The sequence below is a fragment of the Meles meles genome, chromosome X, assembly GCF_922984935.1.
Source record: "Meles meles chromosome X, mMelMel3.1 paternal haplotype, whole genome shotgun sequence".
NCBI classification, from domain to species: Eukaryota; Metazoa; Chordata; class Mammalia; order Carnivora; family Mustelidae; genus Meles; species Meles meles.
Window position 1 is genome coordinate 82,366,972 of NC_060087.1, and position 288,358 is coordinate 82,655,329.

Genomic DNA, 288,358 nt, shown 5'->3' on the forward strand with positions numbered 1-288,358 from the left:
TCCTAAAGCAATTACTTGAAAGACCAGGCTGCAGACCATCCAGAAATAATTGTCAATGCTAGGTCTTCCACATACATACAAGGAAGATGGAGTAGGGAGAAGGTTCTTCTCACCCTAAAAAGTTAAAAGAGTCTAAGAGAGATTTAGATTAGAAATTTGCATCTGGAAACCATACTGAGTTAACAAGCTCTAGATCATAAAGTAAGAAGCTTCAAATGGAAAAAATCTGTTACACAGGCAATCAGCCATCTGAGAATGTTATTATCACAGTCACAAGAAAGACACACTCCACTGAAATCTGAATTATAATTTCAGTTACAAATTTCAGTACATTTTAGTTGCATCATAATGTATTATTATCTCCATGAGGAATCTATGAAATTATCATAAACATTATATCTAACATGCATCGAGTATATATGTGCCACACATAAATAGTTATATATATTCACCTATATAATTCTCAACCCTATAAGATGAGTACTACATTAATATCCATTTTACAGATTGGGAAACTGATTCAGAGATAATGGTTAACTCACTTACACAAGACTGCACAACTAGAACGGTGCTGAGTTCAGATTTGAACCTAGACTTATGGTGACCCAGAAACCTGCACTCTTATCCCCAAGGCTCTTCTATCTCATTATGAGATATTCTACCCCTTACTGTCAAGCCAGACATATTAAAAAACCAACCCCTCAGAAGTCAAAACATGCTTAAAAATCATTAGACTATCAATTAGATTATAACTGGAGAATTTTTTCTGCTCATTACATTTATTTTTTAATTACATTTTTTTTTAATTTTTTTTTTCCCCTTTTTATTTATTTATTTATTTTTTCAGCGTAACAGTATTCATTCTTTTTGCACAACACCCAGTGCTCCATGCAAAACGTGCCCTCCCCATCACCCACCACCTGTTCCCCCAACCTCCCACCCCTGACCCTTCAAAACCCTCAGGTTGTTTTTCAGAGTCCATAGTCTCTTATGGTTCGCCTCCCCTCCCCAATGTCCATGTTGAAAGTAGATATCGCTTCGGTGCAAACATAAATCATTATCTATAGCAAAATTCATCTATAAAATATAGAAGTTGGGTGGGTGCTTTCTTTTAGAGGCTGATTATTTCCTTAAGGCTAAGTCATTTGAAATCTAGTGTTTAGTTGGAAAGAATCTAGATTTTCATAGCAATTCAGGGGGGAAGATTGAAAACATGAATAAAGCATAAAATTCTCTGAATTATTAGGTTTGGTGTACTATTCAGGTACTGCTGGAAGAAAAAAGAAAGAAAAGGAAGAGAAGAGAAGAGATGAGACAAAAAGAGAAGAGAAGGGAGAAGGGGAGGGGAGGGGAGGAGAGGAAGGGGACAGAAGAACAGAGGAGAGGAGAGGAAAGAAGAGGAGAGGAAAGGAGAAGAGAAAAGAGAAGAGAAGAGAAGGAGGAAGTAAAGAAATGCAGAGAGGACACATAAGGGCTCTGAGGAGAGATCAGTGGTGTAATCAATATTTCATCATGGAAAAGGTGTCAAAATAAGAGAATACCAAGGAAACCACCAATGTAAAGTAACAGACATTTAGAATGAGTAATAAAGACTTCTAGATAGAGAAACATTAATGGAAGAATGCAGATAAAAGAGATCCATTTATCTTTAGCTTCACAATTAAAGCTTGACCTGGTCAAGGAAATTTAATCTTTTCACAACAAGAACAAAAAAATATATGAAAAAGATCCAGCTAAAAACTTCTAAGAAAGGGAGAGTAGGGGACAGGAAGAGGGAAAAGAAAGAGAGCAAGGGGGAAAAAATGAATCAAAAACAAGAAAAGGTAGAGGGAAAAAAAGAGTACATTCAATTTTATAGCTTTTCATAAGATTGTCCAACCTACAAATTTAGCAATGTGTTAGAGCAGAACATCAATTTGTCAAAGTAAATATTTTTGTTTAAAATTATCATTACATTTAAAGTATTTTGCATTTTTTTAATCAAGAAGAGTAAATTGAGGAGAAAAGTGTTTAAAGATCTTATAGGAGAAAAGTTAAACTCCCTGGACACCTGATAAAATGGGGATATATATAAGTAGGGGACAGATCTAAGGACAATAAAGACATCTTAAACAAAACAGTAAATAGCTATCTCTGAAGGGTCAAAAGGCACAAAGGACAATACTACAGAAACGTGACCTAGAAGTTTAGGCTGACTCAAATTCAGCATACTACACATGACATTGCCTGCATTTGTTCTGATGTTGGTAAAGTGTCCAAGCTACCAACCCAAATACAAAAAATTAAGTCTCATGTTCATAATAGGATTAAATGTAAGAAACAAACACTGATTCAGCCCATCATTCCCTAAGGCCCCCAGCACACCTAGATATTTCAGGATGTCTCTGCCCTCCCTGAAGCGAACTTTGTAACAAAAGCTCCAGCCTATCAAATGTGCACCAAGATAACCTAGCAAACACCCCTGAGTATAAACAACACAAGATTCTCCAATGTTATTTTCCATTTGGCACATTTATCATCCTCCTGGAAGGCCAGTAAAGGGGGAGTGTATTACTATACCTGAGTGCATCTCTGAGATCGAATTCCAGAGGAGCCAATATCTGAATTATTTTCTCTCGTGCTCACTCAAGATCCCGAGTAGGAGGTGTCAACAACAATTTGTATGTAACTTTTTAAAGAAAATGGGGTGGGGGTAAACATGCTATTAATAATGATATCTAGTTTTATGGGGCCAATGTAAGAACAGATGGGGCATGGTTATTCAAGAAGTATCCATGTGCAAGGGCAAAACTACAGAGAGGTGTGAAAAGGCACCTCTTCTTCCCCTATCTGAAGGTTTCTGAGGATATCTGTTGCAGTCTCGTCTGAGAATTCACTGAGGAAACCAGAGAGTAAAACCCTCAGAGGGCACCTGAGGTAGTCCTGCAACTTATTGAAGAGGAAAAAAAAAAAAAAAAAAACAAAACAGAATAAAATCAGGAACAATCCTACAAATTCCCTGGAAACTGACTGGGAGAGAACAGAAGAGGAACCAAGAGATAATTTAATGGAATTTGTTGGTTCCCTTTAACTCCAAAGACCTCCAAAATACCAGAGTCCTCATATGCACCTGGAAAATGGAAATATATACTGCCTGAATGCAGGCAAAGCCTAAACTCTAGCAATTTAAATCAATAGAAAAAAATACAATGAGGAGAAGCCATAGTCTCATTCAGCCAAGCACTATAAAGAACACCGAAACAAGACAGCATTTGCTTTAAAGATGGCCTGTACCAAAACAAAAATCCCCCATCTCAGAGCAAGCTTAAGGTCTTTTTAAAAATACCTATTCATTCACAACAACTTTGAGTCAGTCAATTGCCTACATATGAGATGATTTATATATATATATTTTTTTCTTTTTTTTATTTCTTTTCAGCGTAACAGTATTCATTGCTTTTGCACCACACCCAGTGCTCCACACAATACATGCCCTCCCTATTACCCACCACCTGGTTCCCCCAACCTCCCACCCCCCGCCCCTTCAAAACCCTCAGGTTGATTTTCAGAGTCCATAGTCTCTCATGGTTCACCTCCCCTTCCAATTTCCCTCAACTCCCTTCTCCTCTCCATCTCCCCATGTCCTCCATGTTATCTGTTATGCTCCACAAATAAGTGAAACCATATGACAATTGACTCTCTCTGCTTGACTTATTTCGCTCAGCATAATCTCTTCCAGTCCCGTCCATGTTGCTACAAAAGTTGGGTATTCATCCTTTCTGATGGAGGCATAATACTCCATCATGTATATGGACCACATCTTCCTTATTCATTCATCCATTGAAGGGCATCTTGGTTCTTTCCACAGTTTGGCGACCGTGGCCATTGCTGCTATAAACATTGGGGTACAGATGGCTCTTCATTTCACTACATCTGTATCTTTGGGGTAAATGCCCAGTAGTGCAATTGCAGGGTCATAGGGAAGCTCTATTTTTAATTTCTTGAGGAATCTCCACACTGTTCTCCAAAGTGGCTGCACCAACTTGCATTCCCACCAACAGTGTAAGAGGGTTCCCCTTTCTCCACATCCTCTCCAACACGTGTTGTTTCCTGTCTTGCTAATTTTGGCCATTCTAACTGGTGTAAGGTGATGAGATGATTATATATTTTAAGTAGTTTGTTTTACTTATCTAAGGAATAATAGAAGGAAGAAAAGAAAAAAAGAGAAAGAAAAGAATTCTGGGAAACACAAAAACAAGCTCCCCTCTTAGAGAAGAAAATAACCTTTGTTTCTCAGCTAAGGGCAGTTACTGGGCCAACTCTATAGGACTGTTATGTTTTCTATTTTTAATAGAAAAATCTATTACTTCTAGTTAAGGACATTGAAATATTTACACCATCAGTGATTTTGATCATTAAATCTCATTGACACGCCATTCCAGCATTCTCTATACACATGTCAGTATTGGACTAATTGTCCAGGATACTATTCTTCCAAAATAGCTTGATCCTGCCAGTGCCCAAGTCCATGACTAACTGTAAAATCCAGAGTGAACTCTAGATGTGAATTTTCTTCTTTGATAGCATAAGACAATGTTGATAATTCAACAAAGGAAGGAACATGATACATTTGAAGGTGATAAACACAGAAAGAATAATACCATTTCATTTTATATACACCAAATATAAATGTTTATCATCCAAGCATCTAAGTGCACAGTATCCTTGGATTAAATAAGTAAAGAACCAAATGCAAACAATATGTCAATTGAGCTTTAATGATCAAAATCACTGATGGTGTAAATATTTCAGTGTCCTTAACGAGAAGTAATAGATTTTTCTATTAAAAATAGAAAACCTAACAGTCCTATAGAGTTGGCCCAGTAACTGCCCTTAGCTGAGAAACAAGGTTATTCAAATTATCATTTATCGTTACTGTGCAGCCTGGATTCCTGGGAATTCTCTTGGGAGTTTTGAGTGGACTGTACATCATCAGCCAATTAGAAAGTGATAGCCAATTAAAGGGAACTAAATCAATAAGCTTGTTTTAAATCTCACCACAGAACCATTGTCTATTCCTTCCTTTGCAAATAGGAATGATTGAACTGCCCTATCCCACAGAACCAGATGAGGAACCATTGTAAATTACTCTAATCTTACATTCTACATTGATAATTGCAAGGATAATGATTGTTTTGGTTTATAGCATGAACATCAAACCTAGTGTTTTTCCAAGGAGGCTCTTGCAACCCACCAAATCATTTCCCTACTTTAGAAGTTTCTGTTCTGGGCATTAAAGTGGCGAAAACATTTTAACAATTAATTACTCTAACTTTGTAACTTCTTATCTAAGTAATAATAGAAGGAATAAAAGAAAAAAAAAGGAAAAGAAAAGAATTCTGGGAAACAGACAAAAACAAGTTTTCCTCTTAGAGGAGAAGAAAAAAACCTTTAACTATAGCTGGTTACAAAGAAACCTCTAGCGTTGACACTCCATTCCAGCATTCTCTATACACATGTTAGTATCACAACTATACTGCAATATAAATATATTTTTTTTCTATCTTTCTTCACCACTGTCTTCTCTTAAACCCTAGACCATTTACCCACATTCTCCAAGGTCTTTGGCACAACACTCTCAGTTTGTCTTTCTACTTCAACTCCAGTCATTAACTTGTGTGTCTTAATCATGGTGCAAGCCCAACACTGCTGCATGAGGTTTTTTGACTTCTTTTATTACAAGGAATTTTGTCCTCATCCCATTTTAAAAACCCACTCCCAGGGCCACACATTGGACTTCATCTCCCACCAAAACTGCTCCATTTCATAAATCTTAAATGCCAATAGCTCTTTCTTTGAGCACTACTTTGTAATTGTTAAATTTACTCCATTACTCTCACTTCTTTTTTTTTTTCATTGAGTTCTCCAAGCCTGTGTGCCTTCCATTTTCAGTCTATTGGTCCATTTCACTTTCTTCCCTCCCTAGCTTCAATTTTGTGATCTAATCCTGAAATACTCTTTCACCAATATCTTCAAATCTACTGTCTCCTTGGGCAGTTCTACCAAAATTGTCTTGAAAATCGTTAGCCTTTAATCAGCCTAACTGCTTACCTTCTCTATTCATACATCCAGGCCACTGACCATAAATCAGATTTTTAAAAAATCAAATGGATGCATCTAGTGCTCTGAAAAACCACAGTCTCCAAAATAAAGCCCTAAAAGATATGCTCATAGGTACCCAACAATCCTCCCAAATAGATTCTGTCTGTTTGCTCATTATACTTGAAGGTAAGAACCAAGGTTTCTTTGCCCCTCAGAGTATAGCATAATAGTATCAGAGGACATCACTGACATTTTTTTAAACAGTGAATGGAGACCAAGAGAGGAGCTGTGAATTTATCAGAGTGTGGGATTCTTGCATGAGCTTTGGCAAATATGTTGATGATTCTGGACAATAGATGGTAAAGTAAGGAGAACAAAACACTGAAAGGGGCCTGATATTTCTTAGTTTGTGTTCCAAACACCTAGTGGGAGTGGCCAGAGCCAGATTAAAAGAATGCAAGTATGGGGGCACCTGGGTGGCTCTGTGAGTTAAAGCCTCTGCCATCGGCTCAGGTCATGATCTCAGGGTCCTGGGATCCAGCCCTGCATCGGGCTCCCCGCTCACTGGGGAGTCTGCTTCTCCCTCTCTCTCTGCCTGCCTCTCTGACTACTTGTGATCTGTCTGTCAAATAAATAAATAAAATCCTTAAAAAAAAAAAAGAATGCAAGTATGGCACAAGTATTGAGTCCTAATGAATCAGAGAAATATGAGGCTTATCTACTTGGAAATCCATTTTGCTTCATTTAACCATGTCACCAAGATCCCAGCAAGGCAACAAAACCTCCAGGATTCCCTTGATCATTTTGTTACAATAGAATTATCTTACTTCATCCACTCATTGACTGAAAATCATGGGAAAGTATTCTAGAATAACTTACATGAAAGTTTACTTGCTTTCTTCCATGTCAGCCTAGAGCACTCTGACGTTATGACAGCACTTATTGTATATGTAAATGATTAAAAACTCCAATAATCAGGAAATCATGCCTAAGAATGATATGGTATAAATCTCTATAAATCTATATCAAACCAGCTCTTAACAACATCTCATGGGTGTAGGAAGGCATTTTGTTTGCAAAGCCATCCAGGCCTCTTCCCTTTTGCTCAAGGATTTTTTTATTCAGAATCCCATTGCTCAGCAGACTATCATTTTAAGAGTCAATGTGCACAGGTACACTTTGTTTAGGCAGAGTAAATTAAGTCCATTTATAAGCTCCTGAACCAGTGAAATGTTCCCAGTAGATTGTCACAGAGTCCTTTAGCTCTAGCCTGTGTAATTGTGATACATCGAAAAAATTCTCTACTGGAACACGGGGATTCACTACAAAGTACATGCAGGCACAGGTGCTGATGTGAGACATGAAGGACTGGATGGAGTTTAAGTGAAATTGTTTAAGTGAAAGGAAAATTTTTCTCTAAAAGTTGGAGTCTTCCAAGTTGGGAGAGTTTCAAAGAAAGCTCAAAGGGTGAGGAGTAAAGAATAATAGAGTTAATTAGTAGGGCTATTACCACTAGAAGCTTCAGGCAGGCAGAAACCCCAGTTAAACAGACTCCCAGACATAAATCACTGGCTCTTACCAGCTACATAGGCAAACTGCCAGGCTTTGCAAAAGAGTTGGTTGGCTTCCCAAGTCACACCTCTTGAGACTCAGGAATAGAGGAAAATGAGGAGGCACAGTAGCAGCTGAGATAGCCAAACTACTAAAACAATGGCCCCCAGGAGACTCAGTTATGCAGAGCAGGAAGCGAACAGCAGTTAAATCATTTTCCAGTGGGGGTCTGTGCCGCACAATGTAATGCACTTATAATTGTACATATTTTTATAAATTTTCAATTTAGCAATTGGATTCTTTTCTTCCTAATTTGGTATTCAAGTGCTAGTTTCTCCTCTGGAAATTCTTCTGCCATATGACCGTCTGTAGGGAGCATGATTATAAGAGCCACCTGCAGGTAGACAAGGCTGTTGTAAACAGGCTTAGGATTCTAGGCACACCCTTGTAGGAGATTACCCTGAGATTCATTTACAGTTTTCCTCAGATTTATTTTTCTTGGGACGGTGTGGGCTGCTTCCTGCCCTCAGGGCCTTCTTGTGAGTGGGCTGTATGACAGGCTCCTTTGAACAGGCCTGCACTTGCTTTCCTGTCACTAATAGCAGGACTGAATTCCCTCATTCTCTAAAAGTCTTTTAGAAGGAGAAATGTTGGGGGCGCCTGGGTGGCTCAGTGGATTAAGCCGCTGCCTTTGGCTCAGGTCATGACCTCAGGGTTCTGGGATCGAGCTCAGGGTTCTGGGATCGAGCCCCGCATCGGGCTTTCTGCTCTGCAGGGAGCCTGCTTCCTCCTCTCTCTCTGCCTGCCTCTCTGCCTACTTGTGATCGCTCTCTCTGTCAAACAAATACATAAAATCTTAAAAAAAAATAGAAGGAGAAATGTTTGGTCCTCTCTCCTCCTCCCCTCAACACACACTATCTTTCCTTCTTTATCCAAGCTTCCTACACAGAATCTTTTTCTCATTACTCTTTTTCAACCTCAAGTCCCACATACTTAATGAAGCCTTCAGCTCATATAAATGTCTCCCTCTCTTGAGCAGCTATAGCACTTAGGAAAGCAATGTGGCATAGTGAGGGAAAAAAAGTTTAGAGTCAACAAGCTTATACTTGAACACCAGATCCAGAATTTACCACCCAGGTAACTTTGGAAAAGCCATTTCTTCCCTCTAAGGCTCAGTTCCCTCATCTGTAAAGTGAACATAATCATAGTCCCTACTTCAAAAAGACTTAAAAGTATTAAATAACAAAAATATTAACAATCATCACTTATATTTTACTTACAATGTGCCAAAATCTTTTATAAGTATGTTGCATGTATTAATTCACTTGCTTCTGAGGCACAGAGAGGTTAAGATCACATAGCTGATGAATGCAGAGAAGAATTAAATCTAGGGAGTCCATGACCTTAACCTCTACACTATAATGATATGCTATATGTACAGTATTTAACAAGGAGTCTAGAAAATAATGTGTGATCAAGAGGGATGAACATTTGTTTGACCATAAGAAAAAGTATAGTACATACCACAGAAGAATATAGAATTTGGAGCAGGGGGAGAAATCCCAGATATATCACTTACTACCTGTGTGACTAGGTCAGAATTACTCTACTGCTCTGAACTTCAGTTTACTCATCAGTAAGTTGGAAATAATGATAGCATAACAATCTTATGATTGTTATGAGGAATCAATGGCACAGTAAATGCTCAGCAAATGCTATTTTACTTCCTCATTGTTTGCATCCATCATTTAGCACTTACCTACACTGTCTCATATTGCTGTTTTTTTCTTCATCTGTGGGTCCTGTCTCACCCAGTTTATGATAAGATAAAGCTTATCATAAGGTCTAAGACTATACCCTAAGCTTCTTGATAGCTCTTTAGCATAATGCTGTGCCAATACAAAGTTTCTCAATCAGATTTTTAACTTTCATTAAGTGTGTGCTTGATCAGTCGCTATGGTGGGTGTTCAAATGTATTATCTCCTTCAAGTCTTCTAACTGTTTTTTTGTTTGTTGTTGGATTTTATGCTTCCTGGCATATAATTCTACTGAGAAATAGAACATGTCCTGTTCTTTGGGACTAATTTCAATGGCTGAGGATAATTTTAGAACTTCCCAAGTCCTTTTGTTGGCTGGTAGAGATGAAACTTCACTCATCCTCTTTTCTAAATATTCTTGACTTGATGATATTTTCCAAATAATTGTCAGTGTTTGTGCAGGTGGGAGCCAGGTTCTTCCTCTGAGACTCAGTTGTATGAATCACCTTGAGATTCTTTTTCCTGGGATATTTACCTTCAGGTTTTTTTTTCCTCATTCTTTTGTTTTATTCATCATATTCAAACCTCAGAGGACATGGAAGGCAGGGCTGTGTAACAATACTGATTCTTAGCATATATCAGGCCAAAGAGGACAAATTGCAAATTACATGTAAAGAAATTAACCCTAGAGCTTTATTTGAATTGGCCAAAGAATCAACATGCAGACATGTTGAACCACGTAACTGTGTACTCATTATTTTCATAACTGTGGCTTCATAATTGCTTTTGATAAAAAGCAAGGGGATGAAAATTCAACACTGAAACATACATAACCAACAAACTCTGACTATGTGGGAAATGCACTGTACTAAGGATTTACTTTTCCAGACAAAAGAGGGACAATAAGTAGCTTTGCTGTTACTGAATTCAAAGAAATTGAATTCAGCTTTTTCTGTAGTTCAGATTTCCAGCAAATATTTTACAGTCTAAATGAAGCAGAGCTTTTTGCTGAACAAATGGTTGTGTATTATGAATGGGGTATAAATTAAGGATATTCTGTTTTTTCTGAACCTACAAGTAACTTCTCACCATGTCTCCTTCTGCACTGCAGTTTGATTTCCATATATGAAATGTGTTGCTTTGAAACAATGCCATGAAAACCAGCATCTATTTGAGTGGTGTACAATCACAAATGTGTGGAGGAGAGTGCAGTAATGCAATATGGTGCTTTAATTGAGTTTAGGTTAATACCACAATTTAGGAATATTAATTTCTATTACTTACATTAAGGCTAATCTATTGGATGTAGCAGTTAGAGTTTGGAGAGATTAGAAGCCACACATTGAACTGGACTTGCTTAAAGAGCTACATACAGTTGCTGTTTTTTATCCCCTTGGCTCTGAATAAAGATATTAAGTATCCATCTTCAGAACATCTGACAACTCAATAATCTAATTGGACCACTTCTAATTACTAAAACAGCCACCATTATTGGGTACCTGTGATCCAAAAGATTCTGTGTTATACATTTTGCTTGTCTTGTTGTATTTAATCCTTAAAACAGCCTTGCAAGTAGACATCATGACCTTTCGTTTATAGATTTGGCAACTGACAGGGAGGTTAAGTCACTTATTTATGCTCATGTAGCTTAAAATTGTACAGGAAGGATTAGACCAGGTCTGTGTGAATGCAAAACCTATGCCCTTTCCAATGTCAAGTGCTGCCTCTCAGCTATGTAAGAGGTTGAGAAAGGAAGTGACAACTTTCAGCAGTATTACTGACCTATTGACGAAAAGAAGGTTATACACCATCTCAAGAATCCCTTCCTCTGGGATTTGGTGGTGAAAGGACAACATAATGATGTTTATTATTAGCACTGGAAAGACCCAGAAAAAAACCACTTCTAACACTGCTAGATGTGGGATCCTGGTTTTCTCACATGTAAAATGAGGGTAATAATGTCAGTAAATACCTCATAAAATTATAGGGTGAACTAAAAGAGATCATACATGTAAATTATCTGGCATAGTGTTTGGCATATACTAAGTGTTCAATGAATCTTCATTATCATTGTTAGAGTATTATTTAATATTTTCATGTATAGAGGAATTCTCTATCCTTCATTTAGAGGTAAGCCTGACTTGGCATTCTAGCAAAAATGCAACTATGGCATCTACCCTCTAGCACACCACAAGCTTTGTTCCAACTATAAGACACAAGTTTTAGCCATAACCTATGTTCCAGTTATAAGACTTAACAGCTGTATTAAGACCTTCAAATGTGCTGTGCCAGGGGAGAAAAATAAGTCTCAGATTTTTTAACTGAACATAAGATTCTTCTCCCAAAATAACCAAAATCACCTAGTCAGCCCTTCAATTCAACTGCTTTAGGCATCTATCCAAATTCCAGAATCCTTTATTTTAGCCATGATCCCTGAGAACCTCTTTACTGGGTCATACCTCAAACAGGTTTTTAAAGTCTCCTTCATAGAGTGCTTGGGTGTCTCAGTGGGTTAAAGCCTCTGCCTTCAGCTCAGGTCATGATCACAGGGTCCTGGGATTGATCCCCGCATCGGGCTCTCTGCTCAGCAGGAAGCCTGCCTCCCCCCCTCTCTCTGTCTGCCTCTCTGCCTGCTTGTGATCTCTCTCTGTCAAATAAATAAATAAAATCTTAAAAAAAATTTTAAAAGTCTCCTTCACATTAACTTTGTTTTTATGAAAATCTGCTCCGTTTTTTTTCTTTTTTTAAGATTTTATTTATATTTCAGTTAACATACAGAATAACATTAGTTTCAGGTGTAAAATCTAGTGATTTAACACTTTCCTACAACACCTGTTTTTCTTTTTTTCTTTTTTTTTAAATTTGTTTATTTAGAGCATAACAGTGTTCATTGTTTTGGCATCACACCCAGTGCTCCATGCAGTACATGCCCTCCCTATTACCCACCACCTGGTTCCTCAACCTCCCACCCCCCCACCCCCGCCCCTTCAAAACCCTCTGGTTGTTTTTCAGAGTCCATAGTCCCTCATGGTTCATCTCCCCTTCCAGTTTCCTTCAACTCCCTCTCCTCTCCATCTCCCCATGTCCTCCATGTTATTTGTTATGCTCCACAAATAAGTGAGACCATATGATACTTGACTCTCTCTGCTTGACTTATTTCACTCAGCATAATCTCTTCCAGTCCCGTCCATGTTGCTACAAAAGTTGGGTATTCATCCTTTCTGATGGAGGCATAATACTCCATTGTGTATATGGACCACATCTTCCTTATCCATTCATCTGTTGAAGGGCATCTTGGTTCTTTCCACAGTTTGGCGACCGTAGCTCAGAAGCCAGGAAAACAGAATCAGGGAAATAAACGATGCCATGAAACATTCCAACGTCAGAATTATTGGAATCCCTGAAGGGGAGAAAAAAGAAAGAAGTCTAGAAGATATAGTGGAACAAGTTGTCTATGAAAATTTTCCCAATCTCATGAATGGAAACAACGTTCATGTACTAGAGGCAGAAAGATTTCCTCCCAAGATTTTAGATTCTCGAAAGTCCTCACGACACCTTATAGTTAGAATGAGGAATTATGTTTCAAGAGAGACCCTCTTAAAAGCAGCTAGGACAAAGAGGCTCCTTACATACAGAGGAAAACCCATTAGAATAACGTCAGACCTTTCCACAGAGACCTGGCAAGCCAGGAAGGGCTGGCAAAATATATTCAGAGTACTAAATGAGAAGAACATGCAACCAAGAATACTCTATCCAGCAAGACTGACATTTAAAATGGATGGAGAGATAAAGAGTTTCCAAGACCAGCAAGGCTTAAAAGACTATGCAACCACCAAGCCGACACTGCAGGAAATATTAAGGGGGGTCCTATAAAAGAGAAAAAATCCTAAGAATATCATTGAACAGAAATATAGAAACAATCTACAGATAGAAAGACTTCAAAGGCGACACGATGTCAATAAAAACCTATCTCTCAATAATCACTCTCAATGTGAATGGCCTAAATGCGCCCATAAAACGACACAGGGTTGCAGATTGGATAAAACGACAGGACCCATCCATATGTTGTCTACAAGAGACCCATTTTGAACCTAAGGATACACCCAGACTGAAAGTGAAGGGATGGAGAAGCATCTTTCATGCCAATGGGCCTCAAAAGAAGGCCGGGGCAGCGATTCTCATATCAGATAAATTAGATTTTAAACTAAAGACTGTAGTCAGAGATACAGAAGGACACTACATAATTCTTAAAAGGACTATCCACCAAGATGATCTAACAATTGTGAAAATATGCTCCCTTTTAAAACACTTTGCAAAGAATCAAATGCTTCGATTAACTTACCTCATACTGAATGAAAACCCGAGTTCCTAGTCCCCACATTGAAATAGTTAGTGTGCCTGTACTGCACAGTCATACCTATTATTTATTTTTAATCACAAGAAACTTTTTTTTTTGCCATAAAGCAATTGCAGCTTTTATTTCAATAAGGTAAGCAAAAGCAGTGCTTATAAAAGGATGAGCTTCATCCCCAGGGTCAAACAGCTTAGCAAGATTGAGTCAAATGGTCAATTTATAAAAATATGTTTAAAAAATATCCCACGTATTAAAGTAAACATTAGAAGAAAAATTACTTGAAAAAGTGAAGGATTTCTCTAATTTTATTATAGCTGCAACCAGACAATAAGTCTTTAGGAAACGTTAAGTCATTTTATGATATCACCCCTTCAAAGCTGTTAAACAGTGTTTAAGTAGCAATCTGTCTTCCATAAAATCCCCCTAAAAATAAAGAGGGGGTGTCATATGACAACTTAGTACCCTAAACCAAGGCAGACCAAATTTCCTTAACAGCAATCCCCACCCCCTCACTCTCTGTTCCAGCCCAAAGAACGTCTTCCAGTTGTTAATAATGTTCTGTACTCTTTCATATCTCCAAGACCTCCCATCAGCTATTCTCTCTGCCTAGAATATTCTTATCCTGCTACTTCACTTGTTTTGCTCTTAATCATCTTTCCTGTGTGCCTATGTGGCTCAGTCAGTTAAGCATCTACCTTCAGCTCCAGTCATGATCCCAGGGTCCTGGAACCAAGTCCCCTGTAGGGTTCCTTGCTCAGCAGGGAGTCTGCTTCTCCCTCTAACCCTTCCCCCTGCTTGTGATTTCTCTCTCTCTCTCTCAAATAAATAAATAAATAAAATGTTTAAAAAATCATTTTTCTCATCTAAAATGTGATTCTGCCAAAAAGCTTTCCCTGACCACCCTTTCTCCAAAAGTCCTGGCTGGTTGATACTGCTATATGTGATTAGAACATCATGCACTATCCCTGTCAAAGAATGTATCCTATCACACTGATAATAATTTATTTGTTTGCTTAATCATTTATATTAAACTGTAAGCTCAATGAAATAGAGATAATGTGTTTCTTTTTCACCACTGTATCTCAGTACCTAGCACAATGCCTAGTAAATAAGTATTTGTTGAATCAAATTGAAAATAACTGTATTTGAACTCCTATAGACACAGAGAGAGTAAACTTATGATTTGGAAATGTAGCCTTCTCTGGCTACATAGTGTAGCAGTTATAAGCTAGATCTTAGTTCTCCAACTATACTATAAGCTTTCTAAGAGCAGTTACCATGACTTTCATATTCCCAGCATAATTAGACCGTGTTGAGGATATGATGGGAGCTCGGTAAATATTCAGTCAATGAATGAATGAATGAATGAAAAAACAGCTCTCATTTTAGGCTTTCTCTCAATCAGGAAAATCTCATGTCCTTTGAGCATAAGGGAATCCCCACCAGGACCCTAACAAAAAATCTGCTTCCTTCATGAAGTCTTCTTTAATCCCTACTATCCCCTTAAACAAAAAGCTTTGTACCAACCCAAATGAATACATAAGGCAAACTGTAAAATATGAGTATTACACAAAGATTTGAAGGAATAGTCAATAGGATGGGTAACCTAATCGGGATTCAAAATGATCTCAATAAACCAGAATAAATAAAATGTCTAAACCAAAGAGACTCATTTTAACTGGAATAGGTGTTAAATCCAGTATTTAGGTTCAAAATATCAATTTCACAAGTATAGGTTAGGGGGACACTGGTTCTGACAGTTCTGACAGCAGTTTATGTGACCTTGGGATTTTAGTTGGCCTCAAGATTAATATAAGCCAGCAGTGGGATGTGACTTCTAAAGATGCAACTGCAATCTGAAGATACACTAAGAGAGGTATTTTGTCCAGTTCACAAAAACAATGGTCCCATCAAACTCTGTTCCACTCCAACCACATCTGTGGTATTATTTTTCAAAATTTTAAAAGAAACATTTACAAACAAGATTAAGTTCAGAATAAATTAACTGGAATGGTGAAAGAGTACAGAAATATATGGTAAGAGTATAGAAACATAATATATGGTAAGTAGCTGAAGGACCTGGGGACATTTGTACTGAGAACAGAAAGTTTGGGGTCAAGGAACATAACATCTCTGCCCAGAAAGAAAGGAAAAAGACCTAAGGAATGGTGTGCGGTATATGCAATTTGAAGAAATTCCACCAATGAATCTAATACACACACAATCCACCATGCCCATCTCATATACATGGTAGAGTCCCCTGCTTAACTCTCTACCCCATCACTGGAAAATTTTAAACAGAAACTGGATACACACTCTCAAGGATATGAAAGTGCAAATTATTTTTTAGAATCAGTTGTTGGAGGAGATATTGTGAGTAATGCCTCCAGGTTGTGCAGATGCTATGATTTTATGTCCTCTAAATTCCTAAGCATCTAGCTTATCCTGTTCCTCTGGCTATTCCTATTCATTTCCTCAGACAGTATTTATGTAAGACCATTGTGAGGGTGGATTCTATGCATACAATTTTATGCAAAGTATACTGTCAAATAGTGAGTAAATGAATCCTTGAATTGTAAAAATTTTAAGGCTTCAGAAAACTGAATGTTAACAACATTTACTGGGAAAACACAGGATTTGGATTGAGAATACCTGCATTCTAGACTCAGTTCAGCCACATATTAGCCTTTTGGCCTTGGACAATTCATTTGAAAATAAGTAATATCTGTTTTCTCATCTGTAGGATAAGAATAATAATGCCTGCCTTAGCTACCATATGGAGTAAAAATTAAATGAAATAGTATATGATAAACTGTAAGGTGTAGGAGTATTTCATAAACTGTAAAGCACCAGGTACCATTTAACCCACTGCCTATGAATAAATAGTTGAATACCTCTTTGGCAGATTTCTATTGCTATCAATATCAGCATTACTCCTTATACCATCCATGTCTCATCCTTATTCCAAGATCCACCCTTTCTGAAGCCCTATTCCTCTCCCTGCTGGTAAATATAAGTGAGCACAGTGAACATCCTAACAGTCTTTTGAGGTAATGGAAACCATGTGGTAATAGAAAATGAGTGGTACCTATATAGACTTTGTAGCCTGTCTTTTAAGAATTGCTTCATAACCACTAACCTCATAACCACTCATAACCACTAATCAAGCTCCTTCAGAACCACTAACCTCATAACCACTCATAACCATTAACCAAGCTCCCAATTCTTCCTCCTATCCCTAGGATGATGAGGAGAGCCATTATAGCACCCACAGCCTTCATCTCTCCAAACAGCCCCCTTGAGCCTCCCTCCACTTCCTCTTTCTTCAGTAATTTACTTTTTACAGCTGGCTTCTGAACAACTATTCCCTGAAAAGTCTGTGAACAAAATCTAGACTAAAGTGCTAAAAGATGATACAGTGCCTTTTTCCCTCCTTTCTCTGGTTAACTATCCACTGATAAGGAACAAATACTTTCTTATCCCAAAGGAATGAACCACAAGGGATGGGATTACCATTACTTGGGGATACTGAACCCTTTATGGAATCCTTCACATACTCTCACATAGGCAATAGATTACTCTGAAAAGAAATGTCTCCCCCAGTCTACCTCTACTCTCTGGGCCCAGTCACCTTTTTTTTTTTTTTTTTTTTTTGACAGAGAGATCACAAGTAGGCAGAGAGGAAGGCAGAGAGAGAGGGGGAAGCAGGCTCCCTGCTGAGCAGAGAGTCGAATATGGGGCTGGATCCCAGGACTCTGAGATCATGACCTGAGCCAAAGGCAGAGGCTTAACCCACTGAGCCACCCAGGTGCCCCACCCAGTCACCTTTTAATCTGTAACTAGGTGTACATAGTTGACCACAAAATCCAGTCTTGGGTTTGACAACTGGGTAGCTGACAGCACTGAGTTCCCAGTGATCTATAGGTTGTGGTATGAATACTGACAATAAAGTGAGGATGTGTGCCCCTTCACATCCTCCTCTTCATGATTTTCCTAGATAACGGTGGCACATATGGAGTCGCTTGTTAAGCAATGTAAATTTGTGCATTTGAGGATCCATATAGCAACTGGATTCACTGACTAACTCTAAAGCAACACAAATATTTAAAGTGATGTGAAGAGACAGCGTCTTCACAAAAAATTTTGTGCTAAAAAAATTGTCCTAAACTCCCTGGCAATATTTCATATTTAGACACTAATAAATTTTAAACAATTTTCACAACCTTATGACCTAGGAAACCATTCTTTGTACTTAACTTCTCCCTCCACTTATTCTTATAAAGTCAACTGGATAATGGAAGAATAAATTAAATCAATGCAACCAGCTGTATATCTCAAATTATATTCATCCCTTTATACAGATAAGCATAGCACTAAACTTACATAAGTTGCTCCAGACAAATTTATTAAGCTAGAATTTGTAGTAGCATCTGCTGTAAGAAAAAAAATCATGTTTTATTTAAAATTCTGTCATAATATATAGACTTTCACATAAAAAAAAATCCTTCTCACTTCATGCTCAATGCTAGGACTATGGAGAATCATGAACCAAACTTAAAAGATTCATATTCTAGGCTCACCTCTATCACTAACCAGTTGTGGGTCCCTAAGCAAATTATCTTCCCTCTATGGGCCTCCATTTATTCAACTATAAAATGAATATAGTTGGACTAAAGCAATTGTTCCCAAATAGCAGTCCAAGAAAGACACCAGTCAGTGACAAAATATTTATCAGTCATTCCTGAACAAAAATGAGATAAAGACAATGAAGTAAGTTTTTCACTAAGATAAATTTACTCAGTTTTTAAAATTCTGAACTTATGGACTTATTGGTATAGGACCACAAAAGGTCATTATTTTATTATCTGGTGATAATAGAAATGGTAATATTTTTCTTTAATAATGTCTCTATTTGGAAAATTCAAAGTTAATAAAACTATCTTAGATCTCATGTTTTGATTTTTTAATATTATTGGTATATTACAATCAAAAATCAGTTAGATGGTATCTATCTTGAAATCCCTTCAAGCTCTAAAATTACTAGGACTATGCATCCTATAACCCTTCCTTGCCCAAGTTTTGCCATCTCTCTAGAGCCACATCCAAAACTTTGTCTTAAGATCCACTGTATTGAGTACTTTTACACCCTCAATCCAAATCCCAGTAAACATCAATTGATAATAACCAAATGTTGTTCACTTCCAGAATTTGAGGATTCAACTACAGCTGATGTTACACTGAGAGAGAGGGAGAAAAAAAGGGAGTAAGAGATGAGAGAAGGGGGAGGGGGATAGAGAGAGAGAGAGAGAGGACAAATAAGTACTTCATATTTCATCTATCCAAGAGACTTTAGGATGCCAGGAATATCTGCCTTAAACATCACTGTCCCCATATCTCCCTTAAATATCTGTCTTAAACATCAAGAAAGGTAAGAATTTGTTTTCATAAGACTCAGGCCACCACTTTCTACTTCTTTGTCAACTTTCCTCCACTCTTGTTGATTTGTCTTTTTATTCGCCTTTTGGATAGCAGGCAAAAATATCAGAAATTCCCTTATCAAAATGAAGCGGAGATGGTGGCTTCATCTATATTGTCATCTAAATTATGGCACAAAGCCTAAATGCTTTTAAGTTATCTGGCTCTAACCAGTCCTATCCAAAGTAAATCCTAGGAAGATTTACCTTTCTTGGTACCAAGTTAAAGAGTCTACCCAAGCTGCCCTCACTTCAGTCATTCACAGGTCCCTTTTAATCCACAGTGATGCCACTACCTCCCAGAGGTGCAGAAGTCGGTGCTTTTCAGAAAACTTTTCTACACTTCATCTGTTTGTAGCTTGTTTGGAGCTATTCTTTATAAGCTGAGCTTACTACCTGAGGAAAACAGATGATTGGCATCAAATGTATTGCATAAAATAAAAAAAATAGATATTACTAACACAGGAGAAGTCTATATTATCCTGACTTAAAATGGTCTTTATAAAAATATCCCAGTTTACTCTTGGAGGTCCAAAGGAAAATGAGTTTTAAGTGTGTGTATTTTTTTGGTTTGTCTGTGTTTGCATGTGTGTGTGTGTGTGTGTGTGTGTGTGTGACATAGCACATCTTTAAAAACACAGCTTCATAGCAGGCTGAGACTACATCTGGTAGCAGGAGATCAGCTCGATAGCTTATCTAAACATTGCAAACACCTACAAATCCAACGGGAGATCGAAGAGAAGAAGAACAGCAATTCTAGAAACAGAAAATCAACCACTTTCGGAAAGGTAGGACTGGCAAAGAAGTGAATCCAAAGCGACGGTAAGATAGACTGCGGGGGAGGGGCTGGCTCCCGGCAAGTGGTGGAGCAATGGAGCACAAAATCAGGACTTGTAAAAGTCTGTTCCACTGAGGGACATTGCTCCAGAGGCTGAACTGGGGTGAAGCCCACGCAGGGTCAGCGTGGCCCCAGGTCCCACAGGGTCACAGAAGGATCGGGGGTGTTGGAGTGTCACAGAGCTCGCAGGTGTTAGAATGGAGAAGCTGGCTACAAAGACAGAGCCACGGACTGAACTCTCAGCTCAGGGTTACCTTGAACCGGTCGCAGGCTCGGTGAGCTCGGAGCGCGGCTGGAGGCTGGGGTTACAGGAGTGATTGGGTGCTATTCTCTGGAGGCGCACTGAGGAGTGGGGCACCGGGCTCTCGGCTCCTCCAGGCCGGAGACTGGGAGGCCGCCATTTTCATTCCTGTCCTCCGGAACTCTACAGAAAGTGATCAGGGAACAAAAGCTCCCAAAAGCGAACCCGAGCAGATTACTTAGTTCGGCCCCAGTAAGGGCGGTGCAATTCCGCCTCGGGCAAAGACACTTGAGAGTCACTAAAACAGGCCCCTCCCCCAGAAGATCAACAAAATATCCAGCCAGGATGAAGTTCATCTATCAAGGAAAGCAGGATCAATTCCTAGGACAGCAGCGGAATTCTAGAGGAGGAGAAAGCAAAGCACGGAACTCATGGCTTTCTCCCCATGATTCTTTAGTCTTGCGGTTAATTCAATTTTTTTTTTCAATTTTTTTTCTTTCTTTTTTTTCTTCTACTAAATTTTTTAAAACTTTAACCCATTTCCTTTTTAACATTTTTTGACTAGTTTATCTAAAATATATGTTTTTTTCTTTCTTTTTTATATTTTTTCTTCTTTGTTTTATTTTTTTTTAATTTTTTTTCTGAACCTCTTTTTATCCCCTTTCTCCCCCACACAATTTGGGGTCTCTTCTGATTTGGTTACAGTGCATTTTTCTGGGGGTTTTGCTACCCTTTTAGCGTTTTATTTGATCCTTCATATCCTCTTATCAGGACAAAATGGCAAGGCGGAAAAAATCACCACAAACAAAAGAACAAGAGGCAGTACCGAAGGCTGGGGACCTAATCCACACGGAAATTGGTAATATGTCAGATCTAGAGTTCAGAATGAGGATTCTGAAGGTTCTAGCCGGGCTCGAAAATGGCATGGAAGATATTAGAGAAACACTCTCTGGACATATAAAAGCCCTATCTGGAGAAATTAAAGAACGAAAATCTAACCAAGTTGAAATAAAAATGCTATTAATGAGGTGCAATCCAAAATGGAGGCTCTCACTGCTAGGATAAGTGAGGCAGAAGAAAGAATTATTGACATAGAAGACCAAATGACAGAGAATAAAGAAGCTGAGCAAAAGAGGGACAAACAACTACTGGACCACGAGGGGAGAATTCGAGAGATAAGTGACACCATAAGACGAAACAACATTAGAATAATTGGGATTACAGAAGAGAAGAAAGAGGGGAGCAGAAGGTATATTGGAGAGAATTATTGGAGAGAATTTCCCTAATATGGCAAAGAGAACAAGCATCAAAATCCAGGAGGTGCAGAGAACCCCCCTCAAAATCAACAAGAATAAGCCCACACCCATCACCTAATAGTAAAATTTACAAGTCTTAGTGACAAAGAGAAAATCCTGAAAGCAGCCCGGGAAAAGAAGTCTGTAACATACAATGGTAAAAATATTAGATTGGCAGCAGACTTATCCACAGAGACCTGGCAGGCCAGAAAGAGCTGGCATGATATATTCAGAGCACTAAACGAGAAAAACATGCAGCCAAGAATACTATATCCAGCTAGGCTATCATTGAAAATAGAAGGAGAGATTAAAACCTTCCAGGACAAACAAACCCTGAAAGAATTTGCAAACACCAAACCAGCTCTACAGGAAATATTGAAAGGGGTCCTCTAAGCAAAGAGACAGCCTAAAAGTAGTAGATTAGAAAGGTACAGAGACAATATACAGTAACAGTCACCTTACAGGCAATAGAATGCACTAAATTTATATCTCTCAATAGTTACCCTGAATGTTAATGGGCTAAATGCCCCAATCAAAAGACACAGCGTATCAGAATGGATAAAAAAAACAAAATCCATCTATATGTTGCCTACAAGAAACTCATCTTAGACGTGAAGACACCTCCAGATTTAAAGTGAGGGGGTGGAAAAAAATTTACCATGCTAATGAGCATCAGAAGAAAGCTGGAGTGGCAATCCTTATATCAGATCAATTAGATTTTAAGCCAAAGATTATAATAAGAGATGAGGAAGGACACTATATCCTACTCAAAGGGTCTGTCCAACAAGGAGATCTAACAATTTTAAATATCTATGCCCCTAACGTGGGAGCAGCCAACTATATCAACTAATTAATAACAAAATCAAATAAACACATCAACAATAATACAATAATAGTAGGGGACTTTAACACTCCCCTCACTGAAATGGACAGATCATCTGAGCAAAAGATCAACAAGGAAATAAAGGCCTTAAATGACACACTGGACCTGATGGACATCACAGATATATTCAGAACATTTCATCCCAAAGCAACAAAATACACATTCTTCTCTAGTGCACATGGAACATTCCCCAGAATAGATCACATCCTGGGTCACAAATCAGGTCTCAACCGGTATCAAAAGATTAGGATCATTCCCTGCATATTTTCAGACCACAATGTTCTGAAGCTAGAACTCAATCACAAGAGGAAACCTGGAAAGAACCCAAATACATGGAGACTAAACAGCATCCTTCTAAAGAATGAATGGATCAAGCAGGAAATTAAAGAAGAATTGAAAAAATTCATGGAAACAAATGATAATGAAAACACAATGGTTCAAAATCTGTGGGACACAGCAAAGGTAGTCCTGAGAGGAAAATATATAGCAGTACAAGCCTTTCTCAAGGAACAAGAAAGGTCTCAAGTACACAACCTAACCCTAAACCTAAAGGAGCTGGAGAAAGAACAAGAAAGAAGGCCCAAACCCAGCAGGAGAAGAGAAATCATAAAGATCAGAGCAGAAATCAATGAAATAGAAACCAAAAAAACAATAGAAAAAAATCAATGAAACTAGGAGCTGGTTTTTTGAAAGAATCAATAAGATTGATAAACCCCTGGCCAGACTTATCAAAAAGAAAAGAGAAAGGACCCAAATAAATAAAATCATGAATGAAAAAGGAGAGATCACAACTAACACCAAAGAAATACAGACAATTATAAGAACATACTATGAGCAAATCTACGCCAACAAATTTGACAATCTGGAAGAGATGTATGCATTCCTAGAGACATATAAACTACCACAACTGAACAAGGAAGAAAAACCTGAACAGGCCCATAACCAGTAAGGAGATTGAAACAGTCATCAAAAGTCTCCAAACAAACAAAAGCCCAGGGCCAGATGGCTTCCCAGGGGAATTCTACCAAATATTTAAAGAAGAACTAATTCCTATTCTCCTGAAACTGTTCCAAAAAATAGAAATGGAAGGAGAACTTCCAAACTCATTTTATGAGGCCAGCATCACCTTGATCCCAAAACCAGACAAAGATCCCACCAAAAAAGAGAACTACAGACCAATATCCTTGATGAACACAGATGCAAAAAATCTCACCAAAATACTAGCCAATAGGATTCAACAGTACATTAAAAGGATTATTCACCACGCCAAGTGGGATTTATTCCAGGGCTGCAAAGATGGTACAACATCCGGAAATCAATCAATGTGATACAACACATTATTAAAAGAAAGAACAAGAACCATATGATACTCTTAATAGATGCTGAAAAAGCATTTGACAAAGTACAGCATCCCTTCCTGATCAAAACTCTTCAAAGTGTAGGGATAGAGGGCACATACTTCAATATTATCAAAGCCATCTATGAAAAACCCACTGCAAATATCATTCTCAATGGAGAAAAACTGAAAGCTTTTCCGTTAAGGTCAGGAACACAGCAGGGATGTCCATTATCACCACTGGTATTCAGCATAGTACTAGAAGTCCTAGCCTCAGTAATCAGACAACAAAAGGAAATTAAAGGCATCCAAATTGACAAAGAAGAAGTCAAACTATCACTCTTCACAGATGATATGATACTTTATGTGGAAGACCCAAAAGACTCCACTACAAAACTACTAGAACTTGTACAGGAATTCAGTAAAGTGTCAGGATATAAAATCAATGCACAGAAATCAGTTGCATTTCTCTACACCAACAACAAGATAGAAGAAAGAGAAATTAAGAAGTCAATCCCATTTACAATTGCACCCAAAACTATAAGATACCTAAGAATAAACCTAACCAAAGAGGCTAAGAATCTATATGCAGAAAACTATAAAGTACTCATGAAAGAAATTGAGGAAGACACAAAGACATGGAAAAATGTTCCATGCTCCTGGATTGGAAGAATAAATATTGCGAAAACGTCCATGCTACCTAAAGCAATCTACACATTTAATGCAATCCCTATCAAAATACCATCCATTTTTTTCAAAGAAATGAAACAAATAATCCTAAAATTTATATGGAACCAGAAAAGACCTCGAATGGCCAAAGGAATATTGAAAAGGAAAACCAAAGTTGGTGGCATCACAATTCCGGACTTCAAGCTCTATTACAAAGCTGTCATCATCAAGACAGCATGGTACTGGCACAAAAACAGTGCAATGGAACAGAATAGAAAGCCCAGAAATCGACCCTCAACTCTATGGTCAACTAATCTTCGACAAAGCAGGAAAGAATGTCCAATGGATAAAAGACAGCCTCTTCAATAAATGGTGCTGGGAAAATTGGACAGCCCCATGCAGAAAAATGAAATTGGACCACTTCCTTACACCACACATGAAAATAGACTCAAAATGGATAAAGGACCTCAATGTGAGAAAGGAATCCATGAAAATCCTTGGAAGAACACAGGCAGCAACCTCTTCGACCTCAGCCGCAGCAACATCTTCCTAGGAACATCAGCAAAGGCAAGGGAAGCAAGGGCAAAAATGAACTATTGGGATTTCATTAAGATCAAAAGCTTTTGCACAGCAAAGGAAACAGTTAACCAAACCAAAAGACAACTGACAGAACGGGAGAAGATATTTGCAAACGACATATCAGATAAAGGGCTAGTATCCAATATCTATAAGGAACTTAGTAAACTCAACACCCAAAGAACACACAATCCAATCAAGAAATGGGCAGAGGATATGAACAGACATTTCTGCAAAGAAGACATCCAGATGGCCAACAGACACATGAAAAAGTGCTCTACATCACTCGGCATCAGGGAAATACACATCAAAACAACAATGAGATATCACCTCACACCAGTCAGAATGGCTAAAATTAACAAGTCAGGAAATGACAGATGCTGGCGAGGATGCAGAGAAAGGGGAACACTCCTATACTGTTGGTGGGAATGCAAGCTGGTGCAACCCCTCTGGAAAACAGCATGGAGGTTCCTCAAAATATTGGAAAGAGAACTATCCTATGATCCAGCAATTGCACTACTGGGTATTTACCCTAAAGATACAAACATAGTGATCCGAAGGGGCACGTGCACCCGAATGTTTATAGCACCAATGTCTACAATAGCCAAACTATGGAAAGAACTTAGATGTCCATCAACAGATGAATGGATCAAGAAGAGGTGGTATATATACACAATGGAATACTATACAGCCATCAAAAGAAATGAAATCTTGCCATTTGCGACAACGTGGATGGAACTAGAGGGTATCATGCTTAGTGAAATAAGTCAATTGGAGAAAGACAACTATCATATGATCTCCCTGATATGAGGATATGGAGATGCAACATGGGGGGTTAGGGGGATAGGAGAAGAATAAATAAAACAAGATGGGATTGGGAGGGAGACAAACCGTCGGTGACTCTTAATCGCGCAAAACAAACTGTGGGTTGCTTGGGGGGAGGTGGGGTTGGGAGAGGGGGAGGGGGGTTATGGACATTGGGGAGGGCATGTGCTATGGTGAGCGCTGTGAAGTGTGTAAACCTGGCGATTCACAGATCTGTACCCCTGGGGATAAAAATACATTATATGTTTATAAAAATAAGAAATAAAAAAAAAAACACAGCTTCAGGTCAAGATTTTCTGGCTGTACTGGAGACAAATCAAGACTGGTTTTGCTATTTTTAAGAACAGTTCTCCTGAAGAGAATTTCTAGAAAGTTGGAGAAATTTGAAATGAAACTTGAAATTTGAAATTAGTACTGGGAGTAAAATAGGCAGGAAAAGGACTCTTTGGTGTCATCTTTCAAAGACATTTAAAATGATCAGGAGTCTCCTTACTGCAGAGCCTTTAAAACCAAAGTTGCACTTCATGTTGGAAGCAATATTAGAAAAGAAAGATCTTCAATGAATTACCCGATTCTGAGGCAGTGATGATTATCCTAAAAGCTAGTGAATAGTAGATTTTCTCGCCAGTGACTGCAACCTGTCAGCTTGTCATTCTTTGTTCCCTTCTGGCATACAGTAAAGGAAAGGATAACCAGAATCAACAGGGTATTTTGTTACAAGATGGCACCATAGAACAGTAGCCAGCACACAGGATAACCATATATTTTGTTGTTTACTTTTTTATTTTATTATGTTATGTTAGTCACCATACAGTACATCATTAGCTTTTGATGTAGTGTTCCATGATTTCTTTTAGGGTAAAATTGGCAGCTATTAATAATTACACTAGGACAGCAGGTATAAACTATAACTGTCCCCAGGCAAACTAGAATGTCTGATCACTCTAGTTAATTCAGAGAGTGAATATAATTACAGACATTGGTGACTAAAGGCCATAACAGTCTGATTTTAGACAGAGTACAGCCAAGTTGGAAGCTACCGCTTGACTCAGAAGTCAGGTGATTGTTCAAAGATAGCCAGGTGTTCTCCAAATAACGCTCAAGTCTGTCTGATTCTGTCTCCAATTTAAGGCTTATAATGTTTTTAACTATGTAAAACTACTGATTAAGAAAGACAACTGTCACAGCAAAGAATAAGAAGCATGTAAACAATGTTTATTCTTCCAATCCAAGAGGATGGAACAGTCTTCCATCTTTTTGTGTCTTCTTCAATTTCTTTCATGAGTGTTCTGTAGTTCCTCGAGTACAGGTCCTTTACCTCTTTGGTTAGGTTTATTCCCAGGTATCTTATGGTTCTTGGTGCTATAGTAAATGGAATCGATTCTCTAATTGCCCTTTCTGTATTTTCATTGTTAGTGTATAAGAAAGCCACTGATTTCTGTATATTGACTTTGTATCCTGCCACGTTACTGAATTGCTGTATGAGTTCCAGTAGTTTGGGGGTGGAGTCTTTGGGGTTTTCCATATAAAGAATCATGTCATCTGTGAAGAGAGAGAGTTTGACTTCTTCCTTGCCAATTTGGATACCTTTTATTTCTCTTTGTTTTCTGATTGCCATTGCTAGATCTTCTAATACTATGTTGAACAAGAGTGGTGAGAGTGGGCATCCTTGTCATGTTCCTGATCTCAACGGGAAGGAAGAATAAACATTGTTAAACTGTCTATACTGCCTAGAGCAATCTATATTTTTAATACCATTCTGATCAAAATTCCACCGGTATTTTTTCAAAGAGCTGGAGCAAATAATCCTAAAATTTGTATGGAATCAGAAGAGACCCCGAATTGCTAAGGAAATGTTCAAAAACAGAAACAAAACTGGCGGCATCACGTTACCTGATTTCAAGCTTTACTGCAAAGCTGTGATCACCAAGACAGCGTGGTACTGGCATAAAAACAGACACATAGACCAGTGGAACAGAGTGGAGAGCCCAGATATGGACCCTCAACTCTATGGTGAAATAATCTTTGACAAAACAGGAAAAAATATTCAATGGAAAAAAGACAGTCTCTTCAATAAATGGTGCTGGGAAAACTGGACAGCGATATGTAGAAGAATGAAACTCGACCATTCTCTTACACCGTACACAAAGATAAACTCGAAATGGATAAGACTTCAACGTGAGACAGGAATCTATCAGAATCATAGAGGAGAACATAGGCAGTAACCTCTTCGATATCAGCCACAGCAACTTCTTTCAAGATATGTCTCCAAAGGCCAAGGAAACAAAAGCAAAAATGAACTTTTGGGGCTTCATCAAGATCAAAAGTTTCTGCACAGCAAAGGAAACAGTCAACAAAACAAAAAGGTAACCCACGGAATGGGAGAAGATATTTGCAAATGACAGTACAGACAAAAGGTTGAGATCCAGGATCTATAAAGAACTTCTCAAACTCAACACACACACAAAACAGAGAATCATATCAAAAAATGGGCAGAAGATATGAACAGACACTTCTCCAACAAAGACATACAAATGGCTATCAGACACATGAAAAAATGTTCATCATCACTAGCTATCAGGGAGATTCTAATTAAAAACACATTGAGATACCACCTGACACCAGTTAGAATGGCCAAAATTAGCAAGACAGGAAACAACGTGTGTTGGAGAGGATGTGGAGAAAGGGGAACCCTCTTCCACTGTTGGTGGGAATGCAAGTTAGTGCAGCCACTTTGGAGAACAGTGTGGAGATTCCTGAAGAAATTAAGAATAGAGCTTTCCTATGACCCTGCAATTGCACTGCTGGGTATTTACCCCAAAGATACAGATGGAGTGAAAAGAAAGGCCATCTGTACCCCAATGTTTATTGCAGCAATGGCTACGGTCGCCAAACTGTGGAAAGAACCAAGATGCCCTTCAACAGATGAATGGATAAGGAAGATGTGGTCCATATACACAATGGAGTATTATGCCTCCATCAGAAAGGATGAATACCCAGCTTTTGTAGCAACATGGACGGGACTGGAAGAGATTATGCTGAGCGAAATAAGTCAAGCAGAGAGAGTCAAGTATCATATGGTCTCACTTATTTGTGGAGCATAACAAATAACATGGAGGACATGGGGAGATGCAGAGGAGAGGGAGTTGAGGGAAACTGGAAGGGGAGATGAACCATGAGAGACTATGGACTCTGAAAAACAACGAGACCAGAGGGATTTGAAGGGGCGGGGTGGGGGGTGGGAGGTTGAGGAACCAGGTGGTGGGTAATAGGGAGGGCATGTACTGCATGGAGCACTGGGTGTGATGCCAAAACGATGAACACTGTTATGCTGTAAATAAACAAATAAGAAAAAAGAAGCATGTAAACAATTTGACTATATTATCATAGTACCAAGAGCATATAATAGAAAAAATAACTTCCTTTGAAGATCCAGTCTTTGCAAGAGAATGAGAGCTTTATTTCTCCTGCAGGAACCCCCCCCCAAACATCTCACTTCACTGATAATAAGCTACCTTATACCAAAATGCAAGTAGTTCTTATTTTATATCTATTAACCTAGACTTTCAGGCCAACCTGATTGCTTGAGTTGAAGGATGGACCCTTCCAGCCCTTCTTATAAGAAACTGAAAACTCCAATGGATCCACAATGCAGCTTTTATAACACCTCTCTTTCAGCATATATACAATAAAAATCTAAGTTGAGAGCCTACCATCTAGTCATGCAGTAGCCTTTTTCTTAAGTATTCTTTTTAGCTTCTTCAGAAAAGAAACTTGTCAGTCAGGTTGATCAAAGTGTCTACCATGCCAGCAAAGGCCACTTTACCAACAAGCAGCCACTTGGCAACATTTCTAAGCTTGTTTCAGAAGATCTGGAAGCAATGCAATTCTTTAACAGTAAAATCAGGGAACCCCAACAGTTCCAATGAAATTGGAGTTGGGTTATCCCAGATCCCTTAAGGAGAAGAAATTACCCTGCTGTTAACATCAAGGAATCATGTTGTTCAAAGTCAACACAACTCTGAGGATATAGAAAAATGTACCTACATCTGTATACCCAGTAAACATACTCAATTTTATGCTGCAAAAAGGATTATTGGCAAAGAAAATATTTAAATTATCCTTATAGCATGTTGTCTCCTCAGCAAAACACTAAACGGTCCTTTATTCAATGACCAAAATAATGGAGAAAATATATATCCACAGATGGTCACAAGACATGTATTGAGCTAATTATTATAATCCCTTTCACCAATGCTTTTATCATACATTGAGCAGCTAGCAAAGTACCAGAAAAATACCCAGAAGGTAAGCAGCAAAACAGAGGTGTGGTCTGGCTCATTAGAAGCCTGGGTGGCTATTCCTGAGTAAGAAAGAGTCGGCTTAAACATTCATAGATTAGGCGCACCTGGGTGGCTCAGTGGGTTAAGCCTCTGCCTTCGGCTCAGGTCATGATCTCAGGGTCCTGGGATCGAGCCCCGCATCGGGCTCTCTGCTCAGCGGGGAGCCTGCTTCTCTCTCTCTCTCTCTCTCTGCCTACTTGTGATCTCTGTCTGGTCTGTCTGTCAAATAAATAAATAAAATCTAAAAAAAAAATTCATAGATTATAACTTACATGTAAGGCCATCTCCTGGCTAACTTTAAGCACCTAATTCTTCCCTTCTAGCCACTCTCACCCAGTCACTTGATGCTATGCCAAAGATGCTAAAGACTTGTTAATTTCTGAAAAACTAAATGTTAATATATTACCTCTTTACTTCTGCATAGTTTGAAAGAGGTTTTTAGTGGACAACTTACCTTCAAAGATAAACATACTTGTAGTGGGATAGGAGACAGCCTGGTTTAAAGTAAATGTCTCTAAAAAGAAACCAAAACTCCAGCTTTTTTGGCAACTCACTGGTTTACCTTGATTGAGAAAGTTACTTTACTCCCATATTGTCATTTCAGTGGAAACAATGGAAGCTTTGAACTAGATGGCTTATAACTACACTTCCAGTATAGATAGTCTATGTTAACTTTGTCCAGAAGAGGCTAGGAGTTAAGATGGTGGAGAAGTGGGGGGACCCTAAGCTTATATCATCCCTCAAACACAGCTGGATAAATATTAAATCATTCTGATCACCCATGAAATTGATCTGAAGACTCAGAGAACAAGTTGCACATCTACAGGTTTAAAATGGTCACATGGTGAAAGGTAGGACCATGAAGAGTTGTTTTGGGCCTAAAAGGAATTGCAGGTGCTATGGAGGGGAGGGAGCCTTGATCATGGAGAGAGGAGCAAGAGAGAAAATGTGTGTGAGAGAGAGAAAGAGAGAGAGAGAGAGAGAGAGAGAGAGAGAAAGAAAGCAGCATGCAGGGGAATGCACAAGAAAAACTCTTCCCCCAAATCACTGGCTGAGAAAAGGAGAGGGGCTGACCACCACCAGTTTTTATAAGCAGCAAAGCTCAAAGTCTGAAGTTTTAGAAAATCCATGCCATCCCTGGGGGTCATGGCTGGTGGGTTTAGCAGTGCTCCAGTGGGGAAGGAGTGCAGAGGCCTGGGAGCAGGCAGCATGGTCTGAGGATCCCCTCGGTCACACAGGGAGAAAGAGTTCCCCTGCTTGGAATGCATTTGAAAGAGGTGGCACACCTCTCCAGGGACAAAAGAACAGACCATGCCAATGTTATGCCCTGTTCACTAGCATAGGAACAAAGACACTAGCTGAGGGAAGCAAAACTTTGTACCATTTTTTTGCTGTGGTTTAGCATAAACTCTGAACCACTGTGTGGTCATGCAACCACTTTTCTGGGACAAACCAGCCTCAGCCACAGTGCAGCAAGACCCTCCCACAAAAGGACAGCTCAGGTCCCTAAAATTTGAATTTTTGAAACCCAGACACACACTTATGACAAAACACAAGAGTACTATGCCACCTGGCAGGCAGACAGCTCAGACACAAACAGGGTGAAGGCAAAGCTATAACAGAAGCTGGGGACACAAAAGGGGTGATTTCTTGCTCTTCTGTAAGGGCTTCCTGAAGAGTGGCAGGGGGGAATTCACCACTCCCAGGACAAGAAAGCAGGGGGCATCATTCTTTCCTCCCCCATCCATCAGCACTGACAGACTTCAGTGAGCAACACAGCACCGCTCCCCCATTGCCCCAGAGGCTGGAGCCACTTACACCAAGTCCTGCCCCCCGTGCCCTGCAGGTGTATCTCCACTAAAACAAGTCTGCCTGAGAATCAGTGCAGCAGACTCCTCTCCCAGAAGATCAGCACAAACCCCTCAAATGCACCGTCTTCTACTGATCATAGAGTGCTACAAAGCTTCAGCTATAGGGGAATAAGATCTAACTTCTTTGGTGTTTTTGTTTGATTTGGTTTGGTTTGGTTTTATCTAAGTTCTTTTAACAAGAAAACCAAAACACATATAGTTAAAACTTGTCATATGGTGGACAAGTTCTGAACATCCCCCACTGCAGGAAAGGAGATAGTCTGCAGAGGACTTACCTGAGGGAAGGAGCAGCCAAAACACAATAGCAGAGTACATACTCTGAAAACCTCCTGAAACACTAGGCCCAAGATAGTATATGTACTCTTCTTGAAACAGTCATTAATCTCTGGAGCAGGAATATAAGAGACTTTCTAGACAATCACACACAAAAAAACAGATACCTAGACAAAATGACAAGACAGAGGAATTCACCCCAAAAGAAAGAACAGGAAGAAGTAACCACCAGGGATTTAATCAATACAGATATTAGTAAGATGTCTGAACCAGAATTTTAAAACAACAATCATAAGGATACTAGCTGGGCTTAAGAAAAGCATAGAACACACTAGAGAATCCCTTACTTCAAAGATAAAAGAACTCAAAACTAGTCAGGCCAAAGTAAGCAGTGCTATAATTGAGATGCAGAACTGACTGGATGCAATGACAACAGGGATGGACAAGGAGAGGAATGAATGAGTGTTATGGAAGATAAAATTATGGAAAATAATGAAACTGAAAAGAACAGAAAAAGAAAGGTATTGGATCATGAATGTAGACTTAGGGACTTCGGTGACTCCTTAAAGTATAATAACATTTGAATCATAGGGGCCCCAGGAGAAAAGAGAAAAAAAGGGGGTAGAAGGTTTACTTGATCAACTGATAGCTGAAAACTTCCCTAAAGTGGGAAAGGAAACAGACATCAAAATCCAAGAAGCACAGAGAACTCCTATCAAATTCAACAAAAGCCAGCCAACACCAAGACATATCTTACTCAAACTCACAAAATACACAGATAGGAAAAATCTTGAAAGCACAAAGGGGGAAAAAAAAAGATTTTGAGCTACAAAGGAAGACAGATTAGGTTCTCAGAACTGTCCAGAAAAACTTAGGACAGAAAATAGCGCATGATATGTTCAACATGCTGAATGGGAAAAATATGCAGCCAGGAATACTTTATCCAGCAAGGCTGTCATTCAGAATAGAAGGAGAGATAAAGAGTTTCCCAGACAAATAAAAACCAACGGAGTTTGTGACCACAAAATCAGCCCTACAAGAAATATTAAAGGGGACTCTTTGAGTGGGGAAAAAAGACCAAAACCAACAAAGACTAGAAAGAAGAGAGAACATCACCAGAAACACCAACTTTACAGGCAATACAATGGCACTAAATTCATATCAATCATCATTCTGGAAGTATATGGACTATATGCTCCAATCAAAAGACATGGGTATCAGAATGGATAGAAAAACAAGACTTATCAATATGCTGCTTACAGGAGACACACTTTAGACATAAAGACACATGCAGATTGAAAGTAAGGGGATGGAGAAACCCCCCCCCAAAAAGAAGAAATGGAAAGAAAACTTCAAAACTCATTCTACAAGTCCAGCATTACCTTGATTCCAAAACCAGACAAAGACTTCACTAAAAAGAATTACAGTCTAATATCCTTGATGAACATATATGCAAAAATTCTCAACAAGATAGTAGCAAATAGAATCCAACAGTATATTAAACAGATTATTCACCATGATCAAGAGGAAGTTATTCCTGGGCGGTAGGGGTGATTCAATATTTGCAAATCAATAAAAGTGATACACCACATTAATAAAAGAAAGGATAAGAACTATATGATCCTCTCAATAGATGCAAAAGAACCATTTGACAAAGTACAGCATCCATTTTTTATAAAACCCTTAACAAAGTAAGTATGGATAGATATTCTTCAACATCATAATGTCCATATATGAAAAATCCATAGCTAATATCATCCTCAATGGGGAAAAACTGAGAGCTTTTTCTCTATGTTCAGGACCAAGATAGAGATGGTCACTCTCACCATTGCTATTTAACATAGTACTGGAAGTCCTAGCCTCAGCAATTAGACAACAAAAAGAAGTAAAATGCATCCAAATTGGCAAGGGAGAAGTCAAACTTTCACTATATGCAGATGACATAATACTGTATGTAGAAAACCCTAATGACTTGATCAAAAAATTGCTGGAACAAATAGATGAATTTAGCAAAGTTGCAGGATATAAAATCAATGTACAGAAATCTGTTTCATTTCCATACATCAATAAGGAAACAACAGAAAAAGAAATCAAGGAATTGATCTAATTTACAACTGCACCAAATACAGTAAGGTACCTAGGAATAAACCTAACTAAAGAGGTAAAAAACCTATATTCTGAAAACTATATAACACTTATGAAAGAAATTAAAGAGGACACAAAGAAATAGAAAAACATTCCATGTTCATGGATTGGAAGAATATACATTGTTAAAATGCCTATAATACCCAAAGCAATTGACACATTTAATACAACTCTGATCAAAATCCACTAGCCAATTCCTGGCTAGTTGTAGCCAATCCTCATCCAATCCAATCATCGGCCAATTCCTGATCAGAGTTGTATTAAATGTGTCAATTGCTTGGGTGTTGTGCAAAAACAATGAATACTGTTACGCTGAAAAAAATAAATTAATTAAATTAAAAAAAAGAGGAAAAATCCACTAGCATTTATTTTTTTTATTTTTTATAAACATATAATATATTTTTGTCCCCAGGGGTACAGGTCTGTGAATCGCCAGGTTTACACACTTCACAGCACTCACCATAGCACATACCCTCCCCATTGTCCATAACCGCACTCCCCCTCGCCCAACCCCCCTCCCCCCAGCAAAATCCACTAGCTTTGTCACAGAGCTCAAACAGTCCTAAAATTTTTATGGAACCACAAAACACATTGAACAGCCAAAGTTATTCATCCGTTAAGAATGGATGCTGATGTCCACAATTGCCAAAATACGGGAAGAGTCCAGATGTCCATCAATGGATGAATGGATAAAGAAGATGGGGTATATATATGATTGAATATTAATCAGCCGTAAAAAGGAATGAAATCTTGCCATTTGCAATAACATGGATCAAACTACAGTGTATTATGATAAGTGAAATAAGTCAGTCAAAGAAAATACAACATTATTTCACTCATGTGTAGAATTTAAGAAACAAAACAGATGAACATAAGGGAAGGGGGGGAAAGAGAGGTAAGCAATCCATAAGAGATTCTTAATGACAGAGAACAAACTGAAAGTTGATGGAGGGAGGTGGGTGGGGGGTTGGCTAAATGGTAATGGGTATTAAGGAGGGCACTTGGGTTTTTTATTTGTTTGTTTGGGTTTTTTTTTTGTTTTGTTTGTTTTTAGAAGTGCACTTGTTATGATGAGCACTGTTACATGAAAGTGATGAATCACTAAATTCTACTCCTGAAACTAATACTACACTATATGTTAACTAACTAGAATTTAAATAAAAATTTGAAAAGAAAAAAAAAACATTTGGTCAGAAGAAACTTCATCTACAGAAAAAGCTGACCCTGTTTTTACAAATTTTATTTGTATGGACATTAGAACCACCCTGCCCCATATACACTCAAATCCAGATACTTGGGTGATAGTTTCAGTTATGCCACTAGATTATTTTGGATAAGGCACTAATTTTTCTGGGTCTTTATCATTCTCTGTAAAAGTAAAGGGATGAATGTACCAGTATATTTCAAATGACATTCGACAAAGACCTTGGATTTCATATGCCTATAGAGCTATGAATTCCTTGGGAACTGCCAAGAGACAAGGCAAAAGGAAAGACCAACAGGAAAGCCAGTCATCTGAGACTTTTAGACAACTATCCCTATCATGATATCTATCAGAGAAGTTCCGCTTTTATCTGTATTACTACTGGGGTTAGGTAATATTTCACTTGAAAAGGGGGTTGAACAAATGAAAGGAAATTTGAAAATTATGCAAATAAGTTGTTCCCTGAGTTCTGTTTCATAAAGAATAAGTACTTGTTAGATAACTGATTCTGTAGATTTATTTCTTTAAAGATTTTATTTATTTATTTGACAAAGAAAGATCACAAGTAGGCAGAGAGGCAGGCAGAGAGAGAGGGGGAATCAGGCTCCCCACTGAGCAGAGAGCCCGACGTGGGGCTGGATCCCAGGACCCTGAGGTCATGAGCTGAGCCGAAGGCAGAGGCTTAACCCACTGAGCCACCCCAGTGCCCCGATTCTGTAGATTTAAACCAAGTGCCAGCAAACTTTTTCTGGGAAAAACCAGAGAGCAAATATTTTAGGATATGTATTTCATTCAACCTCTGTCACTACTACTCAACTCTGTCACTACTACTCAGTGAGTGGCCTCATTGAACAATATATAAATGAATCGTCATGGATGGCTGTGGTCCAGGAATTTATTTATGCACCATGAAATTTGAATTTTATGATATTTGCATATGTCAAAGATAGTATTTTTTATTTTTTCCAATCATTTTTAAATGCAAAAACCATTTTTAGTTTGCAAGTCAAATTTGGGCCAAATTTGAACAATAGACCACAATTTGATTAGTGCTGTTCTAGACCACATGATACAAAAGAGAAAATCAGATGGAAACAACCACATTATTAAGGTTACAATCAGTAAATGAACTTAAAATACAACTAAATAATCTCTCTTTGCTGTTATGTACAAAGTAGTCTGGAGAAATGAGAGCACTAGGAGTTAAACATATATCTGTGCAAAACCACATCTGCTATTTACTAGCTTTGTGACCTTGAGCAATTTACATAACCTCTCTGAGCCTTAGTTTTCCCATATGTCATGTAGAAGTAAAGCCCTTTTACGCTCCGTTGGAGGAAATGTGGTACAAATTACTTGGAGAACAATTTAGCAAAATTCATAAAAAATGTAGCTGTTCCTACTCTTTGATTCAGCGAGTCCACTGAGAGTTTAACCTAAGTATATATCCAGAAAAGTATGCCAAGAGAAATGTACATGACTGTTCACTGACGTATTATTTATACCAGCACAAAACTGGAACAACTCAAATGTCCTTTAATAGGGAGTGATTAAATAAATGATTAAATAAACTGATCATCTGTTATGCAATCATTAAAAGAATAAAGTAGATCTATATGAAATGCTAAGAATCCATCTCCAAGGAAGATTACTGAATGGAATAAAAGGCACAAAATTATGTATTATAATAATTTTATTTGTTAAATAATTGTTTAATGGTGATGATAATAGTTCCGCTTCATAGAGTTGTTAAAAAGATTAAATGAGATAATGCACATAAAGAATAACAATTTAACTTTTTAGAAGGAAGGGACTTTTTGCCCTTCTATTCCTTACAGAACATAGCTCTATGTCTGACACCTAAAGGTCCTAAATAAAGATGTGTGTTTCATAGTTGACTGAGGCCATAAGATTTTGTGTTAGATAGACCTGGGTTTGAGTCCTAATTTTACCATAAAATTGTGTTACCTTAAGCATTAACCTTTCTGAGCATCACATCCCTCACCTTTAAAATAAGGAGGGAGCAGATAAAATGTAATTCACAAGGCTATTGTAAACCTTAAATCTGCTAACATTTATAAAATGTCTGGTATATAGGCTTTGGTGGTTATTTTCTATTTGTGTTTCCATAGTCATTCTCTTCTCTCTGTGCTCCACTCTGGGCCTCATACAGAAAAATTCTATTGACTACATCAGCTGGGCTCCTTTCCCCTTGGGCTTTGAATTGAATCCAACCAATGAGCAGCGCTGGCAAGAAATAAGATAGGAGGAGAGAAAGGTCGGGTTATTTATTCCACCCACTCCTTCTCTGTCAGGCTGTGATTTGGCAGTTCTCATCACATGTCTCTCTCACTATGGATTCACTTTCCAGATTACAGCAGCAACATTTTCTCCCCATGTCCTTTCAAGTCTAGTGTGGTGACCACCTCTTACTGTTATTAGTCTCAGGGCACTTCACCATCCCTTGTTGGTTCCCATAACCTGTTCCCACCTATGTAAATTCTCCCTTCATCGTGTCTCTTCAGTTGTCCTTTGAGTGCATTGTCTGTGTTTCCTACTAGAATCCTAACAAATAAATGCTAAGTAAATATTCATTATATTACGTCATCCTTCTGAATACACATTTCTCAATATGCTACTTTCATTTTTTTTTCTTTTTTTTTTCCATTTTATTTATTTTTTCAGCGTAACAGTATTCATTCTTTTTGCACAACACCCAGTGCTCCATGCAAAACGTGCCCTCCCCATTACCCACCACCTGTTCCCCCAACCTCCCACCCCTGACCCTTCAAAACCCTCAGGTTGTTTTTCAGAGTCCATAGTCTCTTATGGTTCGCCTCCCCTCCCCAATGTCCATAGCCCGCTCCCCCTCTCCCAATCCCACCTCCCCCCAGCAACCCCCAGTTTGTTTTGTGAGATTAAGAGTCATTTATGGTTTGTCTCCCTCCCAATCAGGGATCATTTCTATAGTTTGTTACTTTCATTTTTTAATCCAAGAATATCTATCCCAAAATGTAATATAGGTCCAGATCAATATTTTAAGCAGAAAGCTTTTTCTGTCCAAATCTGAATGATTCTTCATTGAAGAATTGTCAAATATAACAAACTTCATAAAGTCCTATCTTCTTATTTGCAAATATCTTGTGATTTGTTGAGACAGGGAAAGAAGAGGTGGGAAATCTGTCTAGTATGTTTAACAGAAAGCTCTTGGTATAAACTGGTTGACTCCTCCAAGGCCAAAAAAACTGTTTCCATTCTTTGGGAGTTGCGGTTCTGTTTTAATGAATCTGTGGACCAGGCCAATGACAACATATTGTTGCATAAGTCCTGAGCAAATTTCTAAAAATAGCTGTTGATAATAGAAAGATTGGAGGCATCACATACAAAACTGATGAAGATTTTTGTTTGTTTTTAAATAGTATAATGTGTTAGTAAAAGGCTGGGGAAATGGATATGCTCATTCAAATTGGTGAGAATACATATTGATAAATACCTCAAGAAAGTGGCTTGAAAATAAGTATTAGCATTCAAAATGTGTGAGACATTTGACAGATTTGATCAAGTAATTTTGGAAGAAATAATGACAGACCCATAGGTATATATATAAAAGGATATTCTTGCATAACTGTTTATTACAATAATATTAATTTTAAAATAAAGGAATTGAGTAAAATATTATAATCCATATAATTAAGTACTACATAGTCATTAAAAAGTATGCTTTCAAGTATATTTGAAATTATAAAAAAAAGTTCATGAGCTATCATTAAATGCAAAAAAGAAATGTTTATGTATATAAGAAACATGGGGATAGACAGATAGATACAGATAGAGAAATATATATATATTATGTATAGTGGTAGGCAGAATAATGGCCTCCCAAAATGTCCACCTCCTAAATGCTAGGACCTGTGAATATGTTACTTTATGTGACAAAAGAACTTTGTACATGTGATTAAAACATGTGATTAAGCAACAAAACATGGGGAGATTATCCTGGATTATATACGGTTGAGTCCAATTAAATAACATAAGTCCTCATATAGACATGACTACAGAAGATTTGTCAGAGGGATGAGACCTTGCTGTCTTGGAAGATGGAGGAAGGGGGTCATGAGCAGGCAGCCTCTAAAAGCTGGGAAAAGCAAGGAAATGGATTCTTTCCTACAGTATCTAGATAGGAACAACAATCCTGTTGATACTTTATTCTTAGCCCAATGAGACTCATTTCAGACTTCTGACCTAACTTTAACATAACAGGTTTTTATTAAGTTACTAAGTCACTAAATTTATGAGTTTTTTACTGCAGCAACACACATACACACGTGTGCACACACACACACACACATACACACACACACACACACCAAATAATCCTACCACCAATTCTGGGGGCCCCTTTGTACGAGTCCAAATTACCATCTTTGTACTAGTAGTCCCCAGGTATCTAGAGCATGCCAGGTCCTATTAGCCCTCTGAGACAGGCAAGGTAGAAATCAGTTTCTTGGAAAGCCTCTGGAAAAGCTAGAACTTTGGCCATGTGTTTCAACTTTTTCAATTCTCCAGGAGAAACCAGGATCTGGAGATTTTTCATCCACTTATACTGTGCAGATCAACTGATTCCATATAATAGTTCAAACTACCATCTTTGTTCTCACTGGACCCCAGGTGTGTAGAGTATGCCAGGTCCTGTCAGTGCTTTGAGACAGGCAAAACAAGACAGTCCCCTGGACTCCCTTGGTAATTGGAAGTTTAGACATGTGTTAATTCTTTCCCTCTCCAGAGAATTGCTGGAGGCTGTGAATTTCCTTTCCAATCATATAGTGCTGATCCAGTGGTATGGATAGTAATGAAAGAATGTCTTGAATATGTGTGTTCACACAAATTTTTGAATTACTTATTCCAGTTTTGTGAAAAATGCTATTGACATTTTGATAGGGATTACACTGAATTTGTAGATTGCTTTGAGTAATATGGACAATTTAACAATATTAACTCTTCAAATCCATTACTGAGAACTAGTTTTATGTTAAATGCTTGACTTGAGAGTTCCTAAACCCTGCAAGCAGTGTAAGTACAAACTTTAAATCTATGGGAAATATGATTTATTATTGCGAATTTTCAGGAAAGACTTTTTCCTCATTCAGATCCCAGACAATGATAGACTTCCTTGTTATTTCTCTTTATTGTTGCAGGTACCATCATGTCATTTAGATTATAGCCCTCTGGCTTTCTGGTTTTATATAAAAGAGAGTTTCTATTGACCCAAGGTTTTGGGTCTCTTATCCTCATATCCTCTTATCCTCATATAGGTGTTAAAACACAAATCTTTAGACAACTAGGGCTCATACATTCTCTGCACCTCTCTCTAGGGCATATCATAAAATATATGTTTACTTCTCTGCTTTTACCTCTCTGTTTCTGAACCCTAACAATATGCTTTATTTTCCTGTGAGCTAAGTTATGTATTTAATAGAAGACTTGTTATAATTTATCTACTTTTTGTAGGAATCCTCAAGGAGGGTTCTCATGGTATCTAATTCCAGCAAATCCCTCAATATTGTTTTTAAAATAAAATTTTAAAATTTATTTTTAAAAAAGAGATAAAGCACAAAGGGAATTTTAAAATAACACTGGAATGGGAAAGAATTTTCAAATGAAGATGTAAAACTTGGGAACTGTGAAGAAAATATTTAACAAATTTGACTACATAAAACTTAAAATATTCCATATGCAAAAAAATTACCAGAAGATAAATGATAAGCTATAAATAAGTATTTGCTGTGTATGTTACAGGAAAAAAAAGCCATTTTCTTTCATATTCAAAGAGCTATTAAAATTTTATAAGAAAAAATAGAAAATGAACAGTTCACAAAATAAAAATCAAGGGGCGCCTGGGTGGCTCAGTGGGTTAAAGCCACTGCCTTCAGCTCAGGTCATGATCTCAGGGTCCTGGGATCGAGCCCCGCATCAGGATCTCCGCTTGGCGGGGAACCTGCTTCCCCCCCCCCCTCTCTCTACCTGCTTCTCTGCCTACTTGTGATCTCTCTCTCTCTCTGTCAAATAAATAAATAAAATCTTTAAAAAAAAAATAAAAATAAAATCACCAATAAACATACAAATTCATATTCAACCTCACTTGTAATTAAAGAAATGCAAAATGAATCAATAAGATACCATTTTTTCTACCCATCAGGTTGAGAAATACTATGACAATACCAACACTGGTAAAAGTTATACATAGTTTGGTATATGTACATAAATATTGTATATGCATACAAAGTTTCTAGAAGGTTATATGGGAAACTTAAGTGACTACTGGCTACTACAGAGAAGAGATAGAGAAGGAGGAGGATTTTACTTTTCATCTTTTGCTTTTTCTTCAGTTTGAATTTTTTTTACATGAATAGGATTATTTTTTAAATGAAAATAAGACTAGATAATCCGAATAATAGCAATATAAGAAATTCAAAAGGAATAGGGCTCCACAACATAAGTACAGGGAAGCAAAGAAGAGAGAAGTAGAGAAGGCTGAGAGTTAAGCAATCACTGAGCGATGTTTCCTCTGGCTACTTTTAGAAATACTGCCCATATAGAGATAAGGAACAAAGTAGCTGTGTGGCTGCAGACTCATCAGTGGGGAGCAGTGATGCCTAATTAGTCCATGCATATTTCTATGCTGAAAATGTTGCCACATTACATTCATTATTTGAGATTCATTAGCATTGTAATACTCTGTGTTAATTTGAAAATGTTCATTTTCATGCACATTAATTGTAAGGCATTCTAAGTTTCAATCCATTTTTGAGGAATACAGGTGGCAGCCATTATCATTAGCTATTCACTAAGTGCACAGACATATAGAAAAGATTTATTAATATAAAAAAGAAAGAAAAGAAAAGAGACATATGCTAGCAAAAGTTATGTTTTGCAAAATTCAAACATGATTGAATCACTTTCTCTTCCAGCTTAACCTTAATCTCATCCAAATGTTCAAGCACCTCTAAGATATTGCCTTTTCATTTTTATAAAGCATCGAATACACAGACTGAAAATAGAGGGGAAAGCTTTGCCATTAGACTGAGTCTAAATTCCAGCTCTACCACTTCCTAGCTGTATACACTTTAGATGCTTAAGCCCTCTAAGTTCCAGCCAGTTTCCTCATTTATAAAATGAAGACCACAAAAGTATAGACAAGGATTGTTAGGAGAATTGAACAAGGTGATTAGCATGTGAAACATTTACTAAAGTGGCTGACATATGGTCAATAACCCATAAATGTTAGCAATTACTGTGAATATCAGTCAAATGTATATTGAGGGCCCAGAACCATGAGAGACACTCTAACTTCTTATAATGTTGTTGAGCGGAAAAGCATGTAAATTCTAAGACGTAGCTATTGAAATCTTATATTGTCCATTGCCAGCATCCAATCAACCCTATTCTCAAAACAAAAGTTTCAGCAGTTAAGCCCCAAAGCACAAACTTTCTCCTGTCAACAGTGGATCCATTTAAGGCAACATTTTCAAAAGGTAGTTGGGGGTGGCATCACAGTTATAAAAAGTAAATTCATTGAGTGGGAAAAAATAGGCCTTCAGTGGGCTAAGTAGTCCAAATCCATAATACTGATTATTCTCAAGGTATGATCTAAAAACAAATCACTAATTGACTTTAATGGCTTTATAAAGCCCACCCTTGAACTGCTTGGTTTTGTTGATTTTGTATGGGCTAGCCAACCAGCCAGGAAGCACCAGCAGAAGACAAAAGGCTACCCCTTGCACACGTATTCCCCAAGAAGAACAAAATATCCATAAAGTGGTTTACAAATAGGTAACAACTATATCTGATGGCGCTGAAGGTGATGGCAGAGTTGATAATAATGACTACGCTGACTGCTAATGAATCTCAAAGTTCTCTTACACATTATAAACAACAAAATTGAAACTAGTCAAAATCTCATAAAAACACAGTGTTACAGCTGTAAAAGACCCTATGTCCTTAAAGGTATGCTCTGTGGCTTGTGGATATCAAAGCTATTTGCAGGTAGGTCCTTGTTAAAGTGAATATGACTGGGCTCATTTGAATTCTGATATCTTCATTTTTATTAAGCTTCCAATGTGATGCTTACACATCCTGAAATATGAGGATCATGTCTTTAGAGACCATAATTTAATATTACAAAAGATGATCTTCTGCTATGTAGAAAGTTACCACCCATAAAATAACCAAAAAACATGCTTTTTGGAAGCAACCTAATACACAAGCATGAGTCTGAAATCAGACAAACTTTTGTTTGACTTATACTTGTGCTACTTATAATTTGGTCATAGATAAAATATTTAATCTTACAATCCTCAGTTTTTCTGATGTAAGAGTATAGAAGAGAAGATCTACTTCTGGGGGTTGTTTCAAGGATTGAATAAGATCACATGTGTAAGCACACAGCACACAGTAGATGTTCAATAAATGTTACTTCTTTGATGTCATACTAGCAGAGGAGATTTAAGAAGGAAGTTAGTATATATTGAGTTCTTCCTATGTGCTGGTATTTGATATACATGTAAGCTCCATAAGGGCAAGGATATTTTTCTATTTTCTTCACTAATGTACTTTGTTCACTGAGGCTTAGGACAGGGTCTTGAACAAGGTAAATGCAAAACACATAATGTGTGATGTCTATATCCTCATCATTTCTCTGGCTCTCACCCCATCCTAGACTGCCAAACAGATGGGGTAGGGAGCAAGCTTAGGGTAAAATTCAGAAATGGGTTAAAAGTTACAGAAGCCTAGTATATATAGGGGAGTTTGTGTTCTATGTATCTGAAGACAGCTGTCTTTTTGACACCGTGGACTAACAACATAGGCCATAAATAATTGGTGTCAAGTACAGAGAATTGACAAGTGCTACAGAAGGCCTTGTGCAAAAGATGAGATTAGGGCTTGATCTTAGAACATGGGTAGAATTTTATATACAGGCAGTAGGATTCACAGATGAACAGAGCTTGGAAAGACCTCTTTGAGGGTATCCTACTTCCCACAACCCAAGGCAGTAATTTTCTCTACTACACAATTTCAACACAAAAGTCATTAACTGACTAGGCAGTTCATCCTTTCTGAGCAGTTGATTGCGACAAAGGTCCTATGCTAAAGCAAAGTCTGCCTCTTCAGAACTTCTGCCAGTTAGTCCGAGATCTATCTTCTGAAGCTCCAAAGACTGCCTACTCACTTGCTCATATGGTGACTCTTCCCATCAAAGAAGGCAGCTCTTTAGTCCTTCCAAGTCAGGCTGAAATGAGGAAGACATTCCTTCCTTGCACTCATATACATGCCCACACCCAGTAGTCTGAGAAACATCTCCAGTCCCGGGGAAGCCCACCCCAAAGAGAAAGCATTCCCACAAAAGTAGAGATGTAAATGAGTCTGGTGAAATAATCACTGCTAAAAACAGCAACTTGCTGGGTGGCCTCCACTTCGCAAAAGCAAGCAGCCAGCACAAATGTATTCAAGTGTGGAACTGGGAAAATGGATACATTTTCTCTTCAACGCTTGTTCTTCCTGAAACTGAACAATTTCTCACACTGTTCTACATTACACACTAGTTATTCCCTGATGCTGAGGCCAGTGGAGTCTCTTTAACTGAAAAGTACACCCCCCCCAACACTGCATTTCTACTGTCTTAGGCCAGAATTTTTCCTTAGAATCCAGGGGAAAATTAGAGTGCCCACAGAATGGATGAACCTGAAACATGTGTTTTCGTGAGATGACAAGGAGAATAATTGCACTTGCAGAGTTTCACAGCAAATCCAAGGGAATGGTCAGGATGTGAAGAATTTTACAAGAAATATTAATATTGCCAAAAGTGGCATATTACTCCGAAATTCTCCAAAATTCAGCCATGCTCGTCTCACAGGAAAATTGGTCATAACCTACTGGAACAGACTTTAATTTCACACTCTCTATAGTTTAACAGTTTTAGTGAAGAGATCATATTGTGCAGTTTTACCAAACAGATTCATGTTTCCGAGATGAATTTTAGGTACTTTTTTCTCTCCACAAACTGGCTGTAGCTTACCTTTCTAATTGTAACTTCTTTTTTTTTTTTTAATATTTTATTTATTTAACAGAGAGAAATCACAACTAGGCAGAGAGGCAGGCAGAGAGAGAGGAGGAAGCAGGCTCCCTGCGGAGCAGAGAGCCTGATGTGGGGCTCAATCCCAGGACCCTGAGATCGCGACCCAAGCCGAAGGCAGTGGCTTAATCCACTGAGCCACCCAGGCGCCCTCTAATTGTAACTTCTAATATACTTGTTCATAGATCAGTCTACTGGCTGTGTTCCCAAAATACTTAGAGCTTCTCTAACTCTCTCTACATCTTTCCCTTAGTGAATTTCTTCACTAGTAATGTCTTATTACTTTGCCTCTATCTCACCACACACCAAAATCCTGCTTTCAAGTCCCGGTTCAAATTATTCTTCCTCCATGAACTTTCCATAATTCTCCCATCCTACTCCCCTCCTCTGGATTTTCTCAGTAATTTATATGCACTGTTCTAGGACAAAAGCACATTTTCGTCTTGGTTAGAGAAGGGCAAGATGATGCTAGAATTCAAGCAGAAAAAAACAAAGGTCTAAAGACAAAAAAACTGCTGCATTAAGTTAAAAAGGCCATAATCAGGTTTAATTAATAAAATATACTTATTTAACAAATATCTATTGAGTGCTCACTGTGTGCCTAATACCCTGAGAGGCATAGTAGTTATTATAGTACAGAAAAAAAGGAAAAATATGATACCCAAGATACAGGCATGATCAAACCACCAAACAAATATAGAACACACAAAGATCTTTCACTTGAGCACCTGGATGGATAATGGTGCCATTTACTGAGATAAGAAAAACTGGGAGAGATACAGGTTGAGGTGGAGTTCTGCAGACTCATGGGTTCAATTTTGGTCACTTAAAATTGGAATAAGCTGTGTAACATCCAAATGGAGATGTCAAGTAGGCAACAGAATATACAAGTCAGAGACTCAGGAGAGAGGTCAGAACTAGAAATGGGAGAAGTTGAAAGTCAACAATCAGAAAGTCAAGAGACAATTGAAAGCAAGTGAAAAGTGGCCATCCTGAAACCAATTCTGTAGAGACTATATATTGGTGACAGGTTCTTCAGAGTTAAGAGAGAAATCTTAAAGGTTCCAAGCCACATTGACAGTGCTTATCACATTTACCTTTTCTCATTATTATATATGGACTTGTTTCATACCTCTTATTATACTTTGGTGGATTGGAATAACTAGGCCAAATAAATAGTACTCCTTTGACTTCTGAGTCAACTGCCTTCTAGATAAAGAATTCAGATGATAGAAACTAAAATATCACTTTTTTTTCCTGCTGAAGTCTAAAGTCAAGGACATAGCTTCTGAGACCTTCCTAAATCTGAAAACCAGAACTAGATAGACTTAACTCCCTGTCACAAATGGCACTAGAAGTCAGCAGTCCTCCCACGTGGGGACCTCCACATATATGACTTAAGGCATGCAGGAGCAGGCTGAAATGTATCTCAAAAGACATAAGCTACAAGGATCTCAAGTAAAGTATAGGGTACTGCTGAGCTATACCTGTCCAACACCCTCTCTCAAACTCACTAATCAAAATAGTTATACCTTTTCCTCAAGAGAGGATGAAATGGGGGAGCAGATACAGGCCAGAGTATGATGTTAATGGGATGTCACTTCACATAGAAGGAAACTTCAGGAGTGGGGGAGAAGTGAACCCCCTTATCAGATTGGAAGTTCCTGAGGGAAGGCAGAGGTAGAGCTTTATACCTGCATGTATCCCCCAGAGAATCCTGCATAGTGCCATGCTACAACAGATGCCAAATACTTATTGCATGAAAGAATGGTTACAGGAAGACTATGTGTATGTGTTGAGGGCCTCCTTCATTCAAAATTCTGTTTAAAATTCTCCTCTGGGAAGCCTTTTCTTATTAACCCTTCTTCACTATGATTACCTCTTAATTCTGGGTTTCCATGTTTCATCCTTATTCTAGTTGTGTTGTATTAATTTACATTCATTTGTATACCGTTTTGCAGATGTTACTGTAAGTCATTTGCTATGCAAAATATTCCCCAAGTTCATAGCAAGCTCCTTGTAATCATGCATCCTGTTCTCCCCCCTCACCTGTGGCTAGAACAGTGGTGTGCACACAGTGGGAGCTCAGACAGTGCCATGAGTGGCACTGCTAATTGTTGAGGTTGTTAGGCTTTCATGAGAACCAGAGTGCAGTAACCACCAAGATATAAGAATCCCCACTGCATCTAACTTCTGTACTGAATGAATTTCTCACAGGCCTCATTTCTATGCTCTCAGAGCAAGATTCCCTGCCTACTGCCTTTTTCTATCTATCACAAAGGAGTGCATAAAGAATGACAGACTCCAAACAGGCTGAGCTCCTTTCTGCCCTTTTGCACTAAAGAAACACTCCATAGTGACAGGTTTTTGAGGGATATGACAAAGGAAGCTCCAAAATGAAACCTGAAAGCTGATGACTTGGAGATTTTGCATGAGGTTGGTCTCACCCTAATTCCTCTGTGAGCTGAGTTATGGAGCCATCCCAGGTCACACAAATTGATAATGCATTTAATAGGGCATTAAAAATAGCAGATAGGAAAAAGTCTAGAAATAAGCTTCCACCTTAATGGAATTCATAGGATAAGGAACTAACCCAACATATATTAAAATGCCAGTTCTAAAACTAAGGGGGTATGGAGATGGTCAAAATGATTGAAAGGGAGTGGGAGATACAGACTTCTAGTTATGCAATAAATAAATCATGAGAATAAAAGGTACAGTATAGGAAATATAGTCAATGGTATTTTAATAGTGTTGTATGGTGATAGAAGGTAGCTATAGTTGTGGTCAGCATAGCGTAATGTATAACTTATTGAATCACTATGTTGTACACTTGAAACTAATTAACATTGTGTGTAAACTGTATTCAAATAAAAATAAATACATAAATAAGTAAATTAAAACTAAGAGTCATTTTGACCTCACCTTCTACAGAAGGATTAGATATATACAAGGGGTAAACTAAAAATAAACTCCATAAGGGATGCAGAGCTTCAACATGAGTTTGACACAAAAATATTTATTTAGGGGCACCTGGATGGCTCAGTGGGTTAAGCCTCTGCCTTCGGCTCAGGTCATGATCTCAGTGTCCTGGGATCAAGCCCCACATCGGGCTCTCTGATCAGCAGGGAGCCTGCTCCCCCTACCCTGCCACACCTGCCTCTCTGCCTACTTGTGATCTCTGTCTGCCAAATAAATAAATAAAATCTAAAAAAATTTATTTAGTAATATCAAAGTGTATGTCTTAGTATGTCTATGCATCATACTGCCAGCATGTGATATGTATGTCTGCTAAGTAGGAGGAAGTAGGGGTAATCAAGAACGGACTCTTTGTATGTGACTAGAGGTAATTATCCTAATCTAGAAATATATAAAATATCAGACTGAAAACCCCTAATTCATAGCCATTGCTCTGTAAGTGAGGAAAATAAATCAAGAGGGAATAAATTAGGCCTCAAAGCCAGGCTTCTGGTTCCTCATATGTATCTTGCTGCTCTCTACAAGATGGGAACTTCTATAGGATAAGCTATTTAATGATATTTCTCAATTGATTTGCCCTTTTATTTTTATTTTATTTTATTTATTTGAGACAGAGAACATGAGAGAGAGCATAAGCAGGGGGAGGGGCTGAGGGAAAGCAGACTCCCTGATGATGCACGGCTCAATCTTGGGACTCCAGGATCATGACCTGAGCTGATGGTAGACACCTAACTCACTGAGCCACCCAGGTGCCCCTGATTTGCCCTTTAGATTGCACAAACTATAGCAATGATACCTTTTCGGCTATTTGCCTCCATGTAACTTCAGAGCCACTATCTGTATTATTTGCCATGATTCTATAAATTAAAAAACAGTCTCATCTTGCATGTGACACCACTGAGAGACAATGATTAAATGATTTTTCCAAATTCACAGATTTCATTATAAACCACAGTATTCCATCTTTACTCTGTAGAATACTTAGATGAATGGACTTTACAGTACAAATTAATTCATCTTTACTTCTCCCTGAATATGCCATGTGTTTTCTTCACAGTATACCCTGACTGATGCTATTCCCTTGCTTGGAATATTTTCTTACCGCCTGGTCATTCTCTTCATAGTCTATAAAAATTCTATCTTTCACTGGACATACAAATTATTACCTCCTTCATAAAGCTTTCTCTAATTCCAAGCTCTCAAACAAAATATCTTTTCTTTTTTCTTTTGCAGCTACTGTCTCTAGTTTCATTGCCTTAAAGTACATGTCACATTATCCCTTTTTGACAGTCATTTTTGTGACAAACACTGTTGGTTGCCTACTCAATAACTATTTCCCCCACTTCTTGCCAAAAGAAAACTTGGTTGGAGGAACAATGTGCCAAGCACGAGGGAATGAATTCTAACTTATCTAAGCCAAATATGATTATTCCATTTTCCTTTGCCATACAACCTCTATCTTTGGTTCCTCACAGCTGGGTAGCCATATGAAAAATATCCTAACCAATGAGACTGTCAATAACTGTGAAAGATCTAGATTTTACTCTACTTACTAGCTAACAGATTAACCTTCCAGTGTTGTTGATGCCGGCAGAAGATGCACAAATCTTGAGCCAGAGACAAGACTTTTTCACTCACAGCAGTATTACTGACCAGAGTATCAGCATTTTCTTCAGCCTGTTCTCCCATCTCCAGTTCCCACAGTTGATACAAAGATACATGACAACTGTGTACTTAGTACATTAGGTTATAGGAAAGGAATCCTCAGTTTAGGAAGCACAAATCTTTTATAATGGGCAGTAAGCAGTCCTGCTCTTTGCCCTGTAAGAAGACATCTCTATCTTCCAAGGCTATATACTACACAAACATTCTTGAAAAAATAGTCTAAAACAAGGGCAGTCATGGTCTCTGATCATAAGACATGCTGAAATGCAAGTGACTATTGGAGAACTGCCCTCCCAAAATGAAGTTTTTTTAACAATTTTATTTATTTAATTGACAGAGACAGAGACAGCAAGAGAGGGAACACAAGCAGTGTGAGTGGAAGAAGGAGAAGCAGGCTTCCCACCAAGCAGGGAGCCTGGTGCCAGGCTCTATCCCAGGACACTGGGATCATGACCTGAGCCAAACGCAGACACGTAATGACTGAGCCACCTAGGCACCCCTGATATAGAGGTTTTTGTGAAAGATTTTTCTCCATAGTAAAAAGAAAAACCTGCAAAAATAGAGGACTTCCCATTTCTCCTTGCCTAAAGCACTTACATGTGAAGACACAATGTTCACATGATGCATTAATACTTCCTCAGCCATCTTGAAGCTCTGAAGAGAGACCAAAAGAATCCCAGAGATGGCTACCCAGGCCCCAGGAATCTTACAGCTGCTGAAACACCCCAGGAATAATCTGGTTTTGCAGGTTTGACTATAAATAAAAATATACTGGCCTTGTAGCTTAAACTGTTAGTAGAGTTTTCTGGTACTTTCAGGCAAAAGTGTCCAACCTGGAATATTTTTTAAAAGATTTTATTTATTTATTTTGAAAGAGTGAGGAGGAGGAGGGGCAGAGGGGGAAGGAGAGAGAGAATCTCAAGGAGACACTGCATTGAGCATGGAGCCCCACTCTGGGCTTGTTCCTACAACCCCAAATCTGAGCCAAAATCAAGAGTCGGATGTTTAACCAACTGAGATACCCATGCACTCCTGAAGCATTTTTTTGAAGATTTATTTATGTAATTATCTGAGAAAGAGAGAGAGAGAGAGAGAGAGAGAGGAAACATGCTGGGCTGAGGGGCAGAGAGAAGGAGAGAGTCTGAAGCAGACTCCATGCTGAGCATAGAGCCCAAGGTCAGGCTCAATCTTCACTGAGATAATGACCTGAGTGAAAACCAAGAGTCTGATGTTTAACTAATTCATACGCTCAGGTACCCCAACCAGAAACATTTTTTTGTAGTTATTATCTACCTACTTACTGAAAGTAAGAAGTATGTCAAATATAATAATTGAGACATGGGTTTGAATTTTTAGTCTACTGTTGACTATTTGTGTTTTTATTTTTTAATTTTTTTAATTTTTAAAAATTTTTATTGTGTTACATTAGTCACCTTAAAATACATCATTGGTTTTTGATGCAGTGTGTTTTAGATTGTTACTTAATTTCTCTATGCCTTAATTTTCATTTCTATAAAATTGGTATCATAATACAAACATAACCTGGGTGCCTAGGTGGTTCAGTCAGTTAGGCATCCACCTTCTGCTCAGGTCATGATCATGGGGTCCAGGTCTGGAGTCCCGCATCAGGGTCCCTGCTCAGCGGGGAGCCTGCTTCTCCCTCTCCCTCTGCCCCTCCCATCCCCACTTATGTTCTCTCTCTCTCTTTCTCTCAAATATATAATTTTTTAAAAAATAACATAACCTGGGGCGCCTGGGTGGCTCAGTGGATTAAGCCGCTGCCTTCGGCTCAGGTCATGATCTCAGGGTCCTGGGATCAAGTCCCGCATCGGGCTCTCTGCTCAGCGGGGAGCCTGCTTCCCCCTCTCTCTCTGCCTGCCTCTCTGCCTACTTGTGATATCTCTCTCTGTCAAATAAATAAATAAAATCTTTAAAAAAAAATAACATAACCTACCTGATAGAATTTTTGTGAAGATTAAGTGAAATAATAAATGCCAAGAGTTAGGCTTAATGCCCAGTACATAGTAAGCATTCAATAAAAGATAGCTAACAGTATTTTTTTCCCAAGTGGGACCTAAAGACAAAGTCATTTACAGAGTCAGAAGAATGTGTAAAATGAGCTGTGCAGGGCTGCATAGCCTGAGACTTAAATATAACTACTTTTCAATTCTCTGAAGTAAACAAAAATAGAAAGAACACAGCTAAATAGAACTCTTGGATAATCTCCCAAATTCATCTTTGTCAATATTTTCAATTCCCACTCAGACCCTCACTGAATATTTTTTGATTAAAATTCTTTCCTGATTATAACAATAGTACATGTTCAGTGTAGAGAATTTGAAAAAATGCAAAAATAAAAAGAAAAATCAGTCATAGCTCTACCACCCAAATTCAACCATTGTTAACATTCAGTTGCATTTCCTTCTATCCTTTCTACTGTGCATTTAAATACATATTTTAAAATATGGTTGAGTTCACTCTCTATATAAAGGTTTGTACTCTCTTTTATCTGGTAATATTATAAGTATTTTCCCACGTTATTAAAAGCTCCTTGTAAGCACATTTTTAGAGAGTATGGGGGGGGGAGGGCAAAGGGAGAGAGGAGGGCAAAGGCAGAGGGAGAATCTTGAGCAGGCTCCACGCCCAGCACGGAGCCCAATGTGGGGGTTGATCTCACAAACCTGAGATCATGCATGACCTGAGCAGAAATCAAAATGAAGAGTTGGTCATCTAACTGAGACACACAGGCACCCTGTAAGCACATTTTTAAATGACTGTCTAGTGCAGTCATTGTGGATATGCCACAATGTACTTAAATATATTCCCACACTGTCATACACTTTGGTTGTGTCCTCCATTTGAATGAAATAAATAAGTAACAATGAGCATATCTGTGCTTAAAACTTCACCTAATTAATATAATTCACTTAAGTTATATAGATGCCCAGAAGTTAAACTATTACATCAAAAGGCATAAACTCTGGCAAATTATCTTCTAAAAGAGTTGTACCAACTTCTACAACCACCAGCCCAACTTGAATGTTTCTATTTCATCATACATTTTTTTAGCTCTATTATTTCCCTTCCCCTCCTTTACTATTTTCATGGGGGGAAATTCTTAATGTTCTTTCACTTCTTTGATTACCAAGAAAGCTAAACATTTTTTTATGTGTTCCCACTGACCCTTTTGACCAGTGATGCTGACATGTTACAGATCTTACTGATTCACACTCCCCTTATCCCTGTCCTGGAAGCAATCCCCAGAAGCAAGGAGGAGCCTCAGAAGTTTAGGATGGCTCCTAAGTAATGTGATTTGATTTTACAAATAGTTAGCCTGAAGTTCTCCTTCCCACAGTGTTTCCTGCCTCCACGTCTGCCCCCTTTCCCCCAAACATTCCAGTTACTGACTGAGCTACATCTGAGGTGGGCAAGAAGTAAAGTATTTTCCCACTGCCTCTTCAATTCATAAACATTATCTATAAGCAGCTTATTAAACAAGAAAGAAGGACCTGATTTGGAAACCTCAACTTAGAAGATCTTGCTTAATAGGCAGTTAAATCTGTCATAATGCCTGTTTTTAACTTTCCTTATCACGAAAAGACCTCTCATTTTACAAGGAGTGCAGGACAACCTATAAGTTTTTGTACATCAAGATCTGACATATTTCTCATGCCTGCTTCTCACCTCACCTCCCTTACACTCATGCAGTTGTCAATGGCATGTCCCAAAATCGATACACTGCCCTTACTGGCTCACTACTGTATGTCAGGAGAGTTGGGGGTGGGAGGAAGATGTGCAGCTTCCCCATGAGTGATTCTCTCAGGTGATAACATGTGCTTTGAGGGCCAGGAAAGGGACCTGGACACCCCACACATACCACACAGGTTCTGCCTGCACAGCACAAGAAATACCTTGCAGTTCCATAAGAAGTTTTAGATGCCTACTAGCCAGGATTGTCACAGTGGCCATTTATCCAGGCTCAGCTACATGACATGCCTGCATTAAGGAGATTACTTTGCCTGAAAAGTCTCTACATGGGGCAGATATTCACTTATGAGTAAGCCTGAAAAACAACTTAGAGCTGTTCTGTATATGATATAGAAATTCACTTCTTCTTGATGCAGATTCCCTTCTCAGCTTCAAAAGTTTAATTGGATCCAAAAACTAGCCAGCATCATTTTCTGAAGCAAGGCTACTGTTGTGTTAGCAAGGCAGCACAATAGATCAACATGACAGGAGGAGCAACTGAAGGTGTTTTAAGATTCAAACCCGTTAGCACTTACCCAGCTTGACATAAAGTCAGCACAAGCTTGTATCTCTTTTAAAACATAATGTGAATCCTGTTATGCAGCTCACTGAAATCAAGAGGCAGCAACCCACAACAATTTTCAGGAATAAATCCCTATAATAGATGTTTGCTCTGAGGCTGAATGTACCATTATCATACTATCTTGGTCGGACTATTATGTCCCAGCCCACTCTTCCTCTCAGCAGCCCTCTGATCCACTGCTGACATGTCAGAAAAGGTAAAGCCAGGAAATCATGGACTCATACTCCAGGGAGCACGTCTCAGTTTGAGTCAGAGATGTGAGTTCCATTCAGAAATCCCTTTTTCATCAGTTCTTAACCTAACTGCCTTTTGTCTTTATTTTTTTTAAATGCCACTTTGTGTCCTGGTAAAAGTGAGTAACTGGCTTGGGTATCAATATCATGTGGCAGAAATGATTCTGTATTGGTTTAACATACACATTCATCACCAGAGTTAAGTGCCTGGCATTTGCTCAACATGCAATAAATGTTGAATTAAATCAAATTGAATTGAATTGAACTGAATTGAACCACATATAATTAAATTGAATTAAAATAGAATTCAACTGGTTTAGATGTATCAAGTGGGGTCTTTCCTTTCACATATATGGCAGTCTTCCAAGTGTCCCATTTCAAACTTCCTCAAACAATCTGAGAATAACCAAATGCTTAATAGAACATAGAAAATAAGAAGAACAAAGATAGATCTGGGTTTTGTTTTTGTTTTTTTGTTTTTATAATGGTAACTAAGTAAAAGAGGAGGATGATTTACATTGTTGGGTCAGAAATCTGAGAGTTTGAGGCAAAATTTGCTTCAGAAAATACTATAATCAGAACAAAGTTTGTCCTCAGGCCATCAATCCCTCCATTCTGGGCCCTTCTCTGGCATTCTCAAGCTTTTGGTACCCAGCATTGTCACAGGCTTTACCCCACAAAAATCTAGTCTCAAGAAAAGATGAAATACACAGACTCATACTAAGATGTAAATTATCAAAAAGTGTTGAAAGCATCAGACCTCCCATGGATACTTGCATGTTATAGGGGCTTAAAATCTTATGCTAAAGATATGAAGTAGTATATCAGTATTCACCAGTTGGGGAGAAACATTAAAAATTAAGGACAACTTGGTATATACCCCAAATTATACCACATCACCAGGATATAATTTTTCCTCAAATTTTCACTTGACTAAATTAGAAACTTAAAGGTGTTTTGTTTTGATCTGCTTTGTTTTTTCAATTAGGCCAATGGTTTAACCCTGTGTTTTTCAGTTTCCTCATAACTGAAAGAAACTCAGAGGAAAGAAAAATCAGACAACTCTTCTAGGTGATATAGCTGGGGTGAGATGTTTGGGATTGCATTTCTGTGGTTAAGCAAACCAAATAAATCTTCCAATTCCCTCATTCTCTTCCCCAAGGAAAAAGCTAAACCATGTACCTGGATATCCTCCCAAGGAAACTGGTTCCTCTGTCCACTTCCAGAATGCACTAGCTCCATTCAGACTAGATAGCATTAACTCTTAGCCATCGCCAGCTTGGGGGTAGGAAAAGTTGTTGATGAGTCACTCTGGAATGGAATGAGAAAAAGGAGGAAAAAATAAAAGCAAAAACTTTTTTCTTAAAAAAAGTGAGAAATATATCACTCTTCCTGCTGTTAAGGCCTACGATGTAGCTACAGCAATCAAGACAGATACACATGATAAGATTATATAAAACTATACATACACATGCACACACACACACACACACACACACACACACACACATACACCAGCACACACAAATGGGTGTGACTATAATTTGTGAAATCTGAATAAGCTCTGTGGATCATACCAATGTCAATGTCATGGTTTTAATACTATACCTATAACTTTGCAAGATGATAACATTGGGGAAGGAGGAGTGAATAGTGCATGAAGCTCCTTGCTCATTTTTGCAACTTCTTGTGTGTCTTTATATGTATTTCAAAAAAAATCTTAAATACAAGGTGAAAGCCCAATTTCAACTAGGGGTGCTGCTGCCTTCCACTGCGGTGCCCTACCTACTCTGATACACAAGAGAAAGGCTGGTTGTGGCAAGCATTAAGCAGGCAAGGCCCTTTGAAGAGACCTAAACTTGGACTGTCCCCAGGTACTGGACACTGGCAGTAGGAGTTAGACCTGGCCTTGGATTTCTTTCTCATTTCTGCTAATGCTTTAGATCAGGGCCAGAGTCAGCTGAATATAGAGACTGCTTTCCTTGGAGTCCTTGAAACAGGGATCCTAGCAGAGAAAGGAAAAATATCAGATCTCCCAGAATAAGTGCTAAGATAATAGAATGGAAATGGGTCTTAGGGGCAGGCATTAGGGTACCTTGCTGAAAAAAAATCATAACATTTGGCCATTGTTCTTTTCAGAGACCAAAGAAAGAAAGAAAAGAGGCAGAAGCAGCCTATCTTGCTAAGTTGATTTAAATGGCAAAATTTTATGCCTGGTTGTTCTGCTTTCTAGTTTCCTCTCCTGTGATGTGAAGAAGGAATGAGTTTTTGCTTCACTGAAGATTTTACTTCTAAGTTGTGTCCTTAAGGTATTACATGTTAACAGAATGTGACAGATCAGACAGCATTTTTAAATGTTGCCTTTTTTTTCTTTTTACAGTACTTTTTTTCATAAGCAGAAGTACTGCTAGCAGCACCTTCAGTGTTTATTTCGTCAAAGGACTCTCTAAACATATCATATTTATTGCATCTTTGGGAGTAATAATTTTCTTTCCAGCCTTCAAATTACTACATATTTGCTACTGCACCACTGGGGGAGGAGATCATTTGTTATTAATTCCTTGTCTGATATGAAACACTTAATTGAACTGAAACCACTGCACAAAAAAATAAACAGTGCATTTCATATGCAAAGTGTCTGCTTCCCTCACTGGGAGGCGAGGGGAATCATTTTGACCTTATGGAGGGTATTTATCATCCTATGACTCATGAGCATCTCTACTGTCTGCCTCTCTTTTCTTCACAGACCTGAGTACTGGCTCTTTTTTTTTTTTTTCCCTTTTTATTAATTTTTTCAGCGTAACAGTATTCATTCTTTTTTGCACAACACCCAGTGCTCCATGCAAAACGTGCCCTCCCCATCACCCACCACCTGTTCCCCCAACCTCCCACCCCTGACCCTTCAAAACCCTCAGGTTGTTTTTCAGAGTCCATAGTCTCTTATGGTTCGCCTCCCCTCCCCAATACTGGCTCTTTTTCAAAGAAGGAAGGCCAGATTGCTTTCAAACAGAACTTCTAAACCCTGGAAGCTCATCAGAATCCCCAGGGAGATTTTTTTAATGCCAGTTACCAGACCACACCATTCTCACATCTGTCTCAGGTGTGGGACACTAGTGGTTACTCTCTTGGATTTGGAAACCAGACTATTTGAGTGTAATACTGATCTTTGCCACTTAAGACTGTGAGATGGTAGGCAAATTAATTTAATCGCTTTGCCTCAGTTGCCTCAACTAACCTAAACCACAGAGTTATGGTGAGAAAGTTCATGTAAAATAATTAAAGTAAAGCCTGGCTCACAGGACATACCTGCAAATGTTAACTCTGACTTTGACTGATGAGTACCACCATTCTTAACCTCTAATAAGAAAGCTAGGATTTGTCTTCCTACTCTTACCACTGGCTTTTTCCCTAGCCATTGTTGATTAATTTCTCGTTGCTTCACCAAAAACAATTCTACAGAATAAAGGGAAAATCCCAGGGCCAGTTTTAAAGTAGGTCCAGTACAAGGCAGGTTGGATCTTTTGTTTTGTTTACAATCAGAAATGCCAAAAATGAGTGAAAAGAACCCTTCAAAGAAATTGATACTTTCTATTTAAAAAAATGTTAAGGCACACACAGGCAAATTGCCAAAATGCTTCAATATTCCAAAATTTATATCTAAATATTTTTGAGCAACCACACATTACTAAAAGATCATATACCAAGTCGAAGTAAAGAGAGTCCAACATCCAAATGATTAGAGCACGAGGATATGTAACTATATACACCTGACAAATACAGAAAACACTATGGTATTCTGTCTTACCTCAAACCCAGATCTGATACCTGGTTATAATGCATCTGTAAACTCACACACACATTGCACTTCTGAGATTTTCTAGTCCTTAGTTCTATAGGATGAGTTAGATTCATGGAGCCCTTTGGGCTCCATAAATTGTACACCATTCCTTGTCTCTTTAGATTGAAATCAGCTTGCTGATAAGCAACCTCTTTAGTCTGTCTTGATATTGCAGACTGTCACTTGTGTATTGATTGTTAAAAATACAAAATATAAAGAGGATGTGAGGAAGAAAGCATAATGGACAGGGCTCTGAACGTTGTCATTTTACATGTCAAAGAGATAATGATATACTTTTTTGTTCTTTTCATAGCACCTAGCAGAGTGCTTTCCACAGAATAGGTAGTCAATCAAGATTTTGTTAAATAATATAAAGTGTTATTGAATAAGAAGTGATTTTTAGGGCCAAGAGTGTTTACAAATACTTAAGGTGCAGTGTGTATGTAGTATTATTGTCAATGCCTTTGTTTTGATTTTTATTGTTTAAAAATTAAAGAGTTAGAGGGGGATGGGGAAGGAGTAGAAAACCTAAATATTATCAGGTCCCAGGAATTCAGCTAGATAGTTATCAAACCACTCTGAACACCTATAAACTCAAAAGGAGATCAAAGAGAAGAAGAGCAGCAATTCTAGGAACAGAAAAACAACCACTTTCTGGAAGATAGGACATGCAGAGAAGTGAATCTGAGGCGATATATTCAGGAAGATAGACAGTGGGGGAGAAGGAGGGGCTGGCTCCCAGCAAATAGTAGAGCAGTGGAGTACAAAATTGGAACTTTTATAAGTCTGCTCCACTGAGAGACGTTGCTCAAGAGGCTAAGGGTGGGGGGAGTAGGGGGTAGAGCCCTCACTGGGACAGTGTGGTCTCTGGACCTGAGGGGTCACAAAAAGACTCAGGGGTGTCTGAGTGTGGCAGGGATCCCAGATATCAAAGCAGGGAAGCTGGCTACAGAGATGGAACCAAGGAGGCGACTCTCAACTCAGGATTACCTTAAACAGTGATCCAAGCACATTTGGGCCACTAATCCTCGAGCAGGAATGACACAGTTGGCAGATCCGGAAAGACTCCTTCCTTCCTCCTCCAGGAGGAGTGATGCAGGAACACGCTGCAGGAATCTGCTAGGTTTGGAGACTTCAAACGGGGCTGTGACCCAGAGATAGAAACGTTCCATCACAGGCCGGGTGAGCTCAGAGTGTAGATAGAGAGACCAGGGAGATGGGAGGGACTGACTGCTTTTCTCAGAGGGTGCACTGAGGAGTGGGGCCCTGAGTTCTCGGCTCCTATGGGGCCAGAGATTGGGAGGACGCCATTTTCATTCCCATCCTCCAAAACTGTACAGAAAGTGTTCGGGAACAAAAGCTCCCGAGAGTGAACCCAAGCAGATTGCTTAGCCTGGCCCCTGGCAAGGGTGGGGCAATTCTTCCTCGGACAAAGACATTTGAGAATCTCTGCAACAGGGCCCTCCCCAGAAAATCACCAAGAACATCCAGCCAAACTAAGTTCACTGATCAATGAGAGCTGTAGAACTCCTGGCCTAGGGGAAAGCAACACCTAGAATTCATGGCTCTTTTCCCATGATTCTTCAATCTTTCAAAGTTAAATTTTTTTAATTTTTTTTCTTATTCTATTTTTAAATGTTTCCTCTTTCCTATTTTAACCTTTTTAAACAACTTTATCTTATCAAAATGTTTCTTAAAAATTGTTTTAAATTTTCATTGCTATATTCATATTCTAACCCTTCATTGTATTTAACATCATTTTTTGTGACATATAAGTTTTTCTTTCTGTAAAATTTTGAAATGCAACTTCTTCTTACAGATCAAAATACACCCTAAATCTATCACATGGCTTTTTCTAGTCTCCAGCCTGATCACATTCTTTCTTCTTTTTTTTTCTTTTTTTCAACCAACTTCTTATCAATTCCTTTTTTAGAATCTCTTTTAATTTTCATCTTTATAGTCATATTCCAACACTTTATCATGTTTACCCTGATTTGTGTGTGTGTGTGTATATATATATATATATGCTTTTCTTTCTCTGAAATTTAGGGAGGCAGTTTCTTCTAACAGACCAAAATTCATCCAAAACCAAGTGTGTGGCTATGTTTTATTCACCAGTCTAATAATAATAATAAATCCATACATATATATAGATAGATAGATAGATGTAACTTTTTTTCTCCTTTCTTATCTCCCTCATTTCAGGTCTCTTCCAATTTGGTTAGTGTATATTTTCTGGGGTCATTGCTACCCTTTTAGTATTTGTTCTCTCATTCATCTATCCTTATCTGGATAAAATGACAAAGCAGAAAAACTCACCTCAAAAAAAAAAAAAAAAAAAGAAAAAGAAAAAGAGGCACTACCAATTGTTAGGGACCAAATCAATACAAACATTAGTAAGATATCAGAACTAGAGTTCAGAATGAAGATTATCAAGGTGCTAGCTGGGCTCCAGAAAAGCATAGAAGATACTAGATAATCCATTTCTGGAGAAATAAAATCCCTTTCTGGAGAAATAAAATATCTAAAATCTAATCCAGTTGAAATTTAAAAAGCTATAAATGAGGTGTCATCAAAAATGGAGAATCTTACTTCTAGGATAAATGAGGCAGAAGAAAGAATTAGTGATATAGAAGACCAAATCATGGAGAATAAAGAAGCTGAGAAAAAGAGAGATAAACAACTACTGGACCATGAGGGAAGAATTTGAGAGATAAGGGATACCATAAGATGAAACAATATTAGAATTATTGGGATCCCAGAAGAAGAAGAAAGGGAGAGAGGGGCAGAAGGTATATTGGAACAAATTATAGCACAGAATTTCCCTAATATGGCAAAGGGAACAAGCATTGAAATCCAGGAGGCACAGAGAACTCCCATAAAAAATCAATAAAAATGGGTCAACACCCCATTATCTAATACTAAAACATGCAGGTCTCAGTAACAAAGAGAAAAACCTGAAAGCAGCTTGGGAGAAGAGGACTGTAACATACAATAGTAGAAATCTTAGATTGGCAGCAGACCTATCCACAGAGACCTGGCAGGCCAGAAATGACTGGCATGATATATTCAGAGCACTAAATGGGAAAAATATGCAGCCAAGAATACTATATCCAGCTAGTCTGTTATTGAAAACAGAGATGAAAAGCTTCCAGGACAAATAAAAACTAAAAGAACTTGCAAACAAAAAACCAGCCCTACAGGAAATACTGAAAAGGGTCCTCTAAGCAAAGAGACAGCCTAAAAGTAACAGACCGGGAAGGAAGAGAGACAATATACAGCAACAGTCACTTTACAGATAATACAATGCCACTAAATTCATATCTTTCAATAGTTACCCTGAATGTAAATGGACTAAATGCCCCAATAAAAAGACACAGCATATCAGAATAGATTTTAAAAAAAAGACCCATCAATATGCTGTCTTCAAGAGACTCATTTTAAACCCAAAGACACCTCTAGATTTAAAGTGAGGGGGTGGAAAAATATTTACCATGCTAATAGACATCAAAAGAAAGCTGGGGTGGCAATCCTTATATCAGACAAATTAGATTGTAAACCAAACTATAATATGAGATGAGGAAGGATATTATATAATACTTAAAGGGTCTGTCCAACAAGGAAACCTAATAATTTTAAATATCTATGCACCTAACATGGGAGCAGCCAATTATATAAACCAATTAATAATGAAATCAAAGGAACACATAGACAATAACACAAAAATTGTAGGGGACAAGAAAGAAAGAAAGAAAGAAAGAAGAAAAGAAGAGAGGAAGGAAGGAAGAAAGAAAAAGAAAGTCTAAATCTATCAGTAGAAGAGAAATAATAAAGATCAGAGCAGAATCAATGAAATAGAAACCAAAAGAAGAGTAGAACAAATCAACAAAACTAGGATCTGGTTCTTTGAAAGAATTAATAAGATTGATAAATCCCTGGAAAGACTTATCAAAAAGAAGATAAAGGACCCAAATTAATAAAATCATGAATGAAAGAAGAAATCACAACAAATACCAAAGAAATACAAACAATTAGAAGAACATATTACGAGCAACTATACACCAGCAAATTTTACAATCTGGAAGAAATGGATGCATTCCTAGAGACATATAAACTATCAAAACCAAACCAGGAAGAAATAGAAAATCTGAACAGACCCATAACCAGTAAGGTGATTGAAGCAGTTATCAAAAATCTCCAAGAAACAAGAGCCCAGGGCGAGACAGCTTCCCAGGGGAATTCTACCAAACATTTAAAGAAGAATTAATACCTATTCTCCTGAAACTATTCCAGAAAATAGAAATGGAAGAAAAATTTCCAAACTCATTTTGTGAGGCCGGCATTACCTTGATCCCAAAACCAGACAAAGACCCCATCAAAAAAAAAAAAAAAAAAAAAAAAAAAAAAAAAAAAAAGAATTACAGACCAATATCCTTGATGAACATGGATGCAAAAATTCTTACCCAAGTAATAGCCATAGGATCCAACAGTACATTAGAAGGATTATTCAGGACCACCAAGTGGAATTTACTCCTGGCCTGCAAGATTGGTTCATCATCCACGATTCAAACAATGCAATATAATACATTAATAAAAGAAAGAACAAGAACCATATGATACTCTCAATACATGCTAAAAAAACATTTGACAAAGTACAACATCCTTTCTTTATCAAAACTCTTCACAGTGTAGGGATAGAGGGTACATAACTCAATATCATCAAAGCCATCTATGAAAAACCCACTAGGAATATCATTCTCAATCAGAAAAAACTGAGAGCTTTTCCCCTAAGGTCAGGAACATGGCAGCACTGTCCACTATCACCACTGCTATTCAACATAATATTAGAATTCCTAGCCTCAGCAATCAGAAAACAAAAAGAAATTAAAGGCATCTGAATTGGCAAAGAAGTCGAACTCTCACTCTTTGCAGATGATATGATACTTTATGTGGAAAACCCAAAAGACTCCTCTCCAAAATTGCTAGAACATGTACAGGAATTCAGTAACGTGTCAGGATATAAAATAAATGCACAGAAATCAGTTGCATTTTTATACACCAACAGAAAGACAGAAGAAAGAGAAATTAAGGAGTCAACCCCACTTACAATTGCACCCAAAACCATTAAGATACCTAGAAATAAAACTAACCAAAGAAGAAAAGAATCTGTACTCAGAGGATTATAAAGTACTCATGAAAGAAATTGATGAAGACACAAAGAAATGGAAAAACATTCCATGCTCATGGATTGGAAGAACAAATATTGTGAAAATCTCTATGCTACCTAAAGCAATCTACACGTTTAATGCAATCCCTATCAAAATACAATCCATTTTTTTCAAAGAAATGAAACAAATAATTCTAAAATTTGTATGAAACCAGAATAGATTCCAAATAACCAGAGGAATGTTGAAAAAGAAAGCCAAAGTTGGTGGCATCACAATTCCAGACTTCAAGCTCTATTACAAAGCTGTCATCATCAAGACAGTATGGTACTGGCACAAAAATGACCCATAGATCAATGGTACAGAATAGAGAGCCCAGAAATGGACCCTCAACTCTATGGTCAACTAATCTTCGACAAAGCAGGAAAGAATGTCCACTGGAAAAAAGACAGTCTCTTCAACAAATGCTGTTGGGAAAATTGGACAGCCACATGCAAAAATGAAACTGGACCATTTCCTTACACCACACACAAAAATAGACTCAAAATGGATGAAAGACCTCAGTGTGCAACAGGAATCCATCAAAATCCTTGAGGAGAACACAGGCAGCAACCTCTTTGACCTCAGCCACAACTTCTTCCTGGAAATATCATCAAAAGCAAGGGAAGCAAGGGCAAAAATGAACTATTGGGATTTATATCAAGTTCAAAAACTTTTGCAAAGCAAAGGAAACAGTCAACAAAACCAAAACACAACTGACAGAATGGAGAAGATATTTGCAACTGACATATCAAATAAAGGCTTAGTATCCAAAATCTAGAAAGAACTTGTCAAACTCAACAACCAAAGAACAAATAATCCAATCAAGAAATGGGCAGAAGACATGAATAGACATTTCTGCAAAGAAGACATCCATATGTCCAACAGACATAGGAAAAAGTGCTCAAAATCACTCAGCATCAGGGAAATACAAATCAAAACCACAGTAAGATATCACTTCACACCAGTCAGAATGGCTAAAAACATGTCGGGAAACAACAGATGTTGGCAAGGATGCGGAGAAAGGGGAACCCTCCTACACTGTTGATGGGAATGCAAGCTGGTGCAGCCACTCTGGAAAACAGCATGGAGGTTCCTCAAAAATTTGAAAATAGAGCTACCCTACGACCCAGCAATCACGCTACTTGGTATTTACCCTAAAGATACAAATGTCGTGATCCGAAGGGGCATGTGCACCCAAATGTTTATAGCAGCAATGTCCACAATAACTCAACTATGGGAAGAACCTAGATTGTCCATCAACATATGAATGGATAAATATGTGTTTTATATATATATATATATATATAAAAGAATACTATCCAGCCATCAGAAATGAAATCTTGCTATTTGCCATGATGTGGATAGAACTAGGGGATATTATACTAAGTGAAATAAATCAATCAGTTATCATATGATAGGTTATCATATGTCATAAGTTATCATATGATCTCTCTGATATGAGGAATTTGAGAGGCTGGGTGGGAGGTCATGGGGGGAAGGGAGGGAAAAAAATGAAACAAGATGGGACCGGGAAGGGAGACAAACCATAAGAGATTCTAATCTCAGGAAACAAACTGAGGGTTGCTGAGAGGTTGGGGAGGGATAGGTTGGCTGGGTTATGGACCTTGGGGAGTGGACAGTATATGCTATGGTGAGTGCTGTGAATTGTGTAAGACTGATGATTCACAGACCTGAACCCCTGAAGCAAATAATACATTATATCTTAATAAAATACAATAATAAAATAAAAGAGTTAAAACTATCTTCTTCCCAGAGACACAGAAGGCTATGTGATGAAAAGTCTTTACTTACAGTAATTTTTGGAGCTCTTCTAGTTATTGCTTATTTTTTTTCACCACTCATATTCATCTTCTTGTATTGATGCTCAGTTACAAATCATAGCACTGTGTTTATTATGGCATATTCATAACTCTGAATGAAATATCATTTGATAAGTGAGAGTGAATTACTAGCCCCTCTTTTCTCAATCTATCCCTCTATGTATTTCTAGTGTCCATTAGCTCATCAGCCATAGGTACTAAGTCAAATATATTAAATATATTGTCCTTTCCTGGTAGAGATAGGAATGACACGTTGGCACCGAGTTTTAGAGTTTCCAAATCACATTTTAACTGTTATTTTCAAAATATAAATATATTCCAATAAATGTAACCCTCAGAATGCAACTGCCTATGTTTAAGCGAGGCTGGTAAAAAACTAGTTGTTTTGTCAAAGGCTCTGTGTTTTCCACTTCTGGGCACAACAGGAAGTTAACATAATGGAAAGTTACTAATACACAATATTATTTTAGCACAGTCCTGTCATATTATAACAAGGTTTTACTTTTATATCTTTGAGTAACTTAACACAGAATAGATCTCATTATCTTAAGAGAAATATTGACCAAGAAAAGGTGGGGAGAGGGAATATAGAAAGCATATTACAATCAGGAGGCTAACAGTCTAATGTGAAAGGGAATATTGCAAATGCTTTTTCTTTAACGTGAAACTGGACAAGGGCCAGACTGATTATTGAGGGACCAATCCTGCTATGGTTAGGGGAAAGTTAATTGTCTTGATAGATTCTTTCCATATACGATAGCCATGACTGTATCATTCAATTCTTGCAAATGCATCCACAGACAAATGTACTGTGATTTTCCCATGTATACAGTAGAAGGAAACATGTAACTATCTGAGCCATGAGTCTCTCAACAAAAGAGTAATATTGAAATTGAGACATGGGAAGGTCTTTTTACTCAGAAGACAATGTGCACTCATTTGGCATTTTCAGGTTCAAGACCACTAGACAAGGAACTATCTAAGAAGCAAACTGGTGAGGTGACAAATTTCAGTCTCCCATGCTCTATGGATTTCCAGTCCACACTACTTCCATCTGCTAAAAGTATAGCAGCTCCAGCTATGGCCCTGCACTCCACATTAAGAACAGATGTTCTCTCTGGAAATAGGTTCCCCTTTTAAAAATGAACCATCAGAATCTATTATCATCTGCTCTCCTATCATTTGCTTTGTTACACTTTCTGTGCCAACAGATTGTGAGGCACCAAACATTTGAAGCAAAGCTCTGTAAAATTGCTAACATCTAGTAATAAATATTAATGTTCAACTGTTACATGATAACTAGAGGTGGATATAAAGTTGGCTAACATTTGATAATAAGTGGAAAATCATTATTTGATATTCACTTTAACAAATGTGGTCAAAAGTGAACTCTTATTATGAGGATAGATACGAAATATAGTTTTATGTGTGATTCTATTATATGGTACTTTCCAAAGGGAAAATCATAAAGGATGGCTGAATGAATGGGAAGAATACTTCTTTATTTTGTAGCCAGTTGAGCTGGGGAATTGGAGACTGTGAGATTGGGTCTGTACTTTCATGCTCATGGTGCGTGCATGTGAGCGCGCACACACACACACACACACAGAGCACTGAAAAAAATAAGTGGTTCTCCTAGTCCTTTTTTTTTCTTTTTTTTTTAAGATTTTATTTATTTACTTGACAGAAAGAGATCACAAGTAGGCAGAGAGGCAGGCAGAGAGAGAGAGAGGGAAGCAGGCCCCCTGTTGAGCAGAGAGCCCGATGTGGGACTCGATCCCAGGACCCTGAGATCATGACCTGAGCCGAAGGCAGCGGCTTAACCCACTGAGCCACCCAGGCGCCCCTCTCCTAGTCCTTTTTTAAATATAGACTTTGCCCTCCTCTTAAAGCGTCTAGAATTTGCTTTAAGTGCTAGGAAACTAAGGTACAGAAAGTTTAAGTAACTTGCCAAGCTAGAAAGAGATAGTAGACTGGATTTGAACTCTAGGCTGTAAGAGTCTAAAGATAACAAGTTTAGCCACTACACTGTGCTGCTTCTTCTTGGAGGTACACAGTCCCATTTTTTTTTTAATTCCCTAAAAATACTGTTACAACAGCAGACTGCAGCTCCAGTAAAATCTGGCAGAACTTCTAGAGACATCAGGCAAGAAATGTCTCAGAAACTGAGCAGCTAACTTAAGTGGACTTTCAGAGAAGACTGCCATGGCAAAGCATGTAGCTCCTACAGTAGGGACAAGCTACCAAAGATCAAAATACGGCATTAGTGGTTTGAAAGTAAGTAAAAACAAAGGCTTGGGGTGGAGAGGTTACAACTTTGTTATTCTGTAAGTTGGACTGTGCTCGTGTATTTGGATAAGGTATTTTAAACACTTATTTGGAGACCCCTACATTACAGCAGTTAAGGATATGGAAGGTGGAGCCCAATAACCATTTCATCTGTAAAATAGGGATCATAATGTTATCTATCCTTTAGGTCGTTAGGAGAATGAAATGAAAGAAAATATGTCAAATTCTTAACACAAAGACTGGAACAGAGTAAGCCCTCAATAAGGGTTAGCTACTGCTATTTTTGTTATACAGTTAATTTTCTTGCCTAATCTCCCCAAATAGCCCATCAGCCACTTGAGTGCAAAGGCTCTTCTTCCTTTTTGAAAGACAATAGAAATAGCTAGAAGTAGTCTTAAGAACCATACTCCCGGGGTGCCTGAGTGGTTCAGTGGGTTAAGCCTCTGCCTTCGGCTCCCGTCATGATCTCAGGGTCCAGGGATCGAGCCCTGCATCAGGCTCTCTGCTTGGCAGGGAGCCTCCTTTCCCCACCCTCTCTCTCTGCCTGCCTCTCTGCCTACTTGTGATCTCTGTCTGTCAAATAAATAAATAAACTCTTTGGAAAAAAAAAAAATACTCCCTTAGCCTAAGCCTGGCTGTGCCACTTCCTGCCAGTGAGATCTTGAACAGGTTAATTATCTCTCTGTGTCTCAGCTTCCTCATCTATAAAATGGGCCTAAAGATAGACTCAACCTCATAAATGTGTCATGAAGATTAGAGTATAAATTTCATGAGAACATGAATTTTTGTCTGTTTTGTTCAATTTTGTTCAATTATGCATCCCAGAACATACCTGGCATGCAAGAAGTGTTCAATACAAATATGCTAATTACACATAAATATAATTTTATATATATATATACACACACGCATATACACACACATTACAAATATGCTGGTTATACATAAAGCCTTAGAACAGACCTTGTACACATACTTGAAAATTAGCGCTCATTTACATCTGTGCCATTGGAACCTAGTGCAGTGCTTAGCACAGGTTAGGATCTCAAAAACTTTTTGTAGAATTAATAAATGAATGTTGTCCCTCTAGTCTGTACCAGCCCTCCATCATGAGGAACTGTAAAGCTACTGAACTTTGATTTTTCATGCCCATGGCCACCCTCACTACATAAAATGTTGTATACATACCCTTAGTAATTAAGAAAAGTATCTGAGGCTCAAATGAAATAGAATGTCAGGCATGTAAGAGATCTCATAGATCCATGATTCAAACCTTCCATTTTGCTAATTTATTGTCTATCCATTCAGTATTATAGGCTTGATCCTTAAATTGGTAGTGGGGCCTGAACTTGGCACTGGGGCCTACAGTGGTAAGCAAAATAGTTATGATCTCTGCCCTCGTGTATTTGTGGATCTTACAGCCCAGTCATTTCCCTTCCGTGTGTGTGTGTGTGTTTCCCTCATTTGTCAAATTAGGGAGTTCAATGACCGTTAAAGTTTCTTTCAGCTCAGAAATCAAACATAACATGCTGGCTAAAACCATGGGTTTTCAGATAAGGCTGCTGGTTTTGAAAGCTCATTTCTGGTACTTTTTTGGATGTTTGAACCTGAATCAAGTAAAGGCTTTACAAGCCTCCATTTTCTCATCTACAAAATGCAAATACTGATAATAGCAACTATCTTGTTGTCATGTGGGGTGGACTAAATAGCAATATATATATATTTCCTTTTGATGAGCCTGGCACATACTAAATGCTCAACAAACAGTGGCTAATCTATTTAAGCTCTGCCATTCTATGATATGCCATTCATTAGGCCCCATGTGAGAAGTTGATCCCCATATGGCCAACTACCTAGGAATGCCAAATAGAGCCAATCTGCACAGCAGATCTATTTTTTGGAAATGTCTTTGAATCTCACCTCCTTTGGGTTGGGCCTGAGCTGTCAGATGAAAAAAATGAAAGCCTCAGTCTCAGAAAAGCTTTCTTACTTGTGTCACATTGCTGGGAAACATCTGTATATTGTGTCAGATTGTAATAAATGCTAAGGGGATAGTAAATATCTAGCAGGTTACTGAAACTTCAGTTAGGACAGACAGGGAAAGCCTCTCTCAGAAGTGCTACCACCATTAGGAACCTGCAATTTCCAAACCTACAATTCTCTTATGCAGTCCTGGGAAGTAAAGCCTTCTTGTTCTCACTGCCTTCTGACTGAGGTTGCTATTTTGATCACATTACTCCATGGTTTATCAAAGCCAGGTGCAGTTCCCTGACAAAGTGTTGGGAGGGATTTAAAACATCTTCAGCTGCCTTTGCGGACCTCAGGAGGGATTGAGCCAGGCCAAATATTTGACCCGCCATCTGAAACTAAGCAAGTGAAAAACAAAACTACCATATAATCAATTCAAGCTCCACCTGGGTGGAGGGTCTAGTGTCCAGACTAGTCGTCCACACCACTACCCCAGTCTATGGCAAATGAATATGACCTTCCCTAATAAAACCTTACCAGAGAGTTCTTTGTGTCAAAATACCTATTTTCTAAACAAAATTATACCAATCTTTGTAAGTATGATAATTTTTGGGCAACAACTGCTGACCAAAAGAGTGGAAATATTTTTAAGTACATCCTCTTCTCTCTCTCACCCATCCCAGAACCTCCTAAGCACCCTTCCCTATGCACGTGTGCGCACACATACACACACATAAATACACAAAGGTTTTTTTCCCCTAACACAATCACAATTCATGGATAAGGGTAGTGAAGGTGGTGCAAAGTTAAGTTTGAGATTTATTCTATGCGGGAACACTACAGTAAAGACTGTGCATCTTTAAAGAAACCTAGAGCTTGAACTTCAAGAAGTCAATGCACTGCAAAATGTACTGTATAAAAAATAGTAACTGAGGTGGGGAGTCAAGATGGCGGGGAAGTAGGAGGAGGCACCATTTCAACCTGTACCCTAAAGTGAGCTGATTACCTACCAAAGAACTCCGACCACCGATGAAATCAGCCTGAGATCAGAATTATACACGTCTGGATCTCTACAGGAGCAGAAGACGCCAGTGGCAGGTAAAGCAGACTGGGAGCGTCGGACTGATATCAGAAGATAAACAAAAGGAGGAGGGAGACACCAGAGGTGACCGATTGGAAAGTAATACCCCAATACGAGAGTGCCCTGCATCTGGGGACCAGCATTAACTTGGAGTTTGGTTGAAAGCACTCAAAAAACAAAGAGCAAAGGATCACAGAGGGTAATAGTGGGAACCTGGGTGGTTAGGGTCAGGAACCTAAGTCCCCAGACCCAGGACAGGCTCCCCTGGTGCTGAGCCAGAGAGAGTGCGGTGGAGAAGTCAGGTCTCCATCCCTGAGCCGCCAGTGCGCCTGAACGCCACAGAATACTCATTCTTCTCAAGTGCACATGGAACCTTCTCCAGAATAGACCACATACTGGGTCACAAAGGAGGACTCAACCGATACCAAAAGACTGACATTATTCCCTGCATATTCTCAGATCACAATGCTTTGAAACTGGAACTCAATAACAAGGAAAAGTTCAGAAGGAACTCAAACACCTGGAAGCTAAAGACCACCTTGCTTAAGAATGCTTGGATCAACCAGGAGATCAAAGATGAACTTAAACAATTCATGGAAACCAATGAGAATGAAGACACTTCAGTCCAAAACCTATGGGATACAGTAAGGCAGTTCTAAGGGGGAAATACATAGCCATCCAAGCCTCCCTCAAAAAAATGGAAAAATCCAGAATACACCAGCTGTCTCTACACCTTAAAGAACTGGAGAATCAACAACAAATCAAACCAACTCCACATGCAAGAAGGGAAATAACCAAGATTAGAGCAGAGATCAATGAGATAGAAACGAGAGATACAGTAGAACATATCAATGAAACTAGAAGCTGGTTTTTTGAAAGAATCAATAAGATCGATAAACCATTGGCCACACTAATCCAAAAGAAAGAGAGAAAGCCCAAATTAATAAAATTATGAATGAAAAGGGAGAGATCACAACTAACACCAAGGAAATAGAAACAATCATCAGAAATTATTACCAACAGTTATATGCCAATAAGCTAAGCAACCTAGATGAAATGGATGCATTCCTGGAAAACTACAAACTCCCAAAATTGAACCAGGAAGAAATTGACAACCTGAATAGACTGATATCTAGTAACGAGGTTGAAGCAGTGATCAAAAACCTCCAAAAAAACAAGAGCCCAGGACCTGACGGATTCCCTGGGGAATTCTACCAAACTTTCAAAAAAGAAATAACACCAATTCTCCTGAAGCTGTTCCAAAAAATTGAAGCAGAAGGAAAACTTCCAGACTCTTTTTATGAAGCCAGCATTACCCTGATCCCCAAACGAGGCAAAGACCCTACCAAAAAGGAGAATTTCAGACCAATATCACTGATGAATATGGATGCAAAGATTCTCAACAAGATCCTAGCAAACAGGATCCAGCAGCACATTAAAAAGATTATCCACCATGACCAGGTGGGATTCATCCCTGCATTACAAGGATGGTTCAACATTCGCAAATCAATCAATGTGATAGAACAAATCAATAAGAGAAGAGAGAAGAACCACATGGTCCTCTCAATTGATGCAGAAAAAGCATTTGACAAAATCCAGCATCCGTTCCTGATGAAAACACTTCAAAGTATAGGGATGGAGGGAAAATTCCTGAACTTCCTAAAATCTATCTATGAAGACCCACAGCAAATATCATCCTCAATGGGAAAAAGCTTGCAGCCTTCCCGCTGAGATCAGGAACACGACAAGGATGCCCACTCTCACCACTCTTGTTCAACATAATATTAGAAGTCCTAGCAACAGCAATCAGACAACAAAGAGAAATAAAAGGTATCCAAATTGGCAAGGAAGAAGTCAAACTCTCTCTCTTTGCAGATGACATGATTCTTTATATGGAAAAACCCAAAGACTCCACCCCCAAACTACTAGAACTCATACAGCAATTCAGTAATGTGGCAGGATACAAAGTCAATGTACAGAAATAAGTGGCTTTCTTATACACTAACAATGAAAATACAGAAAGGGCAATTAGAGAATCGATTCCATTTACTATAGTACCAATAACCATAAGATACCTGGGAATAAACCTAACCAAAGAGGTAAAGGAACTGTACTCGAGGAACTACAGAACACTCATGAAAGAAACTGAAGAAGACACAAAAAGATGGAAGACTGTTCCATGCTCTTGGATTGGAAGAATAAACATTGTTAAAATGCCTATACTGCCTAGAGCAATCTATACTTTTAATGCCATTCCGATCAAAATTCCACTGGTATTTTTCAAAGAGCTGGAGCAAACAATCCTAAAATTTGTATGGAATCAGAAGAGACCCCGAATTGCTAAGGAAATGTTGAAAAACAAAAACAAAACTGGTGGTATCACGTTACCCGATTTCAAGCTTTACTACAAAGCTGTGATCACCAAGACAGCATGGTACTGGCATAAAAACAGACACATAGACCAGTGGAACAGAGTGGAGAGCCCAGATATGGACCCTCAACTCTATGGTGAAATAATCTTCGACAAAACAGGAAAAAATCTTCAATGGAAAAAAGACAGTCTCTTCAATAAATGGTGCTGGGAAAACTGGACAGCGATATGTAGAAGAATGAAACTCGACCATTCTCTTACACCGTACACAAAGATAAACTCGAAATGGATAAAAGACCTCAACGTGAGACAGGAATCTATCAGAATCCTAGAGGAGAACATAGGCAGTAACCTCTTCGATATCAGCCACAGCAACTTCTTTCAAGATATGTCTCCAAAGGCCAAGGAAACAAAAGCAAAAATGAACTTTTGGGACTTCATCAAGATCAAAAGTTTCTGCACAGCAAAGGAAACAGTCAACAAAACAAAGAGGCAACCCACGGAATGGGAGAAGATATTTGCAAATGACAGTACAGACAAAAGGTTGAGATCCAGGATCTATAAAGAACTTCTCAAACTCAACACACACAAAACAGAGAATCATATCAAAAAATGGGCAGAAGATGTGAACAGACACTTCTCCAACGAAGACATACAAATGGCTATCAGACACATGATAAAATGTTCTTCATCACTAGCCATCAGGGAGATTCAAATTAAAACCATATTGAGATACCACCTGACACCAGTTAGAATGACCAAAATTAGCAAGACAGAAACAACGTGTGTTGGAGAGGATGTGGAGAAAGGGGAACCCTCTTACACTTTTGGTGGGAATGCAAGTTAGTGCAGCCACTTTGGAGAACAGTGTGAATATTCCTGAAGAAATTAAGAATAGAGCTTCCCTATGACCCTGCAATTGCACTGCTGGGTATTTACCCCAAAGATACAGATGTAGTGAAAAGAAGGGCCATCTGTCCCCCAATGTTTATTGCAGCAATGGCTACGGTCGCCAAACTGTGGAAAGAACCAAGATGCCCTTCAACAGATGAATGGATAAGGAAGATGTGGTCCATATACACAATGGAGTATTATGCCTCCATCAGAAAGGATGAATACCCAACTTTTGTAGCAACATGGACGGGACTGGAAGAGATTATGCTGAGCGAAATAAGTCAAGCAGAGAGAGTCAAGTATCATATGGTCTCACTTATTTGTGGAGCATAACAAATAACATGGAGGACATGGGTAGATGGAGAGGAGAGGGAGTTGAGGGAAACTGGAAGGGGAGATGAACCTGAGAGACTATGGACTCTGAAAAACAACCAGAGGGTTTTGAAGGGGCAGGGGGCTGGGAGGTTGAGGAACCAGGTGGTGGGTAATAGGGAGGGCACGTACTGCATGGAGCACTGGGTGTGATGCCAAAAAAATGAACACTGTTATGCTCTAAATAAACAAATAAAAAAAAAGAAATGAAAAAAAAAATAGTAACTGAAAAGGAGCTATTGGCAAAATGTACTAATTTTCCCATGGATTTCAGTGCTAAAATATAAAAGTGAATTCGTGTTTTATCAAATGGAAAAGAGGAAAAGCCCCAAGTAGAATGAATAAACAAAGCTGAAAACTTCAGGGAGAAAGAAGTTATCTGTAATATGCCAACAGTATAAACTCTGAGGTGTTGTGTTCCACCAAAATCTCGGATTCTTCTACTTTTCCTCTGTAGAATTTTCCAGTTTTCAAAGTTATCTTTCTTCCCCTCTCTCCCCTCAGATGTTCTTCAGTCTGCAAAACCTGGAGATGCTGTCTATTTCTGGACCAGACTAATCATATGCTGATCCTTCTGATTGCACAGAGATCAAAATGTCAAAAATTCCAAAAGACAAAGTTTAACCCAGGTTTCACATTTCCCTTCAATTTCTATGAAATGCAAAGCCCAAGTGTACTGATAATTTTTAAAGCCAGATGATGGGGACATTACATTTATTATACTATTCTCTCAACTACTATGTATGTTTGAAGATTTTCATAAAAAAAAAAAAAACTCAAGGCCCAATTTGCAGATACTCCTTACTCTGTTTCCAGCCTTCTGCCAATGGGAAGGAATTCTAAGTTGCTTAGATGGTCCTGAACCCCAGAATTAGCATACCACACTTGATCAGGGAGCAGAAAAGAGAGGGTATTTGCCTATAGTCCATTCATGCAGGGAGTACTCCTCAAAAAAAAAAAATGGATAGACCTGTTCTGACCCATTAATTAGTTTTCCCAGGGCCAATTAGAATTTCCTTTTGCCTCATTTAGCTTGTAGAAGAACAAGTATCTCCCTAATTTATACATATAAAAAATAACAAGTTGATTATTTCAAAGTGCTGCAAGAGATCAACACTGTTAAAGGCATGGAACATGCCTGTGTTGTCCACTCTGTATAATCAGAAGCACCTGATACTGAAAACTGATTTCAAACATTCTAATTGCCTGCCTTCTCTCTCCCATGTGGCCCTATTCTGTCTTACCCACCAGGACTCATGCCTCCCTAGCATTTTCTAGTTGTTCTTGCCACTCTCTAGTGTTTATTTTCTTTTGATAATGATATTCCCACTTTTGGCTATGAAGCGGCAGTAAAGAATATATCCAGCTTGGATCACGTCTTACCCTCTCCATGGCCATCGCTCCAGTTCAAGCCACCATTTTCTCTAGCCTGCATTACTGTAGTAGCTTCTTAATCAGTCTTCCTGCTTCTTCTGCCTTTGACCTTCTGCAGTGCATTGGTCAGAGTGATACTGTTAAATTTTTAGTCAGATTACTACTCTGCTCAAAACCTAGGTATGCCTCCTTCCTCTCTCAGGACTAGATACCCACACAGCTACTAATTCAGTTTCCTTAGGTCTTACTCAAAAATTACTTTCTTAGTGAGAACTTCCATGGCTGTCCTAACTAAAGTTTCAGTAACCCCCCTAGACACTTACAATCCCCCTTTTCTGCCTGATTGTTTTCCTTTCCTTAATGTTTATCACAATCTGACAAAATATGTATTGTACTCATTTATCTTATTTATTGTCTATGGTATCACAGAATATAAACTCTATGAGAGCAGAGATTTTGTCTATTTTTTTCACTCTTATATTATCTTTAATACAGAGGACAATGGTGTGGAGCTGCTCAGGATCTTGTTGAATGAACAAATGCATTAGAAACCACAGAGGGGGTGTGTGTTTGTGTGTGTGTGTGTGTGTGTGTGTGTGTGCGTGTGTGTGTGTGTGTTGCTAGGGCTACAGGTTGAGGAATTAGGTAGAAAATTGTACTATATGACCACCTTCCTCTAATCAGACCATTATAAATTCTTCCATTTACCAACTCTTTTCATTCTTGCCCTTTTACCTCTAATCACATAATCAGAACTGTCAAGTTTTCTTTCTAGTACTACTGCCACTATCCTAATTAAGGTCCTCATACCTTGTGCCTAGATTATAACAAGATTTTTCTACTTAATCTCCCCAGTGTCCAATCTACTGTCAATCCATTCTTCAGAAAGTTTTGTACTCCACAAGCATTCAGAAGTGATGCTTTCCCCAGACCCCTCAAAGCTCAGGCCATGTGCAATGGGCTCAAGGTTGTAGAGGTAGAGTTATGAAACATGATATATGAATGATACTGCCTTCTACTTCTCAGTGTGGAAGGCAGTTGGACACAGCTAGAATTCTTAGGAAGCTCAGATATGGATTAATGCTTGAAGATAGAAGAAAGATAGAGGCAGGCTAAAGAGGAAAATAATTGGCCCAATTTCTTAAATACCCATGCCAAGCACTAGAATGAGAAGTCAGGAACGAAACTGTATAAAGAAACAATTACACAGCTAGCTGTAAGATTTAAGCCTCAGCACTCTCCTTCAAAATGCATAATGTCTGTAGGCCATATAATCTAAAAACTCAAACTATTGTGCTCTGAAACAAGGGTACCTTGAAGTTGCATTCTTTGAAAAGATTCATTTTGTGAAGTTGGGATAGAGATTGAATTTATGTTAAACTTTGCCTTACTTCTCATATATATGTATGTACCTACTTATTTACATACATACACATGAACATTATATATATATATACATATGTGTGTGTGTGTGTGTATATATATATATATATATATCGAGAAAGAAAGAGAGAATAGGGATAGAGCAGGTTTTGTGACTCATTGGATTTTTTTCCCTCTCTCTAGTGATCATGAAAATTATTTGTTCTCATTGCCTGCTAATCAAAATTAGATAAATACCTCATTCATAAATACGTCAAGGAGAAGAAATATAAGAAAAATATGAAGTGTGACATATAAAGAGGACAATGGTGTGGAGCTGCTCAGGATCTGGACCTGTAGGTAAGACACTGTGTGATAATGAAATGTCTCTAGTTAGAGGGCTTTCTACCTGGAACAGAGTGTGGGGTGCTTTGCATCTGAAAACCAGGGGCATCTTTGGGGGATTCACAATGTCCTAGGAATTATAAATGAAACTATTTGTGTACATGACAGCATTGATAAAGTTCAACAGTTGTGACAGAGACTCTATGGTCTACAAAACCTAAAATATTTACTATCTGGCCCTTTGCAGGAACAGTTCGCTGACCATTGGCATACAGATGTGAATAGAAAATCTCAAGAGTGCACTGCAGGTAACAAAGATGAGTATTGTTTGTGAAATGTTTGTTTCAATTATACATGTGTGATACTAAGTCACGATGCAAAATGCATTCTTCAGGGGTGCCTGGATGGCTCAGTTGGTGAAACATCTGCTTTCAGCTCAGGTCATGCCACACCAGGCTCCCTGCTCAGTAAGGAATCTGCTTCTCCCTCTGCCTCTCCCCCTGCTCATGTTCTATCTCTCTCTCTCAAATAAATAAATAAAATCTTTTAAAAATGCATTCTTTACTATAGTGAGCAATCCAAAAAAACTGAAAAACAACTTAGTCCATGTTAATGAGTTTGGACTTCATCTTGAGAGAAAACATTGAGAGGTTTAAAGCAGAGTTGTGATTTCACCAGCATTGTATTTTAGTAAGATCCTTCTGGCTGCAGTGTGAAGAATGCAATAAAGAGGCAGAGTAGATGAGAGGAGACAAATTAGGAGACTCTTTCAGTCATCCAGATGAGGGATGCTATGGCCCAGACAACAGTGGTGGCAGTGGGAATGAGGAGAGTTTATTAGACATTTTCTGAAAAGCTCCAATGTGTTAATTTGGGGATATAAAATACTTCTGTCTCAGTCTCTGAAACTCCATATTTTTCTGCTAAAAAAAAAAAAGCTGGAAGAGTGTTGGCAAATCATCTCAGTGCTTAGCACTGCATGTTACTCAGTTCTGACATCCAAAATCCTGAAAACTACATCCTAGATTGAGAAAGTGCTACACCACCAAGGCAAACTGGACAAAAACACTTCAATAGGAATTTCAAAATGTGTTTATCTTTAAATTCTTTATCTCAAGATTTCCTTTGAGGTAGTTGATGAATTCATTACCAAAGACTTTATGCATGTAATTGAAATCATTCCTCCCTTCCCATTTTTTTCCTTGTCTGACCGCACTTCCAGGGTTAGCTCTCAGGGCCCTTGCTGACTGGGAAGGACCAGATAAAGGGCCTTTGGGGGCCTATCAACACCTCTTCAGTTATACCTGAGCTATGAGGCAGGCATGCGAAACAATTCCTAGGCCTCTGGCAGCCAAGTGCTCACAACTGATTCAGCCAATTTTCCCAGCAATTTTTTAACTCCTTGATATCTCTCCTGTGAAAGAGTGGGTTTCAATTTCTTTTTCAGATATGCCTCCCCTCCCCACGACCACTATCACCCTCCTTTATAGCCCTCAACCTCCCTTGTTCTCAACCAACTTCCTGGATCTAAAAAGTCACCAGAGCCTAGTGTGAACATATATTGGGATTGACTCCAGCTGTGCTGACTTGTAACACACACGAATCCAGCCTTGACAGATTGCTTGAAACCCAGAGGGACTGATGAATATAGGGTCACCAGACCTTCATTTCAAGGGCTGTTGACTAGCTAGTGTGCACATACTCTAAAAGGAGCCATAGTCCTGTCATGCATGACTAATGCAACTTGAAAGGCAGACACTGGGTATAGACACTGGGTATAGAGAGAGTAGCAAGGTGCCTATGAGGCTGATCAAAAGCCCTCTGGTTTAAAAATCCCACTGCTACAATCACTTCTTTGGACCATGACATTGGGTTCTCAAAGATCTCAGTTAAAATGTCAGATGGAGAGGAGAGGGAGTTGAGGGAAACTGGAAGGGGAGTTGAACCATGAGAGACTATGGACTCTGAAAAACAACCAGAGGGTTTTGACGGGGCGGGGGGGGGGGGGTGGGAGGTTGAGGAACGAGGTGGTGGGTAATAGGGAGGGCATGTACTGCATGGAGCACTGGGTGTGGTGCAAAAACAATGTACACTGTTACGCTGAAAATAAACAAAAAAAATGTCAGTATGTTTTAAGACATTAGCATCCATTATTAATATTCTAGTAAGGAAAAACATATCAGGTTGGTTACTTATCTCTTAAAAATAGTTGAAAAGAGTAATAATTTCTAAGTAGACAGACATGGTTTTGAGTCCTAACTCTGCTGCTTAGTAGCTATGTAACCTTGGGCAAACTCTAAACTCTCTAATGCTCAATTTATGTGTATATATATAAAAAAACTCATCTCTAAACTCTCTAATGCTCAATTTATGTGTATATAAAATGGAGATAATCATCATCTACTATGTAAGGTTACTGTGAGGATAAAATGAGATGATATTTGTAAAGTGTCTGGCACACAAAATTCTGGCTTCCTTGAACCCAGCAGAGAAAAGAACTCTAGAAAAATGGGATGTGGCTACATTTTAGAGGTAATCTGGAGTGTAAAAGGAAGTGGGGGAGACAATCACAAGAGAAGAGAAAACTCTGGTTGGGGAAAAGGGAGCATACTGAAAAACCTGGACATCTAAGGAAAATTGAGGCTTTGGGCACCTGGGAGGAAGTCAAGACACTGACACACAGAGAGAAGGAAAGTAGGGAAATGCTGGGGCCATTGCCACAGTTTTCCCCTCACCTTTGGGCAGAAACAGCAGAGGTTTCCAAGAGGGCTCTGTGACTTACTCCCCAACACACTGATCATTGAGAGAATGAGATAGGGTTATAGCCAGCAAGCCAGTAATTGCATGTCACTAAGAAAATCTTCTATCACTTCTCAGCCATCCTCCTCTACATCAAAAGAAGCACATGTGGGGGGGGGGCGCCTGGGTGGCTCAGTGGGTTAAAGCCTCTGCCTTCAGCTCAGGTCATGATCCCAGGGTCCTGGGATCGAGCCCCGCCTCGGGCTCCCTGCTCCACAGGGAGCCTGCTTCCTCCTCTCTCTCTGCCTGCCTCTCTGCCTACTTGTGATTTCTCTCTGTCAAATAAATAAAATATTTTAAAAAAAGAAGCACATGACGGATGTGCGAAACATGCAAGTAGGTCAGATGCCAACATAAAGGAAGGTTAGGACTTAAAACTCTAAGGGAACACCTCTCCAATCCCATCCAGAACAATTTTGTTTCACAGGTTAAGGGTCCCATCCCCTTACAAGTGGTGGCATATCTATACCTCAAAACCAAAATAATGAAAACAGGTAGTCCTATCTATCCTTAGAGCAGCTGTCACCTCTTTTTTTTTAAAGATTTTATTTATTTATTTGACAGAGATCACAAGTAGGCAGAGAGGCAGGCAGAGAGAGAGGCAGAGAGAGAGAGGAGGAAGCAGGCTCCCCGCTGAGCAGAGAGCCCTATGTGGGGCTCGATCCCAGGACCCTGAGATCACGACCTGAGCTGAAGGCAGAGGCTTAACCCACTGAGCCACCCAGGTGCCCCAGCAGCTGTCACCTCTTATCAGAAGCTTCCCTCTTAGAAGTTTCCTACCATAGTTTCTTGACCCCACACACAGCAAAAATCAATGACATCTGAGATGAGTCACAAGAACTTTGTTACCAAAATGAAAAAGTGTATTATTTTAATCATTTGCCTTGTTTTGTTTTATAAACTTGAATAGCTTTGAGGTTATGCCTCTAATCTGGTAACTATCCCACTTTTGGCATAGGTACAGTAGCTGTCCATGACCTTGAATGTACTTGTGTTCCATGTATGAATGCCCTTCATCATGTGACAACTGATTTCTTTTTCTTACTCATTCCCTGAAGGATCTTATTTTAAGGAGGAATTTCCATTCCTTTCTGAAGCAAAAAAAAAAAAAAAAAAAAAGGTAAATGGAAGAGGGTAAGGGACACTTCTTTTCCTTGCACTTTTGGTGTGGGCTAACAAATAAGCACTCATAATGGCCTCCTATGACTTCATGGCCTCCAAGCTAGTGACAGATCAGCCTCCTTCCAATACACCTTTATGAACATCTGTGAGTCTGTGTGAACATCTGTATTTACATTTGCATATGTGATTTCATTTGTCCCAGCAGGTCTGTGCTCGCATTCTGATGTAACACCTGTTAAACTGCAGCATCAAGAATCTGGCTATTGCTATAACTTTAGGGCTAATTCTGGGGAATGAGATGCACTTTCAATTTAATACAGGTGGGTAGAGATAATAGGAAGCTGGAGATCCAGGGCAAGAATGGATTTCCTTGAGATCATTTTTTTAATAGTCCAGAGAGATTAGGTCGTGCTGAAGCAAGTTGGTCTTTAACCACTAAAGGCACTCTTTGGAACTGTTCTGCCATGCCCCCTTTTTTACTCTACTGGGATTTTTTTTTCCCTGCCAGTTGCAACCAGAATGAATACTTACAGTCCAAGTGCTAAGTCCCAGAGAACAACAGTTTGGATAAAGAAAGATTATCAGGATTTATACTGCAAAGTCAGAGCCTCTCCAATTGCTTTACATTCAAACCCGAAGGCATCAAAGGGGCAGCCAGGTCATCTTTGTTTCAAACTCTCTTTTCTCCTACTGTCAGCTTCTACTACTTCTCACCTTTTTAAAATTAATTCTTCAAAGAAGTCCCACTGTGAAGTTGGCCTGAAATGATTATTCTTAAGGAATAGTTTTAGTGCTCTTGTTTAAAGTACCACCCAGAAAATTCTTTACCATTCTAGATATGAATGGATCTCTCTCCTCAGAAAATGGTATTAACTGGGGTGGGAAGGAGGGGAGGCACTCAGGAAATGACTAGAACCTGGTCAAAGGAAGAATCCCCTCTTAGGTGGAGAGTTGGCAACGGTGTGAAGTGGAAAATGCAAGAGGAACCCTTTGGGCCCGAACACCAGTGACCCTACCAAGGGCTGGTTATCTCCTTAGCCGAATAGTTACTCCATCCTGGAGCCAGCCAATGCTCTCTAAGACACATTTCACCCAACACTCAACAATTTTTCCATAATAGCCTTTAATACTAAAATGCATTAAATTTTTGAAGCAGAGAAAACACATTTAAGGGGGAAACCGAACCACCAGATAAAAGGAAACAATGTGGCAGATAACACCATTTAAAACATAACTGTAATAATTTAATAAAGCTGCTTTATCATTTTCATAAAATAGACAGTGGTGATTCTTTTTTGTCTTTTTTTCTTTTTACAATGATTCAATCACTGTGAAAATGTACATAACATACAGATCAGCATATACAACAATTTTATCTTCATATAATCAGCAACAGAGACTGCTTAATGAGACATACTGTATTTGCATCCCTCTAAATTTCCACCCTGGTTTGACAGGTAAACAGTAATAGTGTCATCAGGCTCATTCCCCTCACTAGAGGAGCGAAGGCATAAGCCTTTTGCAACCAATACCTTAGCATTCAAATAGCACAAGGAGGTATTTGTTGCTGAATTTCTAGCTTGCGCTAGTCTGGCTCTTGGTCATTAAAGTTTGTATCCTAGCCTTCCTCAGCTGAACCCCAGCCAGTGCCAGTAAAAATCTACTTAACCAGTGCTGTAATGGTGTTAGCTGGTTTGTTTGCTAAGGTTGACAGCAACTTTCAGTTAGTAACAAGGTCGTCTTTAATTGCCAACACAGCTGGAGCAAAAATCAGCATCATCAGTTTTCCCTAATGACCTACAGTGCTTTCCAATCAAGATCAGGTTTTCGTGGGTTGTTCTTTACCAAGAGCGCCTTGCAATATACATTTCAGACAAGGTGGTTGATTTTCTTTGTTTTACAAAAGCAATATGAGTTCTATGTGAAATTAACTCACTTTTGCACAAGTGACCCACAGGCCAATTCCAGCCTCACAAGAAAACAAAGAGAGCTGCAACAACTTCATTAGGACAATGTGTTTTGCTCTGGAATATTTCATTCTCAATATAAAGCCACCCAGTCCCAACCCCACCCCCAACACATCCCCTTTGAATATTACTTGGTTACATACTTAAACTAAAGAACAACATCTCAATACACTTCAGTGTCAGCAGATACAATTTGACTCATGAAATGACATCCTTAAATGTAATTTTACTGAGAAGGCAAACACTAGGACTGTATACAATGGACTTCTTAAGCTCATGTATGCCAGGTTTTCAAAGTCAGTTAGGGTCTTATTATCCTGGGTAAAGAGCCAAGTGGACCAGACTTGTCAGGATGCTTTGGGGAACATTCAACACCAAAATGATCCCCATAGACTAAATCTGGAATTCCAACTAGAACTCCTATTATGTACAATAATAATCCTTTTCCCACCTTGGATGCCCAATTGAGCTATCCCCTAAACCCCTTGTCTCTCCCCAAACTGCCCTTTGTCCTTGTTGCCTCAAGTGGACCACTTTTCTCTTGCTTGTTAACTATACAAAAGAACAATATGAAAAGTTTAATTGAATTCCCATCATACAGTCAGTTGTATGCTGAAGGAACACTATCAGGACAATACACTGGGTGTTGCTAATTTTCATAGTTCTACATTGTATACCCCTTAACAGTTTTGATTCATGATCAGCAGGTCACCATGTCAACAAATGAGCTTAAATGGGCAGCTTACGTGCAATTAGCTCTATTAGGCAGGTTTACTCTGGAGCAGTGATATTCAAAGTGGGGCCCCTGGATCATCAGCAGCAGCATCACCTTGGAATTTTTAACCAGGCAAAGACCCAGGACCTACCCCAGGCCCACTGAAACTCTAAGTGTGGGGTCCATTAACCTGTGTTTTAACAAGCCCTCAACCTTTGGAGGGCATCTGATCCAAATGAATTACTAGGCCTCACTGCCAGAACTTTTGCTTCAGTTGGTCTGGGTGAGAGCAGAGAACTATCATTTCTGAGAAGTTCCCTGGTGATGTGGTTGCTGCTGATTCAAAGTACACTTCAAGAACAACTGCCTTTTAAGAACTGCAGGATCCCTTGGCCTATTACCTATTTGGATAATGAGGTGGACCACAATTTACTCTACTGGCTTTAAGAGGATCAAAGAGAGTTTCATTCTGAACAGGGTCAAAGGTCAGTCACTAGAAGAGAAAAAAAGAGATTCCACACAGCGTGGCTCTCTTCTTCTTCCTATTCTTTGTATATAGCATATTCCCATATTTGGGAAAAAGCAATCAATGCAAACTAAAGCCTTTATATTGCATGAAGAATTTTACCTGCCCAAGGATGTGCCCAATGCAGCTGTTTAAGAAAAGCAAGTCATGCCTCAACACCAACTCCTTCCCAAAAGGGACATCAGAATAGATGGAATAGAACTCCCTAGAATTTAGGAACTGAAACTGCTCCCTTACATGTTTAGAGAGGGGAAAAGGAAGAATATTTGGTTCTCTGGCCTTACATAGCTCTTCATCAGCCATATTGAAAAGAAGAAGGGAAAAACATGAGCCAAAAGGAAAGCTAGGATCCTTGCACAGAATTCCTGCTTGCAGCATATCTTGTCTATAAAACTAGCTTACAAGGTCCTCCTAGGATGCACTTGCGCTTCTGGGAGTGTGTATACATCAGACAGTTGTAAAAAGAGGGAAAAAAGATACTTTCCTTAGAGGGGAATTCTCTGAACATGCTCAATAAAGGGTTTAGGAGCCAAAAAAAATCTCTGAGGGGGAGCGGGCTATGGACATTGGGGAGGGGAGGCGAACCATAAGAGACTATGGACTCTGAAAAACAACCTGAGGGTTTTGAGGGGTCGGGGGTGGGAGGTTGGGGGAACAGGTGGTGGGTGATGGGGAGGGCACGTTTTGCATGGAGCACTGGGTGTTGTGCAAAAAGAATGAATACTGTTACGCTGAAAAAAAAAAATAAATAAATAAAAAGGGGAAAAAGAAAAAAAAAAAAATCTCTGACTTCCCACTGAGAAAAAAAGTATTTTGATAAAGAAAAGGGATTGGTCTGTAGCTTGAAACTGAGTTCTGAAAAAAATGGGGGAAAATATCAACATCAATGCCACTGCTACTCTAACCATTTTCAACCTGGCTGGTAAGAGACATGGCAGCCAGTGCCCTCTCTGGCTCAACAGCCATATAATATTTAATATTCCCGCTTGCCACAATCTTCTCAGCTCCCTCATTCTCTCTGAGCATAGTAGGAAATACACCTGTACAAAAACTGTCAATCTAACTTGAAAGTGACCTTGATGTGGTAGCTAACAACACAGTATCAGGATGGATCAGGTGAAGAACAGTCTAAATTCTATAGGCAGCCATCATAACTTATAGGAAAAAAATAATTTTTAATGTGTTTATCAAATAGTCACTTGAAAACACAAATAAATACCTAATTCAAAATCTGCTAAAATGAAATGAATCAGAGAGGGAAAAAAGTATATGAGAGCTAATGAAATGAGCCAAAATGAAGATGTTATGGTAATTAATCTCTAATTATATCAGTCTCAGAGGGGTATTTGCAGCCATACCAATATTTTGCATGAGGTAGTATTCAGCACAGAATAAGAAATAAGGACAAATTTATAGCTTCATTATAAGTTCTTTTTCAGAAATGTTCTCTCCTACCTAACCCCATCCCTACTGCCTTACCTACCAGCTTCCCTCAAAACCCTCCCTCCCATAAAGGAAAATATTCCTAGTAATGTATAAAGCCAGGAACTCAGACAAAAGTAACCAAAACATTTAAAAGAGCTCACTTATCTAACTAAACTTAAGAAAATAAATCCTTTGTTGCATTTCCATGCTCTTACCTCTAAGCCTTTTTCCTGGGTACTCTTGAATTTCAAAAAATGAAACAAATGAGAAAAGAACCATACTTGTTGCTCTAGAAACAACTTCTTTAAGACTAAGGCAGAGCAAATGTGACATATCTGTTTAGTTTTAAGTAATGAACTCTTAGGCTGCAAGAATACTATGTTGGCTACTAAATATTAATAAACACTAAATGGGGGAGTTGGAGAAATGTTAAACAAGAAAAGAATGTGAGTAACAAACTTGTTAGTAATAAAAGTTGTATTCTTAGCCTACAGCAAAGAGCTAAATCTAAAGGATTTTTAGTAGTTTCCTGTTCACATTTTTAATTTTAAAAAGAAGTATTAGTCATAAAAAGATGAGTTCAAGTGTCCAAGTGTCTCCATTTAGAAGGCACAATAATTGGATTAGTGATGCTGTTACTGGTCACCTATCTTTTCCTAAATGTACACTTTGTACTGCTTACTCTATTCCTATTTATTATCCTACAATACAGAGCAACATGGAGTTCTCAATTCCAGCCCCCAACATGCTAATTCAAATCATGGTTGGGAAACACTGAATCAGGAAGTATGTGTCGGAAAAGATGCTAATTTAGATCTCAAAAAAGATTCAGTCTTTTTGAGTTTTAGATGATTGGAGACAGGGAATTTCTAAGCCTGGAAAACTGATAACTTCAGGAGCAACTTTCCCATTCAGGGCCTGAAAATTTTAAAGACTGATGCCATACAACTTTCAGCACAGTAGTTCTGACAACTGCAAATTAGATAGCAGAATATCCAAAAATGACTTTCTGTAATGACCTATCACTGATCTGGGCAGAAGACTGAAAGGCAGGAGAAATACTCTGCAAGGTGGTGAGTAACCAGTACATGGGTATCCTCCATGAGTGAGTATCCTCCAAGTTTTCCATCTATATGTGTGGTGTTGCTCATTCACTAGCCATCTCAGTTTTTTCCACTTTGTTTTTGTCTATAGTTTATTTTTTTAAGAAAAAAAAAACAACTTCTAAAAGCCTTTTGCTGTCACCACACACATAGCAATTTGCAATATCAAATACAACAATAGCACAGCTAGCAAAAGGGTTCTTAAAGCAGGGGTGTCCACAGCAAAGTAGCGGCATTGGAAAGTACTCAAGCTTCAGAAACAACCTTTTGGGGGCTCAATTTCACATCACTGAATCAATGAATAGTACACAATAAATGACCATTAACTTGTCTACACTACAAAACAGCAGCAAGCTTATTAAAGGTGTCCAGAGCTTTCTCTTTTTTTGTTATTGTTGTTGTTTTTAAATGTAATCCTCCACAGACAATGGTAATTTATATTATAATTTTGACATAGAAAAATATATAAATTCAAACACTTAATACATAATACTTTTCACAACTGAATTTGTCTCTGTTTCCCCAACATCAAGGCCCCATGAACAACCCAAGCCAAAGCTAATTTGCTCCAACTGAACACCCCTGCTGCCTGTTGAAACGAGAGGGATTGTCACAGAATGATAGTCACTTATAAACAATACATTTAGGGAAAGCTCTGAAATAACAACCACTCAAGAACCAACCATTGGTGAGCAATCAAAACAATCAGCTCCTGCTTGCTCGATAACCAGCATGGTTTCTCTCTCTTCTTCCCCGAGACTGCTTTAGAGAATGATATCCTTCAGACGCTTCACACCAGGAGACTCTTTGTCAGGATCCTCCTTCAGAGTGGGGTTGACCTCATATATGACTTTCTCGTTGTCAGCTCCACGGGGTTCAGCTTCAGAGGGACGAGATGGGCCACTGTTGATATACTGCTCCAGATCACGGGCCAGGGGTGCCAGGGCAACGGTGTAAGACACAGAGGGCTTGGTGGGCAGAGGGCTCTTGGGGTGCAGGGGGGAGGTGACAGGGCTTATAGCTTCACAGCCATTGCCCGCCTCCCGGATAGCACCGCTGACCTTGGGGCTGCAGATGGTCACATCGACAGTTCTCCTGCCTTTCAAGGCAGGCCTCTCCTCAGCCGGGGGGTCATTGACATCTTTTCCGAAGGTTGCAAAAGTCCGCTTGGTGGGGCCACAGTCGTCATAAGCCTCAACATCAGCAGCAGTAGCTTCAATGGACAGCGTGATGACATTCCTCATGTGCTCAGGGGACTTGGGGCGGGTGGGCATGGGATTCCGGGGCATCCAGCACCTGTCAGAGTGGCCAAGAATCCGACATTCTTCCCTGCAATGAAATCCTTCATTCTGATCTGTTTGGAGAAAATAAAATGTTGATTACATCAGCTTTTCCCAGGAATCATTGTTACTCCCCAGTGTTCTGGTTTCTTAGGTACCCATGGGCCCTTTTGGGAAATGGCACTTTTAGATAGTCCTTTATTGCCTTTTGGGACAGGTGTGAAGAATTGAATTTTTAAAAGGCTGTAGATCTCGCCCTGTATACTCCTCTCTTTTATTATTATTTTTGTTGTTGTTCTCACGGCTGACAAAACTAAAAACCTAAAGGGAAACACGTTATGATGAAAAAAATGTATTTTTAAAAAGATTAATCCTGAGTGTCAAGGCGCTGAGAGTCAGCATTTTTATCAACAACTCCTGCTAAAAATCAACTGCATTTGAAACTGGTTTCAGCAGAAGAGGGAGTAGAGGCAGAGCAGGAAATCCAACAGTGTATCTGAGAAGTCTTGTCCATACATTTTTTTAAAGATTTTATTTATTTATTTGACAGAGAGAGATCACAAGTAGGCAGAGAGACAAGCAGAGAGAGAAAGGGGGAAGCTGGCTCCCCGCTGAGCAGAGAGCCCGATGTGGGGCTCGATCCCAGGACCCTGGGATCATGACCTGAGCCGAAGGCAGAGGCTTTAACCCACTGAGCCACCCAGGTGCCCCTTGTCCATACTTTTGAGCAACAGCACTGCCAACCGTGTTTCCACCCTACTTGTCAGTGATACGACATGCTTAATTTTAGATTGGTATTGTGCTTTCTTTGAAAACCCAATCATGTCACTTCTTTTTGGCCATCAGTTCCACCAGCCAATCTTCTCACTAAGTTATTTATATGACTTGATTTCCCATTAGAAGGCATATACTGAGATCTTTTCCTTCCATCTGACCCATAAGCTTTGATTGACCCTATGCATACCTCACATAGGCTGAGCATCATTTAATTATACTCAACTAGCCATCCCTCCTTATTTTCCTTATCTGCAGTTTTGTTAGGGTCATATTTCTTTTTTTTTTAAGATTTTATTTATTTATTTTGACAGAGAGAGATCATAAGTAGGCAGAGAGGCAGGCAGAGAGAGAGGGGGAAGCAGGCTCCCCGCTGAGCACAGAGCCTGATGTGGGGCTCATTCCAGGACCCTGAGATCATGACCTGAGCCGAAGGTAGAGGCTTAACCCACCCAGCCACCCAGGTGCCCCATTAGGGTCATATTTCTTAAAGAAATCTTTCATGGATTACTTTAACTCTATCATAGAAGATCTCAGCAGTTGAAATTCATAATTATTGCTGAGACATTTTTTTCCTCTTCTCAAATCAGGTTCATTTAGAGATAAGGCTTTAATTTGACTCTTGGAGAGGCTTTGTACATGGTTTTCATTAAGGCATGGACCCAGGGTTAATTTCTGTTTGTCCATTGGAAAATTGTTCATCTTCCAGATCCATTTTTATTTATATTACATTCTTGTATGAGGATGACCTAATCAAAATTTTTATCACATTATATAGAGCATCAAAATATGAGCAGTTTAACATTTACAGAAAACCTTAGGGCAGGATCCGAGGAGGTGGGGAGACAAGAAAAGACTGCAAAGAAGAAAAAAAAAACCATGCCAAAATATGTTGAAAATATATTCTGTGATTGCTTTTTTGCTGGGGGAAAAAGTCTGAAATTCAGGGTTTTCCCTGATAGAGTCTATATAAAACATACCTTCCTTATATACTTGTATTTCTTTGTTTGCTTCTTGTTTTTAAATAGTAAATGGCATAGCAAAGAGGCAATGTTCTGCCTCATCTTTTTTTTTAAAGATTTTATTTATTTATTTGACAGACAGAGATCACAAGTAGGCAGAGAGGCAGGCAGAGAGAGAGAGAGAGGGAGGGAGAGAAGGAAGCAGGCTCCCTGCTAAGTAGTGAGCCCTATGCGGGGCTCGATCCCAGCACCCCGGGATCATGACCTGAACCGAAGGCAGAGGCCCCAACCCACTGAGCCACCCAGGCTCCCCTGTTCTGCCTCATCTTATCAGAGGTTATTTTGGTAAAGGGCCACATATGAGGGGAGGCTCAAGAAATAATGGTTGAATTGGATGTATACCTCAACAATTGGAGAAAAGGCACTGGAAGCCACTAGATGTCAAGGCCTAATCCTGGCTGAGTCCAGATTTCAACACAACTCTGGGAATGGCCTCTGACATAGTTTAAACTACTGAAAAGCCAATCAAAGTTAAGACCCTTTCAGTGTACTGGGACATGACTTGCCAATTTATCTTTAAAATGACCATTTTATGCTCCTTTTCAGTGGTGGAGAATAAAACACCCAGAATTTTGCAGATATGAAGCCAAATAACAAATAAGCATTTTCACCAATAAGATAAGTGCCTTCTACATGGATAGGGTAACGCTTCTGTGAACTCCAGCATAGTTCCACATTAGGGTTGCATGACCACCTCTACAAAATAAAGAGTTGTCAAAGCCTTTTCTCTGCCTCTTCCCAGCAAACTCTCTCAGAGCTGCCCTCTGATAGCCTATCATCATTCCAAATGTGTATGTCTGGGAGACAGAAAATATGAAAGTAAGGAAAACATGCTGGAACGTACTTAGGAAACATTTACTTTGTATAGAGTCCAACATCAGTGGGAGAGTACAGATGATCCACCCACAATCAGTTTCATCCAAATCCACTATTTTCCCAGGAAGCACCCAAGAACCCTCCAAAAAAGATGTTTTGTTCTTTCTTCTCCATCTCCTCTGAAGCCCATATCATAACTTTCCAAGAAATAGCTCTAAAGAATTAGTGTATTTGTTCTGAGATGAAGATTAAGGAGGTGTAAATTGGGAAATAGTTTAATAATTAACTTCTATTTCTATAAATCTGAGTAAGAGGGTCCTGGAAGCCAGCAAAAAGAAAAAAAAATGTCCAGAAGACTATGAGATCCCTCTCCTTTTGTTCCTAATTTATAGCACCAAGTCATGAAGAGAGACTTAGTCTCTGAACCTTGGAACCATGGACATCTGATAAGCTATTAAGAGGAAATCCCAGCTGACCTTTAGACTGATATTATTGGCCACTTAGTCACATACCTAAAGTAGAACAGTGGGGAATTATAATCTAGCAGAATCATCCCAATGACCTCAATATACAGCTCTCATTTAAGTTTTTAGTATCAAGTAGCTGACCTTCCAATTTGGAGATGCATTTAAAAAAAAAAAATTTCAGTAGGAGAATGCCATCCATGTGTTATACTGAATGCAAGTACAGTGCTCTTTGCCATATTAGACTGCTTCAAATGAATAGCATAGGAAGACCTGGATCCCCACCACACACAGAAGGAGAGGAGAGAATCCAGAGATTCTCTGTAAGATCTTATGAATCTAGGCAGACCAGAGCAGAGAACTCAGTCTTCGAAGCTTCTCTGCAAAGACAGTACTCGCTTTCAACTTACCCACTGCCTAAATGGATAAATTACCCCCCACACCCAGGAAGAGGAAAGGGTAAAACTCACTCAGCATCCCCAGGACTGTGATCATAAGCCTACACATCAATCTCACTAAGCCTATTCCAGCCCTTTATAAGATTAAAAAAATAGGTATTTTTTTGGATTAAGTATGTGAACTTATATGTTCACTGCTCTTACCTCAATGCAACCAAAGACTTGAATCTAAGAGACTCATTTACCCACAATGTTTCACCCCTGGCTTAGATCTGATATCTTTATTTCTTTAAATCCTTACTAAGGGCAGTGACTTGCTGTTTATCATTTTTAGTATCAAACAACACTTGAAGACATTGGTGTCAATTCAATGTGATGAGTACTGGGTGTTACATGCAACTGATAAATTATTGATCACTACATCTGAAACTAATGATGTACTCTATGTTTGCTAATTGAATTTAAAACAAAAATATAACCTGGCTTTAGTGTTTATAGCAATGTGAAATACAAAAGAAAACATGTTGAATATAGATAGGCAGGAAGAATGTCTTTCCAGCCAAAGGTAAACTACATTCATAAATGTACTGCAGATATATTACTTTTTCAAAAGCCAAAACTTCAGTTTAGTAAGGAAATTGCATATTAAAAGTGAGAAAGTCACAATACAAAGCCCCTTAAGAATAGCAATGAAATCAGACCAGATGTGAAAAAGCAAATAAACTACTTCTGGAATAGCATAGGACTGGTAGAGGTTATGTGCCTGCCAGCATGTAGTACTGGGGCTAGGGATGGAGGTATGAGAGTAGAGAGGAGCCATTTTGTATCATAAAAATTAGTTGTCAAAAAAATTAACTGTCAAGATGTAGGCTTCAGCTGAAACAGAGGTCAGCTAATAATTCACTAATTCCCTGCTAAGATTCCTCTTATGTGCCTATTTATGACTCTATACCTTGTTACATCTTGATCAGAGCCTACAAAAAGCAAAATGTAAACCTCTAAAATCCACATACAGTTGTGGAAATTCAAACACATTGCCAGGTACAGATAAATGAAGGAAGATGTCTTTAATACAAATGTATACATAATTAGGGGTGAATAATGAATTTGCAAATTGGTCTTCCCTGATTCTGAACTTGTCCCTAAGGTTTATAAAAATAAATAGGTAAAACACATAAGTTTGGAAGAGGAACACACAAATCTCAAAGCCATTCTTTCGATCAGGTTTAGACCAAAATTCAAAATACAGAGAAAAAAATACATCCTATCACTTCAATCTAGGTGGTAATATGTATTTGGTCACAATCTGTCCTTAGGGACCTTAGCGACAGAAACCTAAAACCTCTGGCACAAAAAAAATATATATATTATATCTTAGGGGTGCCTGTGTGGCTCAGTCGGTTAGGCATTTGCCTTTGGCCCAGGGATCTGGGATCAAGCCCTGAATCAGGCTCTCTGTTCAGCCAGGAGTCTGCCTCTCCCTCTGTGATCTCTCTTGCTTTTGTTCTCTCCCAAATATATAAACAAAATCTTTAAAAATTTTTAAATTTGTCTCAAATAAAAGGCATAAGATACAACAATGGTTAAGACATGACGGATAAGGAAGTAATTCAAATAGAAAAAGGAGAGAATATGTTATTTTGTGCAAATATTAGCAAATCTTTTTGCAGCAATTTCTACCCTCCTCATAAAACCACGATCTCTTCAGATATAGGCAAACAATGTGCTTCCACACCAGAAGGAGCCTACACATGATCCCAACCAAAGTAAAAAAAGAAAATGATGAAAACGCCATCTCAGACTTTGCTAAAACTCTCAAAGTCCTGGTGGAATAGAAGAGCTAAGAAGCTCTGTTGGGTTTGTATAGATGTCCAGCCACAATGGATGTGTTCAATAATGCTGCAGGTCTTTATTGTGATTCGGAGTTGGGATGTATTTAACTCAAAGATACCAATGATCAGAGGGGCGCCTGGGTGGCTCAGTGGGTTAAGCCTCTGCCTTCAGCTCAGGTCATGATCTCAGGGTCCTGGGATGGAGTCCCGCATTGGGCTCTCTGCTCAGCAGGGAGCCTGCTTCCTCCTCTCTCTCTCTTTGCCTGCCTCTCTGCATACTTGTGATCTCTCTCTGTCAAATAAAAAAATTAAAAAAAAAAGATACCAATGATCAGAGACAAAACTCTAGCATAGAAAAGTTCAAGGTAACAGTTAACAAGAGCTATGGGCTACCTCCTCAAAAGTGATCTGCAGTCAATGAGGCAGAAAGGAAAAGTTAAAGTGAGTTCCAGTTCCTAAGGGCTCAAGTACTTATTTACTGCTAAGTAGCAGCAGTAACATAACCTATAAGCAAGTGATATGTAAATCAGGAAAGCTTCCTGGATTGTACTCACATGCATCCACTTAGCTTAATCTACATCACCCCCTAGGCAAAATAATCTATAACAAAAGCAATTTTTGTAAGATATAATGGAGGGGATGGTAGCACCAATTATGAACAGGTTAAGTGTTTTCAAAATTTCTCATGTGTGCCTAATCAAGAAAACATAACTGCTAGGAAATATACCCTCTTGGCCTACCTACCTCTTAATCATCTGAAGCACACATAATGAACTACATCCAAATATCCATATCTATATTTAATATTTAGAAATAAAACCACTTATTGGTTGGGATTGGCAATGTGCCAGCTAAAACACTGGATTTCCTGGCCTCCCTTGTCAAAGGTGTGGCCATTTAACTTAGATTGGATCAATGTTTTGAAGGCAGGATGTCAAGAAAATTTCTTAATAGGAGGAGGGGGGTGATGTAGCTGGAGATACCCCTTTGTCCTTATTCCTTCCGGCTTTGTCCTGCCTAGAATGGAGACATGATGGCTGGACCTACAGTATCCATCTTACCACCATGAAGCCACCCTGAGGATGGAAGCCACATGCCTATGGATAGCAGAATAGAAAGACAAAAGAGCTCTGGGACACCAAATATATTGTAGACCCACCTCACTAGACTTGAACTTCTTTCATATAAGAGGAAAAATAAGACTCCCTCTTGGTTAGGTCATCAATTCATTTTCTTTATTGGGAGAGGAGAGTCTTTATTACCAGCAGTTGAACACTATTTATAACTGATACATTATCCCTGAAGTCTCCATTTAAATTTAACTTTCTCAGGGAATCCCTAATCCTTTAGAGAGACCACCACTTCCTTTTATAACACTCATTATAGTTGTCTAATATTTATATTCAATGTTAGCTTATAAACTCTAAATGAACAAAGATTATATTTATTTTGTTCCCTCCCATACCCAAAAAAGGTAGCAATGTTTCCAGCATAGAGCAGGTACTCAGTAACAGTTTAATGTTATTGGATAAAAAAAAAAAAGGTATATGAGTGATAGCAATTAAAAAAAAACTTTAGTCAGCACACCAGATACTGTGCCACTGATACAACTCCTAAAAGTGGAAATTACTATTCTATTTAGTAGAAAGACCATGAAAACCTACAAAGAAAACTAGGTAGCTGTGTCAGAAATAATAAAGTAAATGTAGCACTTCAGAAATATTAAAATCAAGTGTCATCTTATCCGCTCAGTGATTTCCTAAATACTATATGCAGGTCTTTTTTTTTTTTTAAGATTTTATTTGACAGATAGAGATCACAAGTAGGCAAAGAGGCAGGCAGAGAGAGAGGAGGAAGCAGGCCCCTGCTGAGCAGAGCCCGATGCGGGGCTCGATGCGGGGCTCGATCCCAGGACCCTGGGATCATGACCTGAGCCGAAGGCAGAGGCTTTAACCCACTGAGCCACCCAGGCGTCCCTATATGCAGGTCTTAAAGAAATGTATCATGCTTTGATGTGCCGTTGAAAATATATTTGTCATGTACTTTGGAGTTTTCGATTTTAACAACAGTTAATAGGCCTGTACTCTAATAAGTTAACAATGCAATAAGCAGAAGCAACTATTTTATTAAATGAATGTGTTATTCAAATATCAAGCATTGTTTCTTGGCATCAAACACATCTGCTGCTAATTCCTATAAAATTGAAACCAAAAATGGGACCCATAGTGAGCCTTTTAGACCAACTGCAGATGCTGACTCTTTCTGGCAAAACTAATTAAAATATGGATAGCAAAATTAATTCCCCAAATATGCCAGGAATTACCAAAAGAAATAATTATCCTGGAAAGAGTTCTTAAAAGCATTTTAAGGCCTGCAAAGTCAAGGGAAAGAACATCTGTAACTTAACAGAGCAAGGAGAGTAGCAATGGGCTCAGTGAAAAAGAGAGGAAGGAGGGGAAGGAAAGAAGGGATGAAGGAATGAAGACAGGGAAGGAGAAAAAAAGTAAGGGAGGAAGGAGGAAGGGAAGAGAGGAAGGGAAGAAGAGAGAGGAGCTGGAAATATTATCCAGGCTTTAAACATTCTGTCTTGGTTTTGATCTGATTGGCATATTAAGGACTGGGCTTCTTTTGGGTGTTTACAGCAACTAACAAAAATTCAATAAGAGCTTAGGACTTTGCAAAATGACAACTTCCCAGAGTACTCCCAGGCTGTAATTCTGAAAGGAGTTTACACTCACTTCCTAAAGGACCCAAAAATTTGGCAAGAAAATTTGGAGTTCCATCTATAAAATATTCAAGGGCACATCAGTGAAGGCTGAGATATCCCCAGAGATTCATGAACCAATGACACCAAACTAATCAGCAGTCGCTCTAGTGTAATAAGTAAATCACAAATTACACTACAATGACTTGTCTCTTTCTCACTCCCTTCTTCTCTTTCTTTCAGAATTTTCTGACATTTCAGTTCCTCCCTAAAACTTCCTTTTTCTTCTCCTGTTCCCTAGCATCCTACTTGTTAGCAGCCCTTCTCACAGTACTATGGTCTGACAGACAACAGGCAGAAGGGATAAGAAGCCAGAACGATGATTGATATTCAGAACACCTACATAGTATTATTTGATGGATGCCAAAGGAGAGCTATCCAAAAGCCAGCCCTTGTAACAGAGAGAGAAATTCCCACATTGCTCATTCAGCCAGGTACAAGCATTAAATGTCTCTGTTAAAATAAGAGAATCCACACAAAATTGAGATCATTAGACTTTCTTTGGTCATACAGCAAAAATATGTGTGAAGGGGACCCAGGTTAGGAGAATTTTTGTGGAATAATAAAGGCTACAAATGTCTAGAGGTAGAGATACCTAGGAAGGGCATGATGGGGGAAAGGGTGTAGGCACAAGTTTCCTGAGGCCGACAAAGAGATGTGAAAAAACAGCAGATAGGCAAAGAAAAAGGGCAGCCCTGATTAGCATAGCCTGGCATTTTCAGGATAGCTAACCCATTAAACAGGAGGAATCTATAAAGTTGAGTTTTAGCTTGGGGTGGAGAGGATGGTTGAAAAAAACTGATGGACCCCAATTTTGTCCTAGACCATTTGACAGACCAGCATCAATTAGCAAGTACCAACTAACACTTGGCCTCTGTGATGCCAAATGGTACATAAGCCTCTCTCCTCATTCACAGTCTATGCACCTGAAATTCACTTACTCCCGGTACAACATGAAAATAGATTGAAAAGATGCCCCTTTCAGAATTCAAAGCAATTGAATTATCTTCAATGGAATCTTCAGTGCTGAGCTGGTCAAAGGGACAAAGTTAAAACATATTGAAGTTGAAGTGCTTGAGAATTGAGTATTTATGATAGATGATAGTGTGACATGTACAGTCAGTCATACAATCTAAGTTGCAATCTGGGCAATCACAATAGTCCCTGGAGTTTTCATTTTTGTACTAGCACTCAATTCAATTCGACCCATAAATAAGAGATTTCAAGATGTATATAAGTATAAATCATTTGTGTTGATGCATGGGAAGCAAGGAAATGAAGCAGAAGGCTGCCTGGAAAACTGAAACTAAGAAATAAGAGGTGTTCACAGTGACCGAGACAAGCAGAAATTAACTAAACTGGAATCCTTGTATTTTGGCTTCTATGGTAAAGAAAATTATCTTACAAAGTGCTGGACTTCATCTGGGTGCTTAGAAACTACGAAAAGGCATGTTTACAAGTCAAATATGAGGTGTCACAGAAGGCCATTGACCTTGTCACCCAAAGGAGGAACACAGAAATACTGAAACTCTGAGCAAAGTAGAACCATTTTTTAAGGTTTCATTCTACAATGTCCACAGAATTAAGTCCCTTAGCCTGTATCTGTCAGACACCTACAACACCTAGTCACTTCTGTGAAGAGTTCAAACCAGTTGTTTGATTTTGTGTAGATTAAAAACAGTCAGACCGTTTCACACATTCTACAGGTAGTTTATGCTGCTGGCAAGACAGAACCTTCAGATGATCCTTACAAGTGGCGCTGAATTGAAGTCATTGCCAAATTGATTTTACTCTTTCCTGGAAAACAAGGAAATTGCTAATACATCTTTAGTTTGAGAAAAAAGCCACTTTTATGTTGGTCATGAGCTTCAGGGGATTAGACAGAATATGTAGTGAGGATGGCACAAATAAGACTAGAATAGAAAGCAAGAGAGACAGGGTATGTTAGCCAGGAGTGAAAAAAAAACAAAAAACCCTTTCCTTTTTTAATGAAAATTTAATGTTGGAGAGGGAAAAAAGCTGGTGTTCCTCTTAACAGGAACTGACGCTTCCTTCAGTCAAGTCCCAGGACATTCAGTTTTGTAAAACAGGCAATACCGTACATAAGTCAAAAAAATGCATTTTTTGCCAATCTGCATATTTATATATAATTTTTAAAAACAAAAATTGGAACCATATTGAAATTACAGTTTTGGGGGCATCTGGGTGGCTCAGTCGGTTAAACATCTTTCACATTTGAAAAATAAAGTTCTCAGTAAACCAATCACTGTCTCTTGCAATGATTCAAAAGGATAGTGTACGTCATGACATCAGCTAGGTAGAAGTCACCAGAAATCGTCACTGGATGCACACACAAGTGTCAGAAAGATTAATATCTATTAACTACCTACGTTGGACTACTTGTTACCAACAGAAGCCTCATAGAAAAGTCTAGCATTATCTTGATGTTTCAGTGTAACTTCAGCAACCATCTGGAATACTGTAATTGCTATGACACCGCTTCTGGGTACAGCAAACAGCACAATCATTAAAAAAAATTTCATTTCAAATATCTTCCTGGAAGCTAATAAATTTAACAGCAGTTTCAATCCTTCCTCATTGCAACAAAGAAAAGCTTAGTTCCAGACAAATTGAAAGTAAATTGATTGCCTAGGGGGAATCTATTCAAATATCACTTCTATGTGTTAGAAATCTTTTCTCCTAGAACTTTAGAGGGAGGGAGGGAGGAAGTGGAGGAGGAAAGGAATGAATGAATCTTGGATAAGGGAATGAGACAGATGATGGAGATGAAGAGTGTGAAAGGGAAAGAAGTCAGTATATGAGAAAGACAAGGTATAGCAACAGAGGGAGACTGAAAGACAAGAAAAACTACTAAATCCTTGTTTGCAAAACCAGGTAGAAATCAACTTAAAATAAAATGCAAATGTGTCATTGGGGTGCAGGCCTAACATTTGTGCTGGAATTTATGAATAATAACTATGAATAATGAATACCAAAATTGAAGGGATCAAACACCACCTTCTTTTTTTTTTTTAAGATTTTTTATTTATTTATTTGACAGATAGAGATCACAAGTAGGGAGAGAGGCAGGCAGAGAGAGAGAGAGGAGGAAGCAGGCTCCCTGCCAAGCAGAGAGCTCGATGCGGGGCTCGATCCCAGGACCCTGGGATCATGACCTGAGCGAAAGGCAGAGGCTTTAACCCACTGAGCCACCCAGGCGCCCCCAAACACCACCTTCTATGTTTACTTGTCATTATCCATCTTTCATGGACAATGCTCAGTTTTATTATTTTGCTCTTTTCCTTAGAAATACTCATAATTATTCTTTTTCCAAGTGTCCATTTAATCATACTAGTAGAAAGCAAGTTCCATTTTTTAGGGTGCTGCCTCAAAAGCAATTAGACAAATTCAGAAGTGAGACCAGTTAATCTATTTTTTGAGGAAGCTTGATCATTTGAAGGCATCTTATGCTTGTCCTGTTGCTCTTATTAGGAAGAAAAAGTCCTTTACACCTTTAGCACATGGCAGCTAATGTTTGACCCCCTGGCCGTTAGCTTGTCCAACTCTCCATTGAAAGAAAAAATGGTTGCTTCATCTGAAACATCAAAGAACTCTTGGAATCTCTGTGGGCCACAGCTATGAGGGTTTTTTCTGAGGTGGCTCAAACTCTGAATTATAACTTTTTGGTTGATAACAGGGGTTAAGACATTCTGATACAGGTCTAGTAAAATCTATGTACATACTGATACATAGTGAGCCTAGATTATAGGCACAAAAACAGATCACACACACACACACACACACACACATTCATACACATGCATGTGCACATACCACCACCAGTCCTCATCATCCTGAATACTCATTTCCATTCACAGGTTAAAACAATGGAGCATTGTATGTCAAGTATTTCTCAACAAAGCTGCAAAAAAAACCCATGGAACAAATCAAAAGATTATTAAAACTAGTCTGGTAAAATTTAAATGCTTTGCCCTTTTAGTACAGATCATGTATCTTTACAGCCTTGGAATAATCTGTTTTTCCAAAACATTACATCTCCTGAACTCCATTTTATTGCATTTGCCCCTTGTTGGATAAAATGCCAATCTTTCATGACTGGGTCTGCAAAACATGTACCTAATGAAGGAACGCCATGCTGTGGCTAGAGAAGCCCTGAGAAATGTAGTTGTATGTTCAGAAAACAAGAAAGGACTGAGAGTAGAGAATTTAAAGCTTCATTCAAGCCTGCATGATTTCTGTTCTCTGAGATTCCGATCTGGCAGTTACAGAGGGGGAGGGTGTAGACTTGTTTAATATAAGATGTTGGATTCTGGCATAGAAATGTTCTAAGAGTAAACTGAACTTATTAATTAAAGAAAAAGACTTCTTTGGCCCTAGAGCTTATCCTCTTAATTCCACTCTGCAATCTTTTTATTTGCTTCTATCGGTTAGTGAACAGAAAATAATCTGGCTTGTTATTAAAACTGCAGATAAAATAATCAGCTTTGGCAAAATGCAAATGGCGCCTAGCTGAAGAGCTAAGGATCATCATCTGCTCATATATTAAGACATGGCACAACTCCTTTATTTATCCTAATGGTCCTGGATTGGAGGCAGGGGGTAGAAAAAGATTGGAAAGGAGAAAAGAGCAGGGCAGATGCAGAATTATATTTTAAAGCTCCTGCTGGCATTTAAAGAGCTCTCTCCTGTTATTAATCACACATGCGCGTGCGCACACACACACACACACACACACACACACAGAACTGCAATGCTGACAGCTTCCTGGATAAGATGCTTATAAAGGACAGTAACTAACAAACAAGGGCACTGACAAATGATTTTATTCTCCTGGAGAAACTCTGTCCCCCTTCTTACAGAGTTCATGCAAACTGAAAAGTTTATATGTTCAACGCCCTGTTATCCATTCCAATATGGGAGGTCAGCGGTATTTCAACAAAGAAACCACTCATGAGTAATGATTTTACAGAGACAAGAGTGGGAAAATGAACTGTTTGAAATGAGTCTAATTCCTTGTGTGACGGCTAATAAAAAGAAACATCTGAACACGGTGCTTGAGAAGCATTTTTGTATTGTTCAACAGACTGAAAATAATAGCCTTTTTTCTGGTCTGCATTACCATTAATAACAGCCTTCCCTTCTGGTCATCTGTGTTTACAGAGGGAATAAAGATTGATACAAGAGTTCGCCTTTCTTCTGCACCACTCAAATAGACACAGATTGTCCAGATGATTTTTTTTAGCACACATAAACCAACTTTTATTTTAAAAAGCAAAACTAATCAGAGTACCTAAAAGTTTCAGAAATTACTTGGGGACTGTGAGGAAGCCAGAGAATTTCCTAGGTAGTTCTCCGAAAGGTTGTTTGGAGTGTGAAAGGGGTCGCTCACATCTTGCCTTTTTTTAAGGAAGCCCTTGAACTCTCTTGAGAGGAAATCTTCCATCTGTTCTATTTACTTTCTCCTGACCACACCCTGAAGATTGTCCAGGGCCAGGGAAGAGTAAATTGATTACGCACTAGATGGTGTAAGTGTAATCCACGAACTGTAGGCTGTCAGCTCCCCCAGTGCATTTAAGATGGAATTGCTTTTACAAAATTTCAACACAGTCACAGGCACTGCATAAAGGAAGGTCCCCCTGGAGTTCAATGGACCTTTTATTCCCGCCTATAAATAATAAGTGCTCTCATGAATTGATTCGTATTCCTCTTTTCTCATCTCATTTCCCTTTTCTTCATTCCATAGGATTCAACTTGTTTCTGCCATGCCCAAAATAGCCTTGTCTTAACCATTCAGTTCAGACTCTCTTCCTTCAGCTTTGTAGCCTTTCCTCGTCACATCAAATCTTTCTGCCTAGAAACTCACAACTCCAGGGAAGCTACAGGAAGGCAATCAGAAACAAGAGCAGCTGCCAAGTCTGACAGAAAATCCACCAATATGGAAAAAATCTGTTCTCTGGGACATTTCCTCCTTCCCACCAAGGAACCTTCAGAATAAGCCTAATGATTGGGGGGGGGGGCTCCAAATAAGAGAAACAGCTGTGTCTCCTTCTGGAATGTCCTCAGCAAGGTATTTTACCAGCACCCCTTACAAGAAAAACTTGGGAGAGGAATATTAACTGTACAACTACAAACATAGTTTGCACACCCTATAATAAAGATACCACATTTCCCTATTAGGAGGGTAAATGGTTAATTTTTATTATAAAATAAAAATTAAAAACTTGCAATTCCCTCAAATTCTAAAGAGGCTGCCATGAATTTTATGTGTGCCCCCAAAAAATCAACGGGGTATTCAGTAAACTACTGAAGGATTTGCTCACTGGAAATTCATAGTCTAACGTAACACTGTTCCTCTCCTGTTCTTCACATTAATATCATTGGCCCATCAGCCAAAGCCTAGAGAAGTAAGCTTCATCTTGGTGAACTGGAATCTCTAGCCTCAGATACAGTCATCCTGACTAATGGGAACTATATCTTGCCAAAATCTATAGCCTCCCTGTCTGTTCCATCCATCAAATATGCTTAGAAGTGCCATGGCACAAGCCCAGCAGTCTATAGATCCCAATCAACTATCAATAGCTTAAGTGTAAGTGATTGTAGATGAAGTCGAAGCCAGTTGCAGGAATTCCAGTGCTATCATGGCACCCACAGGGCTCATGCCTAACGAATTGGACAAGAAGCCAGGATCTAAGTGTTATAGGATGCTCTGCACATGTTACAGTTACAGTATTCAGCATAGCACTAATAGGCATCCTAGTCTTGAGTTCCAGGCATGCCACATGGACAGTACTGAAAGGCCTGCCTGCTCCCTGGTTAGATATGATGGAAAACGTAGGGGTTCCCATATGCCCCGCTGCTAGTATAGAGGCCTCTTTATGTCTCTTCAGATTCCCACAACTTCAGATTCCCAGAGCAAAGGAATGTATATGCTTACATCACAGCCTAGAACTCTATAGCAAGTGTCTTGCTTCCCTGACATCCCAATATTGCACTTAAAGGTAATTTATTGAATTTTCCTCCCCATCCTATTCTTGAACACTTCCCGTATGATCCAAACTCAGTACTCTACCACACCGACTTTTCTTCCCAAACCAGAAGCTTTCTATTCTGCAAAAGGATATTGTGTCTCAGAGACACTGCTTTAAAAGGAGTTGCTCAGGAAAATAGTTTTCCAATAGTCAGCTGTATTAGGAGTGAACCTAGCCTACTGGCTTATCCCCAAATGCAATAGCATCCCAGTGCATTTAAAAGATAATGTTTAATTTTCTTCCTTGATCAGAACCATGTCCTGGCATTCACACCCAGTGGAAAGCCAACTAACTACCTTAGTTTTAATTATAACTGACCTTCCCCAAGAATAACCTGGAGAATCCAAGGCATGGAAACCTGCTACTTCATCAGAAAGTCCATACCTTGGAGCTCAGGAATATGCATGCCCATATGCCTCTTTGGAGGGACAGAACAATTACTAGACAGACCCCAGACTCTATGAATTGGATGATCCATAATATTTGTATTTGTGATGCAGAAACCACATTTCCTTCCACAATAGTAGTGCTTATATAGTAAAAGTCTTTAGCATTATTGAGCTAGTCCTTATGTAAATGAATCTCAATGACAAAGCTGAGTCCAGATATCAGAACAAACTGGTCCTTTCTGAACATGGTATTTCTCTGCTCTTGCTTCTAGTGATCACAGAAAGAATTAAACTAAATATAAATGCAGTTCTAATTTTAATAGGTATTTTATTTTTATTGTCATATTTAATATTTTGGGCTTTCTTATTTTGTCCAATGCCTTCCCTTTGTTTGTTTCCTAGCACCATAACTGGAGCATCTTGGAGGATAGGATTTAGAGTGTCGTAACCCTTACCTAGTTCTCATCCCCTACTGCTAAGAAGATATGAGACAGTATAATTAACACCAGCTGCCCATTTTCACTTTTTACTCTAGGAGCTGAGCAAGCCACACACAGGGTGTGGACTGGAGTAGGTGGAAGAATGTCTGGCTCCAGCCCAGTCTTGATGGGCCTATCCCAAACTACAAGCCTCCATTACACAATACCTAAGTTCTTCAGTCATGTTTACACAGCTGGAGCTGTGCAGACCTTGAAAATCATGCAAAGCACAGACTGGGTATAACTGCTCCTTGTTTCATTCTGGATTTAATCCTGTTTATAAATGAATAAGTGAATGTACTAAATTCCCAGTGTTGGGATAACAGCTACTGGGAAAGAAAGAGAAAGCTCCCTTCCTAAGCAGAGTATTCATTACCATGACTGCAGCAGCCCACGGGGTGAAGCTTTCTGTCTGCTAGTAAGTAAGCAGCAGCCAATAAAATCTAAGTCCAGTAGGAAAAGCAGTAGTAGCAGGGAATAAAACCATCCACTTCAGAAAACAATTCATTCTACAACTACATGGAAAAACTGCTTATAATGAAAAGGTTGGCACTACTTCACTGAGGCAGGGTTTCTGACCATTCTCACCCTTGAGAGTATGGATGAGTCTTCTCTCCCCTTCAAAGAATCCCCACTGTGAGTTTGCCATGTTCCTGCTCACCAACACCAGGAAGAGACTTCCCCACAGCTCATCCCCAGCTCCAAACGTAGGGGAAAATAGAGCGTCAGCTTGGTCCTAGGCATTTGACAACCACGAGGATCTAACACCATAGGGACTGGTGAAGAAAATCTTTAACACTGCTAATTGGGGGGGGGGGGGCAGAAAAGCAAAGGCAAACCTTTCTGTTGCAGCACTGTATCTGAAGGCAAGCTTCTCTCAAGAACAAATGACATGTACGTAAGTCACCTCTACTGGAGCAACTCAAGACAGAATCTGCTCCTTGTCAAAAGAGCTTACTTATACCCTGCAGCACATCTGAATCCAGCTCTTCTCAGTGAAGTGTGCATTTGGAAAAGGCACCATCTCTCTTCCAGAGGCAGTGTAGCATTGGGTCTAAGACTATGTGATCTGGAGCAGGATTGCCTGGTTTAAGTCCCAGTTCTACCATTTCATAGCCCTATTGTAAGGAAGTTACTTAAAGTTACTCTCTGTGCCTTGGTTTGTTTTTATTTTTTCCATCTGTAAGATAGGGATAATAGCACTGACCTCCTGGGGGTGTTAGGATGGTTTATTCTGGGGGGAGTAAGTTTTTGAAAATTTAAAATGATTATTTGTAATGTTCCAATGATTTCTAATTTACAGAAGGAGGGAAAGACATGAAATGAACCCAGATTTCAGCCAACAATCACATGATAAGAAAAATAAAGTGGGAATGCATGTAAACCAAGCTAAAGAGTTCCTGGGACAAAGGAAGAACTCACTACATGTTAAGTATTGTTATTAATCAGGAAGCTCTGACTCTTTGGGAATAGATGGGAGTCCAAGCTGGCCTTATTCTTAGACCATGTAAGCAAACTATGGTGGGATATTAAGGAAGGGATGCTAGGAGAGACTCCATGTTAAAGACATCATCCTAATCAGGGCTGCCTTGGTGACCCAAATGCTACCATTGATTTTTTTCTTTGTATTATCATTACATTAAATAACTGAAGAGGATTAAGAGGCACAAACTTTCAGTTATAAAATAAATGATGGAGATGAAAAGTACAGCATAGGAATATAGAAAATAATATTATAATAACATCATGTGGTATGGATGGTAACTACACTTAACCATTGTGAGCAAACATAATGTATAGAATTGTCAATTCACTACGCTGTACACCTGAAACTAATGTAATAGTGACTGTCAACTATACTTCAATAAAAAAGATATTAAATGCTATTTGCAAAAGGAGACCAGTGAGTTTCACAGGTCCCTTGAAATAATTAGGACCTTGGGGAAATGGAACATGGAACAGATAAGTTTATATGTTGGAAGCAGAAAACAAGCAAAGAAAGCCTGAGAATGCAGGGCTCTGAGTAGAAAGGCTAATGGTGACAGAAACCAAGAAAACCCAAGAGGAGCATTGGATGCCTGTGCTCTCAAATGGAAGGGAAGATGCAGGCAGATAGATATGGTCACACTGTTGACACAATTTTGCCAAGGGCTCACCCTTGAATACTCCTTCTGAGAATGTGAGCAATGTTCTTTCTCTCTGTGCTTGCTTTCCTCTTAGATACAAAGCTAATTCTGACTCTGCTGCAACATATCTCACCACTTAAGAAAAATAACCACACACACAGAACACACTCAAATTTAAAATCTAGACCTCAGAAAGGAAATACTGACAAGATACCTAATAGGTTAAGTATGAAGAATTAAATTGAATGCAGCACTTGGAGTGGGAAACAAAACCAGGCTTCATCAAACACATTTGTAACAACACTGCTAAACTGACAATACAGAAGGCTTTTGGTTGATTAACAGGGAGCATGTGAGAAGGGAGTTGGAGTAGAGCGCAGAAGCTGACTTGATATCTTAGATGTAAGGGCAAGGTATGATACGTGCAAATCCTGACAATTAACCATTGATGTGAGTAATCATAAAATTAAAGGCCAGAGCGGCAGATAAAGTCAGAGCATCTAGAGAAAAACAGCAATCACTTTCTGAAACACAGGCACATAAAAGTAAGACAAAAGACCAAGGGGCAAGAATGCTTCTTAGGAATTGTAATGCAAAATCTGTGAAGTGAACAAATAGGGGTCATCTAATTGAGGGACAAAGTACATTTAGGATCTTCTTATCCTCTCTTTCTCTAAAAAAACCACATCAGCAACATCAGGCTAGGTTTTCCCCATAGATGATTCAGCACCTCTAAAAGTTGAACAATGGAATCACCAGGGATAATGAGGTAAGCAGAACTCTGAAGGACTGCTAGATCTCTTCTCATAAGAATTAAACCCCTAAACGATTGAAAGGCACCAAAGGCAATGAGAGTAACTCTGGCCATTTGAATTTGAGAATTCTAGCACCAGGAGATGGGCTAGTAGTCCTGAACTAATGACCAACTAAGAAACTAAAGGAAAGAGCTAATGATTCCATTTTGGGAAAGGCAGAGACAGCTGCCAAAGCATTAGAGAAGAATCAGCTGTGTTCTTCACTTAGGGGAAAGACCTAATTAAGTTGAAAATTGCAAACTATTCAGAAATGAATGATTCAGTAAGGGAGAGGGAAGATGAGAACATGAAGCAGGCGTAAAAGGAAAAGAGGACCATTTCCACAAAAATACACACACTTAAAAGCAGAGTTGAGCTAAACACATGCAAACAAAAGTCAAAGAAGAAAAAGAAATTCAGAATGTTTTACACAAGCTAGCTTCACCACTGTTTCATGTTAATTTCCCTCACTATGATGGAATGATTTTTATAACCCCATGACTAAGATTTCCCATTCTGGTCTTTAGAAATACAGAGGAAAATCCAGCCAAAATCCCTTCTACTTCCCCAATAATCTTTTCATACTATATGAAAAATAAAGAGTCCTAAACTATCAGCAATGATTAGCCCCTATATAAAAATCAAGCCAGGGGCGCCTGGGTGGCTCAGTGGGTTAAAGCCTCTGCCTTCCGCTCAGGTCATAATCCCAGGGTCCTGGGATCAAGCCCCAAGTTGGGCTCTCTGCTCACTGGGGAGCCTGCCTCCTTCTCTCTCTCTCTGCCTGCCTCTGCCTACTTGTGATCTCTCTCTGTCAAATAAATAAATAAAATTTTAAAAAGTCAACCCAGTCCAAATTCTTCACTTACAATAAGAAACCTGGGGCCCAAGGAGATAAAGTAAGTTGCTTCAGATCACGAATGGAGTTAGTAACAGATTCAGGACCTGAATCCAGATACCTGAATCAGGGTTTTCCTTCCCTATGCAACAAAAACCCCAGTTAAAAGGGAAAAAATAAGAATTTTTTCAATGCCTATTGGAAAGCAAAGAGTGATCACAGGATGTTTTAATAATATGGAGATATTTTTAGATCATCTTTGAGAAATGACCATCCCTAAAATGCTCATACAGTACCACAAAGAACAAGGAAATCTAGAATGACTGGGCCATCTGACAAAACTTTTAGCGTTCATTGTAGTAAAAACATTCAATCCATAAAAGTCCAGATTAAAGGAAATGACAGGGGGAATAGAAGCTAAAGACTTGAATTTCATCAGGTACTTTTTGAAAGAAAAAGTTTTAAACTCTCACATAAGCAGAATCCAGCAAGGTTAGAGAGAATGAAACTTCAAGAACACTCAAGCTGTGATTCAATTGAAGTGTTGTGGTCAACAGAATTGCCAGTGACACAGAAAACACAGCAGGCCAACTCAAAGAGTAAAATGTAAGAAACAAAGTGAAAGGCCAGTATCTATATACAGCTAGCACCACTGTAGACCCTCCTGGGCATTATCAAACATGCCTCCTGGGCTAGTAAGGCACACCAGTTATTTCCTTCTATCTCACAGTAATGCTTCTGACTCCCTGATGTTTCTGGCTTCACTGTTATATTCTGCTGCACTTTCCCTAAGCAACATTGTTTCTAAACTAGAGGAGGTAGTCCTTTTAGAACTGGAGGAGGTAGTCCTTTCAGAACTTCCTGCTTGTCCAGTAGGCTTTGAGATTTCAAATGGAAAAATAGAACAATGCCCTGGACTAATATAACAAAGCCAGGAAACACAAACTCTCTTTAATCCTTGCCCTGTCTTAAGAGTAAATTATTTCACCTCTGGAATTTGTAAAATGGGGTGGATAAGTACTGCTCTGAGGATCCAACATTGGCAGATGGCATCTGTTGTTTGGTAGTGTTCACAGCAATGAACTATCAAGATTTGTTCACTGAAGGTCTTCTCCACTCATAGTAGTGTGTTATGAGCTGTGAGGGAAGAACGGGAAGAGTGATAAAGAAGAAAACGGTACCAAATGAAAAGAAACCATAAAAATCTTCCACAAGGGAATGCTGAGCTACTACAACAACAACAAAAAATTCTTACTTAATGTCATTGAAAATATCTCCATTTTTCGTAAAAATGATGGAAGAGAAGTTATCCCTAGAAGGAAAGAGGATAGAGTAAGGCTGAACTTACAAGGGGGAGGGTTGGAGAAAGAGCTACATAAGAAACATCAAAGAAGAAAGTGTGTGGAGAGAGAGGGATGGGGAAGAAAAGATAAACGAAAGTCTGAAAGTCTGTAGTAAAGGTAGCAGTTTGCAACTGACCCCATAGAGGAAAGAGTGCAAGATTTGGCTTAAAGTGTCAGACAAAGATATCACATGTTAGGAGAAGGAGGAGTCTTAAATTTTGTTTATGGAAAATGGAGACAGTTAACAACTAGGAATAGCTACCTTGCTTAGAAAAAGAGGAACGAAAAAATAATGTAAGTCGATTGTACCCTTTGACTTATTTGGCCCCTAATACTAGGGTGAAAAGCCCCTCCCTTGGTAGTATTTCACTGGTCTTTAGTTTTTAACTGTACTTTTTTTTCTGAAATAGACTTCACTTTGATTTTCACCCCATGCTTCATGACATTACCATTGAGCAGCTTCCAAGAAAGAAATGCCAAAGGGAGGAAATTAAGATGAAAGAGCAATTACCCCTCAAAGCAAGCACACTATACCATCTGTTAACTTGAGTATGGCACTCATTACGGATCCACTGGCAAACGGCCGTGTGCTCAGGAATCTGAAAAAATTGGGCCCAGAACCGAAAATGCAGGAAAAAAAAGAGCTTAGAAATTGAAGGCTCTTAACAATTATCAACCACCTCATTTTACATTAAAAATAAGCAAAAAGCCATTCTGACTGGTGTAAACCTGGCGATTCACAGACCTGTACACCTGGGGATAAAAATACATTATATGTTTATAAAAGATAAAAAATAAAATAAATTTTAAAAATAAGCAAAAAGCTAATTAATGTGATATAAACTGTGTATATAGGTGTTGAAGAGGTGGCAAGTAAAATAAAAATAAAGACAAACTGATAGTCAAGAAAGACTTTTTTCTTATAAGACTTCAATTTTGCACATGATTTTAAAGGAGAAAGTGATATGGACAGGTGAACAAGAAAAACAAACCAAAAAGAAGAATGACTTCATCAGCCTCACCTAGCACTATCATTCTTTTACTGTCTACTATAGAAAAGGCACTTTTCTATGCCTTATATGTGTGATCTCATTTAATCCTTACAACCACTCTGTAATGTAGGTACTACCAGAATCCTTCACTCTACAGATGAGAAACCCAAACATTAGACAGGACAAGAAACATGTATACAACCACACAGCTATTAATTTGTGTATTATGATGAGAACTGAAAGCCCCTGACTCTCAGGTCAGTGCTCTTTTCTGCTAAACTAGATTGTGCTGAAAGTAAAAGTGCTCAGGTCAACAGGCCAGCAAGCAGAAGGACACAGAAATAATAATAAAAAAATAACCTATCTGATTCATGATAATATTGTACTAACAAAAGGTATTATACAAATATAAATATCACTTTGGTTCTTAATCCCAGCAACATTATTGCAACACTGCTCATCAGCCCATCTATGAATACATGAAATGGGATTTTGAGAGGTTAGTGACTTATCTGGGGCTGTGATGAATAAATAATAGAGTGAAAACTATAATTCTTAATGTTCCCTGGGCAGCATGTCATTATATTAGGGCTATAATTATCTTTTTAGCATTTTGCATATAGCACATAGATTTGGATTTTAAGGAAGTCAAAAATTTTGCACTTCCAGTTACATTGATCATGGAATGTTATGTTCAAGTTAGGAAACTTTTTTAGAATCTTTTTCAAGAAGAGTGCTTGTGGGAGGAGACAAGATGGCAGGGAAGTAGGAGGAGATGCCGTTTCAACCTGTACCCTAAAGCTCGCTGATGACCTACCAAAGAACTCCGATCACCCATGAAATCAGCCTGAGATCAGAATTATACACGTCTGTATCTCTACAGGGGCAGAAGACACCAGTGGGCAGGTGAAGCAGAGTGGGAACGTTGGACTGATATCAGAAGATAAACAAAACGGGGAGGGAGCCACCAGAAGCTACCCACTGGAAAGTAATACCCCAATACAAGAGTGCCCTGCACTGGGGACCAGCATTAACTTGGAGTCTGGTTGAAAGCACTCAAAAAGAGCAAAGGATTGCAGGGGGAAATTGTGGGAATCTGGGCGGCTAGGGACAGGGACCTAAGTCCCCGTACCCAGGACAGCCTCCCCTGGCGCTGAGCCAGAGAGAGAGTGTGGCTGAGAAATCAGGTCCCTGAGCCGCCAGCACACCTGAGAGCGCGTGGGGTCCAGCTCCCATGGGAGCCTCGCCAGCCGGCAGAGGCACAGACCTTTTATAGTCCCCACACCAGTGCCCTGCCGCACACCCTCCCCTGGGAGAGGGTGCGCACAGAGGCCACCCGGGAGCTCTCGGACCCGGAAAGACCAGGCACTCCCAAGCCGGGTCAGCGGGAAAATCTCAGTGTGCAATCGCTGCTTGGGACCTCCCTGGTGGTCTGGGGCTACCCAGACAGCCGCCGCTGTTGAGGTTTTGGGTACAAGCAGAAGTTCCTGTGTCCCCAGAGACTGCGACTCAGAACCTACTCTGCCAGCGGCCTAGGGGAAACTTAGGTACTCTGGAGCACTCACAGGGGAATAGACAGAGGCTTCTCTCTGAGAGGGAGGTCTGGGTGCAGTTTTCTTTCCTCTAAACCCCCCCAAACCATCAAAAGTTGTCAAGGTGGGAGAAAATAAAAACAAAAAAAACGAACAAACAAACATAAAAACCTCCAGAGAACAAAAGGCTGAAAAACCGGTTTCCTTAGAGCCCACCCCCTTGAGGGGGGCTGGAGGACTTAACTCAGGGAACATCATAGACTGAAAACCCACCATGGCAGGCCCCTTCCCCAGAAAGCTAACCAGGAAAAAAAAAAAAAAAAAAGGAAAAAAAAAGACTACAAGAGAACAACCACCACTACTTCATAGATACAACTTTTATTTTTAATTAGTTCCCACTATTCTGCTTCATTTTTTATATAGATAATTTTTAACCTATTTACAATCACAGTGAGATGTCCAGTACATCAAATTCCATAATAACCTTTTAACCTGAACTTTTTGATATATATACCCATGTTTTTCTTTTGCTTTTCTATTTCTTATTTTTTTTAATTTTAGTTTATTCTTTTTTATTTTCATTTTTTAACATTCATATAGAGTTAAACTTCAAGGTAATCCCCTTTCCCTAATCAATGCTACCCCTATAGGTAAACCAATAATTAATCCCCCTTTATCTTAGGAAAGTTGAGTCCTTTAACAAAGATATCAAGATACATCCAACAAGAATCAAAATAACCTACCTCGCCCACACAGAGAACTTATAACCAATCTCCCATCTTTTTCTTCCACCCATGTTTCTGTGTATTTGTGTTTGTCCTGGTAGTACATAAATCTTATACTTGGGGTTCTTTTTGACGAGGTTCTTCTTTTTTTTTTTTTTTTTTTGCTTTTATATGTATATATATATATATATATATACACACACACATATATATATATATATACACATATTTCTTTTCTCTTGTCATATACTTTTTTTTAAAAGATTTTATTTATTTGACAGAGATCACAAGTAGGCAGAGAGGCAAGCAGAGGGAGAGGAGGAAGCAGGCTCCCGGCAGAGCAGAGAGCCCAACCTGGGGCTCAATCCCAGGACCCTGAGATCATGACCTGAGCCTAAGGCAGAGGCTTTAACCCACTGAGCCACCCAGGCACCCCTTGTCATATACTTTTATCAGTCTTTTTGTTGGTCTGTTTTTGTTTGTGTACATCATAAATCTTACCTTGGGGCCCATTTGGGCTGAGCCTTCTCTTTTATCTTTCTTTTTTTTTTTTCCTGTCTCTCTCTCTCTCTTTTTTCTTTTCTTTTTTCTCTCTTTCTTTTTTCTTTCATTTGGGTGGGGACTCGTGATTGCTCAGAAGCATTCCAGGGTGCACCTTGACTGCACCATGGTTGATACATCCAGCTACATCCGTTCAGCCATCTCTCGCCAAAATGACTAGGAGGAGGAATGCCCAACAGAAGAAAAATTCAGAGGATGGACCTTCTGCAACAGAGCTAATGGCTATCGACATAGACATTATGTCAGAAAGGGAATTCAGGCTAACAATTATCCAGGCAATAGCTAGGTGGGACAAAGCCATGAATGACCAAACGGAATTGATTAGAGCAGAACTGAAAGCCACCAGGGATGATGTTCACAATGTTAGGGCAGAACTGATAGCCACCAGGGATGATGTTCAAAATGCTCTCAATGAGTTCCAATCTAATCTAAATTCTCTAAAAGCTAGGGTAACTGAGACAGAAGATAGAATTAGTGATCTGGAGGACAAACAGATAGAGAGAAAGGATCAGGAGGAAGCCTGGAACAAACAGCTCAGAAGCCACGAAAACAGAATCGGGGAAATAAATGATGCCATGAAACATTCCAACGTCAGAATTATTGGAATCCCTGAAGGGGAGGAGAAAGAAAGAAGTCTAGAAGATATAGTGGAACAAGGTCTCCATGAAAATTTTCCCAATCTCGTGAATGGAACCAGCATTCATGTACTAGAGGCAGACCGATCTCCCCCCAAGATTATAGATTCTAAAAAAAATCAAGGCACCTGATAGTAAAATTGAGAAATCATAATTGCAGGTAAAATCTCTTGAAAGCCGCTAGGAAAAAGAGGCTCCTTACGTACAGAGGAAAGCCCATCAGAATAATGTCAGTTCTGTCCACAGAAACCTGGCAAGGCAGAAAGGGCTGGCAAGATATATTCAGGGCACTAAATGAGAAGACCATGAAGCCAAGAATGCTTTCCAGCAAGACTGACATTCAAAATGGATGGAGAGATAAAGAGTTTCCAAGACCGGCAAGGCTTAAAAGACTATGCGACCACCAAGCCGAGGCTGCAGGAAATATTAAGGGGGGTTCTATAAAAGAGGAAAAATCCTAAGAATATCATTGAACAGAAATATAGAGACAATCTACAGACAGAAAGACTTCAAAGGCAACACAATGTCCATAAAAACGTATCTATCAATAATCACTCTCAATGTGAATTGCCTAAATGCGCCCATAAAACGACACAGGGTTGCAGATTGGATAAAACGACAGGACTCATCCATATGTTGTCTACAAGATACCAATTTTGAACCTAAGGATACATCCAGACTCTCTTTATTTTACTCAGGTCATGACCTTGGGGTCCTGAGATCAAGCCCAGGTTTGGGTTTTAAGCTTGGTGGAGAGTCTGCTTGAGGATTCTGTCCCTCACCCTCTGGTTTTCCCCCGACTCATATGCATGAACTCTCTCTCTCTCTCTCAAATAAATAAATAAACCTTAAGAAAGAAAGAAAGAAAGAAAGAAAGAAAGAAAGAAAGAAAGAAAGGAGGGAAGAAAGACCTAACATTTAAAGTCATTTGTGCAAAAACTACTCTGACTGTGAAGTGTTTCAAATTACTTATTACTCAGTAGCTGGCTATGTATTTAATGAAAGTGTGTCAAGTTTATTTTTTCTGTAATTAAAGTCAAATGAATTGGTTCACATTGGTGGATATGATGTTTTCATGTTTATATTAAACATTTTTATTTGGAAAAAAAAGGATAAACCCAGACTGAAAGTGAAGGGATGGAGAAGCATCTTTATACCAATGGGCCTCAAAAGAAGGCCAGGGTAGCGATTCTCATATCAGATAAATTAGATTTTAAAGTAAAACTGTAGTCAGAGATACAGAAGGACACTACATCATTCTTAAAGGGACTATCCACCAAGATGATCTAACAATTGTAAATATCTATGCCACCAATATGGGAGCAGCCAATTACATAAGAAAACTACTAATCAAGATAAAGAGTCATATTGATATGAAACATTAATCATAGGAGATCTTAACACACTCAGTAATAGACAGATCATCCAGCAGAAAATCAATAAAGAAACAAGAGAATTGAATGACACATTGCACCAGATGGGCCTCATAGATATATACAGGACATTCCACCCTAAAACAACAGAATACTCATTCTTCTCAAGTGCACATGGAACCTTCTCCAGAATAGACCACATACTCAGTCACAATTCAGGACTCAACCGATACCAAAAGACAGAGATTATTCCCTGCATATTCTCAGATCACAATGCTTTCAAACTGGAGCTCAATCACAAAGAAAAGTTTGGAAGGAACTCAAACACCTGGAAGCTAAAGACCACCTTGCTTAAGAATGCTTGGATCAGGGGCGCCTGTGTGGCTCAGTGGGTTAAAGCCTCTGCCTTCGGCTCAGGTCACGATTCCAGGGTCCTGGGATCGAGCCCCTCATCGGGCTCTCTGCTCAGCGGGGAGTCTGCTTCCCTTCCTGTCTGCCTGTCTCTCTGCCTACCTGTGATCTCTGCCTGTCAAATAAATAAATAAAATCTTAAAAAAAAAAAGAATGCTTGGATCAACCAGGAGATCAAAGAAGAACTTAAACGATTCATGGAAACCAATGGCAATGAAGACACTTCGGTCCAAAACCTATGGGATACAGCAAAGGCAGTTCTAAGGGGGAAATACATAGCCATCCAAGCCTCCCTCAAAAAAAAAAAGGAAAAATCCAGAATACACCAGCTGTCTCTACACCTTAAAAAACTGGAGAATCAACAACAAATCAAACCAACTCCACACAAAAGAAGGGAAATAATCAAGATTAGAGCAGAGATCAATGAGACAGAAAGTAGAGATACAGTAGAACGTATCAATGAAACTAGAAGCTGGTTTTTTGAAAGAATCAATAAGATTGATAAATCATTAGCCACACTAATCCAAAAGGAAAGAGGGAAAGCTCAAATTAATAAAATTATGAATGAAAAGGGAGAGATCACAGCTAACACTAAGAAAGTAGAAACAATCATCAAAAGTTATTATCAGCAGTTATATCTCAATAAGTTAAGCAACCTAGATGAAATGGATGCATTCCTGGAAAACTATAAACTCCCAAAATTGAACCAGGAAAAAATTGACAACCTGAATAGACCAATATCTAGTAACGAGATTGAAGCAGTGATCAAAAATCTCCCCAAAAAACAAGAGCCCAGGACCTGACGGATTCCCTGGGAAATTCTACCAAACTTTCAAAAAAGAAATAACACCTATCCTCCTGAAGCTATTTCAAAAAATTGACGTGGAAGGAAAACTTTGAGACTCTTTTTATGAAGCCAGCAGTACCCTGATCCCCAAACCAGGCAAAGACCCTACCAAAAAGGAGAATTTCAGACCAATATCACTGATGAATATGGATGCTAAGATTCTCAACAAGATCCTAGCAAACAGAATCCAACAGCACATTAAAAGATTATCCACCATGACCAGGTGGGATTCATCCCTGGGTTACAAGGATGGTTCAACATTTGCAAATCAATCAATGTGATAGAAAAAATCAATAAGAGAAGAGAGAAGAACCACATGGTCCTCTCAATTGATGCAGAAAAAGCATTTGACAAAATCCAGCATCCGTTCCTGATGAAAACACTTCAAAGTATAGGGATAGAGAGAACATTCCTGAACTTCCTAAAATCTATCTATAAAAGACCCACAGCAAATATCATCCTCAATGGGAAAAAGCTCAAGCCTTCCCATTGAGATAGGAACACGACAAGGATGCCCACTCTCACCACTCTTGTTCAACATAGTATTAGAAGTCCTAGCAACAGCAATCAGACAACAAAGAGAAATAAAAGGTATCCAAATTGGCAATGAAGAAGTAAAACTCTCTGTCTTCGCCAATGACATGATTCTTTATATGGAAAACCCAAAAGACTCCACCCCCAAACTACTAGAACTCGTACAGCAATTAAGTAACGTAGCAGGATACAAAGTCAATATACAGAAATCAGTGGCTTTCTTATACACTAACAATGAAAATACAGAAATGGAAATTAGAGAATCGATTCCATTTACTATAGCACCAAGAACCATAAGATACCTGGGAATAAACCTAACCAAAGAGGTAAAGGATCTGTACTCGAGGAACTACAGAACATTCATGAAAGAAATTGAAAAAGACACAAAAGGATGGAAGACCATTCCATGCTCTTGGATCAGAAGAATAAACATTGTTAAAATGTCTATACTGCCTAGAGCAATCTATACTTTTATTGCCATTCTGATCCAAATTCCACCGGTATTTTTCAAAGAGCTGGAGCAAATAATCCTAAAATTTGTATGAAATCAGAAGAGACCCCAAATTGCTAAGGAAATGTTGAAAAACAAAAATAAAACTGGCGGCATTATGTTACCTAATTTCAAGCTCTACTACAAAGCTGGGATCACCAAGACAGCGTGGTACTGGCATAAAAACAGACACATAGACCAGCAGAACAGAGTAGAGAGCCCAGATATGGAACCTCAACTCTATGGTCAAATAATCTTCAACAAAACAGGAAAATACTCAATGGAAAAAAGACAGTCTCTTCAATAAATGGTGCTGGGAAAACTGGACAGCGATATGTAGAAGAATGAAACTCGACCATTCTCTTACACTGTACACAAAGATAAACTCGAAATGGATAAAAGACCTCAATGTGAGCCAGGAATCCATCAGAATCCTAGAGGAGAACATAGGCAGTACCCTCTTCGATATCAGCCACAGCAACTTCTTTCAAGATATGTCTCCAAAGGCCAAGGAAACAAAAACAAAAATGAACTTTTGGGACTTCATCAAGATCAAAAGTTTCTGCACAGCAGAGGAAACACTCAACAAAACAAAGAGGCACCCACGGAATGGGAGAAGATATTTGCAAATGACAGTACAGACAAAAGGTTGAGATCCAGGATCTATAAAGAACTTCTCAAACTCAACACACACAAAACAGTTAATCATATCAAAAAATGGGCAGAAGATATGAACAGACACTTCTCCAATGAAGACATACAAATGGCTATCAGACACATGAAAAAATGTTCATCATCACTAGCCATCAGGGAGATTCAAATTAAAACCACATTGAGATACCACCTTACACCAGTTAGAACGGCCAAAATTAGCAAGACAGGAAACAACAAGTGTTAAAAGGGATGTGGAGAAAAGGCAACCCTCTTACACTGTTGGTGAGAATGCAAGTTGGTGCAACCACTTTGGAAAACAGTGTGGAAATTCCTTAAGAAATTAAAAATAGAGCTTCCCTATGACCCTGCAATTGCACTGCTGGGTATTTACCCCAAAGATACAGATGTAGTGGAAAGAAGGGCCATCTGTACCCCAATGTTTATAGCAGCAATGGCCACGGTCGCCAAACTGTGGAAAGAACCAAAATGCCCTTCAACGGACGAATGGATAAGGAAGATGTGGTCCATATACACGATGGAGTATTATGCCTCCATCAGAAAGGATGAATACCCAACTTTTATAGCAACATGGACGGGACTGGAAGAGACTATGCTGAGTGAAATAAGTCAAGCAGAGAGAGTCAAGTATCATATAGTTTCACTTATTTTTGGAGCATAACAAAGAACATGGAGGACATGGGGAGATGGAGAGAATGGAGTTGAGGGAAATTGGAAGGGGAGGTGAACTATTAGAGACTACGGACTCTGAAAAACAACCTGAGGGTTTTGAAGGGGTGGGGTGTGGGAGGTCGGGGAGCCAGGTGCTGGGCATTATGGAGGACAGGTATTGCATGGAGCACTGGGTGTGGTGCAAAAACAATGAATTTTGTTATGCTGAAAAGAAATTAAAAACAAAACAAAAATAAAACAAAACCAAAAACAAACAAGAAAAAACAGTGCTTGTCCCTATGTTATAAGTTGGTTTTTTTTTTCTCATTTTTTAAATTTATTTCTTTTCAGCGTAACAGAATTCATTGTTTATGCACCACACCCAGTGCTCCATGCAATACCCACCACCTGGCTTCCCCGACCTCCCACCACCCGTCCCTTCAAAACCCTCAGATTGTTTTTCATAGTCCATAGTCTCTCATGGTTCATCTCCCCTTTCAATTTCTCTCAACTTCCTTCTCTCCATCTCCCCATATTCTCCATGTTATTTGTTATGCTCCACAAATAAATGAAACCATATGATAATTGACTCTGCTTGACTTATTTCACTCAGCATAATTTCGTCCAGTCCCGTCCATGTTAATACAAAAGTTGGGTATTCATCCTTTCTGATGGAGGCATAATACTGCTAAGTGTATATGGACCCCATCTTCCTTATCCATTCATCCTTTGAAGGGCTTCTTGATAAGTTCTTTTTGACTATTCCTAATTCCACACAGTTCTCTGTGTATTTGTACCCCCCTTCTCCCTCTCCCTTTCATCCTCCCCCCACTGTGTTCCTTCCACCGTCTTTCTCCCTTCCCCTTTCTCTGTCTCCATTTATTGGCAAACACAAACATGTCATAAGGTCCTTTACAAGCCAAAATATTTTATGCCACAAAACCACAATCTGCCACCTAAATTCAACTTACTATAACCAGTGAAGATGAGTCATGTGACTTAAATTAATATAAGACAACCAGCTCTAAGCAAGTCAAGAATAAAAAAAAAATTCATTTATCAGCTATATATTTGAGTGGCTTTCTCCTGGCATTTATATAGAAAGGATTTTATAAGGGACCTTGGTTGAGATTTTTTTATCATTAACAAATTCATTTTTCCACTACAAAAGAAGGCAGAAATCCAAAGACACATAAATTCCTACCATTACTCAGATGACACTGTCCCCATGGATCTGCTATGAGCTCATTCATATGACAAGGAGATATGACACTTCAGGTAGGAGCTGTGCATTTTTCAGTCCATTTGAAAAAAAAAAAAGAATAGGAAGGATCTTTGAAGGGTGACATTTTAAAAGGAAAACTAGAAATGAAAAATGTATCTCCTGATTTATTTCTTAATGAAAGTCTGGGCATGAGATAGGAACCAAAAAAAAAAAAAGAATCAAAATGTTATCTGCCACCCATTAGCCATTTAAGAGCAGTGAAGCAATAAAGGGAGAGCAGGGAAGAAGGATCAGGATGCTGGGGGTTGGGGCATGTACATTTTTACATAGGGAGAGCAAAACAGAATCAATGCCACCAGGAAAGGATTATAGCTTTGCTTGCCTCACCACAGGTGCTTAAGAGTGTACATTTTGTAATATAGATTAACACAAAACTCTCTTCCAAGTTTCATAAAAACCTTTGGTAGACGTTCTATAATTCCTCAAACCAGAAGCCGGGCTAATTCAGAAAAATGATTTGATAGTGAAGGCAGCTTTTCAGCATCTAGACATTTGACAGTGAGTAAATCAAGTAACAGTTACTCAATGTTACTTTGGACATTGATAGCTCTGGGCAAACTCAGAAGGTTGTCACCCTTAGCACCCCTTTTCTGTGCTTTCCCCCTCTGAGACTCTTAATGTTCAATATTCTAGAAACCATCCCCCCATGTATGCCAAATTCCAAATTTAGAAACAATCTAGCAGCAGTCATTTAACAACTTAGTGTAAATTTGAACAAATTCATTCCCTCTTCCCAAGGGTTGCTTGAAGTTTGAACTGTTATTGTAAAATGAAATGCCTAACCCTATCAAAGGGATCATGGACAGCAGCAAAGAGATGAGGTTTTGGATGGTGGTGTCCCTGAAATTATGCAAGGAGGATATTTCATTAACTGAATCTCTATAAGAACAGCCCTTTCTATTTTTTGAGCACTTACTATGTATCAGGAAGTATACTAAGTACCCTACCTGGATCATCTCACAACCACCCTGAGAAGCAATTTCTTTTTTAAAAAAAGATTTTATTTATTCATTTGACACAGAGAGAGAGAGAGAGATCACAAGTAAGCAGAGTGGCAGGCAGAGAAAATGGGGGAAGCGGGCTCCCTGCTGAGCAGAGAGCCCAATGAAGGGCTCAATCCCAGGACCCTGAGATCATGACCCGAGCTGAAGGCAGAGGCCTAAGCCACTGAGCCACCCAGGTCCCCCAACAATTTCTTTTTTATTCCCATTTTGCAGATAAGAATATTGAAGATTCAAGAAAAAATAATAAGTAACTTGACTAAGGTCAATGGTTATTAAGTGGTAAAGATATGAATAGAACTTGGATTTGTCTTATTCCAAAATCTCAACTCTTAGCCACCATGATGCTGTTCTTGCCTTTGGATTTACAGGCAGACTAGTGATGTCAATCTTGAGAAGAGAATAGAGTAGAAGCAGTCGTGTTGACTCAGTTTGACTTGCTCATATTATTTAGAGCCTGAATTGATGGTGTATCATCTATCTGGAAGATTCTAGTGACAATTAGAAGACTCAGTACATAAAAAGATTAGCTAGTACATATTAAGGGAAGTCCAGATTATACACTTCATGTCCCTGTCAAACTCAGTTGCAACCCCAGATATTTGTATCTTACTTCACTCATTACTCCTCATTTTAATTTCCTCTTTCTTTGTCAATCAGTTAAGATTCTGATTTTGAGTCTCAACTTAAATGGCTATCATTCCTCTGTTAACTTTTTGGAATTCTATGCTTGTCTCCCTCTCAGAGTTGCTGTAAGGAATAAATAATATAACATTATAACATGAACTCCTACTACAGTGACTTGGGGGACATTTCAGCACTTTAAACTTTCTATATTGAAGACAGTGAAAACTTAAGATACCAAAGGGGCTCTAAGTAATGCTACAAGTAGAATATTGGGTTCTGTGCCTACATTTCTGGTATTGGTATCTTAAACTCTAAAAGATCCTATATAATTAATATTAAGCTTCTGGAAGAAGTACCCTTTTCTGAATCAAAGAAAACAATGTCTGATGTTGCAAATCTCACTTATTTAATATACAGTCAATTCCTCATCCAGAGATTCTGTCTGCAAGAATCATATAAGTCATTTACTGTAGGTAATTTTTATTTAAGACAAATGAAAGAGAGATGAGGCACTTAAAGGTGCTGTAGATGGAGAAACAAAAGCACAGGATGAAGATATGGGTTCAACATGCTTTGAACACTTATGTCACAATGTTCTTTGCTCAGTGATGCACTTATTTCTGGGTATGAAATCTATCAAAGATGGAATGGGAATGTGGCACTACAGCAGCAAGAAATGCTTGCCCTTCATCTTTACCATGCAAATGCAATAGTTTGAATGTTGAATGGGCCCATTTGATAAGCTATCATTTTGAGCTAAACAGCTCTTATACAATATAGAAGACTTCCCTTCATCCAACAGTACATCATCTTACAGAAAGGAAGCAAAACACATGCCTAACCCCCTCAGGCAATCAACAGGAATTAAGTCCAAAGCAAAAGGCAGAGAGGCAGTCTGGCAGGCAAGGCTACAGGCTGGGAATGGGTACCTTCAGACTGTCGACATACAATGCCAATAGAAATATCTGCCACCCACTTCAGTATCACTGGAATCTGGAGAGCATAATAAATTACACCAACTACTGAAGCAACTTTTTCTGGCATTTAAATTACTGGAACATTATGGATTAATCACACAAACTTTAATGCCAAGTCAGTCATTTTCCCTCATGAGGAGAAACACCATACTAATGGAAGCCTTAAAGTGGATTGTATCTCTTTGAAAATTGTATTTTAAACCAAAGATCCAAAGCAGATACTTTTATGGGTCTCTAATTAGCGTCACAAAGGAAACACCAAAAGGTTAATAAGAGATGGTTAGTTTGGAATGGTGGTTTCTTGGTGCCAGCTCCAGCAGGAAAATGTGTTTGCAGACTCTTTAGTTGCATAGACTGATCATCATCTGAATTCATGAAGCGCTCACTTGCTTTGTTAGCAGAAGGCTAGTATGATTCAATACACCTATCCAACAGCTAACTGGGTCCAACAGTAAAATAATGTGTTCTGTAGTCAAAGGAGGAAGTTTGTCTTTGCCTCCAACTTCAGTTGACATCAATTATAAATCTTAAAGGGTTTGGTGAAGCTCTGAGAGGCACAATGATATCTTCTAAATTGACAGTTGGCACAAAGTTCTTGCTCCAGGTCTTAATAATCCATGTTGTGCATAGACACTGTATTTCTGAATGCTTATTTTGCCATTCAGCAAAATCTTCCAGTGTAGGAAAACCCAGACTTCATAGGTCACTCATAGATAATCACTCAACTTCCAAAATGTGCAGTTTGATAGTCAGTGAGTCAAGCAAAAGAATTTGCACTTTGGTATTTACTCTTGACTTAGTCATTGATTTGCATTTTGACATTAATAAACTCTTTAAACCTTTGGTGCATCTGTTTTTCTTCCAGAAAAAAAAGGAACAGATATTTATATGAAGCATGTCACTGGAATAAAATGGCTCTTTGAATTAGAAGGACTAAATTTTCAGAGTTTGGGAAGATGGTGGGGTAGGAGGACACTGAGCTCACCCCATCCAGTGTTTTCAGCAAGATATCATCCACATCCAAGTCAATAAACTGGACAGCAATCTGAACACTGGCAGAAGAACAAACTCTACAACTAAATATAGAGAAGCTGCTGCATCTGGAAGGTTAGAAAGGATAGAAAGACAGAGAGAGGCTGCCCACAGGAGGGGGAGAGCTGCACACTCAGAGAGAGCCTAGAAACTGGCCCTTGTACCGGGGAGTTCACAAAGACTAATCCCCATCACACACAGCTTTAAAAACCAGAGGGGCTGAATAGGAATACATGAGCTTATAAAACCAGTAGGGCTTCTAACCTGGTTTAAAGCTCAGCCGACTCAACAGTGGGGAGACCAGAGAACCAGTGATAGCCAGTCACAACCCTTAAAGAAAGAGCAGCCTGAGCAGCATAGAGGGGCAACACAAAAACTACAGTTTACACACCAGGGCAACAAGAGACAGATCTTCTCATGCTGATTTCTTAACATCTTGGGGGACTTTGGACACAAGGGAGCTAGCAGGAGCCATTTTCCTCCCCACCCCAGAGCACAAGCATAGAGGCACATGCCAGAGGCAGGACTACACAGACACTTGCTAACTAACCATCTAGCAGTGTGCCACATGCACAAGTTCTCCTGAGGACTTGTCCACTCCAATCCTGTTGGCCTCAGCCCTGGGCTCAGGGCAAATTTTGTGAAAGCTAACCATGCACCCCACCAGCTTCCTGGTGCACAGCTGCCACCAAATACCATACATATCCACAGTGCCACACTTAGCTCTGAACCCAAGACACCCTTTTGTATCTCACCCAGTCACATATCCCCAGCAGCTGCCTCATGCCACTCCCAGAGAGGTGTCCATAGGTGCTGTCTTGCACCCTTCCAAGTCAAGCGTTCCATGCTTCACACTTTGGGCACAGTCACCAGGTGTACAGCTGCAGCCATGCTCCACACCCACCCCAGCCACTGCAACAGGACAAAACACCACACTGTGCCCAGCAGCATGCCCCCAGCCAGTGTTGTACGCTGCACCTAGCCTCATACCCCTGGCTGGTTGCCCCCAGCAACCAGAACACTTCAGAGGATCTGGCATAGAACTACTGGCCCAGGGCATATTTTTCTAACACCACCACCCTGCTCCCAAGTTCCCTGGCAGGCACGCCCCATCAGAGTTGGCCTGCTTGGGTCCCACTAATACCACAGAGAGCAAGCCCACACCACAACAGGCAGAGAGTCAGTGTAGATAACTGCACATAAATGAAAAGTGACTCAGACACAACAGCAGGGCATAATCAACACACAAAAGACACTCTCCTGAAGTACCATGTTCTGGTGAAAAATGGATACCACACTGCAAGCATTCCAGGACCTCTTCTTCATAAAATCACTATTTTTGAGAAGACCCAGCTGACTTTCTTAACACAGAGAAATAGAGAGAGGCAGAGAAAATGAGGAGACAGAGAAATTTATCCCAAATGAAAGAAGAGGACAAGGCCACAGCCAGAGATCTATGTGAAACAGATATAAGGAATATCCATGATAGAGAATTTAAATCAATGACAATAAGGATACTCACTGGACTTCAGAAGACTGGAAGACATGATTAAGGCACTTAACACAGAGATAACAAATAACATAGTAGAGATAAAGGGTATAATAAATGAAAGGAGAAAAACACTTGATGGAATGACCAGCAGGATGGAAGAAGCAGAGGAATGAATCAGTGACCTAGAAGACAGAGTAATGGAAAGCAATTGAGCTGAACAAAAGAAAGGAAAAAGAATTATGCAAAACAGGAACACACTTAGAGAAATCTATGACTCCATCAAATATAATAACATTCATATTATAGAAGTCCCAGAGGAAGAAGAGAGAGGAAGGGGGACAGAAAATTTATTTGAAGAAATAACCAAAAACTTCCCTAATCTGGGGAAGGAAACAGATATCCTGATTCAGGAGACACAGAGGACAACCATCAAAGTCAATAAGAGTGACACATGAACATAATGTAATTAAGTTTCCAAGATATAGTGATAAAGAAAAAATTCTAAAAGCAGCAAGACAAAAAAGTCACTAACTTAAAAGGGATAACCCATAAAGCTAGAAGGAGATTTTTCAATAGAAATTTTGTAAGGGACTGTCCAAAGAGCTGAATGGGAAAAATCTTCAGCCAAAAATATCCTATCTGACAAGGCTATCATTCAGAAAAGAAGGAGAGATAAACACTTTCCCAAACAAAAACTAAAGGAGTTAATGGCCACTAAACCAACTCTGCAAGAAACCTTTTAAAGGGACATGTTGAATGGAAAGAAGAGACCAAAAGTGACAGTACACAGGTAACCAACACACAGTGAAAATGAATAATCCTACAAAAAAATCTGTCAAGGAACTCACAACAAAGGTTATAAAATATAATAACATACACCTAAAATGTGGGGATGAGAAAAGAATGGGTTCAAACTTAAATGACCATAAACTTAATAAAGATTGCTATATGAGAAGAGGTTATATACCTCATGGTAGCCATATATCAAAACTAGTAATAAACATGCAAAGAATAAAGAGAAAAAAATCCAAATATATCACTAAAGAAAATCAGCAAAACATGAAAGAATCAGAAAAAATCTTCAGAAACAATGACAAAACAAATAATAAAATAGCAAAAAATACATATCAACGATTACTTTGAATGTAAATGGACTAAATGCTCCAATCAGAAGACAATAGAATATTACTCACCCATAAAAAAGAATGAAATCTTGCCATTTGCAACAACATAAATGGAACTAGAGAGTATTATGCTAGCAAAACAAGCCAGTCAGAGAAAGACAGATACCATATCACTTCACTCATACGTGAAATTAAGAAACAAAACAAATGAACATGCAGGGCAGGGGAGAGAGGCAAACCATGAAATCGACTCTTAACTATGGAGAATGAACGGAGGGTTACTGGAGGGGAGGGGAGCATGGGGATGGGTTAAATAGGTGATGGGGATTAAGCAGGGCACTTGTTGTGATGCACACCGGGTATTGTATGTAACTAATGAACCACTTAATTCTACATCTGAAACTAATATTACATTCTATGTTAACCAAATTTAAATAAAAACCTGGAGAAAGAAAAAAAGACACAGGATGTCAGAATGAATTAAAAAAAAGACTCTCTATATGCTGCCTACAAGAGACCCATTTTATTTTTTATTTTTTTATACCCAAGTAGTACTCCATTAAATACTACTTTATTTTTTTTCAGTGTTTCAAGATTCATTGTTTATGCACCACACCCATTGCTCCATGCAATACATGCCCTCCATAATACCTACCACCAGGCTCACCCATCCCCCTATGCCCCTCCCCTCTAAATCCCTCAGTATGTTTCTCAGAGTCCATAGTCTCTCATGCTTTGAAAGAGATCTATTTAAGATCTAAAGACATCTGCAGATTAAAAGTGATGGGATGGAGAAACATTTAACATGCAAATGCATGTGAAAAGAAAGCTGAAGTAGCAAAACTTATAACTAGCAAAATAGACTTTAAACGAAGACTGTAACAAGAGCCAAAGAACACAACATAATAACAAAGGGAACAATCCAACAGGGAGATATAACAATTGTAAGTATTTATGCACCCAACAAAGGAGCATCTAAATACATAAAACAGTTAATAACAAACATAAAAAAACTAACTGATAATAACACAATAATACTAGGGGACTTTAACACCCCATTAAAATCAATGGACAGATCATCTAAACAGAACATCAATAGGAAACAATGGCTTTGAATGACAGACTGGAATGCATGCGTTTAACTTATATATTCAGAACACTGCATCTTAAAACAGCAGAATACACAATCTTTTCAAGTGCACTGAACATGGAACAGTCTTTTTTTTTTTAAAGATTTTATTTATTTATTTGACAGAGAGAGATCACAAGTAGACAGAGAGGCAGGCAGAGAGAGAGAGAGAGGGAAGCAGGCTCCCCGCTGAGTGGAGAGCCTGATGCGGGACTCAATCCCAGGACCCTGAGATCATGACCTGAGCCGAAGGCAGCGGCTTAACCCACTGAGCCACCCAGGCACCCCGAAACAGTCTTTAAAAAAGATTACATATTAGCCCACAAAACAAACCTCAACAAATTCAAGAAAATTGAAATCACGGTAGTACATACTTTCTGACCACGATGCTATGAAACTACAAGTCAACACAAGAAAAAATCTGTAAAGACCACAAATACATGGAGGTTAAACAACATGCTATTAAACAATGAATGGGTCAAACAGGAAATCAAAGAAGAAATTAAAAAGTTCAAGGAAACAAATAAAAATGAAAACGCAATAGTCCAAAACCTCTGGGATGCAGTAAAAACAGTTCTAAGGGGGAAGTTTATAGCAATACAGGCCTAACTCAAGAAAAATTTCAAATAAACAACCTAACCTTGCACTTAAAGTACCTAGGAAAAGAAGAACAAATAAAACCTAAAACAAGCAGAAGGAAAGACATAATAAAGATTAGAGCAGAAATAAATGATAGAGAATCTAAAAACAAAACAAAACAAAAACAAAAACAAAAACATGGGATGCCTGTATGGCTCAGTCCGTTAAGCATCCAACTCTTGATTTCAGCTCAGGTCATGATCTCAGGGTCATAAGCTCAATTCCAGAATTGGGCTCCATGGTCAGCAGGAAGTCTGCTTGAGATTCTCTCCGCTCTCCCTTTCCCTCTGCTCCTCCATCCACCCTCTCTCTCTCTCTCTCTCTCAAAAATAAATAAATAAATCTTTAAAAAAAAGAATCTAAACAAACAACAGAATTGATCAATGAAACAAGGAGATGGATCTTTAAAAACATAAATAAAATTGATAAACCTATATCCATAAAAAAGCAAAAGGACCCAAACAAAATCACAAGTGAGAGAGAACTAACAACCAACACCACAGAAACACAATCATAAGAGAATATTATGATAAACTATATGCCAGCAAATTGGACAACAAGAAGAAAGGGACAAATTCTTAGAAAGATATAAACTACCAAAACTGAAACAGGAAGAAATTTTAAAAATTGAAAAGACAGATAACCAGCAAAGAAACTGAGTCAGTAATCAAAAATCTCTCAACAAACAAAAGTCCAGGACCAGATGGCTTCACAGGTGAATTCTACCAAACATTTAAAGGAGAGTTAATACCTATTCTTCTCAACCAATTCAAAAAAATAGAAAAGGAAGGAAAACTTCCAAATTCATTCTAGGAGGCCAGCATTACCCTGATACCAAAACCAGATTAAGACACCACTAAAAAAGGAGAAATACAGGTCAATATCACTGATGAACATAGATGCAAAAATCCTCAAAAAAATACTAGCAAACTGAATTCAACAATACATTAAAAAAATCATACACCATGATCAAATGGGATTTATTCCTGGGATGCAAGGGTAGGTCAATATTCACAAATCAAAGTGATACATCACACAAATAGGAGGAAGAATAAGAACCATATGATCATTTCAATATATGTAGAAAAAGCATTTGACAAAGTAAAACATCCATTCATGATAAAAACCCTCAATAAAGAGATTTAGAAGAAACATGCCATAACATATTAAAGGTCTTATCTTAAAACTCACAGCTAACATCATCCTTAATGGGGAAAAAACAAAAGTTTTTCCCCTAGGAACAGGAACAAAACAAGTATCCACTCTCGCTACTTTTATTCAACAAAGTACTGGAAGTCCTATGCCACAGCACTCAGACAACAACAACAACAACAACAAATAATAATAATAATAATAATAATAATAAAAAGCATCTAAATCAGCAATGAAGAAGTAAAATTTTCACTATTTTCAGATGACATGCTACTATATATAGAAAACCCAAAAGACCACCAAAAACTGCTAGAACTGATAAACAAATTCAGCAAAGTCACAGGATACAAAATCAGTGTACCAAAATCTATAGCATTTCTATATACCAATAATGAAAGAGAAATTAAAACAATCCCATTTACAATTGCACCAAAATAATAAGACACCTAGGAATAAACCTAACCAAAGAGGTGAAAGACCTATACTCTGAAAATTATAAAACACTAATGAAAGAAACTGAAGGAGACACAAAGATATGGAAAGACATTCCTTGCTCATGGACTGGAAGAATAAATATTGTTAAAATGTCTATACTGCCCAAAGCAATCTACATGATTACTGTAATCCCTGTCAAAAACACCAAGAGCATTTTTCACAGAACTGGAACAAACAATCCCAAAATTTGTGTGGAACCACAAAAGACCCTGCATAGCAAAAGCAATCTTGAGAATGAATAACAAGGCTGGAGACATCACAATTTCAGACCGTAAGTTTTATTACTAAGCTGCAGTAATCAAAACAGTATGGTACTGGCACAAAAACAGACACATAGATCAATAGAAGGGAACAGAAAATCCAGAAGAGTCTTAACTACAGGAAACAAACTATAGGAAAAGAGTCTTAACTATAAGAAACTTAACTATAGGGTGCTGGAGGGGAGGTGGGTGAAGGGATGGGATAACTGAGTGATGGGCATTAAGGAGGACACATGATGTGATAAGCACTGGGTGTTATATGCAAATGATGAATTACTGAACTCTACATCTGAAACTAAGGACATACTATATGTTGGTTAATTGAATTTAAATTAAAAAAATAGAAAATCCAGAAATAACACCACAATTATATGGTCAATTGATCTTCAAAAAGGCAGGAAAGAATATCCAGTGGGAAAGCCAGTCTCCTCAACAAATGGTGTTAGGAAAACTGGACCATTTTCTTATACCATACACAAAAATAAATTCAAAATGGATTAAAGACCTAAATATGAGGGGCACCTGGGTGGTGCAGTTTGTTCTGCATCAGACTCTTGGTTTCTGCTCAGGTCTCAAGGTGAGATCAAGCCCCATGTTGGATTTCATGCTCAGCCAAAGTCTGCTTAAGATTCTCTCTCCCTCTTCCTCTGCCCCTGCCCGTGTGCTTGCTCTCTCCCTCTCTCTCTCAAACTTATAAAAATCTCAACAGCCCAAAAACAACCTAATTAAACATGGCAGAAGATATGAACAGACAGTTCTCCAAAGAAGACATCCAGATTGCCAAGAGACACAAGAAAAGATGCTCAGCATCACTTATCATCAGGGAAATGCAAATAAAAACTAAATGCAATATCACATCACACGTGTCAGAATGGCTAAAATCAAAAACACAAGAAACAACAAGTGTTGGCAAGGGACCCTCTTGCACTACTATTGGTGGGAATGCAAACTGGTGCAGCCACTCTGGAAAACAGTATGGAGGTTCCTCAAAAAGTTAAAAACAAAACCACCTTATGTTCCAGCAATTGCACTATTGGCTATTTACCAAAGAATACAAAAATACTAACTCAAAGGGATACCTGCACCCCTATGTTTATAGTAGCATTAGCTAAGATACAGAAGCAGCCCAAGTGTCCACTGATTGGTGAATAGATAAAGAAGAGGTAGTACACACACACACACACACACACACACACACACACACACACACAGGAGTATTATTCAGCCATAAAAAAGAATGAAATCTTGCCATACAGATGGATCAGGAGAGTATTCGGCTAGGCAAAATAAGTCAGACAGAGAAAGACAAATACTGTATGATTTCACTCATATGTGGAATTTAAGAAACAAACAAACCAACAAAGGAAAATAATGGGAGAGAGAGAGTCAAAGAAAGAGACAGAATTATAATTACAGAGAACAATCTAATCCTTAGGAGAGGGGAGGTGGGTGGGGGAATGGGTTAAATAGGAGATGGGAATTAAGGAGTGCTCCATCCTGATGAGTACAGGGTCATGTATGGAACTGCTGAACTACTATATTGTACACCTGAAACTTAATATAGTACCATATGTTAACTAACTGGAATTAAAATAAAAACTAAAAAATAATAAAAGGACTAAAATTTTAGCTAGTGATAAAAATAATAGTTCCCCAAGTTTAAAATGGTATACATTTGCATATGAATGGTGGGTCAACTTCTGCATCTGACTTGCTGTGGTTTATCAACAGTGGGCAAGCTGACTCTTACATGCAGGAGGCATTTCTTCTTCAATAAGCTGATTTTTAAATTAAATTAAAATCAAAACCATTCTTTTGGATGCTCAGAACAACTGACAGCCTCTTTAATGATTAAAAACAGCAGATGGTGATGCCTTGGAACAGTATGACCAATCTAAATATCTTGGAACCTATACTATTCCTCTTTTCTCACTTACCCATGTATTAAAAGGGGGAATATCCTATTCACACAGGTTGGAAACTCCATACATGGTAGAAGAGGAGGAAAGAAAGCAAGTGGTCAAAAATCTATTATTCTCCAAGCTAAGGATAGAAAGGAGAGACTATATGAGCTTAGAAGTGAAGAAAGCTGCCTCATACAAATTGGAAAACATATCTCTGGCACTGGCTTTACATGCGCAAACTCATGGCTGGAAACCTGCCTTGCTGGAATCAACTAAGGCTACCAAATATCTCCAGGTGATTACAGCAGTGTTTGTTTACAAATATCTATTTAAAGGGGCAAGGTAACAAGTTATGCTTTTATTTAAAGCAGGTTACAGTGGCACTCCTGCACCACTAGGTACTAGACCATGAATTAGAAAGAACCTAAGCCTTAGCTAACTGGGATAGGAGAAGAGGAATGTATGTTTAAGGTTCTAACTTACACCAAACTGAAAATTTTTTGTTAAACTAAAACAGGAACCTGAAGTGCCTCATTTGCCATTAAAGTGGCTATTACTAAGGTTTAAAAGAACTAACTTAGGGGGCACCTGAGCCTGCTTAATAGGTTAAGCGACTGACTCTTGATTTTGCTTCTGGTTATGATCTCAGGGTTGTAAGATCAAGCCTTGCATGGAGCCCTGCATCAAGTCAGCATCTGGCTACCTGGTCAGTGGGAAGCCTGCTTGAGACTGAGACTGGACAAAAGTTCCTGGACATCAGAGGAAAAGGAAGACCGAGCATTGAGTACCACTGAGTGGTACTCAACCAAAAAAGTTTGGTACTAAACCAAAAAAGGTAACTGGACATGTCAGAGATTAAACCTATCGTGTTATAATGAAATTAACTAAAAGTAAGAAAGAAGTTTGGCCTCAGAGCTGATAGGTTTAAAAAGAAAATGCTTACTTCTGTGAAATTGTTCAAATTAGGGCATCAAGGAAGAGTCTTTCATGATATTCTTATTAAAAATAAGATCTTGATTATAAGTGTTCTTTTATTGTTTCTTTTGCCTTGTTGACACAACATTAATAAGGTTTTTAATAGTACCAGGCTCTATTCTTTTAATGATTTCTAAAATCATAAAGAGTTATTCATTTCATCATTGAGCTGACCTTGGGTCAATTCAGTAAACCCCAGATATAAGCAAAGCTAAAGAGATGAGAACTTTCACAGTCAATAATAACAGTAACTGACACATTCAATTCCCAGAGACAGACACATAGTGAGCACTCAAAATTATTGTTTGAATGAACAGGTGAAAGATACATATCTACTCATGGATTGTTCCTACCTGGCATTAGAATACTGTATACCTGAGATAGATAAAAACAGCTGAACATCATATATGTATATTCGCTATACATATATACATTCCATTGGTCAAGTAATTAAACATTTCACCGTGTATATATATGCATGAGGCTGAAGACATTTTTAAAAGATTCTATGTGAGCAACCAGGGGATAAGGAACCACATGAATTGCAAAACAGTATATCTAGCTTCAAAGATGCTAATTCAGGTCCAGGGGGATCTAATCAACCTCTTTGTTGAAGTAAAGATAAAAGTTTTTGACAGCAAATGCTATTCTGATAAAATGGAATTTTCGATTACTCTATGAACATCTGGTCCATGCTACCATTTCTGGAGCCCAGCAGCACACTGCTTTGCAATGTCACAAAATATTCTCCATTGAATTAAGCCGCTGCCTTCGGCTCAGGTCATGATCCCAGGGTCCTGGGTTCGAGCCCCACATCGGGCTCTCTGCTCCACAGGGAGCCTGCTTCCTCCTCTCTCTCTGCCTGCCTCTCTGCCTACTTGTGATCTCTCTCTGTCAAACAAATAAATAAAATCTTAAAAAAAAATATTCTCCATTGAGAACACCCTGTTTTGCCAAGAGACTAATTGAAATGAGTGTTTGGAAATTTAGTGAGATGAGAGGTGAGTCAGGGGGACAGATAAGAGGATAAGCAAAGGATGTTCAGTCACTAAATCATAATTTCATTAAAAGTCTAGAGGAAATAAAATTACATATTGCTGATAGACTATTGGAAGTATAAACATCTTAATATACCTGTGATTGGAAACTAGAATATGCATAGTGTGAAATTACAGAACATTTTCATGGTTAATTTGTAATAGCAGTGTATTAGGCACAGATCAAGTTCTTTCAATCCATTTTACACAACAAACGTGTTAAATGATATTCAGGTAATAAACTACCAAATTAACAAGTTTAGTAAAATCCAAAAGGGTTTATATTTCCAGAAATAAAGCAATCATTACATCGTGTTTGGACGCATTTGGATATGAAAGCAAATAGCTGTTATTGTGAGTTTTTCGGGGGGTTTTTTTGTTTTTTTTTAAAAGATTTTTTTATTTGTTTATTTGACAGATCACAGGTAGGCAGAGAGGCAGGCAGAGAGAGAGGAGGAGGCAGGCTCCCCATTGAGCAGAGAGCCGGATGTGGGGCTTGATCCCAGGACCCCGGGATCATGACCTGAGCCGAAGGCAGAGGCTTTAACCACTGAGCCACCCAGGCGCCCCTTATTGTGAGTTTCTATATGTTGTTTCCATTTGGTATCAATTAGCATGGGAGGCAAACCAATTCAGTGTTGTCGTGAACTCCAAACTAGATCCACATTAGTGCAATTAGAGCCATCTTTTCAGTTGATGAATTTATAATCAATAATTAAAATCATAAAGTAAGAGACAATGAGTATGATTGAAACAAATTAGTTGAGCTTGGGACTAGTATGTATAGTTCTAGGACATGATTCCCAAAAGGACTACATATTTAAGTAAACATAATGGTATATCCAAGTCATCACAAATGGTCATGCAAAGAACCATGGAAGAGAAGGAAGCTATTAACCCCAGCACTAACTCAATCCAGAAATAACTGAGAGGAAGAGATTCAAACCCAGTGATATCCCTAACTGTGCCACAAACCCATGAATCTCTGGCACCTCTACCTCTCTAATGGTCAGTTACTCTTCTTGGAGACTGTCTGCTGCAGTTGCATAAGATAAAATTATTGGCCTTGCCAGAAGTTGGTAATTTTACCAAATAAGGCAAATTCAGGAAGAGAAGGCATTGGTTAAAGGATTTGAGTGTGACTCCCAAGCTCAGCACCAAATCACCTCAAGAACAAATCAGGTGGTAAAATATGCTGAATGACAACACTTCCTTGTTCTCAAGGCACTCTGAGAGCTACAGAGAGATAACATTCCAAAAAGTGCTATATGTGAGTAGAAAGTGCAGAATAAAGAATTCTCCATCACCTTCTTTTCTGGGAAGCCATGACAATAAGAGCTGAATTACTGGGGACAAGCTGAGACATATTAATTCAAGGGCACTCAAATGATAAATGAATGTGTAATTCAATCACCTGGCAACAAGGAAATTCAGCTCATTAACCAAGTGACCTGGTCTTAGGCAAGTTGAGTGATGTCAGGATTGATAATAATCTGGAAAGCAGAAATTCCTGTCGTTCCTTCTTATCTCCACCCTAATCCAGCTCATTGCTGTATTAGGTTGGGGCAGTCAAAACACAATCCAGACACAAGTGGCTAAACTCCTGGCTTTGCCCTTTGGGTGCAAAAGCCTTCTAGACATTGTTCTTCTTTGGTGGAATATACTGATTCTGGGTTCCATCCCTAGAGGACTGTTCTCAAAGATGGGCTGCTGAAAATTAAGGGATTTGGGACTTTACTCTCAAAGTCATGAAGTACCTTTAACATTCACACTAAGCATTCTTCTGCTGCAGCAGTTAGAAGAACAAAACCCAAAGAAACTTTGGTAGTGTTCAGAAGCACAGGACCCAGGTGTCTGGGAAAGTGGGGAGCAAATATAATTTATACCTTTTCCTCCAATGCTGGCAACACAGTAATAGCTCACTGAACAACCCATTCTGCTCAAGGAAAAAATTAACAGATGCATAAAATTATCTCTATTTTGAAAATCCTGATATTCCCTATCAATCATGGGTCTCTATACATGCAAAGAAAAATGCTGTGCTAATATCCAAGTTAGAAAACACAGAAATCTACAGACATGAAATCCAAGGTAAGCCAAAACAAGGGCACTTGGGTTTGAGATGCTCATCACAGCATCTTGATGAAATCCCAATATTTACCCTAAAGATACAAACATAGTGATCCGAAGGGGCACGTGTACCCGAATGTTTATAGCAGCAATGTCTACAATAGCCAGACTATGGAAAGAACCTAGATGTCCATCAACAGATGAATGGATAAAGAAGATGTGGTATATATACACAATGGAATACTATGCAGCCATCAAAAGAAATGAAATCTTGCCATTTGCGACGACGTGGATGGAACTAGAGCGTATCATGCTTAGTGAAATAAGTCAATCGGAGAAAGACAACTATCATATGATCTCCCTGATATGAGGACATGGAGAAGCAACATGGGGGGGTAGGGGGACAGAAGAAGAATAAATGAAACAAGATGGGATTGGGAGGGAGACAAACCATAAATGACTCTCATCACAGCATCAATGAACCAAAGACACCAGGGACTAATTTTTTCCCCCCTCAACGACTCTTTGAGACTTTCAGTGCAGGTCTGAGTGCAGAGAAGATTCCATTTTCCCTCATGACCTTTCCAAATTGGTACTCCCCAGAAGAAACAGTACCATATTGCCCTGGAATTAATACACCTAGAACTATTCTTGTTAGAATGGTTACGAGAGGGGCGTCTGGGTGGCTCAGTGGATTAAGCCGCTGCCTTCGGCTCAGGTCATGATCTCAGGGTCCTGGGATCGAGCCCCGCATCGGGCTCTCTGCTCCGCAGGGAGCCTGCTTCCTCCTCTCTCTCTGCTCGCCCCTCTGCCTACTTGTGATCTCTCTCTCTCTGTCAAATAAATAAATAAAATCTTTAAAAAAAAAAAAAGAATGGTTACGAGATCAGGTCTATGTGGTTAATTGGCTTCGTGATTGTCTTTCAACTACTCTGCCTCAGGATAAAATGAGAAGCACTATGTGAATCCTAGTTTGAGATAGTAAAATGCTATAAAATGTTAATTGTTGAAATTGTTGCTGTTGTTTGAGGTAGCAATAACTGAGGTGACACAATTTATGTGCCCAGCCTAGAGCTGATTTGGGATATAACAGTTAGGTACTATTAGAGAAACCTAATACTGGGAACTCATAAGGTAGATCCTGAGATGTAAGCACAACTGGAATTCCATCTGTAACCAAAGGTTAATGACTCAACCAAACGAAAGTGAAAGAAAGCAAACTCAAGGGTTGGCTTAAGATTTAGCCACTGCTGGAATGATGGAAAAAAATTATGATATATACATGCAAACTGAATACTGAGAAAAAAATATGCAAGTGTTGCCAAATGGAACAGCAAAAAGTGTCTGTGTGTACATGTATGTGTGTGTAATCATCACCTTCTATGTAGGAGAGTCTTGGAATATTGCCACAGGTTTGCTTTAGAAAACTCTCATTATTATACAATCTACATTATATACACACACACACACACACACACACACACAACACATCCCATTTGTAAGAAACACTCCCTCAGAAAAATTAAGCATAGTCCACTGATACTGTTTTCTAGAAAAATGTGACAAAAATTAAAACAGAGTTATTCTAGCCAGGAATAAAGTGAGAATCAATTATGACCATTTCCTTTCCTGGATTCACTTCATTTTAAAAAGCATCTAACTAAAACCCTTTCTGATATAAATGAAAAAGCACTTTTTTGAGATATAAGGCTAGTAAATGATACATACCAGTCTGTACCCTGTGACACACTACTAATCCTCTGAGAATTAAACAGTCTCTGTTTCAGTTATATAAATGTTCAGTTTTCTCATCTTTAGTCTTAGTAAGGTTGCCCAGAAAGTATATTATCTCCACAGATGTCACCATTTGCCAATTAGGGAAGACAACAGTGCACAATTAGTAATGACCTCTCTATATTATAGACTTTGACACTTGAGCTGTCTGGGGAGGGGATGGATTTTAGGCTGTTTAACAGAATCTACAGTGACAAACTTTTTTTTCCATGAAAAACATTTCCTTTTTTGAATTGTGCAATTTCCCCCCTTTGGATTCATTTATAAGACCAAAACAAAAGCATTTAATGATGTTTACAGTGAAATGAAACAGCTGAAGACCAGCACATAATCACCATATTTTGTTTTCTCCTCTTTAAGTCTTTTAGCAGTGGGGCTTCCAGCTGAGCTTGCGTCTAGCTTCTCTCAAGACATAGCCACGCATTCTGAAGCTTCACTGAGCCTAAACACCAAGCTGAATTCATAGTTCTTAATTGAAAAAGACAGCCTGTTTTCCCAGCATGTTTGCATCAGTAAAACATTGAAAATGACATTTGTGCCCAAGTCCATCTGAACACTCTGCCTTAGCAGAACTCTGCTAATGTTTTTATACCCTGGTTTATGCCCAGCATGGTTTTAAAAAGCTCCTCTTGCTAAAGCATGTGTGGCTGCATTCACAAAAATAGACTCATCTTCATATATGAGAAGCCAGTTCTGAGCTTTGCTTTGAGGTGTTTTTCATATGCCCAGAATGTTGCTTGGAGTCAGCCATGTTTTCTTACACTGATCTCTCCTATGATCAATGGCAGGCATGTGTATGGAAGCTAGAGGGATTTGGCATAGCAGCCCCACAGACAAAACTGGAAGTTTGGTACTTTCTCTCTTCAGTAAAGGGCATACAATCTGTGGTCAGAGAAAAGAGTCTCTCTCTGAGTAAAGTTAACCAGCCTAATACGGAAATAAAACCCACCCCTTTGGTCTCATTAGTGCTATGTTCTGTGCAACTCGACTGATCAGTTAAATTTCATGTACTAAAGCAGAAAGAGGCATTTACTCCCGGTGAGAAGGCATCTGCTCATTTTCTAGGTGCTTAGTGCAGTTATTATTGAAGAGAATGTATGCAATATGTATATGTAGTCAGCTTTTAAAATGCCTGAACATTATACAAACCTAGGGGATCCACTCAGGGAGGATAAAGAAGAATCTGGTCTGGTGTCAGGACATCTCACAACTCTGTAGATGCTCTTCAGGCATGAGCACAGTGCCTACCTTGACAACACACTCATTACAGTAAAATAATACAGTGTACCTACAAACATTCTGGGTTCTCTGTGATCTATGGGTGCGACTTACATCCAACAAGCCCTTACCATGGTCAGGCATCTGAGATCCCATGGAGGTCACGCTGGTGTTCAGCACGTCATTGACAGCAGTATCACAATACAGGCTCCGCTGGACATCATGCTCACTGTCAGTCTGGTCGCTCTCTTCATGACCACTATCCTTCAAGCTGTTGCCCTCTAAGTCCTTGAAGGTAGAGCTGCTGGGTTGAAGAAAGAATGAAAATTAACAACTGTGATCATCTAATTTTTAAAATCTTTCAGAGCCAGGATGATGTCAGCTCTCTGGTAAGGCCAACAGTGACTAGATTGCCCAAAAGAGTAGAAAAAAGAGGAATTTCTGTTTAGAGACAATGGAACTTGGGACATCTGGGTGGTTCAGTTGGTTGACTGTCCAACTTGTGATTTTTGGCTCAGGTCATGATCTTATGGGTTGTGAAATCGAGCCCTGCATCACATCAGCCTCTGTGCTCAGTGGGGAATTTGCTTGGGATTCTCTCTCTCCCTCTTCCTCTGCCTCTCTCTCAAGTAAGTAAGTAAATAAATAAATCTTTAAAAAATAAAGATAATGGAACTTAATGCTGCAGAGAGGTTCCCACTATTGGATGTTGATGTAGCTAATACCTTCATTCCATTATCTTCAACATTACTACAGGCATGGTGGAAGAAGGTAAAATCTGAAAAACCACCTGCAAAGAATATCACCATTTCAGAAGGTTTTCCCTCTTCTTATATAATTAAAGTAAAATAATAGCTAATGTTTGCTGAGCAATTACTATACATAAGACACTATTCTAAGTGCTTGACATGAATTAACCTTTTTTAATCACCACAACTATGTAAGAGAAAGGTACCACAAATATTCCCATTTACAGATGAGAAGAACAGAAGCACACAGAAGTTACATAACTCGCCCAAGGTCATACAGCTGATAAAAATGCAACAGATATAAGACCGAACCCAAGCAGTCTAGCTCCAGAGCCTGGACCCTTAACCACTATGCATACTGCTTTTCCAAAGATGTCTACTAATCCCCTGCAGTTGAAGTGGCAGAAATTGAGGTAATGCAATTAAAATAGAAAGGATTATCAGGATCAGAGAACTCAGGTCAGTTTTAACTGAGAAAGTCAGAGAGACAGTTTCAAAGAAAATGGGGAGAGGAAGGAGCTGAGAAGAGAAGCCTCGAGAACCAGTGAGTTCTAATAAAACTGTGGGTGTAGTTATGCTAAGAATATGAAAACTTGCAGCTGAGGAGGTTATTTATTAAATCAATCCACCATAAAATGCCCTAAACATACAATCCAAGAACCTTGAAAAAAAAAATAGAGAATAATACCTAAGGTACATCCATAGAGGCCCCACCTGCTATTTCTAATACTTTGTATGTCCTGACAGAATCCGCAGATGTGCAACAGTATGCAACAGATGTGCAACATAATCCATAAATTATGAATCTGAAATACCTAGTGAATGGTGAACCCATTCCCCAATCAGTGAGGAAGCAGCAAAGACAGACTCAAGAAAATGTGTTGTCTCAACAACGGAGAGTGTCATGCTTGTGAATTAGGACAAGTCCCAACGGACCCACTATACCTGTGAAAAGGGAACCTGTGGAGAGAATTGTGCAAACTCATTTGATGTGCTCAACCTTGTACATCCACAGGCCTGGCTCTTTGAGGCTTTGGTAAGAACATTCAGTACACATGATGAAGAGCTATGCCATGGACACAGTAGATACACTGTCACTCTCCACATTGGTCAAAAGGAATCACTGCAGATTTTTTAACATATGACCAACTAGTTGTAGAATGCTTGCTGCTCTGAATATGAAAAAGAAAAGATCAAAAGGGCACTAACTGGAAAACCATAATTATAAGAAAATGAAGAGCAGGAGCGAGTAAAGCATTGACCTGTTTGCTAATTATTTTCAGAAAGGATCACTGAGCATCACCTGTATTAAAACTAAAATCGTTCAATAAGCCAACTCACTCAGCTCCTCCAAATTATGTCATGCAGCTCCTCAGCCCTGTGGACCCACCAGCATGTAGTTCTATTAAAAAGCCAATCATCTTAAAATTCTTTTATGGTCAAGAAGACCAATTGGAAATACAGGCTTTAGAGCATGTAGCCATTTCTAGCTTTACGGCACAGATGTGGTGGTGTCCTCTAAATACTAATGCCAGAGCTTGAACAGATTCAAAGTTTGTCTTTTAGAAAAAATAGTACTTCGTCCTGCCCACATGGACTCCTGCATTTCAGAAGAAAGGAAATGACCTACCTGGTTTGTATACTTTGAAAACAAAATTAATTTTTTGACCTGCATTTCTGGTACCTGGAGCACATGAAAATTTCTTCAATCTACAACACAAAATTGTTGCTCTAAGCCAGAGACGTCAACCCTGAATTGAGTGCATTTCAGCAGTTGCCAAAATAGGCTTGAGACATAAGTTTAAGAGGAATATAAGGACAATGCAATTTGCCATCCCTTACAGCAAGGTTTCTCAACTTTGGCACTATTGACATTTTGGGCTGCATAATTTGTTGTTGTCAGAGACCATCCTGCACATTGTAGAATGTACAGAAGCATCCCCGGCCTCTATCCATTAGATGCTAGTAGTGCTTCTCCCAGAAGTTATAACCAAAAAGGTCTCCATATATTTCCAAATCATCCTCAGTTGAAAACCACTGCTTTAGGTTCTTTAAAACTCTATTCCTGCAGCATGCTGGATTTCCAGACTATGGTGGAAAGAGTGCTGTCATTAGGACAAGTGACAATCCATACCGTGCCACCTCATCAATTGGACCTTGGGCCTGATAGCTAATGGCTTTGAGCCTCAGTTTTCTTGTCTGTAAAATGCATTTGCTAAAACCTTCTTCACAAGGCCATTCTGAGGACTCGGTGATATCCCCACATGAAGTACTGGGTAAATACAAAAGCTCAAAAAATGGTTATTGTTTAATATGATCATTACACCATATGGTAATGTCTTCATTGAGTTATAATTAAATATTATGTCTGTGGTGTTTTTCTAGAATTGATACAGGAAATCTGTATTTAAATAATGTTTCTCTATCTTCCATAAACTATAGTCAGACACTGTTCACTATGTTAATTGCTCCTAGATTTCAGGAACAGGAAAAGAAATTCTGTCAAATGTGTATCCTTCCGTTATTGAAAAAATGAGAACTATGTACCCTGGTGTACTTACCATTTTGTCTTGGCTTCTCAAAAGCCTCACAATAAATGTAATATTAATTGCTGTGATTTGAATGTCAAGGACCACTATTTATGTTCACCCAATTGGTTTAGATCTGCTTTTTTAAAGTTTGATCATCCATTTTATATACATCTGAATATTACAAACTATCTCAGAGATTTTGTGTTTTAGGTAGAAATGAGAGACATGATAAAATAGTGATGGATTGGCTACTTGGAACTGGTAGTGTGAGTGTAAAAAGTCAGGTATTCTTGGTTAAAATCAAAAACACAGGAAATAACAAGTGTTGCTTAGGATGTGGAGAAAAAGGAAACCTCATGCAGTGCTGGTAGGAATGCAAACTGGTGCAGCCACTGTGGAAAATAATATGGAGTTTCCTTAAAAAATTAAAAATACAACTAACCTACCATCCAGTAATCCCATTCCAGCGATTTACCCCCCCAAATACAAAAACACTAATTTGAAAGGCTATACGTACCCTTATGTTTATTGCAGCATTATTTATTATAGCCAAATTCTGGAAGCAGCCTAACCATCCATCAGTAGTTGAATGGATAAAAAAGAGGTGGTATAGTGTGGTGCATAAACAATGAATATCAGAACACTAAAAAGAAATAAAATAAAATAAAATGGAAAAAAAGAAGAGGTGATATATGTATGAGGGAACGTTATTCAGCCACAAAAAGAATGAAATCTTGCCACCTTCAACAACATGGATGGAGCTAGAGAGTATAATGCTAAGCAAAACAGGTCAGTCAGAGAAAGATGAACACCATAAATTTTCACTCACATGTGGAATTTAAAAAAAAAAAAAAACAGAACAAAGAAAGAGAGAGAGGGAGAGAGAGGTGATCCAAGAAAAAGACTCTTAGCTACAGAGAACAATCTGACAGTTAGCTACCAGAAGGTAGGTGGGGGGGATGCGTGAAATAGGTGATGGGGATTAAGAGTACACTTAAAGATGAGCACTGAGTAGTGTATAGTATTGCTGAATCACTTTATTATACACTTGAAACTAATATAACACTGTATGTTAATTATACTGGAATTAAAATTAAAAACTCAGTAAAAATTTCTTAAAAGACTCCAAAAGTGATAGCTATGTATTCTCTGAAAAAAAAAAAAATAGTAAGAGATCAAACTCCCCTCCTCCAAACCCTGGAATAGTTAACCGACTTAAAGATCAGTTTGTCCATGTGATGAACTAAGTACCACTTACTCTAGTCTTGTAAGGACATTTAGTGACTTAATGAATGGATTTGGGTAAAGTTTAAGACCCAGTGAGCAAGATGTTGCAAATTGTGAAACAGCCTGGTAAATGGCCACTCACCCAAAACAAATAACAATTTATCCTAGGCATAAAAAAAAATGCTGATTTCACTTGTTTTATTATCTGTGTACCTCTTGGGAAATGAAAAACTTGTAAACCAACTTTTGTGGGACAATAAATTAGGGGTACCCATTTGCAATAGCATTGTAAATGCAAATATTTCTATGACCATGCCGGTAGCCAACAAAGGGATAGATCTGTTTGAAAACACCCAGAGCAAGAGTTACTCACAAAATGCTTCATGAATAAACCTTATTCAAATTCTGACCCATATTTATCCTTTAAAATATTGGAAATCTTTCCAACAGCTAGAATAATCTGAAAGGAAACAGGTCATAATTTCCTAGTAGATGATACCACATACCCAAGGAGTGCCATCGAAGAGTAATAATGAGAAGGAAGTAAAAGTAAAGAGTATTGTAACTATATTTAGAGAATATAAGGATGATTCTTCAGTGGTTCCTGGATCTCCTCCCTGCATCACAATCGTGAAAACTGGAGATTCTCTAAGGATGGAGCTAAATTAGACTGCGTTTAACAAGCTTCCCAGGTGATTCTATGCACATCAAAGGTCATAAATTGCTGGGGTTTTTTTTTTAAAGATTTTATTTATTTATTTGACAGAGAGAGAGAGATAGTGAGAGAGAGTACACAAGCAAGGGGAGTGGGAGAGAGAGAAGCAGGCTCTCAGCTGAGTGGGGAGCCCAGTGTGGGGCTGGATCCCAGAACCTGGGGTCATGACCTGAGCCAAAGGCAGACGCTTAATGCCAGAGCCACCCAGGAGCCCCAGAAATTACTGTTCACAGAGAACTTTAGCGCTCGCTCTCGTTGGAAAAATGCTGAGATTTTCTTCAACTTTGTTCATCCATTCATTCAAGAAACACGTACCAGCCCTTGTTATAGACAAGGCATGATACCAGGTGTGGCAAAACCCCCAGAATAATCTGAGTGGAAAAGGAAAGCAATCTGTATGCTTTAGGAGTCGAGGTTCATTTTCCTTACCACACTGCTATGCTATCTTGTTCATTTCCTGCTTTATTTTCTTTGTCTTCCAGCCTCATGCCCTGCTTGTCATTGCTCCAGAAGCACCACAGGTGTAGATATCAAACAGCAGCACAGAAACCAAGCATGAGGAAAGAGTGTTGCAGCAGGAGCAAAGTGCAACTTCCAGCTTTCCTTGCTCTGAGAAGATACCACGGAAACAAACAGAGCAGGAAGGAAGCATATCCAGAAAAAAATTCTGAACCGTCTTGGTTTGTTAATCTGGAATCCTGACATAAACCTTGGGTACACCTGCAGGTTGCAGGTGATGTTCTGAAAACAAACAAACGAAAATATGGAAATATAACACCAGATTCCGTGGTGCAAAGATGATGTGCCATCTACCTTCCCTTTCCCTTCAAGATCCACACTTTATCCTTCTCAACTTTGATTTGTCCTTAGGGAAACCCCCTTGCTCTCCTTCTGTTGGCTTACCCGAGAGAGAGAAAAAGAAGCCTGGGTGTAAACTCTCTGGACAAGACAGGTAACAACTGCTGGAAAATGCCAAAAAGAAGGGTCCAAGAAGCATCCGTGGATAAGCTGGAAGTGAAGAGAGGAAAAGAAAAAAAATGGATAGGAAAAGAAGTTCTCAAAACTATCCTGAGAGACCAGGGCAAGATGGTGGGGAAGAAGGAAGAGGCGCCATTTCAACCTGTACCCTAAAGTGAGCTGATTACCTACCAAAGAACTCCGATCACCCATGAAATCAGCCTGAGATCAGAATTATACACATCTGGATCTCTACGGGGGCAGAAGTGGGCAGTGGGCAGGTAAAGCAGAATGGGAATGTCGGACTGGTATCAGAAGATAAACAAAAGGGGGAGGGAGCCATTGGAAAGTAATACCCCCATACGAGAGTGTCCTGCGTCTGGGGACAAGCATTAACTTGGAGTCTGGTTGAAAGCACTCAAAAAGAGCAAGGGATAGCAGGGGGATATTGTGGGAATCGGGCAGTTAGGGACAGGGGCTTAAGTCAGGACAGCCACCCCTGGTGCTGAGCCAGAGAGAGTGCGGTGGAGAAACCAGGTCTTGGTCCCTGAGCCGCCAGCACGCCTGAGAACACGTGGGGTCTGGCTCCCCTGAGGGGCTGGAGCCTCACCAGCCCGCGTTGCCGTGCTATCAGAGCCTGAGACGCGCGCGCCCCACACCCTCCCCTGGGAGAGGTGCACAAAGGCGCCAGCCCGGCGCTTTTGGACCCGGAAAAACTAAGCACTCCCAGCCCAGGCCAGCAGGAAAATCTCAGTGTGCTATCGCTGCTTGGAACCTCTCTGGCAGTCTGGAGCTGCTCAGACAGCCACCGCTGTCGTGGTTTTGGGTACAAGCAGGAGTTCCTGTGTCCCCAGGGACCGCGACTCGGAACCTGCTCTGCCAGAGGGGGAACTTATGTGCTCTGGAACACCCAGAGGGGAACAGACTGAGGCTTCTCTCTGAGAGAGGGGTCGGGGTACAGTTTGCTTTCCTCTAAACCTCCAAAAACCATCAAAAACTGTCAAGGCGAGAGAAACAAATGAACAAACATAAAAACCTCCAGAGAACAAAAGCCTGAAAAAAAATGGAATCCTCAGAGCCCAACCCCTTGAAGGGGGCAGGAGGACTTAACTCAGGGAACATTTCCTGAAAACCCACGTGGCAGGCCCCTCCCCCAGAAAACCAACCAGGAAAAAAAAAAAAAAAAAAAAAGACGACAAGAGAACAACCACCACTACTTCATAGATACAACTTTTATTTTTAATTCGTTCCCACTATTCTGTTTCATTATTTTTATAGAGATAATTTTTTAACTTATTTACCATGCCAGTGAGATGTCCAGTACATCAAATTCCATAATAACATTTTAACCTGAACTTTTTGATACATATACCTGTGTTTTTCTTTGGCTTTTCTATTTTTTAATTTTTTTAAATTATAATTTAGTTAGTTTAATTCTTTTTTACTTTTATTTTTTAATATTTATATAGAGTTAAACTTCAAGGAAATCCCCTTTCCCCAATCTCTGCTACCCCTATAAGTAAACCAATTTTTAATCCCCCTTTATCTTAGGAAAGTTGAGTCATTTAACAAAGATATCAAGATACATCCAAGGAGAATCAAGAAAAAACATTTCTCACCCACACTGAGAATTTATAACCACTCTCCCATCTTTTTCTTCCACCTGTGTTTCTGTGTAATCGTGTTTGTCCTGATAGTATATAAATCTTATACTTGGGGTTCTTTTCGATGAGGTTCTACTTTTTTTTGTTTTTATATATATATATTTTTTTTTCTCTTGTCATATACTTTTATCAGTCATTTTGTTTGTCTGCTTTAGTTTGTATACTTCATAAATCTTACCTTGGGGCCCATTTGGGCTGAGCCTTCTCTTTTATCTTCCCTCTCTCTGTCTCTTTTTTTTTCTTTTTTCTCTCATTTGGGTGGGGACTCGTGATTGCTCAGAAGAGTAACAGGGTGCATCTTGACTGCACCACGGTCAATACATCCAGCTACATCCGTTCAGACATCTCTCACCAAAATGACTAGGAGGAGGAATGCCCAACAGAAGAAAAATACAGAGGATGGGCCTTCTGCAACAGAGCTAATGGCTATAACATAGACAATATGTCAGAAAGGGAACTCAGGATAACAATTATCCAGGCAATAGCTAGGTTGGACAAAGCCATGAATGACCAAACGGAATTGATTAGAGCAGAACTGAAAGCCACCAGGGATGATGTTCACAATGTTAGGGCAGAACTGAAAGCCACCAGGGATGATGTTCACAATGCTCTCAATGAGTTCGATTCTAATCTAAGTTCTCTAAAAGCTAAGGTAACTGAGACAGAAGACAGAGTTAGTGATCTGGAGGACAAACAGATAGAAATGATCAGGAGGAAGCCTGGAACAAACAGCTCATAAGCCACGAAAACAGAATTAGGGAAATAAATGTTGCCATGAAATGTTCCAATGTCAGAATTATTGGAATCACTGAAGGGGAGGAGAAAGAAAGAAGTCTAGAATATATAGTGGAACAAGTTCTCCATGAAAATTTTCCCAATCTCGCGAATGGAACCAGCATTCATGGACTAGAGGCAGAACAGTCTCCCCCCAAGATTGTAGATTCTCGAAAGTACTCGAGACAACTTATAGTAAGAATGAAGAATTATAATTGTAGGCAGACCCTCTTGAAAGCTGCTAGGACAAAGAAGCTCCTTACATACAGAGGAAAGTCCATCAGAATAACGTCAGACCTGTCCACAGAAACCTGGCAAGGGAGAAAGGGCTGGAAAGATATATTCAGGGCATTAAATGAGAAGAACATGCAGCCAAGAATACTTTATCCAGCAAGACTGACATTCAAAATGGATGGAGAGATAGAGTTTCCAAGACCAGCAAGGCTTAAAAGAGTATGGGACCACCACGCTGAGGCTGCAGGAAATATTAAGGGGGGGGTTCTATAAAAGAGGAAAAATCCTAAGAATATCATTGAACAGAAATATAGAGACAATCTACAGACAGAAAGACTTCAAAGGTAACACGATATCCATAAAAACGTATCTATCAATAATCACTCTCAATGTGAATGGCCTAAATGCGCCCATAAAACGACAAAGGGTTGGAGATTGGATAAAACGACAGGACGCATCCATATGTTGCCTACAAGAGACCCATTTTGAACCTATGGATATACCCAGAAGAAAGTGAAGGGATGGAGAAGCAACTTTCGTGCTAAAGGGCCTCAAAAGCAGGCCAGGGTAGCAATTCTCATATCAGACAAATTAGATTTTAAAGTAAAACTGTAGTCAGAGATACAGAAGGACACTACATCATTCTTAAAGGGACTATCCACCAAGATGATCTAACAATTGTAAATATCTATGCCCCCAATATGGGAGTAGCCAATTACATAAGAAAACTACTAATCAAGATAAAGAGTCATACTGATATGAATACATTAATTATAGGAGATCTTAACATGCCTCTCTCAGTAATAGATCATCCAAGCAGAAAATCAATAAAGAAACAAGAGAATTGAATGACACGTTTGACCAGATGGACCTCATAGATATATACAGGACATTCCACCCTAAAACAATAGAATACTCATTCTTCTCAAGTGCACATGGAACCTTCTCCAAAATAGACCACATACTCGGTCACAAATCAGGACTCAACCAATACCAAAAGACGGAAAATTATTCCCTGCATATTCTCAGATCACAGTGCTTTCAAATTGGAGCTCAATCACAAGGAAAAGTTTGGAAGGAACTTAAACACCTGGAAGCCAAAGACCACCTTGCTTAAGAATGCTTGGATCAACCAAGCGATCAAAGAAGAACTAAACGATTCATGGAAACCAATGGCAATGAAGACACTTCGGTCCAAGCCTCCCTCAAAAAAATTGAAAAATCCAGAATAAACCAGCTGTCCTTACACCTTAAAGACCTGGAGAATCAACAACAAATTAAACCAACTCCACACATAAGAAGGGAAATAATCAAGATTAGAGCAGAGATCAATGAGACAGAAACTAGAGATACAGTAGAATGTATCAGTGAAACTATAAGGTGGTTTTTTGAAAGAATCAATAAGATTGATAAACCATTGGCCACACTAATCCAAAAGAAAAAAGAGAAAGCTCAAATTAATAAAATTATGAATGAAAAGTGAGAGATCACAACTAACACCAAGGAAGTAGAAACAATCATCAGAAGTTATTATCAACAGTTTTATGCCAATAAGTTAAGCAACCTAGATGAAATGGATGCATTCCTGGAAAACTACAAACTCCCAAAATTGAACCAGGAAGAAATTGACAACCTGAATAGACCGATATCTAGTAACGGGATTGAAGCAGTGATCAAAAATGTCCCAAAAAACAAGAGCCCAGGACCTGACAGATTCCCTGGGGAATTCTAACAAACTTTCAAAGAAGAAATACCACCTATTCTCCTGAAGCTGTTTCAAAAAACTGAAGCAGAAGGAAAACTTCCAGACTCTTTTTATGAAGCCAGCAGTACCCTGATCCCCAAACCAGGCAAAGACCCTACCAAAAAGGAGAATTTCAGACCAATATCACTGATGAATATGGATGCAAAGATTCTGAACAAGATCCTAGCAAACAGGATCCAGCAGCACATTCAAAAGATCATCCGCCAAAAAAAAAAAAAAAAAAAAAGATCATCCGCCATGACCAGGTGGGATTCATCCCTGGGTTGCAAGGATGGTTCAACATTCACAAATCAATCAATGTGATAGAACAAATCAATAAGAGAAGAGAGAAGAACCACATGGTCCTCTCAATGGATGCAAAAAAAGCATTTGACAAAATCCAGCATCTGTTCCTGATCAAAACGCTTCAAAGCATATGCATAGAGGGAACATTCCTGAACTTCCTAAAATCTATCTATGAAAGACCCACAGAAAATATCATCCTCAATGGGAAAAAGCTCAAGCCTTCCCATTGAGATCAGGAACACGACAAGGATGCTCACTCTCACCACTCTTGTTCAACAGAGTATTAGAAGTCCTAGCAACAGCAATCAGACAACAAAGAGAAATAAAAGGTATCCAAATTGGCAATGAAGAAGTCAAAGTCTCTCTCTTCACAGATGACATGATTCTTTATATGGAAAACCCAAAAGACTCCACTCCCGAACAACTAGAACTCATACAGCAATTCAGTAACGTGGCAGGATATAAAGTCAATGTACAGAAATCAGTGGCTTTCTTATACACTAACAATGAAAATACAGAAAGGGCAATTAGAGAATAGATTCCATTTACTATAGCACCAAGAACCATAAGATACCTGGGAATAAACCTAACTGAAGAGGTAAAGAGTCTATACTCGAGGAACTACAGAATACTCATGAAAGAAATGGAAGAAGACACAAAAAGATGGAAGACCATTCCATGCTCTTGGATCAGAAGAATAAACATTGTTAAAATGTCTATACTGCCTAGAGCAATCTATACTTTTAATGCCATTCCGATCAAAATTCCACTGGTATTTTTCAAAGAGTTGGAGCAAATAATCCTAAAATTTGTATGGAATCAGAAGAGACCCCAAATTGCTAAGGAAATGTTGAAAAACAAAAATAAAACTGGCGTCATCACGTTACCTGATTTCAAGCTCTACTACAAAGCTGGGATCACCAAGACAGCATGGTACTGGCATAAAAACAGACACATAGACCAGCAGAACAGAGTAGAGAGCCCAGATATGGACCCTCAACTCTATGGTGAAATAATCTTCAACAAAGCAGGAAAAAATATACAGTGGAAAAAAGACAGTCTCTGCAATAAATGGTGCTTGGGAAAATTGGACAGCTATATGTAGAAGAATGAAACTCAACCATTCTCTTACACCGTACACAAAGATAGACTCGAAATGGATAAAAGACCTCAATGTGAGCCAGAAATCCATCAGAATCCTAGAGGAGAACATAGGCAGTAACCTCTTCGATATCAGCCACAGCAACTTCTTTCAACATATGTCTCCAAAGGCAAAGGAAACAAAAGCGAAAATGAACTTTTGGGACTTCATCAAGATCAAAAGCTTCGGCACAGCAAAGGAAACAGTCAACAAAACAAAAAGGCAACCCACGGAATGGGAGAAGATATTTGCAAATGACAGTACAGACAAAAGGTTGAAATCCAGGATCTATAAAGAACTCCTCAAACTCAACACACACTAAACAGATAATCATGTCAAAAAATGGGTAAAAGACATGAAGACACTTCTCCAATGAAGACATACAAATGGCTATCAGACACATGAAAAAATGTTCATCATCACTAGCCATCCGGGAGATTCAAATTAAAACCACATTGAGATACCACCTGACACCAGTTAGAATTGCCAAAATTAGCAAGACAGAAAACAACATGTGTTGGAGAGGATGTGGAGAAAGGGGAACCCTCTTACACTGTTGGAGGGAATGGAAGTTGGTGCAGCCACTCTGGAGAACAGTGTGGAGATTCCTCAAGAAATTAAAAATAGAGCTTCCCTATGACCCTGCAATTGCACTGCGGGGTATTTACCCCAAAGATACAGATGTAGTGAAAAGAAGAGCCATCTGTACCCCAATGTTTATAGCAGCAATGGCCACGGTCGCCAAACTGTTGAAAGAACCAAGATGCCCTTCAACGGACGAATGGATAAGGAAGATGTGGTCCATATACACGATGGAGTATTACGCCTCCATCAGAAAGAATGAATACCCAACTTTTGTAGCAACATGGACGGGACTGGAAGAGACTATGCTGAGCAAAATAAGTCAAGCAGAGAGAGTCAAATATCATATGGTTTCGCTTATTTTTGGAGCATATAACAAAGAACATGGAGGACATGGTGAGATGGAGAGGAGCAGGGAGTTGAGGGAAATTGGAAGGGGAGGTGAACCATGAGAGACTATGGACTCTGAAAAACAACCTGAGGGTTTTGAAGGGGCGGGGGGGATGGGAGGTTGAGGGAACCAGGTGGTGGGTAATAGGGAGGGCACGTACTGCATGGAGTGTTGGGTGTGGTGCTAAAACAATGAATACTGTTATGCTGAAAAGAAATTAAAAAACAAACAACAACAACAACAAAAACTCTCCTGAAATTGGGTTCAAATAAACAGGACATGAGGGCACCTTGGTGGCTCAGTTGGTTAAGCATCTGCCTTTTGCTCAGGTCATGAACTTGGGGTCCCCAGATCCAGCCCCACTTCTTCCCTTCCTGCTCCCTGCTTAGCCAGGAATCTACTTCTCCCTCTGCCATTCCCCCCTGCTTATGCTCCTTCTCTCTCTCTCTCTCTCTCTCTCAGATAAATAAATAAGATCTTTTAAAAAAAAGTGACAGTACTTGATAGTAAAGTTAAAACTGATAACAAGATTCAGAATTTCCTGGCTGGGAAATTTTTCCATGTGTGTAAATGGATCAAGAAACCACATACAGTGAAACCCCTTTCAAACATCAGTAGGAGCTATTTGAACACAGTTTGCAGGGTTTTTATCACCTGGTGTTACCACTCTCTCTTAACATTTTCCACACATTTTACATTTTAAAATCCTTAGTCCCCAGAAAAGCATAGCACACAAGACTTCCTGTATCTTTCCAGGTATTGTGCTTTGTCTAAATTCAATGGATCCCGTAAATTCCATGGCCTTTGTGGTTTTCCAAAGCCCTCAAAGTTCCAAAAACAGAATCTGGCAGAAATGCATGTGTCCCTGAGCTTTCAGATGTTTCCTCTTAATCAAAGTGGCCCCTGGTAAAAAGTCACTATTTTTGGTTTCAGGCAACATCAGGAGACTTTTTCACTAAAAGCTTATTAAATCCAGGTTGTGCTTTTTGTGTGTAAATAAAAACATATAAGGTAACTAATCAAAATCAGAGGTTTCTCCTGAGTCCCAAAGCTGCCCTAGAAATACACAGATCCCCAAAATGAAATGTTTGAACATTAAGTTTTCATCTCATCAGTCTGCCTGTGCATTGTATATTCGGGGCTGACCAAAGATAGGAAGGGTCCCCCAGAGAAGGATTTCTGCCATGCTATGAAAATAAGGCTCATGTTATCAGATTAACCTGGTCATAGGATCCCCAAGTACCTGGAGCTAGCCCAAGGGACCTGTGAAGATAAGTCAAGTCAGGCTGTCTGGGTGGCTCAGTTGGTTAAATGACTGCCTTCAGTTCAGGTCATGATCCTGGAGTCCCAGGATCAAGTCTCACATCAGACTCCCCGCTCAGCAGGGAGCCTGTATCTCCCTCTGACCTTACCCCCTCTCATGCTCTCTCTCTCTCAAATAAATAAACAAAATATTTTTTTTAAAAAAAGGATAAATCAAGTCACTGTTTTTACCAGAATTCTTCCCAAAAGGTTTGGAATAAGTCTTAAAGCAGAAAATAAAGCAGATTCCTGCTGCGAAGTTACTCTAATCAGTGCACGTAAGGAGGAGCCGTTTTCCTATGAAAACAAATCAGTCAGACAATTTTGAATTCCTTACCTTTGAGTTTATTCTGTGAGCTAAGGAAATATTCAAAATGGAGTCCTCCTAAATCCTCGGAAAAAATTCCAAACTGTGCTACGACAGGTGATGCTGGGCTATTCATTTTAATTAACCATAATTAACGATCATCACTTAAGGTCACAAGCAATTCTAGACCAATATAGATAAACCTAGCATGCTTTCAGGGGTTACTGCACATCATGAATTAAATTAAATATTAATTAAAGTGGTTTGTTCAACAAGCCAGTTTATTCTTCAAATCCTACTCATCTGGCGATATAAATTTATGGGATCAGAGCCGGCAAAATAATAGCATTTTCACATCTTCTCTACTGTAACTCTAACGTACCCTGCTTGCCTTTTTATTTATATTATTTTAACAAATACGCTCAGAGTTTAATTTTAGCTGCAAATAACCCCTGGACCATTCAAGAGGGTATCTGCATGAAGCACTAATAAAGGCATCAACTGAATAGTCAGTCCTGGTTTTTCAGCACAATAAATTCTCCATTTTGTTTAGCTCTCCCTCCTTAGTGGGCCCCTGAACCTTGGTGCCCCACCACATGGAAACTTCCTTGGCAGTCTTTAGCTCCGTACTCTGCAGCTCCATGGATAACTGAGTTATGACCAACCAATCACTCATATCTTAATTTTGAATGCTGTATTTGAAACACTTCCAAATATTTTAAGATATATGGAATTCATGCAAAGATTCTTTTCCTCTCTCATCTACAAAACTCTTAAAAGATAAGAAATTAGTTAATCTGCCATTAACATAGCTTTAAGATGATTCCAGTGTTGATGGAATAACTGCAATCTTGAAATTCATTGAAAGTTCCACATGAGAAACTGCTTTAAGGCCTCTCTTCATTTAAGTGCAGAGCAACAAGAATTTTTATAGCAACATGATTTTGAAAGTATCTGTTTTCTAATATTAGATTTCAAAATCATATAAAACCATATTTTAATATGACCTCAGTTTTTTTAAATTTGTGTTTATGCATGCCTTTTGATGTAAAGGAATATGGTAAAATATTACCATATTTTGGTGATTATTTTGGCATAGTGGAATTATCAGTGATTTTTTTAAATGTTTTTCTGAATTTTTCAAATCTCTTACAATAAGCAGATAGGCATTCGTTGTAAAATCCCAAAACAAAGGCATCATGGGGCACCTGGGTGGCTCAGCCGGTTAAGCACTCCTTAATTTTGGCTCCACTCATGGTCTCGGGGTCATAAGATCCAGCCCCAAAGTCAGCCACCCTGCTCAGCAGGAAGTCTGCTTAAGAGTCTCTCTCTGTCTCTCTCTCTTTCTCTCTCTCAAATAAATTTTTAAAAATCTTAAAAAAAAAGACATCATTTAAAAGGTTTAATCTGGTCTGCTTTTTATATTAAATGAAGCTTGGTTGTAGAAACAGGCAAGCAAACCGACATACCTTTTAATTAAATGGGCTCGGCTGTTCACGTAGTTGGAATCAAAGGAATAGTTTTCAGTCTGCAATAGGAAAAAAAAAAGATTAAAAATGTTACATAGAGAGTTCATGAAAAGGGCCAAACTGTCCTACTTAGGGGGAATTTTTCTGCGTGGTGAGAAGCAATGAATGAATCAGAAACCAAGGCCATAGTCGGGTAACAGCCTGAGGAATGCCTGCTGCCTCCTTAGAGCCCTGGGGGCTCTGCTGAGGCAGCCCTCACCTGCAGACCAAGATGAAATTGACACAAACATCCCCTAGAATATGGACGGCTACTGATGATGCAAGCACTTAGAGGAAGATACAGCATGACCCACAATCTTTACAGATACTAATTGCTTCCCATTCCCAGTGGATATAATTCAGCGCCCATCAAATTGACTGGAAGTTCAAAGGTATTTTTATTAGTAGCAGATAATTAACATGTTAAAATATTTATTCCATAGCTATGGAAATGCAGGCAAGGTAATCCCCTCCTGTGGATTTAAACTCTGCACTTTCCTTTGTTTTAAGACATTTTGCTCAGCACTGGTTATGCAGGAAGGCCTTAGTTTTATCACAGATATAAAGGCAAACAAGTATTATGCCTGAAACCTGGTGAAGGGCAGTCCACAGGGGGTACCAAAGCCTTTCATGTGAAACATGAAGTCTGCAAGCAAACCCTGTCTCAGCTCCTATCATTAAAACACTACTGCCTAATCTGGTTACAGTAGGACTGCAAGAGAAACAGCTTTACAAAAGCAAATGCAGAGTACCTGCCAGATGAAAGAAACGGGAAAACGTTTAAGAGCACCCCAAGGGGGCAGCCTTAGAAGGGGGTAATGCAGGTAAATTACGTTGATGTTGAAGTAACTGCAAGTCCTGGTAAAATGAATCTTACCCCCAACACTAAAGTACTACTCTCACTGAACCACTGTAGATACTGGAAAATGCCCAAACACATCTCCATCCTCCTGCTAGCCTACCAGACATCCCCACCATACTCACCATTCCCTGGGGCCCTCCCAAAGTCACTTCAACTAAAAGTGCCTAAAAAAGGAAACACAATAGCTATCTAGCTAACAAAAGAACAGGTTGCTTTCAGGTGACTACCTGTCAGACATTAACTGTGAGAGGCTCTTAGATGCGGCTACTGGTTTCAAGGAACTCAAGAGTTTGGTAGAAAAGAAAACGGGATAGGTGATAGCAAATCCAACCACCGCATGAGTACCAAACAGCTAACAGTCAGCGTAGGGACCCTGAGTATCTAGAGGAGGTGGGGATGGCAGTGGTGGGTAGGTGGGAGAAAAGAGGAGAGAGTATTATGAAGAAAACTAAATCCCACCATTGTCTTGTACTTACTCAGGCACGCTCATGCCCACTACATGCTCCTCATTTGAAGATGGGCTCTGTAATATCCACTCACACTGCTTTTATCTAGAGATCCCCTTAATGTAAACCACAAGTGATTTTTGGTTCTGTTGGAAGGAATGGATTGGGAGAGTAAAAAATCAAAAGGGTCAGTTCATTTCTAATTCATTCATAAGAAAATGCATGCTGAAATTGTTGCAAATACAAGTACAGGAAGAAGAGGCCAACTTGAAGCTGCATTGGGAATACAATGCTGGAAGCATTGCTGGAAGAAGTAATCCATCAGTCAGTCAAACAACAAACATTTCTTGAATTAATTTATTATACCAACATAATAGGCAAAAATTGTGCTGGGTAAGTGTGCTCTTTATGATAGTCGATACAATATATATTTAATATATTTAAATAATGGAAGTCTCCACCTGCCAAAAATCATGCTATCTAATTAAAACAGGAAATTGATTAAGTACTCAGGAGTTCAATGACTAGTTCCACTGGACAGCCTTGGGTAAATTACCTAATTTTGGCATGCCTCATTTTCTTCCTATATAAAATAGGGAAAAAAGAACATGAATCCAAATGGGAAGTTCAACTGAATTTATCATGACTCTTGGTGGAAATGGTGGGAATCCTTATCCCCTGCTTTCTACAGAACATGAAGCACTAGTGGTGAGGCAGATTTCTAGAACCAATTTTCCCATAGTGGATGGGGCTCTGTTGAGTCATCCATTGTCTTTTTATTTTTGTAATCGGTCTCAGGTCTCTTTGTGAGGCAACTTGATTATAGTTATGGAAACAACCTATGAAACAGAATTATTCTAATTGATAGCATACACTATTCTGACCCCATTAATACTACATTCCAAACAACTGAGCTAATTGGCCATAGAGAGCCTATTATGGGTCTGTGTATATTGATGTTAACTGTTCTTGCTCATATTGATTCGAGGTATGTGCTCAAACCCAACTTTTGTGCATTGAAAGGTTACATTTTTTCCATACTTCAGATGAAGCAAAGAATGAGACTCAGACCACCCTGAAGAAAGAAATAATCTTTTCTTTTTTTTTTTTTAATTTTTTATTTCTTTGACAGAGAGAAATCACAACTAGGCAGAGAGGCAGGCAGAGAGAGAGGAGGAAGCAGGCTCCCTGCCAAGCAGAGAGCCCGATGCGGGGCTCGATCCCAGGACCCTGGGACCATGACCTGAGCTGAAGGCAGAGGCTTTAACCCACTGAGCCATCCAGGCGCCCCAAGAAATAATCTTTTCTTAATGAATAGTTTGCATGCCTTAAGCTAGTGGTTCTCAACCCTAATGCACATTAGGATCAACTAGGGAACTTGGGTTTTTTTTTTTAAATACTATTGCCGAGGCCCCACTTCAGGAGATTCTGAGGTAATTGGCCTGGTGTAAGGCCCAGGCATTGGTGTTTCTTAAAACTTCACAGGTACTTCTCACTTACATCCAGAGGAGAGAACTGTCCTGTGCAAAGGACTGACCACAGGCTTTGACTGTGTGTTTTCTGTGTGTTGTGTTTTCTAATGCAAGCCAAGCTATTTAGAGGACAGCATCTCTTTGTCAGATTATTTGTCAAGGTCATCTCAATACAGGCTTAAAAACCAGGGCAGAAATACACTTTTTAAAGAAGTAATAAAAGAGCTTTTCTTTTTTGCACGAAAATATTGGCTCCTGGTTAGCCTTATTTAATCAAAATTTGCTTGACATTATTCCAATCCCCTCTCTAAGTATTCTAAATGGCAAATAACATGAAACATTTGAGAGGGAAAATTTTCTCTAAATGTCACATTAATTTCACTAGGAAATGTCCCCATCTCTAATGAGACAGCCAAGTTAACGCAGGAACACAGTAAAGAGACAAGAACAACATTTGCTTCTGAAAAAACAAATTTTTACATTAAAAAAATGGTTCTAGAGCAAACTTTTATTTCCATCCTCAACGGAATGGAAAATAAGAGTCACTTTCCCACCATTTAGTATATTTCTCCCAAATCCTTTCTTTAATTAGAAGTGTTTATCCTAGGAAATCATTGAGAATAGACTTTTCTCACTTGGCTTAGGTTTAATAACACCTTGATTCTCTGAAAACCTGAAGGATAAGTACTTCTGGATAGCTGGGGTTTTTTTTTTTCAGATAGCTTAAGGCTTTCCTCTGCAAGGACCAAAACTTTGATTTAAAATCCTAGCCATTCTGCCTTGTTTATTGGTTACTTAGGAGTGCCCTTCTAAACATAAATCACTGTACCACGCAGGCTTTGCCAGTACACTCACTGACCCCAAAGTGCTCTGGTTTTTGAGTTCTTGCCTTTAGTTTTTAACATATGTCCTTTACCACCTTGCTATCAAACACTCGGGATTATTACTTCCCCAGTGCTATCAATATATTAAAAACAGTTCCTCTTCCATTTCAAGTTTGACCTTTCTATTCTACTGTGTTCTCAGACACGTTGTCTGGAAAATAAGAGGTAAGGTCTGGGCAGAGAGCTGAAATGTTGTTCTAAGAGGGAAATTAAGTGATCTTTAATATAGAGACTTTTGTGTAATGTTTTGGTTCTTGTTTTTTGTTTTTTTACCTGCTTTGGAGCCTTCTTTGACTACTACTTCCTATTCTGAGATCCCTTCTGGATATGTGAGGTTTTCAACAAGACTTCTGGGTAGATGGTGTGCTATTATGTCTCTATGTTAATAAGTCTGGCACATCACAAGTCCAATTCTTCCATTTTGTCAGGCCCCCAAGGTACCAGAATGTCCTACTTTAATTGCCATTTTGCATTACTTTTACAGTTCACTAAATTTTACCCTAGTCTCTGGAAGAGTGACTGTGACTCTCTCAGCACCACATTTATCGCCAGGAGAGACTTCAACCCTACGGAGAAAGAAACCAATAAATGCAGATACCCAGGACTAGAATATTTGTCCATCGCACAAATCCCCAGTCACTACACAGAGCTACAAAAGGTTGCAGACACTGAGATTTAAGCACAGAATACTCAAACCTTAAGGTTTTCATTTGAAAATGAACAGCCCTTTTAAAATATACTTTAAAAGTACCATCAAAATGAAAAATATCTAAATTGAAATCTGCTAATTATTTTGTTTTAAGTTTTAACACTTAATCATTTTAGCAATACAAACGAAAACTAGAATTACAAATCGGATGCACAGTAAAGTGATTTTAAAACCCCTGTCCTTTTTTTAACTGCTGATGTCTAAAGATTATGGGTCTTTTCATCATTGATCCATAATTGTACTTATGGATCAATGATGAAAAGACCCATAATCTTTTCTAAAACCAGTTTCTGTTTTAGATGTTCAAATGACAACTCTTCACAAAGACATTTTTAGGAAATGAATTGACAAATGGCTTTTTCCTACTTCCTATCTCCAAAACAGAAAAATGAAAACATAAATTCTATATAAAAATAAAGCCAACATGCCTCCAGCTAGAATGTATATTCAAAGACTCATCCATTCAGACAGCAGCAGCTGAATCAGGAATTAATGAAGATGGAATAAAAGGCACCATCCCTAAAGCTGCCATCACTAGAAAGCCCATAGCTCATATTTACCCTGAACTGGAAAACAAACCAAGTAAGTGCCCAGGAATTTTGCCTACACACATCTCAGGTCTAATTCTCATTCACCCATTCACTCATTCATTCATTCATTCATGTTCTCTCTCTCCTCCCTCCTTCCCCTCTTCCATCCCTCCCTTTCTCTCTTTCTCTCTCTCTCTCATGCATAGTCACAAACATCCATTTTGACTACAGTGAGCAATATAGTATAGTGGGATAACCTGGATTCCTTCCCCATGTTTGTCACTGACTCACTGATGACCTTGAATAAATCACCTTATCCCTCTTCAGGCCTTAATTTAGTTATCTATAAAATGAAGAGAATAACCCAAATGATGTCAGTGTTCCCTTTAAGCTCCAAAAATTCTAGGACTCTAAAACAAAAGGCTCTCATTCATTCATTCATCCATTTAATAAACATGCACCAACCCCTGCAGATGAAAGAAAAAAAAAAGACATAGCCTGCACCTGCAAAGAGGTCACAAACTAATGGACTTCTTACCAGGGATGGTTAAAATATCAGCCATTCAGACAAAAAAAAATAAAAAAATAAAAAATACATACACACACATATACACAAACACACACACCCTACACACACAAAGAGTGGCACATACTCTCCTGCAGATACACATATATACTTATACACAGGCTGCTAGAGTACAACTTGGAGAATCACACTGCTACTTCAAAGAGCTAAATAACACCATAATGGCTTACTGAGAGGAGGTGACTCACAGAGGACGATCTGGCCTTTATAGTTCTTACACATACAAACTCACATCATAAATAAAGGCAACCTCTCTCTCCTATCAAATGGGTTATAAAATTCTTAAAGTTTTTCGATTGAGTGCATGTATCTGTTCCTTTAGCTCCATTTCCACAGCCTTCCTCACCTTGTGCCACTGTTTCCTCAACTGTTTGCTTTTTACTCCAGCCCATTCTGCAAAATGCTATGTGGATAATCTTCCTCCCCCCGTTTTCATCACAGCACTTCTCTTCCCAAGGGTTTCAGGAACTCTTTACAGGGGGTTTCTTGATGGATTCAACCTTAAATCTAAATTATATCTTTAGTTGAGTGGTCATCCAATATTAGTCTTCTAATTCTCCCATATCTAATGTACTTCATTTTTAATATATCTCCATGACTGGTCATGTCACATTACTTAGCATTTTCTCAGCACTGTGTACAGACTGCGCAATGTAGTTATGTATTTCCATATGTTCTATGATTATTTCACGTGTAGTATGTCAGTTCATCCTCCAGCTGGCCTGGACGCTCTCTTTTCAGTCCTCATTGCCACAGTGCTAGACCCTTAGCCTGTATTCATAAAATGCATTGGTGAATGAATAAAGAAGAGCTCAAAGAGGTTAGTAATGAGGCTACTTATCACAATGAAAGCAGATGATCAATTCTATTAGGCCAAGTGGTCCTGTTTCTTCAGAAAGCATCCATTCTCCACGCTGCCTTCTATAGTTACAATTTGTTCTCTGTCTTCACTCCCAACCATTACCTTATAAATATACAGTAGTATATTTATATCCAGTAGTCTGGATATAACTGCCAGGGATAAGCTGACACACTTTGGTGCTTTCTGCCCATCTAAATCCATCAGTCCTGCCACATCTCTGGAAATGGCAACAGTGACACAAGATAGTGTTTCCAAACCAAAGCAGATAAAACTTCTGTAAGGAGATAAGGCTCTGCCAGATTGCAGCCCTCTGAGTCACAGATTGCCAGTGTGGCAGCTACTTTTCTACAGGTAAAAGAGAATTCTAGGATTCCAGTGGCTTTCAAAACAGGGCTATCTACAGGGAAACACAGGCCATGTGGTTAACTAACATCCAACAAGTCAAGCTGGAAGAGTTCCCCTCTTAGTAGCCTTTAATCGTCATTCCTAAATTTCACTAGCCCCATCAATGTGGTCACACGACCCATAGGTGACAAAGGCAGCCTAGGGAAAGTGCTTTTCTCTGCCTTCATTGTTGACTGGGCCAAAGTTGTACCTTTAGAAGAGCAACCCAGTTGCCAATTTTACTACAAAGACCTCTTTGAGAAACACAGCAGCTTTCTGCAGGCATCTGTGCAATTCAGAGGCAAAAGCCTGCTGGAGGACCAGACTAAGCACCATACCATTAAATAGATGAGCAAAGCCTTCCAAATAAGGCTCTGGGATCTTTTTCTAAGTGTTCTGTGGGGTGTAGTGCACTATAAAGTAGTATCTGCTTGTTAAAAGCTTTCAGGAACCAGTTGATGCCTAGTCTATGCACAAATGCAAAATCAACAAGATCTCAGTATGAGTAAAAATAGCTTAAGAGTAAATAAGAAGAATCCAATCATGTGAGCCATGCTATCTCATCCCACATAAACAAAATTCACCCTGAGAAGCAAAGAGCTATCAACCACATTTGCCAGCAGAACAAATCCTGGAGACCAATCACCATCCCCAACTATGTAACTACAACGTATTAAAGCTATTTTGCAGGCACAGAGTGCCTTTCATCCCCAAATATCAAAGTACTTTACAAGCAGGTGCCAACTGTTATTCCCCTCTTAAAGAGCCAAGAAAACAAACACTACAGGTTAAGTGCTACAGCCATGTTAAACACTGAGTCAGCTAGAACAAGCCACAAAAACAAGGACAGCAAGAAAAATTCCCAGGAGCACTGTTCTTGGCATTACCAACTACGGAGACAAAGAACAAACACACGGTGGTAACACCAAGGAAGTGATTAGTCTGCTTTACATCTATCTTCCTCAGCATGACTTTCTCAGTTACTTTCCATGAGTGAATCAGGAGAGTATAGTCTAGCAGTTAGACAAAGATAAATTTGGCACATGCTAACTGAGGGTAGTTCTCCAGTCCCAGCTGAGAGCCTAGTCACAGAGTCCAAGGGATCCAGGAACAAGCCACTTTTCATCCCTAGACCTTGGTGACTATTTCAACTGTCCTTTTGAGGCACTGGCAACCATCTTTACAAGGTAACCCAACATGACTAGTGATGACTTTATGGGGTAGCTCCAACTTCAGAAACTATGACTTGGTAAACCTGGCCCAAATGACAATAAGAAACAAATACAAGACTTCCCACAAGAAATGGCCGGGGGGGGGGCGGTGCTGGGTGGCTCAGTGGGTTAAAGCCTCTGCCTTCAGCTCAGGTCATGATCCCAGGGTCCTGGGATCGAGCCCCACATCGGGCTCTCTACTCAGCAGAGAGTCTGCTTCCTCCTCCTCCTCTCTCTCTCTCTCTCTCTCTCTGCCTGCCTCTCTGCCTACTTGTGATCTCTTTCAAATAAAAAAAAAAAAAGGGGGCAGTCAAGATGACGGGGAAGTAGGAGGAGGCACCGTTTCAACCTGTACCCTAAAGTGAGCTGATTACCTACCAAAGAACTCCGACCACCCATGAAATCAGCCTGAGATCAGAATTATACACGTCTGGATCTCTACAGGAGCAGAAGACGCCAGTGGCAGGTGCTCATAGGCGCTAGCCTGGAGCTCTGGCATCCAGAAAAACCAGACATTCCCAGCCCGGGACAGCGGGAAAATCTCAGTGTGCGATCTCTGCTCCGAACCTCTCTGGCGGTCTGGAGCTGCCCAGACAGCCACCGCTGCCCTGGTTTTGGGTACAACGAGGAGCTCCTGCATCCCCAGGGACAGTGACTTAGAACCGACTCTGCCAGCAGCTCTTGCAAAACATTCTGAGGCTTCTCTCTGAGAGGGAGGTCGGGGTGCAGTTTGCTCTCCTCTAAACCTCCAAAAACCATCAAAAGCTGTCAAGGCGAGAGAAAGCAGATGAAAGAACATAAAACCCCCAGAAAACAAAAGCCTGAAAAAAACAGTTTCCTCAGAGCCCACCCCCTTGAGGGGAGCTGGAGGACATAACTCAGGGAACATCATTGTCTAAAAACCCACGTGGCAGGCCCCTCACCAAGAAAACCAACCAGGAAGGAATAAAAAAAAAAAAAAAGACTACAAGAGAACAACCACCACTACTTCATAAATACAACTTTTATTTTTAACTCTTTACCAATATTCTGGTTCTTTTTTTTTATACATACAGATAATTTTTTAACCTATTTACCACCACACCGAGATGTCCAGTACATCAAATTCTTTAATAACCTTCTAACCTGAACTTTTTGATACATACACCCGTGTTTTTCTTTTGCTTTTCTATATTTTAAATTCTTATTTCATTTTAACTTAGTCTAGTTTATTCTTTTTTAATTTTTATTTTCTACTATACATATAGAGTTAAACTTCAAGGTAATCCCCTTTCCCCAATCAATGCTACCCCTATAGGCAAACCAGTTTCGAATCCCCCTGTAACTTAGGAAAGTTGAGTCCCTTAACAAAAACATCAAGATACCTTCAGGAAGAATCAAAATAACCTTCCTCACCCACACTGAGAATTTATAACCACTCTCCCAATTTTTCCTTCTGTCAGTGTTTCTGTGAATTTGTGTTTGTCCTGATAATATATAAATCTTATACTTGGGGTTATTTCTGATGAGGTTCTTCCCTTTTTTTGCATATATATATATATTTTTTTTCTCTTGTCATATACTTTTATCAGTCTTTTTGTTTGTCTGTTTTTGTTTGTATACTTCACAAATCTTACCTTGTGGCCCATTTGGGCTGAGCCTTCTCTTTTATCTTCCCTTTTTTTCCTATCTCTCTCAATCTCTCTTTTTTTTTTCCTTTTTTCTTTTCCCTTTTTTTTCTTTCTTCTTCTCTATTTCTTTTTCTTTTCTTTTTTCTCTCATTTGGGTGGGGAATCCTGATTGCACAGAAGCGTTCCAGGGTGCACATTGACTGCACCACAATCGATAAGTCCAGCTGCATCTGTTCAGTCATCTCTTACCAAAATGACTAGGAGGAGGAATACCCAACAGAAGAAAAATACAGAGGATGGGCCTTCTGCAACAGAGCTAATGGCTATCGACATAGACAATATGTCAGAAAAGGAATTCAGAATAACAATTATCCAGGCAATAGCAAGGTTGGAGAAAGCCATGGATGACCAAACAGAATTGATTAGGGCAGAACTGAAAGCCACCAGGGATGATGTTCAAAATGCTCTCAATGAGTTCCAATCTAATCTAAATTCTCTAAAAGCTAGGGTAACTGAGACAGAAGATAGAATTAGTGATCTGGAGGACAAACAAATAGAGAGAAAGGATCAGGAGGAAGCCTGGAACAAACAGCTCAGAAGCCACGAAAACAGAATCAGGGAAATAAACGATGCCATGAAACGTTCCAACGTCAGAATTATTGGAATCCCTGAAGGGGAGGAAAAAGAAAGAAGTCTAGAAGATATAGTGGAAGAAGTTGCCTATGAAAATTTTCCCAATCTCACGAATGGAAACAACGTTCATGTACTAGAGGCAGAAAGATTTCCTCCCAATATTTTAGATTCTCGAAAGTCCTCACAGCACCTTATAGTTAGAATGGGGAATTATGTTTCACGACAGACCCTCTTAAAAGCAGCTAGGACAAAGAAGCTCCTTACATACAGAGGAAAGCCCATTAGAATAACGTCAGACCTTTCCACAGAGACCTGGCAAGCCAGGAAGGGCTGGCAAAATATATTCAGAGTACTAAATGAGAAGAACATGCAACCAAGAATACTCTATCCAGCAAGACTGACATTTAAAATGGATGGAGAGATAAAGAGTTTCCAAGACCGGCAATGCTTAAAAGACTATGCAACCACCAGGCTGACACTGCAGGAAATATTAAGGGGGGTCCTATAAAAGAGAAAAAATCCTAAGAATATCATTGAACAGAAATATAGAAACAATCTACAGACAGAAAGACTTCAAAGGCAACACGATGTCAATAAAAACCTATCTCTCAATAATCACTCTCAATGTGAATGGCCTAAATGCTCCCATAAAACGACACAGGGTTGCAGATTGGATAAAACGACAGGACCCATCCATATGTTGTCTACAAGAGACCCATTTTGAACCTAAGGATACACCCAGACTGAAAGTGAAGGGATGGAGAAGCATCTTTCATGCCAATGGGCCTCAAAAGAAGGCCGGGGTAGTGATTCTCATATCAGATAAATTAGATTTTATACTAAAGACTGTAGTCAGAGATACAGAAGGACACTACATCATTCTTAAAGGGACTATCCACCAAGATGATCTAACAATTGTGAATATCTATGCCCCCAATGTGGGAGCACACAATTACATAAGAAAACTATTAATCAAGATAAAGAGTCATATTGATATGAATACCATAATAGGAAGAGATCTTAATATGCCTCTCTCAGAAATAGACAGATCATCAAAGCAGAAAATTAATAAAGAAATAAGAGCATTGAATGAAACATTGGACCAGATGGACCTCATAGACACATACAGAACATTCCACCCTAAAACAACAGAATACTCATTCTTCTCAAGTGCACATGGAACCTTCTCCAGAATAGACCACATACTGGGTCACAAAGCAGGACTCAACCGATACCAAAAGACTGACATTATTCCCTGCATATTCTCAGATCACAATGCTTTGAAACTGGAACTCAATCACAAGGAAAAGTTCAGAAGGAACTCAAACACCTGGAAGCTAAAGACCACCTTGCTTAAGAATGCTTGGATCAACCAGGAGATCAAAGATGAACTTAAACAATTCATGGAAACCAATGAGAATGAAGACACTTCGGTCCAAAACCTATGGGATACAGCAAAGGCGGTTCTAAGGGGGAAATACATAGCCATCCAAGCCTCCCTCAAAAAAATGGAAAAATCCAGAATACACCAGCTGTCTCTACACCTTAAAGAACTGGAGAATCAACAACAAATCAAACCAACTCCACATGCAAGAAGGGAAATAATCAAGATTAGAGCAGAGATCAATGAGGTAGAAACGAGAGATACTGTAGAACGTATCAATGAAACTAGAAGCTGGTTTTTTGAAAGAATCAATAAGATCGATAAACCATTGGCCACACTAATCCAAAAGAAAAGAGAGAAAGCCCAAATTAATAAAATTATGAATGAAAAGGGAGAGATCACAACTAACACCAAGGAAATAGAAACAATCATCAGAAATTATTACCAACAGTTATATGCCAATAAGCTAAGCAACCTAGATGAAATGGATGCATTCCTGGAAAACTACAAACTCCCAAAATTGAACCAGGAAGAAATTGACAACCTGAATAGACCGATATCTAGTAACGAGATTGAAGCAGTGATCAAAAACCTCCAAAAAAAACAAGAGCCCAGGACCTGACGGATTCCCTGGGGAATTCTACCAAACTTTCAAAGAAGAAATAACACCAATTCTCCTGAAGCTGTTCCAAAAAATTGAAGCAGAAGGAAAACTTCCAGACTCTTTTTATGAAGCCAGCATTACCCTGATCCCCAAACCAGGCAAGGACCCTACCAAAAAGGAGAATTTCAGACCAATATCACTGATGAATATGGATGCAAAGATTCTGAACAAGATCCTAGCAAACAGGATCCAGCAGCACATTAAAAAGATTATCCACCATGACCAGGTGGGATTCATCCCTGGGTTGCAAGGTTGGTTCAATATTCGCAAATCAATCAATGTGATAGAACACATCAATAAGAGAAGAGAGAAGAACCACATGGTCCTCTCAATTGATGCAGAAAAAGCATTTTTTCTGCATCAATTGATGCAGAAATCCAGCTTCCGTTCCTGATGAAAACGCTTCAAACTATAGGGATGGAGGGAACATTCCTGAACTTCATAAAATCTATCTATGAAAGACCCACAGCAAATATCATCCTCAATGGGAAAAAGCTTGCAGCCTTCCCGTTGAGATCAGGAACACGACAAGGATGCCCACTCTCACCACTCTTGTTCAACATAGTATTAGAAGTTCTAGCAACGGCAATCAGACAACAAAGAGAAATAAAAGGTATCCAAATTGGCACCGAAATAGTCAAACTCTCTCTCTTCGCAGATGACATGATTCTTTATATGGAAAACCCCAAAGACTCCACCCCCAAACTACTAGAACTCGTACAGCAATTCAGTAACGTGGCAGGATACAAAGTCAATGTACAGAAATCAGTGGCTTTCTCAGACACTAACAATGAAAATACAGAAATGGCAATTAGAGAATCGATTCCATGTACTATAGCACCAAGAAACATAAGATACCTGGGAATAAACCTAAACAAAGAGGTAAAGGGTCTATACTCGAGGAACTACAGAACACTCATGAAAGAAATTGAAGAAGACACAAAAAGATGGAAGACTGTTCCATGCTCTTGGATTGGAAGAATAAACATTGTTAAAATGTCTATACTGCCTAGAGCAATCTATACTTTTAATGCCATTCCGATCAAAATTCCACTGGTATTTTTCAAAGAGTTGGAGCAAATAATCCTAAAATTTGTATGGAATCAGAAGAGACCCCGAATTGCTAAGGAAATGTTGAAAAACAAAAACAAAACTGGCGGCATCATGTTACCCGATTTCAAGCTTTACTACAAAGTTGTGATCACCAAGACAGCATGGTACTGGCATAAAAACAGACACATAGACCAGCAGAACAGAGTAGAGAGCCCAGATATAGACCCTCAACTCCATGGTGCAATAATCTTCGACAAAACAGGAAAAAATATTCAATGGAAAAAAGACAGTCTCTTCAATAAATGGTGCTGGGAAAACTGGACAGGGATATGTAGAAGAATGAAACTCGACCATTGTCTTACACCGTACACAAAGATAAACTCGAAATGGATAAAAGACCTCAGCGTGAGACAGGAATCCATCAGAATCCTAGAGGAGAACATAGGCAGTAACCTCTTCAATATCAGCCACAGCAACTTCTTTAAGATATGTCTCCAAAGGCCAAGGAAACAAAAGCGAAAATGAACTTTTGGGACTTCATCAAGATCAAAAGCTTCTGCACAGCAAAGGAAACAGTCAACAAAACATAAAGGCAACCCACGGAATGGGAGAAATGACAGTACAGACAAAAGGTTGAGATCCAGGATCTATAAAGAACTTCTCAAACTCAACACACACACAAAACAGAGAATCATATCAAAAAATGGGCAGAAGATATGAACAGACACTTCTCCAACAAAGACATACAAATGGCTATCAGACACATGAAAAAATGTTCATCATCACTAGCCATCAGGGAGATTCTAATTAAAACCACATTGAGATACCACCTGACACCAGTTAGAATGGCCAAAATTAGCAAGACAGGAAACAACGTGTGTTGGAGAGGATGTGGAGAAAGGGGAACCCTCTTACACTGTTGGTGGGAATGCAAGTTGGTGCAGCCACTTTGGAGAACAGTGTGGAGATTCCTGAAGAAATTAAGAATAGAGCTTTCCTATGACCCTGCAATTGCACTGCTGGGTATTTACCCCAAAGATCCAGATGTAGTGAAAATAAGGGCCATCTGTACCCCAATGTTTATTGCAGCAATGGCTACGGTCGCCAAACTGTGGAAAGAACCAAGATGCCCTTCAACGGATGAATGGATAAAGAAGATGTGGTCCATATACACAATGGAGTATTATGCCTCCATCAGAAAGGATGAATACCCAACTTTTGTAGCAACATGGACTGGACTGGAAGAGATTATGCTGAGCGAAATAAGTCAAGCAGAGAGAGTCAAGTATCATATGGTCTCACTTATTTGTGGAGCATAACAAATAACATGGAGGACATGGGGAGATGCAGAGGAGAGGGAGTTGAGGGAAACTGGAAGGGGAGATGAACCATGAGAGACTATGGACTCTGAAAAACAACCTGAGGGTTTTGAAGGGGCGGGGGAGTGGGAGGTTGAGGAACCAGGTGGTGGGTAATAGGGAGGGCACGTACTGCATGGAGCACTGGGTGTGATGCCAAAACAATGAACACTGTTATGCTGTAAATAAACAAATTAAAAAATTTAAAAAAAAAACTTACCAAAAAAAAAAAAAAAAAAAAGAAAGAAAGATAGAAACGGCCCAGGGATTTGCATATCCCCTCTCCTGAATACAGCCAAGGTTTGACCCCTTCTGGCTTAGGGAAGGCCCAGCACACTCTCAGAAGCTGAGCTGGTCTATTCCTTTCTGCTAGTTTCTAGTTTATCCGTGCTTCAATTCTCTGTTATTTAGCTGCTAAGGAGCCCTAACTTCCTGCAGAGTATAATTTCTATTGAGGAGCCTTGTCAGCTGAAAAGACTTAAAACATTTGGAGAGAAAACAATAGGTGGCCCTGTGCCTGTGGGCCAAAACAACACCCCCTAAATCCAACTCCAACCCCAATCTCGTTGTTTATATTATACATCACTTAAAACCCAGTTGCTTATTTAAGATTAAAGGAGTAACAGCCTTTGGCATATCATTCTAAATTCATTTCCCTGGTACCAGCCTGATGCTCGAGCTTGTAACATGTAATCATGCTGACCAAAAACAGTCAAGTAATATACAATCTTAGAAATTGTGAATGTGTTAGCTTGCTGTTTTCTAATTAGATACAATACAATAGACCATTTTCTTGTTTGGGGTCAATGAAATTCTCCACAGTTCTCTTTTGGTGCCACTATTTCCATTATTGCCACAGCAAACAGAGGCGTATCTCAGTTTAGTGGAATGAGTAGAGTCAGATATGTGCATACACAGCATCTGCTTATATTTACTGTCACAAAAATGTAAAAAGATTATTTATTTCTGATCTTTTAAGCACTAATTTCAAATTTAATGAGGGGCAATAAATATTTCTCAGAACCAGACTCCATGGTTGCCTAACATTGGCAACCCTCTAATTATGTCTGTAGTTTAAATAAAGGGCCCTGACCACTGAAGGAAAGCCACAGTAGCCTCCATTTTCTAGCAACTTCAACAAGCATTGCAGGAAATCAGTGTCGGAGGCAAGAGTGCTCAAACTTTAGCATCACTTTATGAACAATAAATGAGATGCAATAGGAAGAGGATTGAAGAAAGTAATGAAAGTGTTTACTCATTCTCTAAAAGCCCCTACCTGTCCTCCGAAATATTAATATACTATCTCATTTTATGTAGGGTGTGAGCTAAGGGCAGGTTAGAATTTGACCTGATCTGAAAACAGAGATTAATCAAAAGGCTACTATCTGACATAAAAGTGCTGGCAACCATGCACAGTAAAGCCATAATTACACCTCACAAAGTGGCTAATATTATCAGCAGCTTGAAATTGTCTGAGTATGAGAAATCTGTAATGTGGTTATGCAATGCACGAACAGAACAATTACTGAAACATCTTGCATTTATATGGAACTTTAGATCACAAAGAATTCCAGAATGTTTAACAAGCTGTTACAAAAAAGGGATCATTTTCTCCCACAGCTGAAACAAAGTAGTCATTTTGCACTGGTAACAGTAAATAAAAAGGGTTTCAGGAGAGAGAAAAATTACTAAACCTTAGAGAAGCTGTAACGGAAACGAATAGGGGAAAACAATATTTGTAGATGGGCAGAAAATAGACACCCAAGTTGAAAACTGGGGCTGAAGGTAGATACATTTTCTGCAGCTTAATGACACAGAACTGAAGAATTTTCCTTCTCATCCAAGTAGCAAGACATCCATGAGGTGCTTAATGACTGCAGTAGAGCAAATGCCACTATTAATACCATCCTGAAAAAAGAATTAGCATTTGGAAAGGGACATAATACACAAAACTTGTCATTTCTTTAGTTTTCCTTCCTTCCTTCCCTCCTTTCTTCCTTCCTTTCTTCTTTCTTTCCTTCCTTCTTTCCTTTTTTGCCTCTTAACCAACATTAACTAGTTAATCCTCCTGCTACAATTAGGAGCTAAATAAATATTATTAAATCCACTAACAGCAGGACACAAGAAGTGAAGAGATTTGCCCTCTACTAGTGAGAACCCATGTCACATTTACAACTAGAATTCAAGATGTTTCACACCATATCCTTCACTCACAGCACTAGGGCCACTAGAAAATGCAGTGAAATGGGAGTAATTAGGACTGGCTAACGGGGTGTACTATCTGAAAGGAGAAAAATAACCTCATCTGTTTGAACATGACAGGTTCCAGGGTGGTGAACACAACTACAGCAATTACCACTTTCAGGAAGATTAATAAATAATGAGGGGAGATTCGATGCAATCCCTATCAAGAATCCAATGACATTTTTTACAGAAGCAGGGAAAAAAACTCCTAAAATTTGTATGGAACTATAAAAGACCCAAAGAGCCAAAGAAGTCCTGAGAAAGAAGAACAAAGCGGGAGGCATCACATGTCCCAATTTCAATGTATGCTATGAAGCTATAGTCATCAAAACAGTATGACACTTGCAGAAAAACAGAAATAAGCCAATAGAACAGGATTGAGAGCTCAGAATCAAAGACAAGTATATAAGGTCAACATTATTATTTTCAATATGGTGTTGGGATAATTAAATATTCACATGTAGAAAAATGAAACTGGACCTATATCTTATACCACTCACAAAAATTAACTTAAAATGAATAAAATGCTTAAATATGAGACTTCATATGAGACTTGAAACTATGAAACTCCTAGAAGAAAACATAGAAACAAATCTCCTTGATATGTGTCTTGGTAATGATTTTTTGGATATGACATCTAAAGCACAAGCAACAAAATAAAAAACAAGTGGGACTCGGGGGCTTGGGTGGCTCAGTGAGTTGGGCCTCTGAATCTTCGTTTCAGCTCAGGTCATGATCTTGGGGGTTGTGAGACCAAGCCCTACATCAGTCCCATGCTCATCAGGGAGTCTGCTTGAGATTCTCTCTGTCTCTGCCCCCAACTCAAATAAATAAGTAAATCTTAAAAAAAAAAAAAAAAAAAAAGTGGGACCAAAACAAGCTAAAAGGCTTCTGCACAGCAAAGGAAAAAAAAAATGAAAAAAAAAAAAAACATGAAGTGGGAGAAATATTTGCAAGCCATATATCTGATGAGGTTAATATCCCAAATATATACAGAACTCATACAACTCAATAGCAAAAATACAAATAATATAAATAAAACATGGGCAACAGACTTGAATAGACATTTCTCCAAAGAAAATATATGGAAGACCAACAGGTACATGAAAAGATACTCAGTGTCACTAGTCCTTAGGGAAATGCAAGTTAAAATCATAGTAAGATACCACCTCATGTCTGTTAGAATGTCCATCATGGAAAAGTCAAGAGATAGCAAATGCCAGCACAGATGTGGAGAAAAGGGAACCCCTGTGCACTGTTTGTGGGGTCATAAAATTAATACATACCCACTATGGAAAACAGTATGGAGGATCCTCAGAAAAATTAAAAATAGAACTACCATACGATCCAACAATTCTACTTCTGGGAATATATCCAAAGGTAATGAAAACTAGCTTGAAAAGATCCCTGCACCCCCATGTTCACAGCAGCATTATTTACAAAAGTCAAGACATGGAAACAACCTAAGTGCCCATCAATGAATAAACAGATAAAGAAGTTGTTTTACACACACACACACACACACACACACACACTGGAATATTATTTAACCATTAAAAAACAAGGAAATTGTATCATCTGTGACAACATGACTGGACCTTGAAGGCATTATGCTCAGTGAAATAAGTCAGAGAAGAACAAATACTGTATGATCTCACTTATATATGGAATTAAAAAACACAACACCAAATACACAGAAATAAAGGTCAGACTTGAGGTTACCAGAGGCAGAAGGTGGGGAAGGGGAAACTGGAGGAAAGTATTCAAAAGGTATAAACTTCCAGGTATAAGATAAATAAGTACGAGGAATGTGATGTACAATATGATAACTACAGATGGGTAACACTGCTGTAGGATATACAGGAAAGTCAAGAGAGTAAATCCTATGAGTTCTCATCACAAGGAGAATTTTTTTTCTTTTTTCTTTTATTTTCTTTTTATTGTATCTATATGAGAAGATGGATGCTAGCTGAATCTACCGTGATAATCATTTCAAAATATATGTAAATCAAACCATCATGCTGAATGCCTTAAACTTATACAGTGATGGATGTCAATTATTTCTCATTAAAACTGGAAAATTAAAAAAGAAAAAAATGAGAAGGAACACTTCACTCTCCCTCTACCATCAGACTCCCAGCAGCAAAAACCAGGAACAATCCCAAACTTACCTGTCAGAAAAAAAAAAAAATTAGCGCTGTCAGAAACCTAACACTGTACTCTGTCAGCCAGTCATAACTCTTCAGCCTGTGCAATTGATTTCTACCTTCTTTTCCCTCCCCTGTTCTCAGTTCCTCCTCCTCCCCAGCTCCCTGCTGGTCTTTCAAATACTCTCAGATGAGTCTTTCTCCATTTACACCCTTTTATCGGAAGAAACTGGCACACTCTTCCTCCCAGTTCGCTCAATAATGTTTCTACTTGATAACAAAGAAACATTTTGTTTGAGATTACAGTAAATAGAGGTGAGGGTAGTCATGTCTTAATTCACACACATATGTGTGCACACACACATTATGCATAATTTTGGTGAGGGAAAGAATGTTGTACCTTTGCCTTTTGATATTACAAAATGCTTGTTTCTGGTGGACACTACTTCAATTAGGACCATAGGTCACCCTGACAACTGTTTCTGCAGATGGTTATAAGGTTAGAAAAGTTCACAGAATATTCAAAGAAAATCCATAGAAAGCCTCAAAACACAGAGCCCTCAAAGTAAAAATAGAAAAAGTCCTTACCAAGGGGAAAGGAGGGAAAACTGAATGGGAAGAAATCAGAGAGGGAGACAAACCATGAGAGATTCTTGGACTCCAGGAACCAAACTAAGGGTTACGGAGGAGAAGGGGAGTGGGGAGGGGATAACAGATTGATGGGTATTAAGGAGGGCACTTGTTGGGATGAGCACTGGGTGTTACAGGCAACTAATGAATCATTGAACACTAAAAGAAAAAGGAAAAAAAACGTTCTTACCAGCTATGTGACCTTGCAGAAATCACTGAACCTCACCTCAATTTCCCAATCTATAAAATGGAAATAACATCTGTCCTAACTATCTTACAGACTTATTTTTAGGATCAAGTAAATTAATATATATGCAGGTATTTTCTAAGACTGTATTACTAGACAAATGACAGGTGTTCTGATTATCAGGTCATAAACTGGATCTACTTTGCATATTTATTTCTATTTCCAACTAAACTCCCATTCAACATTGTGAAGAGTTTTCTTTCTGGAGTTCCCTACTAGGACATTTTAGCTCATTCTCCTATCTGTTCTACCAGAAAAAGAAATAATGCAGTGAACATTCTTGGTTTTGGCATGAGAGAAAAAAATATATATATGGACCCAACTTCTCTAATTACTGATTCAATAGGAATAGAAGGAGCCCAATGTCCTGTAGCAGACACCTTACCTGGATACGTGTGTGTCTGCGTGTATGTGTGTATGTCTGTGTGTAAGAGAGACAGAGAAAAGCCAGCTTAAAGAGAGTTGAAATGACCTCATACCATCTGAAATTGTGTGAAAATCAAAATATGAGACATTTAAAAAGCCGTTATAAACTAGCTTTCCTTCACCCCATTTCCTCCCTCTGTTATGACTGAACTGTCACAGAATCTCTTTTCTTTAAAAAAAAAAAAGAGAGAGAGAGAGAGAGAGAGAGAGAGAAAGAGAGAGGGAGAAAAAGGGAAAAAAAAAACTTATCCCAGGGTTAAGTAAAGCACTTTAGCATGCATAATTCAAAGCTGTCAGCTAGAAATGAGCCATCCAAAACCTAGTGTAGTACGTAGATAGAAAAACAGGGTTAAAGGATAGGGACAGCTTGACTAGGGCTTTCTAAGATCCAGACCAACAAGAGAGATTTCAACTCAGGACTGCCTTGGAGCCTGACTGTGGGCCCACTCTACCATTCCTTACAGCCATGCTGTCCAATAGGATCGACACATGTAGCTATTTAAATTCTAGTTAACAAAAATAAAATTTTTAAAATGTAGTTCCTTGATCACAGTAGCCACATTTCAAGTGCTCAATAGGCAAATGTGGCTAGTGGCTACTGTATCAGACAGCACAGATATATAGACTTCCATCATTACATAAAATTCTATTGGGCAGTGCTGCCTTAGAGCAAGACTGTTGGCCTGTGACTTAGGACTCTGCAGTTCTGAAATGTGAGGAACTCAGTGACCAAAGGAAATATAAGGACTACACTTATCTCTATCATATCGTGTTAACACATTGTATTGCCTATTTGTCACAACAACTAGGTAGAAACTCCTTCAGGGTAAGGACCACATGTTTAGTTTCCAAATCTTCAGCTCCTGTCACTGTTCCTGGCACACAGCAGGTGCTCACCCACTGTTTGTTAATTGCATAACAGCAGATGTTAGACATGCCTACGAGTTAGGAAGAGCTCACTTGTCCCTTTGATAGACTGAGTCAGAAACGCAAGATTGGCAAAGCTCTTTTTAAAAAGTCTCCTGTGTTTCCTAGACTTGTATTTGTTCCAACGTTTCTCAAGAGTTTAAACAGTGGGGAGAACTGGCTTAAGTAAAAAACTAACTTTCTGTCTTGCCAACTTTCTATTCCCATTTCTTTCATTCCTTCAAAGTACGACTTATAACCCTAAAGATTTAGAATCCATATTTATTAATATTAAGACACTGGTATGTAATATACATTATATCAAACACGATGCAATCCACAACTTTAAATGGGATGTTTACAATCTAACAGAATGAGAAATACCTATAGTGCTGTGTATCTCAATGGCCCAACTTATAATGTTATTTTCTTAAATAGTACCTTGTATTGATGTGGCAATTATTTTTCACAGATCCCTCACCTATGACCTTTTCCAACTACCCCAACAGACTTCAGAAGTATATAGGCAGGGCACCTGGGTGGCTCAGTGGGTTAAAGCCTCTGCCTTCAGCTCAGGTCATGATCCCAGGGTCCTGGGATTGAGCCCTGCATCGGGCTCTCTGCTGAGCGGGGAGTCTGGTTCCCCCTCTCTCTCTACCTGCCTCTCTGCCTACTTGTGACTTCTCTCTCTCTCTCTCTCTGTCAAATAAATTTTTTTTAAAAATCTTTAAAAATTAAAAAAAAAGAAGCATATAGGCAAAATATCATTTCCCCTTTTTAACAAATGGAAAAACTGAGGCTCAGAGAGTTTTTGAATTCAAGATCAAATAGCCTAGGATTGGCAGGGTCAGTGCAAGAAACTAAGACTCCTGCTTCTTGGACCAGGGGACCTGCCACCCAGTTTAACTTTAGAGGTGGCAGGAAATGGAAGCCCAATTGGCTGACTTACTGCTTTTGATTTCAATCCATATAGTCCCTTCTGAGATCTATCCTTCATAAATTAAAAAAAAAATCCTTTTATACAATATTAATTACTTCTTCAGATCAGGATAGAGCCCTCAGTTGCTTTAGTGCAAAATGGTCATCTGCAAAGTTTCTTCACATCATTAGTGTGATCTGACAATGCTATGCTGTCCACTGCAGGCTTTGAAAAATTTCTTTTTGAACGGATGACCATTGCAAAACCATATACCCATATAACATTAAAAGAAAAAATCTTTGAGAGTCTCTCTCCCCTGTACGCCTCTCTTCCTCTCTCTCTCTTTCTCTCTCTCTCTCTCTCTCACACACACACACTATTCTGAAGACTGGGAAATAAGCCCAAGGAACCTCACAATTACACCCAAACAACACATCTGGTTAACAGAAACACAGGCATAGGTTTATAACTCCGATCTTTTGACCCCCAAGCCAGGTCTCATCTTTTTCCACTTTCCCAGTTCCTCCTTCTTGTTATTTCTCCTGAAAAGTCCCCAAAGAATAAAACTAAATATTTTACACTCTGTGAACTAGATTTCTTATGGGAAAAAAAAGTGAAACTTAGTGCAAATGATGTTTGTAAATCATTTTTTACCAATATCCTATCATTAAGAAAAAGAACTGCTCCTCACGATACTGTAGAAAGAGAATGTGTGGTCCACTCAAGGAAACCGACTGTCTTTAACTGAGTGATCCAGAGAAAGTCGAATGATAAAGCTCTGTGAAATATGGCCTCATTCTCGCAAATGACTTGCTTTGTTGCCACTTAAATTGCTCATCTATAATTGCTAGAGATAAACTGCAATCAAAATACAGTACCTTCTATTAGTGTTGCCCACTGGGGATTGTTTGATCATAGGGAAATTATCTAAAAGGTAAATTTGCTCATTTTACTGCCTCAGCGGAAATTAGCATTAGACAACTGAGAGGGGGCTAGAATGATGGCACCTATTGCTTCCTTCTGAGAGAGGTTTTCTCTTCTCTAAATAGGGCCAAGGAACTAAATCTAAGCTCTTGCCTCTCTCACTAACAACATCTAAATAGAAAAGAAGGAATCTGCTCTGCCCACTTCCTCAAAGCATCATTCTCAAGTTTACTTGTTTTTTCATGTTGAAGTCACACCTCTGTAGTTTGGACATCACTGATTCATATTTGGTGATCATTCAGATAGAGCTAGGCTGCTGTATCTATTTTTTTAGAAGCTTGCTAGGCAAATTATGGTGTGAACAAGATTATAAGGCAAGTGTTTAAACTATTCAAGAGCATAAATTATTTTTAAGCACTTTAGAAGCAATTTACAAACAATAAATATGTTAATTGCACATCATTCTTATTTATTCATTAAAGCAGGACCATGGACTTCTACTATGCAAAACTTCCTGGCAAGGGCTTTGTTAGTCTACTTCTTATTACTCTAAGAACTTCAAAGTGATAAAACTGCATTTCTTTTCTATCTAGAATTCCCAATGGCCTGCCCCCAATTTAGTCTCAATTAACCAAATTTGACCATATTATGTAAAGGCTGAGTAAAATAACAAAGCCATCAGTTCCAGGTCAAAAGGTATAAAAGTCACAGAAAACCCTGCACTATGTTTAAGACCTCTCCTTGCACAAACTGTAAGCAACCAGTAGTGGAAACTGGTAGATGGGAGCAATAGAAGGGTTAGAATAAAAAGCAAAAAGAGATCATTCAGAGCCCTCCTCACAATTGAAAAGATTTGCCTAATGCTCCCCAGCTTTCCATGGCTAACTATTGCTGAACAAATGGAAGCTAGCACAGCTCAGGGCCGTAATAATCTAATTCACTTCAATTCAACAAATACCATTAAGACTATGTGCCAGGCCCTAGGGTAGATAGATGCTAGGGATATGGAGATGAATTAGATTTCTAGTCCTGCCCTCAAGGAGCACCCATTTCTAGTGTTGGGGACAAGTAATGAAGGCACAATTATAATGTGGATAATGTATTTACATAATGTGTATAATGTATATACATGTGGAGCATAGGTGAGAGAGCAACCTAGAAGGTCCCTTGGGGTAACACCATCAGAACTGCCTTCAGACACAGAAGATCTAAGCGAGAGATGGAACTGGAAGAAATGGAAGAAAACATTTGTTTGCCGGGAAGAGTTTGCTTCTTTCTAGCTCTAATTCTTGATTTTGCAAGTTATGTATGAGTGTCAGGGGAGAGATAGAGAGCATAAGCCATGCTTAATAAAATCAAGCAACTTCCCTATAGCCACAAATCCAGTTGGATTTGGGTTGGTTCTTCTGTAAAGTTTGGAAGACAAGTTATATTCAGCACAAGTGCTAGAAAAATCAATGTCTGGATGGGTAGCTAATTAAACCACAGAGACTGATTTTTGAGCCGGTAAAGGTTTTCTCCAGTGGTCAGATGTTCATGACTTCCAAATTCCTTTTGCAGCCTTTGCATAAAGATGAATCCTGAGCAAGTCCAACCCTAGCTTGGATAGCCTCTTAAAACTTCCCCTAGTCCACTTGTCAGAGGTAGAAAAGGAAGATACAGCTCTTTCCGGCAGCAGCCTGTAGGTGGAGACTTTCATTTTCCTCAGCACATCTGACCTACTCACTCTCAGCCCTACAAAAAGAGATCACCATAAAATGTATGCGCTTGGTAGGGAGCGAGCAAGCACTTTTTCTCTTTTTATGGAGTCTGAAGATGTGGATTTTAGGCTTCTTCCATTCTTCTTCTGATCACCTGACACCTTGCTTTTTCTCCAGCAGCTGAAAGTTCTTGGGCAGCCATCCTGCCTTCCAGGAGCTGCCTAGTCCCTCCCCATCACTTACCAACTAACTCCAAGCCATCCCTGGAAGCTTGATCCCATCCAGAGCCCAAGGTGAGGAAAGGTCACGAGAAGAAACAAGTGAAATCTTGACTTGCTCAGAAACATCGTCTCTGCTCTGAGAACAATGTTTCTGTGTCTTCTCTTCCTGCATAACAGGGCATGGATGACTCTGAAGCCAGACACTTACTGGCTACTGCAAGACCTGAGCCAACAATATACACATCGTGTTTCTGTGTAAAAAAGACGATTTTCATCTCTTGCCTCACAAAGTTTTCTTCACTATGCTTGAAAATATAAATGAATAAGGCAAGAGAAGATAGAGAATAAATAAAGGTATGAATGACCTCTCCCTGTGTTCTAAAATAATGAGGGTACAATGTCAGTCAACCATGTCATAATATTTGCCTTCTGAAGTTTTATTTTCCTAAGTTAATATTTCTTCTGTCATTGGGCTTATTGTCACTAGATGTGCTTTTTTTGGAAAATGAGTCTATAAACCAGAAAAATCTCAAAATTTCCTACCACATAAAGATGAAAAATTCATCTTTTCAATATTCTTAGGAAGAAAACAAGCCATATCCAAGGTTTTTTGAAGATATCAACTCCTTCCAACTCCACTAAAAGCACACCACTGCAAAGCTGCAAAGGGGCTCAAGAAGATGGAAGACAGCACAGTAGTCATCCATCCATCCTTTCTACAACCCTGCCTCTGGCAGTGGTGTTTATCTGTTCATTAATGATGAGAAGATTAAATACAGAGCATTCTAGAAGGGGAAGGGAAATGTCCCTGGCCACCTAATGATCTATCAGGTTTTGGCCTTACACCTGAGAACTGAATTTCCATGCTGTGTATATGAAAGCTCTTGTGCTGGTCAAATAATTAGCTGGTCCTGGGTTCAAACAGTATAAAGGCATACCTCTTTTTATTATTCTTCACTTTGTTACCCTTCACAGACACTACAGTTTCTATGAATTGAAGGTTTGTGGCAAACCTGTATCAAGCTAGTCTATCAGTGCCATTTTTACAACAGCATTTGGTAACTGAATGTCTCTGTGTTACATTTTGATTAATTGTCACAGTACTTCAAACTTTTTCATTATTATTGTATTTGTTATGGTTGTTCAGTGATCTCGGATATTACTATTGTAATTGTTCTAGGACACCACGAACTGCACCCATATAAGATAGCAAACTTAACTGATACAAGTGTGTGTTCTGACTGCTCCACCAACCTGCTATTTCCCCATCTCTCTCCCTCTCCTCAGGCCTCTCTATCTCCTGAGACCCAACAAAACTGAAATTAGACCAATTAATAACCCTACAACGGTCTTTAAGTGTTCAAGTGAAAGGAAGAGTCGCATGTCTCTTGCTTCAAATCAAAACTGAGAAATGATTACATTTAATAAAGAAGACACATAAAAATCTGAGATAGGCTGAAAGCTAAGCCTCTTATTTCATTTAGCCAAGGAAACTGAAAGTGCTATTCTAGTGAACACACAAATAATAAGAAAGTAGAAGACCCTTATCACTGAAACAGAGAAAATTTTAGTGGTCTGGATAGCTCAACCCAGCCACATTCCCTTAAGCCAAAGCCTAAGCCAATGCAAGGCCCTAAGTCTCTTCACTTCTGTGAAGGCTAGGAGAGGTGAGGAAGCTACAGAAGAAAGTCTGAAACTAGCAGAGGTTGGTTCATGAGGTTTAAGGGAAGAAGCTTTTTCCATAACATAAAAATGCAAAGTGAAGCAGCGAGTGCTGATGTAGAAGCTGCAGTAAGTTCTCCAGAAGATCTAGCTAAGATAATTCTTGAAGATGGCTCCACTAAACAACAGATTTTCAATGTAGACAAAATAGTCTTCTATTGGAAGAAGATGCCACCCAAGACTTTGATAGCTAGAGACAAGTCAGTGCCTAGCTTCAAAACTTCAAGCTTAGGCTGACCCACTTGTTAGGGACCAATACAGCTGATGACTTTAAATTTAAGCCAGTGCTCATTTACCATTCTGAAAAATCCTAAGGTCTTTATGAAATATGCCAGATCTACTCTGTCTGTGCTCTGTCAAAGGGACAACAAAGCCTGGATGGCAGCACACCTGATTACAATATGGTTTACTGAATATCTGAAGCCTATTGTTGAGACCTACTGCTCAGAAAAAGAGATTCCTTCCAAAATATTACTGCTCATTGACAATGCATATAGTCACCCAAGAGCTCTAATGGAGATGTATAATGAGATTCATGAGGTTTTCATGCCTGCTAACACAACATCCATTCTGCAGTGCATGGATCAAGGATTCATTTCAACTTTCAAGTCCTATTATTTAAGAAATATATTTTGTAAGGTTATAGCTGCCAAAGATAGTGAGTGATTCCTCTGATGGATCCAGGCGATATAAATTGAAAATGGTCTGGAAAGGATTCACCATTCTTAATGTCATTAAGAACATTCATGATTCATGGGAATAAATCAAAATATCATCATTAACAGGTGATTCGAAGAAGTTCATTCCCGCCCTCATGGATAGCTTTGGGGAGGTTCAAGACTTCAGTGAAGGAAGTAACTACAGATGCAGTAGAAATAGCAAGAGAATGAGAATTAGAGGTAGTACCTGAAGATGGGACTGACCTGCTGCAATCTCATGACAAAACTTGCTTTTTTATGGATTAGGAGAGTTGCCGCTTATGAATAAGCAAAGAAAGTGGTTTCTTGAGATTGAATCTACTCCTGCTAAAGATGCTATGAAGATTGTTGAAAGGACAACAAAGGACTTAGAACACAACATAAACTTAGTTTATGGTAAAGGTAAAGGTAAAGGTAAGGCATGGTATGGTAAAGGTAAAGGTATCGTAAAGGTAAAGCAGCAGCAGAGTTTGAGAGAAGTGACACAATTTTTAAAGAGGTTTTTACTGTGGGTAAAATGCATTAAACAGCATCACATGCTAAAGAGAAATCATTTGTGAAAGGACAAGTCAATTGATGTGGCAAACTCCCTTGTTGTCTTGTTTTAAGAAATTGCCACAGCCACCCTAACCTTCAGGAATCACCACCCTGATCAGTCCACAGCCATCAATATGGAGGCAAGAACTTTAACCAGCAAAAAAATTTATGACTCACTGAAAGGTCAGATGATGATTAGCGTTTTTTAGCAATGAATTATTTTTAATTGAGGCATATACATTTTTATACATAATATGATTATACACTTCACAGATTACAGTATAATGGAAAACATAACTTTTATATGCACTAGGAAAACAAAAAAATTCATGTGATTGACTTTCTTGCGCTATTTGCTTTACTGGGATGGTCTGGAACGTAAAGTGCCATACCTCTGGGGTACACCTGCATAGTTTTACTCAAACTAACTTGCAATCCAAACATGAAAAAGAAGAAGAATGTTTTCAGCTTTTGTGATGTTTTCATTTTAGTCTCTTCATTTCAACACATTTGCCCAGAGCAGCCCAATGATAATGCTGGCTTCCTGCAACTGACTTTTTGCGCATCAGAATTAAGCAATACAAATGTTGTTCTGAAAGTGATATGGTCTCCTGGCCCTTCGCCCATTTCTTAACCTTCTTTGAAGCTGACTCTAGTCTGTCAGTGTGCTACTTGAAATAAAGCATTCAGAAATGAATTTAATACTCCAGATGTATCCAAGCAGCAGAGAGTTCAGAGGAGTTAACGCATCCTGTAATCAGGGAACTATCCTTCATTAAGGAGGCTTAAGACTATATTTGCTTTAGCAGTTCATTTAACTTCAACTTTCTTCCCTCATAACATTTCTATCCTTCCTAGAGTTTCCTTCGTTTTGGCATTACGAGATCTGCTTCAGATTGGCACTGGGTTGGAAGTTCCAAAAAGACCACCAGATAGGCAAGCAGAGCCCAAAACAAAAGAAACTCCACCTAAAAGGAAATAGAAGAGGCCAGCCAACAGCATTACCAGTGCCCTCAGATACAGAGGACAATTGGGGACTGTTAGAGATCCTGATATGGAGAAGAATACCACAGCAGGACATATCAGCACTCTTTGTTTGTAAACAATTATTCCTGCCCTCCAAAGTAACACCATAGCATACATAAAAGCAGAAATCAGCATAAATAGCCAGACTATTGTCTACTTGAAGAATAAACTGAAAGGAAAAAAAAAGGTGAAGCTAAACTGTATTCCACAGATGTCAATTTGAAAGTCATGATTTTATTGGAAGTCATGCCTTCTTGGAGGCACTTTCCCTTTACCTAATCTTTTGCTCTTCTATCCCTCCCCTCACCAACCTCTCTGCCTCTATTAAGAGTTTGGTAAATATAGTCAATTATTCTAAAGATGTGGAAACTCTCATTTCAACTTGTTTCCCAGTTAATGTACCATAGCAGAGAATGAATCGCTATTCTGAAAAACTAAAAATAAAAATACTTAAGAATCTGTAATTGGCTTGTCTTGTTGGACTTTTTAGGGACCCAAAGTACCAGTTCCAGGCTATTAGCCCTGGGTTTATAGGGGAATAATATAATATATTTCCTCATTAAAATACTTTGCTCTCCATGGTTTAAAAATAAAAAGGATGCATTTTATCCTACAGTCTCTCATTTTAGGGGGTTTTGAAGCTTTGGAGGCACAATGAAAGAAGAACAAACAAATAGGCACTCTGCTCTAAAAATCAGCCATTATCTTCATTAATGCTTTCCCTCCTTTTAAGTCAGTTTTCTAGCAGGCCTACAATTCACCACATCAAACAGTCATTTATTTGTTTTCCCAGAAAATAGAGCCATATATGTCTGTGTGTTTAAAATCAACTGCCAGTAATTAGCTGGGCTGGAGCTAAAGGTATCCATATGCAATTATGGCGATCAAATATTTGAAATCACAAATTCATAGATCCCTAGGCACAACCCCAACCAAACAAGACTTGTTTTGTAATCATGTTGTTATGGTTCTTCCCAGAATAAACCAATGAGACAATTTTGTTCAGGGGTCGGGATGCCTGGGTGGCTCAGTCAGTAAAGCATCTGCCTTTGGCTCAGGTCATGATCCCGGGGTCCTGGCATTGAGCCCCCCATCAGGCTCCCTGCTCACCAGGGAGTCTGCTTCTCTCTCTCCCTCTGCCTGCTGCTCCCCTGCTTGTTTTCTCTCTCTCTATTTCTCTCTGTCAAATAAATAAATTAAATCTTTAAAAAATTTTTAAAAAGTAAAATAAATTTTGTTCAGGGCTTTTCTCTATGTCTTTTCTCCTGCTAGGATTAGTATGTGTGTACTGTCCTCTATGCATGGTACATGTTATACCTTGTACTGCTTTTCACCACATTTATCATGATTGCAAGTCATTATCTGTGTTAATATTTTTTTTTCTGTCTGTCCCTTGCACTATTCTCTGGGCTCCATAAGGATTTGAGCAATGTCTGTTTTGTTCTTAAATGTGTATCCTGTGCCTGGTATGATACAGAGGTAGGTAGGGTAGGCACTAATGAATGAATGATCAGCCTGGCTGGAGAAGAGTCTGTGTGTGAAATGATAAGGAATCTAATTAGATCTCACTGAAGCCTTACCTAACCATCCTACTTAAACTTGCAAAATTTTTCCAGTACTCACAACCCCCCTTTGCTGCCTTATTTTTCTCTACAACACTTATCTTCCAAAATGCCATATGTTTCACTAATTTTTTTCATTATTTCTCTCCCCCTACTAGAATGTTAATTCCATGACATTAGAAATTTCTGTCTGTCTTGTTCACTACTCTTCCTGGAACCATGAAAACAATCCCTGAAATGAAGTGGGTATTCAGTAACTATTTATTGAGTGAATGTTTTTTTTTTTTTTTATGGACTAGGTAAACTACACACACAAAAAAATTAAATACCACAAGTACAATACTCATCCTAAACTCTACAAGGACATACTAAAAAAAAAATGGGCCTAAAGTAGCCCAAGTAGATATCAGGACTTGGTCCTGTTATACTAGGACAGGGATACCCAGAAGACCCCAACCACCTCCATCTCCCATGTGTCCTGTGTAGCTTCAAAATATAACCAAGCCACTTCAGACAGCACAAAGCCTTTCTTTCCTAACAAGGCAACTTCATGTAAAACAGAGAAGAAAGCTGCCTTTCCTGATCATGACACTCTACTGTGATAAGGGAAGAAAGTTCTATAGATATTTCTAAGGTATTAGCCTACAGTCCTCTATTAAAAGCTTTTAACCAGAATTGTCCCCAAACTTAAATTTTATGGGTCAGCCAGAATGCTAACCCCTGGCAGAATTCTCAGTTACCAAAGAGGCAGAGAAGCAAGAAAGAATGGGTATTTCTAGTCAGTGGGCCTTTGGGGTGTGAGCATGGTATCTGGAATTTGTAAAGTACTAGAAGCCTAGCACTCTTCTGGGAAATTCTGTGCTAGATGGTACAGAAGAAAGACTCTGGATCAGAGAGAATTAGGTTCACGTCCTGATTCTGTGTGACCTTGGGGAAATTACTTAACATTTATATACTTTACTTTCTTCATCTATAGAACTGGGATAATACTGTTTCTGTTCTCATAGGGCTGTTGTGAGGATTAAGTTAGCTAATACATGAAAAGCATTGAGCCCAAGAACTAACATAAATTCAGAGTCCAACTAACATCCTCAGTCCCCTACCCTCTTTCTATCACTTCCCCTGATTTATGGAAGAAACACGGAAAAATCAATTTGGTATTCAAAGCCATTATGAAAATATTGGAATTCTTTGTGTGAATGATGGTATCCTCTTAAAGGATAATCTCAAAAGCTTCTGCACAGCAAAGGAAACAGTCAACAAAACAAAAAGGCAACCCACGGAATGGGAGAAGATATTTGCAAATGACAGTACAGACAAAAGGTTGAGATCCAGGATCTATAAAGAACTTCTCAAACTCAACACACACAAAACAGATAATCATATCAAAAAAATGGGCAGAAGATATGAACAGACACTTCTCCAATGAAGATATACAAATGGCTATTAGACACATGAAAAAATGTTCATCATCACTAGCCATCAGGGAGATTCAAATTAAAACCACATTGAGATACCACCTTACACCAGTTAGAATGGCCAAAATTAGCAAGACAGGAAACAACGTGTGTTGGAGAGGATGTGGAGAAAGGGGAACCCTCTTACACTGTTGGTGGGAATGCAAGTTGGTGCGGCCACTTTGGAGAACAGTGTGGAGATTCCTCAAGAAATTAAAAATAGACCCTGCAATTGCACTGCTGGGTATTTACTCCAAAGATCCTGCAATTGCACTGCTGGGTATTTACTCCAAAGATCCAGATGTAGTGAAAAGAAGGGCCATCTGTACCCCAATGTTTATTGAAGCAATGGCTACGGTCGCCAAACTGTGGAAAGAACCAAGATGCCCTTCAACGGATGAATGGATAAGGAAGATGTGGTCCATATACACGATGGAGTATTATGCCTCCATCAGAAAGGATGAATACCCAACTTTTGTAGCAACATGGACGGGACTGGAAGAGACTATGCTGAGCGAAATAAGTCAAGCAGAGAGAGTCAAGTATCATATGGTTTCACTTATTTGTGGAGCATTAACAAATAACATGGAGGACATGGGGAGATGGAGGGGAGATGGAGAGGAGAAGGGAGTTGAGGGAAACTGGAAGGGGAGATGAACCATGAGAGACTATGGACTCTGAAAAACAACCTGAGGGTTTTGAAGGGGCGGGGGGGGGGGGGGGGGGGGGGGTCGGGGAACCAGGTGGTGGGTATTATGGAGAGCACTATTGCATGGAGCACTGGGTGTGGTGCAAAAACAATGAATACTGTTACGCTGAAAAGAAATTAATTAATTAATTAATTTTTAAAAAAGATTTAAAAAAGGATAATCTCATTGAAGAAAACCAGTTTCATTTTTAGCCTCTTTCTCTGCACTATAACAAAGAAAACATCTTCAAATAATACATTATATGTTAATTTTAAAAAAGAATTTTGTCCCAGAAGAAAGAATAAAAAAAGAAAGAAAACATCTTAGTATGCTGCAATGTGCAGTGAAGTAACTTGGAATTTTAACCTTTACTTTTTTTTTTTTTTTAGGGAAGAGAAAAACAAAGAGCTCTTCAAAGCTAACCCCTTTTTCTTTCTTTAAAAAAAAGAGCAAAACTACGCCCCCAGGCAATGTAAGATGGTCCCCAAGGCATTTAAGAAAAAAAAAAAAAAGGTCCTCAAACAGAATTAAAGCTCGGAAAACCTCAGAGGAGCAGAAATCCTGGGTGAGGAAAACTCAGAACTTCCTTGTGAGAGAAAAATAAGAAAAGAAACCCAATACAATGAGCAGGCTAGAGTGCAAGGCAAGAAAGTTGTAGATGAGCAAAAACAAAGCAAGACTCTGCCAAAAGACAAAGCCAGGGGGATGGTCCCTCAGGAGCATTCACAGGTAACTAAAAAGAAAGCAGCAGCCTTAGGAAATTACTTAGCTCCTCTTTTTAACTACATTTTTTTCAGTGTGGCTTGTGCTCACTGACTCTGAAACCCTCACAAGTAGGCAAAGACCCCATATAAACCCTTTGGAGGTTGGGTAGCTTGCACTGGATTAAAAAGTAGCCTTCTTAGAAGAGGGAGGCAAACTTTTTTTTAAACTTCACCTCTCCTCTTTTGATACTGCTTAGGCAATACCTTGGGGAAAGGGGCCCAAATAACAGTTATTAATTACCCTAATTAACCCAATTCATAAGACATATCTGTATAGCTGTCATGACAACTGCTTTGACTAACTTGCCAAGAGTAGCTTAGCTGTCCATTCAAATAAATCCCTGATAATTACCAGTCTAGTTTACTGGACTTCTGTGATAATAATAATCAGTGCTACTGTGCAAAAGGTCGCACTAAACAATTTATGAATGATGCATTTTGCATGGTGATTATGTGAGTCACAGACAATGAACCGAATGTTCACCATTATGCTATTAATGTGAAAGAGGGTAGCTAGATTTGAGGAAGTGACTGACCTGTAGTCTTTACAGCTACAAATGAGCAACAGGGGAAAGTGGAAACTGTACTATGAAATAAGACATGTAAGGAAAAATAGGGTTCATTGTAATTGACTATTTCTCTGAAACTATAATCCATAAGCTCTGACAAGTCTTGGATTCAAAAGAAGATAAAATATGGAATAGTTGAGTTATGAAAGTATTATACTCTGGCAAGAATCCTTGTGCGAATAGGAGGATGCTGCCTTACACATAGTAGGGGACAATGTTAAGGAGTAATAAGTCTGTATCCAGACGTGCATGTTAAGCCCTATGCAATAAGAACAAGCTTCAGAAAAGAAACAGCCCCGGGGCACCTGGGTGGCTCAGCGGGTTAAAGCCTCTGCATTCGGCTCAGGTCATGATCCCAGGGTCCTGGGATCAAGCCCCGCATCGGGCTCTCTGCTTGGCTGGGAGCCTGCTTCCTCCTCTCTCTCTCTCTGCCTGCCTCTCTGCCTACTTGTAATCTCTATCTGTCAAAAAAATAAATCTTAAAAAAAAAAAAGAAAAGAAAAGAAAAGAAACAGCCCCCTGGCAACTGGTGATGACTTTGGGCAAGTAAGTAGGCAGGGCATCTCAGTTGAAAGATCAATGTTTCATTACTCTAATGCAGCAGTGTTATGGTCCATATGTCAGAATAGCAACACACTTTTGAAAATGAGTTCTGAATGTTGCTCCACAGTTCCATACCAGTAAAATCTCCTTACACAATGAGAATCGGAAATACAGGCATCATTACTCTGGGTTCTAGAAACATTGTATATTTGACTATTTAGAAAAGACCGCATAAATTGCAAAAGCACCAGTCTGTCCCTTCTTTCTATTTGGCCTTAATTTTGGTTCTCTCCCCTTCCAGGGATTTAAGGAAAATGACACAATATTTTGGTGTTGAAGAAAAAAAAGGCATTAAACCAAATTCTTGGTGTTTATTAAATTCCTATATCAAATAACTTCATTTATTACCTAGGTCTTTTTTCTAAACTACATTTCTTTTGAGATGACTATTTGTCACTCCAAGCTTCAGACTATGCTATAAGTAGTGTTCACAGCCAATTAGAAATTTGGCATTAACAAAGCGCTCTAGTTGAGCTGGCAGGAAGAGATACAAAACACATCCCTTTGTTGCCAATAAACTTGGATTTTTTTTTTTATGACAGCAAATACAGAGAAGTTTGCTTATGGTGAGCAATTACTGAGATGCTACAATAAATCACCTGGAACACTGCCTGCCGCATGGTAAGTGTTCAAGGAATGAGAAGCTCTGTGAAGAAGAAGTTAGGCAATATTTACACTAGTGTGAGACACAAGACTGTGATTCTACCACTAAGTTGAGATTCTTGAGCATTAAGATCACAACTGGTAATGCCCCTTCTGTCGCTTGTGGGAAGCCATGACTCACACCCCTTCGCATTACTTTTGGCTCCCTCCTCTCCCAGGAGGAGTAAAATTGCACAATATTTTGGTGTCATAAGAAAAAAAATAGAGCTAGGCCCTAGTCTGTGTGTAACATGCACGTTATAGACTAGGGTACATATGAATTTTTATTACTTTATCCATGCTTGATGGGTATCTCTTAGAATCACATGATTTCTAATATTATGCTAGGTACATATGAAAGCAGGACTGAGTGTGTTAAAAGACACCAGAGTTTTATCAGAATTCTCCCAATACCTTTAGTTGAACCGGTAAAATGTCCACTTTCCACATGATTGTGCTTCCTAATGTCTTTTTTTCATTGCAGAACAGAGTGGTGATAATAATGACTGGTTATAAGTAACCAACTTATAACCAACTTATACTTATAACCAAGTTACAAATGGTTATAAGCAACGAGATGCCTTCGAAGGTGTTTTAAATATGCCAAATAAATCATTACTAGGAAGGCAGTATAACCAACACTTAGCCTTCATGCACATGGTTCCTCATAGACACTGCCCTTCCCTATCCCCACCCCAGTCGATATAAACTCCTTGAGGGCGAGCATTATCCCCCACTCACTTCTGTAAACCCTGCAGTATCTAGCACAGACTCTGGGGTACAGGCAGGTGCTCAGTAACACACAGCAGAATGGAACCAAACCCGTGAGCAGATATGGCTGTCCAAAGCACTGAAGTGGGGAGAGCTGTACATTACAGAATGTGCAGAAGAAGCGAATCCGCAAGTGTGTAATTAACAACCCAGTGACTGCTGACGAGAAACAGAATTCAATACTACGCAGCACCAAACACAACTTAACAAGCAGCAACCCATGTAAGAGAACCTAATACTCTACACATTGTGGAGAAGAAAATCCTGCTAGGCAGTGAGGTGTAAGGGACTCTAATCTGCTATGAATGGAAGGCAGCCTAATAGGGTTTGATGTGATTGGAAATACAATGTACTGGAGTAGAAGAAAACCTGATACAAAATAGTAGGGAAGAGGGAATAAGCAGTGGTGATTAACCAGACTGGTCACTGGAAGCTTCCTTTGTTCCAAAGACACAAAACCAAGCCAGATAAGCATTCAGCCCAGGACTGCAAGTCTATTGAGAAAGGGTAGGAATGACCTCGGCTATACAAACACTTTTTTTAAGTTGTTCATTTGTACCACACAGACCAAGGAGTGGCCTGGGTCTGACTCCCAAGCTTGCTCCCATCATAAAGAAGCCATCCAAGAGACAGCACGCTGGCAGCTCCACTTGCTCCATCAGAAACAATTACTGTGTTAAATGTCCTTTGTGCTTAAGAGTATTAGCACTTTGCTGGCATGGAAAGTAAGAACATGGCTACTGGGTTCACCAGTTAACATGAAATCTACCCACGTGGATCTCTGAAACATGGGAGCTCCGCAGAGCCCCAAGGGGAAAGCTAGAAAGCATTTTGCTGGGAAATCATTCTGCTTTCTACATAACCTGATCTTCAACACAGCTCTTTTCCAAACTTACCAACAGTAAGGAAATTTACATGAAAAATGGCCTTTTAATACCATCACTAGTATTTATGAGGAGCTTTAACTGTGCCTGATGCTTTACAACAGGCGGAATATGCCAAACCCGGCCTGTTCTTCGTGTGTAGTTATCATTACAAGGCCAGTTGGTTAGAAAGTGCCCTGTATCTGTATTAACATGCTAGCGGGATAACTATCACTAGCCAAGCAGTTCTTTGTGGCACCAGAATTCTTTGCACAAACCACCACAAAAGTCAGGTTAAGACATCAGAAGGAGATTGGCACTAGGGGCAGACAAATGTGAAGTATGTGGGCCTTCATCAAAAGACCACACCAAATGGCACACCACCTCACTCCCTGCAGCTGGGTCCTGGTTGTCTTTTCTGATTATGTCACTGACACAAACAAGTCTCCACTTTCATCGGCACTGCCATGCCAAGACATCTTTGGAAGAGCTTAAACTAGCGCCCATCTGCCTCTCACACATCAGGCATAGAACTGTCACATACATATGTGGATATCTCTGTATGGCCAGTGATGTGGGAGGCAGACAGGCCGCAGCTGGATTCTCTGACCTTGGGCAGAGTGAAGAGAGCACACAGTTAAGAGGAAACAATCCTCTTCGGACTTCAGCAAGGAGCAAATTCAATAAAGAAGTCAGATTGGGGAAGAAGATGAATCTCCCCCTGGCCACATCATCCTCATTATTAGGACATGTCAAGAAGCATGGCAGCTGCTATGAGAGCAACAGCCCAGGGAAAGCAAAAAAGAGGAGCCCAGATCGCCTACCTTGCTATTGGCAAAACGAGTCCTTCCCGAACAAGTCACGCAGGGTACTAGCAACTCTGCTCTATCACAGTCTCTCTATATATAGTTCTCTCTCTCTCTCTCTCTCTCTCTCTCTCACACACACACACACACACACACACACACACACACATACACACACATACACCCTTTCCTCCCAGATCTCAGGAACACAATCTATTTCTCTTTTTCATCTGGACAGTAGCTTTTGCCCACCTTTTAAAAATCGGTGGGGAATGGTTGCCCTTGATAGAAATATTACAAAGAGAAAAGGCCAAGATGCATCCCTGTCTCTGAGGAATGTGAGGATGAAAAGAGAAAGACAATGAAATTTCTGTGGCCAGAGGAATAAAGGCTGGATCTTGGTGCATCTGTGCGCCCTCCGGTGACTATCAGGCAGAACTTCACAGAAAAAGAAAATAGAGCAGAAAGGGTAAAAGGGAAAAAGCAGCAGAGATTGGAAGCAGGAAATAGGGAAGGAATGAGTCCTTTCTTCGGTGGGGCCTGCTGTATGTTTCTTCAGAGGCATGGGGAAGAGGAAAAACTCCTTGTCTTCCTCTCTACCAAAATCAGCCAAGAGAGACGATAATATCATAAACATCGCCTTGAAGCTACTGACTTCACACCGTGAATGTGACTAGTTACACTGGGCCTGCACCACAAAAACCCTCTGAGGGAGCTCCTCTGCTTACCACCAGTATCCCGTGTGTGCATGCAATCATGGACTTGAGCCACAAACCATCCGTCTGAAGCTGGCTGCAGGCTGCTTCTTTCTTTCCTTTGAAATCAGTTCTTTCCGTGGCTGCTTTTCTGAAACGAATTTGCTTCCCACAGGATTCACAGCAGACTCTGTGAACTATTACCCCTACCTGTCCCAGCCCCTTCCACTTTTCTAACCAATGGCTGGGTTCAGGACTTCAGCCCTCAGAATCAAACCGCCTGGCGGACGGAGGAAGATTTCCCTGAGATTAGATCAATGGTTTAATTTCAGATCCATGCCTCACCATCCCCAGCATGGAAGGTTTTTCCACTTGCCCACTTGCTCTGATTCCACTGGTCCTCTCCCATGGCTCCACTAAAGTTCTTTCCCACTGCAGGGTTTCACACGTGGTACTCCTCAGCTCTGACCCAGTACCCACCCCACAGCTTTTTGCATCACTAAGTCATGCTCACCCTCCAAGTATCAACTCAGATATGACTTCCATAATCCCTAGACTAGATCAAGTTAAGTTCCCCATTTGTCCCTTGCATGATGAGATGACCATTTCTTTCACAAGACTATAATTTTATATTGGGGTTTTGTCTCCCCACTCCATGGAGGCAGGGACTATGTCAGTCCTTCTCACCACTATTTAACCTGTATCTAGAGCAATACACCAAGAAGGCACGGGAAAGAAAAAGTACATAATGAAATAAGTGAATATCCATACCAAAACAAGTTAAACTATTCAACAAAAGGATTTGCTAATATTGGCAGAAGCTTTAAGAAAGCATTTTGGAATACAGTCCCCAAAGTCTCTGTTCTTTGGTTTTTATTCCTCCCGAACACCCAGATATACATGGTTACTTCAAGAAATGCCGGCAAAAATCTTATGTCAGAGCCTGCTTTCTGCTTCAATCACCGTTAATTCTCTTTTCAAATTCCAAATCAAAGCCCCGTTCCCTGCTACAACTTACACAGCAAGTGCTTATGCTATGTTTATTTAATTTTGCAAACCAAGGAGTCGATAAAACATTATATTGATAACATAATTTCATTGTATTCTGCAAGCAGGCCACCAGCTGATACTGAACCAATTAATATTGAACTCTATGTATTTTCATTTGATCTAATAGTCACATATGGTATTTACAAAGTCCATTATTCAGCAATAAAAGGGCCCAGAATTATTTGATCCATGTTTGACCTTTCAGATTCTAAACAATCTTTTTTTTTCACTTTGAAATATTATCTATAAGGCCTTTTACCAAACTGCAGTCTGTGGGCAATATATAAGGTCCATGGCCAAAGATAAATGTTATTTTAAAATTCCTCTTTCTACTAATATGTGAGTAAACATGACCTACTACGTAGTCTGCAAATGCCAAAACGTCTTAGCTTAGTGGAATTAAGATGGATTAATGCAATACATCAACAGAGACTTTTTTTTGAAGTCTTCTGAATGGCATACAGCTACCTTCACAAAAGACAGCAAAATCTGGCAAACTGGGATCAGCTAAGACCAGTGAGTGATATGCAGCCAAGCTTCTTGTGGTCATTGAAAATAGATTTTTTTTTTCTGCTGCTCAGTGACAGAGAAATTAAATTTCATTGGCGCTTAATGCTGATTTGATTTCACGTGGAGGGAAATTTTCTCCCCTTGTTCCTCACTTGCACCAAGAGAAACTACAACCCATGGAAGGTTTTAAGTACACTGTCAAGCTTATGAGGCTCAATGTATTATGATATACTTCTCTCTGCTACATTGTTATCAATCACTGAATTACCCTAAACTTGAACAAGAAAGCAAGAATAAAGCAGGGAATCTGTTTCATGCAGGGAACCCTTCTGAAATTACTTTCAAAGGAACTGTCCACCTGAAATGAATCATTAAATAAGCTTCGTATTTTGCACATTTCACAATGGTTAGGATGATGTAATATGGGCAATTACACACAAGCAACCAGAAACTTGTCTTCCAAAATAGCTACAGCACAGCTGAGGTTTACTCTGGGTCTGTGGTTTCTAGCAGAGCAACAACCTTCCCTCCACACAAAAGCACAAAAGCTGCTACAAATTCAAAGGAAACCCTGGGCTGCATTTGGGTATCATTTTTAATTGTACGTGCATGGATTACAACTTTATAAGCTAAAAGCAGGAGGGGGGATCAGCTTGTACTTAAATGAACACAGAGTGATTGGTACTCAACTGCTAACTCTACAGGGAACAATATCTAGTCCCTTAAAAAAACAAACCTGATTAGGAAATAGTGGCACTCAGTTACCTATTATTTTGTTGGCAGTAACGAGTCGCTTACAGTGAGACCAATTTGCCAGTGTTCACACATTTTTTTAATATTTTTAAAGATTTTATTTATTTATTTGGTAGAGAGTGATCACAAGTAGGCAGAGAGACAGGCAGAGGAGGGGGGGAACAGGCTCCCTGATGAGCAGAGAGCCCGATGCGGGACTCAATCCCAGAACCCTGAGATCATGACCTGAGCCGAAGGCAGAGGCTTAGCCCACTGAGCCACCCAGGTGCCCGGGGTTCACACATTTTATTCAAGTTAAATATTATAATAGAGAATCAAGTTTTTGTTTTCCCTTATCGCCTCTCACCGGCCTCCTGGCAGTGCCCTAAAACCCCTAATAGTATAAATTGGTCCCCAAGAGCCAAAAGTGAAATTGGAGCCTTTGCCCTAGGCCACTATACTCCATCCCAAAATTGAAGAGAGAAAAAAAAAAGAGGGTAAAATACCTCTAGGTAAGAGACACCAAGAACTGGTTTCCTGGGTGGGAGGAAGGCATGTCTGAAACAGAGCATAGTCCTGGGAACCTGAGCTCCAAAGTTCCTCACCATGAATCGGCTATTTAAAATGCATCTGTAAGTCACTTGCACAAAAGAAAGGAGAAAAAGCAGTGGCCCTGAAACAAAGCCCAGGTCTGCAGAAGTAGCAGGTCACAGGAGAAGAAAGGCTTGGGGCAATATTTATTAAAGTGCAGGTCACAACCCTAAGCCAGTGGTCCATGAAATTGCCATCTCCAGAGCTTCCCAGCTAATGGAGATGCCCAGCACAGAGTCACGAAAGAGAAAGGTTGAAAAATGCCATATTAAGGCCTAAATTGATAACCACTGACTCTAGAAAGAAAACACAAAGGGATAACATCAGAGAAGGGCTTTTTGCTCCCCTGCCAGCACATCTAACTAACTCTGATTCATGTAGGACCTCCTCCAAATTCATAACCGAACTACTGATGAGTATCATAGTAAAGAACAATGAGGGGCGCCTGGGTGGCTCAGCGGGTTAAAGCCTCTGCCTTCGGCTCAGGTCATGATCCCAGGGTCCTGGGATCGAGCCCCGCATCGGGCTCTCTGCTTGGCTGGGAGCCTGCTTACTCCTCTCTCTCTCTCTCTGTCTGCCTCTCTGCCTACTTGTAATCTCTATCTGTCAAAAAAATAAATCTAAAAAAAAAAAAAAAGAACAATGAGCAACCTTGAAAGAACCACTATGAGAAAGAACAAACACTGTCATGTAAAGGGACTTCAGATAACTAAAAGCAAAAAAGTGTGCTGGCATGGAATTTATGTGTAATAATTAAATAGAAGCAAATAGAAATTTTCCTTAATTTCAAAGTTGGATTGAGTTGCCCTCTATAGCATATTGTTAAGGGAGACAAGAATCTGATTGCCTCCTTCTGGATTGAGAGTACAAATTCTATGTCTTCCTTGGCACAAAGGGATGATAATAATAAAAACTACTTAATATCTACTGATGGCTTATTTTGTGTCAGGCGCTTTAATACTTACATAGAATCTTTACAAACATCGATGAGGTAGGTCCTGTTATTCTCATTTTTAAATGAGGAAGCTAGGGCACAGAGAATAATTGCCCTAAAGTCAGTCACTCGGCTAAAGACTAGTATACTTAAATTTCTAAAAGACAGTCTGCATCCAGAATCTAAGTTCTTACCAGATGTCTTTTCTATGCCCAGTTGTGTAAGTCCACATCTTGCCTTTTTTTTGCCTAGCCACGCAAGTGAAAACCATGTCTAAGAAAACAAGAAGAGCTACTTTCAAAATATAGCTGCAAATGCTAAGAGCTCTCCTACATATTCTACCAGCATTATCCAGTTAGAAAATGTAATGGAAAAAAAGAGCCCAATCAAAGTAAGAGCAAAACCATGAAATAGCTGGAAATAAGGTTAACAAGAACTGTAAGGAGAACTATAGAAATTTACTGAAGACATTAGAATGAAACGGGACTAAATGGAAAGATGTCATGCTCCTAGATAAAAAGACTAAATATTATATGCATGTCAATCCTTCCTAAATTTATGTATCAGTTTGACATATCTCCAGTCAAAATCCCAACATTTGTGGGGGGTGTGGGGCTTGGGTTGCTCAGTCAGTGAAGCATCTGACTCTTGATCTCAACTCAGGTCTTGATCTCGGAGTTGTGAGTTCAAGCCCTGCATTGGGCTCCGTGCTGGGTGTGGAGCCTACTTTAAAAAAAAAAAAAATCCCAACGTGTTTAAAACTTAACATGATTCCAAAATTTATCTAAAAGAATACAGAAAACCTTGTTGTGAAAAGACAAAGAATGAGGAGAAACTAACCCTACCACCTTTAAAATCGATTATATACCATCAATGATTAATCAGTGTGATAGTGGTACAAAAGTAGACAAACAGATCAGTAAGAAAAAATAAACAGCTCAGCCATCAAAAAGAATGACATCTTGTCATTTGCAACGATGTGGATGGAACTAGAGGGTATTGTGCTAAGAGAAATAAGTCACTCAGAGAAAGACAAACATGATTTTACTCAAAATGTGATTTTACTCCTATGTGGAATTTAAGAAGCAAAACAGATGAGCACAGGGGAAGGGAAGGAAAAATAAAATAAGATAAAAAGAGAGGGAAGAAAACCATAGAGACTCTTAACTCTAGGGAACAAACTGAGGGTTGCTGGAGGGAAGGTGGCTGCGGGGATGGGGTAACTGGGCCATGGGCATTAAGGAGGACCCTCAACGAAATGAGCACTGAGTATTATATGCAACTGATGAATCACTACAGTCTACCCCTAAAACTAATAATACACTATATGTTAATTAAATTGAATTTAAATAAAAAATTAAAGAGTCACTCAGAAAAAGAGTATATCCTAGTGTATATAAAAACTTACATATTATGTTTTTAAGAAGCACCAGAGGGGTAGCCTGGGCGGCTCAGTCTGTTAAACATCTGATTCTTGATCTCAGCTAAGGCCTTGATCTCAGGGTCCTGAGTTCGAGCCCCACATTGGACTCCACGATTGGCATGGAGCCTACTTAAAAACCAAACAAACAGGGCGCCTGGGTGGCTCAATGGTTTAAGCCTCTGCTTTCAGCTGAGGTCTTGATCCCAGGGTCCTGGGATGGAGGCCCACATAGGGCTCTCTGTTTGGCAGGGAGCCTCTTTCCCCACCCCCCTGCCTGCCTCTCTGCCTACTTGTGACTTCTCTCTCTTTGTCAAATAAATAAATGAAATCTTTAAAACAAACAAACAAACAAAAAAAAACGGGGAGTAGCGGGCACCTGGGTAGCTCAGTCGGTTAAGTATCTGCCTTCAGCTCAGTTTATTTTATTTTAAAGATTTTATTTATTTATTTGATGAGAGAGAGAGCGCACAAGCAGGCAGAGAGGCAGGCAGAGAGTGAGGGAGAAGCAAGCTCCCCGCCGAGCAGAGAGCCCGATGCGGGACTCGATCCCAGGACCCTGAGATCATGACCCGAGCCGAAGGCAGCGGCCTAAACCACTGAGCCACCCAGGCGCCCCTCAGCTCACGTTATTATCCCAGGGTCCTGGGATCAAGCCCCAGGTTTGTCTCTGTGCTCAGTGGGAGACTGCTTCTCCCTTTCCCTGCCACTCCCCCCTGCTTGTACTCTCAGGGTTTTAGACCAAGCCCCGTGTCTGGCTCCGGGCTCAGCTTGGAGTTTGCTTGAGATTCCTCTCCCCTCTCCCTGTGCCCCTCCCCTCCCACATGTACATGTGTGCGTGCATGTGTGTGCGGGCTCGCTCTCTCTCTGTCTCTTTCTAAATAAATAACTAAAACAAAAAGAAGCGGCATCAGAAAGCAGTGAAGAAGAGAAATAAACAATAAATGTAGAAAAATATTTTTTACATTGTCATTTCTGATCACATGCCAAAATAAATTCCTAAGGAATTAAAAACATAATAAAAAAGTTCATAAAGAGTGGGAAAGAATGTGAGATAGGTAAATATGTATATATACATACATACAATTTTTAAATTTTTGTGTATAATGATTTCTTGCAAAACACTCTAAGTAAAAAAATAAGCATAAACTGAATTAAAATTCATACAACACACTGAAAAAAAAAGTCTTTGCAACAAAGGAGATTTTTTTTTCAAAAAACACAAGTTTAAACTAAAATTAGATAATCCATTTTCATCTATGGAACTAACAATTCTCTCTCTCACTCTTGTTCCCTATCCACTCATTTGCCATTTTCCCAACAGGTATGCATTCCTGCTTATTTTTTCATACAATTTCATGCATATATAAAACAATAAAACATATATTCTCTTTTATCCCCTTTCTCACCCAAGCGATACTATGCCTACATATTTTTCTGAATCTTCCTTTTGTTTAGTTAACAATAGAGATTCTTCCATACCAATATGTGAAACATTCATTTTTTAAAATATTATAGTCATCTTATTTATTTACTTATTTAAGATTTTATTTATTTGAGAGAGAGACAGAGACAGAGATAGTGAGAGAGAGCAGGAGTGGGATCGAGCCCCGCATCGGGCACTCTGCTCAGCAGAGAGCCTGTTTCCCCCTCTCTCTCTGCCTGCCTCTCTGCCTACTTGTGATCTCTGCCAAATAAACAAATAAAATATTTTAAAAAAAGAGTAAAAATATGAATGTTTTTTAAATTAATACAATAACTTTTATTGGGCATTTATTTCGTGCCAGTCACATACAAGGAAGTTAATGGTAGTTGCCCCTGAGCAGTAGAATTATGGATGATTTTCCAACTTCTTCAAATATTTCTGCACTTTTCCATTTTTTTCACAATGGAAACAAATTTATTTCATAATAAGTAACCAATAAAAGCAATAATAAAAGATAATAGGACCCAACTTACTTTTGCCCCATAGAGTAACAGGTTTCCTAATAACTGTAAAGTAAAAGTCAGATACAATACCACATTCCCACAGTCAGGACATTTACAGATGTGTCTTCAAACATGCCAACCCACTGAGATTATCATTTGTTGCAGGGGGCTTTTGGGTATCTGCCTCTCCCTAGGTGGCTCAGTCTCCCTCATAATGGCACTAGTAAACAAGAACATCTCAGCCACAACATCAATTCTGTTCTCTGGTCCTAAGCAACAGCAGCCATGGAGAGTGGAGGATGGGGAGAACTCCAAGGTCTTTAGGCCCGTTTGGGGCCCATAAGCAAGTTCAGAATCAGACCTTCACATACATCCCATGCAGCAGCATGTGTTTAGTGGGGCCTTCCTCAGAGCCAGTACCAAACCCCACTGACTGTCAACTGCCAATATTGATTTTCAATAAACAAAATTCCTTGTTTTCAATCTCCTCACCACCTTCTGGAGTTTTATACTCACTTAAGCGGTGATATGAATTTGCATAGCATTACATTTTATTTTTCTTTAGCCAGAACACTCTGCTTCATCACACTAACTTCTTTCAAATTCTGGCTTAAAATCAATTAAATATTTTAATTTCCTGAAAATTCTTTCCAAATACAAACAATGTCACCTGTAAGCTATATACAAAGGGACAATGTGAATCTTTTCTTAAGTTGCTTCATAACCAAGTTTTAAGCATCCTCAGTATTTCTTTATATGAGGACTTTTACATTAAAGAACTAAGATAGAAAGGAGAGAGGTTGGGAAGAAGGTAGTGGTGTTTTCCTTCATTTCCCTTACTTTTTATTTTTAGTCCCTTCTTCCTGTGCTCCCACAAACACACAAAAGAAGCAGATATTTATTTTTATCAAATCGTCCATGTTATAACACAAAAAACATGTAATTTGAACTGAAACTCATTTAGTTAAATGATTACACCTATAAGAAATACAATTCTACCAAAGGCCATGGTCTCTCTTTATTTATCCAAGAGACAGACTACAGAATTAGGCCACAGATGTTTTCCTGTAGCAGGCAATCACTTCACCTACAATCAAGATGACATTGTACAGATGACATTTTCTTCTATTAGGTATGCAGGGGGGTGAAGCATCTGTTTGTTTGTTTTTTAATAAGAATTTTCTTTACAATATCTAAATATTTCTGGTATCTACATGGGCCACTGAATAAACATTTTGCATTTAAGTGCAGTACTTACTATATGAGAAGTTTATACAGCCATCAATTAAAGAGGTGTCTCAAAGGATGCCTTTTTAAAATTTATTTATGCTGTACAAAGTTAGGCTACTAAATAGGAGTCAGTCAAATAAATGTGTCTTTCTTAAAAGGTCGAATTCAGTAAAGCATTAAAAAGCAAAAAAAAAAAAAAAGAAAGAAAGAATGAAAAAAAAAAAGATGAAATTCATTCCATTTTGCATTAAAAAAAACCAGCTCATTTAGCCAAGGCTGGATTTGAAATTTTGAGCATCTCAGTGACAGCCAACTCATTAACTCCCTCCCTTTTTTGTTCCAAATTGTTGGGGGCTATTATATGCCTCAGATTCAAGAAGCCCAAATATGAAATCAAATATTGAGAAATATTAAAAATGTCCTCCCTCAAACTGGCTATTTGGTCCTAAAAAGGACGCTGAAAAAATATATTTTGTAAAAGCGACCCTTAGACAAAGCCTGTATCATTTTCATAGTATTAAAACTCTGCACAGATTGCAGTTTAATGTTACTATTATAAAATCTCGCATTCTAAAAATGAAATTTGTGAACCAGATGTCTAACACTGGTGAGATAAATCTAACATATGGGCAAGAAAATTGAAGAAGGAAAAAACATTTTCATAATATTATTTCTCATATTTAAAACATGAATTGTAAAGAAAAGGGTTATTTTTTAATGTGAAACTTCATCTGACAGAGATCTCCAAAAAATGAAAAATAAGAAAAATTTTAAAGGTGTGATCTGATTGAAAACGAAAATAAAGAACATAAATGATATGTCCTGCCTCAGAATAATTTATAATTTTGTGCCACCTTTTTGGTCCTTAATATTTACTGTATAGTACAGTAGTTATCTCTCTTAAGTAATTGCTTTTCTGATCTCAAAAATACTGCATGTTAAATATAGAAAATTGGGGAAATTAGAAAAGTATATTTCAAAAGTAAAAATTGCCTGATTTCCTGCAACCTGTGATAACTATTAATGCTTTGGTAATTTTCCTTCCAGTATTTTTTTTCTATGTATATGTATTTTTAAATGATTGGAATCAATCTATACACAGTTTCATTTGTTGATTTTTTTCAATTAACGTATGTTATATAAAGATCGTTTTCTTGTATCATTAAATATTCCTCAAAATGTTATTTTAATGTCTTCATATATTCTAGCAATGTATATATCATAACGTATTTAGACATTCACCTACTAATGATATTAAGCATATTTTTAATGTTTCAGTTCTATAAATTATACTGAGTTTAACACCCTGAACATGAATTTCTAGGCAAATTTAAAATAATTTCCTTATGATAACTTCCAGAAGAAGAAAGTAGATATCTCAGGGATTTTAACATGTATTGACAAACTGTCCCCAAGAAAGATTATGTCAATTTCAGTTCTATCAATTATACTACATGGAGCAATATATGAGAACCATACCCTTGCCAATGCTGAATATATTTTTAAAATTTTCCCAATTCTATAAGTAAAAATAAGACATCTTGCATATCAAATTGCTGTCGGTGGTTCCCCTAAGGTAACATATTAATAAGGAGAGAGTTGTGGAGACTTTAACTTCTATTTTATATGTTCCTATATGGTTAGACTTTTTAATAGGTACATATAATGTTTGTGGTTCAAAGTTAATAATGGTATTCCATTGTTATTGTTAAGTTACTAAGATTGAAATTTTTTTTATCTACTGGTAATTTGTACAGCCTCTTTATGAATTACTTATTTGTGTCTTTGGCATAATTTTTATATTGTGGTATTTGTCTTATTTATTGATTTGTAAGAGCTCTTTATATATTAAAGGCGTTGCTTAAATGTCCCCTTATCCAAGATGTCTTCCCTGACCTTTCCAGAGAGCTCTCATTCCTGGCAGAACATATAACTTTAACCTTCTTTATTTTTCTCCATATCATCATCTAACATATTATATATTTATCTGTTTCTTGTTTGTCTGTGTGCATAACAAAGACAGGGACTTTGTTTTGTTCACTCTCATATCCCCAGCACCTTGAATACTGACTAGCACATAGTTAAGTACTACATAAATACTTATAGAATTAATAAATACAGGTTATTTGCTATATAAATTTAAAATATTTCCCCAGCTTAGAGTTTATTTTTAGTTTAGCTTATCAGACGTTTCTAAATTTTTAAAATATTTTTATTAACCTATAATGTATTATTTGTCCCAGAGGCATAAGTCTGTGAATCGTCAGGCTTACACATTTCACAACACTCACCATAGAGAGCTGCTGGTCTTTTTCTTTGTGTTCATTTCATTACTTATATGTGTCTGAAGTCTTTTTCAATTGGTTTTATTATTTGCATTTTCATCTTAAAATTTTAACTATTTAATCTGTGGAATTTACGTTGCCATATAGTGAGGAATAAAAACCTATTTTTTCCAATAATATAATCACAGAGCACCATTTAGTAAATAATCCTTACTTTCCCCATTTTTTTCCAATGTATTTAACCTCTCATCTTGTCTTCTCAGTAATAACATAAGCTATGAGAGTTGGTACCTTACACTTTCTCTATCCCTCAGAGCTGAGCATGGAGCTGGTCAGTAAAGGATGATCTACAAATAATTGGTAGATGGATGAATGGGTGAATGTTTTCAAGCCAAAATATTTTTCTTAAAGAGCATAACTACTAAACAGAAAGTCCATTCACTAAAGACTGAGGGCAAGTCATCATATCCAGAGGGGCAGGATTCACCTAGAATAAATGAACATCCTGCAAGGTCAGGGCATAACAAGCACTATAGAAACTCCTAAGTAACAAAACTTAAAAATGCCTGATACTATACAAAAGGAATTGTATAGCATTGGTCCCTGCCTTCAAGGAGCCCCTGAAAAATAGTCTTTAGGGGGCTCAAAAGTAAAACACCTTCCAAAGGCTCCCCAGCTGACCTCCCCTGCCCCTGAAATAGCAGTTTACTCCCTGCAAAAAATAGATTGCTTTGTTACAGACAGTGCCCCAAATCCTGCTCAATGCCATCCGCCAGGTTCCAACATGCATTGAGTTTAATGGTTTAATAATTCTGGAATCAAATCTACTTTAAAAGAAAATCTACCTCGCTTTTGGCTCACAAGCAAAACCCTCTTGTGCCCTACATCTATAGATTCTGTAGGGCTCAGTGAACCTCCCATGGCCTGAAATTAAAAATAACAACAACAAAAATGCATGTTTTTACTGAATTCTGGCTCGTTGGTGATTATCTTTAGCAAACAGCAAAACAAGCAAAGCCATGGTGAACTAACTGCCCCTCATGCCAGAGAATGATGATCAGTGAAATATATTGTTAAGCATGAATAGTAGCTAAAATATTTATCTCGTGTGAGGTATTAAAATGAGAAAACTTTCAAAGTGGAAGTTTCAAGCAATTGCATTAGAAGTTACATAATTTGGTTAGATTGACCTTAGAATGGAATAAAAAGCTGCTTATTTCCATAATGCTGGCCTTCTACAGTATGAAAGGTTAGATAATTTATCATGATATACAAAACAGTCCTCAAGAATGCCTAACTTAAAAAGGAGATCTCGGTGACTTCCAGCTCTGTGAAATTTTAGGTAGCAAGATAATCAACATAATTTATATTTAAGTGAATGTGTGTTCTTCTGAAAGGTCTAGTTTACCAGGCAAGAAGGGTGTATCTGCTACACGTACCTACAGTAAACACCGACCACCTGAAGCAAGGTTAGTATACTCACTGCTACCTTTATGACAGAACTTAACATTGGACAGGAAAACCTATTTGAATGGGGAGGCTACTGAGTTTTGACTACAAACTACATTAGACCCATTTTAATGGGTCTAAACCCATTAGACCCTACATTAGACTACATTTTAATATGTTGCCCTCATTTAAAAGAAAACCTATTTGAATGGGGAGGCTACTGAGTTGTTGTTGTTGTTGTTGTTGTTGTTGTTTTTGAGGCTACTGAGTTTTTACATACAACCTACATTAGACACAGAATATGCTGCCCTCATTTAAAAGCTAAAGGCTGGTACCTATTTCATCACCTGTCATAGATCAGTCCCTTACCTCAACACCACCTACGGAGCAGCTGTTGTGATTGCATGGGCTCAAACCTGAATGCACTCAGCTACAGGAAGCCCTTCAAACCAATTCTATAAAATTCACAAAATTACAGTCAGAGCTGCAAAAGAACTTGGAGATACGTGATCCAATCTCCTCATGTAATTGTTCCAGGGCTGATATAGTTTGGCATCTGTTTGGATTATTCAGAACTCTCAATGTCTTGGAGCAGTTTCCTTAGTGATAATAGATTTCAATGAACTAAAGCTCTTCATTTACGAGGTTTTAAATTCTGTGTCATTGGTTTTGCTAGTGACCTCCCCCTTGATCCCAGAATTACAGTTCTCGATTGTTATCTTTAGGAATACAGTGACTTGGGGTGGCTCACACATTAGAGATAATTGTCCTGATGGAGTTTGCTAGACTCAGAGGGTGAGGAGAGCAAGGTAATGTAAATGTCACACATTCTTGGATTCCCAGTACCTCTAAATATGGCACTGTGCACAGCCACAAACCTTGGCAGGTACGGGTTCTTCTCCACCTTCCATGATCTCTTCCTGAGGATTCCAGATGATCAGAAGTGCAAAGACTGAGTCCCCTGATGCCATTCCAACAATGCCCAGTGTCATGGTATTATGGCTTACTAGTTTTATAAAGTTTTGACCAGTCAAATCACTCTACAAAGTATAGCTTGTGCAAAGACAGTTAAAATTTAAGTTTACTTTGTGCAAAGACAGTTTAACTTTTTTCCATTTCATACATTCTCCTTATTGTACTTTTTTTACTACAGTAAGACACCTGTATTTTTCCAACTTGAAAATAAATTCCTCAGTAGAGGCAAAATTAAAAGTGTGACCTGGAGACATAAGGACATATACCCCAGTAGCAAGTTCAGAAGCCATACAGAAAATTGGTGTTTCTTATGTGGCATTTGAGATTGTTACTAAAGAGCCATAACTATCATAAATTGCCTTGCAATTTATGATCAGGCAAAGTCCCATGGAAAAGCTTTTATTTAATGCTAATGCCATCGTGTTCTCTCCCCTAAGCATTAAGGAACAAACATTACCATTAAAATACCCTATCACTTGAGAGTCTATACTTGAGCAAATGGAAATGCACTAGTTAAAGAAATGACCGGTATGGCAAGGTCAGAGTCAATGCCAACCTTCGGAGTGCTCTGTGCCTGTGTCCTCACCATAGGCCACGGTGCCTGGCAGCAAAGAGGAAGAAAACAGTCTTCCAACAAGCCATTCACCATTACCTATAGCCAGATGCCTCTGCTCAGACCTGCATTTTCAGAGTCCTGCATCCCTCAAACATATCAAGTTTCAAATATGAATGCTAGATCATAGACATCTTTAGCTGTTAAAAAAAAAAAGTTGCTTAAAGGTTAAATCAATCCCCCTGAATGTAGACAGATCTTTGCTCATAATCTCACCTAGAAAAGATATGGTTTTACAGCTAAATACCTAGATGCATCAGCAGCCCAAATAGGATTTCCTAAAGCCAAGTGAATTAAAGGGTTAAAGGACAGTTTGAAACAGAATTATGTCCAAAAGGCACAAAAAGAGGAACTGAGCCTCAGAAAACAATTTCCAAGGTGCTGAAATTCCCTGCAAAGTTTTATTAAGCTGGGTTGCACACATAGCAATGATTATTTGGCTGCTTCCTACTCAGAACTCTCAATTAAAAATAGTCCCCAGGAACTCTGTTCATGGGCTATATCAAATTGGGGTGCCCTGGTCTCACATGTGGGGGAATAACACCCTATTGAGACTAGACTTAGAAGCTTTTCCTCAAGAAGTTAACCAGCAGAGTGTCAAAGGGTAGGGAGCAGGACTCTGAGCACCTAAGCTCATAGACATGTGTATAATCAGGCCAGCCCAGCCCATAAAGGCTCCATCACCACAGCGGCAGAATAAGAAGCTGAGAGAAGCATATCATTCTCTCTCTCTCTCTCTCTCTCTCTCTCACACACACACACACACACACACACACACACACACACACACTCCTCTAAAGGGAGAGGAATCTGGCCTTTGGATTGAATTTATCTTCCTGCCAGCTTACCCAGAGAATCCATTTTGTTGAGAAGAGCAAACTACACAATCTGAGAAGAGGTGCCCTTCATGCTCTGGAAATCAGATTTAGAAATGAAAATAATCCAGAAAGCAGAGACCACCAAGGCCAGTGCTGGTGGCAGTGAGGGAGAGCAGCTTGCCACGGAACAGCAGCCAGATGGGGCCCAGTGGGAAAAGCTGAAAACTGGTCACCCTGGTACTCAGAGATTTAATGGAGCATCCAAAGCCTACACACATCAAGGCTGTGCTTAAGCATCTGACATGAAGAAGGCCTGGTGCTCGTCGATGAACACAGAGCTCAAGGAGAATGCAGAATTCCCATCAAGCTTCTCGCCTCCTTTGATCACCAACGGTCTGCTCAAAACTCAAGATAGCTACCCCAACACCTGTCTGTCTGTCCATCCGTCTTACTCTCACTCTCATTTTTTTTTCTTTCTGAAAGGTAATATTCTACCTCCTCAAAAGCTGAATTTCAAGGAAGTAGAAGAGAGCCCTTTCATTTTGCAAAGTAATTCCCAGGCTCTACTGAATCCGAGAACCGCTTATTGACTTGGGGAGCATTTAAAACCTGGAGCAGCAAAGTGAGAGCCAAGTCTTTCAGAAGTGAGCTCAGGAGGCTAAAACAAAAAGCACCAAACACATTCCCAATAGGCTTCAGTGCTTCCAGCCACAGACTTACAAAGAGTAGGGGAAGATGAAGAGGATGGGAAGAGGGTAGCTGTAACCGTTAATTTTTTTTTTAGAACAAATATGAAATGTGGCATTTGTTAAATCCAAGTGACATGTACCTGTCTTCTCTGGGCTCCGTGTATTTTAAATATTACATAATTACATTTTTTTAAGTAAGTGAACTTCAACCAGGAAAGCCAACCAGTGAGAATTCAAGAGAATAATGAATTGGCCCTTCAAAGGTTTTGTAAATCTCGCCCATGTGAGGAATCTCACTTTAAGAAAAACAAGACCTGTGAAAAATCCAGATTTAACAAAGGAGTTGTTTATTCACATTATGTGGGGCTCTTTAAGAACAAATCCACCACAGGGTTTTGGTAAGTATGGAATGCCATCACTGGGGTTAATACAGGGTCTAATTTACAAAACACTCACTTGCAGCAAGGCTTTTCAGGAACACTATGACCCTTCAAAGGTATATCCACAGGTCCTCTTGTGTCACCCAATCAGGTTTTCAGTTCTGGAATAGAAAGCACTTTGAAGCTGCACCAGAGGAACTGCTATCAAGCAAAATGGAGTCTGGTTTGGCCCCAAATGTTGTGTGCCTAGTTGAGCCATCTGTCCACTCTGTAACTTCATTTTCATGATTATAGAGTGTAAATATTGGTTTCTTCTCACATCTTTTCCAGGGATGCTGTGGAGCTGTGTGGTCCCAGCCAATATTTTTTAAGCAAAATGCTGAATGATATAACAAATGAGATGTCTGCATGGGAGCCCCAGTTCACTGGCAGAGCTGTGCTCCAGGAAGCTGCAGTACTTTCCACACCGTTCCCTGGGATGACACAGGGAGGCGCTCGCAGCCTGGGTACACCCACTGGAAGCAGAGTTACCCTCAGCACGCAGCCCACACAAAAACCACTCGTAACTACACAACAGCCAAAAAGGAAATGTAACTTGAAGAGCATTTCCCTCTATAAACAACTGATCCTCTGGGACTTTCACTTCAAGCCGCTCAATTGTTCGAAGTAAATGAGGCTCACATTAAAGGCCAGCCAGTCACACATCAAGAAATTAAGCCTCCTCTCAGTAGGAGAAAATGGCTGCTCCTGAGCCAGCCTCCTGCCTCTCACACACAGGCCTCTTGTACAAATGGCTTCATTTACCCACAACTGAGACACTCGATCCAGCCAAGCTTGGTCTCCCCTAAGCCCTGAAAGCTGAGATACACAAGCAGAGGGGTCAATATCTGAAACTCCAAGCAGCTGCGTCAGATCCTCTGCAGCGCCATAATTCAAAGACTCCAGCTTTGCCACGAGGTGGCTTCATCCTTTTTTTAGCCCTCTAATTCCTAGCAAGCAATTCCCCACACCCCTAGCTTTGGCCTCTGGGCACAAAATACCAAAACCACAGCCAAGACTAGGGCAAGGATAGGGAAGGTGAGGTCTGCAGCTCCTCCCACCTTGTAAGTCTGATGGACAATCAAAGAAAAACCAGATAGGGCCACCAGGACCCCAAAACAAGTGATCCTCTAACAAGAAGAATTCCAAAGCCTCAGAGCCCTCTATGGAAAATGTCCTGCCTCCAGTCCCCCAGGGAGAGAAATCTCAGGATCATTAGCAAGCACTCTGGCTGAGCTCAACTTTAGTGAAGGTGTATGGGGAGAGAGGTGATCTCTAAGGTAACCAGTTAATTGCCAATAAGGAATGATAATAATAAATTAGCAAATACTAATGTAAACTAACTCAGTTCTGCGGCAGTTGCATGGAGACGACAGAGGAACAGTTTATTCTGGAACACATCTTGCAACCCAATCTCCACTGGGAAACACACTGCCTCCGCTAGATGTGAATGGCCCAATAAGACACAACATAGGCAATGGGTGGCCCTAGAATGTCTCCTAGTAGAAGTGGAGCCTTTGATTTTTAGAGAAAAGTGGAGTGCATGCACCTGAAAAGATGCGGGTTGCACTGTTCCCATTGCTTCCTTCTGCTGCCTGAGGGTTACTTTTGACTCTTAGGGATAAGACTTAGGTAGTTCCAAAATGCTGTCGTAACAAGAAAAGTAAAAGAAAAATAAATTAAAAACGCGCACTGAACTGTTTGTTGGTTTGTTTTCATTGGAGGTGGTATCATTTCCTTGCTATTCAAACCAGCCTAATCATACATATCAATTTCCTAGTGATTTCTGAAACTGACATCTGATAGGTTTGGGGCTGTTTTCCTATTTCCTGAACCCACGGTTTCACTCAAATCCCTGCAAATCCCTAGCTTTAAAACTCTGTTTTAGGGACCAAAGCATGTTGAACTGTTTCTTTCTTCCTATTTTTCTTCAAAGCCTAACTGATGTTTCATTATTTGCACTAAGATAACATGCATAGGGACTTCCTGGAAGATAATAGGAAGCATTCAGTTTGGTTTGCCACATACATTCCTAGTCTGCAAACTCTTCCACCACTCAGTGCCATAGCAGAGCACACACAGCCTTAGAATGTCTCATACTGAAGATGCCACAGTTTGCTAGCAAAAGGTAGAAAAATAGAGAAAACTCAAGATAGGGTTTGAAACCAAAATCTAAATCCTAAATCTAAAATCTAAATCTAAATCTAAAATTTGGGAAGTTTTGCCCACTATGACCCCCTCAGAGTATCAGCTCAGAATCATTCAACATTAGAAAACTAAAATTTTAAAATGCCTCACCAAAGAGACTGGGTGTCTAAGCCATTTGACCTCTCGTGAAAGCTGGAAGAGGTCCCACCCACGTCTCCAATAGCAGTAGAAGAAATGAATTACATCTTCTTCTAGCAATGATCACAGCTTGGGTGACAAAAAGGGTAAAGCAGAGATGCTGATGTACAAAAGAGTAACACTTTCCATTATCCAGGGGGGGCCCAGTAAGCATGCCTCCATTTCATAAGATTGGAAGAAAAAGTATTTGCCATAATAAGGAGACTCTAAAAATGTTGGAATATTTTTAGGAAAATCTTAGCAAACTGGAAAACCTATTGTTATTCTCTCTTCTCCATTCCCCTTCCTTTTCAATCTCTTTTCCCCTCTTTTCACTCTCCTCCCACCACACATACATTCACTCATGCATATACTAAATCTATGGACTAAATATACCAAGATGCCAAGAAATGCAAATCTCACCATTCAATTTAAAATATTTAAGAGATATCTGACTTGACTAATTCTACAGAAGTCTTCTGTAAACAGCAAAGACATCCTCCACTTTTCCTTTCCAAATCTGTGTACAAAACCACAAAATCCACATAGCCGATTTCCTGACCAACATCAAAAGACCTGCAAATAATGATACATTATTCTAGGCATAACAGTTTCTGTGATACTAAAGACTGAGTTCCAATTCCCTAGACTCCTTTCCCTTTACCTTACCTACTTAACTGCATTGAACATCACATTCCCTTTAGTTTCTAGGGCCAACAATATTCAGATGTGGTTAGGTTTGCACACTGATGCAGAAAAGACCTACACTTTTGCAAGCAGCACCAAACCTTAGGAGCTCAACAGTTAAGTCTACATATAAATGATAGCAGGGTTGCCAAGAAAGAAGCAGAAGGGGAGCACTAGGAAGTCTACAAAGTAACATGTGGTTAGAAACTCTCTTATATTACTTGCAGGGAAATCATTGGGTGATCTTAGCTCCCCAACCAGACGGAACTCTCTGTGGGCTGCTGCTGCATCTCATATTTATTTGGGATCCCCATGGTACCTGCCACACAGCTGAGCACATTGGATTCTCTAATAATGCTTACTGATATCTAATGCCATGGTGATAAGGTATGATGGAGTGCTCCAAGGGAAGAAGTTCCCCACTCCTTTAGGGAGCCACTGTAAAACCTTGTAACTGACTCTGCAGATAAGGGAGGGAGTGGGTTTGTCACAAGGTAGCCCAGCAGAGAATCCTAATGTGCAGTGCTTTGGTCTCAATCTGGAGATTAATAATGTAAGATATTCTCAGAAAAGAAAAGTTATCCTGAATTGAATTGACCTGTTTACTTGTCTGCCTCCTTGTAAACTCCCTAGGGTCAAGGATCAAGTGTTTTATTTTTGGATCCTGGGCAAGTAGTGCAGTATCTAGCACATTCTAAGTGTGCGACAAATGCTATTGGGGTTAATGAATAGATAAAAGAATGGTTTGATGAAATAATGTAAAGAAAAATGTAAGTAACATAAGATTTAATACAGAAGTCTCCATAGAATCTCATTTTTGTCACATCATAGCACTTACCACTCTGTTATAACTTCTTAATAAATGGTGGTTTCTTGGATGGATTAATTAATAGTAAAATATAAAGAGAAGGAAGGAAATATATCAGGATATTACTATCCTAGGAATGGAGATTATCCTATTGAATGCAACAGTAGCATAAATCATTCCACACTGCAAATCACCTATTTGTTTGCTTGTCTCCCCTGTTAGAATGACAGAAGATCTTTTTTTATTTCTGTAACACCAAAGCCTAGAGCAGAAAAAAAGTAGACCTTCAATAAATATTAGCTGAAGGTATGAATCAACCATTCTTGCTCTTCTGTAGATTTCACTGTACCTAAGTATTCTACCTAGTCCTCATTCAGGGACTTCTGATATGGAAAGAAAAAGAGAAGTGTCATTTTCCCCATGCATAACTTTGTGACAGATGCAGGTTAAAATGGCTTCCTCTTTCTAAATGGGTTTCTCAGTTGAACTCTACAGGACTGCATATTAGAAATACACACTTGGGGGTAATAGGGAGGGCACGTTTTGCATGGGGCACTGGGTGTTGTGCAAAAACAATGAATACTGTTACGCTGAAAAAAATAAATAAATTAAAAAAAAAAGAAATACACACTTGGTCTCATTGTGTCTAGGACACATTGCCTTGGCCCTTGACTAGCCCTAGACACTACATATCTCTGTGATTTTGTTAAATAAGGAGAGCCTGTGGCTTCGTGAGTTGGGGAGAAGATCAGAATTCAGACTTTCAATGGCTTTTCTAAATAATTGAAGCAATATTTTATTTCATTCTGCCTATAGTAGAATCAAAAAGAACACCAAGATCTTCGGTAAACCATAAAGACACACAGAGTCATATGTCTCTTGCCCACTGTAAGTATCTCATAAGCACTGGGGCTCACATTTCTCTAGTGCCTTGAATTAATCACAGAAATAATCACCACGTCCTCAGATGATTATTCTTTTGTCTATCTCCAAAAACCAGAGCAGTCAGCACCTGAACCTACAACGTTGCCATCTTCTACCCCCATTGTTTAACGTCCAATATGAATACTCCAAGCACACCACTTTGTAGGTGTTACCTGTACAAAATCAACTTAAATTCCTCTTTAGTTACAGTGTCTATGGGGTCACACTCAGGTGTGCAGGCCATTATAAATGATTCTCCAATTATTGTCTGGTGAGGAGATCCATGATTCAGGGAACACGTATGTGTTGTACCCTTTACATTACAAAATGCCATACTATTCCTTGGACTGACCTTGCATGGTAGATGTGCCCATTTTGTAGATGAGAAAACAGAGACTCAGAGGGATTCCATACCAAGAGGTGTCCCCCAGATTCAAAATCATAGTCTACCTGATTCCACCACATAGCACTACCTCTTCCTTTCTGTGGCTAAACTCTTAGTAGTCCACAAGTAGTCCTCTAAAAAGTCTATGATCTAGTTCCTAGTAGTATATACTGATATCCATAATTGTAACAGTGCCTCTGTGGCATGATATTGGATTTTCAACAAATCCTTATATATAGATTTATAGATTGAAAATACTGGTACTTTTGTTGCTGGCAGAAGATCATCAGTTTCTCATTAAAAGCACTGTTGTTTGGTCCAATTACTTCTGGTGAAAATGATTTTTCAGGAAACTAGGGAAAGCAATTGATTCAATTGCCCTCTGAAATTGATACAAATACTATGAGACCATTTTATATGCATCATAGCCTAGGTAAGTCAGGTGAATTATTTCCAAGGCAGGAAGGTGGCATTGAAACAGCACTTGCCAGAAAGTTATAGAGCCCTGTGATCTAGTCTCTCCTCTCTTTCTTTCTCTGCCTCTGCACTTCCCTCTTCCTCTCCCTCCCTATCCCACTCCACTCTCTGTATGTCTCTCCTGCTCTGTAAGTCTGAACAACTCCCTTACCATCTCTGGACTCTGTTTCATCTACTGGAGGGTAATCTATCAAGATAACTATTGCAAGGCTCAAAGGAGACAATGATTGGGCACGTGCTTCAAAACCTGTGGAAGTGCCTTTCAAATCTACAGTATTCCTTTCATTAGTGGCCTGGGAGAGGGCATATGCCTCCCAGTGCATCAAATTTCCAACCAAAGAGGAACTTAAGCAATTCATGGAAACAGGAAACCAACTTAAGAACTGTTACTTATAGCCTTCCACCCACCCACCCACCATCATCCATGTTATCACCCTACTACCCTGAAATTGTTCAAGAGCCAGCAAACATTGGACCACACAGTGTTAAAAAAAAAAAAAAGCTTCCATTTGAAAACCTTCATACCTGGTAAGGGGAAACAGAGCCAACTCAGATCATAGTTAATTTCTGAAATGTTTGTTATTAGTGACAGTTTCCACCTCCTTGTTTGTCAAACATCACCATAAGAACTACCAAGAAATGGCAACATGGTTTTTAAAATTTTTTTGTTTGCATCCCTTTACCCAGCCCACCCATATTCTTGGGAAAGCACATAAGAAAAAGAAAAAAGAAAGAAAAAAAAGAAAAAAAAAAGACAAAGAAAAAAGAAAAAGCAAAAGGGGGCTTCAGGAAGCTGAATCACTCTTGCACTGGAGAATTGGCCCCTGAGCGTTCTAGGGTTCACCCATCTTTAACACAGCTTGTCGATACACTCCTTTTCAGCACTTTAACTGGAACACTGGTACCGCTGGCTGGCAAACATACCGCATTTGCAACAGGTGGAGCAAATTCATATTATGCCAGAACGCCATACAGAGACTTCCAAGGTACAGACCTCTTGAGCTCTCCACCCTTAACATCCACCCCTACAAAGACCCAATATGTTGGGCTATCCTTTGCCCCAAGAGACCCTGCTGGCAAACCTTGACTACAGAAATGGGCTTAGGCAAAGAAGTCCTCCCCACACCTGCAGGGGAATTCTGCAGCCTAGAGGCCTAAGCAGGGCTGGGGGAGCAACACAGGAAAGAGAGCCAGCCGGGAGGACCTCTTAGAACCCCTTAGCTGCACTCACCTCAGGCAGAGGCACACCGTTGATAATCAAGTCTGGCTGCTGGGGGCCCTGGCTGTTGAAAGAGTGATGGTAGATGTGGTTGGCATTGGTATTGCGGGTATTCTGGTTCTCCACATTCAGGAAAGTGCTCTCTGAGCGGCGGCAGCCCAGGGGCAGTGTCTGCTGGTGGTAGTCGAAAAAGTGGAGGGAGGAGGTCAGGGAGGAGCAACTGACAACGTTCATCTTATCTGTCTCCTCCACATCCCGGGGTACCAGACGGATGTCATTCTTACTGATTTTTTTCTTCTTGCTTGATTTCTTTTGATGCCCATAGGAGTACTCGGCGATTCTATGTGACAAAAAAAAGAAAGAAAGAAAGGGGGGGGAAAAGCTAGTGCTCTCCCAAACCATGCATTGGTTAATAAATATTAAGCACCCTAGAGGGTTGCACCCCTTCTCTGCTTCAGCTTCTTATTCTGGTGCATTACATCATCAGGTTTCTCCCTGTGCTTTGTACATGCGAAAACAAGCTAAGGGCCATACAATTTTCATTTTAAACATACAAACCTCTCATTCCTCCACCCCCCCCCAAATGTTTCTATACTCTGGATGTGCAATTTCTCATTGCCAGTGGCTACTTAGCAAGGGTGGGGAGGACAGGGAAAGATGAGCCTATGGGAGAGAAAGCATGAAAATGGTCAAGTCTGGAGCTCCCCCGGAACCCAAAGGAACCTCTGGGTGAAATAAGAAGCAAGTATTAATTTAAAAGAAGAGGAGACAGAAGGAATTAAAAAATAATCTCCTTTCCAGTTCCTCCAGGCATTTGCCATGTAGCGAACACTCTCAGTCAGATACCTCTTTGACCTGATCATTTTTGAAGTGGGGTAGGAGATCAAACCCTATCCTTTGATGTACCCTCAGCTCTCCTCCACACCCTCCTTCCCCCTGCCCTACCCCTGCTCCCTTCTACTCCCCATCCTACCCCTCCTCTCCTGGAGAAAGTGGAGAGCCAAACCCATTTGAATGAGGGGAAGTGCTTTTTACCTCTTTCCCCTTAGGCTCACTTTCTCCTCTGCCTTTTTGTCTTGTTCCTTGCTAATGGGAGAAACCAAGATGCAATGCGGACACTTGCTGTTTTGTCCTTTTATAAAACAGCCGAGGAGACAAGTGATGGTTAAACAATTACTGCAAAGGAATTTAAAGGTTAGTGCATTCAGCATCCTTCTCCATTCAGGTGCACCTACAAGCAGCTGTGCTGCAACTGGAACATAAAGAGCTCAATTTAATTAACACTGATACAGACCCAGCAACGTGCACCGAAGACACTAAGCATTAAGAGACTTGTCAAAAGAAATACGTTGAATTGTAGCTAGATTCTAAAAGTCATTTATTCCTTTGCACATAATGATTCACCATATTGTTTGAAAATTCAATTTCTGGGCAATAATCAGCAAAACAATAGGGTTAATAAATAATACAGGTTGATCTTTACAAGGGAAAGACTCTATCTTCCTGCTCAACAAAGCTAATTGTCTGAATACAAAAAGGGAGCTGAATTCAGCAGCAATTGTAGATCACCTCACAAGTCTCATAAATGAATGCACTTGAGGAAGAGGCTCAGGAGGGGCTGAGAAAAGAAAACCTCTTGTTTAATACATGGAAAGACAGGCTTTCTAAAAGGTCTGAGCATACAGGGAGATCGCATATTTCCCGAGGCAAATTCTTACTCTTTCCCAGGGATGTTCCTAGGGCTGAGCAGTTACATTCCCCTCACCCTTTCGCTGTGTTCAGGCATACTTGCAGATGATGCTACTGGAGCTTAAGAGCAGATAAAATCCCAAAGACCCCAGAACGGGGGTTTATTTTCTTCTCTAATCTGTTTATAGAATCAATAGGAAGTTTTAATGATTTTGGTTACCCATGATGGGTAAGTTTGGCAATGCCCTGTCCAATTACTTGGCTGAGGCATTCACTGAGCAGCCCTTTCTGTATTGACCAATTATTTAATTAAACTGTACTTCATTAATCCCAAACCATCATGGGGAACAGAGCTCTTTACAAAATACACATGTGAGTGAAGTTGGAGAGCATTGAGATTTTCTTTTTTCTTTTTTTCTTTTTTAATTTCAAATGCTCTCTTCCCTGTTTAATGATTTCCCTGGCAAGCTCTCAGAAAGAGCTCTCACTTCTAGTCATATATCACCAAGAAGTGGCAAAGCTTTCAGTATCTTTATTTCAAGATGATTTCTTTTTCATCAAGAAAAGGGTCTTATACATTTACTTTACACTACAGAAATGGCTTAAAGAGTCTGCTCTATCATTATCTCCATATAAATAAAATTTTACAGACCCCCCATTTTTTATCCTATAAAAATCGCCACTGGCAGTCGCAGGTTTCAAAGGTAAGAGCAATATTAATTTCCATTTCTCCCATCTGAAATGACTCAGAGCTGAAGGAAAGAAAAGTCATGGCCATTTCACTAGTAACAGGATTAAAGCATTTATGAGGCATTGCAGCTGCTCTTTTATGGCACCTGATTGATATTCATGTGTGGTTAGCATTTGTCTACTAACTTGTGTAATGCAGAGAATAGTAAAAGGGAAACAATAATTGCATGGCTGTTACATATTCAGGGGGCTCTGATTCACAGAAGTGTGCATTTCAGATGGTGTCAAATACAAACTGGACCTACAGGAACATATTTTGACTGATTAACATGCAAGCACAGATGGCACAAAAGACACGCTGGATGTGTAGGTGTGTTGAAAGCACACACACACCTTTGTTGGAAACAGCAGCATCATTCAATTTCAGCAAACTAAAGAAACAACTTCTTTTTTTTTTCAACTGTTTCAATGAGACACTGCTGGAAAAAATTACATGTATTTATCCTAACTTGGACTCCAGAAATACTTAGACTTATTTGTTCTGCCAATTGTAAGGAAGGACTTCAACAAGACCCTCTAATGTGTTTATCAGGAATTTAAAAAAAATACTACTTGTCATTTCCAGTTTCTGCGTTTCTATTCTCATCCCGCCACCCCTCCCCACATACACATGCACCCTGCATATACTCCAGGAAAAACAATAGCCCATAGTGACATCCACTGGTAGGGACCAGATCTTAATGCCACAGCTGAATCCCACATTACAGAAAAACACCATCAGCTCCAGAAGATTGCTATTTTTTACTGCAACATCTGAGAGGCGAAGTCCTATCCCTCAGTGAGATGTTTGATCTCTACCTCATCAATCAACCAGATATGTGAAAATATGAATGACCGGTAGAATTTCACCTTACATAGCCAGATGTTTGGGTAAGGGATGAAAACAAGCCAAGAACGCACTTAAAAAAATACTAATCACCTGCTTTCCCACACATTCCTGTTTTCTCTTCCCTCAACTCTGTTTCCTACCTTAGACACCCACTCACAGGCTCTCTTCAGTTTACCTACAAGACTGGGCGAGTACCAGCACTCCCTCTCCTTTCAGTATCTGTCCCCAAAGCACTGTGTCCCTGAAATCAAGTTGTGGGACTTGGTGTTGGTGGTTCTGCTGAAAATTGACACACACACTCTCTCTCTGTCTCTCTCTCTCTCTCTCATTTTTTTCCTGCCATAACTTCATGGAGACAGCTGCACAAATTTTAAAATGATAATTGCTTTCCTGCTCATCATCATTATGTGACAGAATTCACCACTGAAACAGTAAATGATTGTCTTCCAGCAAATTGTCAGATCAAAAGAATTGATCAACTTGCACTGCCACAAACTTTCCCCCCTCCAAAAACAAGCGCAGTGTGTACATAGCATGCATTTAAATAGGAAACAAAAGCAATGGGATTTTCACACAGAGACACAGATACAACTTATTCACCCAAGACAAAGGAAAGATAAAAAGTTGGCTCTACCTGCAGTTGTAGGTCCGGATCTCTTTGTTGTCTCGCTTGCACTTGATTGCCACAAAGATCATAGTGACAAAGAGGATGCCAGCAATGGAGCCCAGGGCGATAATGAAAATCAGGGACAAGTTCACTGAGCCCATTGATTCTTGGGCGTCAAGAGCAGGGGACAGGTAGATTAGGACTAGTGCAGAGGCGGAGAGTGATGTCTTGCCGTGGTCGTGGGCCACCACAATAAGCTCATAAGAAGCCTTTGAGCTCTCACCAAAGGTGCGAGTGGTTCTGACTTCGCCATTGACCTGATCTATTTCAAAGAAGCCGCGGTCACCCTCGGTCATGTCGTAGGTGACCCGGCCATTCTCACCCTCGTCGTAGTCCTCCGCTTTGACCACGGTCACCAGATAGCCTATGCCAGAGTTGCGGGGGATGTAGACTTCCGCAGTGCCGTTGATCAAGGGTGGGGCCGTAATGACCGGGGTATTATCATTGACGTCGAGGATGATGACCCGAACTGTGGCGTTGCTCTGCAGCGAAGGCAGGCCGCCATCCTTGGCCAGGACCTTGAATTCGAATGCTTTGGTCTGCTCGTGGTTGAAGGATCGAAGCGCGTAGATGTCGCCCGAGTTGGGGTTGATGGAGACATAGGTGAAGACAGGCATGTCCCGCACCTGTGACGGCACAATCTGGTAGGAGACACTGCCATTGAGACCCAGGTCGGGGTCTCGGGCTGACACGGAAAGCAAGTAGGCGCCAGGTGTGTTGTTCTCCTGCACAATGACCTGGTAGTAAGGCTTGGAAAAGTGCGGGTGGTTGTCATTCTCGTCCGTTATGCGAACTGTAAAGGATTTGGCACTCTGCAGCATGGGCATGCCACCGTCGCGCGCCTGGATCGTGAGGTTGTACTGGTCATGCTGCTCGCGGTCCAACCGTCCGTCCACGAGGATAGTGGAGAAGCTCTCATACTCCTGCAGCCGAAAGGGCACGTTGCCCAGCAAACGGCATTGCACGCGCCCATTAAGGCCGGAGTCCCGATCAGACACCCGCACCAGTGCAATCACGTAGCCCGGGGGGGCGCTCTCGCTTACCTCCACTAGCTCACTATTAACTGACAGCAAGTTGATAACCGGCGGGTTGTCATTGGTATCGAGAACGCTGATGGTCACCTTGCAGTGTGCTGGGATGGAGTTGGGCCCCAGGTCCTTGGCCTGCACGTCCAGTTCGTACACGTGCCCCTCTTCATAGTCTAGGGCACCGGTGACTGTGACCAGGCCACTGTGTGGGTCAATCTGGAAGAGCTCACGTGTGCGGTCGTTGACATAGCCATAGAAGGAGTAGACCACTTGGCCATTGGTGCCTTCGTCTGGGTCGCTGGCATTGAGGCGGATGACAGGTGTATTGGGAGGTGAGTTTTCTGGCACGCTCACTGCATAGGCGGACTCGCCAAACACTGGGTTGTTGTCATTGGAATCGGTCACCTTGATGCTGAGGCCAACAGTGCCCAGATGCGGTGGGTCGCCGCCGTCGAGTGCGGTGATGCGAAAGCTGTAATGCGACTGTGTCTCGCGATCCAGACTTTTCTCCACCACAAGTTCCGCAAACCGTGAGCCATCGCCGCGCGTCTTGATCTCCAGGCCAAACAGCTCATTAGGCGTGAGCTCGTATGTCTGCACACCGAAGCTGCCTGAGTCCGGGTCATAGGCGCTGTCCAGCGGGATGCGCGTGCCGGGACTAGCTGCCTCAGAGATCTCCAGCTCGATCTGTGCCGCTGGGAAGCTGGGCGCATTGTCGTTCAGGTCCTTGATCTCCACCTTAATCACGCATATCTCCATTGAGCTGGACATGACCTCCAGCGAGATGATGCACTTGGGGCTCTGGCGGCACAGCAGGTCGCGGTCGATCTTCTGCTTGGTGACAAGCAGGCCCGAACTGGGATTAATGTCTACCAGGTGCGGAGCTGAGTTGGACACCACACGGAAGGCAGAGGCCTGCCGTGGATCCAGAGCAAAGCCCGCCTCGCGCGCGTCCTTGGCCACGTTGGCTATCACCGTACCGGCGCGCTGCTCCTCTTCTACCGAGTATTTGAGGTTAATGAGGGCAGCTGCCTGCGTCCACAGTACCGCCAACAGCAGCAGCACCGGCAGCAGGAGCGACTCCATGGCTGCGCGGGGCTCTGCTTGGCCTCGCCTCTCCACACCCCTCCGAGGCCGACGCCGCCGGCGCTCCAGCTTCTCGCTGATTCGGGCCGCCTGTTGCGCGCGCCCCGGGGCCCCGGAGGCCGCGGGAGGAGTCCCGCCCAGGGCGGCCCGGCGGCGCGGGAGAGATACCCGCGCCGGCTCCAATGCTGAGGTTGCAGCAGACTCGGAGGAGGTTGGCTGGGGGCCCGGGGGCTCCGGGGGGCCAAGGGAGCGCCGCGCGGCCCCGAGCCCCCTCCCTCCAGCCCGGCTATTCAGTTTTCCCCCTTCAACGTTAGCCAGGCGCGACTGGCCGCAGCGGCGCAGGGCTGCGAGTCGGACGCCGTCTGAGCTGCCTGGTCGACGGAAGGCTGAGTCTGGACCACACTTGGGGCGAAGACCCAGAGGGCCGTGGGGGTGCAGCCTCTCAGGCACTGCCTGGCCCGCCGCAGCGCGCCGGTCCTGGGGCTGGCGAACGCGTTGTCTGTGCACCTGGCATGCGCAAGGACCTCCCCCCAGCTCTCCTGGCTCACTGCGGAGAGGGAACCCGCCTGGAACGCGCCCTCCGAGGTCCGGGGGGGCCACGCTGGCCTTTTCAAGGTCTGTCGGGGAGAAATGATGATCAAAGGTGGGACTCTGAGTTGCTGTCAAATGCTGCAGGCTCCCGGGTGTCCAGCTGAGCCGGTTGGCTGCCGGCGGCCGGCAGAAGAAGGGGGAGGGGAGACAGGGAGGCTGCTGAGACAAGAGCGCGCTCCCCCGCACCAAGGTTGGCTTCCGAAGGCTTGGCAGGGTGCGTCTGTCCAGGATTGGAGGTGGGCGCGGAGTCCCCTCCACAGAGCAGCTGGACTGCGGGTGTTTGCGTCTTGGAAATCAAAGTTACCAACGCAGCCCAAGCCTCCACTTCAAGTTTGCGAAAACTGGGCGATGGCGATTTATCAAAGTCCAGTTCTTTCCAATGGCCCGGGGTGGGGGGCGGGGAATGGGGAAGAGGGGAGGGAAAGCGACAACAATACCGGCCAGGAGAGGCGGGGCCGCTGCCGCGGGTACCCGGGGCTTCACCTCCTCCCTTGGTCTAGGCTGGGGTGTCACTCTGAGGGCCGCCGCTGCTGTGCCGCCGCCGCCGCCGCCGCTGCTGTGGAAAGAAATCCTCCTAGCTCAGTCGAATGTCGCTAAGGTCCTCCTGAGCAGCTGCCACGGTCGACAGTATGTCGCCGCCAAAGTTTACTTGCGGGAGCGTCTTGATTCCATCCTCCCAGCAAGGCGCTGGCCGTGCTGCGTTTGGGCTCCCTCCCTCCCGGATTCTCTTGCACTCGGGAGGTCTGTCTTGCTCGCTTTCTGTCAGGCTGTGTGTGAATGTATGAGAGAGGATGAGTGAGTGTGTGGTGCGGGGGGTGTGAGTGTGGAGTGTGAGCGTGCAGGGGTGGGAGGTTTCAAATCTCCGATGAATGCAATCAGCCGGAATGCCGCCGAGTGCAACGCGCCAAGGGCCTGTGCCAGGCTAGGGACGCGAGTGCCACTGCCCTCTGGGCAAGTCCAGCATGGTGTGCTGGAGCTGTGCTGCCGTCCGCGCCCGCTGGTCGGTCTCCCCCCTGCGCCCTCCTCCGCCTCTATTGCTGCTGCTGCTCCTCCGGATGCCGCAAACTACTGGCGGTGGAGTCAGGAGAGAACGGGAGAGAGCCAGAGCAGCCGAGCCGGGCTACGCCAGGCGCAGGCCAATCAGCGCTGCGCCCAGCGGGCTCCGGGCTCGGGGCGGGGACAAGGCGCGGGGGCGGGGCGGGGTGGGGCGGGGCCAGCCGGAAACTTACACACTGGCGGGACCCAGTGGTACCCTGGCGGGTGGAGCCGGGGCGGGAGCGTGAGGAGGCCTGGCGAGCGGGGCAGGCGGGGGCAAGAGGACTCGGTGGAGTGGAGAGGGAGTGTGCTGGCGATGAGGCTGAGCATCCACGGGTACTGCGCGCCTCTCATGTTTGTATATTGCAGAAAAGATGAGGATGTGATTCTCTCGACGTGTTCATCACATATTCATATTCATATTCTTTCTCTTCGCCCCCTCCCCCTCCCTCTTTGTCTCTTCACCCTGGGTTTTGTCTGCCGACTTCTCTACCTTCCTCTCCTCTCCTTCTCGGGTACTGGAAGGAAAAAGGAAAGGAGAAAGAGCCCCCGAGGGGGTCATTCGTCCGGCTCTTGGCCGGTGAGTCTTCACCTCAGCTGAGAATCGCGGCAGCCATCCTCCCGGACAGTCACCTCCATCCCTCCTTCTCCGGCGAACGTTGCACTTATTCTCTCAGAGCAGGGCCTTTGGCCCGGTTCGGTTCGCTCTTATCTGTTCCTTGTTGGTCAGATGGGGTCCGTGTCGCAGGGACTGAACCGCGGAGAGGGCTGGACAAATTGCGTCGCCCCTCACCCCACCCTGTTGGAGAATTCAGCTCCCTATAAATAAACTGTTCGCTGGAGAAGAGCGGGTGGAGCGGACGCCGCGGTGTCGCGCCATGCCGGGAGAGCCCCCAGCCCTGCGGGAGCTTCGAGGCAGAGGCGCAGTCCCTTTAGGTGGCCGGCAGCTGGAGCTGGCGCCCTTGTGTGGGGTACCCTAGCCTTCCGGCGGGGTCTCAGTCTCAGGGGACTGCCAGCTCCTCTCAAGCGGTGGTGGCGACAGCTGCGGCCTGTGCCAGTGCTGGGAAGCGGGAGGCCGGCGTGGCTGGGGCTGACATCAAATTCAGCTTGCCTCCGGACTAAGGCGCCCTGAGAACAGAGGGGGAGTTCTCCCTGCTCTGTTCTGTGGCTCTTAATTAAGGTCACCAGAAGGAAGAATCAAAAACACCCCGCTGAACAAGTTGGTTTTTTTTTTTTTCCATCGTAGATTGGGGGTGGCGGGGACCGGCTCCTGAATTCACAATACTTGGAAGAGCAAACCTACCTTCTGAGTGAGTCGTCTCGGATATTTGGGAGTCTTGGGTGAGCAAACTCATAATTAGCCACAGCGACATTGATCCAAGCTTGTGGGCCTAAAATGAGACTCACTTTTGCCTTTTAAAATCATTAAACAAGGAAAGGGAGAATGGCATTTGGAAACATAATAGGTTTTCTCAAAAAATGCCATCTTCTTGCAGAAAGCAACTGGGCTTCTTTAAAAATATATATATTTCTCCTTCCAAGAGGAGCTAGTTTAGCAGCCTTTACTTTGGTGTGGGTGAAGGAGAAGGCAGCTTCCTCCTTAAAAAAGGAATTATTTCAGGAGTGACGTTACAACCCCATGAACGTGCATCTGAAACCAAGGGGAGGGCGCAGGCAACCTGATCCGCTTTCGGCCTGAGGATACTTTCACTCTCCAATTATGATGCAATTCAGCCCAAAACAGCAAAGGAGAAATTTGGGGCATCTTCAATAAGTATCATTTAATTTCGGTCATTTAGATGTGGACAGCAGAGTTATGGCTCAAGGAAACCCAATGGCCCTCCCGGTTTTCTGCAGACCCGGTTGTAAAAATGGACAAGTAGTAGAGGAGAATGACAACATGACAGGCAGCGTGGGCGCATCTCAGAGCTCTGCAAAGAGATGGGCTTCATTTGATTCATCACAGTTATTTACCTTTGATGTCAGCGAGTAGAGTGGGAATGAAGTGCATCTTAGTCTAATTAAAAAGGCCTAGAAAGGCATTTGAAATGGGTTTGCTATCTGATCACGGGATGTGAGTTTGGCGTTTGGCAGCTTTCTAAAATATTGCTTGGACTATTTAAATAGAACAATTAGCAGCATGCTAAAATATTTGCATGCTATGCTTAGAAGCTTTTAGCTGTAAACTTTAAGACGATCTGTTCCCCTTTAAGTTAAAAAAGGATGATGCTGCTTCCTTGTGGTGAAGGCTGTCAGGAACCCACTGATCAATAAAAGTAAACTGGCGCCTCCATGGCTTGACTGAGCGGGAGCAAAGAGTCTGAGAAGTAGTCTCGGCCATTAACAATCCCCTAGGTAACGAGAAATGGAAGAATTACTCAGGTGAAATGATTAACATTGCCGTGGCATCTGTAAAGATGCACACAATAAGATAAGAAGGCTGCGGACCTCTTACCTTGGGGAGTGCTAATAGAATGTCTATATTCTGCTGTCTTTTAAAGGTAAATAGGAGAATTCAATTCACGTACAATGTCATTACCTTTGTAATTGCAATCACATTGTAAAGACACGTTCTGCATTTGCAAAGACAAACGGGCTCTTCTCTAAGGATATGACATCTGGTTCCCTGCTTCCAGCTCACTGTTCACACCCGGGGTGCTCCTCCTTTCCAAGCAGAGCACCCCCAAGTACTTCTAGATATACTAAACCACTTTTATAGAAAGAAGCCAGGCTCTGAGGGAGGCAGAAGAGTGTGTCTTTGCTTTCCTTCTTTCACATCACCCCCAAGCTCAAAGTGATAGTTATACCTCCCCTCCAAAAATTAGCTCTTCCATCCTCCCTGTCTATTGCTACAGATAATCCTAACACCCTTTGCTCCCAGAATGTGGTTTTTTTTTCCCCCCTATTTGGCACACTTGATCATTTTACTCCAAAAATGCTATTGACTAAACGAGTGGCAGAAGACACCTTCATGATCAGGAATTTATTAATTAACTTAATAAAACCATTCTGGGGTGGGGGAGCTGTTCTGGGTGAGGATAATAAAAACAAAACGAAAGTTCTCTTAGTCCTAGCGTTACTTCAATCCTTAAGGGAGCCCCGCCTCCTCAGCCTCTTTAGAGACCCAAGAGGGACATCTAGTGACCAAAAGTTGGACTTTTTGCTCCAACTTTTGCTGAGATACACTGGGGCCTGGATACAAACTACAGGGCTGTGCAGCCTGGCCCAGCTCTCTGGGTCACTGAGGCCAGAGTCAAAACTAGTAAGACTTTTTTTATCTTTAAAATTTCAGCCACACCACTGAAACAGTGCTTAATGGCAATGGAAGAAGACCAAAATGGGTATATCCTTACATTTAAATTGAGCCAGTATGTGAAGATAATTCTTATTGTTCTGATAGTAGTAAGGATAGGGTAAAAGGTTTTGTTCAAAAAAGTAAAAATTATGGTAAGTATTAAGGTACCAAGATATGAAGACTGTAGCACTGACAAGTTTAAGGGAGCTTTCTGAGATATGTTTTTAAAATGTTTGCTTCAAGCTACAAAGAGATTAGCCTTCAAATTACTGCATTTTCTCTGTCTCCCCCAACCCCCTCATCCCATCCCTTTGCCTTTGCTGCAAAAATGTGGATTATCTCCTAGCTTGGCTTTCATTGCATCTCATGGGCATCCTATTGTCTACCCAACCAATTTGACCAGATGCCTGATGAAGTTCTCTTAGGAAGAAAAGCTTTATTAAAAAAATAATAACCAAAGTCAAGCTTTTTCCAGCCTGCATATCTGGTCTCCTTACTTAGGTTACAATGCCTAAAGTAGAGAAAATAAAAAATGACAGTGGATGAAACAGCACAAAACTGGAAAATGTCCTTATTAAAGTCATCATCTTATTTAATCTTTACAATATCTCTGGGAGGTAAAGAGACTTTGCAGATGTGGAAGCAGAGCTGCAGAGTAGTTCATTGATTTGCCAAGATGACCTCACTACACAAAACTTAACCACTTCCCTTGTGAAATCAACAAATGCTGGCTGTATGCCCAGCATTGTGTTAGGGACTCAGAATTTTTTTTTAAAGTGGTCCTTGCCCTTGTAAAGTTTTAAATTTCAGTTGATTAATTTAATAGAAGCATATAATTCTATGTACTATGGATTTTTCTAGAAGAGGAAATAGAATGAGGTATATCATGTTGGTGGCTTCTTAAAATTCTGTTCCCTTCTGCCCAAAGTGATTGCCCAATTTCTAGTTAGTCCCCCCACCCTACTACACCACACACACACACACACACACACACACACACACACACACACACTGTCCCAGGTGTCACAAAGAAAGGCATTAAAAGCAGCAGTCAGGGATGTAGACATGCTGGGCACGAGTGGGGTGCAATTCCCACCATCCTGGATGCTATTTCTGACCCTTCCAAAATACCATGAAAACTAGGGAAGGGGGCCAAGAAAAGTCTTTGAGATCTCTTGCACTTTTTCTTCCCTCTTCCTCCCAAGCCCCACCCCACTCCCTCCCTTCGCAGAGGATAACAGTGACACCCTGAGAGCTGTGGCAGAAAAACAAAGAGAAAGTACTCCTTAAGTGCTAAAATTGTTTGCCACCACAGCCCATTCGCCTGCCTTTTCCAAGAAACACAAGAGACATGAGGAACAGTGGTGAAAAGGGGACAGAAAGCTATTAATCACTCCCAGTCTTCCCATTTTGACAAGGCCAGCATCCCTGAACGGTTATGCCCGCTCCATGCTTATCTCCTGTCTTTAGACGAAAAAATGTTCATCATCACTAGCCATCAGGAAGATTCAAATTAAAACAACATTGAGATACCACCTGACACCAGTTAGAATGGCCAAAATTAGCAAGACAGGAAACAACGTGTGTTGGAGAGGATGTGGAGAAAGGGGAACCCTCTTCCACTGTTGGTGGGAATGCAAGTTAGTGCAGCCACTTTGGAGAACAGTGTGGAGATTCCTCAAGAAATTAAGAATAGAGCTTCCCTATGACCCTGCAATTGCACTGCTGGGTATTTACCCCAAAGATAACAGATGAAGTGAAAAGAAGGGCCATTTGTACCCCAATGTTTATTGCAGCAATGGCTATGGTCGCCAAACTGTGGAAAGAACCAAGATGCCCTTCAACGGATGAATGGATAAGGAAGATGTGGTCCATATACACAATGGAGTATTATGCCTCCATCAGAAAGGATAAATACCCAACTTTTGTAGCAACATGGCCGGGACTGGAAGAGATTATGCTGAGCGAAATAAGTCAAGCAGAGAGAGTCAAGTATCATAAGGTCTCACTTATTTGTGGAGCATAACAAATAATGTGGAGGACATGGGGAGATGGAGAGGAGAGGGAGTTGAGGGAAACTGGAAGGGGAGATGAACCATGAGAGACTATGGACTCTGAAAAACAACCAGAGGGTTTTGAAGGGGGGGGGGTGGGAGGTTGAGGAACCAGGTGGTGGGTAATAGGGAGGGCACGTACTGCATGGAGCACTGGGTGTGATGCCAAAACAATGAACACTGTTATGCTGTAAATAAACAAATAAAAAAAAATAAAATAAAATAATGAAAAAAATGGCACTTCCCACAGGGCTAAACCCCCGCTGCTGCAAAACTCCTAACTGTCCCTAAATAAACACACATCATGGGGACCATTTAATTAGCAAAGCTCAATCAGCAGATACATTTCAATAAATGACACCACTCTCTAACACCTCCGTACTACCCTGCAGTGACTACTTGTGATGTTTTGACAGCACCATTTGGGCTCACAGCATTATTGCCTCAGCCTTTTCATGCGAATTCTCTCCAAGTGGATCCCAAACACTATCTTCCTAGGTGCAAATTCATACCAACTGTTATTGTGCCCCACCACCACCTTTGAAAACAGAAAGCTCTCCCTTCAAAGCACTCTGATCAGATTGTGCCCAGCCTTCCTACTGCTGCCTCTCTCATCCCAAGGAGTTGGGTAAGAATGACATTCCACACATACCCCTAGAGTAAAATGATTTCTTGACAACTTGGGAAAAAAACCTCTCACCAAATAAGGGACCTCAAAAACCAATTGAAATGTGAGCTGAATGCTAAAATACAGAGAGAAAGAGAATTAGAAATATACAGACTAGGGATGCCCTTCTTTAGGGCAAGCCCCCAAACTCTAGCTTCAACCTAGTAGGTAGGTCCTAGGAATCCCTGTACCGTGTGTAACTCCCTCAGTTTAGAGCTCTTGGCTTTTGATTCTCAGACTAGACTTCTCTCACAGTCTCTTCTGCTATTTCTGGAATGGTTGAAGCAAAAAAGGCAGAAAAAGAGGCATAAGTATCACTGGAAGGAAGGGCTTCTGAAGGTGCTGAAAGACCTCTGACCAAAACATCAGCCCTACTGGATAGGTCTTGAAGATCAGCTTTCCAAATTGGAAAAAAAAAAAAATGTCGTTATCTGTCTTACTGGAAGTTGAGTTCTTTTTGGAGATGTCCACAGGACTGTAAAAACAAACCAGATCTTTCAAGACTTAGAGATATATGGTGATGGAGCTGGAGGGAGTGTATGAACCCTGTGCTCTAACATCTTGTTGCATTTAAGTTCGAATAGACAATAATAGCCAAAGAACCAGTAAGAGGAGGAACACAAAAGTCAGTCTGAGGACCCAACTTCCTGGGCTTCTCTAGCTATCTTAGGCCGAAGATGATCTCAGTGAGGACACCAGACCTGTTATATACTCTTTAGTTCTAGGTAACCAAGCTAGCCCTAAGCTTATTCTTGGTTCCTCTAAAGCTTCACCCATAACTCAGGAGAGGCCATGTGTAGCCTCCTGGGAGTTCCAGCTGCTCTGATCTTTCACTGAACTAGGAAACTTACTAGTTGGTTAATGTCAACTTAAAAAAGAGAGAAAACTAATAAACATGAAGAACTGCCAGTTTGACAGATGCAGTTACATTACCTGGGCTAGCAGTGTAAGAACCAAAGGCATGTCACGGATGCCACTAACAGCATAATGCATAATATTTGTTCAGGTTGACAGGCCCTGGGGCAGTGGAGAGCAAACTGAAAGAGGGAGATCCCAGAAGCAGGCAGAGAGAGCACCACAAAGGGGACAGATAAAGCAGAAGTGACAGAAAAATCATTTTAGCAGCAGAGAAGTTATGCACCTTTTTTGAATGAGAAGGAAACAATGGCTTGCCACCTGGGAAAGCATCCTGATTTGGGGTCCAACAGTTTGCCTATCAGTGCCTATCAGTGGACGTGGGGAGGGAAAGCATATTAATTTGTGTCCGTTGCCTGCAGCTGGAGCCAGAATAGCCGTAGAGAACCAATGACCTTTCTCCCAAAAGCTTGGAATTAGGAAGAGTAGGAAAAGAGAGTGTCCTGTATCACAGGAGACACCTGCTGGGCTGAATCTCATTGGTCTCTGTTAGGAAAGATCACAAAGTGCAGCAACATCAGTACCAAGAAATATCTGCTCAGGGGTAACAGCCTAAGCAGCAGTGATCAAATTAAGTCTGGTGCCTAATGATGGGTCGGTAAGAGAAGTAACAGTCTTAGAGAGGAGCAGGCCCCGCTTGAGGCCCGTGTAGCTCTGTGTGTTCTCTGCCCTGGGAAAAGGTGGAACTTCAGAAAGCCTCGCTGTCTGACTATGCAGTTTCATTTGGGGGAGCAGGCAATCAGTTCTGGAAAGCTGACCAAAAAGAGTAGACAGGATGATAGCTCAAAATGAGATCCATCAATGATTTTGTTGCAGCTCCAGCCAAACAATCAAAAGCAAATAGTCAGCTTCTAAAATCAATGTTTTGTGAGATGATGAGCCAGCCAGCAGAGTTCACATGAGGGTGGGGTGGGAAGGAGATTGGGGAGGGAGAGTAGAAAAATTCTTTCAAGCCACCCACCAAAGCAAGCAGCTGCATTTTCTTGAAACAGCAGATTTGGTTCCTAGCAAAATCAGAACTGCAGTCTCCTAGCAAAGCAAAACAAAGGAGCAGGGGACAAGACACTTTTGAAAACAGGAAGGCGTTTTGGCAACAATCACAGGAGGGCTGGTAAGCCATTGTGCTCTTGGGATCCATCTGCTGAGCTCCAGAACATCCTCCCCGCAATCCACTCCCATCCAGCTCTCAGATTGCATGCTCCTGTCAAGAGCAGGGTCATTCAGAAAGAAAGGGTAAAGTGAAAAAGACAGATTTGGCCCAAAGATGAAAAATAAGAAAAGCTGGGCCTTCTTTCTTCCAGCCATGGAGGATGTGATGGGAGAGACAGTAAAGCCCTTCTGATGCTTGATGCCATTTCAGGAGAGCAAGAGTGGGCTTAAGTAAATCAATGGAAACATATTTAAAATGAAAATTGGTGACCAACTTCTAATCAACCTAGAATTTGCTGCTATGAGAGACCATTGAAAGAAGCATAGTGACTGCATCTTTAAGGACCTGAATAATTTTATAGCTATTAATAATTTTGTTAGTCATGGAATATAAATGAACACTAGCAAGGTAATCAAATTGCATGCTCCATAGCAGAGATCAAGGCTATCTGGGGGGAAAATTTAGAGAGTCTTTCTTTAAAGTCAGTGAATATGAAGACATCTTCTACAGATCCCTCTTCCCAATGTGAAGAGAATAGAAAATTATGTCATTTTATATATATATATATATATATATATATATTTTTTTAACAGAACACCACACTTGATCTCATGGTCTATGAAACGACCAGATCAAAATCCTAGCAAAGGTAATCACTTACAAGAGTCAGAAGAGAATTCACAAGTCTGAATTTTACATCTTGTACATTATAGGAGATTCACACATGGGCCTCCCTTCCTTTATAACTCAGGGCTCTAAATATTACTTAGTAGACCATTAATCCATTCCAATATAGAATTTGATTTTTCTAGCCAAGGAGAGTGAAATAAAGATGCTTAATTTAGTTCCCTTTTCCATGAGAAATAAATAGCTGTCACAGATCCAGAACAGCAGGGTTCGTGAACAGCTTTGGAACATGCAGCTCAATGAAATCTGATCCTCTCTTGAGAAAAAGTGATCTACATAGAATTTAACCAAAGATTTCTTACCAGAGGCAGTTCCTGGTCATTAGGATGCCTTTGAGGATCCTCCCAGGTTTCCTGTTCAGTCTTGTTTGATCTCCAGTGAACATTATAATTATCATAAAGCAGTTTCATAAATGTAAATTACTCCATAGATGCAAGATAACTATAGTCAGTCTAAGCAACTAATTTCTGATTTCTGGAACTTTCAATAGATCGATCTGAAATAGATGGTAGACATAACAAGATAATTCAACCTCGGAAGCAAATTTACTTGTAAGAATGATGGTTATGATGATGACTATTTCTTCCTTGCTCCTTTGATTTCTCATCCCAGTAAATAATATTTGCACATGAAAGGGTTTTATGTTTTAAAACACACTTATGTAATATAGGTTTCTTACCAATTGTAATTAAAAATGAACCTAACTTTGGTTTATTTTTTGTCCTCATTTAAGCCATCACCCTCAGGAAATATTACTTAATGGATCTAAATGCCTATACTTGATGCTTGAGACTGAGACTCAATAGCAGTGTAAGATGTGAATTTTGCCCTCCCAGGGCTTAGAGTCTAGTTGCGGATATCATAAAGTGAGAACTACAAATACAAGGGAACACTTATCAGGTATGAGAGAAGCAGTGCTCATCACTAATATAGACTAAGTCCAAAGGATGACTGAGCACCTAAAAGCTGTGGGCAAGTCTTTCAGGTGAGAGAAAGGGTGTTTGTAGAGGCACATAAACTGCGTTGACTTCATTGCTTTAGGGAAACAATGAAGAGTAGTTTGGCTCGAGTATTTATTCTACAAACAACATTGAAATGATGTGGTGTAGTTTTTAATGGCATAAGCTCTGACGCTAAATGGATCTGGGTTCAAGTCCTGGTTTTACCATTACCCTTGTTGATTGAACTTGGACATATTAATACAATATCTATTTCATAAAGTTGGAGAATTACCTAAGATGATACCTGTAAAGTGAGTTGATATCTTAAAGCACTTCATGTTGTACATGTTTAATACAAAGAACTCAGTGATTTTTACCTCTTACATTTACTGAACACCACAATGTGCCATATACAACTCAAAGTGCCAGGCTGCTAGTAACAAAGAGAAAGCCTCTACCCTTAGATCTCACAAAAGCTTTGTATAGTGGAGTAATGCCATTCAATGTTGAAATGTAGGTAGATACTATGGTGCAGAGCTTTGGTTACTAGAACAAATATTTAGAATCTTATGCTGGAGTTCAGTGGTGTCATCAAAGTTTTTTGAACAGATTAATAACTAAATCACATTTTTGCAATTTGTGGTTTACTTGGAAATGACAAATAGGATAGCTTCCTCCACCTTCCTCTAATTTTTACACAAATCCAATTCCAGTACAACATATACCAGAATTATATAAACAGAGTGAGTTCAGGACTTAGAGTTGCTGAGAATGGGTAACAACACTGAGACCTGAGGTAATGGAAATCAGAGGAGGCTGGTATCAATAATGGAATGTTGGATGTGATTGGGTGTTTTCCTTGGATTGTGTCCAGGGAATTCATGAAGTTCCAAAATGTTTCAGGAAAGAAGAAGGCAGGATATACCTGAAGAAGATTCCAGATAACAAGCGTAAGTGGAGTTTGTTAAATAGAGGTTTATCTGTTTGTGACAGAGGGTAGAGTGAGTAGGAGTTGGACACAGTCACCCAGGATACATCTCTAACACATTTCATTTTCATGCCAGGGTAAATGTTTAAATGTTTTTACACTTTACACAACACATTTAAGTAATTTAATGTGCTTTTACCTTCATAATTTTCATACCCTATATTAAACCCTCAACCACTTTACCTTAGTTATGTTTGGGATGATTTCCTTAGGCTCTGGGCCTGAACCTAGAGGTGGGTCCTATTAGTAGATCTAGTTGTAAGTACCAGGAGAAAGCAAAGGCAACAGTGAAAAGGAAAAGACTGACACAAAAGACTGTTCAGAATGTGTTGCCCTGAAATTTTGTTTGTAGCAAATGTTCCTTGAAATAGAATATTCCATTGATGAAGATCTGAGAATGATTTTTTTGGTAAGGAGATTTTATTGTAATAGGAACTTGAAGGAAAGAGATATTTGAGGTTAGGAAATTTTTCTTAAATTATCATTCATTTACTTGGTAAGTATTTATTGAGTTCCTACTGTGTGCTAAGTGCTAGGGAAAGGAGAATGAGCAAGGCATACACAAACACTGTTTCTGCCTTCATGAAAATTTTGTAACAAAGAGGGAGAGACTGAAAAAAAAAAGAGAAACTGACACCTACAACAATTTCAAGTTAAAATAAGTGGTGTGAAAGACACAAACATGGGCTAAAATAATGATGATGATAGTCAGACACTGTTCTAAATGCTTTATGTACCTTAACTAATGATAACAACCCTCTGAAGTATGTACTATTATTATGCCTATTTTATGAGGAAACTGAGACACAGAGAGGCTAAGTAACTTGGGTAACATAGGAACCAGGAATGGCTTTGTCTGCCTCTAGAGCATATTTTCTTAACTATTGTACCAAAGAGGTTGGAGAAACCGACTTTAGAACAGATAATCAGAAAAGGCCTCTCTGAGAAAGTAACATTTAATTTGAGATCTAAAGACCATATAAGGCAGTCTACATTGATAAGAATTCACTAAACACCAAGAGATGGTCTGTTGAGCAAACCTGATTTTCTTCAAGATATTTGCTAGCAATTAGACCAGAAAAGTTTCAGTAAAAGCAGTAAGACCTTTGTCAAAAGATTACACAGTATAAGGAGAAGATCAGGAGGAGAGGTTAGTATAAGATCTAGTGGTAGAAAAGGAAATGATTAATTCTGGTGACACTGTCAGTGTATCTGTAAAACCATGTATTGTTATGGTGTGCAAGCTCTTTAGGACAGAAGGTCCTGGAACTCTCCTGTGTACTTCCACAATTTCTACCTCTGTCAGATCTCATAACTGCACCAGAAGTGTGGCATGTTCCAAGCCTATGACATTTATCTTTGGGACTTTCCTTGGCATGATGGAAATTAAATGTGTCTAAGAGCAATCAGATGATCAATCCAAATAACCAACCTCTTCTATGTGAACATAAAGCAAGCCTCATTGAGAGTGGACCCAGCAAATGACAGCTCTGTTGATGCTACAACATGATTGCTTTAGGTCTGTAAAAAGGTAACCCCTAGGGGCACCTGGGTGGCTCAGTGGGTTAAGGCCTCTGTCTTCGGCTCAGGTCATGATCCCGGGGTCTTGGGGGGTCTTGGGATCGAGCCCCGCATTGGGCTCTCTGCTCAGCGGGGAGCCTGCTTCTTCCTCTCTCTCTGCCTGCCTCTCTGCTTACTTGTGATCTCTGTCTGTCAAATAAATAAATAAAAGTAACCCCTACTCTTTCCTTTACCATAAAGAATGCAGCACACCAAGCACTTAAGCTTATCTTTATCGTCTGCCAAGACTCACAGCTGAAGTCTGCTAAGGATGGACTATGGTGGCACTCAGACAGCAATGTAGATGGAACCAAGGACATGAGTGTCAAGACTCTCCGTGTAGGTTAATAGAAGGATGGAGCAGCCAACCAGTTTCCCCATACTTCCTAGGTCTTATAAAGCACAGACTGTGTGCTCCTAGTGTAATTGACAAGGAGGTCCTAAGTCTCTCTTGAGACCTATATGTTTTCAGGCAAGAGGTTAGCAAAAAGAGTTGCAGTACAGTTGGGCCACAAGATTAATCATGCCCTAGCACTGGTCAGACCTAGATTACTAATGCACCGTTTTATTAATCATAATGGATAGTTGTGGCTGGTAAAGCATATAAGATGTTTGTTTAAAAATTCATTACTGCCAATCTTGTAAATTTCATTCGACAGTTCAGAAACCAAACTCCCTTCCATAATCAAGTACCTCCCAAAGTATTAGAAACCTTCCAGAGAAGAGGACTTTTTTCAGACAGAATTCAATACCTGTCTGTGGATGACTGGCTGTTAGAAGGAAGGTTGACAAGTGCTATTGAAATCCCCCACAATTCCATGTGGTGGCAGCACAGCTCTAGCTCCAGAAGCTTAGGCTAAACTTTTCATGCAAAACCTTGGAGCAGCTCAGCAATTACAAATGACAAAGATCAAAGGGGAAATGAAAAGTGACCAAGTCACAGCAGTGACCAAGTCGTACTAAAATATATGCAGGGCTATAAATGAGGTTCCTTCAAGCTCTGCTATCACCAGACCTAACTCCAAGGTTCTTGGATTCATTGACAGGAGTACCTTGGCTGGCCACTTCATAATGGCATTTACTAAGTAGGCCCAACAGTGTTTTCACGTCACTCAAAAAGGCTACTGATGGATCTACTTTGTTCTTCTGGATTTCTGCTTCAATAAATAATGCCTCTGGAATTGATTAGAAAGCTGGGAAAGGAGAAACATGGAAGAAACAGAAAGAGTTCTTCATCTCTTTGGCTGGAACCCATTCCTCCATTCCTAGTTCTCAGCCTAAAAAAAATTGGTGTAGGGTCTCCCAGAATGGCTGTGACCTACTTATAGTGACCCACAGAAGAGCTGGCATACCATCTTCTTTTCCTCTTCACCACCCTAAATCTTTATCTCACAAAGGATGTACTATTCTAGGCATGACTAGAAAGTAAAGATAACTCATATCAGGAATGAATATTATTTTCTTGGAAATTGACTTGTTCCCTAGCTTATCATCATGGTAGTGATGAGAGAGAGAGAGAGAGAATTTCCTTCATAAAATAAAATAAAATGAAATAAAATAAAATAAAATGTCTTAATAAGAAAAAATAAAAATAAACATGTCCTTTCAATCAGCAATTCTATTTAAAAAAAAAAAGACTATACAGGGGTGCCTGGGTGGCTCAGTGGGTTAAAGCCTCTGCCTTTCGCTCAGGTCATGATCCCAGGGTTCTGGGATCGAGCCCCGCATCGGGCTCTCTGCTTGGCAGGGAGCCTGCTTCCTCCTCTCTTTCTCTCTGCCTGCCTCTCTCCCTACTTGAGATCTCTATCTGTCAAATAAATAAATAAAATCTTTAAAAAAAAATTTAATAAAAATTAAAAAAAAAAAGACTATACAGAATGATGTGGGTAAAAGTGAAATAAGGCAGTATTCAGGACTAAACCTGATTTCTTTAGCATCACAGAGGAATAATAATGTTTAATTTACTCTATATTCCCATATTCCTACAGAACTCTATTATTTTATAAAATACTTTCATGTAAAGTGTTGCATCTGAGATTCCCAACAACATCTTGAGATAAGTTATAGAACATCATTTTACAAATGAGGAAACTGAAGCCAAGATAATTAAGGGACTTGCCCAAGTTCACTCAGCTAGGAAGTAAGCAGAAAACAAGACTCAAATCAAGATTCGTCTGATTCCATATTGAGCTCTCTTTTTACTCTACCTGTGGTTCATAGTGTTCTTCATAAATATAAGGACTCCTTTCCAGATCAAATGTTTTAGACTTCCACAAAAGAAGGTTGTTCTTTTTGTAGTCACTGATTGAATCAAATGAATCGTGACAAGAAACCACTCTTAATTCAATAATGCTTTTAATGAATTCACAACTTACCCAAACAAAACCAATATTCATTTAAAAATATTAGATGATTGCATTGTTTTTTAGTCTATAGATAATGTCTGGAGTATATATAGATTCACAGATCTTGCACAGTGATTGGGAGTCACTTCACTAAATCTCTAAAGCAAGAGAACTTGATTCTTACTCTAACTGTTAAACGGTATGTGGTGTTTAAATGCTTAGGCTCTGGAATCAGACTTTCTTGGGTCACAATGGTATCTATGCTACATAGATGCTGATACATGATTTTGATACTAACACTACTGCCTTGAAAAACTTAATCATTCTGTGTCTAAGTTTTCTCTTCTTTAAAATAGGATAATAATGATACCTACCTTATAAGGTCGTTGTATAAATTAAATGAGATTATGCACATAAAATTCTTAGCACAATGCCTGACACATAGGAATTACTAAAAAAATGTTGGATTTTATCTTCTACTAATCAAATGTATTACTTTTATCAACCCATTGAAATTATTATTGATTATCTCATCTATAAAATGGAACTGTGAATGCTAAGTCATCCTAAAGCAGGTGGCACACCATGATATCTTCGGGTCTCTTCCAGCTCTAAGATATATGGTTCTGAGACCATCATCAGCTCTTTCCTAGAACAGAACTACTGCTGGCTTAAAAAAGAAGTCAGAGCAAGGAACTCTAGAAGCAGAGAGACTGATGAAAACTCCTTTTATTCAGAGCAAAAACCAAAGCAACATAACTAATGATTATTAGTTATCTTAACTTGATTACATCTGCCAAGATCTTATCTCCAAATAAGGTCATTATAGGTTTCAGGTGGACATGAATTTGAGGGAAGAAGTACTACTCAACCCACTACTCCTGGGAATGTCACTTCATCTGCCATCACCTGTTTCCTCATCAGTAAATTTGTGAGAAAAGTGGACTCAAAGTATTTTGATGATTATAGAAATTACAAATTTTCCAGAGTCTCATTTTTATGGTCTCCAACCACAGTGAACTTATAAGAACATGAGACAGCAGGAGAACCCATAAAAGAAATCCAGAAGCATGAGGGATTGTGGTCTGTTTTCTAAGCTCATCAGTTCAAAGCATTAACTGACCACAAAGTATCAACTCCCACACTGTGCTGATACTACAGTACTATGGTGAACACTGTGATAGAGGGGACCAGGTCTTTTACGCATTTTGAACAAGTAACACCTTGTACTGTGGGTGCTTAATAAATGTTTATCATTATCATTATCATAATTGTATCATAGGTTACCAGCAGAGATAGTGTTCATTACTGCTCTGTTTTGAGATAGTCTCAGTGGGAGAAACCAGAAAGGAGAAATATATTCTCCACATGACATGAATTGCCCAGTATAGCAAGTTTTGTCTCTGGACAGCAATGGGATTTTTACATGGCTCTCCTCAAGACTCAAATGTGTCACCTACATCCTTATAATTAGAACACCCTAAAACAAAAAATGCCATAAATCCCAAGAATAATGAATTTCCTAACTTACTTTTACTGAGAACAGTGAGAGTGGATGGAGAAGAGGCACTCATAAGGAAGCACTGAGATGTCTTGGGAAAAAAACAAAAACTTCACCAGAGTTCAAAAAAGCCAAACCCTGTCCATGGATCTACTACTTGCTACCTATGCAACTCATATTTTAGTTTCCTAGGGCTATTGTAACAAATTACCACAGACTGGAGACTGAGAACAACAGAAATTTATTCTTTCATAGTCCAGGAGGCTAGAAGTCTAAAATCAAGGTGCTGGCAAAACCATGCACTCTCTGAAGGCTCTATGGAAGAATCTCTTCCATGCTTCTCTTCTACCTTCTGGTTCTTTGAGTTCTTTGACTTGTAGCTGCATGACTCCAAACTTTGCCTGCCATCACATGGTCTTCTTCCCTATGGTATCTATGTCTCTGTCACCAAACCTCCCTCTCCTTATAAGGACACCAATCATTGGATTTAAGGCACACCGTAATTCAGTATGGCTTCATTTTAACTTGTTTACATTTGAGAAGAACCTGTTTCCAAATAAGGCCATATTCACAGGTTCTGGGTGGAAATTAATTTGCAGGAGCAGTATTCAACCCACCCACCTAGGAATGTCACTTAACCAGCCCATAGCTCAGTTTTCTTACCAGTAAATCAGTGATCATTTCTCTGGCCATATCTATCACACAACTATAAGATATTCCTTTTGGGGAAATACTGTGGAATTACAGATCCACATTTATGATTCCAGAACCAGTTTGGAAGACCTACTAATCCAAGTAGTTTTTTTTTTCCCCCATTCCAAAATGCGAGTCAAGTTCACTAATAATATTTCTGGTTGGTTGCTCCCTCAAGAAGAAAAGTTATAAGGAAGCAAAATATTACATGTTACAAAACTATAGTTTGGGTTTCTATAAACCAATCCAACATATACATTGCATTATATTTAATATAAATAATAGATGCTTCAGAGGTAATCACTTATGAAAAATAAAATGTGCTGTCCTTTACATAGAAATAAGCTTCTTGAGCCACAGTGAGTGAAACAAAGACTTTGAAGTGTTTTCCAGAATAAGAATTCATCCAAACACCTCCAGCCCTTGTTATCCCTGGCATAGGCATAAACCCAAGGCCAGAGAAAGAAGATCAGTCTCGGGCTACTTCAAGTACTTCTGTGTGTATTCAAGACTTGTTTAGCAACTGAACACAGAGTACAATGAGCCCTGTTCAATTTCTTCAAATCCTACATAAGTGGAAGTATACCAATAGGTTTGTCATTATTTAGGGCTAATCAACAATAAACTTCAAGTTAAATAAACAGAATGTTCTTGATTATAATTTCCTTCTGCTAGAGGCTTTTATATCTCTCTACTTGGTTCATGGAAGTTGGTTGTCAGTGTTTCATGTGCTCATGTGGAAAAAGGTGTATCTCCCATCAGCAATACTTTTGTCTCAACTAAAATGAAAGAAAAGAAAAACAGCACAGAGAACAAATCAAGGAATACCCCTTTGGGCTAATCTTTTGAGTTGTTTCCCTTGGGCCATCTGTGTGCTTAATGATGGATTGTTCTGCCACACTGAAGAACTGAGAAAATCCATCCTTTCTTTCAGCCCAAACCACCTACACCTACCTCAGTAATAGCTTTGCTCAAAGGAAAGGAAGAATTGTTTCATATGAAAACTGGGCAGCCAAGCAAAAATTCTGGTAGAAGGTCCCGCAAACAACAGCTGGTGTCAAGCCATGCATTCAAGGAAAGATGTGAATTTGAAGATTTGGGGGATTGCCAGAATGATCCTCTTATTTGATTAACCAGATTGATTTTTTCTAATTGTGCATTAACAAAGAATCAGGTGGCTCAGATTTGGATCAGTCTGTGCAACTGGGATTTCTTTGATACTTTCCTAAAGAGAAGCACAACCTATTTGAGTGATGACATAGGCTCACTAGGATCAATCCAAAGCACCTTACAAGGACGTATTTCTTGGGAACAGTCTCTAAAATGAGTTGGGGAAGGAGGTTGTGAGCTTTGGAATATGGAATCTCTGTGATGTGGGGAAAAAATGCAGAAGGAAATGTAGATAAAATTAAATTTCCTTATAACCTGCAGCCCATTGACAAATACTTGAGGCAAGCAGAGTATAACATTCCTCCAGGGAAAAACAGCCTTAGCTTGACAATAGCTAGGCCTCCGGGATCCTGTGAGCCTTCCTTATTATATGAAAGTCTTTTTGGAACCTTCCCTTTTGTGTTTGCCTCCCCCAACTCAAGTATGTAATCAGCCATTTCTCACAACCCCAGTGTAGTCCTTTCTGCCCATAGGTCCTGTCCCCATGCTTTAATAAAATCACTTTTTTTTTTTTTAACCAAAGACATCTCAAGAATTCCTTCCTGGCCATCAGCTCTGAATCTCAACATTTCCACATCATTTTAGCATCTTACATGAGGATTTGAGTCTTTTCATCTGGACTCTGAGCCTCAGTGCAAACTTGGTGAGTAATTCCTCTTCCTTTACTTTCATTTTAGGGGCTTTTCAAGGAGTATGGTCTTATTGCAACACTTTTTATATGGCAGGCTGCAATCCTTTAATCTGTGGCTACTATGTGGGAGGAGTAAGCCCGCATTTTGGCTGGAAGTTAGTACTATGGCTGGAATGGTAATAAGACCCAGAAACTTGATGCCCTCTCCTTATTCCTGTCCTTACACAAAGTCTGTGTTGAGCACGGGACAGCCACCTAAGTGACTGTCATGGCTACCAATCTTAAGACTCCTGTGTGAGGTTTCCTCTTCACTGGTCTAATGTGATCCCATCCATATCCCTGGTCTAGTCACTTCTGGCTGCAAGACCTCCATTGGAGCCAGTCAAAACCAGTATCCAATTGAATTAAAACCCAAACAGGGACGATTTCCTTGAGAAGATGGCTGTAGAAACTTCATGTATTGAATTGTCACTTAGACCATGATGGATTTCTTTTTTCATTAATGAAACATTTTATTTTTGCCTTTAAACTTTTTTTTAAAGATTTTATTTATTTATTTGACAGAGAGAGATCACAAGTAGGCAGAGAGGCAGGCAGAGACAGAGGGAGGAGGAACAGGCTCCCTGCTGAGCAGAGAGCCCCATGTGGGACTCAATCCCAGGACCCTGAGATCATGACCTGAGCCGAAGGCAGAGGCTTAACCCACTGAACCACCCAGGTGCCTGCCTTTAAACTTTTTATTTAAAATCAATTTAATTAATATACTGTGCTATTAGTTTCAGAGGTAGATTTCAGTGATTCATCAGTTGTATATAACACTGTATATAACAATGTATATAATTACATTGACTGTCCTCCTTAATGCCCATCACACAATTAACCCCATCCCCACACCCATCTCCCCTCCAGCACCCCTGTTTGTTACCTATAGTTTAGGGTCTCTTATGGTTTACCTCCTTCTCTCTTTTCATCTTCTTTTGTTTTTCCTTCCCTTCCCCTATGATCCTCTGTTTTGTTTTGTAAATTCCACATATGAATGAAATCATATGGTATTTATCTTTCTTGGACAGACTTATTTCACTTAGCATAACACCCTCTAGTTCTATCCACGTCATTGCAAATGGCAAGATTTCATTCTTTTTGATAGATGAGTAATATTCCATATACACACACATATACACACCCCATCTTCTTTATCTATTCATCTGTTGATGGATATCTGGGCTCTTTCCATATTTTGGCTATTGAGGACACTGCTGCTATAAACATTGGGGTGTAACTGTGACCCTTTTGAATCACTATGTTTGTATCCTTTGGATAAATACCTACTAGTGCAATTGCTGGTCAAAGGATAGCTCTATTTTTAACTTTTGAGGAACCTCCATATGGTTTTCTAGAGTGCATGTACCAGTTTGCAGTCACACCAACTTTATGATGAAAGTGTAAGACAGTTCCCCTTTCTCCGCATCTTTACCAGCATCTGTTTCCTGAGTTGTTAATTTTAGCCATTCTGACTGGTATGCAGTGGTATTCTCATTGTGGTTTTCATTTGTATTTCTCTGATGCTGAGTGGTATTGAGCACTTTTTCATGTGTCCGTTGGCCATTTGTATGTCTTTTTTGGAGAAATGTCTGTTTATGTCTTCTGCCCATTTCTTGACTGGATTCGGTTTTTTTGGGGGGGGGATTGTTGAGTTTGATAAGTTCTTTATAGATTTTGGATACTGCCCTTTATCTGATAAGACATTTGCAAATATCTTCTCCCATTCCATAGGCTGCCTTTGGTTTTATTGATAATCTCATTTGTTGTGCAAAAGTTTTTATCTTGATGAAAGCTCTTATTTTTGCTTTTGTTTCTCTTGCCTTTGGAGACTTGTCTAGCAAAAACTTGCTGCAGCTGAGGTCAAAGAGGTTGCTGCCTGTATTGTACTCCAGGATTCTTATGGATTCCTGTCTCACATTTAGGTCTTTCATCCATTTTGAGTTTATTTTTGTGTGTGGTGTGAGAAAGTGGTCCCATTTCATTCTTCTGCATGTGACTGTCTAATTTTCCCAACACCATTTTTTGAAAAAACTGTCTTTTACACATTGGGTATTCTTTCTTGCTTTGTCGAAGATTATTTGACCATAGAGTTGAAGGTCTATTTCTGGGTTCTCTTTTTGTGTCAGTACCATATTGTCTTGAGGATTACAGCTTTGTAATTTTTTTTTTAAAGATTTTATTTATTTACCCGACAGAGAGAGATCACAAGTAGACAGAGAGGCAGGCAGAGAGAGAGGGGGGGAAGCAGGCTCCCTGCTGAGCAGAGAGCCTGATGCGGGACTCGATCCCATGACCCCGAGATCATGACCTGAGCCGAAGGCAGCGGCCCAACCCACTGAGCCACCCAGGTGCCCACAGCTTTGTAATATAACTTAAAGTCTGGAATTGTGATGCCACCAGTTTTGATTTTCTTATTCAACATTCTTTTGGCTATTTGGAGACTTTTCTTGTTCCATACAAATTTTAGGATTATTTGTTCCAGCTCTGTGAGAAATGTTAATGGTATTTTGATAGGGATTACATTGAATGTGTTGATTGCTCTAGGTAGCATAGACATTTTAATAATATTTGTTCTTCCAGTCCATGAGCATGGAATGTTTTTCCATTTCTTTGTATCTTCCTCAGTTTCTTTCATAAATGTTCTATAGTTTTCAGAGTACAGATACTTTACCTCTTCAGTTAGGTTTATTCCTAGGTATTTTACAGTTTACAGTGTAATTATCAATGGAATCGATTCCTTGATTTCTCTTTCTTCTGTTTCATTGTTAATGTAGATAAATACAATTGACTTCTGCATGTTGATTTTATATACAGCCACTGTGCTGAATTCCTGTATCAGTTCTAGCTATTTTTTTTTTTGCTGGAGTCTTTCAGGTTTTCTACATAGATTATCATGTCATCTGCAAAGACTGAAAGCTTGACTTCTTTGCTGATTTGGATGCATTTCATTTCTTTTTGTTGTCTGTTGCTGAGGCTGGAACTCCCAGTACTATGTTGAACAACAGTGGCGAGAGTGGCCATCCATGTGGTGCTCCTGACCTTAGGGGAAATATTCTCGTTTTTTCCCCATTGAGGATGATATTTGCTGTGGGTTTTTCATAAATGGTTTTTATGATATTGAGTTATGTTCCTTCTTTACTGACGTGGCAGAGGTTTTATCAAGAAAGCAGCTGTATATTATCAAATGCTTTTTCTGCATCAATTGAGAGGATCATATGGTTCTTGTCCTTTCTTTCATTAATGTGGTGTATCACATTGATTTGCAGATGTTGAACCACCTTTACAGCCCAGGAATAAATCCCATTTGGTCATAGTGAATAATTCTTTTACTGTACTGTGGTATCTTATAAGCTAGTATCTTGGTGAGAATTTTTGCATCTATGTTCATCAGGGATATTGGTCTGTAATTCTCCTTTTTTAGTGGGGTCCTTGTCTGGTTTGGGGATCAAGGTAATGCTGGCCTCAGAATTAGTTGGGAAGTTTTCCTTCCATTTCTATTTTTTAAAAAACAGCTTCAGAAGAAGAGGTATTAATTCTTCTTTAAATGTTTGGTCGAATTCTGTTGGGAGGGCATCCAAACCTGGACTCCAGTTTGTTGGGAAATTTTTGATTACTGTTATTTTATTACTGGTTATGGATCTGTTCAGGTTTTCTACTTTTTTCCTGTTTCAGTTTTGGTAGTTTATATAATTCTAGGAATGCATTCATTTCTTCCAGATTGCCCAATTTTTTGGCAATATTTTTTGGCAATATAATTGCTCATAATATTCTATTGTAATTGTTTGTATTTCTTCAGTGTTGGTTGTGATCTTTTCTGTTTCATTCATGATTTTACTCATTTGGGTCCTTTCTCTCTCTCTCTCTCTCTCTTTTTGTAGTAAGTCTGGTTAGGGGCTTATTGATCTTATTAACTCTTTCAAAGAACCAAATCCTGGTTTTGCTGATCTGTTCTACTTTTTTAAAATTTCTGTATCATTGGGGCGCCTGGGTGGCTCAGTGGGTTAAAGCCTCTGCCTTCAGCTCAGGTCATGATCCCAGGGTCCTGGGATTGAGCCCCGTATCGGGCTCTCTGCTTGGCAGGGAGCCTGCTTCCTCCTCTCTCTCTCTCTCTGACTGCCTCTCTCCCTACTTGTGATCTCTATCTGTCAAATAAATAAATAAAATCTTTAAAAAAAATTTCTGTATCATTGATTTCTGCTCTAATCTTTATTATTTCTCTTATTCTGCTAGATTTAGACTTTATTTTCTGTTATTTTTCTAGCTCCTTTAAGTATAAGGTTAGGTTGTGTACTTGAGACCTTTTTTGTTTCTTGGGAAAGGCCTGTATTACTATATACTTCCCTCTTAGGACTGCCTTTGCTGCATCTCAAAAGTTCTGAATTGTCGTGTTTTCTTTTTCACTTGATTTCATGTATTTTTTCATTCTTCTTTAATTTCCTGGTTGGCTGGTTCATTCTTTAGTAGGATGCTCTTTAACCTCCATATATTTGTGGTCCTTCCACATTTTTTCACGTAGTTGATGTTAAGTTTTAAAACATTGTGGTCTGAAAATATGCATGCTATTGTCTCAATCTTTTTGTACCAGCTGAGACCTGATTTGGGACCCAGTATGTGATCTATTCTGGAGAATGTTCTATGGACCCTTGAGAAGAATGTATATGCTGCTGCTTTAGGATGAAATGCTCTGAATATATCTGTGAAGTCCCGCTGACCCAGTGTCATTCAAAGCCCTTGTTTCCTTGTTGATCTTCTGCTTAGGTGATCTTCTTATTGCTGTGAGTGGGGTGTTAAAGTCCCCTACAATTATTTTATTATCAATGTGTTTCTTTAATTATTTTATTAATTAGTTTATATAATTGGCTGCTCCCAAGTTAGGGACATAAATATTTACAATTGTTAGATCTTCTTATTGGATAGACCCTTTTATTATGATATAGTGTCCTTCATCATCTCTTGTTACAATCTTTGGGTTTTTTTTAAAGATTTTATTTATTTATTTGACAGAGAGAGATCACAAGCAGGCAGAGAGAGAGGAGGAAGCAGGCTCCCTGCCAAGCAGAGAGCCTGATGTGGGACTCAATCCCAGGACCCTGAGATCATGACCTGAGCCGAAGGCAGCGGCTTAACCCACTGAGCCAGCCAGGCACCCACAATCTTTGTTTTAAAATCCAGGTTGTGGGGCACCTGGGTGGCTCAGTGGGTTAAAGCCTCTGCCTTCGGTTCAGGTCATGATCCCAGGGTCCTGGGATCGAGCCCCGCATCGGGCTCTCTGCTCCACGGGGAGCCTGCTTCCTCCTCTCTCTCTGCCTGCCTCTCTGCCTACTTGTGATCTCTCTCTGTCAAATAAATAAAATATTTAAAAATAATAAAATGAAATCCAGGTTGTCTGATATAAGGATGGCTATTCCAGCTTTCTTTTGATGTCCATTGGCATAAAAAATTGTTCTTCACACACTCATTTTCAATCTAGAGGTGTCTTTGTATCTAAAATGAGTCTCTTTTAAGCAGCATATCAATGGGTCTTTTTTTAAAATCCATTATGTTACCCCATGTCTTTTGATTGGAGCATTTAGTTCATTTACACTTAGAGTAATTATTGGAAGATATTTCAACCTGTAAAGTCACTGTTTAACCTGTAAAGTTGCTTTTCCTGTAGATTATCTCTATTCCTTTCTAGTCTTTGTTATTTTGAGGCTCTCTCTTCACACAAAGGATCCCCTTTAATATTTCTCACAAGACTTGTTTAGTGTTCACAGACTCCTTTAGTTTTTGTTTGTCATTGAAACTCTCTCTCCTTCTATTCTGAATGACGTCTTTGCTCCATAAAGTATTCTTGTCTGAATATTTTTCCCATTTAGTACATTGAATATATCACACCAGTCCTTTCTGGCCTACCAGGTCTCTGTGGACAGATCTGCTGCTAGGACCTCTTGTTCTGAGATGCTTTCAGGATTTTGTCTTTATCTTTGAAATTTGCAAGCTTCTATTAGATGTTGAGGTGTTGACCTATCTTTATTGATTTTGAGGGGGTTCTTTGTGCCTCCTGGACTTGAACGCCTGTTGCCTTCCCTAGATTAGGGAAGTTCTCAGCTATAATTTGTTCAAATAAATCTTCTATCCCTCACTTCCACTCATTCCTCATCTTCTGGGACCCACTTTAAGTGGACCCAAGTGGAACATAGCTTAGTATTTAAACTAATTTAAGTTGGTTGGTTTAATTAAGAAAGATGTATTTAGAGTTATTAGCATAAATATGAAACTTTTATTCTATCCAGGTTTGCTGAAGGTAAAAAAGCTCATGTTTTCTCTGTTGCAATTTGTCAGCAAAGAGAAGATTTAAAATTGTGGTTAATTTTGTTGGCCTCAAAGTTGTCATGGGTAATTGTTAAGATAGCTTTCAAAATCTTTGGTAACCTGAAACTTTAAAGGTTTTCTTGGATAATAAATGAGATTGAATTCATTGGACATCTAGGCCTTTTCAAAATGAGATAAAATACTAAAGTATTGATTACTGAACATAGGTTTTTGTTTTGGGCTTTTTATTGCAGAAAACTAAGGATACATCAGTCTGTTGGTACCCACATTTTGTGCTTTATTAAAAGATTGTACTATGAAAAAACATGTGTTTAAAATTATGAAATGTATTAATAAATTAGTCATCTAAAGAAATCTGGTATAACACTTCACTAACTACTTAGTTTTCACTGGAGATTAAGGTTTCAAAAGTTAAAAATCTGCTAAATGTAATTAATACTGATGGAAATAGGGGAAGCAACTCTATATGTGGAAAAGTAGGAGATATGTAAGAAAGGTATAAGGAATGGAATATATTTTTGTCAGAAGTAATTTTGTCTTAAATGAAATTAGCTGTTTGAAAAGAAAAGTCTTGGGGAAAAATCTGAATGCAAAAGAAAGTTGTAGAAGGCTTGTGAAGGAAAGTCTTTGGAAAGGAATTTTATATGTGGTCAGGACTAAGTTGAAGTGAATGGATTTTAAAAGTACACTGGCATAAGACTGAAATTCTGCTTTTCTCTCTATATTCAAAAGACAAAGTTTTCTTGGATTATTGATCTGCTCTTGAGAAGAAAATATAAACAATTTATTTTCTCTTTTGTCTGCCTAGAAAACCAAAACTTATGTTTGGCCTTTATCAGGTCTTTGATTATGTAAATCTCAATGTTAAAGGAGCTAAGATTTCTAACAACTATATAACTCTGCATATTTGCCTTTGGAATCTCTTATTGCCACTTTGGTTAAGTAAATAATTAAGTTGTAAAATGATCTATAATCCTATTTAGGCATGTGCTTTAAAACTTTCTGAGGTTTGGGGTTTTTTTAATGATTATTTATTTATTTGACAGAGTGAGAGAGCACAAGCAGGAAGGGTAGCAGGCAGAGGGAGAGAGAGAGAAACAGGCTCACCTGCTGAGCCCGATGCAGAGCTTGATCCCAGAACCCTGGGATCATGACCTGAGCCAAAGGCAGATGCTTAACTGACTGAGCCACCCAGGTGACCTGGGTTTTTGATATTTTTAAAATTGGTAAAAATTTCCAGAACTAAACAAACTGAGGAAAATTATTTTTTGTGACTCCTGTTTGAAACATTGCTGGTTCTCTAATGTTTGTTCTTCCAGATTAAGGAAATTTTCTTTTAAGATATCCCTGATATGCAGAAGTAGGATAAAATATTCTTTTTTTTTAAAGATTTTATTTATTTACTTGACAGAGCTCACAAGTAGGCAGAGAGGCAGGCAGAGAGAGAGAGGAGGAAGCAGGCTCCCTGCTGAGCAGAGAGCCCGATGCGGGGCTCGATCCCAGGACCCTGGGACCATGACCTGAGCCGAAGGCAGAGGCTTTAACCCACTGAGCCACCCAGGCACCCAGGATAAAATATTCTTCCGTGAAAAAACTGAAGTGTTTAAATTTTCTTTCTACCTGAATACTCTGAAATTCAAAAAACTCTCAGTGAGTGTTCTTTCTTTCGTGGTGATCACAGTTCTTTGCATAAGTTCAATAAGAATCTGTTCTCCTTGTAACATGACACCATTGGAAATATTTGTTGTTATACCAAGGCTTTGACTGGAATGTCATATTTGAGAGAGACATGCATAGACTCAGATATGACCAAGCAGCTTTGAGGAACAGAGGCTGCTTTACAAAACATGGAGCCTTAAAGCCCCTTGGAAATGTTGGCTTGATACCTTGCTTATAGAGTTCCCAGCAGCCTTATCAGGTGAATAAAGAATGTCACAGCCTGGCAGGTGAAGGAACCTCAGGATATTTGGGGGGACCTCAAGAAGAGGAATTCACCAAAATTTACAGGTTTTGCAGGCATGTCTGATGGGAAGTACTTGGCTTGGTTTCTGGCCTAAAGAGGCTAATAAAAGTTCAGTTGAGATTCTTTATAAAAATTTCCTGCAAGGCAGATTTTAAAAGAGCTATGTAATCAATCCTATTCTTGCTGAGCTTACATAAACAATTAGGCGAAGTTTGTTAAAACTGGACTTGTTTTTCAAATGAATTAGTCTTGATTTGGCTATCTCTGATTAAAAATTAGGATTATTATAGAGAGAAAATGTTTCAATAACACATCTTTGTAGATGTTAAATTTTAGTCCCATTTATTATAAATTAGACTAGATCCTGAATTTTTCTGGTTTCCTCAAATATTTGGCTGTGGCTCTCCAACTAAGGTTTCCAGTTGTCTTCCACTCTCTTGACTCAAAGTCATTAAAAAATTAAACTGCCTTTTTCCTAAAAGCCCTAAAAACTGATGCTGGTCAACTTGAGGTAAACTTCAGAGAAATAGCTCATGTATAGATTATCTTTTTGTTTGTTATTCTGTGGTGATAATAAAAGGAACTTATGGGCATATGATTATTTGAACAACTGGAAAATGGGAAGGATTCCTCCAACAATTGCATATGAAAAGCCCTTTTCTCACTATAGACATATCAACAGATAGACTATATTACTAAAATAAATTGTTCACTAGAGGCTGGTTTAATTCACAAGTTACTTAATGAGTATAATGATCACATACTCCAAAAACTGATTTAATTATAACTGAAAGTCCACCCCATATAAATCCTGGAGACAGAGTTTATTTAAAAGACTGGAAATCAAAGGCATCAGGGGTCTTAAGTCCAAAATGGTAAGGTCCATATCAGGTCATATTATATACTCCCATTACAATAAAATTAGAGGGGTACTCTTCATGGGCTCATATATCTAGAATAAAACCTGTACCTCCTTCACAGGAAACCAATGAGCAAATGACATGCCTTCTTAATCCTGTGAATCTGTAGAAGATCTCAAATTCCTTTTCAAACAACAGTGAAGTTTATATATTTTCTCTTTGTTTTCTGTTCACCTATCTTAGCTGATAATTCCTTCTTAAAATGGGCCACTGACAAGGATCACCAGAGACATTTGAATTACAAACCAGAAAAACCGATCTGATTTCTGCTGCCTGTTCCCACTCCATCTGAGGATGCTTCAAGCCTGACATCTAAAAATCTCACTGGCAAGCACCTGAGACTCAGACACTGGGTTTATAATTTGTTCTAATCATTAACTTACATATTTTCTTTTGTTTCCATACAGATGCCTCTTATTACACTTGATTGCTTACTAATCAAAACAGAGTCTGTGATGGCTACCACCACTCACTATACTATTAAGGCTTTAAATAACTCTCAAAAGGGCATTAGATATTTTAACTGCACAAGGTAGAACATGTGCTAACATAAACACAGAATGTTGTGTATATATTACAGATAACATGAAAATGTAACAAGATTGCTAAAAATACATATATACTTAAATTGGTGCTTTAAATGAACTCTCTTTCCTTTAGGGGTTGGTTAAACTCCTGGACTGGAGACATATTTTAGGCAACCATCAAAGGCTGTCTTTATTGGGTTTCATTTTCTCATTATAATATTAACATTATTTTATTGTCTTTTCTGCTGTCTTCCTGCCTGGTGCCAAGACTCCTTCACTGCCATAACTTCCAGCTGACAGATGATCCCTTCTACTCAAGGATGTTCATATATGTTGAATTGGCTGCCTCTGCCTTTGGTAACTCCTATATATAAGTTACCCAACTGACCAGTGTTGACCCATAGGTAGATGAAGCAGAAGAGCGAGGTTCTTGACTTATGGAGTGGAAGAATGACTCTCACCGACAAAGGAGAGTGAGTAAAATGATAAGAGTTTTATGAAGCAAGGATTCAGAAAAAGTCCTCAGGAGTGAGAGGGGTCCCCAAAGTGTTGCCAATGTGGGCTTCCACCAATAGTCTTTTATTCAGAACTGACCAGGGATCTTGTGGCCTTAACATTTTTGTGACATCTTGGTTTGAGCAAGGACTGGTGATAACATCTTTAATGTCTTACTTCTTCTTTGGGGTCTGGTTATTCTTTATGGGTCACAGTGTGACTGCCATAAAAAGACCCCACCTCTGACACCCAGCACAGGGTGATCTTGTTTTTCCCCTTATCCCTGGTTTTGTTATGCCTCAGCATTTCTGGGATTTCTGTGAGCCTGATCACATAGTCCCCTACCTATCTTTCCCTACCTAGCCCACCTGTCCCTGTACTCAATGAGTCTTTTGGATGTATGTTGGTGGGTCATATACTTGGGGGATGATTGCCAACATGTATCTTGGGAAGGTAGATATAAAAGGAGTTTCTGAAAGAATTTTCATATGTTAAAGTAGACTTATGGGATCCTGAGGGTCAGGCTAAGATTGCTTTTGCCCTCAGCAAAATGTCAATATCCAGGCAGTTGAGTCCCTAGGGGAATGTCACTCTGCCTGTTTCAAGGACTTCTTGATGGGATGTAAGTAGTGAGGAAATTTAATAATTTTTCTTCTGCCTTCATTTCCTACATCATAGGGACATCTCTTTACCCCTATTCAGCAGGAAGAAGTCACAAGGGAGGAAACCTTCCACCCTTAGCAACCTTAAAGATTAAAGGGTCAACATTGTTCAACAGGAATGATGTGGGAAACAAAGGCAGCAGGAAATGTAGATAAAATTAAATTTCCTTATAACCTGCAGCCCATTGACAAATACCTGAGGCAGGCAGAGTATAACATTCCTCCAGGAAACTCCCAACTGTCTTAATGTTAGTGCTCTGTTAGAGGGAAAAACAGCCTTAGCTTGACAATAGCTAGGCCTCCAGGATCCTGTGAGTCTTCCTTAGTATATGAAAGTCCTTTTGGAAAATTCCCTTTGTGTTTACATTCCCCACCTCCAAAGTATATAATCAACCATTTCTCACAACCCCAGTGCAGTCTTTTCTACCCACAGGTCCTATCTCCATGCTTTATTAAAGCCTCCTTTCTTAAACTAAAGATGTCTCAAGAATTCTTTCTTGGCCATCAGCTCCGAACCCCAACATTTCCACATCATCTACATATAGACTTCAAGTGTTCTCTCTGCAGGAGTAGCCTATCCACCCTGATTCTGATAGAGTCAGCCTGGAGTAACTACCAGATTATCTGAATTTACCCCAAATTTTAAAAAGATTATTACATTGGCTATTTAGAAAGCAAAATAGTCATTCTGCCAAATCAGAAGATTTTTGGACTTTCTACACGTATTTTATAGTTTGGTATTTTTCACATTTGAATTACATATGGGGAAAATCACGAGCATTTCAGCACTTAGAGCTACTAGGTGTTAATCTGACCAGGACTGAAACACTTGGTAAAGAAATTGTTTACCATGTGAACGATGGGAGTATTGTTAAAGAGATTTAAGGAGGAGGGTATGAGCTTCAGAATCTGGGGGTCTAGAGCTAAATGATTCTTTCTACATACAAAAACCCTTATCCATAGATCCTACTGGAAGCTTCCTATCTGTCTGCAGCAAGTTAGTTGGGATACTGAGTGGAGACTCTTAGACTAGTTTCCAAAGAGCAGATGCTAGCTGGTGAACCTTGTTTATCAGGCCATATCAGGTCTTCCAAGCAGAAAAAGCCTGTGGAGAGGCTGTGGGTTGGGGGACTCCAGAGCTGCCAAACAGGCACCTGCTCCCAGCATTGAGATTAGGAGAGAAACCAAGCAAACAATCTCATCAACCAGTATTTAACCTCCTGTTGCTATTCTTGATTCACGGGGGATGATGGAAAAAAGTACCAGAGCAGTAAGGCATGATTTCTCTATAGGTTAATGGCAAAGAGGTTAAAGTTTCCCCTCTGACACTCGCCAATACAAAGTGTACTCAAGCTCACAGTGTGATTAAGGGTCACATTTCAGCCACTGATTCATGGAAATGAAGCTCCTTGAAATTCTGCATGCCTCCTTAAACAAACAGAAGCTTCAATCTTCATCCTGGGCTCTTGCCTGAGTCTATATTAGACAAATATGGAAATCCAGTTCAGGATTTTACTTCCACTGTCAGGGGCTGAAGCATTAATTCAGAGACTTGGCCCAGCCAGACGACTAGATCCCTGCATTCGCTTGAAATAATTTAGTAGCAGGGGCTTTCACCTCCAGCAAGTATAGGTAAATCCTAGATTAGCAGCCCTCATCATTCCTAAATGGACTGCACATCTCCTGATGCTGGGCCTTCATTAACAAACTGAATAAACTGAAGGGAAAATAAACAAGCTTCTTGCCATGCACACATGTACTCACAACCTCTTCCACTTTCAGCTCTTGACTCCTGGCATTCTTACTTCATTCTGAGTTCTATGAATAGTATTTTCCTGTGTCTTTTACATGTCCTCTTCTCTTAGCTCTACTATCTCCAATTCCTCTTTCTTTGTTTCCCAACTGCAGAGTGTTATCATCTCCCACAGACCTATTTTCGTTCCTTCTGTCTGTAGTGGCAATTCATGTTCAAAATAGAGCTTCCAGTTCCCTAACTTTTGCCTTCCTCCCAACACAAACAACCCTAAATAATAACCCATGTCATTATAGATGAGGAGATCAAGGCATGAGTAATTCACAATGCCATCTCTAGACTTAAAAGACTGGACAACATTTCAAAAAGGATTGGAAAGAAGGAAATGACATGGGCAGGTGGACAAAAAGGGTCCTGAGTTTGGTGCTAGGTGGGTGACAGTGATAATTTCATGATAGTTCCCTACACTTCTCTGTTCCCATCTGCTAAAACAAAAACAAAACAGATGTAATTAAGTGCCAGATCCCTGTTTCTTTTGTGGGACATTGATAAATCAGATACACAAAAGAAAAATTCTCAAAAGGCATAAAGACTGCCATAAATCCCTCTCTGGAAAAGTAGGAAGGGTATTCCACATAGGAGAAGGAGGCTACCAAATTGTTCCCCATGAATCTGTCCCTGATTCTCTTCCCTTATCACTTCATACTCTCTTCATGAATATGTCATAGCTGAAGTTTCAATCTATGTAAAATTTCCAAATCTGGATCTTTGGACCTGACCTCTCCACTTATGTACTAATGACATATTGACAGGACATTTCATACACACATGGATGTCCCACAGACATTTCATATTTCGTTTATCTCAAATCCCCTCTTCTTTTATTCTCTATTCCATAAAGAGAATCATTTCCTATCCAATTATCATTGTTAAAAACATGGAGATTAGCATCTTCCTTACATTTATCTCCATCCATTTGGCCTTTATACTGTAAGCATTTGTCCCTTCCTCTCCATTCCCATTGCCACCATTCTAGTCTTGGACATCATAATTTCTCACTTGTCTTACTGCAACAGTCTCTCTCTCTCTCTCTCTTTTAAAGATTTTATTCATTCACTTCAGGGAGAGAGAGAGAGAGAGAGTGAGGGGAGGAAAGGAGGGAGAAGGATAAGCAGACTCCCTACTGAGCACAGAGCCTGACAGGGGCTCGATAAAAGGACCCTCAGGTCATGACCCCAGCCAAAATCAAGAGTCAGACACTTAACTGACTGAGCCATCTACACACATTGCAACAGTTTCTAAACCAGCCATGAACCTTCACCTTTTCCCATGAGCCTTCATATACTTGTCACTGTGTTTTCCTCCACCACCACTATTCCATTCTTCCTTCTCACTGCAATTAAGTACCTAGTAATGTCAAACCCAGGGCCAGAACTCTACATGCATATTTATTCCTATTTAATTCTGGCAATAGTTCCTTGAGGTATGCACTATTATTTTCACCATTTTACAGAGGAGGAAACTAAGGCTCAAAGAAAAGAAGTAATTCGTTCAATAGCAAACATCTCATTTAAATTCAGACTCAAAGCCCATGTCCTTTCCACCACACTGCCTCCATTTTTCTATCATTGCATCTAGGATTCTTCATTATACTTATTTGGTCCCTCTCTCCTTCTTAAACTGTGTTTTGTCATTCTGGTTCATTAATGTATCTCTACAACTAAGCAACGTGCTTGGCATCTAGCAGGTGCTCAATATGTAACCATTAAGTACAAATAATGACAGGTTGAAATTGACCAAAGAATGTTCTCCAGAAGTTCACATGTCTCTAATTTTTCCCACCTCATATTTTCACTGGGGCACTACTTCACATATTGTGCCTATATGAGTCCTGGTTTGGAACTATAACCTGGAGAAAATGTGTCAAAGAAATTCCACTGATTCTTTCCCCACTTCCTTTGTGATTGCCCAAGATACTTTGAACCTGCTGGATTTTCATGCCTAGTAAAACATTTTCTCAGTCCTGGCACAGCCAAGAATGTGGCTGAGATGGCATGAATTCCAGCTATGAATAAGATTGGAGGTAGGCAGGTGTGAATGATGATTTTCTTTGACCCTCTCTGACTTAAGAGGGTACAATCCTGTGCCTTTCTGAGCTAGTCAGAGAAAACCAGGATAACCAAATATTATACATTTTTGATGAAGAGAATTTGGCCAAGAGCCATCCATTTTGTTTAATGATGCAGCACATGCTCTTGGTACTTGAACTTTAATAAGGACTGTACAGGCATTTGGCAGCACACATTCTATCAAGAGATTTTGACAACTAGAAAGCAAACAAAAGGACAATTTAAATGTAACATTACATCCACTCAAGCTGTCACTCAAGTGCCTACCAGTGATCTGACACCAAATCAATAGTATTATTGTTCATTGAAGTCAGATCAATGGTTTCACAAAGTTTCAGAGCAGGCAGCAGCAGTAGCACAATAGCAAACTCCATGATTCCTGTCTATTATTACAAAGGAGGTAATCACTGGCTTCTTTCAGTGCCAAAGCCTCAGCACACTACTGCCTATAGACTCTGGAATTCTAACTGAGATGACTGGGTGTGCCTTGCCATTTTTTCTTCATCTACTCCCTCCCGCTATCCTACCACCTCCTTCTCCATTCTCCAGGGGGAAAAAAACACGAACTAGCTTGATAAGGATTTCCTCTCCCCACCGCAAGAATCAGAGAGAGTCCATATTATAGACACTCTATGCGGCCTCACCACAAGAATGTAAGTTCCCAGGCAAAGACTATTTTTGAAGCTAGCTCAAGCTTGGAGATTTCAAATGCCTCCTGGACTCTTTACTCCCTATGTATTCAAGTGCAGTGGACCTGTGAGAGGCTTATCTTTTCACTAGTAGAAGACCCTGAATTGCTACTTCCCACTCTTTCCTATATTCCCAGGTTCCCAAAAGCTAATATCTGAGAGTATTAATTTTCCAAAAGTTCCTGAAGAGATTTAATCATTTGTGTAGCTTAATAACTATTATATAAATATAAATTCCCCCAAAAAATTAAATGAGGAAAAACCACAATTTCCAAATATCCTCAGTACCTTGGAAAGGGGTCCTGAGGTATTTGCAGGTACCTCATAAGGTTGAAAAGCCTTTAGTCCCAGAGACAATGCAGCATTAGATGGGCAGGTCAAACAGTGGGTACATTTCAGGGCTCAAATGAATTTCTCCACCATGCCAGAGCACCTATTTCACTTACCAACATAGCCAAAGTCCTGAACATCAATGAGATGAGGATGAATTATTGAAAAGCTTCTGTATAAAATGCTGCACTCTGCCATTTCCTACAAATCAAATTATTGAGAGAGATATTTGATTGTAAACATAAATGATCTCATTGTCATTAGGTTGGTTTTGCTTTCTCCCCCACACTCAAAATTTCATTTGCTTTAAAGTGCTGTAAAGTTAAAAAGGTCACACACACACACACACACACACACACACACACACACACCCTCCCAACCAGGAACTTGCACACCAGCTTCATAAGTAAATAAATTTAATCAGCAAAAAATGAAAATCTATTATAAGCAATAGAAAACCCTTTAAATCATGCATAACATCCTTAAACAGAATTGTCTCCTCCTTACTCAGGCCACTAGCACAAAGTTATTCTGACAACAAATGGCTGTTTTTCTTTTAGATGGAGGAACCCAAATTCTGTTTATAGTTCTCAAGGTGCAGACCTAATGGGGCTAACCAGGTTCCACTGCTGGTTCAAGAAAGATCTCAGTTTCAATCACAGCACACTTTCAGAGCCCACTGTCTCTGGAGGTGGAAGTGTGGCCCCACCCAGCTGGATGTCTAGTAGGCTGCATCACAGGCACAAAAGCCCACTCAACCAAGGCTGAGCACATTGTTGCTTACTGCCTTGGGCAGAACAGTCATTGGAAAATAAGGCATCAGATGACCTAAAGGCCAAATTTCTTCTGTTGAGAGACTTGCCTAATGGCATTCAACAAGGATGCCATTGCCCAAGGAAGCCTCTAAGCAATGCCTTGGCTCTAAGCACTGGAAACAAAGAAAGGAAAATCTTGGACTTCCCCTGCTCTGTCATGGTGACAGAAGCATCTAGTGACAAGAGAGAAAGATGTATTAATTTAATAGTCACTCATTTTTTTCAATAACTTTGTGTTGAGTACCTGCTCAGTATGTCAGGTGAATTTAAACCCAAATCATGAAGACCCATCATCAAATTTCCAGAACCCCCAGACTCCATTTTCCCTTCAAACAATGACAGTAATGCAGGTGTGAGTCATTGAGATGCTGTGGAATTTGATCAATTAGAAATAAGCTTCTCCTTCAGCACAGAGTCTGCCGGTCCCTCTCCCTCTACTCCTCCCCACACCCCATCACTTATGTTCTTTCTCTTGCAAGTAAATAAATAAATAAATAAATAAATAAATAAATAAAATCTTTAAAAAAAGAAATGAGCTTCTAGACAATGTGAACTGATAATGCATTCAACATGGAGTTATCAATTGTTCACTTTGTAAAAAAAAAAAATCTGAACTAACCACAGTGGCCAATGGAATTGAGAGTGGGAGTGGGACAAAAAGGAAAGAAAGGCATGGTTTATCCTCTTGGGTTAGTCAAAACCACAGTGAGAACACAAGGAAACAATAGACAAAATCTAGTTTTAACTTATTTGTCTCTGTTTTAGCTGCAACTAAACAAAGCCATGATGTACTTTAAATTAACTTATTAATTCACTCACTTGATATTATTTGAACACCTGTGCACTCATCACAGTGCTAGGCAACCTAAGAATATAAAAATAATGGCTTATATAATAACAGCAACCACTAATAAAAGAATAACTATATACCAAGCTCTGTGATAAATGCTTTGACAGGTTCTTTTGCATCACTCACGCCAAATCACTACAACTTAAATGATCTGGTATGTACTGATGTATAAAGGTTGGGTTAGGTTCAGGGGAAAATACCAGCCAATAGTTAATAGTACCATACATGTAACATAAGTGGAACAGAGAGCTTCCTGACAACTATGATCTTAGGAAACACTACTATTTTACCATTGTCTATTACATTCATTGTAATGATAATAACAGGTGGGAGATTTGTTAATGTGCCAGATGCTGTGCTAGTGGCTTTCCCTGCATTACATTTTTCATTCTGCACAACCCCATGAGGTATTCTTATCCCATTTTACAAAGAGGGAAACTGAGGCACAAAGGGTAAAATAACTTGCCCAAGTCTCCATAGCTAGTAAAAGGCAGAAACAGGACTGGAATTCTCATCTGGTTGCCTCCAGAGCTCTTTTCATTACCTTCCCTTTAAGATCCCTGACTTCAGGTGTTTCTGTTGTGGTGGGGAAAATGAAATACACCCAACAAACATGTTAAATATACAATTGTCAGCAAGTCATCTAACCTCTCAGTTTTCTCATTTTAAAAAAATGGGGAGGGGTACCTGGGTGGCTCAGTGGGTTAAAGCCTCTGCCTTCGGCTCAGGTCATGATCCCAGGGTCCTTGGTTCGAGCCCCGCATCAGGCTCTCTGCTCAACGGGGAGCCTGCTTCCTCCTCTCTCTCTGCCTGCCTCTCTGCCTGCTTGTGATCTCTGTCTGTCAAATTAAAAAAAATTTTTTTTTAAATGGGGATAATAATACCTAGCTTACCGAAATTGAAGGGTCATTATGATAATCAAGTGGAATGTTTTGGAAACATGTTGCCTAGCATTTTGCAATTTATAAAGCAAATGAAAGAAGGAATGTGTGCAGTAATCACTGCAAATAAAGTTCAGCTATTCCAACAGCCAAATACCTAGGTGGCCTTCTCTGTGTATTTTTCCTTTTAACCCCTTTACTAGTAAGACCCCATACTCTAATCAAAAACAGGAAGCTTGGGGCCCTAACACTGGCTATTTCTTCTGCCTGAAATGCTCTTTCCCTAGATACCCCATGCCTACAGTAATAACCGTGGAGATCCCTTATTTCACTGTTTTATTTTTTTCATGGTACTCAACACTACCTAAAATTATTTTATTTATTCTTTTATAATTATCTGTTGATCTCCACCTACTAGAATATTTCCCTTAAGCACAGCAATTTGCCTCTCTTTGCTCACTTATGTATCCTCAGTTCCTTGAGCAAGGTCAGGAACATAGAATATGCTCAAACATATCTGCATAGTAAATGTAATAACAATGCATGGCAGTGAAATAAGAAGCTTTACAAGGATTTATAACATGAATAGGTCTGAACATATAAACCAGAAATTCAAAAGATAGAGCAATTACTCTGAACTAGGATAGATCAGTAAAACATCAGATGGGCATGCACTTGAGCTCCTCCTTGAGGAATTGGGAGCATTTGAATGAGGAAAGGGCAGCCAAGAGGGCAGGATGGATGGCATCAGGAAAGGGTGAATGGAGGAGTGAACATGCTTTGTCCCAGAAACAGGTGAGTTCGATCTGCAGGAAGTTAGTGGGAAACAGAAGCTGGAAATGTACAAAGGTAAGTTGTGGGCAGATTATAGAGACCATTGAGTGGCAAATTAAGAAGCTTGGCATTTAAAGGAAATTTTCCTAGGAAAAGCAATGAAAATGATTTTTTTTAAAGAAAGTGAAATAAGGATTAGGAAAGAAACTATAGTTTCATTTTCTTCATGGTTATTTCACAAGCATGAGGGGGAGGATCAAAGGATTACATTCTGGACAAAGGGAACAGCAAATATTAAGGCTTCAAACCTCCTTTTCTTGCTTAGAATATGGTGTCTCACTATAAAGAATTTATAAGGAAAAAATACATAGAGAAGGTTGAACAGCTATCAGTGAAAGTGATACTAATGCAGGCTGTCTGGGTCTGAAGACCCAGAGTGGGTTCCACAGGACCTGACAGGAGGATCCTTGGCTTTGTGCAGGATAGAAATCTAACATGGGCCAAGAGAAAGTGGGAGAAGAGTTTATTGAAGGCACAGAGTTAGTGGAGATACAGACAGAGCATCTGGGAGACTCAAAAAAGAACGAAGAGTGAGTCTTGTCTTTGGGGTTTGGGGTTTTTATTGAGGACAGTGACCTGGTGTGCATGTCTTCTTGGGCATCCAGGAACTGGTTAAAACAAAGGCAAGTAAGTATTTGGGTGTATTCCAAAGTCATTTAAGGCAGGGATCTTGGCGTCAAGGTGTCTGGAGTCAGTGGGCTAGGAAAACATTCATCGCAATCTCACCTGGTTACTCTATAAATGTTATCTATTGTGCTGGAAGACTCCAAAGAAGTCATTAACTCTTTGACAAGGAGGACATACATTATTTGTTCTATAAGGTATGCATAAGGCTAGCAAGAATACAGGTAACAACAACAAAAAACGTTTTTCATGTGGTTCTTTTAGTTTCCCAGTATCATCTACAAGATAGGGATTATTATCTTCCCTGTACAAAAAGGAAACTGGGACTTAGAGGGGACAGGTAATTTACTCAAGTTTTTATACCTAAGAAGTGCCACACCTAGAGAAAGCAATTCTTGGCAGGAAAATTGTTTCCCCTTTCAACATTCCCTTCCCCCCCAACTTTCATACAGATTTGATTACCAGAAATCGTGTTGCTATTGGCCAAGACTCTTAACCCAAAATTACTTCTGTAAGATACACAAGATCCAGAGAATTGCTGTCATTGTTACTTTCTCAGAGTTACAAGTCAAATGTGCTCACCTAGAGTAATTCTTCCATTTTGATTTAAGCTGGATATGTCCCCCAGCAAACCAAGCTCCTTGTATAATGGCCAAATCCATCTTTAAGTCTCTTGAACTATGCAATTTAAAAATCATGGCCTGGAGGTGCTGCATATGCAGCTCCTCATAAAGCAGCTTGTTAACAGCATTAGCAATAGAATGTGGAACCCTCTCCCAGCAGAAACTGCAACTGAGCAACCACTGCCAAATAAGGAAGGGACACTGCAGTCCCACCCCGTGGATGCTGTTAGTTTCTCTCACTCAAGAATACTGTAATTAACTGTACAGGTGTCACCAGATCTGAAAAGAGGCCTGTAAATTCAAGTGATGTGAAAAGTGCCAGAAATAATAATAGAATCATCTTGGATATATATTTAGAAATGCTGAAGATGTTCAAAGCTGGTGAAAAACAGCATATGTGTTAAAGTTTTAGGAATTGGTACTCCTACATTAGGAACAGTGTGTGAAGTAAAGGAGGGTAGAAAAGCACTAGTGCCCTTCTTGGCTGTAAGTAACTTTTACCAGTGGGTTTGTCACTGTTGCTATTGTTGCTGTTTATAAAACAAAACTGATTTTAGGTAGAGCTAGTAGAAGCACCAATATAGTGTGGGAGGAATTATAATTCTTGGCATAGGTTTATTTAATTTTTATAATATTAGAGATGAAAGCCATTTTTTCAGTCAAAATGCACATATTTCTTTTTTCTTTCTTCTTTTTTCTTTTTTTTTTTTTTTTGCTATAAAAAGTCAATGGATTATAGGATCTCCATAATAAAACTTCATGTTTAGAATACCTTATTGAAACACAGCTCTTCTAAGGTACAAAGGATTCCAGGTTTTATGATAGGAAAGCCAGAGACAGAGGAACACAGATTGAAATTTCTTGCCTTCAATGTAACAATACATGCTTCAGCTCTGCCTTGGACCATTTCCCAGGTGAATTCAACAGTTTACTTGGCACGAATTAGACCACTTAATTAGTGTTCCATTTGCACCTTAATCCTTTAGAAGCTCAACAAATACATAACTAGTTTTGTGCATATAAAATATGCATTAAAATAAAAAAGGCAAACTTTAATAAATTAGCTGTAAATTTCCCCAAAATGAGTTTCTTTGGAATGGGAACCTGGTTTCCTTCATAACTGTATCCACCACAGAGATTAACATAATACCTGACAAACCCATAGGTACTCGATTTTCTCATAATTGAATTGAAAAGGGAGTGTAAACCAAAATGAAAGGAATTAATGAAGGCAATCCATTGTAAAGGATATTTAACAGAGCAAATTTCATCCTTACTGTACCTGGGACACCAGGTTGTTGATCTCATGTGGCTCTCTTAATTTGAGAGCCAAGACCACCCACTTATTCCAATTAAAAGAATGGGCAACTACTCCAAGCACTAGTGCCTACCCTCTCCCATCACAGGGGTTCACACCAAGGGGATTTTTTTTTTTAGCTGTTCATTAATTTATTTATTTTTTCAGCGTAACAGTATTCATTGTTTTTGCACAACACCCAGTGCTCCATGCAATATGTGCCCTCCCTATTACCCACCACCTGTTCTCCCAACCTCCCACCCCCGACCCTTCAGAACCCTCAGGTTGTTTTTCAGAGTCCATAGTCTCTTATGGTTCACCTCCCCTTCCAATTTTTTTTTTATAAACATATAATGTATTTTTATCCCCAGGGGTACAGGTCTGTGAATCGCCAGGTTTACACACTTCACAGCACTCACCATAGCACATACCCTCCCCAATGTCCATAACCCCCTCCCCCTCTCCCAACCCCACCTCCCCCCAGCAACCCCCAGTTTGTTTTGTGAGATTAAGAGTCATTTATGGTTTGTCTCCCTCCCAATCCCATCTTGTTTCATTGATTCTTCTCCTATCCCCCTAACCCCCCATGTTGCATCTCCACGTCCTCATATCAGGGAGATCATATGATAGTTGTCTTTCTCCGATTGACTTATTTCACTAAGCATGATACCCTCTAGTTCCATCCATGTCGACGCAAATGGCAACATTTCATTTCTTTAATGCAACAACTTCTAAAAAACAGAAATCTGTGTTTTCTGTCAACAGCTGGCTCATTTTAAATAATCAAATTCTGTGTATAGTCCCATGGTCTAGCATTGTTCAAGTGATTCTTTTCTAACCCAGAAATGGCTTTAGAAATTTCTAAGTTTTTGTCATACAACAAATTGTTCTGCCTCTTTTTATAAAATGCAATTTACCAAAAAAATGGTCACCAACCAATGTATCCCAATGTTGTCTCCTCAATCTTTCCTATTTTAATTTTGAGGGCTCTGCTTTTACTGAAATGTTTATGGCATAAGTTTTGCCTGGAAATACATTTCATGATAACATAAATTTATGCATCTGGATGTAATAGGAAAAACAAAAATTGTTAGTTCCAAAACATTGGCCTAATATCCTATAAGAGATTAAATAACTCCGGGCTACTGACGTAGGGAGGTTTTGCCCTATAATCAACTGCTATTGGGACTACTCAGTATGCACTTCCTCCCCCGTGCACTTGTAGGAACCATCTCTTCCAATGAAAACACTAAATTTTACTATTGCAGACTTTCTTCTTATAAAATAATACACATTACTTGAAATTTTAGTGTACAGAAGTGGCCTTAATTTCACCTTAAGTTGAAAAGAAAGTTATTTTGCCACACCACACTTCACATCACTACCAACATACCCCAGTCCCACTCTCCAGCAATAACTACTATTAACAAATTTCTAGGTATATTTCCAGAAAGTTTCTATACACATATAAGTACATGTGTAATAACTGAATTTTACACAAGTCAATAATACCATATTACAACTTGTTTTTTCAACTTAATATATCTTGGGTATCTTTTCTAGTAAGAATATCTATCTATCTATCTAACTTTATCCTTTTTAGTGGCTACATAGTATTCCATAATCAATAAATCATTGATTTAACTGATCCCTCATTTATGGATATTTGGTTGTTTAGTGCATGCTATCACACATGATCACCTTTGAACGTATTTCTTAGGGCATGTGTAAGAATTATTGGATGGGAGGTAACACATGGGAATACTAAATGGTACAGCTGCTTTGGAAAATAGTTTGATAGTTCCTCAAAAGGTTAAACATAGAGTTACCATAAGGCAGCAATTTCACACCTAGTTATCTACCCAAGAGAAATAGAAACATATTTTTATGCAAAACCTTATATATAAATGTACACAGCAGCATTACTCATAAGAGCCAAAAACTGAAAAGAAACTCACATGTTTATTAACTGATGAGTGGATAAACAAAAGCTGGCAGGTATTGCCGTAAAATTACATAGTATTCAGCCATAAAAAGAACAAGGTACTGATGCATGCTAAAACATGGATGAAACTTAAAAACATTATACTAGGGGCGCCTGGGTGGCTCAGTGGGTTAAAACCTCTGTCTTCGGCTCGGGTCATGATCTCAGGGTCCTGGGATCGAGCCTCGCATCGGGCTCTCTGCTCAGCAGGAAGCCTGCTTCCCTTCCTCTCTCTCTGCCTGCCTCTCTGACTACTTGTGATCTCTCTCTGTCAAATAAATAAATAAAAATCTTTAAAAAAAAAAAACATTATACTAAATGAGAGCTCATGAAAACCTACATATTGTGTGATTCCACTTATACAAAATATGCACATTAGGCAAATTTGTAAAGACTGAAAGTAGGTCGCCAGTTCGTGGAGAGGAAGGAAAGGAGAGTGACTGCTAATAGGTGTAAGTTTTCTTCTTAGGATGATACAAATGTTTGGGAATTAGATGGTCATGGCTATATAATCCTGCCAATATCCTAAGAAAACACTGAATTTGTACACTTTAAATGGGTAAATTTTATGGCATGTGAATTACATCTCAATAAAGCAGTTTTTAAAAGTAACATAAAGCCAGGGTGTCTGGGTGGCTTAGTGCGTTAAAGCCTCTGCTTTCAGCTCAGGTCATGATCCCAGGTTCCTGTGATCCCAGGTTCCTGGGATGGAGTCTTGCATGAGGCTCTCTGCTCAGCGGGGAGCCTGCTTCCTCCTCTCTCTCTGCCTGCCTCTCTGCCTACTTGTGATCTCTGTCTGTCAAATAAATAAAATTTTTTAAAAAATGAAAAATAAAAGTAACATAAAGCCTTTCAAAGAAGGGTCAGTCTGGAATACATACACTCCACTGGAATACTTTTATCTTGGGATATTTCCCACATACCTCAGAAAAAAATTTGCCTTTATATAATTTCTCCCACCAGTTAAAATGTTTTTCCTCATTTCCAAAAGGAAATGACTCTCTTTAAATTTGAAGAGAAAAAATTAAATCAAAGATTAGCTTTCAGAGACAAGCTTAAATGTCTTTTTTTAAATACTGTTTCTGTGTTGTTCTCGTTTTTTCTAATTATAAAAGTAGCACATACTCACTGTATGGAATTTGGAAAAGACATAAAAGCCTAAAAAGAAGAAAGTAAAGATTATCTGTCATCCCACCACCCGGAGATAAGCATTGTTCACATTTAAGTGTATTTTATTCTTGTCTTTTAATATACTTTTGTTCATGAAATTGGGATCACATTCTATACCTACAATTTTGTATCTTCCTTTCTTTTTTTAATATGATATCATGAGCATTTTCTCATTTCAAAAACATGATTTGAGAGAGCTACGTAATTTTCTATTCTATGCCTATACCATAATTCATTTAACCAGTTTCCAATTTTTAGATATTTAGTTGCTTCCAATTTTTGCTTCTGCAACTGTTTTTGTGGCTTAATATTTTTGCAGATTCTTAATTATTTCCTTAAGATAAATACCTAGCAGTGAAAGATATGCATATATTAAAGTTTTTGTTATGTATTCTCAACTTGCCCTTCAGAAAGGTCAGATCAATTTATAACTCCTCTAGAACTCTTTCTCCCTTAAACTGTCCAATGCTGGCTATGACAATTTGTTTTTAATTTTTTAATTGTCGTCAATGTGTTAGCTATCATTAGAGTATGTGAGTTCATTGTTCTTCAAATTATGACTATTGGCCATGTTTATTTCTTCATTATTTTCTCTCTTTGCATGTGTGTATGTGCATGTGTGTTTAAACTGTCTATTCCCTTTGTCTTTTTGTCTATTGTGATGTTCATATTTTTCTTATGAATCTCTAAGAGCTCCTTGTATATTAATAAGTATTTGTCTTTAAAGGCATTTCCATACCTATAGTCCTACTGTATTTTGGAGCCTTTCCATCTTCCTCAGGGCAAAATTTTCCAAAATCCAAAGAGCAGAAATATTCCTTTTCTTTTCTTTCCACCACAAAGTAGGAGATATAAGGAATTAACAAATGATCTTAAAAATAAATGGACCACATTATTGGAGAAATAATTCAGTCTCCCCTATGGATTCATTAATGGCCCCTATAAACACCTTTTCTCCCAAGTCTCTCTGGGCACCTAATGCCTGTTCTAAATCAACAGCCCTAGAGGCTGAGGGCCTGCCTAAACCTTCCCTCTCCACAAACAACTCAAACTGCAGCTTTCTTCACAATCCTAGACACATTAACACTTGCTGGTACTTAAACAGCAAACTCTAGAGATTCTAATCACTAGGTCTAATTACAATGAAGGGAAAATTTTCACTAAAAAGTTAATAAAAGAAAACAATTACAAACCCAAATGTAATCCCATTCTCCTGACAGTCTGATAATATGGATTAGGCTGGGTTTCCAAACCTGACTTCCCTGAAGCACTTCTACGAGCAAGGGGAAAAATCTCTTTTTACTATTTAAGAAGAAGGGGCCCTTGGGGACCTCCTACAATGTGTCCACTCTGCACCGTGTACAGGCCGGGAGTAAAGAAAGAATCAACTTACTGAACATTTGCTATGGTTTGAGAGGTACCTGGAAGCCCTGAAGTTCAAATAATCCTTTTGTGCCCAGGGATTAATGCCTGAAATACCACCAGGAGTTTAGACTGAACATCTAAGGCTCAGTTCAAATGGAAGCAACTGCATGGAGGAAATTTTCTAGTCAGATTCCTCAGTGAAAATAAGGGATATTTTGTTCCCTCACAGGCACAGGTGTAGATGAGGCATGGGGAGAAGAAGAGAGTTTGATGTACAGAGTGCCTGAGGACAAACATAATTGGTCCATAAATCTGCTCCAGGCCATAACTGACAAGCCATAGCTGCAAATACACCCCATGTTGCTTCAGTAGACACAAGTGAGTAACAGTTCTTTTTCTAGGAGACAAAAAGTTTTGCCATTTCCACGGCTCCCTTTGACCTAGATAAGACTCGTCTTCACCTAAGGAAAGAAAATATCTAGATTTCTCTTATATCTTCCTAACAAAGCTTTCTCACAGAGCTTTGTCTATGGGCCAAGGAGAAGTCTAAATGCTTTCCATGTATTTACTCATTTATATTTCACAACCACGCTAAAAAGATAGCTACTATTTTTATCTTAATTTTACAGCTAAAGGAAGGAAGGGAGAGAGAAGATGTAGAACTGAGATTTGGACACAAATTGAGGAGAATCCAAAGTTAATACTATAATCCATACTGGGAAGTCATTTGTACATTGCTAAAAAGATAACATTCATGCCAAAGAGTCATTGTTACTATTCCATTTTAGCTTTTGTGTCATAGTTTTGTTGTCCTTTCAGGAGTTGTTTAAATGAGGGAGGAGCTTTTAAAGAAGCTTACAAAGGTTGTTAGGAGTGTAAGCCTTAAAATCAGATGGACTTGGAATTTTGTCCCAACTCTGCCACACACTGGCTCTGTGAATTTCAGCATTACTTCACATTTCTGTGAAGAAATTTCATCTTTATCTATAAAGAAATTGCATCTTTATCTATAAAATGGATTTGATAGTAATAATCCTTACCTTGTAGGGCTATTGTGAAGATTACATGAATTAATATGTGTAAAAATTTTACTACAGTACCTAGAATGTAGCAAGAACTCGGCACATATTACTTATACATATTATAAAGGTGGAGAAGAAGACTTTAGGGACACTCTATGGTTTAGCCTCAGTTTGACATTATTCTGAGTGGCAAAGAAAAGACACAGACAGCAGCCCCACCAAGTGTGCCACCGTTCAAAAGCGAGGCCTTCTGAGCAAGAAAGCCAGGCAGCAGCCACCTCCAGAGCCGACCTCAACAAATGACAGCTGCAGCATTGCCCAGCAACACTGTTTGTATGCTGACAGCAATGTGAATGGCAGACTGTGCTACTGGGACAGTAGCTCAGTTTTCTCAGTCACACCTGAGAAGTCTTCCCTTCAAAATCCAGGTACCAAGTTACCAGACACTCTTTGCCTTCCATTTCTCTTTTTCCCCCAAAATTTGTTTATCATGCTTAGGAAATTCAAAATGCAAGCCTCAGTTGCTTCATCTTTAGAGGATCAAAAGGAGATAACTAAAATTACATTTATATTCCCAGGCCAAAAAAAAAAATCAAATTAACTCATAAAGGAGGACCATATATTGTTTTTTTTTTCATTTTTTCATTTTATTTATTTTTTCAGTGTAACAGTATTCATTCTTTTTGCACAACACCCAGTGCTCCAGGCAAAACGTGCCCTCCCCATTACCCACCACCTGTTCCCCCAACCTCCCACCCCTGACCCTTCAAAACCCTCAGGTTGCCCCAACCTCCCACCCCTGACCCTTCAAAACCCTCAGGTTGTTTTTCAGAGTACATAGTCTCTTATGGTTCACCTCCCCTCCCCAATGTCCATAGCCCGCTCCCCCTCTCCCAATCCCACCTCCCCCCAGCAACCCCCAGTTTGTTTTGTGAGATTAAGAGTCATTTATGGTTTGTCTCCCTCCCAATCCCATCTTGTTTCATTTACTCTTCTCCTATCCCCCTACCCCCCCATGTTGCTTCTCCATGTCCTCATATCAGGGAGATCATATGATAGTTGTCTTTCTCCGATTGACTTATTTCACTAAGCATGATACGCTCTAGTTCCATCCACGTCGTCGCAAATGGCATGATTTCATTTCTTTTGATGGCTGCATAGTATTCCATTGTGTATATATACCACATCTTCTTTATCCATTCATCTGTTGATGGACATCTAGGTTCAGCCTCTTCAATAAATGGTGCTAGGAAAATTGGACAGCCACATGCAGAAAAATGAAATTGGACCACTTCCTTACACCACACACGAAAATAGACTCCAAATGGATGAAGGACCTCAATGTGAGAAAGGAATCCATCCAAATCCTTGAGGAGAATGCAGGCAGCAACCTCTTCGACCTCAGCCATAGCAACATCTTCCTAGGAACAACGGCAAAGGCAAGGGAAGCAAGGGCAAAAATGAACTGTTGGGATTTCATCAAGATCAAAAGCTTTTGCACAGCAAAGGAAACAGTTAACAAAACCAAAAGACAACTGACAGAATGGGAGAAGATATTTGCAAACGACATATCAGATAAAGGGCTAGTATCCAAAATCTATAAGGAACTTAGCAAACTCAACACCCAAAGAACAAACAATCCAATCAAGAAATGGGCAGAGGACATGAACAGACATTTCTGCAAAGAAGACATCCAGATGGCCAACAGACACATGAAAAAGTGCTCCACGTCACTTGGCATCAGGGAAATACAAATCAAAACCACAATGAGATATCACCTCACACCAGTCAGAATGGCTAAAATTAACAAGTCAGGAAATGACAGATGCTGGCGAGGATGTGGAGAAAGGGGAACCCTCCTCCACTGTTGGTGGGAATGCAAGCTGGTGCAACCACTCTGGAAAACAGCATGGAGGTTCCTCAAAATGTTGAAAATAGAACTACCCTATGACCCAGCAATTGCACTACTGGGTATTTACCCTAAAGATACAAACATAGTGATCCGAAGGGGCACGTGTACCCGAATGTTTATAGCAGCAATGTCTACAATAGCCAGACTAAGGAGGACCATATATTGTAATATAATAGCCAAGGAAAATAGATCTAGGTAGATCTGAGTTTAAGTATGGCTCTGTCACTCACAGGCTATGGGACCTTCTGCAAGTTAACTTACCTTCCCTGAGCCTCATTTTCTATAAAATGAAGGACAGTAGTGGTTGCTGCAAATAGTAAATGAAATGTTGGATGTGAAAGTGCTTTGCAAACACTAAGGGGTATATGAATGGTACGTATGCTAATGTCGTCAGGCATATGCAAATAAAAATACTAGAAATAAAATTGCTATAAGGCTGTTTAAAATTCTAACAGAAAAATGCCACCAGTGAATTATAAATTATGTATTACTTATTTATCATTACTATCACTTTGAGTGCCAAAGTTCTACAAAATACAAGTATAATTCGAAGCAAAAAAAGGAATAAATAGAGATCTGTGGAGAAGTTTTGAAGAAACCCTGTGGGCAGGTTTTAGGGCTGAAGATGGTACTAGTTCTTCACAATGTCTCAATTCCCTGTAAAATGTATAGTTTCCCTTTTTCTTGATTTGGGGGTTGGATGATAAAGGATTACCCATGGTGAAGGGTTCTCCAAGACCTCCAAAAAAAAGTGTATGGAGTTACATTCTATGCTGGAAGGGACAAATACTGCAGACATCTTGACTCTCCCCAAACAAATGCCATTGTTAGGTCTCACAAACCCTCTCCCAAGCAGAGCCCAGGCAGTCAGGACTGAGCAGTTATCATGCAATCCCTAGGGCCACCTCCTGTGCCTTCAATATCCCGGAGATTGGTGTAAGCTGAGCAATTTTTCTTCCTACTTTTGCTGAGATAGGGTTAAATTTTGAAAAGTGACTTCAGAGAGAAGCTAAGGAAAAACAATACAGAAAAAGGCAAAAAAAAATTCAATAGTAGAGAGACCAATGAGTTCAGAGAGCACTAATTTTTTGTATCTATCTGTATTAACTCTAATTACATAACTTGGCAGTTATCTACTAAATTTGAAATGAAAATATTCTTTAGCTAAAAAAATTCCACTTTCAAATCTCTATTCAGAGAAATTCTTGCACATGAGCAGAAACAGGAATTTGCAAGTTTTCAGTTTAGAACTGCTTGTAATGAAGAAAGAAAAGAGGGGTGGGGGAGCAAAGGAGGGAGAGAATAAAGGGAGAGAGAAAGAGAGAGATAAGGACAGAAAGAAAGAAAGAATGAGGAAGGAAAGAAAGAAAGGAGGGAGGGAGGGAAGGAAGAAGAAAGAGAAAGAGAGAGAAAGGAAAGAAGGGAGGAAGGAAGGAGTAAAAGAGAGATAGAGAGGAAGACAGACAAAGAAAGAAAAAGAAAAAAGAAAGGAAAATAAGGAAAGAAAAAGAGAAGCATTTGTATTAACTATGGTTTATCCAAACAACATAGAATACTGAGCAACCATTTAAAATGAGATAGATCTGTCTAGACTAAAACAGAAAAACAATGTTAACAAATTGTTGAATGAAAAAGAAGCAAGTTCTGCAGCAATGCACACAGTAGGATACTATTTATGTGGGGAAAACCCCACAAAACCAAACTTATTTATATTTCTACATATGTAGTCAAAGTCATAGAAAAATTTCTAAGAGGATGCACATCAAACTAATGGTTAAAGGAAGGTCAAAGAATTTTCGCTCTGTCTTTACTGTGTGAGTTTTTTTCTTAAGTTTTCTTATTTTACTTCTAGTATATTTAATATACACTGTTATAGTTGTTTCAGGTGTAGAGTACAGTGATTCAACAATTCTATGCATTACTGGGTGTTCATCATAGTACGTATACTCCTTAATCCCCATCACCTATTTCACCCACCTCCCCTCAGGTAACCATCAGTTTGTTTTCCATAATTAAGAGTCTGTTTCTTGGTTTGTATCTCTCTCTTTTTTTCCCTTGTTCATTTGCTTTGTTTCTTAAATTCCATATATGAGTGAAATCATAGGGTATATTTCTTTCTCTGGCTGACTTATTTCAGTTAGCATTAAACTCTCTAGCTCCATCCATATGGTTGCAGATGACAAGATATCATTTTTTAGAGCTAAAAAATATTCCATTGTATATATACATCACTTTTTTATCCATTCATCAATTGGTGGACACTTGGGCTCTTTCCATAATTTGGATACTGTGAATAACAGTGCAATAAACATATGGCTACATAGGGGCGCCTGGGTGGCTCAGTGGGTTAAAGCCTCTGCCTTTGGCTCAGGTCATGATCCCAGGTTCCTGGGATCAAGCCCTGCATCTGGCTCTCTGCTCAGCGGGGAGCCTGCTTCCTCCTCTCTCTCTGCCTGCCTCTCTGCCTGCTTGTGATCTCTGTCTGTCCAATAAATAAATAAAATCTTTAAAAAAATATGGCTACATATATCCCTATGAATTAGTGTTTTTGTATTATGGGAGTAAATACCTAGTGGTGCAATTCCTGGATCCTAGGGTAGTTCTTTAAATTTTTGAGGAACCTCCATACTGTTTTCCACAGTGGCTGCACCAGTTTGCATTCTCACCAACAGTACAAAAGCATTCTTTTTTCTCCACTTCCTCACTAAAAATTGTCATTTCTTATGTTTTTGATTTTAGCCATTCTGACAGGTATGAGGTGATACCTCATTGTAGTTTTGATTTGTACTTCCCTGATGATGAGTGATGTTGAGCATCTTTTCATGTGTCTGTTGGCCATCAGGATGTCTTCCTTAGAGAAAAAATTCTGTTCATATCTTCTGCCCATTTTTTACTTGGATTAGCTCTTCTTTGGGGGTTGAGTTATATCAGTTCTTAATACATTGTGGATACTAACCCTTTATCAGATATGTCATTTGCAAATATCTTCTCCCATTCCACTGGTTGTCTTCTGATTTTCTTTTTTGTTTCCTTTGCTGTGAAGAGGTTTTTATCTTGATGTAGTTCCAGTAGTTTATTTTTGCATTTATTTCCCTTGTCTCAGGAGACATATCTAGAAAAAATATAGTTTTGGCCAATATCAGAAAAATTACTTCTTGTGCTCTCTTGCAGAATTTTTATAGTTCCAGGTCTCACATTTAGGTCTTCAAACCACTTTGAGTTTATTTTTGTGTATGGTATAAGAAAGTGGTCCAGTTTCATTCTTTTCACACAGCTGTCCAGTTTTCCCAAAATTGTTTGTTAAAGAGACTATCTTTTTCCCATTTCATATTCTTGCTTCCATTGGCAGAGCGAGAGGGAGAAGCAGGCTCCATGCTGTATCACGTTGATTGACTTGTAAATATAATACCACAGTGGCAACCCAGAAATAAATCCAAATTGATTGTGGAGAAGGATTTTTAGTGTATTATTGAATTCAGTTTGCTAGTATTTTGTTGCAGATTTTTGCATTTATGTTCATCAGAGATATTGGTGTGTAGTTCTGTTTTTTGTGGTGTCTTTATTTGGTTTTGGTATTAGGGTGATACTGGTCTCCTAGAACAAATTTGGAAGTTTTCTTTCCTTTTCTATTTTTTGCAATAGTTTGAGAAGAGTATTAACTCTTCTTTAAAATGTTTGGTACAGTTCACCTGTGAAGCCTATGATCTTTGACTTTTCTTTGTTGAGAGTGTTTTGATTACTGATATCATTTCATTACTGGTAATCAGTCTGGTCAAATTTTCTATTTCTTCCTGCTTCAGTCTCAGTAATTTATATTTTTCTAGGAATTTATCCATTTCTTCTAGGTTGTTCAATTTGTTGGCATATAATTTTTCATAATATTCTCTTAGAATCCTTTTTATTTCTTTGGTATTGGTTGTTATTTGTTATTTCTCCTCTTGCATTAGTGATTTTGTTTATTTAACTCCTCTTTTTTTTTCAAGTGAATCTGGTTAGAGGTTTACCAATTTTGTTGTATCTTTTCAAAGAACCAGCTCCTGGTTTCATTGATCTGTTCTATATTTTTTTTTAGATTCTATATCATGTATTTTTGCTCTATTCTATATTATTGCCTTCCTTCTGCTGGTTTTGGGTTTTTTTTTCCATTTTATTTATTTTTTCAGCATAACAGTATTCATTCTTTTTGCACAACACCCAGTGCTCCAGGCAAAACGTGCCCTCCCCATTACCCACCACCTGTTCCCCCAACCTCCCACCCCTGACCCTTCAAAACCCTCAGGTTGCCCCAACCTCCCACCCCTGACCCTTCAAAACCCTCAGGTTGTTTTTCAGAGTCCATAGTCTCTTATGGTTCGCCTCCCCTCCCCAATGTCCATAGCCCGATCCCCCTCTCCCAATCCCACCTCCCCCCAGCAACCCCCAGTTTGTTTTGTGAGATTAAGAGTCATTTATGGTTTATCTCCCTCCCAATCCCATCTTGTTTCATTTATTCTTCTCCTATATCCCCCTACCCCCCCATGTTGCTTCTCCATGTCCTCATATCAGGGAGATCATATGATAGTTGTCTTTCTCCGATTGACTTATTTCACTAAGCATGATACGCTCTAGTTCCATCCACGTCGTCGCAAATGGCAAGATTTCATTTCTTTTGATGGCTGCATAGTATTCCATTGTGTATATATACCACTGCTTCTTTATCCATTCATCTGTTGATGGACATCTAGGTTCTTTCCATAGTTTGGCTATTGTAGACATTGCTGCTATAAACATTCGGGTACACGTGCCCCTTCGGATCACTATGTTTGTATCTTTAGGGTAAATACCCAGTAGTGCAATTGCTGGGTCATAGGGTAGTTCTATTTTCAACATTTTGAGGAACCTCCATGCTGTTTTCCAGAGTGGTTGCACCAGCTTGCATTCCCACCAACAGTGGAGGAGGGTTCCCCTTTCTCCACATCCTCTCCAGCATCTGTCATTTCCTGATTTGTTAATTTTAGCCATTCTGACTGGTGTGAGGTGATATCTCATTGTGGTTTTGATTTGTATTTCCCTGATGCCGAGTGACGTGGAGCACTTTTTCATGTGTCTGTTGGCCATCTGGATGTCTTCTTTGCAGAAATGTCTGTTCATGTCCTCTGCCCATTTCTTGATTGGATTGTTTGTTCTTTGGGTGTTGAGTTTGCTAAGTTCCTTATAGATTTTGGATACTAGCCCTTTATCTGATATGTCGTTTGCAAATATCTTCTCCCATTCTGTCAGCTGTCTTTTGGTTTTGTTAACTGTTTCCTTTGCTGTGCAAAAGCTTTTGATCTTGATGAAATCCCAATAGTTCATTTTTGCCCTTGCTTCCCTTGCCTTTGCCGTTGTTCCTAGGAAGATGTTGCTACGCTGAGGTCGAAGAGGTTGCTGCCTGCATTCTCCTCAAGGATTTTGATGGATTCCTTTCTCACATTGAGGTCCTTCATCCATTTGGAGTCTATTTTCGTGTGTGGTGTAAGGAAGTGGTCCAATTTCATTTTTCTGCATGTGGCTGTCCAATTTTCCCAGCACCATTTATTGAAGAGGCTGTCTTTTTTCCATTGGACATTCTTTCCTGCTTTGTCGAAGATTAGTTGACCATAGAGTTGAGGGTCAATTTCGGGGCTCTCTATTCTGTTCCACTGATCTATGTGTCTGTTTTTGTGCCAGTACCATGCTGTCTTGATGATGACAGCTTTGTAATAGAGCTTGAAGTCCGGAATTGTGATGCCACCAACTTTGGCTTTGTTCTTCAATATTCCTTTGGCTATTCGAGGTCTTTTCTGGTTCCATATAAATTTTAGGATTATTTGTTCCATTTCTTTGAAAAAAATGGATGGTATTTTGATAGGGATTGCATTAAATGTGTAGATTGCTTTAGGTAGCATAGACATTTTCACAATATTTATTCTTCCAATCCAGGAGCATGGAACATTTTTCCATTTTTTTGTGTCTTCCTCAATTTCTTTCATGAGTACTTTATAATTTTCTGTGTATAGATTCTTAGTCTCTTTGGTTAGGTTTATTCCTAGGTATCTTATAGTTTTGGGTACAATTGTAAATGGGATTGACTCCTTAATATCTCTTTCTTCAGTCTTGTTGTTGGTGTACAGAAATGCAACTGATTTCTGTGCCTTGATTTTATATCCTGACACTTTACTGAATTCCTGTACAAGTTCTAGCAGTTTTGGAGTGGAGTCTTTTGGGTTTTCCACATATAGTATCATATCATCTGCGAAGAGTGATACTTTGACTTCTTCTTTACCAATTTGGATGCCTTTAATTTCTTTTTGTTGTCTGATTGCAGAGGCTAGGACTTCTAATACTATGTTGAATAGCAGTGGTGATAATGGACATCCCTGCCGTGTTCCTGACCTTAACAGAAAAGCTTTCAGTTTTTCTCCATTGAGAATGATATTTGGGGTGGGTTTTTCATAGATGGCTTTGATAATATTGAGGTATGTGCCCTCTATCCCTACACTTTGAAGAGTTTTGATCAGGAAGGGATGCTGTACTTTGTCAAATGCTTTTTCAGCATCTATTGAGAGTATCATATGGTTCTTGTTCTGTCTTTTATTAATGTGTTCTATCACATTGATTGATTTGCGGATGTTGAACCAACCCTGCAGCCCTGGAATAAATCCCACTTGATCGTGGTGAATAATCCTTTTAATATACTGTTGAATCCTATTGGCTAGTATTTTGGCGAGAATTTTTGCGTCTGTGTTCATCAAGGATATTGGTCTGTAGTTCTCTTTTTTGGTGGGATCCTTGTCTGGTTTTGGGATCAAGGTGATGCTGGCCTCATAAAATGAGTTTGGAAGTTTTCCTTCCATTTCTATTTTTTGGAACAGTTTCAGGAGAATAGGAATTAGTTCTTCTTTAAATGTTTGGTAGAATTCCCCTGGGAAGCCGTCTGGCCCTGGGCTTTTGTTTGTTTGGAGATTTTTGATGACTGTTTCAATCTCCTTACTGCTTATGGGCCTGTTCAGGTTTTCTATTTCTTCCTGGTTCAGTTGTGGTAGTTTATATGTCTCTAGGAATGCATCCATTTCTTCCAGATTGTCCAATTTGTTGGCGTAGAGTTGCTCATAGTATGTTCTTATAATTGTCTGTATTTCTTTGGTGTTAGTTGTGATCTCTCCTCTTTCATTCATGATTTTATTGATTTGGGTCCTTTCTCTTTTCTTTTTGATGAGTCTGGCCAGGGGTTTATCAATCTTATTGATTCTTTCAAAGAACCAGCTCCTAGTTTCATTGATTTTTTCTATTTTTTTTTTTTTTTGGTTTCTATTTCATTGATTTCTGCTCTGATCTTTATGATTTCTCTTCTCCTGCTGGGTTTAGGGTTTCTTTCTTGTTCTTTTTCCAGCTCCTTTACGCGTAGGGTTAGGTTGTGTACTTGAGACCTTTCTTGTTTCTTGAGAAAGGCTTGTACCGCTATATATTTTCCTCTCAGGACTGCCTTTGCTGTGTCCCACAGATTTTGAACTGTTGTGTTTTCATTATCATTTGTTTCCATGAATTTTTTCAATTCTTCTTTAATTTCCTGGTTAACCCATTCATTCTTTAGAAGGATGCTGTTTAGTCTCCATGTATTTGGGTTCTTTCCAGCTTTCCTCTTGTGATTGAGTTCTAGCTTCAGAGCATTGTGGTCTGAAAATATGCAGGGAATAATCCTAATCTTTTGATACCAGTTGAGACCTGATTTGTGACCCAGGATGTGATCTATTCTGGAGAAGGTTCCATGTGCACTAGAGAAGAATGTGTATTCTGTTGCTTTGGGATGAAATGTTCTGAATATATCTGTGATGTCCATCTGGTCCAGTGTGTCATTTAAGGCCTTTATTTCCTTGTTGATCTTTTGCTTGGATGATCTGTCCATTTCAGTGAGGGGAGTGTTAAAGTCCCCTACTATTATTGTATTATTATTGATGTGTTTCTTTGATTTTGTTATTAATTGGTTGATATAGTTGGCTGCTCCCACGTTAGGGGCATAGATATTTAAAATTGTTAGATCTTCTTGTTGGACAGACCCTTTGAGTAGGATATAGTGTCCTTCCTCATCTCTTATTATAGTCTCTGGCTTAAAATCTAATTGATCTGATATAAGGATTGCCACCCCAGCTTTCTTCTGATGCCCATTAGCATGGTAAATTGTTTTCCACCCCCTCACTTTAAATCTGGAGGTGTCTTCGCGTCTAAAATGAGTTTCTTGTAGGCAACATACTGATGGGTTTTGTTTTTTTATCCATTCTGATACCCTGTGTCTTTTGATTGGGGCATTTAGCCCATTAACATTCAGGGTAACTATTGAGAGATATGAATTTAGTGCCATTATTAGCCTGTAAGGTGACTGTTACTATATATAGTCTCTGTACCTTTCTGATCTACTACTTTTAGGCTCTCTCTTTGCTTAGAGGACCCCTTTCAATATTTCCTGTAGAGCTGGTTTGGTGTTTGCAAATTCTTTCAGTTTTTGTTTGTCCTGGAAGCTTTTGATCTCTTCTTCTATTTTCAATGATAGCCTAGCTGGATAGAGTATTCTTGGCTGCATGTTTTTCTCGTTTAGTGCTCTGAATATATCATGCCAGCTCTTTCTGGCCTGCCAGGTCTCTGTGGATAAGTCTGCCGCCAATCTAATATTTTTACCATTGTATGTTACAGACTTCTTTTCTCGGGCTGCTTTCAGGATTTTCTCTTTGTCACTAAGACTTGTAAATTTTACTATTAGGTGACGGGGTGTGGACCTATTCTTGTTGACTTTGAGGGGGGTTCTCTGCATCTCCTGGATTTTGATGCTTGTTCCCTTTGCCATATTAGGGAAATTCTCTCCAATGATTCTCTCCAATAGACCTTCTGCTCCCCTCTCTGTTTCTTCTTCTTCTGGAATCCCAATTATTCTAATGTTGTTTCGTCTTATGGTGTCACTTATCTCGCGAATTCTCCCCTCATGGTCCAGTAGCTGTTTGTCCCTCTTTTGCTCGGCTTCCTTATTCTCTGTCATTTGGTCTTCTATATCACTAATTCTTTCTTCTGCCTCATTTATCCAAGCAGTGAGAGCCTCCATTTTTGATTGCACCTCATTAATAGCTTTTTTGATTTCAACTTGGTTAGATTTTAATTCTTTAATTTCTCCAGAAAGGGCTTTAATATCTCCAGAGAGGGTTTCTCTAATATCTTCCATGCCTTTTTCGAGCCCGGCTAGAATGTTCAGAATCGTCATTCTGAACTCTTGATCTGACATATTACCAATGTCTGTGTTGATTAGGTCCCTAGCCTTCGGTACTGTCTCTTGTTCTTTTGTTTGTGGTGATTTTTTCCACCTTGTCATTTTGTCCAGATAAGAGGATATGAAGGAGCAAATAAACTACTAAAAGGGTGGCAAAGACCCCGGAAAAATGCGCTGTAACGAAATCAGAAGAGACCCCAAATTGTGGGGGGGAGAAAGGGGATAAAAACAGGTTCTGAAAAAAAAAGAAAAAAATTTAAAAAATAAAACAAATAAAAAAATATAAAAAAGAAAGAAAAAATATATATATTTAGATGAACTAGTCAAAAAACGTTAAAAAAGAAAAGGGTAAAAGTTTTAAAAATTTAGCAGAAAAAGAAAAAAGAAAAAAAAATTGAAAAAAGAAAAAAAAATTGAAAAAAAAAAAATTGAAGTAGCCGCAAGACTAAAGAATCATGGGGAGAAAGCCATGAGTTCCGTGCTTTGCTTTCTCCTCCTCTGGAACTGTGCTACTGTCTTAGGAATTGAACCTGCTTTCTTTGATAGATGAACTTTGTCCTGGCTGGATATTTTGTTGATCTTCTGGGGGAGGGGGCTGTTGTAGTGACTCTCAAGTGTCTTTGCCCGAGGCGGGATTGCACCGCCCTTACCAGCGGCCGGACTAAGTAATCGGCTCGGGTTCGCTTTTGGGAGCTTCTGTTCCCTGAACGCTTTCCGTAGAGTTCCGGAGGATGGGAATGAAAATGGCGGCCTCCCAGTCTCCAGCCCGGAGGAGCCGAGAGCCTGGGGCCCCACTCCTCAGTGCGCCCCCAGAGGACAGTACCCAATTACTCCCGTATCCCCAGCCTCTAGCCGCGCTCCGAGCTCACCCAGCCCGCGACCGGTTCAAGGTAACCCCCTAGCTGAGAGTTCAGTCCTCGGCTCTGTCTCTGCAGCCGGCTTCTCTGTTCTAATACCTGCGAGCTCTGTGACACTCCGACACCCCTGATCCTTCTGTGTCCCTGCGGGGTCTGGGGCCACGCTCGCCCTGCGTGGGCTTCACCCTGGTTTAGCCTCTGGAGCAATGTCCCTCAGTGGAACAGACTTTTAAAAGTCCTGATTTTGTGCTCCGTTCCTCCGCCGCTTGCCGGGAGCCGGCCCCTCCCCCCGCTGTCTATCTTCCCGTCGTTTTAGATTCACTTCTCCGCCAGTCCTACCTTTCAGAAAGTGGTTGATTTTCTGTTTCTAGAGTTGCTGTTCTTCTTCTCTTCACTCTCCCGTTGGATTTGTAGGTGTTTGCAATGTTTAGATAAGCTATCGAGCTGATCTCCTGCTACCTGATGTAGTCTCAGGCTGCTACTTCTCTGCCATCTTGACTCCTCCCCGGTTTTGGGGTTTTTTTGTCCTACTTTTTATAGTTCCTTTAGGTGTAAGGTTAGGTTGTCCATTTAAGATTTTTCTTCCCCCTTGAGGTTAGTCTGTATTGCCATAAACTTCCCTCTTAGAACCACTTTTGCTGTATCCCAAAAGTTTTGGACTGTTGTGTTTTCATTTTCATTTGTTTCCATGTAATTTTTTTAAATTTCTTGGTTGACTCATTCATTGTTTAATAGCATTTTATTTAGCCTCCATGAATTTGTGGTCTTTCCAGATGTTTTCTTGTGCTTGATTTCTAGTTTAATAACATCGTAGTCAGAAAAGATGCACTCTATGACTTTGTTCTCTTTCAATTAGTTGAGACTTATTTTGTGGCCTAATATGTCATCTCTTCTGCAGAATGTTCCATGTGCATTTGAAGAGAATGTGTATTCTATTGTTTTAGGATGGAATGCTCTATGTATATCTATTAAATCAAACTAGTCCAGTTTGTCATTCAAAGCCTCTGTTTCTTATTGATTTTCTGTTTGGATGATCTGCCCATTGACCTAATGGTGTGATAAAGTCCCCTAGTATTGTTGTATTATTATTGATTAGTAGCTTTATGTTTGTTATTAAATTTTTCATCTATTTGGGTGCTCCCTTTTTGGGTGCATAAATATTTACAATTGTTATAACTTCTTATTGGATTGTCCCCTTTATTATTACTATAGATAGTGTCCTTCTTATCTCTTATTACAGTCTTTGCTTTAAAGACTATTTTGGCCAACATAAGTATTGCTACCCCAGCATTCTTTGATATCTATTTGCATGATAAATGTCTCTATCTCCCCACTTTGAATCTGCAGATGTTTTTTGGTTTAAACTTAATCTCTTGCAGTCAGCATGTAGATGAGTCTTATTTTTTCTTATTTTTTCATCCACTCTTTCACTTTTAGTCCATTTACAGTCAAAGCGATATTATTGACCGATTATTGACCGATATGAATTTATTGACATTTTTGTTACTTGTTTTGTGGTTGCTTTTGTAGTGTTTCTCTAATCCTTTCTTCTCTTGTTCTCTTTTATTGTTTGTTGGCTTTCTTCAGTGATTACCTGGATTCCACTCTCTTTATTCTTTGCATCTATTACTGGTTTTTGATTTGTGGTGACCATTAGTTTTGTACCTAACATCTTCTGCATATAGCAGTCTATATTAACCTGATGGTCAAATAAGTTTGAATCTATTCTTTTTTTCTCTCCCTCCCACAGAAGTTTTAGGTAAATTATGCCATATTTTACATCCTTTTATTTTGTGAATCCCTTGACTGATTTTTACAGAAATACTTACTTTTATTGTTTTTGTGTTTCTTACTTTTCATACTCTCACTTGTGTTCTTTCCTTTCCACTCAGAGTCCTCTGTAGTATTGTTTGTAGGGTTAGTGGTCATGAACTCTTTAGTTTTTGTTGTTGTTGTTTTAATCTGAGAAACTTTTAATCTCTCCTTCTATTCTGAATGATAACCTTCCTGGATAGAGTACTTTTGGCTGCAGATTTTTACCTTTCAGCACTTTGAATATATCATGCCACTACCTTTTGGCCTGCAAAGTTTCTGCTGAAATATCCCCTGACAGCCTTATGGGATTTACCTTGTATATAACTGTCTTCTTTTCTCTTGATGCTTTTAAAATTTTTTCTTTATCTCCACTTTTTGAGATTTGAATTACTGTGTGTCTTGGTGTGCACCTCCTTGGGTTGATTTTGTTGGGGGATATCTGTGCCTCCTGGATATGGATATCTGTTTCCTTCCGAAGATTAGGAATGTTTTCAGGTATTATTTCTTTAATAAATTTCTTGCCCCCTTTTCTTTCTTCTTCTTCTGGGATTCCTATAATGTGAATGTTATTACATTTGATGGAGTCCCTGAGTTCCCAAGGTTTATTCTCATTCTGCATAATTTTTTCCCTCTCACCTACTAAGTTTGATTACTTTCCATTATTCTGTCCTTCAGGTCATTGAGTTGGTCTTCTGATCCTTCTAGCCTACCATTTATTCCATCTAGTGTATTTTTATTTTTAATATTGTGTTCTTCATGTCTAATTGGTTCTTTTATTCTCTGTGGTTAGGGTCAAACTTCTGTCTTCCACCTTTTTATCCAGTCCAGTGAGTATCTTTATGATCATTGTTTTAAATTTTCTATCAGACATATTACTTATCTCTCTGATTTGCTTAGTTCTCTTGCTGTGATTTTATCCCTTTTTTTTATTTTGGATATATTTCTCAGTCTCCTCATTTTGCCTAACTCTCTGTGTCTGTTTCTGTGTATTAGGAAAGTCAGCTACCTGCCCACTTTTTCCTTCAATCCAGTTACCTGAAGAGGCTCTTTGTCTCTTGTGAGCAGTATTTGGTCCCTGGACAGGTGGGGTTCATTTTAATAATGTGTGCCCTGTTCTGCTTGCAAAATGAGACCTGCCACCCCACCCCCACTGCCAGAATTGAGGCCTTGGGTTGGGAGACAAGGTGTTGGCAGGGTACGTGCCAGTCTTCTGGAGGAGGGGACCTGCAGTGCTGAGACTAAGGCAAGCATGATTAGAAAGTGTAGATCCACTGAAGCATGTGGGGCAGGACTTGGTGCAAACAAGTTAGGTAGCAAGTGTCAGAACTGTCCTGGTTGGTTCCCACAGGTGACCATGTATTTATGCTGGGGGTTCTGGAAGGGAAATGGCACCTGCCAGCTCCTTTGTTCCTGATGGCATCTCCCTGTGATTCTTATCTTTCTGGGCCTTGCTCTGAGGTGAGCAAATAACTCTCCTTCCAGTGTGCCCTAGGCATTTTCAATCTGCTGCGTCTATGCTGCATCTGCACTGTTTGTCATGATCTCTTTTTAAGGGTGAAGACTCAGCTTCCTAACACTCTGTTGACTCTCCCGGAGCTGAGCCTGCTGATTTTTTAAAATTCCAAGCTTTAAATCGCAGTGCTTGTAAGAACTCACAAAATTTGGCCCCTCTTGCTTTCAAAGCCAAATATTATGGGGATTTGTCTTCCCTGAGCAGGCTGCCCATGTGATAGTCTATTTCTTGCCCTTCACCACACCCCCAGCTCCCTCCTGACCTCAGTTGGGTACAGTCCATTTTTCTCCCAAACTGTATCTCCACCTTTCATAACTTCTTCTATGTGGCCTCTTATCTACCTTTAGTTATGGAGTTTGTTCTGCCAGTCTTTGGGTTGTTTTCTGGGTTATTTACACTGATGTGTTATATAGTTGTGTATGTGGGATGAGGTGAGCATAGGATCCTCCTACTCTGCCATTTCCCCTGAATCTTCTTGTGTGTATTTTTACAATGACAATGTATTTCATATATTTATATTTTTCTTTTTAATTTTAAAAAATAATTGTAATCTCTAGCCACAGATCAAGAACCCAAAGTGGTTCCCTATGGGCACTGTAACAGCCAAGAGCTGTCTTCATTACAGTGTGGAAAGGCTCAGATTGCCCACTCTGGTCTTCTCTGGTCCTACTTCTGACCAGCAGCCTCCACAGCTTTCCTAGTTTCTTCCCCAGTTTTTAGTTAGAATTTCCCTTTCTGCTGCTCTTCAAAGCATTTTTTTCTCTAACATTCATTCAAATCCATGAACCATTTTTGAGTACCCACTATTTGCTAGCAGCTCACAATAAAATTATAAATAAAAACAGATGCAGCCCTTTCTTATGATCTGGATCTTGTAGTTAGTACTCTAAAGTGGGAAGAGTTTGGACACAGTATAAGGTTTCAGTTTCAGATTTACATGACTTGGGATGCAGTGTCCTCATCTTTAACATGATAATAATAATGCTACCTAGCTCACAAAGTTATAGTGAAGAATCAACAAAGTAGTACAAGTAATTCATGGAACAAATTTTCTGCAATATAACAACTACTTGGAGAATGTTAACCTGTCTCCTTCCATGTACTCAGTATTTCCTGTACTAACTTTTCAAAATAATAATAGTTATTACAGCAAATATTTATATTGCTTTTATTATGTGTTGGGCACACTATTCTAAGTGTTTTACACCTACAAGCTGATTCAATCTTACAAAAACCCTATGAAATAGATTCCCCCCAATTTCGAGATTAGGAATTTAAGGCACAAGTTAAACAACTTGCCCAAGATCACATAGGGAATAAGTGGCAGAGATGGGATTTGAGACAAAATAGTTTAGTGCAATTCTGTGTTTCTAACTATTCTTTGTTTCTCATAAGTATCTCTATGTCCTCCTTCCTTTAAGATCCATTTCTGTTTCTTCATTCATTCAACAGATACTTATTGAAGACCTACAATGTGCTAGGCACTATTCTAGGCATAGTGCTATAACAATAAAGTATCTAGGGGGGTACAGCATGTGAAGAGTAGTGAGAGAAAATCACTCTATAATACAGTATCATGTAGTTTTACAGGTGTGAGGTAAAAAAAAAAAAGTAGAGATGAGTTTTCTTCACTTTGACTGAACCAGTCACTAGTTGCAAATTAAGGCAGTTACTTCTCTTTGAAGAAAGTCAGGTTTGCTGCCTATTGTTCTGGGCTCACAGGAAGGCATGTGGCTTCTTTTTTTTAATATTTTATTTATTTATTTGACAGACAGAGATCACAAGTAGTCAGAGAGGCAGGCAGAGAGAGAGGAGGAAGCAGGCTCCCCACTGAACAGAGAGCCCGATGCTGGGCTCCATCCCAGGACCCTGAGATCACGACCTGACCCAAAGGCAGAGGCTTTAACCCACTGAGCCACCCAGGCGCCCCAGGCATGTGGCTTCTATGACAGCTTTTTCCTCATCTCATTCCTTCTTGCCTGCTGAGATAGCAGAAAGGTGCAGTTTATTCTCTTTCAGATGCCCAAACACCTAACAAGCCTGCCCACTTATTCCTATTTCATAGGGCCCAAATCTTTCTCAGTCCATTTACAGAAAAAAAGATACTCTGAAGCTGGAGAAAGCTCAGGTCTCTCCTAGCTCAAGTTCTCAGCTCTTCCCAGGTCTTAGAAGCCCTCTTCCCAGCCCATCACAAGTGGATGATCTTGCAACATTCCATCCAAGCCAGTCTGACATGACCAAATATTTCCAGCATCCATTAACCATCTGTTCCACTTCTGGCCCTTTAAGGCAGGGCACTCTGCCAGACACCATGCATCATAATGCCAAGCTTAAAAGTAAATCAGCTGGCTATTTTACCAGCAAAATAGGTTTATTCAGGAATAACAGAGGAATTGCAATGAAGACATAGAGAGTGTAGATGTAGACAGAGCATCTAGGAGGCTCAGGAAAGAAGAGTGAGTTTTCTTCTTTGCTTGGGCCCTAGGGTTTTTATTAAGGATGATGGTCAGTGCATGCTTCTTCTCAGTAACCCAGAAACAAAGATGAGTTTCTCCATAAGTCATTTATGCCCTTGGGCCAGGGGTCTTGCTGAGTCAGTGATCTTGGAAAATGATGACACCACCTGGTGACTCCTTAGATATTATCTATTGTGCTGGGAGACTCCAAAGAGATCATTAAGTCCTTCACTTTTGTAAGGAGAACATACATCATCTGTCCTATAAGGTGTGCTTAAGGCATGCATGTAGGTACTAGCAGCAGAAACAGGAAAAGGAGCAAAAAA

At 39.5% G+C, this 288,358-nt stretch overlaps 1 protein-coding gene across 2 annotated transcripts; it reads right to left on the bottom strand.

Moving 5' to 3' along the window:
* Positions 1-86,671: 86,671 nt before the first annotated feature.
* Positions 86,672-222,772, bottom strand: PCDH19 (protocadherin 19). Of its 2 annotated transcripts, none has more exons than XM_045994680.1 (5): positions 220,570-222,772; positions 216,680-217,007; positions 155,744-155,802; positions 139,782-139,951; positions 86,672-89,005 (listed from the first exon to the last, which is right to left on the bottom strand). In XM_045994680.1, exons 1-5 carry the CDS (start codon positions 222,714-222,716, stop codon positions 88,416-88,418), a joined length of 3,294 nt encoding a protein of 1,097 aa, XP_045850636.1. In that variant the 5' UTR covers positions 222,717-222,772; the 3' UTR covers positions 86,672-88,415. The 2 variants fall into 2 exon arrangements, with proteins under 2 accessions (XP_045850636.1, XP_045850635.1); XM_045994679.1 differs by having other exon boundaries at positions 139,782-139,954.
* Between the last annotated feature and the right edge of the window lie 65,586 nt (positions 222,773-288,358).

Coding starts and splice junctions, on each gene's coding strand:
- PCDH19 (XM_045994679.1), bottom strand. CDS start 222,716: ATGGAGTCGCTCCTGCTGCCGGTGCTGCTGCTGTTGGCGGTACTGTGG. Junction 217,008..220,569: donor ATCCGGACCTACAACTGCAG/GTAGAGCCAACT, acceptor TTTGTCACATAG/AATCGCCGAGTACTCCTATG. Junction 139,955..155,743: donor CGAGCCCATTTAATTAAAAG/GTATGTCGGTTT, acceptor TCTTCAACCCAG/CAGCTCTACCTTCAAGGACT.